We start from the raw sequence: 288,358 nt of genomic DNA, 5'->3' as shown, positions 1-288,358 counted from the left end.
TATGAATTCATCTGACCTGAAGCACATAGCATTATCCATAATCAACTTTACAGGCACACCAAACCTTGTCAATACATTATCCATTAAAAATTCAATAACAACTTTACTAGTTGCCTGTTTGGTAGGTATAACCTCAATCCAGTTTGTAAAATAATCGATGGCCACCAAGATCCACCTGTGACCTCGGCTTGATTTTTTTGTTATCTCTCCAATGAATTCCATGCCCCATTGAACAAAAGGGGCCTCAACTGTAACAGGGTTAAGTGGCAAGGCACCTGCATACTTCAATTTGGAAGCAAATTTCTGACAAGGGTCACATTTCTAGACATACTTGTGAGTATCTTTAAATAAGGTAGGCCAGTAATATCCTACCTTGATTATTTTGCCAACAATTGTCTTTGCTGAATAGTGACCTCCACATACTCCATTATGCATCTCTGTCAGCACGTTTTGAGCTTGGGAATAATCTAGACACATCAATAACACCCCATCTCTATTTCTCTAGTATAGGTCTCCCTGAACGAGAACATATTTCTGTGACTTTAGCTTTAGTGTTCTCTTTTGATTGTGGGTCATTCTCTCTGGGCATGCTGCATTTTTTAAGAAATGCACAATCTCTGAATACCATGGCTGCATTTCAATGCTAGTGACCATAACCTCTTCAGTTTCAACATTGTTGATGTAAATGTTAGCAATATTTGATTCAGTCATTAGTTTGGCAAGGCCCATTCCTCTTACCAATTTTGTGATCTTGATCTCAAGATCAAACTCCTGTATCCTATTTATCCACTTACACCTTTTACTAGTAACTTCAGACTGGGATAAAATGTCTTTGACATTTGCATGTGGGACATAAGCAACTACTCTTGCATTTACAAGGTAAGGCCTGAATGCTTTAACAACCTTGACCAAAGCATATGCCTATTTTTCCATAATTTCATATTTTAACTTAGTAGCCTACAAGGATCTACTATAAAAAGCAATTGGATGTTCATACCCTTCACCATCCTTCTAAAGCAAAACTGCTACTATTGTATGGTAAGAAGCAAAGGAAAACAATGAAAAAGGCTTACTGTAGTCAGGAGATTTTAGCATTGGGGCTTCCTGAATAACCTTTTTAATCTTGTCAAAGGCCTATGCTGCTTCCTCATCCCAAGAAAACATAGCATCCTTTTTCAGTAGCTTAACAATAGGCTTAACAATCTCTGCAAAATTGGCTATAAACCTTTTGTCAAAATTCACCTTACCCAAGAAGGACTGAATTCCTTTAACATTATTTGGTTGAGGCACATTGTTAATAGCCTCAATTCTCTCAGGGTCAATCCTGACTCCTTCCTTGGAAATAATATGTCCTAATAGCTTTCCTTTAGTTACAACAAAGTGACATTGTTTGGGATTTAGAGACACACCGAATTCCAAGGCCCTGCAAAATATTTTTTCCAAATGACCATAGTGATCATCTTCCTTCTTTGAAAAACATGTAAGATCATCCTGGTAAACAATCATCATGATGTTAATATATTCTTTGAAGGCCACATCCATAGGCCTCTTAAAAGTTGCCCCAACATTCTTTAAACCAAATGGCATCCTTACATAAACATAGGTTCCCTAAGGGGTAGTAAAAGCAATCTTGAACTGCTCAAACTCTTTTACTAATACCTAAGTATAACCAGAGAATCCATCCATCATTGATAGTAAGTCACAACCAGTTACCCTTTGTAGCATAACTTCCATGTTTGGCGATGAGTAGTTGTCCTTAAGAGAAGCAACATTCAGATTCCTGAAATCTACACAGAGCCTTATGTCCCCATTCTTCTTCCTGACAGGAACCAGATTGGATACCCATGATGAATGCCTTATAGGCTTTATAATTCCCCCTTCTCTCAGCTTGGTCAGTTCTTGCTGCATTTCGGGTTCCAGGACGGGGTTGATAGGTCTTTGCATTTGTTTGAAAGGCTTAGCATCAAGATGCAGAGGTACTTCATGCTGAAATAAATCTTGTCTATACGTCTTCAAGTCATCTAAGACCAAGCAAAACCATGTTTTTACTTTTTTAGCAGATTAATAAGGTTAGCCTTGATATGGGAAGGCAAAATTTTCCCAATATACACCAACTTAGGGGATGACTCTGTCCCTAGGTTTACCTCTTCCAGTTCTTCTAACTTAGTAGATGACTTCTGGTGTAAATGACTGTCACTATAGCTAAACATACCCTCTAGTTCCACTAGTCCTTTGGGTACCTCATTAGTTTCTAGTTGAACTATGTCATTTCCAAAAACTGTTTCTTTCTCATCTACTACTACCAATGCATTATAATCGATTTTCTGGCTTGATAGTCATCAATGCATTGTACAAACCTGAGTATATCATCATCATTTTCGAACACTTTCCAGTTATACACATTGTCTGGGATAGCAGGTCTGGCCTTGATCTCAACTATTGATACTCCAGTTAGTGTTACATCATTTTTTTTCAGTGCAACATTAGCTAAGAAGTCAGCCATAATGTTTTTCGACCTTTCAATCCAATCAATTGAAAATGCATCAAAATACTCAATCACATCCCAAAAAACATGCTTATACCTTTTTAACCTGTCATTCTTAGATGCATATTTTTATCTTATCTGAGAAACCACAAGTTCTGACTCTCCAAAAACTCTTAACAACCGAATCCCATGTTTCTTGGCAACTTCCAACCCCAACAATAAGGCCTCATACTCAGCTGTATTATTTGTGCACTGAAAAGCCAATAGAAAGGAGTATTTAAAAGTAATACTTGATGGGGAAACAAAAAGTATTGCTGCTCCAGATCCTTCTTTGGAACAAGCTGCATCAAAGTACATCTGCCATAGGCCTTCCTGTTGAGATTCCAATTCATTAACAATAGAGTCTGTATTTTTTAGCTGAGGCTAAATTGGTTCAATTCTAAAGTTGTCAAGGTCCACACCAATCATGCAATTAAGTATGTTAGGATCTACTTTCTCAATGACCCTTTGGGGACTTGGTTCTCCATATAATTTTACCTGATTTTGATTCACTGAGATGGTTGCATATGAGAGGTCTAGTTGGACATTTCCTCCAATTGCTGCAGCTCATTATCTAGATAAAAGCATTCCATAATGGGGCTTGGTGTGAGTTACTATGACATCCATCTTATAGGTGGCCTCAGGGAATGCTGCTATTTTCACCTCTAAATATTTCATTGTACCCACAATAGGTACTTCTCTGTTATCCATAGCACAACACTTCCCATTCAAGGTATTTACTGACAATCCCAGCTCCTTCATGACCCCATATGGCATCACATTTGCAGCAGACCCAAAATCTATCATACAATTTTTTATTAATCTATTATTGACTAATAATGTCACATAAAAAGGATCAACTTGGGAAGGTTTCTGAGTAATTGTGGTTCCCACATAAATTTCTAGGATTTTTTTTCTCTCGATCCCTTTTATCCTTTTCAGTACCTTTAGGTGAAGATGCTTCTGTATTTGATATACTAGAAAGTAGAGAAAACACAACTTCTTTGTGTTCTTTTATTTTTAACAGCTCTATTAGTGGTATTGTAACTTTCATCTGGGTTAAAGCCTGAGTCATATCAAATATAGAATTAATGTTTGAATCAGTATGGGATTTAACCTTATCTGCCTTTTGGTGACTTGTTTTCTTATCACCAACAGTCTCTAATAAATCACTAGTTGCATTAGAATACTCAGGTTTCCCTAAAGTTTTGGATTGATCCTTTTTAGCATGACCATCTTTGGCAAAAATATTACCATTAGCCACCTTTTTCTGAGGAACTTCTTTAATAAACATGGAACCAGGCTCACCCTGATTCTCATCTTTCTTGCTACTTCTCAGATTATAATTATGTTTGGCATTAGCTATTGTAGCTTTGGTGAGGTTCTTGACTTCTTCCTCACTAGACCTTCTAAGATGAACTTCTTCATCCTCAATTGTCACCACATTTAAGGTAGGATGCCAATCAATTGTTAATTGCCCATGGCAATTTGCATCGCTACTTAATGCATCATACTCACTTGCTTCATCCTGTGAAGACTCATAGTCACTTTCAACAATGGTTTCAAACATATTTACTGCAGGCTTATCCTCATTCTGATATCTCAATTCACCCTCACTCCTCATAGATTTATTTAAAGCCTGAGCCACAACACATTGGTAAGGGGAATGTGGTCCATCACATGTTGTACACCAAGGAGTATTCTCCACATTATGCACATTTCCACCTTTTAAAGGGTCAGGAGTATCACAATTTTGTGTACTTCTTGGCTTGTCTTGCACAGGTTTTCCATCTTTCCAGGTAGTATTATATGGCATATCATGTAATCTAGCAGGCCTATCTTGCCAATTATAATGAGGCTTATCATTCTTACTCACCTTTGTAGTAAGGTCTTTCACAAAAATCATCAATTTTTCAATCTTATCCTCTTCTCTAGAGGCTTTATTTGGTTGTAGCTTTTGCTCTTGCCACAGTCTACCATCAGTTCTTCTTCCCACTTTGCCTGATGCTTTCTTATTAATTTCCACATTTATTGCAATTCTAAAAGCATCCCTTAGACTGTGTGGGTTTTTTATCCCTGAGGATATAGGCCATCCTTGGGTCAAAGGCATTATAATAGGTGGTTAAACATACATTTTCATCTAACCTCATCACTTGAAATAATCTATGCATTGCCTTTTGGAACCTTGCATTAAAGTCCGTGATAGCCTCATTATCAGATTTTTTGCTATTATTAAACTCATTGAGCATAAAGCTCACATTTGTCTTGTCCCCATACTGCTCTTGAAAGCAATTCTTGAATTCTTCCCAAGAACTTATGCTATCTACAGGCAACCCTCTGTACCAATCCCTGGCATCTTCAACTAGAGATTGCACAAACAATTTCATGATCACATCCTTGCTTGCAATCTCATAATCATTAATCATATCACCGAAAGACTTCAGATACTCCTTTGCACTTATGGAATTGTTTCTAGTAAATTTTTGAAGTTTGTCCCTCATTTCAATAGGGACATGGTTTGGATAACCTGGGATCCCATCAAAGAAAATTTGTTTATACAATTCAACATTGAAGGGTCTTCTCTGGAATTGGTTACCAACACAAATATTCCCAGTATTCAATCTTGAACTTGGACCACCAACTCAAGAAACTTCATTATTTTGGTTGGGGGGTTGTCCAAGAGGTATTTTATTTACTGGAGCAGCATTAAAAGAAAAAGCAGGGTTATTTTGGTTAACGCGGGGAATAGTATTCACGGGCATAGTTGGTTGAGTTTTCATTACAGAATGTGAGGTATGTTGAGTTATAGGTTTACCCTGATCTGTTGAAGGGAAAGTTATAGGAGGGGATTTTAGGTAGTCATTTTTTCTTCTGACTTCAGTATTGGTTGCTTCTAATTCAACTTTCTCCAAATTTTTCTTCTCTTTTTTCATCCTCTCTATTTCAATGTCATGCAAGAACATTCCATGAGGTACCCTTCCACTTCCTGATATTACATTTGCAGTTTTGGAACCAGCTCCAGTCTCTATAACCTTCTATTTTCCCTTGTCAGTACAGATTTTGGTAGGTTGTGGATCACTGTGAACCTCCCTATTAGTTTGCACAACAACTTTGGGTGCAGGACTAATTTTAGCAACCAAATTTTCTCTAATAACAGGGCCCTCTTCCTTACTTTTAGGCTCTTCTTGAGTGAATAACTCAAGGTCTGCAATCTATCTCAACAACCTATCTCTCTCAATAAGTTTTGCCTTAGTTTCATTTTCCTTCTCCATCTCCTTTTGTTTTCTTAAGGAAATTAATTGATGGATTCTTTTATTGAGAGCCTCAATTTCCTGGGAAACCTCATCAGGGTCTGGAATGATTTCCTCTAATTTTGATATATTGACATGGTCAATATCAATCAAACTCACATTCCCATCTATAGTTTGGGGCAAAGAATCTACCCTAACATTGGAGCTATTCCTATCTCTCCCAAAAATGCCAGTATGAGACAATCTTTGATGAAAAGTTTGAATATCCTCATTATTACCAAACAAACCCGTATGAAAACCCATAATATCTTGTTCAGACTAATGAGATGATGTATTAGAATTTGCATACATTGGTCATCCAGAGGACTTACCCATATGGCTGCCTTTTTATCTCCATGAAGCATTAACTGGTTCATGTATAACTATTTCTCTCTGGCCTTTCCGAACTGGTTCAGGCAATCCTCCTTGCAACTTCTCTTGAGGATTCTTCTTCATGTATGACATGGTGTTCTTTCCTCTCTATATTATGTGAACTTCCTTGAAGTGATATGTGATTATACTAAAAGAGCACTGTTTTCTTTTTGCTTTCAGAGTCGCCACCCAAATTGGGAATTAAAAATATTTCAAACACAATAGTTCACTCACAGGAGACTGCGGAATGAGAACACTACTCTTAGAGAAAGATTTGAGCAATGCAATGATGAAAAAAACGTATTGCAGGAACACAAGTAAATGCAGGGTCGATAGCTTTTCATGGAGACCATGAGATACTTGATTTTTTAACCACTAACGCAATGTATACACTGATAAACATTATAAGACATATATTATGACTCTCCCCAATAGAGTCGCCGATTCTTGTTGGTCTCAATTTCTGATTACTTTGTTTTCTCTTTAAAAAATCTTTTGCCTCTGTTCACAAAAGAAGAGAACAACAAGAATAGGAAACAAGACAATGATTAACAAGGTTTACAAGGAAACCTCCTACACTTCAAGCTTGACAAAGCTTAGGCAGGTATACCTACTTGTGACTACTTTCTCACAATTTAGTAGATGATTTACAAAAACCAGTGTGAATTTCTGCAAACTTTTTCACTTTAGTACAACCAAACATAAATGAAAGATTTGTTTTCATTGTAAAGGATCACAAAGAATGTCATGAATAATTGCAATTTAAACTAGTGCCTTATTTGGGCCTCAGAGTCATCAAAATCAAGTTAAAAGCTGATTTTAGAATTCATATACATATCACCACTTTGATCTACTGAATCCGTATATGCCTGACATATACACACTTTTAACCTGTGCTAGACCTAGTCATGAAAATCATGTGAATGTACTGATTATCAATGAAAAAGAATTAAGTATATTTAATTCTCCTCCTTGAGAAAAAGACCTAAAACATTCCCATCATTTGCCTTGCAAATCATCTAATTAAACAATCCTTGATCATCTAATTAGAAATGAAAACCAGCATACAAACATAAAGACAACATAGATCTGGGCTCAAAAAATATTCTGATTGTATATTACTATTCTCTCATCAAAATTTTACATAGACACAAGAATGACTGCAAATGCCAAAACAAAGGCTACATATATTTCACAAGAGCTTCGATACAAAATTCTTGTGATCCCTCTCTAGGTAGTCCTGGTATCCATTTATTAAATTTTGGATGTAACAAGCTTTGGACTTCCCTAGGAGAATATTCCTATCCTAACCATCCAAAAGTTACACCGATTCCAAAACTATGACTGAGGTAGGAGCATAATTATTTTTGGAATGTACTCTTTCATGACTGATTAGTTGTCCAGTTGGAAAATGGCCAACTAATCTCTCTATAATTATAAATCAGGCGCCAAATGTTTTCAATCCTTCAAGGTTCCAGTTACCCAAAAATCTGTTGCAAAAAACCAACTGCTTCAAGATGCCTATGAACTGCCACATGCTGGAGCAACGGTGGGATCTTCCTGCTCTTTTGTCTCTTTCACAACATATTTGCTTTCCCATAACTTGAACACATCATCAATGGGCCAAGGGAAGCTAATAATTTTTATTTAAACCTTTCCATGTCACTCTTAGCTGTTTAATCTACTTCTCCAAAAAGCCAAAATGTGATTTTACCTTTTCAATTTCTTCAATGGTTTGAATAAATAAAGAAGTATCATCCATGTTTATAATATTATTTATTCTTTGAGACAACCTATGACCTAGCTCCTCAATCCATACTTCATTGTCTTTAACTTTATTTTAACTTAAGAAGCCTCTAGGATACAATTCAAACTTTTCATTTGCATATTCCTTCCGCTATAGATTTGCCCTTCTTTCAATATGTACACTTTCTACTACAAACCTGGACAAATATTTTACTAATTCATGAGTAGATTTGATTGCATCATCAACACCTACTTCTTCCCGGGATAATGAATATATGGACTCTAAGTTCACCTCTCTAGCAATCCTTTGTCCAAAACTGGCTCTAAAATAGCCTTATCCTCCTTCAAAGAAACCAAAAGAGTCATTATTCTTTTCATATTTATATAAACAATTGCTGCTCCAACAGTATCAACAAATTTCACAATGGTGCCTCTGACCTTTTCTTCATATTTATTTGCAAATATTGACTGAGCCTGCTTCAGTTTTTCAATCTCATCTTCAACACTTTCTGTTGACTAAAAGCCAAGAGTCATGGGGGAAGGAGGGAATTCAACAATAGGACTAGAAGGAGGGGGCCTAGTAGGAGAATAAGCAATCGTTAGTTGAGAAGACTCACCCTTTTGCTGTTGTCCCTCCAATTTACCTTTCAACTTTGCAATGGTGTTGTCTTTAGAAGCTATTTCAAGCTTTGCTTCATTATAGGCCTTGAGGACTACTTCTAGTTTTACTTGAAGATCAGCTTTCTCTTTTGCCTCCTTTTCGGCCATTGCCATTCCAAATTTAGCAGACTCTAAAGTTGTGCTAGCAGCTTCAACTACCCCTGTATCTCTAGCTCTCTTTACTATCATGCCCCCTGAGTAGTCAGATCTTGAGGATTGTCCCTTTCTTCTATTCTCTTCTCTTTTAAGAGACCACATTACCAGAGCTGCATGGTCATTACTAAATGTTATTCCCTCCAAAGGTTTTGGTTCTTTTCTCACTGCATCAAAAATTATAGCATTTGCTATATCCCATTCTGGAAGAATTAGCACTCTAGCATCTGCAATTAATTTCCTTCTCTCCTCTGGGGTAATCACCTAAAAGTCCTTTAGCATTTCTTGCTTTATTTTTGCCTTAATAGCCGATGGATCTTTATTTGATTGTTCATTTTTTCTTTTTTCACATCTTTCCTTGAACTGATCCATGTGCTTTCTCCAGACAAATTGCAAAAAGGCTCCTGACTTCACAAAATTGTCATTGACCAAAATTCATTACTGGCCTGTTTTATAACAAGATCCAATTCTCTTGTAGTAAAATCCTCAGTAGTCAGATCCATCTTGGCACCTACTGGCTCTTTTGGCATTCCTTCCTGCAACTCTCCATAAGTAAAAGAAATTTCCACCAGGCTTCCTAATTGCATCAGTTGCTCAGCAATGACCTGCTCATCACCTATATGTAATGGGGATTGAGAAGGTGAATAAAGAGATTCACTTGGCTGTGCCTCTTTTTCCAATCTCTTCCTCTTTGGGGAGGTTTGGGACTCTGGAGCATCCTCCATTGGCCTTTTGCCCTTTGATGTGGAAGGTTCATCCCTCCTAGGCATCAACACATTATAGCCCGATTTCTTGTACATTACATACTCTACAAGGGGGATGATCTTAGCAAAAATGGGTTTGGTCAAGATGAGCTTGGCCTTTTAAGGATATAGCTTTATCACTACATCTTTCTTCTCATTCAAAGGTTGTATAGCATCCTCAAAATAATCTATCAAAATTTTTATCTTTTCCCCAAATGGGTGGAAACTCTTCAATGGATCATAATTTTTATCAAAATGTTAGACAAAGTCAAGAGTTTTCTTAAATACTAACCATTTTTGCTTTCTCACATGTTACTCTGCCAGATTAAACTCATTTCTTATTAAGTCCTCAGGGAAGTGGAATTGATGAACTTTGGCCCCACACCTGACCTTCTTTCTAAACATACCATTCAAGAAATCTTCAGGATCAACAAACCTTGCAACTACCGTTGGTAATCTGTGTGGCTTGAAGAATTTCTCCAAATGTAGCCAACCCCCTTTGGTAATAACAAATTGATGTGCCATAGTAACGGTTGGAAAAATTATTCCTTTGCCCTTATTTGTCAATTCTGCTTCTTGCAGACCCCCAATCTGCCTTATGATCTCAACAATACCTATTTTCAAGGGGACCTGATAGGGGAGCAAATAAGGAGTTCCTCTCAAGCCATATACCCTAAAAATAGTAGAACCAAGATATAGAATTATATCACCCCAATTATGCACAATTTTAATGTCCTCTGCAAACTCCTTGGGTCTGATGAATTCAAGGAGAACTTTTGGGATCCTGATGTTCTCTTGACATAGAAGAATTCTTAGCTTAGACAGAAAACATTTATCAAATTTTAGATAACTAGCATCTTCTCTATCCCAAGACCTATTTGCACTCCATAATTGGACTGGCATGTCTTCACCATCTTTTTCCCTCAACAGGTCCATATCCTTTGCAAAATATTCAACACCCTTGAATAAAAACATGTGCATCAACATAGAATACCAGCCAAAAGATCTATCCACTTTAGCATTATTGATCCCAATCAAACCCTCATGAATGACATTTGCAAGATGGGGTGCAAATTCATAAGCTACTGCTATGGATGGATTAAGAATTTATGCCATCATGAGCATGTAGTGAGTTGGCATAGCATTCTCTGCATCTTCTCCAAAGATTTGACACAAAGACCAATATATCCTCTTAGCCCTCAAAGTGAAGAAATTCATAGGGAAAGGTTCAACTGTACTAGGCCCTACCAGTGTTAGTCCTCATATCTTTGCAAACAATTGCCTTATTGGTCCACTCCTAAGATGATACTTCTGAGCATCATAAACCTTCCTCAACATTTCAAAATCAATGGGCTCCAGATAAATTGAGGCTTCATTTAGCCAGAATACCCTTTTAACCTCATCAACTATAATTTCAATTAGAGGGCCTCCACTTATATTCCTTACAATCCTGGTAATGGGGCCATAGTTCTTCGCAATCTGAGTCAACAAATCAATATCCATGAAGACTCCAGGGACAACCAATTTCCTGACATCTAATTCCCATAGGTTATTTGTAGGAGCAGGTGCATTTCATTGACCAAATCCTACCCTTAACAGACCTAGACTAGACATTCCTATCTGGGGATCTCTTAGCCAACATCCTTTATCATACAAACCATCACCAACCTGGAGGCGAGAATATTTGGGCATAAGTTCCTTTATTTTGGTAGCACTATTTGTGGACTGAACCAACTGCTCTAGAAAATCATCGCAGATAGCCCTTTCCTGATAGTCTACTTTTCCTTTAAATTCCCTTCATGGTACCATTTTAACAATCTAAGATTTATCTTATTTCAATTTTACTCAAACAACCTTTCAGAGTTTCAGCACCAGACAATATCAACACAAGCAAAAATTGCAAATTATAGTCACAGAACAACTTACTTGTTGCCTGAGAACTCACAGAAGCTGGACATTTTGTCTCTGCTAACCTTCGTGAATGTCCTTTACAATTAAAATCTCAAAACAAGGTTTTATGAAGCAACCTCGAAGATAAATTAGCATTAATTCTCATCAATTAAGCCACATGCTCTTTAATTAATTCATTTGAATTTCAAAATTTCCGCTCCAACGAACCAAAAGGGTTTCTTCAGTATGCATTTCCTTTCAATCGCTGATCCATAGAGTAAAACTCTATCAACTTTCCATCACGGTCTAGTGACAACCGTTAGATCACACAGAGTTAGCACACTCATTAAGCACTTAAGCTTTCGAAAAGATCTTACCACTCAGTCATCCGCCTACCCTTTTGTCGCTGAGTCGCGATGGGTAAAAGGACCTGCATCTTCCCATCGTGGTCTCATGACCACCGTTGATTTTCCTTGGACCTGATCACTGTTTAAAACACCTTAGCCGCTCACACTGGTCGGGACCACCTGTTAGTTGCTGACCCATGAATAGTAAAGGACTCTCAACTCTCCATCGCGGTTTAGCAACAACTGTCGGATAAAATCCTTGCCGCTTGATCTTTAGGACCCTTCATCACTTAACCACCTCCGCTTAACTGCCAGTGCTTAACTGTCACCGCTAGATCTTTGACCGGCCCCGCCAGTACTGGCTTGTCGCTAAGTCGCGATGGACATTCAACATGCAACTTCCCATCATGGTATAGCGACAACCGTTAGATTTCTGTGATATGCTCGACTTTTAAGAACCCGATACATGTATTAAAAGTATTACTTAGGACTTTAGGGAAAAATTAAAGCACTCCAATTTTAGAAATGAAACCCGCCTAGGCCTAGGACTTAAATGGCCCCCTTTTAACGATATAATGATCCTTCTCGTATAAGAGACATAAAGGCTTTTTATTTAAATTAAAATTATTAAACCCAAAACCCTTAGAAGCCATTGATTTGCATACTTAGAACATTTGAAAGAATTATGGAAAAATTTAGGGATATCAAGAATATTTGAACACCTTCCAAAATACTAATAACACTTGCATAATCATGAAGGAGATAAAATTGTCTTCAATCCAAGTCTTCACAATTTACACATCTGCATTCCATATCTCACATCTTAATTTCATTGCATATCAAAATTGCAATATTACAGAAATCAATACTATTCCTTTTAGAGTAGACTTAACGATATGAAATGTTTAGAGAAAGGATTGTATTTATTAGATTTAAATTAACATATAAAGTGTATTGGTTTGTAGACATATCAAGTGTATGGAGACAAACATATAAAATTGTAAACATAATTGAGACAAACATATAAATCGTAAACATAATCGAGACAAATGACGCATGAAGATCGGTTAATGTAACCATAGAAATGAACTGTTTTATAAAAAGAGCATAGTCATACAGGAACAATTATACAATTTTAATGAGAGGACCTCCTCTGCGTTGGGAATCTACTTTGTATCCTGACAAACCTCGGTGCTGGCCGAGGACTATCATAACTAGTGAAAAAGGGGGTGTAGTCCAAAATAAGGAGGTTCCATGGAAAGAAGGTCATGACATCCCTGATATTGTCTTCAGGGCATGGCACCAGGGCCCGTCCACGTCTCTAATGGGGTCTCACAACACGCATGATGTGAAACCGAGGGAGAGTCAGTGGCCAGTACGTAAGGGCAACATATATTGGCCATAGTTGCCTATACAAACTGATCGTCCCTCGAATCGTCATTCGGGTGAACAAGTGCACCTCATCTATGTAAACAATGTACATATAATTGTCTGTTTATGGTAAAAATGGAAACAACAATATTGAAAGACTAAATAGATTCAACCACCAAACCCTTGATGAATCAATGATGAACAGTTAGTACCAAACCAGTACTGAGAGGGGGGGGGGTGAATCAGTACTGAGAAAAACACTTTTCCTTGAACCGGTTTGACTGAGAACACTGCACTTGACTGGCAAGCAATAACACTGGTCTAAACCAAATTACTATTGGCTAAACATAGTGAAAGACATAAACTAGTAACTCAAGTTTCCACACAATCTAACATCTTATTTCGACTTCACCCATATGCATACACTAGTAATACTTCAACAGAAATGTAAAGACTTACTGGTTCAACATTCTTTACCGCTTAATAGAGAATAACAAAGCATCACATGAAAAGCATCACACATAACACACATATTTTTCACGTGGAAACCCAACTAGGAAAAACCACGATAGGGATGAATACCCACAACCTCTTCTTTGAACCCTTTTGAAGTCCTCTCTATTAGGAGCCTAGTCCGGTTAGAGACTTTACAATAGGTTCTCTTAGGAACCGATCTTGCTAGGGATCACCTGGTTAAGGGATGGCTAAAATACCTGGTTAAGGGTTAAACCCTGTTAAAGGTTACCTTGTTAGAGGATTTTAAGAACTCAATGATTTTGAGTCACCCTAGTAAAGGATTTACAACAAGCCGGTTAAAGCTACCCTGTTAAGGGATTTTCCAACTGTTGGAGTAGTTAGAGGTCAACATGTATTACAATGATCTGGTAACAACACTCAATGCTAATGTAGATCCACTTTAGTTCCTTCCTTTTGCGATCACACTCTGCAGGTATCTATTCTCTTATCTGGTCTGGCAAGAAACACATTTCTCTGTACTTGGATACACACACAACATTTGCCAACAACCTCAACATGAAAAAAAACATCGACCTTATAGGAAACAGATAGGTTGGTAGCATAAACCCTAAGCCCTAAACATTTAGGTTAAGCCATTCAGTTGGTTGAATCCTAACCGTTGATCATATTGCATTGATTACAACAGTCTTGAACAGATCTCAAGACGTTCTCCAACATTCATTCTTCATCGCTTCTTGGAGGCTGATAACCCATCACGTGTTCTCCACCGATTAGAGAGACTTCACACATTCTCAAGGTAGATAGGATCAATCTCCTTCATGCAATATCCTTCACACGCACAAGGCTAACGTGGCAACACAATATGTTCTTCATTACAATGCTAACTCATCACACGATGTCATCAGTTGAATCACATAGGCATAACTCTTCAACCGAAAACCCTAAAGCTAAGACTACCAATTGGTAGTCATCCCATATGAAACCTTGATACAAAACATTCCATATACCGGTTCACATTCCAACATACCGGTTCACTTGGACAAACACACGACTTCACTTTTTCACATATACCAGTTCACAACATCATACCGGTTCTCTTACAAGTTCTTACTTCAATATACCGGTTCACTCTTCATCATATTGACATCAATGACAACATACAATATCATCATGTCAACATACTGTGCACATATGCCAACAATCTCCCCCTTTGGCATTGATGGCAATATACAAAGATATCTCTGAGCCTAACATCTTCTCCCCCAATACTGCATATATCTTCTTCACTTCACATCTTCTCCCCCTTTGACAACAATGCCAAAGTGAAGGCATAAAAATCTATGTTCTACTATGCTGCTCCCCCTAAGGAGTAGCATCCTTCAATACACCAATCCTAAGAAAAATATATCAATGTAAGCCTTGACTGATGTGGAGCACACACCTTTAGTTCACCTCTTGAAGGGGTAGCACCCCTAATTCACCTCTCAAATAGATAAAGGTAGCCTTCGATAGAGGCCTGGTGAATATGTCTGCTAACTGCTCCTTACTGGAAACATGTTCCAGTACAACTTCTTTGTTCTGAACCTTTTCCCTTAACAAATGATACTTAAGCTCAAAGTGCTTGGTTCTAGAATGTAAAACCGGATTCTTGGAGATGTTAATCGCACTTGTGTTGTCACAAAATATACTTACTAGTTCAGATACAGGAACTTTGAAGCTATTTAATACATGTTTCATCCAAATTGTCTTGGTGCAGTTCATAAATGCTGCAACATACTCCGCTTCTACTGTAGATTGAGAGATACAACTCTATTTCTTACTCATCCATGAGACTAGTCTTCTACCAAGAAAGAATGCACCACCGGTTGTGCTCTTCCGGTCGTCCACATTACCAGCCCAGTCAGCATCTGTAAACACTTTCAGGTTGAAATCATTACTGTATGGATACCATAATCCATAGTCAATAGTTCCCTTTAGATACCTCAAAATCTACTTGACTACTACCAAGTGGGATTCTCTTGGGCTTTTCTGAAACTATGCAACAATGCCCACTGCATGTGCAATGTCCGGTATGCTATGTACTACATAATGCAATTTACCAATCATTGATCAATATTCCTTCTCATTTACCAACCCTAAGTCATCCTCATTGGATAATTTACAACTGGTCACCATCGGTGTACCAACCGGTTTGCTGTCTTCCATGCCAAAGGTCTTCAACACCTCTTTGACATATTTGGACTGAGTGATAAAGATTCCATCTTTCACTTGTTGAATCTGTAGTCCAATGAAGAACTTAATCTCCCCTATAAGTGACATCTCAAACTCCTTTTTCATCTCATCTGCAAAATCATGACTCATCTTGTCATCTCCTCCAAAGATTATGTCATCAACAAATACCTCACAGATCAGAATATGATCTCCTTCTTACTTTAGGTAGATATTACTATCCTCACTTGTTCTCTCAAATCTAATCTTCACAAGATGGGAGTGCAAGCATTCATACAATGCTCTAGGTGCCTGCTTTAGTCCATACAAGGCCTTATGTAGCCTCTACACCATGTCACTGTCTTCTGATAGGGCAAACCCATCTAGTTGCTCTATATACACCTCCTCTTCTAGTATTCCATTCAAGAATGTAGACTTTACATCCATTTGATATACTTTGAATCCTTTGAATGCTGCATATGCAAGAAGCATATGAACTCCTTCCAATTTGGCTACTGGAGCAAAGGTTTCTCCATAGTCTTCTCCTTCTTCTTGGGCATATCCTTTACACACCAATCTGGCTTTGTTTCTAACCACTGAGCCATCTTCATTCAGCTTATTTCTGAAAACCCATTTGGTGCAAATGACATTTTTATGCTCCAGTTTGGGTACCAAAGACCATGTACCATTCTTTTCTATTTGGTCAAGTTCCTCTTCCATTGCCTTGATCTAGTCTTCATCTTTATGTGCCTCTCTGAATGTTTTAGGCTCAAATTCAGAGATCATGCAAGAGTTTTCTCTGATCTTTCTTCTTGTAAGAATTCCTGCATCCTTGTCTCCTATGATCTGCTTTGGATCATGATTCAGCTTTACATACCTAGGAATGATCTTAGTTGTTTCCTCTTGCTTTTCTTCTTCATCCTCATCTTCATCAGCATCAACATCTACCGGTGTAGGAGCACTATTACTGGTGCTTGGCTGTTTTGCAACCGGTTCTCAGAAGGTTACTACCGGTTCATCTCCTACTTGCTCACTGTCGGTTTCCTCAGATTTCTCAGAGGTTTCATCAACTCTAACATTAATGCTTTCAACAATTCTCTGAGTCCTATTGTTGAAACATTTGAGAGCTTTGCTCTTTGTGGAATACCCTAGGAATATTACCTCATCACATTTAGCATCAAACTTGCTCTGATGTTCACTCCTCTTGATATAAAATCTACTACCAAACACTCTGAAGTAGCTTACCACTGGTGTATTACCGATCCAATACTCATAAGGTGTTTTATCCTTGCCCTTTTTGATGAGTACCCGGTTCATTGTGTAGACTGCAGTGCTCACCACTTCTCTCCAAAAGGTGTGAGCAACCTTTCCTTGGATCAACATAGTTCTAGCTGCTTCAACCATAGTCCGGTTGTTTCTCTCAGCTAGGCCATTCTGCTGTGGAGTCTAGGGGGTAGACAGTTGCCTCTTGATGCCATTCTTTTCACAGTATTTGTTGAATTCACTGGAAGTGAATTCTCCTCCTTGATCAATTCTTAAGCACTTAATCCTCTCACTGCTTTCTTTTTCTATAAGTGCTCTGAAGGCTTTGAACTTTCCAAAAGCTTCAGATTTGTCCATCAAGAATGTGAACCACATCATTCTTGAGCAATCATCAGTAAGAATCATAAAATACCTATCTCCCTGCACACTCCTAGTTTTCATAGGACCACACAAATCAGTGTGCACAAGATCAAGTAAATTGTCTACAGTGAAAGGTTTACCTTAAAAGGTTGAGGGAGACATTTTCCCTAGTTGACACTCTCTGCACAAATGATTCTCTAGTTTGCTCAACATAGGCAATCCTCTAACTGCCTTGATCATACTGGCCTTCACAATTTTGTCAAAGTTTACATGGCAGAGTCTCCTATGCCATATCCAGCTATCCTCAAACTTATCCATTAGACATGTACTGACATTAGCATTTAGCTGAAATAGGTTACCTTTGGTTTGCATACTGGTAGCCATCAGTTCACCATTATTTCCTTTGATTTTGCATACTCCATTTCTGAATTCTAGAGTGAGTCCATTATCATTCAGTTGAGCAACACTCAAAAGGTTGTGTCTGAGACCTTCTACCCAATACACATTGTCAGCACTGCTTCTTCCATTCAGAGAGATGGACCCTCTGCCTTTTACCATACATGGTGCATCATTACCAAAATGAACCACACCACCATCATACTCTTCCAAAGATAGAAACTTACTCCGGTCACCAGTCATATGGTGAGAACAACCACTGTCAATAATCCACTCATTGGAATTATCAAAGTGGGAGACAAGAGCCTTCTTGTCTGACACATCTTCCTTGACTGCTACAAACACAATATCTTCATTTTCTTCATCTTCTGATTCCTCATCAGTGACACCTTCATCAACTACTACAAAATAGTTTCTCCGGTTTCCTCCTTTGAACTTCTTGAACCTCTTCGGTTTATCCTTGTTGTCACCATTAGGGAAGTTTACAACAATGTGTCCTATCCAGTTACAAGAAAAGCATTTCAAAGGAAGCTTACCTCTATATTTACCGATTCCCTTGGGAAGTCTCTTGGCAAGAAGAGCTTAAAATTCCATCAGGATCTCCTCATCATCCATTTCTCTACTTTGTCTTGGTTCACCACTGGTACTATTTTCTTTGCCTTTTCTAGATGGTGCAACAGATGCTCTGAAGGCTGATTTAGTCTTCTGAATACTGCCATCATAATTATTTAGCTCATAAGCTATTAAATTTTCAATGATGGAGTCCAAGAATACCTTTGTCTTGTCTACAGACCTCAACTCCTGAATAGCAGCAACCATTATTACATAGACCGGTAATAAAGATCTCGAAACTTTGCTAACAATAGTAGAATCTTCCATTTTACCACCTGCACTCTTGATATCTCCACCAACAGTTTTGATTCTTATTCCATATTGTTGAATGGTCTCTCCTTGAACCATCCACATGTCTTCAAACTTTCCCCTAAGGCTTTCTTCCTTAGCTTGTTTCACATGCTCATCACCGCCATAGATATTCTCAAGGGCATCCCATACTTCTTTGGGATTCTCTTTGTCCTAAACATCAATAAACTCAATGTTAGATAAACTGCTGATAAGGGCTTCCATGACTTGCCCAATCTCCTGAATCTCTCTCTTTTGATCATCGATGAGAGTACTGGTAGGGATAACATAAGCATTCTCAACATAGCTCCAATGTTGAGAACCCATGGTTCTGATGTATATCTTCATTCTATCCTTCTATATTTTAAAGTTGTCTTTGTTGAACTTTAGACCTTCCCTCTTCATCATTAGAGTAGGATCTTTACCTCAAGTGGTTAACCTTACAACATAGAGGACCCATAGGATGCTTTGATACCAATTGATGAATTAATGATGAATAGTTAGTACCAAACTGGTACTGAGAGGGGGGGGTGAATCAGTACTGAGAAAAACACTTTTCCTTGAATTGGTTTGACTGAGAACACTACACTTGACTTGAAAGCAATAACACCGGTCTAAACCAGATTACTACCGGTTAAACATAGTGAAAGACATAAACCGGTAACTCAGCTTTCCACACAATCTAACATCTTATTTCCACTTCACCCATATGCATACACTAGTAATACTTCAATAGAAATGTAAAGACTTACTGGTTCAACATGCTTTAACGCTTAACAGAGAATAACAAAGCATCACATGAAAAACATCACACATAACACACATATTTTTCACGTGGAAACCGAACTGGGAAAAACCATGGTGGGGATGAGTACCCACAAGATGTTCTTTGAATCCTTTTGAAGTCCTCTTCGTTAGGAGCCTAGTCTGGTTAGAGACTTTACAATAGGTTCTCTTAGGAACCGATCCTGCTAGGGATCACCCGGGTAAGGGATGGCTAAAATACCCGGTTAAGGGTTAAACCCTGTTAAAGGTCACCTTGTTAGAGTATTTTAAGAACTCAATGATTTTGAGTCACCTTGATAAAGGATTTATAGCAAGCCAGTTAAAGCTACCCTGTTAAGGGATTTTCCAAATGTTGGAGTGGTTATAGGTCAGCAGGTATTACAATGATTTGGTAAGAGCACTCAATGCCAATGCAGATCCGCTTTAGTTCCTTCCTTTTGCAATCACACTCTGCAGGTATCTATTCTCTTATCTGGTCTGGCAAGAATCATGTATCTCTGTACTTGGGTACACACACAACATTTGCCAACAACCTTAACATGAAAAATAACATCGACCTTATAGGAAACAGATAGGTTGGTAGCATAAACCCTAAACCCTAAATATTTAGGTTAAGCAATTCGGTTGGTTCAATCCTAACCGTTGATCATATTGCATTGATTACAACAGTCTTGAATAGATCTCAAGACATTCTCCAATGTTCATTCTTCACCACTTCTTGGAGGTTGATAACCCATCGCACGTTATCCACCAATTACAGAGACTTTGCACATTCCTGAGGCAGATAGGATCAATCTCCTTCATGCAAGATCCTTCACGTGCACAAGGCTAACGTGGCAACACAATCTGTTCTTCATTACAATGCTAACTCATCACACGATGTCATTGGTTGAATGACATAGGCATAGAACACTTCAATGGGAAACCCTGAAGCTAAGACTACCAACCGGTAGTCATCCCATATGAAACCTTGATACAAAACATTCCATAGACCGGTTCACATTCCAACATACCGGTTCACTTGGACAAACATACCGCTTCACTTTTTCACATTTACCGGTTCACAACATCATACCGGTTCTCTTGCAAGTGCTTACTTCAATATAATGGTTCACTCTTCATCATGTTGACATCAATTACAACATACAATATCATCATGTCAACATACTCTGCACATATACTAACAACCCTAGCCTAACAACAACAAAGATCCACCATAACATATGAAGATTACCTAAGACAATGCAAATCAAATGAAATCACAAAGATTATACCATCACATGTCCAATAGGGTTTGGATCTCCATTCTTCCTATCTCCATTGATCTTGCTTGATATATTTTCTCTCAGATTTTATGTGTGCACAAAAGCTCAACAAAGAACAGAAATGTGGTTCATAGCTAGATCACATATGAAAGTTCGAATGCTAGAAGGCTTCAAAGATTGATTAGGGTTGATAATGAAGGAAGCATCTCCTTATATAGAAGACACTATAAGAAATAGAGGGATAAGATTGAGAGGTGTAAAAGATAAATGGTCGGCTAGGATTAGAGGGTAGGTAGAGAAAATAAGAAAATAATGAGAGGGTAGGTAGTGTAGGAATCAAGAGATGAATGACATGTGTCATAGGTAGAAAAGGTTAATGAATTAATTAAATAAATAAAGATTTAATTAATTAATAGAAGAAGTGGGATCAATTAAATAAATAAGATATTTATTTAATTTAGGAAAAGGATAATTTATATAAATACAAGTATTTATTTAAATGAGAAATAAGGCTAGAAGAGGATAAATGAAATAATTAAATAAATAAAGATTTATTTAATTAATAGAAGAATTAGGCTAAAATAATTAAATAAATAAAAATATTTATTTAATTAGATGGGACAATTTTAGGTGTCTACATCGTCGGTATAATGTCTTCCCATGCGAATGTTCCACTCATCGGTTCATCTGGGAGTTATCCTTTCGATAATATCTGCAATAAGGATATCGGGGAGGTGCTGAAATAACACAGACTCTTCGTGGTTCTCTGCCAACGTCTGCAGCAATCTGTAGATACATACGATAAGAGTGTTAGTAATATAACTATAGCATTCAATAAATGTAAGACATAAGAGTGTTAAGCACTAAAAAAATGTAAGACATAATCATACCATAAGAGTATTAATTATTTAACTAGAGCATTCAATAAATTTAAGACATAAAAGCATAATACTGAAAATTAAGTTGCATAAAACCTACGCCTATCGCCTAATGTGTATGTAAATGCCATAGCCAGATGAACACGATGACAAAATGGGACCTACATACAAAGATACATTAGAAAAGATGGTTAGGGATAGTAATAGTAAACATTACAACACAATTACAATAAACAAAGTTGTTCCATATTACACAACATGTCGAATGAATAATGGCTAAACATGAAGCACATATAGGACATACTTACCAACAAAAAGCTTAATCTGAACAAATAATACCAAAATTTGTATCAGTGAGGATCATTCTGTGATCCTTGTCCATGTAAAAGACCATCAAAAGCCAATCGTCGATGAGGACTCCTATGGCTAGGTGTTGAAGGGGTGTCGAACACTGTCACACATATGTGTGGATCACTTTCACCGACTACAAGACATGATGACTAAATAAATGCGTGTAACATTCACATATTTAGAAACCACTTAAACGTGATACTAGAGTACGAACCTGTATTAGACACAACCGATGCAAAGGCAAGGACATATGATTTTGGTGCTTGGTCCAATTGCCTCTTTCCCTTTCTCCTCTTAGAAGTCTCAAAGGGGAACTCAAAGGTGACAGGCTGTTGAACATCATGAGAGATCTCAGTCGTAGTACTCTACCTATGTTGCCACTGATTGCGATGACATACCTGACTTGCACTGAACCAAGGCCGCATACGTTCAGTGGTTGTATTGGCTGGATCGCTAAAGGGACTAAAATCAAATGCCATGGCACTGACATTCTGAAGATTAGCCATGAACCTATCCAGACAGCCTATAAACACCATTAGTTTATCGCCTGAACCTGACATTGTTTGTGACAACATGTTTAACTTTTTGCTTGATTCGTTCTACATTACAGTGTCGACATCCTCTAAATTTGTATCTGCATTTGAAATGCTATCGATGACAGGTTGAGGTGTTGGATTTTCATTAGCATTAGTAGACGTTGGAGTCAACATAGGAATAGGATCTGTATGAAAAAAGATCTTAGAGTGAACTACATATCTTTTAAGTTAGCAAAGATCAACATTCACGAACATCCACTTACATTTAACATCCACTTACCCAGAACACGTGAATCGTTGAATGAATTGTTCATCATTACAACAACCTTCAACGCATGTTTGCACATGTTTCCTTGCAAACTCCACAGACATTCACAAATGTAGAAGTGGTCCCCAAATTTCCTAAGCACATGCTAGTTGCATGAGGACTAAATTTTTACCTAGTACCAACTAGGAGTACTGTCATCTGAAACACAATCGACATCACGAATTGCCTTTTCCCTCTCCATACTAGTTTGCAAATGTGCCGACCTGTAGTTTTTGATAAATCCAAAATGCTGCAATTCTTGCTTATGCTGGTAGAATGGTTCCACTTTATACACAAGTATAAAATACAGATCGTCTATCCTCCTCAAGCATGTCTTTTTATCATCTCTTAGGTGTAGCGACTTCAATTTTCCATGGTATGATTCAATGGCATTATTTGTGTCTTGTTTAGCATGAGCAAAATTCCTGAAGTTTTTCACCCACATAGCTAGCCAAAAAAAAAGAAAAAAAGAAATTAAAAATAGTAGTAGGATGTCAACTACCGAACGACAACCTAAATGGTTAATAAGTCATAAATCCAAATCCAAGATAATGTCTGACTCACCAATACGGCCTTCTGCTTGACACCATGTGCTATAGAAGTACTCTAGAAAATTTGGATGATCACTAAATTCAACAAAGAAAGTGTGAAGGTCCTGCATAGTTCTCTCTTCACTTTCATGCATTGCCATCATTATCGCCCCTAGACGGTGAAAAATGTCCATTTCTCTTTCCTTCGTTGCATACTTGTACACATTCTTCAACCATGCTCGACGCACGTGCCAAATACAAAGTATGGAACAACATTTAAAAACACTTTTGTTACGAACAAAACATTTAATTGAGCCTACTCATTTCAAATAAAATGTAGACCAACGTATCATAATCTTTGATTTCATGTAGACAAATATTTCGCTCTTGCACTTACTCTATCGCATGAATCTCTGCACTCGCATCATCCATGATAAATGCATTGATCCTCCAATCAGGCCTCTTTTCCTTTGCTAGTATCTGCAGCTCCATCAACCACACCTGGCTATCCTCGATCTTGTTCCTCGATGTCACAACCCATGCAACAAGCACCCCTGCTTTCTCCGCATCAAAAATGAGACACACATACAATTGATACTATTTTAAAAAACAAACATGAAGATCATGAGCATCCACAAATCAAAAGGGCTTCTTGAAAATAGGTTAAGTTTGAAGAGGATTACCCCGTATTTGTTTGTTGCAAATGTCAAATCCATTGAGATGATTGAGTCATGCGAGAATCAAACTATCATGTCAAGCTTCCAAGATGTTTGTATTCCCATAATGAAAGGTCTGTTGGCACCTTCTGGCTGCTAGAAAATAAATAAATTAGCCTCATCTTGATTTTTCCATTCTAAGATGCTAGTGGCATTGTGCACATGCTTTCGTGACCAAATAGAATGGACCCTCATTGCCGCGTTGGTAACATCCTTGCGTGTGACAAATGAATCTCTCTTCTTCAACATGTCATGAAAAATGGGATCATCAAGATGTCTGTCCATAATAGCATCAACACTAACATCCATCGGCAACAATCTCTCTATATATGCTTTGCATTAATCCGAAAGGTTTGATGCAAATTGAGAGTGCAACTCATTGCTAGTATCATCCATGCCATGACAAGATTCACCATCCTTGTCTACATGCAATGGTTGCTTGAATATCAAGATGGCCACATTTGGCCTACCATAAAACACCTTAACAATGAAGTGGCATGTACAACCTCTTTTTTTCTAATATGTCTGAGTGCGCTTCTTATTCGGTGACTTTTTCCTATTGTCTTCTGGTCCATATGAATACTGATACCTTCAAAAACAACTTTCCTATTATCAACAAGATTTGTAATGTCATTAAATGTAGACAAAGAATAGGAAAGAATATGTGTACTAACTGCCTGTATATCTTTGTTGTATGCATGTTGTGCACAACACTATTGTGCTCACTATGCCTTTTTCAAAGAAATTTTGTTTCAACACCTTCATGCAACAATTCCCCTATGATGAATGCATCCAATCTACCAAGTGGAATTGCTGCACAGAGGTCTGTCGTTGAATCATTTTCAACACAAATTGGTGTCCACTGAATATCTCTTGAAGAGAAATGACACAAACCTTCACCAACATCTTTAACTTCCAATACCATAATGTCCTGCCATTTTTGGTGTTTTCCCATCCTGGTCTTGTACATATCAAACAAAGATAGATACATTATCAATAGTAAACAGCCACAGTGATGATATCTTTAGTGTGATAGTGTTTTGAGACAATGGTTGATGTCAAATGTGTTTTCCATGATATTGGTCGCTTGACATAGTGGTTCAAGGACAATTTCTTGATTAGGAGATCTTTGTTCATTTCAATTCATCTATTCTCTATACTTGTTGAAAGAAGTGTTGGGATGTGAACCCCCAATGGTCATATGACCTTTTGAATCCCTCAACTCTTCGATTCATACTTGAATATGAATGCATAAATATGTGTGCAGTCTATGTACTGCATGTATTGGATATTTGTTTAATATATGATAGATCCCTTCTTTGAGAGTGGATGTAGGCAAATTTGTCAAGCCACTATAAATTTGTCTCGCGTTCTTGTTGTTTGATTTTATTTTCTGATATTTTGTGTTTATCTTTTGTTCTTCTCTGCTTGTTTTAAACTAATAATTGATATCAAAGCTTAGGTGAAGTGATTGAGCAGAGATGGAAAGGTAGATAGATAGAGGATTCAAAATTCTCAATAAGATGCAGAAGTTCAACGTTAGAGAAATTAGTTGTTGGTATCGTGGCAAGCGAGGCCACATCAAAAGAAATTATTAGTTTTTTGAGAAGGCTAAAAGGCAACCAAAAGATGAAGACACCAATTTAGTCATCAAATATTTTCTTGATTCGACTGAAGAAGAGGATGCTGAAGAGGAGGACGCTGAAGCGAGTGAGGATGAAGTTGAGGAAGTTGAGACCAAGACTCAGGAGGATTATGAAAAAGAAAAATTTATGAGGTTGAAGGAAGAGAATCTCCTACTCACAGACAAACTGATTTGTATGGATTAGAAGTTGATGGTTTTGTGTCGCATCATGAATATTGAAAAAGATAACTTTGAGAAAGAATGGGATTTTTCTAAAGATACCATATTTCAGCAAGAGGAAAGTGATGGGAAGCTCCTGACAAAGGATTCTTTCCTCACAAAAATGCATGCGTTGTTGATAGGAAATCCTTTCCTTGATGGAAAGAATCCACAAAAGGATTCGGGGTGCCTGGCGACTGACAATCCTAGGAGTGTAGCGATTATAGAGCTCAAGGAGGTAGGAGAGAGCCTCTGGCTCAAGGTTGCGCAAGATCTAGAAGACTTTAGAAAGGCTGAGAATATGGTCTTTGTGGAAATTGATTTTCAAAACATAAAGGAGAGCGATGATTTATTGCTCTAGAATACAGAAGTAGAGGCAAAGTGTAATGCTTTGATTGCAGGTAGTGCATAAGCTTCTGCAAGAAATACAAATAACTTTTGTGACATGGAACCTGTTGGTGCTATTTATGGTTATCGAAGCAGCTCCTCTCCCAAGCATTTCTCTGCTGCTCTTCATGATGATGTAAAAATACCAGTTATAGAATTGGAAATGAGTTCCACAGAGGATGTGGAAAAAGCATGCAGAGTGGAAATTTTTTTGGATTGGGGACAACGTGAGGCTAGTTTCACAGAGCAAACGATGGTTGTAAGAACATTTTTTATCAATAATATTTTGGACAAATCTATGGAGTCCTTGGAGAAAGACTCAAACCTTCCATGTCTAGTTGATATAGACTTTGTTATTCATGAATAACATGCACATGAATTAAGGGATTCCAACAGTTGCGTGAAGAATGAACAACTAGAAATGGAATAGGCCTTTGCCAATGAATGTGAAGCTATTATTGTCAAAGCCCACTAGGTTGCGAAATCACGTAATATTTATGATGATGTGAAAGAAGAGGAGGTTAAACTTCTAGAATGATCTGTTGAAGAAATAGAACCGACTGCAAATGCATTAGAGTGCCAGGTGGATATTGCGAAATGAGAGGCTGATAGACAACGACTGATGAGGGAGGATATTGAATTGGAGTTACAAGCATTAAGAATTCAGATGCTAACAATGCAAATTATACACATCTCTGGAAAACTCTGCATTCTCACTATTGATGACATGTGTGGTATTCTAGTGGTGAAAAATTTGGAGGAGGCATTACACAGGAAGAGAGAGAATCTAGACACTCTGTCAGTTTTTGTCTACAAGCTAGAAAATTTCCAAGATGTTTTATGCTATGCCATTTGCTTGTGTGAATTCGAGGAAAAGGAGACAAACAACGTTGAAAAGAAATGGGGTGATTTGTTTTTGGATGAAGATATATCAATAGTTGTAGAGAAGATGAGCATTGTAGACTTCTACTGTGTTATGCATGTGTTCAAGGGTTCTTCTCTAGATGAAGGAGTTTATTTTCAACCTACATAAAATATTGTTTCTGTTTGTGGTTTGGTGAGCAAAATTTATCTATAAGAAATTAGTAAAAGAAGGTGTCACTACCTCTGATTTGATTTGGAGAAGGCTTATCAAAAGTGTGTGTGAAAAAGAGTTTGTGAAATTAAAATCTTGTAGATTGGGTGCAATGTGAGTTTGGACATGGAAGCAGGGATTTTTTTGTGCATGGTTGTACCGGTTGGTCTTCATGGGGGAGATTGTTGGGATGTGAAGCCCAATGGTCATATGACCTTTGGATCCCTCAACTCTTCGATTCATACTTGAATATGAATGTATAAATATGTGTGCAGTCTATGTACTGTGTGTATTGGATATTTGTTTAATATATGAAAGATCCCTACTTTGAGAGTGGATGTAGGCAAATTTGCCGAACTACTATAAATTTGTCTCACGTTCTTGTTGTCTGATTACTCTGTCAGTTTTTGTCTACAAGCTAGAAAATTTCCAAGATGTTTTATGCTATGCCATTTGCTTGTGTGAATTCGAGGAAAAGGAGACAAACAACGTTGAAAAGAAATGGGGTGATTTGTTTTTGGATGAAGATATATCAATAGTTGTAGAGAAGATGAGCATTGTAGACTTCTACTGTGTTATGCATGTGTTCAAGGGTTCTTCTCTAGATGAAGGAGTTTATTTTCAACCTACATAAAATATTGTTTCTGTTTGTGGTTTGGTGAGCAAAATTTATCTATAAGAAATTAGTAAAAGAAGGTGTCACTACCTCTGATTTGATTTGGAGAAGGCTTATCAAAAGTGTGTGTGAAAAAGAGTTTGTGAAATTAAAATCTTGTAGATTGGGTGCAATGTGAGTTTGGACATGGAAGCAGGGATTTTTTTGTGCATGGTTGTACCGGTTGGTCTTCACGGGGGAGATTGTTGGGATGTGAAGCCCAATGGTCATATGACCTTTGGATCCCTCAACTCTTCGATTCATACTTGAATATGAATGTATAAATATGTGTGCAGTCTATGTACTGTGTGTATTGGATATTTGTTTAATATATGAAAGATCCCTACTTTGAGAGTGGATGTAGGCAAATTTGCCGAACTACTATAAATTTGTCTCACGTTCTTGTTGTCTAATTTTCTTTTCTAATATTTTGTGTTTATCTGTGGTTCTTCTCTACTTTTTTTAAACTAACAAGAAGATGTGTTCCTTTTGGTAGCTTGTATAGACCTTTGTATCTTGCCCTAAGGTTGTGCACCTTAGTCTTGCAAGTCCTCTAAGCTGCAATAAGCTCCTTGACCTTGAGCGTAAAATATTTTAATCAATTATTCGTATTATAAGTGTGATTCTCATTGTAGGTTTTCACGCAAATTTGGTGTTCATGTGCTTGTTGTACTTTGTGCTTTCATGTTTTATAATTGTTGTAATAAGGTAACTATAGTTTGAAGTTTAAAAATTCAAAAGTAAAGTATTGTAAGGTACATGGACTGATTCACCCCCCCTCTCAGTCTTGTGGTGTGTTCAACACATTTCAATTGATGTGAGAATCCACATCTTGTCTTAGTTATAGTCAAACCATGTTATATTGATTCAATGATGTTAGAACAACATTGAAGACGTTCCATAACCAAATTGCAATGTTGTTTGATGCTAAATGTAGTGTTAACTCATTGATAACTATTTTTTATCACCTTGCTCTTTGTTCTTGTTTACTTAGTGATTTTTCTCTTTCTTTCTTCACATTATTTAGAATTATGTAGGACTCTCCTTTATATACAAAACCATTTGACATGAATCTTGTCAAACTGTAATCACTATGATCCTACAAAATCAACTGTAAAGGTGGGTAAAAGATATAATTGTGGTCAAGGTCACTCTTATACTATTCAACTAGGTTTAGGACTACAATTATGGTTTTAACATGGGAATAGAAACATTATAGAAAATGATTGACTCAAATAACTACCTATAACCACTACAACCCTGACAAAATCTTTAGATCTCAAACCCCAAAACATACAAGATCAAAACTATTCTATTGACTCAAGAGATTACATAAACTGAATGAAAAAATATAAAATTGGAATACAAATAAACTATTATATTGATTCAAGAGATTACATGAGCTTCTTGATCAACTGATCAAGGATCAGACTAACAGATAGAGAATGAATTACAACTGCCTCATTATATAGAGGTTTTACATACATCTAGATTTTGGAAAACTTGTATTATTATAAATAAAGCAAAAAACTAAAACAAATTTTATGCATAATCATCCCAAATAAAGCTAAACAACTAAAAGCATAAAAATATGCAAGTGGGAGGAATTACTAAACAATATTCCAACACTGAGAACGTCATATATATATTTAAATGTTCAGATTTGTTATAGAACAATTTCATGCACATAGAATCAAAAAATGATTTTGTTTTTCACCATATATATTGAAATCCTCAAATTTCTTACCGAGCCAGAATAGAAGCTCAATTGTGCTGCAAGAATTTAATTTATTTGTAGTCATATATATTGAAATTCTTGAAATTGATGTTATAGAATAATTTCATGCACATACAATAAAAAAATATGTTTTTTCACCATATATAATAAAATGCTCAAATTTCTTATTGAACAATTTCAAAACAGGGAAGATAAGAGTATCAGTTGCTATCAACAATTTTTATTTTTGTTCGGTAAAACTCTATTTTATATTAATTGTGAAAATGTTTACATTCTAAAAGAAAAACCTCCACGACTAGCTGACTAGACTATCGGAGCTGATATGCATAACGGTCCATACATAACACATTGAAAAACATTTAAAAAAAAACACAGTCCTTGCTTCAAAAAAGGCTGTATGTTCAATCTCGCTACTCCACATGAACAATCACCGTGCCCTCTTCCACATCCATCACTTCCATGTTCGTCACTTGGTTCATTTCTGCCTTCACCAAAATGCATCACACAACCCTTCTTAGCTCTTCTTCTTCCACAAGGTCTACCCCGTGGTTTTGTGCATGTAGGAACTGTTCATTGCACAAGTGCTCTATATTCCGACCAAGGTTCCCATTTTTCCATCTTGATGGGAATGGGGATGGGATTGACTAGCCTAGTCTATGCTCCTTGATCCTCTCCTTGGATCACCAGGTGTTCCAACCAAACCCTAGGGTCTCTAGGACTTCCCTTTCTTGTGGAATCCCTTGACCTTGCCCAATCCACCCACCAACAACATGTGATTCTTCTCCTAAGGTCTCACCTACTCACAAGCTCCAAATACCCTCACATAGGCTAATAAGGGCTTAACTCTTCCTATACCTTCTCAGGTCCTAGCAAGGACAGGACAAGCCTTTGACATAGTTCTCCACCCATTCATGTTCCCCCAAGAGGTTTTGACCTTCCTATTTGTTACTGATCTCACTATTTTTCTCCTTTCCTACAAAATAAGGCTACAAGGAATGTGTCCAATTAGGCCTCCATTCCGGACTTTTAGGGCTCCCTCTTGCAAATGATGCCCAAACTTGTGAAACTTCCCAAAGGGGCTGCTATTCATTTGGCAAAGGCTCAAATATTTTCCTAGTTTTGGGCCTCCAAGTGTCCATACACTGCCCTAGGTGAATTTAGGGGTTTTTGAGGGTTTTAATGAGGGTATTTAGGCCTGCCAGGGTCACAGTGATGGTTTGCTATCTTCACCACCTTGTATGGATTGGTGGAAGCTCCTCCTTCTCACCAATGTTTCTCCACACACCCCTCTACAACTCCTCCAAAGGGTCCCTCTTTCCATGCCCTTCCTTGCTCTCACGGACCTCTGCAATCTTAACCCTTCCTAGCCGGGTACCGTCTAGTCTCGCCTAGGAGTGGGTCATTGAAAAGATTTCCTGCATCTTCAAGGGCCCTGCTTCCTCTGAGATACTATACAGAGTTTGCACTCCTATTCCCCATAGTTTCATGGTGTTTCCACAATGGGGATAGGAGTTGTCAACCCATTTACACAAAACAGTCCAAAACTAGACAGTAAAGAAGAAATTTGCAAAGTATTTACAAACACACCAAAAATTGGAAAAAAAACTTAATCTAAGTGCTCAAAATGAATGTGTCAACACTAAAAAAGACTACCAATACAATTTAAGTTCCAGAAAAATCCATTAAAATTCCTTCATTGCTCCATTTGTGCCGATTGGCAACCAAAACAAAGTCACAGTCAAGGTCTTTTTCCTTTGGTCGTACAATCTGACATCCCACCCCTCATTATAGGGTTTGCAACAATTTATAGTGTCTTTTCCTTGATTTGTGTGCCATGGTTAGGGTTCCCATCGCCAAGCTAAGGTTATGACCTATTTGGTGGAAAAGTTGCATGACAACTTTGAAAAGTTGTCATGCAACTTTTGCAACTTTTGAGCAACTTTTGCAATGTTGCTTTTCTTGAGTTTTAGGCCTACATTGGGCTATCCTATGGACACAACCATGCTAAAACGACCCCAAAATCATCAATGGGAACACATACCCTCTACTCCAAAAGAAAACTCAACCTAGACTTGTGAACCTAGGACCTAAACTAGGACCTAAACAAGATCAATGAGCTCTTGGCTCTTATTACATTTACATGGCTTCTTAAAGAAGCAAAATCCCAAAAAAATCCAAATGGAGGAAGACCTTAGAAGGGTGCTCCTGCACCACATCTCCACATGGACTTTCTAGACATCGACCATCTCAAGTTATTGCACAATAACATGCATTCGAACCCGTGCTACACTTCTTCTTGCCTCTTTATCGAATGTGGCGCTCCAGAGAAAGAACGATAGCAAGGGAGGAGTGAATTCACTCACGTGAATCCACACCCCATCCACACTATCAAAGCCATCCATGTCACATGCCAAACCTAATAAACCTTCCATTCCCCCAAGCCATTCCTTCTTGACATACTTGTTCACATTTCTCTGACTTTCACAACAGGTCAAAACTCTAGACACCATGCCATAAACAGAGACACTATGTCCGAATTTGTTCTGTACTTCCATCCACCATCTAGATACTCAGGTCCAAGGATTAACTTCATCATGAAAAGGAATGCGGTGTCTTGATAGATGAATAGGTTCATCGACCTATCATCGCTTATTCCTCCCCAAAATGTGACCTGTGTTTTGCTTGTCTCTAAAGAAAAGTTGGCCTCCATATTTCAATTCAAGATACCTGTAATTCCAAAAGAGACATGCAAATCTGTCAGACTAACATCGACGTCTATAAATTATTTTAATTTTTATCAACCTATGCATTAATTTTTTAGTTCTTTCTAATAAGTAAATTTATCTACGACAAGTTCCATGCTATTCTAGAATCTAAGTACTTGTATTCTGCACCATAGTTTGTGGACGTGTTTGTACACTTACACCTATCCATGCTATCCTACGAAGACCTTGGATTCATATGATGCACACATCTAATAGAAAATTTCATTCCGATATCAACTAACAAGGCGCATTATGTGCTTTCGCAATTTTTCTCATGACCCCTTTAATGTATTCTCTACTACCATGTGTATATGGTGAAAATGGATAACAATAATAACGATATTGAAAGGCTAAATGAATTCAACCACAAAAACCCTAGCCTAACAACAACAAAGATCCACCATAACATATGAAGATTACCTAAGACAATGCAAATGAAACAAAATCACAAAGATTATACCATCACATGTCCAATAGGGTTTGGATCTCCATTCTTCCTATCTCCATTGATCTTGCTTGATATATTTGCTCTCAGATTTTATGTACACAAGAGCTCAACAAAGAATGAAATGTGGTTGCAAGTAGGATCGTAGTGTAGTCAAGTCCTTAAGATGATTGATTAGAATGCATAGAACGATTAGGGTTTGATAATGAAGGAAGCATCTCCTTATATAGAAGACACTATATGAAATGGAGGGATAAGATTGAGAGGTGTAAAAGGAGGTCGACTATGATTAGAGGGTAGGTAAAAGAAATAATAAAATAATGAAAGGGGTAGGTAGTGTATGAATTAAGAGATGAATGACATGTGTCATGGGTACAAAAGACTAATGAATTAATTAAATAAATAAAGATTTATTTAATTAATAGAAGAAGTGGGATAATTAAATAAATAAAAATATTTATTTAATTTAGGAAAATGATAATTTAAATAAATAAATGTATTTATTTAAATGAGAAATAAGGCTAGAAGAGGATAAATGAATTAATTAGATAAATAAAGATTTATTTAATTAATAGAAGAATTAAGCTTAGATAATTAAATAAATAAAATATTTATTTAATTAGACATGACAATTTTGGGTGTCTACATTTTGCCCCTCTTTGAGACAATGCGGCTTGTCGCATTGTTTCAAAGAAGATAAGATGAACTGATACAAATTTGGCCCAAGATGGGAATGATATGCCCCCTCGAGAGATTGGATGAAAATGTTTGAAAAGATTGCAGACAATCTCTCGATAAGACAGACAAGATAGAATGGACTAACCGGATAAAGTGACAGAGTCACGGGATAATGAAGACTGACTCGGGAGGCGAGGGCTAGGGCTAGGGTAGTCTATAAGATAGACCACGGGGGAAAATACATCCTCATTGTCATCTACACATCCACGAGATTAGAGTGTAGAGAGAGAAAAGAGCAACAACAGTCAGCAGCGATGGCTTTTGTTCACAGATTCGACCGTGTTTGCCGATTCTAGAGGTGAGCAGAGGCAGGAGAGCCGGTGAGTACCACAAAATCTCCTCGTACTTTGTTGCATTTATTGTTGTCATTAATGCATACTAGGTAATGTAATAAATGCGCGTTTATGTCAGGAAAGCGTGTTTGTGTCCAAAATGTGAATTTTTGTCTTCTAGGTCAAATCGGCAGTTCTGTGATGAACATACGTTGTCGATTGGATAAGCTGCTGAGAGGATACACTCAAGAAGGTCCTCTAGGGAAGACTAGGATAACAAATAGGGCTAGGATTGACAATTCTATGATAGAACATACGTTGCCAATTAGGAAACTACTCAAGAGGATTCACTCAAGCATAAGCCCTAGGATAAGATAGATCAAGGCACTTTGTGATGAACAATGAGTACCAAGATATAGTACTTTGTGATGAACAAGGAGTACTAAAATATGAGCAGCACTTTGTGATGAACAGTGAGTGCAAATGTGAGGAGCACTTTGTGATGAATAGGGAGTGCCAAACACGTAATACTTTGTGATGAACAGGGAGTACCACTAGGATAGAAGCAACACTTTGTGATGAACAGTGAGTGTCACTAGGACGGAGATGATTGATTTGTGTGACTACAGTAGTATTTGCCTATGTTGGAGTCATGGGAGAGATTCCCATCAACTTAGAGATTGCGACCTGAGCTGACAGCCGAGGAGCGAGCTACAATTGAGGCTATGGGATTGAGACATGTGTTGTATGTGCCTGAGTTTCGGGCGAACATGGGACTGTTGACTACATTGGTGGAGAGATGGCACTCCGAGACATGTACATTTCATTTGCCGATGGGTGAGATGACAGTCACCCTGGAGGATGTATACAGGATTATGCGGATACCGATTGATGGGGAGCTGATTCCGTACGATTGAGACAGAGACATGGATGCCCTTAGACGAGTGTTCCAGGATCTGGCACTGGAGATGAGGGCTGGACACGTGGCATGGGACATGATGACATAGACAGGATTAGCACTACCAGTAGTATTGGCAGGAGTGATCAGTGGGTTCCTCTATCTGGATAGGGCGACACGAGGATTGGCTGTGGGATCGGGGAGGAGGAGGAGAGGAGGAGGATGAGACAACTAGGCTCAGGAGACAGAGGGGACAAGAGAGATGATCATGGGGCGGGTCCTTCCAGGGCTCAGACTTGGTCGAGGCCAGCTGGCTCTGAGGGAGGGAGTTCATCGTAGCTGTAGAGGGCTCCCTATGTATCAATTTTGTACCATTTTGTATGATGATGTAGACACCTTCGGGTGATTGTAGCCATATGATTTTGACATCATTGTATCATGACACTTATGATTATATATATGAGATGATTCATCTTTGCGGCAGCTATATGCATGCGTACCTATGTGATGCTTATGATATGGATGCAAATATGTATATGATGCAATGCAATATATTTTTTTGTTCTTTTATGTTTTATATGTGTATGCATGATGCAAATGTGAATGTATGTAATGCAGATGAATATGATAATGCAAATGTAAATTGTGCTAACAGGTGTTGTGTGCAGGATGTGATGCAGTTGTGATATCTATATGTATGTATGAAATGCTTATATGTGGTAATGCAGGTGAAACTACATGAAATGCAAATGTTTTTGGTGTGTCATTATACTCAGTCATGTGATAGCAGGCTACGCGGACTCAAGAAGGATGATGGAAGTCAATCAAGAAAGGGGGATGGAAGATAGAAGATATGAAAGTGAAAGAGCTTCTTGTGCGTTATCATCATTGAGCTTTATTATGGCAAGTAGGTTATGACAATCAAGGCATATGTTCGACCTAGAAAGTCATTGTACTTGTTTGCATGGAGAGAAGACAATCACAAACAAAGAATGCCCCAGTTCATACTAGACTCACAGTGTCCTCATAACCTTGGACAAGTCATAACATTACTAAGAGACAATCCACAGACAACAAATACAAATAGGTGACGATACCCCATCCTCGCCTTTCTAGTCAAAGACATTCTGGAGATAGAATCTCTAGTCAGAGACATCCCGAAAAAGCTAGAAGACATGTCACCAAAAAACATGAAATCAAAAGAAAACCAAGACTCGACACCAACATCCACTGTAGTCCTCAAGTTTAGTGTCTCTTGTCACTTGTATAAGTCTTATTTGATTGTGGTCACAATGTTTACTTTCACAGAAAGGATAGATAGCACTGAACCATAATGTTGTCTGAGTCTATTGAAAGATTTGATTTGTTGAAGCCCATTGTTGCTGCTATGTCTCATTTGAAACTGATTGAATCCATGAAACTGATACTTTATTATGGAGAAGATGAAACTTTATTGCGGATTTGTGAAGCAAATGTTGCTTTATTGCGGATTGTGCGTGGATAGATTGAAGGAAGCTGGAAGAAACTGTACTCCTTGAAACATTTGATGTTCTCAGTTCCACACCCATTACTAGACGTAGGATTTTGTCTTAGCCACAGATAGGAGTTGATTTATTATGGATGGAAAGGGAAGTAAAAAGGGAGGTTTATTATGAATGGCTAACCAATCTTGGGTAGATCAATAACAAGCCATGATGGGAATGGGTAAGTTTATTATGAACGAATAGGTTGTGAGTGTGTGCAAAGTGAAAGGATGAAAGTGAATCCTGAAGGAGGGAGGAGCAATGTCTCTACACATGGCGCTGGTGACCCAGTTTTCACCATGGTACTTGCCCAGGGCGCCACCGAAGTGGTTTTCACCATTGGATGAAATTATTTCTCTTTACTTTTTTTGATTTTTTCAATGTTTTTTGTGTCACAAGGCGCTTGTTTGCTAGGTTTTCACCAAGTAATGATTTTTTTTGTATTTTGAAATTTTTTTGATTTTTTTTTTTGTATTTTTGAAATTTTTGATTTTTTTTTTTTTGTATTTTTTGAATTAGGATACTCCAAAGAGCTATGTGTAGAACCCGCGAAGGTGCATGCTATTGATAGGATCCTCCAAAGGTTCACCTTTTGTAGTTGAGAGCTGATATGCCCCAGATCCATATGCTGCTGTAATGATGTAAGGACCAAGCCAATTTGGTTCGAACTTGCCCTTCTTCTCTCTGTCTTGCTGATTTTTAGGATTTTCTCTGAGAACTAAGTCACCCACCTCAAATGTATGAGGCTTAACCTTGTGATTTTAACTGCATTGTTCCTTGATTGAATGATGTGTAGCTTGAGTGATTGTCTTCCTTGATGAAGGAACTGAGATAGAATTACTAGTGTGTGGACTACGTAGGCCCATATGTGTGTCACCTAAAGAAGTTTGGGCATCATGGATAGCAAAGTCCTTCGAGGAAGCTCCATTAAAGGTCCATGATGTATCACTAGAAGGGAAAGGATGTGTGGAACAAGTGGATGAGTTATGAAGGCTTGTGATTGTGAAAAGAAGTGAAAGTATCATGATATGATGGAGACTTAGGATCAACAAGTATGCTTTTTGACTTGAAATTTTATAACTTTTGCCCCCAGTTATTTTGATATTAGGGGAGATCATCTCTTGTTCCTTTTCTTTCATAGGATTTTTATCCTTGACTTTGATTTTTGCAGAGTCCAATAGATTTTGATTTTGATTTGGACTAAAGCACTTTTCTTTATTTTTGACTTAAAATTTTTTCTTTTCAAAGCTTGATTCTTGATCCCGAATGACTAAGGGCTTTTGTGATTCTTGTTGATCCAAGTTCGGGAGAGGAATGGAAATGGAATGAGTTGATGATATGGTAAAGCTATGTGAGTTCTCAAGAGGGCTGGTGATACGCTCAATAGATTCTTTGCTGAAACCACTCTTAGGACTATTGATATCAAGAGTTGCTTGCACCACTAGAGGAGATTTGCATTCAGACTTAGTAGCCACAACACTAGGTGGTTCACACCCAATTCCTTGATATTACAAATTATTTGTAGGTTGTTCTTGTTGACTAGATACCTTGGGAGATAGTGGGAGTTGATCAACATGAAAGATATACTCACCACATCCCATGTCTTTAAACTTGAACTTTTCTTTGATCTCTGCTTGTTTTGATGTAAAAGCTTTGAAGGATTCTGGATCCACATATGCTAATGAAGGAATAGCTTCTCGATTGATTGGGATTGTTATTTCTGACCGATGTTGTAGATTGTTGCAATATATGAATGGATTTGGATCCGCTTTGATGGTCACTTCAACTCCATTGTGTGGAAACTTGATACATCGATGATATGTAGATGGTACTGCGCTCATCTCATGAATCCAAGGACGTCCTAGCAATATGTTGTATGTGAGATCCAGGTCTAGGACTTGACAAACCACATCCTTTGTAACTGGCCCAACTCTGAGAGGTAAGGTGACTATACCCTTGGATGAACGCTCTTCATCATCATATGCTTTGATGGTAATTTTGTTTGAAGAATTCATAGCTTTGTCGGAATATCCCAATTGTTTAATAGTGCTCAATGTACAAATGTTTAGACCTGCTCCTCCATCTATCAGGACTCGTTTTATTCGATGCTTGTGTAGGAAGGCTTCAATGTGTAATGGTGCATTATGTGGCTGACTTACGGAGGCGTCATCGGCTTCTGTGAATGTAAGGGAGTGTGGAATGGAAAGGTATCCCACCATGGCTTGAAACTGGTCCACGTTTAGATCAGTAGGAACAGGAATGTCTCTCAAAATTTTGTCAAGAATGGCTTTATGTGCGGGGGATATGTGTAAGAGCTCAAGTATGGAGATGAGCGCGGGTGTCTTCCCTAACTGTTCTACAAGATCATACTCAGGCTTGGTTGATGAGGATGCGGTGTTTTTGGCTGGAGCACCTTGCAAAGTGAATTTACCTCGACGAGTTGTAACATTACATTCAGAGGTTGGTTCGAAAGAAGATCCAACACCTTTTAGGACAATCTTGGGTCTCCGGGTAGAATTCTCAAGGTTTTTGTCCTTGATGATAATAGTAGAGACATAATTATCCATCGAGATGTGATTGATAGTTGAATCATAGTTATAAGATGCTCTTGTATAGTTGGTTTGGTCATCTGTGGCTTTAGCTTTTCCCTTGTCATGCTTTGGGAATGGTTCCTTAAACATCTCATGTTCTTGATTGGATGAGTGTCCCTCAATCTCAATGTCACCTCTATCAATGAGATCTTGTATGATGTTCTTCAGTCGATGACAATTTCCTACGTTATGACCTTTGCTCTTATGAAACTCACAATACTCGTCATCATTCCACCAATTTGGTTTAACCTTTGGTTCATATGGAGGAAAATCTGGAACTGTGATTACTTTGTTTGCCACTAGCTTTTTGAAAACTGACTCAAGTGGTTCTCCCAATGGAGTGTACTTCCTTTGTGATCTGGAAGTTGTTTGAGTATTCACTTGATTGTTTGTAGAACTTGATAAAAAAAAAATGAATTTGGGTCGCACTGTATTGGCATCAACAACACCATCATTGACTATGTTCTTGTTTTTATTCCAAAATCTTGGCTTGTCTTTTCCTTTAAAGTCATCTTTGTTTTCCTTGAATATCTTAATGACTTCTTGTTCAATTAGGACCTTCTCTGTTGCTAAGCCTTTTTCAATGACGTCCTTGAAGGTGGACAAACAAGCTTTCCTTAGATCATAGCCAATGTCTTTGTTAACATTCTGGGTGAACATTTCTACCATTTGTTTTTGTGGAATTTCACAAGAGCATCTGCTGGCTAGATTTCTCCATCTTTGTAAGAATGATGCAAAAGATTCTCCCTCTTTTTGCTTAGTGTTGCACAAAGTAGTGACTGATATGTCTGTCTCTATGTTGTAGGAGAAATGTTGGATAAATGCCTCTGCTAGATCACCCCATGACTTAATACCAATTAGGAGTTGGGAGAACCATTCCATAGCTTGATCACCTAAGCTTTGTGGGAATAATCTCATCAAATATGTCTCTTTTGCTGCTACCTCAATGCAAGCTATGAAAAATTGTCTTATGTGTGCCTTAGGATCCCCTTTTCCTCTATACTTATCAAATTTAGGCATCACAAAGTGTGTAGGAAAAGGAGGCATTGGAATGCTCTTGTCAAATGGATAAGGACATATGTCTCTCATTGTGTATGTTGGCTTCGGTGTATTTATGTCCTCCATTTTCTTTTGTAAGTCCCCGATTTGTTGCTCCAAATTGTTCTTAGGTGGAGATTGACTTCTTGGACCATACCCCATGCTTGAGGCACCAATTGGAGGAGGAGCATGTTGCATATATGGATGATATTGATCATACACATGTTCATATGGAGGAGGTCTATAGTGATGCTACATATATGGACCACTTGGTATAGATTCATGTTGAACGAAATATCTATTTTGTCCATGTATACCATACTCTACAGGCATTTCATGTTCTAATGTCATGTTTTGTTGTTTGGTCTTGAACGTTTGGAATGTTTAAAATAAGTCAAGCACAATTCTTATGGCTGGCCAAGACAATAGTTGTTGATCCCACATGGGGTTTTACCCCCGAGGCTACGCTATTCAGAGCGGATACTTAGATGCTTGACCTCACTGGCTCCACCCTCGACACTCACTTCTCAGGTCAGCCAAGCATCAGTCCCCATGAAAACTCCCCATGGTGAACTTTGTATCTCTACTAAGAACCGTATGTGTGTGGGCCGCTACCAGAGGTCCGACCTCCTGCCCCAACAACTAGAAGGATTTGGGCTTCTAAAACAAAGAGGTGCTAGTAAGGGCATCCGCTCGTGTGGCCATACATGTGGCACTTTCAGCTCTGTAAATACAGAAGGCTCCCAGCCGGTAGGGGTTACGCTCTACAAGTGATCAAATAAATTTGATCAAATGGGTTTATAGGGAGACATAGTGTCGGTATGAACTAATCGGCACACGTTATCCATAGTTTTCACCATGAATACAATTGTTTATAGTGGTTCGGAAGAGGTGGGTTTTCCTCGCTACCACTTGGGTCGTTCTCTTCTCACTAGTAGTCCTAATGACGACACGGGAAGACAGGCCCTCTAAAGATTAAACAAAAAGAGCCTATTGCTCAAGACACAAAAGACAATGATTCAATTTAAGTGCACCAATAGAAGTGTTTGCTAGTCTATGAAAACAAGGCACACAATAAAAATCCAAAAACCCTTGCCAAGGACCTACAACAAAGATTTATTAGTAGTTTAGATTGTTTCAAATGATCACCCCTTCCTGCAAGCACACAAGTTAGGTAAATTTTAGATCCAAAAAACTTTGTGAAATAGGGGCCTTCAATAATGTGTTTTGTTGACCAATTCAAAGATCTGATTCATCATAAAAAAAGACCACCTATAAAATTTCAAGAGATTTCCAGAAATGTAAGAAAATCCAAAAAATTTGCTAATTTGCTCCAAAAATTAATTTTTTATGAAAAATCATAAAAAATTCATATAAAATGCAAAATCGATCCAAAAAATCTGAAATTTTTATTGGAGAGTCTTGATGGTCTTCCAAATCTGCATAAAAAAATTTCTGCAACAAATCCAAGACGTTTGTGAGATATGAGTAAAATAATGTAAAACCTTAATTTTCAAAGATCTAATTTTTGAGGAATGAATTTAGCATCAAATTTAAAATCGCAAAAAATAGATTCTATGTATAATTATGATATATTTCCAAAAATGTAAGAAAATCCAAAAAATTCACTAATTTGCTCTCAAAATTATTTTTTTATGAAAAATCATAAAAAATTTATATAAAATACAAAATCGATCTAAAAAATCTGAAATTTTTACTGAATCTTTTTGATAATTTTCTTGACTTGCACAAAAAATTTTATGTCAAAAGTCGAAGCCGTTTGTGAGATCTAATCAAAATAAGGAAAAACCCTAATTTTTAAAGATAAGATTTTTAGGGAAATATTTTGCATCAAAATTAAAATCACAAAGAATAGATCCTATGTATAATTATGAGAGATTTCCAAAAATGTAAGAAAATCTGAAAAAGTCTCTCATTTGCTCTCAAAATTAATTTTTTATGAAAAATCATAAAAAATTCATAGAAAATGAAAATGTGCTCCAAAAATTCTGAATTTTGGATTGAGAGCTCCTGATACTTTTTTCAACCTACAAAAGAAATTTGGTGCAAAATTTCGTTGCCGTTTGTGAAATATGATCGAATCTCTCCAAGATCTTGATTTTGTGTCCAAAACCCTAGCTGCACAAGGTTATTCTCCAAATTGTTTTACAAAATAGCAATATAGGGTTAGAAAAATCTGCAAAAAACACAGATCTAAGAAAAATCCATGTCCCACGGGGCGTGCCAAAATGTTTATGGTGAAAATGGATAACGACAATGTTGAAAGACTAAATAGATTCACCCACAAAAACCCTAGCCTAACAACAACAAAGATCCACCATAACATATGAAGATTACCTAAGACAATGCAAATCAAACGAAATCACAAAGATTATACCATCACATGTCCAATAGGGTTTGGATCTCCATTCTTCCTATCTCCATTGATCTTGCTTGATATATTTGCTCTCAGATTTATGTACACAAGAGCTCAACAAAGAACGAAATGTGGTTGCAAGTAGGATCGTAGTGTAGTCAAGTCCTTAAGATGATTGATTAGAATGCATAGGATGATTAGGGTTTGATAATGAAGGAAGCATCTCCTTATATAGAAGACACTATGAAATGGAGGGATAAGATTGAGAGGTGTAAAAGGAGGTCGGCTATGATTAAAGGGTAGGTAAAAGAATAATAAAATAATGAAAGGGGTAGGTAGTGTATGAATTAAGAGATGAATGACATGTGTCATGGGTAGAAAAGACTAATGAATTAATTAAATAAATAAAGATTTATTTAATTAATAGAAGAAGTGGGATAATTAAATAAATAAAAATATTTATTTAATTTAGAAAAAGGATAATTTAAATAAATAAATGTATTTATTTAAATGAGAAATAAGGCTAGAAGAGGATAAATGAATTAATTAAATAAATAAAGATTTATTTAATTAATAGAAGAATTAAGCTTAGATAATTAAATAAATAAAATATTTATTTAATTAGACATGACAATTTTGGGTGTCTACACCATGAAGCAACGATAAAGACTAAAACCGCGTGTAATGCACTTGCATAATGTCACAACTTCACGGGTGAATGCCATCTATTAATCTACGAGACAACGATTGTGCCTAACACACCGTGTTAGGTGATTTCGCACATTCGCGCACGACTTGTTAAACACGATCCGTGCTCTAACATGACTTCTAACCTTAACACGGCTAACCCTAACCTGACTTCTAACCCTAATGCGGCTAACCCACACTCAACTAACTGTAATACCCTAAAAATGGTCATCTAAACCATGGGCCCCTAATCTCGACAACATCACCAAGATCCTAACCAAAGGCAATTAAATCAATCTTGAGCACATTATTAATTCTTCAATCATCAAATATCACATGGAAAATCAATTACTCAATATTAATTAAATATTTATTTAATTAATTGAATCATTTCCAAGAATATCATTTTGATCAATTATCCTATTTTAATTTATTAAATATCCTTGCATATTTAATTAATTAATAAATTTGCCATTTAATCATGCAAAATGAATTAATTTATTACAAAAGAGGAATTAATTACAAAGCAAGAGTTGAATTGAAAATAAACAAAAAGAAGTGAATTGAGAGAGAAATCAAACTTGAGATATTATTTCTTTTTCTAAATTTAGAACTTGAAATCAAAAAAGCAATTAATTGAATTATTGATTATTCTCTAAAATTGGAACTCAAAGCTTTTCAGAAAAAGAAGTTTAGTTGCATTGAAAAGACTCTTTTCTTGAATAAATCAAAGAATTATCTATTTTTATCACAAATGCATGGAATTAATTTAATATTATTTCTAATGCAACTTGAACTTCTTATCTAAATGCATTTCAATTAAACTATAATTGGAATCTATCTCAAGGTTAATTGAACCTGATTTCTCAATTATTTTCAATTAATCCTAAATTGAGCTTTTTCATCATCTCTCTTGTAATTCTCTATAAATTCAGCCTCCAACTCTCATTCCAATTCACCCCAGAGATTTTTTTGAGAACACGCTTGGAGATTATTATTACGCTGATTTTTGCTCTGGAGTCATTGAATACATTGTGCTTTTTTTTAGATTATTTGCATCCATTATTGCTTGCACTCATATTTGCTTGAGTTCATTATTGCTTGAATTATTCATCTACCTTACATCCATTTTTAGCTTAATATCATGCTCATATAGATTAAATCCTTCGTCTTGGTGTAGTCTAGTCATTGGTATTGCTTACAAAAATCTGAGAGCAATCTTATACTCGCATCTTTTAGAAGGCAATTAGTCGCTTTGTTATGATTTATTATCTATTGATTATTGATTTACTAACCATACATGTAATGACTTAATTGAAGTGTTGTGTCTTGCAGGTACAGATCCTTATTCCACTTTTCACACACACATCTCTGGTGCCCACCGTGGGACAGAAAACTACATTTCGGCCTCCAAAACTGACTTTTCATTTTTATTTTTTTTTCTTTAGATTTTTGACTTTTCGGATTTTCATCCCTACAGCCTCTGCGTCATCTCATACGACATTTTTCATAGGCTGAAATGACAAACTGCAGGTGTCGTACGAACAAGAATTCTGTATCGTACGATCTGGTAAACTCTGTCGTACGACTGTATTTTTTTGGTTAAAAAGACAAAAAACAAATTTCATGATTTTGGTTTTCTGCTCAAATTGATCATTCTGACGACTAACCTTGGTTGTTTATCTGTCTATCTTAGAATTTTTCACAGCCTAATCAGTTTTTGTAGAACGCTTGTCAAAGAATATGCTTGTCACACAAAGACAATATGACTACTGATTCGTTGTCTTTGCAGGTTAACTGAGGAGAATCGACTAAACATCATGTATTCTTTCAATTCATTTTTTTTAGGCACCTAAATTGCTATCTGGTTAAAGAACAAATCTGTATTTTGTGTTTTTAGAAGATTCTGAGAGTTAGGAGAGTATGCTTTTGTCTTTTTCTATACAATCAAAAATCCAAACCCTTGAGGCTTTCTTTGTTTGATATTTGTACATCTTTAGCAGGCCTACCCTCCTGAGGGGTTGAAAAACTCTTAAAGCCGTTACGGTCGGTATGAGGGGAATGACCTAAGTGGGAATGACTAAATGCCAAGTACTCCAACCAACTATAAAATAAACGTGATTTGATGAAAATCAAGTCAACGACAGTGCTCGGGAATAGCTCTCCTCAGTTACTTCGGGTATATTAAACCTTAGTTTTCAAGGCTCGGAGATCCCTTAATTGAGTTTATACCTCGATGCACCGACCGGATCCCTTACTAGTTTCAATTAAAATTAGAAGCTACCCGATTCACCTCCGAAAGGAGGGATAATCTTTGTGCAAGAGAGATAGTAACTCTCCCAAGATACTTGCCATTTCGTGCCCCCATTAGCATTTGGAGTCGGATAATACGGCGTTGAGAATCCATTGTGTGAGACTCAGTGGCCGTATTCTGATTAGCTATTGGGTGTGTACCTGAGTCTACAAGCAAAGGTTTTCTTCTCTCATCAATTTCCATAGGGTTTGCATGCTGTGATTGGAGTTACTATTCATACTACGTGTTTTCTATGTTTTCATCCCTGAAACTAAAAAAACTGAAATATCAAAATTGGAGAAGACAAGAAACAACTTAGTGATTAGAAACTCTGTTCATGTCAGAACTAGTCCATCCTAAGTCAAAACTCTGTCCGTGTTAGAACTAGTCCATCCTAAGTCAAAACTCTGTCTATGTCAGAACTAGTCCATCCTAAGTCAAAACTCTGTCCGTGTCAGAAGTAGTCCATCCTAAGTTGAAACTCTGTCCATGTCAGAACTAGTCCATCCTAAGTCAAAACTTTGTCCAAAACTAGTATATCCTGGTAAAAAACCAGTCCATCTCAGAATTGGTCATACTCAGCTATCGAAAAACTTAGAATTTTAGTCTCTGTCCTATGAACAGTCATATGAACTTGATCATTTATCATCCTGCACTGTATCTTGTGTTGTACGAGTGTAATAATCTATCGTTCGAGCTCAATCCTCTGTCATACGAAACCCAGAAGTCTGTCATTTGAACCTAAATCCTGTGTCATACGAAATAAAACTGTACTGAATCTTTTATCGTTCTGGACATACCCATTTGCCGTACGGTACTAGACAACAACTCATACAAAACATAATTGTTGTCATCTTGGAACTATTAAATTGTCATCCAGATCAATAAATCCTGTCGTACAAATCTCTGGTTTTGTCAGTACAGAGCAGTCAAAACTTGCCTAAAATAGCCTACATCGAACATAATACTGGTTATCATCATCCTAAGCATAAACATATCAAGATAGTGTACCTCTACCATTTGCATTGCACAATTTGGTCGATCATCTTTTAGCTAGTTCAATCAACTACTTATCAAACCTAAGTCACTTAGATAATGTCTTACACAGGATAGATCATTCCTGAAACCAGACTGAATCTTAGTCACTACTCTCGAATCAACTTAGATAAACATCTTATACAGGATAGATCTTTCCTGAAACCAGACTAAATCTCAGTTGCTTTCCTCAAATAATATGTTAACATAACAACTAGCTCTGAAATTGATCTTGACCTCTGCATCACAAAGAACTTTAGGTCACACTAATCCATAAAAATGTCTACTCAAACCAGAAGCTCTTCTAAAAATTCTAACAAAAGTAAGAAACCCATGACTACCTTGGCTCAACAAATTCAAGTTCTCAAGAGAGAAATATATGATATTCAAGATCAACGAAAAGATTTAATGACCCCTCTTGAGATAAAATTTCATGATATCAAGAACACTAGTCTTCAAGAAATGCTAAAACAATTATGTAAGATAGAACATACAGTAATTGAAAATCAAAAGCCAAATCTCATACAAAATCACAAGACACCTTCACCAAGACAAAAAGACATCTATTCCCAAGATAGATAGTTTACACCTTTGGGGAAATCTATTGAGTCAGCTTTGGAAGAGCTTCTTAAGAACAATCTTATTATATTGCCTAAAACGACCACACGAGGATGTGAAGTTTGGAGTAATTACTATGCATGCCATAGACATAACAAACATAAGACTTCACATTGCCTAGAATTAAAACATAAAATTCAAGACCTCATTGATGATGGTGTTATCAAAATTGAAGATCCTAATGCCTCACCTAAAGAGAAACCAGATGTCATTACCAAGCATGATCAAAATGATGAACCTGTGTCTAGCAAGGCTCCATATGTGGCCTCCATCTCTTCCATGATGCCTTCATGTCCTGAAGCTTCTCAACAACAATCCATACCATCTCCTTCAAACAATGAACCTAATGATGAAACTTTTCATGTTGACCTTCAGGGTTTATCTCCCATGGAAATCCAAGCCAATCTCAATCTTGATATAAGTTCCTCATATGATTTAAAAATCCCAGATCCTAGGCCATCATGCCAAAATATGGAGACCTTCAAGAATCCCCTATGCCTATGCAAAATCCTATTCCTTCCTTGGAAGTGGTTCTGTGCCAGGAGGATAATTTGAAGAATGAAGAAATAAGTCCTATCATAAATTAAGATCAAGACACCAAAGCTCCTCTATCCCATCCAATGGTTGAAAAGGATCTTACCCCACTAGAATCCCATGAGGATCCCATTATACCTTTCCATTTCTTCCAAGATGATCCCCTTCCATCTCAAGAGAAAAGCATCCTTCCTAAGAAAGATCATAATGCCTCTTCCACATTTTTAAATGATCCTATTCAAAATGGAGAGTCAAACACCCTTCCTATTCTATCCAACGGTTCTCTTCCATGTCAAGATCAAAGTATACCTTCATCTCCTTATCATTATCCTCCATGTTCACCTCAAGGATCCATCATGCCTACAAAGCCCTCTCATGATCCTACAAGTCAAAATATTTATAAACGTAAAGGGGTAGACCTTCATAGGCAAGAACCCCTCCATGTTAAAGAAAATATCAAGGGTCATGGGCTCAGTGGCATTCCTCAAGATGGTGGTATCCCTACTAAACCAAACTATAGGTACATGCCTTCCCCTTCATCTCTTCCATCTATTTTAGGACCCTATATTCCCCCATCCCTTGTGCAAGATCAACAAAGGAGTACATCTTCGCGTACCTTCCATCCATCTAAAAGGATACAAAGGCCCACTGAGCAAAAGAAAGCAAAATCAAAAGCTATATGGGTTCCTAAGGCACTGGTAGAAGCAATGCATTTTGAGAAACTACAAAAGAATGGAAAATAAAAAACTATGTGGATCCCTAAGCATCTCCTTGAAGCACAACTGTTTAAAGAAAAATCCAAATCCACAGCCAAGATTATTGTTCCTCCATTCAAACCTTCCAAATCTATTTCTCCATCACCTCTTTCATCTATTTTGGATCCTCATGTTCCAAAATCCCTGGTTGTTCCTCCATCCAAATCTCAAAATCCAAGATCTTCTTTTCCTCCATCAATCCACTATCCCTCCAAATGTGTGCCAATGGTGATACCGCAAATGTTTCCATTCATTCATGCACCAAACTTTCAACATCTGATCCATTATCCAATACCTCCTTTTCATCCTTCCATACCCCTTATCCAATCTTTTGCATAAGACTTTACCCTAGTTTCACCACAAAATCCAAAAAACAAAGGAAATCAACATTAGAGATGTTGGACATGTACACTTATCTAAGTCCTTCTTGGAGAGACCTCTTTATGCTGGACCAATGAAATACTTACACAAAACTCCCTGACACTATGAACAACATACACCTTTAACAATACTATATCTAAGGGTTGGGTTAGTTCAGGTTTTTCTTCTGCATTGCATATCATTCTATTCAAAGCACTGCATCACATATAGTTTTTAAATGCATCACATTCATAAAGTTTTTGCATATTCATAGAACAACACCAATAAAACAAGGCAACTATCCAAGTTTATCATTTGTTTGCATTCAAGATAAATAAGGGTTGTCTCCTTTCTTAGATATTCAGACATGAAGTCCTTGAGGTCATAAGGTCATTCATTTTCAACATTACCCTGTGACGATGCTTTACTCATGGTTGTGTAGTGATTTCACTATTTGAGACTTGTTAACCCAAAATCTATCAATTTTTATATCTCAAACACATTAACAAAATATCTAATTCATTCTAGACACCTAGTTGATCATATGACTAGTGAAAAATCTAAAATTCTACTTTAGCGCCGCTGTAATTGTCACACCCAAGTAGGTTTCATTACTTACACGTCAAGGCAAGAAAAAAAAAAGGAAAGAGAAAAAAGTGCTATGACAAATATTTATCTCAAGGCAAAAGAGCAATGATATATAACTGAAATATCATGCATACAAAGTGCAACAAAAATATTGACTATGTGAACATACGAGTAACTCCATCAGGACTATGGATGCCTACTGGCAATAGAGCAATATTCGATAAATTACAGTTTATAACCTCGTCGGAGCTCTCAAGGCATGCTGGCAATGAGGCTCTAGTCGGGATGCTTTTGAAGTTAGAATAACCCACGTAGCTAGTCATATAAGATGCTAAGGATCTTTAGTGAACACAAGAGTGAGACTTAACTCATTTGCACTCACATGGGCAAAAGAAGATCAAAGTTTCAAGAACCAATGGGGAAGTTTTCTACGTCTCCATTTGTAAATCCTAGTCACTAAGTGTGTTAATTTGGATGTTCCAAGGGACCTTAAGGATTGATTGACCACTTATCTATGAAATGTTTTGTACCTCCAATTCAATTGGTGTATTATGAAGTGCTAAACGAACACAACCATCCTTGTTCAAATAGGAAATGCATCTTCATCATGCATATTGCATTAACATAGGTCATATCGAAAATCGTTGTCTCCATATGCATTCTATAGATCATCATGTCATATAGGTCTGTATATTGGGGGCATAGCTGAGAAAATCCTAAAAAAAATCATAAAATGTTCTGAACAAACTTCTAAAAACCATAAAATGTCCTGAACAAAATCCTAAAAATAAAAAACTCACAAAAAAAAAAATAACTCAAAATCAAAGTGAGAAAGCATAGACTATCCTTCAAACCAAATCAACAATAGACAAACTCTCAAAGTCTATAATCAAACTTATCTCATGTATTGTTAATCTATCTATCAAACTCTATCAAACATCAACATGTCTTATACAAGAAAGGGTACACTCAAAATCGAACAAATCGGTCTTATACGGGGTACTTATTCTTTGAAACTAGACATTCCTATCAATGATCATCAAATCAAAATAATGACATCAATCAGTATGGCTACTGGATTTTATCTAGGTTTGTCTTATCTCCTGTACTGAAGTGTTGCATTTATGCTTTTTCTTGTACATATATTTCAGTCACTTTCGTGACATGCTGGTTCGTTGGAACCCTCATGACTTGAAACTGATCAATGTCCTAGTCTTAGGGTTACTCGACTGAGAAATTTACATGTCCTAAGTAGTATCAACCAAGTCATCTTTTCGTCAGTGAAACCTGGTCATCCACTCCAAGTTATTCACCTGTCTCCTGACTACTGAAGAGTTTTATCACTGAGTAAACAAGCAAAACAACATAATGGAAAACAATCACTAAATAGTTTGTGCATGAAAATTTTCTTTGTGTGCTATCTTTATATTGGTTTTTGATTATTATCCCTCTGAGTAACTCGAGGAAGTCTATTGTGACTAAGAGGAGCAAGGATTGGGGGCATAATATTTTCTTTGTTTTCTGCTTGTAGGAATGATCCCAATGATCTGGAAACATCTAAATTAGTTGGGTGTCTGTGATAAGCGCCTTCACATCAAGGTGAAATTGCCTCACATACCTCGACTTCGCTTATTTGAATGCTACAGGAAGGCCCACATCATTTCTTTTTTTGTTTTGAGGAAATTTCTTTATGATGCAATTCAGGTCCCTGCGAAATCTATCCAAAGATATGAACGGAAAAAGGGTCATTGCAGACAAGATAATAAATATTGCACATTGAAAAAGAAAGGAACTCTAATCTGCCTATTATGTTCATTATGCTTGGTGATGAATCTTAAGTATTTTAAATCCAGTGACTAGGTTTAGGTTGCATTTTACATATCATTTTGCATTTCATTTTGTATTTTGTGAATCTAGAGTAATTTCGGTGTGATAATAATGATCTCTCAATTTTATGAGAGCTGAAAGCATCATCATTTCTTATGTTAAGTGGTCTATTTTTCATCATTTCTTCGATTGAGTACTTGTGTTTTGAGATGTTAGCTGCATACATAGACATCTTACATAGATTCTTACATTTCATATTACTCATTTGCATTCATCTTATTGCATAGAAAAATGAAAACATTACATTTCATATTACTCATTACACATTCATCTATTTGCATATGAAAAGAAACAAAAATAGACATCCATAATCATTTGCATTACATACTGAAAAGAAATGCATACATATAGAATGCATCTCATAAGTGAATCAACATGAGTAGGATGAAGTCAAATTAGATCTCGTATATATATATTTATATATATCATATAAATTTAGAGTACAAAATGATGTCACATGACATGTACAAACTCCCATCGGAGCAAGAATCGTATAGGCTACAAAAAATGGGTGTGTCTACAAAAAATATCCGAGCTACAAAAAAGACTATCTAGCTGTTAGCCTCTCCCTCATCTCCTGGTGGAGGAGGTGGAGTCTGCTGACTGGGATCATGATGAGGTTCCCGAGCTCCCTCTGACTGTGCCATATACTGCGAGTAGGGGACAACCTACTGCACAACTGGAACTGCTACGCTGTACGCTGCAACATAGTATGCTGCCCTACTCATCTAGTGAAGGACCTCCTACCACAAATCCTCTGTCTTTCCTCTATCTCTGTGACTTGATGGTTGCGCTCAGCCGTAAGCTCTGCTAGCTGTCGGTCATGCTCTGCTAGCTGTGTCTGAGCTACTGTCAACTGTGACTACAGCTCTACAAGACGTGCTCTCATCAATCATCCCACATCAGTCCCCTGCTCTCTTGCAGACTCTCCACTCCCATCTCCACCTCTAACTCCACCCTACTCCTCCCTCCGCTGTCGGACCTATCTCAGAGCTACTCGCTCCTCCTCAGCTCCGCCCAACCTCATGCCTATACTCCCTAGGGATCCGCCCTCACCCCTTTGTTGTCCAACCCCAGCTGGAACCCTGCTGCTACTAGCACCAAGATCGCCACCTGCCTGCCTCTGAGCCTTGACTCTCTATCCTCATCCCTATCTCTGTCCCTGACCCTGTCCTGGTGCGGGGGCATCATCCTCAACCTCCTCTAATGAGGAGCCTGCTCAGCTGGATCTGTCAACCTAGGGAATGGATGCTGCTAGAACCAATCCCTATACCAGGGCAATACCCTGGCATCCGCAACATCATCCAGGTAGTCCCATCTCACTTGCTATAGACCAGTCAACTCCTGCATACTCAAGGCATAAGATAACCTCGGTGACCATCCCTGCCTCTCCTCATCAGCATATCGAGCATACGCTGGGAACTCCTGTGACACCCCCTAAGGCCTACCATACTGACTCATCACTCAAGAAACTACAAATCGCTCCACTATAGTCTTCGATCTGCCAATAAGTGGGTGCGTAACAAAAATATCCCTAAGTACCAGCCGCTAGTCATCTGATGGCTCTAGGCCCTTATAAGATCTCCATATCATGGCTATAAGGTCATCTAACTACCGCCGCAAAAAATTGGTCTTGCCCAGATGGGGCTGCGTAACATAACCTGCATACCTATATATAATCGGCTGCCCAGGCTCTCTACTATCATCTAAAATAGGCCAACAAATGGGAAGGTGCTCCCAAGCCCAAACCTGTAAGATCAACACAGCAGTGGCCATGCTCTTGCCCTCCCTATACACTATCTCATGCATCTCGCGATACATGTGGGCTAATATGCATGAACCCCAACCAAGCCTCTGAGGGGTCTCCATCAATCTCTCCACATCATGCCCCAACCACACTGGAATCCCTGCTGTTCCCTATCCGGCATCAGAAAGTAGCCGATAAACCCTGCTAGGACACAAGCCAGAGGAAAGTCCTCACTGTACCTTCTCATCATGGTGTCCCAACTGATGGAACATGTCAATATATTAGGATCCCTGAGACATGCCTATTTGCCTGTAATCCGGGAAGGTGTGCTAGATCATAATCCACCTTATCCCCAGCAAAAGGGATATAGAGGATCCTATATACATCCTTGGGAGTGATGGTCATCTCCCCAACTGGTAAATGAAATGTGTTATTCTCTAAATGGAATCTCTCTACCAATGCCATGAGCATACCGTGATTCACATGGATATCAGGTAATCTAAGAAGGTGCGTCAAACCACACAAGTCAATGTGAGGCTGCTCAACCTCTGAAAGTTGTTGAACTAATGTTTTGGTAGGTGGATAAATGCATTTGAAGAGAACATGAGGTAATCGAACCTACAAAACAAAATCACACAATGAAACATCAGAAAACATTCCAAATAAGCCTACAAGAGAAGCAAAACATCACGCAAATCCAACTATGCCAATTGCAAAATCAAAATTTCAAGTTTAGACATTAAAAAATGCTCACTGTTTTCCAAATGACAAAACACAGAAGGGCATCAACTCGTATGAGTTAGGATTAGGCCTAATACGACAAAAGACTCCTATACGACAAAAGATTAGACTTCAGACGACAAAATGGTCTTTTATGAAGGTTGTCATACGACATAAGGGTAGGGTCCGAACGACAAAACTAATGGTCTCAAACAACAAAGCAAAATTTAGCAGTTTGTCGTACGAGACATAATCTTGTCTCACATGAAAAAATGAGATTGGCCGACTTAAAACGTGCGAAAACTTGAAATTTGAACAAAAAAATTCAAAATTGAGAACACAAAAAGGCTTAAGATTGACCACTTACCGCTGGCTCATAGTGTCAAGGTCGATTATGTCATCTCTGGCGCTTGAATCGATGCTCATGAGTAGGGACCACCATTTTCTTCACAGAAGGCTTTTTGAATTTTCAAACTTGGGAGCTTAAAATGAATTGAAAATGACACTTTTACCCCTTATATAGCCAAAACCCCAATTTTTCAACTTGCTCCGATGGACATGAAAATTGTACCCTTACCTAATTTGCCCATTCTGATTCCATTTTTCGGGATCAAAATCAAAATCCGAGATTGTTTCGCTAGTCAATTTTCACAATTTGGACCACTTCGCACTTTTTCATCAAATGCTCATTTTTTCTTCAACTTGCGCTCAATTCCTCATGAATCAACGCTGAATCTCAATTCAATTTCATTCTACAAATCAACTTGTTTTCTTATCAATCAATGCCAAATTTTTAACAATTCCTCTGAATTATTCTTTCTGCTCATATAACTTATCATCGCCAACAATTGCCTATCATCATGTACCCTCGTTATCTTTCGATTTTGCTCTCGAGGGGGCATACTCACGACCTTATGACCTCACATCTTCAATGTCGAGAATTTTTTTTAAAATCTTTATCAAAAGTCGAGAAAAATCTTTTCAACTAAAGACAATCAACAAATCCTTATTGCTACTGGGCATCTCATCTTTATCGCTTCATATCAAGTTGAGATCTCTCGATCATCTAAATCGAATCAATTGCTAGGGGCATATCAGTTTCATCGCTTCAAATCAAGCTGATATTTGTCTTTTATCTGAATCAATCTCTTAACGTTAATCAGTTTCATCGCTTTTCATCAAGTTGATTATTTGTTTAAACTCAATCAAAATTTTAAAGAGTATCTTTGATCACACGCTAAATCTAAGCAGGTGTTCAGTTTCATTGCATCGAATCAAGCTGGACAATTTATTTTTCGCTCATCGCATCTTGATCAATCAAGTTCAAGATTGATTTTTATCTTCACTCGCTTTGTCTAGATCAATCAAGTTCCAGATCAGTAAGATCTGCTTCTTGATCAATCAAGTTCAAGTTCGGTATCTTTTGTTTTCTATCGTTCCTAAGTTCAATCAAGTTCGGGATCGGTATCACTTTAATCAGACTTCATTCAGCTTCATCGCTTCGAATCAAGCTAAACACCTTGCTCTTCATCTGGTTCATGATCAATCAAGTTCAGAACTGGCATCTCCTAGACATCACACATTCTTTGAACCAACGCGCTGCTTGCACATTAATTCAAAGAGGGGCAAATGTAATACCCTAAAAATGGTCATCTCGACAATATCACCAAGGTCCTAACCAAAGGCAACTAAATCAATCTTGAGCACATTATTAATTCTTCAATCATCAAATATCACATGGAAAATCAATTACTCAATATTAATTAAATATTTATTTAATTAATTGAATCATTTCCAAGAATATCATTTTGATCAATTATCCTATTTTAATTTATTAAATATCCTTGCATATTTAATTAATTAATAAATTTTCCATTTAATCATGCAAAAGGAATTAATTTATTACAAAAGAGGAATTAATTACAAAGCAAGAGTTGAATTGAAAATAAACAAAAAAAGTGAATTGAGAGAGAAATCATACTTGAGATATTATTTCTTTTTCTAAATTTAGAACTTGAAATCAAAAAAGCAATTAATTGAATTATTGATTATTCTCTAAAATTGGAACTCAAAGTTTTTCAGAAAAAGAAGTTCAGTTGCATTGAAAAGACACTTTTCTTGAATAAATCAAAGAATTATCTATTTTTATCACAAACGCATGAAATTAATTTAATATTATTTCTAATGCAACTTGAACTTCTTATCTAAATGCATTTCAATTAAACTATAATTGGAATCTATCTCAAGGTTAACTGAACCCGATTTCTCAATTATTTTCAATTAATCCTAAATTGAGCTTTTTCATCATCTCTCTTGTAATTCTCTATAAATTTAGCCTTCAGCTCTCATTCCAATTCACCCCAGAGATTTGTTTGAGAACACGCTTGGAGATTATTATTACGCTGAATTTTGCTCTGGAGTCATTGAATACATTGTTCTTTTTTTTAGATTATTTGCATGCATTATTGCTTGCACTCATATTTGCTTGAATTATTCATCTATCTTGCATCCATTTTTAGCTTAATATCATGCTCATATAGATTAAATCCTTCATCTTGGTGTAGTCTAGTCACTGGTATTGCTTATAAAAATCTGAGAGCAATCTTATACTTGCATCTTTTAGAAGGCAATTAGTCACTTTGTTTTGGTTTATTATTTATTGATTATTGATTTACTAACCATACATGTAATGACTTAATTGAAGTGTTGTGTCTTGCAGATACAGATCCTCATTCCACTTTTCACACACACACTAACCCTAATGTGACTTCTAACCGTAACGTGACTAACCCTAACGCGGCTTCTAACCCTAATGTGACTTCTAACCCTAACACGACCAATCGAAAACCTAGCATGACTTCTAACCCAATCCCAACCGTCCAATAAAAAATGTACGATTACAAAGATTGGACTAACATCATGTGTTAGTCCTAGCTGGCTCACTACTTCGTAGATTAGGCCCAACATGTTAACCCGCAAAATGACGATAACACAATCTCTTCTAAATCTAACCCTAAACCGACCAATCAACAACTGCGTCTATTATGGCTTCAAAATAGACCAGGACTGTCTATTATGGCACTTAATGTGCAAACCTACGGTTCAAAAGGATCGACTAACTACCATCGCTTGTTAGTCGAGAGTCATGACGTAAGGGTTTTTGGAGCCAACATACATGCGTCCCGTGTGGTCTCTAACCCTAACGCAATCGTACGCATCTATTCTGGCTCCAAAATAGGCAAATATTTGACATAGGCTAAATCTATTTTGGCTACATATAGAGGCAAACAAGAAATGCAAACAAACAATGCAAATCCTGATGATTTTAAACAAAATCCAAACCGAAATAGGAAAAATATGAGTTATAGAGGGATTTCAACATACCTCACGCCCAACACGACACAAAAAACTACAGTCCCAGAAATCTGCCCTCAACTATTGTGAAATCGGACGCCCTTCAACAATGAGCCTTCAACAATCAACTTGTTCTGTGCTTCAACCGTTGTGAAATCAGACGCCCTTCAACAATGATCAAGAATAGACGCAGCCTGCTTCAACAAGGAGCCCTTCAACAATAATGTTTTCGTTTGCACATTAGTCTTCTTTTTTCCACGTTAGGCAGATAAAAATCTGATAAAAAAGGCACTACATTTGCGGAGGTACATTTTTAGAAAGCCACACCCTCTATTTCCAGCCGGTATGCCTTCCGAACGCGGTTTTTTAATTTTCTGGCTTTTTTTTCAAGCCCGCGCCCTCTTTTTCTCGCCAGTATGCCGTCTGAACGCATTTTCTTCAGTCGCCGACGGTTTTTTTTTCTTTCTGGCTTTTAATGTGCGTGTTATGCACAAAACACCACCGCTAACCACTAACCGAGCCGCGACCGTCCTCCGACATGTCCACGTAATTTCGCGTGGGCCCCGACGATTAAAACTGGCGAGTCCATGACAACTCCACATCACATACTGTGGGTTCGGCCGCTGTAGAAAATTGGCATGGTATGCATGTCTTAGACATGTATATCGATGCATGTCGTTGGTACGACAAGTCCCTTTTGGAGCCAGAATAGACGCATCCCTGGTCTACAATTTTGTGGAAGGCAGAGGAGGTGTCGTTTGTACTTTATACAACCTCCAACATATTTTCCTGAGAGTTTTCTAACATTTCAATTAACAAATCCAGGGGGTGCATTTGTAGGCAGAGCATTCTGGACTTGCACTCACCAACTGTTTTCTTCTTCTTGAAAGTTTCTTAGACATCTTGATCAAATCCATTTTTGTGGTAAATTGAAAGCATTGCATTCCATAAGATGACATCTTGTTGAGGCATTTTATGAAAACATTTAAGCTTCCATTTTGATAGAGGCCATGACAAAATTGGGAAAGAATTTGGGCTTTACGCCTGCCATTTGGATTTGCTTGGAAGTTTAAAAAAAAAAAACTATTTTGTGTAAATCCTGCAACCATGATAGGTGGAGAAAGCACCTAGGTCTTTTGTATACTGCAATAATTGTATCCCTTGAAGACTATGCTTGAGGATCCTTCTCTGGCCTCATGCTTGCCCTTTAAGAGGAATTTCAGCAAATTCAACTGCTCATGTATGTAAAGTATAAAATTATATACAAGCCCACCTTAGGTAAGATTACTATCCAAATCCTCATTTCTAAAAAGGGGCTGGCGTTAAGCTAAAGCTGCAGTTACATTCTCTGCTATCAAATTATTGAATCCCATTCATAATATTCTTCCAAATTAGATAAAGGGGGAATCCATGGTTTTCATTTGTTTTCAATAATTTCCGTTACTATAGATTTCAATATGTATCCAGTGGCTCAATGAGATAACCATTAAAAAGAACTTGAGTAGCACACCCACTGAATATTGCAATTTTTCATCCTGTTAAGTTTGCAAAATTCGGCTATGACATTTCATAAAATCTTAGTTCTTAGACCAGTTATTTACGGTAAGATTAGACATGAGAAAATTTTGGGATTTCATCCAAGGTCTCTTCCCTGTGATTGCTGGTCTTAGTGATGAATTTCTACTCAGCAAAAATACTATCAGCTTGCGGGATTAAGAAATGGTGTCAAGGCAAGAAAAGAGCTTGCCCGATGTTGAAGAAATAGTATTGGCTATTAAAAAAAATAAAAAAACTTAAAGTCTATTTTCCAATCTATCAAATCTAAAACATAGGAGGATAATTACCAATTCTGTAGCACATATGACTGCTGCCTCCCTTCTTGTAGAAAATGATAGAACTATGACTCTTCCCTTGAGATTTGCATAACTAACAATTTGTTTGGATTTTTCCCTTTCTGCAAAGTTAAGCTAGAATTCTTTTCCATATGTTTTTCTAGCCAACTAAAATACCAGGAAAATAAAGTAAAAGAAGGCAATTAATAAAATATTGCAACTTGATTAACTCCTATGGGTTTCCAAATGGAGTAGCTCAATCTGATAAACTTATTGTTGAAACTATTTGACAACCAATTTCTATTGATCTATGTTTGGTAGTAAGAATTTATTATCAACTGTAAGAATTTAATTATTTACTTAAAAAAATGTTATTACTTTATTCATCATTATTATATTGCTAAAGTATTTGAAGAACCAAATTATACTAATCAATGTTTGGCTGTAAGAATTTGTTTTTGATTAAGAAAGCAACATTAACTAGGGCATTGAACCTTTACATAGCAAGAAATATAAGAAACACCATAACAACACTAGAACAAGACTTGAGCAACACTAAACCACAGTCATCCAAAGATAAAAACAAATGAAGAGTTTGAGACAAAAACAAGGGGGACCCCAACAAAACAAAGACCATAAAGAGAAGAACTAAGGGGCCAACTTGTGGACCCCTGTCATCTCAATGAACCTATTCCAGTCATTGTACAAAAATTTATAAAGCTCCCTGGCCTCCTTATCCGCATCATCAACAATAGTGCGCTCCCACAGGAGGGAGAGAGTCAATGCTAAGATATGCAATAGTTGCAGACAAAACTTGTTAATGTTAGAAATTTGATTATCATGAACATCCATCTTGTGTTTGATCTTCTTTATCTCTTCTATGATGTCCTTAGCATCTAGGAGCGGGCCCAGGTTATCAATACGCTTCAGAAGGACACTGACATCACTGCTAATGTTTTGGAGTTTCTCAATGGTAGGGATCCCCTTGGGAATCTCTTCGACCTCCCTATTGTCCTCCTTGTTCACCCCCTGATTGATCAAACTATCAAGACCCGAGTTCTCCTTGTTGTCCTTGGTAGTCACCGCTACCTTGGCCACATCATCCTGAGGGACAGTAACAATCTTGGATATAGTAGTGTAAGTGTCCGGGTACGCCACATTCATAACCTCATTAGGGTCCACGAGGTTAATTTGGCCACAGGTTCCTCAATAGACGTAACATTCCCAACACTAATAGGTGACCCAGAAATCCCTTCTCCCATCTCATGCATAGACACCTTAATATCCTCACCACCCACCGACCCAAACAAAACACCCCCATCCTTTCCATGTGCATCCTCCTCCTCAGAGTGAGAGAAACTTTTGGGTTTCATATTCTTTTCCGAGGAACCCTTGGAAGCAAGTCTATGGGACCTCCATCCTTCAGTTTCTGGGGTAGGGTTTTCATCCTCTAAATATTCAGAGGAATAATTGTCAATGATAAATCACTTGCATTTTGACGGGGATTTCCCTTTTCCCTTGGTAGGAGTGTGACTTAATTTTACCAGTAGAGGAAGAGGGCACAAAGTGTGGCGAAATCTCTATGATAGAAACAAAGGAGGGGAATTGAGGGGCAACAAAGGCTTCATTCACAAACTGAAAAATTATGGGGAGAGCAAGGCCACTAGAGAAGGCCGAAAGGGGATGCAAAGCAGCCATCGGGGGTTGGAAAATCATGAGATTCCTAGGAGGGCAGAGGGATAGGTTGAAGTTGTATAACCTATAAATGAGGCCTTGATGCTGAGGGAAAGACAGATTATCCCCATTTTTAGGGTCAAGGGATTCCTTAATAGAAACCTCCAAAGAATACATGAGAAAAAATGTTAAGCAAAGAAGATCATTATTGTGAAAATGGTTAAGCAGGGGCAAGTGATAGTAATAAAATAACTTGTAACGGCCTTCCAGTGTGAAATACTTCATATGCATCATACAAATCTGGTTCCAAGGGTGTTTTAACTCTTCTCTGGTGATTTTTTTTCCACTGGTTCCTCCTTGCCCTTGAAAAATATTTTCAGCCCCTCACTGTTGGTGACATGACTAGTTCTCTTCCATCTTCTCCCGTACAAGGAAAGGCTCATCGCCTAAGAAATAGTTTCCTCAGAGACATCAAAAGAAACCTCCCCTATAGTAACCCTCTTGCTAGACCAAGAGGCTGCAAATTGGGCCGAGAGTTGTTCATCATGGCCGGCAAGGCTTTCCATGAAATATGCCACCCCTCTTTCAACACAATAGTTCCACACAACAACGTCCTTCTTGAAAACCTCTAGGTTGTTAGGTTCATAATGCACTCTGTCTCCTCCCATAGTATTAGCAGAGAGTGTGTTTTCAGCAGTAGACATGAGCAACAACACACAAGAAGTTTCAAGAGTATAGCCCTTAGCAAAAATAGAAACAAGTTTTTCACAAGAGTCAGATATTTTAATAATGATTTTGTGATGTAGGCGCCTTGTAGAGAAATTATTACCATAATTGTCCTTGGGCATAGGAAGTTTGTGAGAGACATTAATCACCCCTTGTTATATGACATTGGGCATGTAGAAAACCATCATGAAATCGAAACAAAATCAACTATCATGAATGCAAGGAGCACGTGGCAAAAATTGCCCACAACAACCAATCAAATGAGTCTAGTGAGGCTAGTTGATATGCATGCAATCACCCTTTAGATCCATCATAAGGAAAAACCCAAGGAAAGTGTACCAAAAATTGATAATGGTGTACAACTCACTCTTAGTAGCCATGTTGGCAGTCCACCTCAGTTGACTATTGGTATTAGTCATCAAAGTGTTGCACTTATTCAAATTTGAAAAGCAATTCCTCCAGAGGCCCCAAAAAGGATAGAGGATAATACAGTAGGGACCAAAGGAGAGCTTAACCATGAGGAGTAATATTAGCGCACTCTCCCTTCAGGAGGGAGTTAACATTAGGAGTCAAAGAGTAGGGATTCCTTTAGCATTTTAGGCCCGAATCCATTAATTCGAGTGCTGCAAGAGTATCAACAACCCCATTTCCTTCTCTATAGATATGCATGATGCAGAAGGAGTCAAGCCCAAAAATAAGTCTAAGAATATCTTTGACGATTCCTTCAATCGACTAGTTGAGTATGTTCTGCCATGTGATAGAATTAATTATAAGCTTAGAGTCCCTCTCAATGTCCATAGCCATTATGCCCATGGAGAGGGCGAAACAGACCCCCCAAGCCAAGGCCATGGTTTCTACTTGATTTCTAGAGTGACCATTTAGGTTACCTGTATAGGCTACCACTAGGGCCCCGTTATGAGTTTTTATGACACCACCCCCTACAGCCAGGCTTTGTCTAGCAGCCCCATCAAAGTTGAGTTTGAAGAAACCCGAGATCAGGGGGCACCACTTGGTATTCTATTCGAGGAGATGCTTGGAGCTCTTAATGTGGGCAAAGGATCTAGAAAGGTTCCAACAACGAGGAAACTCCCAATCCCTATTGGAGGGGGGGGGGTTAGGAGGCTTCCTGACCTTAGTGATAGAGATATTTTCCAAGATGAGCTTAAGGGAACAAGAAAAGACACTTTTAGGTTGACCTCCTTATCTCTGAAGATCCTATTGTTCCTCTCCTTCCAAATGCTCCAACAGAGGTGAGGGAGGATTTGTCTCTAGAGCTGGTGGACTAGGCTCTTACAACAAATGTATCAAATTTTCATTCATAGTCCATCAAAGGTTGAGCTTACTACAGACCATCCCCCAAAGGGCTTTAGAAAAGGCACAGTGGAAGAAAAGATGGGTGGGGGATTTCCATATCCATTTTGCAAAGAAGACATCTATTAGGAAACTGAAATCCACGCTTAGCTAGGTTATCTTGAGTGAGGATTCCATTGTGCAGAGTAGTCCACTAGAAGAAATTTATCTTGGGGATAAGTTGAGGATTCCAAACTTCTTTCCACTTAACCATAGTGATAAATCCCGTAGCATTCTATGATAGGCAGTCTTAACAGAGAATTATCTGGTGGGGTTCCATTTCCAAATAAATGTATCCTCCCTAGGAAAGAGTGGGAGTCTTATCCTATCCAACAAATTCTACAATTCCATGGCAACAAGTAACAAGAGCGGTTGATCAAAACAAAAATCAAAAATAGCCTTCCAAGTGTTGTGAAGAAATAATTGTAGACCCTGACACCAACAAAACCCTTGGCAACATCTTTAATCCTTCTAAGGGAAGGGGAAGAAATTAAAGGCTTTTCCCCAAGCTAACAATCTTCCTGGAATAAAATATTTCTACCATTACCAATGAGCCACTTCATACCCTAGCATATGGGCTCTCTACAGTTGAGAATATCATTCCATATTTTGGACCCTCTAGGGAGTCCCTCTTCATTCAAAATAGAGAGAAAGTTGCCTTGGCCAAGGTATTTAGCCCTCATTATATGACCCCGGTCCAAGTCCTTGTGGATTATCTTCTAGACCATTTTAGTTATTAGAGCCTTGTTGAAGTGTGTTATTTTTTAGATTCCCAAGCCCCCCTTCAATTTTGGATAGCAGACTTTATCCCAGCTAAAAAGAGCAAGCCTTCTTTTTTCTTCCATTCTCGTCCAAAAGAAAGTTCTTTGGATATTTTCTAGCTTGTTAGCCATGGTGGCAGATATTTTAAAAAGGGAAAGGAAATACACTGGAATTCCCCATAGAGAAGAGGCTAGTAGTTGAAGCTTCCCTACACTACATAAGAACCTACCTTTCCATCTTGCCAGCTTTCTCTACATTCTCTCAATAATAGAAACCCAAAAGGAATTGGAGACATCCTCGACGGTAAGTGGAAGCCCAAGGTAGGTGCTAGGGAGTGAGGCAATTTGACAACTGAGGATCCCTTGAATTATATCTTGAAGTTTACTCTTTGTGTGAAAGAAATAGATGTTTCTTTTATCATAATTAATGTGCTGGCCCGAGGCATTCACATAAAGGTTGAGGAAGGATTTCCAACCCTTAGCCTCAACCACTAAAGAGATCCCAAAAATAATGGTGTCATCAACAAACTACTATAGAACAATAGGGGGAACAGTGGAAGGAGGTTTAATTCCCTTGAGGACTCCTCTATTAATGAGGGAATTGAAATTTTTTGCTCAAACCTTTGCCAGAATAATGAAAAGGTAGGGTGATAGAGGGTCACCCTGACGAAGATCCCTGGATGCCACAAAGGGCTCCTGAAGGTAATCTATTCATGAGGACAAAATAATTGATAATAGTTATACATTCCCTAATGAGGTTAAGCAACTTCCCCCCAACACCTAACTTTTGCAAGACTTTAAAAAGGAAGCTCTAGTTAACTCTATCATAAGCCTTAGAGATATCAAGCTTCAGAACCATACTAGGTTTACAGCTCTTGTCCATAGAGTGGATGAATTCATAAGTGGAGATGGTTGCATCCAAAATTTGTCTACCTAGGATGAATCCCTTTTGACATGGGCTAATCATAGAATCCAGGAAGGGTTTAAGCCTATTCACCAGGACTTTGGTGAAGATCTTGTAAAGAGTGTTGCAAGGTTGATAGGCCAAAAGTCCCTTAGGAGGGTCGACTCCTAGATTTTAGGAATTAAAGCAATGAAAGTGTTGTTTAACTTTTTAAATAGTTTTCTAGATCTAAAGAAGTCCTTAGTAGCAAGAACCACATCAGTACCAACCACATCCCAAAAGAAGAAAACCAGAGGGAAGCTATTCAGGCCCGAAGCTTTGAAAAATCCCATAGAAAAAACAACATTCCTCACCTCATCATTAGTAACCAAAGATATAATGAGATCATTGTCTCCCTTAGTGAGGGGAGAAGGAAGGCAATGAAGGAGGTTCTCATCCAAGTCTGGGTCCCTAGTCCTGCAATCCTCCCTGAACAAAGAAGAGAAGTAGTCGGTAGCCAGGTTTCCAAGACCAGATTTGTCCTTGACATCTTGATTTTGATCATTATTTATACAAAAGATGTGGTTTCTTCTTCTGTGGATGCTGGCTGACTTGTGGAAGAAAGCCATATTTTTATCTCCTTTTAACCATTGCACCTGTGATTTGTGTTTCCAAAAAAATTCCTCCCTAATTGAGTTCTCCTTCCATTTCCTTCTTAGATTCACCTCTTCATGATGGGAAGCTTCAAGGAGATCCCCTTTGTCAATTTTCTCCTGAATGGCTACAAGTTTGGTGTTGAGCTCCTTTTTCTGAACAAAAATATCACCAAAGGTATTTTTGTTCCATCCACAAACGTTTCTATTGATTAAGTCTAATTTCTAAGCAACTCGATACATAGGTGTGTTAGAGATATGAATGGTCCACCAACTTTTGATACAATTTTTAAACTCAAGGTGAGTATTCCACATGACTTCATATCTAAAGGGGTAACGTTTCCTAACACGTTGAGAGGAGCTCATAAGAAGAAGAGGATTATGGTCAGAAACCGTTCTCAGAAGGGTGAAGAGATTCACATTAAAACCAATATCCTAGTTGCCACAGATGAGGAATCAATCCAACCTGACCTGGATGAGGTCATTACCTTTTCTAAGATTGGACCAGGTGAATCTATGCCCGATCAAATCCACATCAAGTAAACCATTCTTATTTATGAAGTCTACCAAATCGGTTATCCTGTTAGAGTACTCCTGAAGTCCTCCCTATTTTTCAAAGGGGAAGAGAGGGGAATTAAAATCCTCCACAATCATCCAATGAGCATTGATATCATTTTGGAGAAGGCAAGAAATCTCTTTCCAAAGAGAGAGACGACCCAATCTAATTTTAGGGGCGTAAACATTGAATAGGAACCATGATCCCAGGGCAGAAGAGAATAAGGAAACAAGAAAGTTGGCCGAGGAAGAGATCAGGCTGCCAGAAAACCACAAGGGGTCCCACATAGTAACCAAACCACTAGAGGGCTCAGTGCCATCACTAATAAGAACCTGAGAACTTAGCCAAATTTTACCAACAATAATAGCAAATGAGGCTTCATTCATTTTGACCTCCTGAAGAGAGACCTCAATTTTGTTTTTAAAAATATAATTCTTCAAGGCATACTGCTTGTAAGGATTGTTTAGACCCATCATGTTCCATGATAGAGCCTTCATTTCTTACCTTTGATAGATGTTTCCAAGGTTCACTATTTGCCATTGGAAACTTGCCTTGGTGCTTCCTTTTTCTAAGAGAGTCTCTATGATAGTCGATCTGTCTCTGGGTCAGTCCCAACATCAGTCTTCCCATTTCTTTACACCTTTGTGTGATCCAACCCTCATCCTCAAGGCATTGACAACCACTGGAGGAAGCTCCAAGAGTACTGGGGGGGTCTAGATTACCTCTCAATCTTGCAAGATTATTTAGGAGCAAAGTCTTGGGGGGTGGGTCCCAATAGACCCAGGTGCAATTGGGGTAGAAGAACCATCCACTCCATCCTCTATAGGAGTCAGCCCCTTCGAGGGAGTGGAGGCCAAAATTTCTGAAAAATAGAGTCCATTAGTCACTACAACATCTTTCTGAGGGGCCAACCTGTCATTTGAATTTGGTAACCCATCAGCCACCTTGGGAGGTGAGCTTAGGAGTTTGTTGGTACTCTCTATAAAGGGGTAGTCCTCATAGTCAGTCCCAGGGCACACTGTGGAAGTACAAGCTTTGCAAGACTCCTCATCAACCATAGGACCTTTGATCTTGAGAGGCTTATGGTCATGAGATTTACACTCGGAGATGATATGACCTACCTTGTGACATTTCTGATAGAAGAGGGTAGAATTTTCATAGACCAACACCTGAGTCCAACTTCCCAACTTTTACAATGCGTAATGAAGTTAGTAAGGTTCTTGCTGACCATTGGCTGAACGCAAAAGCGTGCATAAAATAGTTTGTATTTGGTTCTAGTGATCTCATCTACACCGACAAAGTTCTCGAAGGTGTTACCAATCCATCTAAAGACATATTCATCCCAATATTCAAGTGGGAGTCTAGGAAGGCGAACCCAAACTGGAGCAAACTTATGAAGGTCAGCAGCCAGGTCAAAACAAACCTTCCACATAGGGTGCATTTACCATAGGTCCAACAGCTAGATAGTACCATGACAACATCCTCTTCAGAAGTAAATTTGAAAAGGAAGAGAGCCCCAAGCATAGCACTAACAAAGACACTCCCTTTTAGTTTCCATTTGTTCGAAACCCATTTCCTAACTATCTCGACAGAGGGACGGAGAGAAAATAATTTCCCCACTAGAGTGTTACTCATGTTGAGCAGAATGCGATCCATTACTTTGTCAGGGAGCTCAATAGCCGTGCATTCTTTTGTTTGTGTTTTTACAAACAAGGATCAAGTTGGTGTTGGCATTAATGTGAACCAGTATAAGGACATAATGATATTGTATGTTGTCATTGATGTCAATATGTGATATGTGAGAGGAGAGAACCAGCATATGTGTGAACCGGTATATATGCCAAAGTGAAGCGGTATATTTGTTCAAGATGAACTGGCATGTCAAGATGAACCGACATGCAGTTATGGGAACCGACACATGTAAGCACTGTATGACTACCGGTTGGTAGGTAGTTTCCACTTCAGGATTTTCGGTTGGAGTACCTCAAGCCTGTGTGACTCAATCGGTGATCTTTGTGTGATGAGTTAGTAGTATAATGGAGAACAGATCATGTTGCCACATAAGCCCTATGTGCGTGAAGGATCCTGCATGAAGAAGACTATTCCTATCTACCTCGGGAATGTGCGAAGTTTTTCAAATGGTGATAATGTGTGATGGGTTATCAACTGCCATGAAATCAGTGGATAATGGATGATGGAGAATGTCTTGAGATCGATTCAAGATTGTTGCATTTAATGCAGTATGATTCAATGGTCAGGATTGAACCGCTTGAATTGCTTAACCTAATAGGTTTAGGGTTTAGGGTTTTTGCTACTGACCTATCTATTTCTTATAAGGTAGATGTTGTGTTTCTTTCTAAGGTTGTTGGCAAAAGTTGTGTGTGTGTATCCAAGGGAAGTGATACATGATTCTTGCCAGACCAAAGGAGAGAAGAGATACCTGCAAAGTGAATGTGCAGAAGGTGAAGAGGAGCCAAAATGGATCTGCATTAGCATTGAGTGCTATTACTAGATCATTGTAATTCCTATTGATCTTTAACCACTTCAACAGTTGTGAAATCCCTTAACAGGGTAGCCTTAACCGGCTTGATACAAATCCCTTAACAGGGTAGCTTTAACCGGCTTGGTTCAAATCCCTTAACAGGGTAACTCGAAGTTATTGAGTTCTGGGAAGCTATAGAGCTCTGGAGATCCTTTAGCTATTGAGTTCTTGAAATCCTCTAACAAGGTAACCCTAACCAGGTTTAACGCTTAACCAGGTATTGTAGCCATCCCTTAACCGGGTGATCCCTAACAGGATCGATTCCTAGCATAACCTATTGTAATGTCTTTAACCAGACAAGGCTCCTAACAGAGCGGACTTCTAAAGAGTTCAAAAGCAGCTTGTGGGTATTCATCCCCACCGTGGTTTTTCCCAGTTGGGTTTCCACGTGAAAAATATGTGTGTCATGTGTGATGCTTTTATCTTGTGATGCTTTGTTATTACCTGTTGAGCATATGATGGTTCTATGTTTTATGTCTGTCTATAAAACATATTGAACTAACTGTTATGAAGATCTAATGATAGTTTACCTATTCATGCATGAGGGTGTAATGGTACTATAGTATTGAGCTAAAAGGAAAGCTTAGTGATTGACCGGTTTATGATTGTTTTAGTTGTTCTAGGTCTTACTGGTTGCACTCTGTTTCAACCAGTATCCCTGTTTGCCAATCATTTGGAGTATTTGCTGTCAAACCAGTTTTGGACTGTATTTGTGTTTGTACTGATTCACGCCCCCCCCTCTCAGTACTGGTTTGGTACTATTCGTTCATCATTGAGTTATCAATTGGTATCAGAGCACTCTAGGTCCTCTATGTTGTAAGCTTAACCACTTGAGGTAAAGATCCCAGTCAAATGATGAAGAGGGAAGGTCCAAAGTTTAACAGGGAAAATTTCAGTATATGGAAAGATAGGATGAAGATATTCATCAGAAGTATGGGTGTTCAACACTAGAGTTATGTTGAGAATGTATATGTTGTCCCTACCAGTACTCTCACCGATGACCAAAAGAGAGAGATACAAGAAAATGGGCAAGTCATGGAAGCCCTCATTAGTAGTCTATCTGACATTGAGTTTATTGATGTTCAGGACAAGGTAAATCCCAAAGAGGTATGGGATGCTCTTGAAAATATCTATGGTGGTGATGAACATGTAAAATAGGCTAAGGAAGAAAGCCTGAGAGGGAAGTTTGAAGATATGCGGATGGTTGAAGGTGAGACCATTCAGTAGTATGGAATAAGAATCAAAACTGTTGTTGGAGAAATCAAGAGTGCAGGTGGTAAAATAGAAGATTCCACTGTGGTAAGCAAAGTCCTGAGATCCCTGTTGCCGGTCTATGCAATAAGGGTTGCTGCTATTCAGGAGCTGAGATCAATAGACAAGACTAAGGTATCCTTGGACTCCATCATAGGCAAGCTGACAGCCTATGAGCTAAATAGTTTTGATGGCAGTGTTCAAAAGACTGAATCAACATTTAAAGCCTCTGCTATACCATCCAGAAAAGGAAAAGAAGCTAGCACTAGTGGTGAACCTAGTCAGAGCAGAGAAATGAATGATGAAGAGATTTTGATGGCATTTGAAGCTCTCCTTGCTAGGAAGCTTCCTAAAGGAACCAGTAAATAAAAAGGTAAGCTACCTTTGAAATGCTTTTCTTGTAACCGGATAGGACATATTTCTATAAACTGTCCTAATGGCAATAAGAAGGACAAACTAGAAAGGTTTAGGAAATTCAAAGGAGGAAACCGGAGAAACTGTTTTGTGGCAGTTGATGAAGGTGTCACAGATGAGGAATCAAAAGATGAAGGGAATGAAGACATTGTGTTTGTTGCTATAAAAGAAGATGTGGCAGACAAGAAGGCTCTTGTCTCCCGGTTTGATAATTCCAATGAGTGGATCATTGACAGTGGTTGTTCTCACCATATGACAGGTGACCAGAGCAATTTTCTATCCTTGGAGGAGTATGATGGTGGTGTGGTTCACTTTGGGAATGATGCACCATGCATTGTCAAAGGTAGAGGGTCCATCTGTTTGAATGGAAAGAGCAGTGCTGACAATGTGTATGGGGTTGATGGTCTCAGACACAACCTTCTGAGTGTTGCCCAGCTAAATGATAGTGGCCTCACTCTGGAATTCAAGAATGGAGTTTGCAGAATCAAAGGAAAAGATGGTGAATTGGTGGCCACTGGCATGCAGACCAGAGGTAACCTATTTCATCTGAATGCAAATATAAGTACATGTCTTATGGCTAAGCTTGATGATAGCTAGATATGGCATAAGAGACTCTGCCATGTAAACTTTGATAACATTGTGAAGGCTAGTAAGATAAAGGTAGTTAGAGGGTTGCCGGTGCTAAGCAAACCGGATAATACCTTGTGCAGAGAGTGTCAATTGGGAAAAATGTCTTCCTCAACCTTTAAAGGTAAATCTTTCACTGCTGACAACTTGCTTGATCTTATGCATACTGATTTGTGTGGTCCTATGAAAACTAGAAGTGTGCAGGGTGATAGGTACTTCATGATTCTCACTGATGACTGCTCAAGAATGATGTGGGTCACATTCTTGAAAGACAAGTATGAAGCTTTTGTGAAATTCAAATCTTTCAGAGCATTAGTGGAGAAGGAAAGCGGTAAAAGGATCAAGTGTCTCAAAACTGATCAAGGAGGGGAATTCACTTCCGGTGAATTCAACAAGTATTGTGAAGAATTTGGCATCAAGAGGCAATTGTCTGCCCCCCAGACTCCATAGTAGAATGGCCTAGCAGAGAGGAATAACCGGACTTTGGTTGAAGTAGCTAGAACCATGTTGATTCAAGGAAAGGTAGCTCACACCTTTTGGAGAGAAGCGGTGAGCAGTACAGTCTACACTATGAACCGGGTACTCATCAAGAAAGGTAAGGACAAAACTCCTTATGAGTATTGGACCAGTAAGACACCCGTGGTTAGCTACTTTAGGGTATTTGGCAGCAAATGTTACATCAAGAGGAGTGAACATTAGGGCAAATTTGAAGCTAAATGCAATGAAGGAATATTCCTAGGATATTCCACCAAGAGTAAATCTCTCAAGTGTTACAACAATAAGACTCAGAGAATTATGGAAAGTGTCAATGTAAGAGTTGAAGGATCCTCTAAGAAAACTGAGGAAACTGACAGTGAGCAAGCTGTAAACGAACTGGTTGCAACCTTCTAGGAACTGGTTGTCAGTCAACCAATTACCAGTAACAGTGTTCCTGAACCGGTGAATGTTGATACCGATGAAGATAAGGATGAAGAGGAAAAGCAAGAAGAACCTGTCAAGACCATTCCTCGGTATGTCAAGCTGAATCATGATCCTAAGCAGATCATAGGAGATAAAGATGCAGGAATCCTTACAAGAAGAAAGATCAGAGAAAACTCATGTATGATCTCTGAACTTGAGCCTAAATCATTCAAAGAGGCTCATAAAGATGAAGACTGGATCAAGGCAATGGAAGAGGAACTTGACCAGATAGAGAAAAATGGTACATGGTCCTTGGTACCAGACCAGAGCATAAAAATGTCATTGACACCAAATGGGTGTTCAAAAACAAGTTGAATGAGGATGGCACAGTGATTAGGAATAAATCCAGTTAGTGTGCAAATGATATGCTCAAGAAGAAGGAGAAGATTATGGAGAAACCTTTGCTCCTATAGCCAGATTGGAAGGAGTTCGTATGCTTCTTGCATATGCAGCTTTTAAAGGATTCAAGGTATATATAATGGATGTAAAATTTGCATTCCTAAATGGTATACTTGAAGAGGAGGTGTATATTGAGCAACCAGATGGGTTTGCCCTATCTGAAGACAGTGACATGGTATGTAGGCTACATAAAGCCTTATATGGTCTAAAGAAAGCACCCAGGGCATGGTATGAGAGCCTACATTCCCATCTTGTGAGGATTGGATTTGAAAGAACAAGTGAAGATAGCAATATCTACTTGAAGTCTAAAGGAGATTAGACCCTGATCTGTGAGGTTTTGTTGATGACATTATCTTTGGTGGAGATGACAAGATGAGTCATGAGTTTGCTGATGAGATGAAGAAAGAGTTTGAGATGTCACTCATAGGGGAGATTAAGTTCTTCATTGGACTACAGATCCAACAGATGAAAGATGGAATCTTTATCACTCAGTCCAGATATGTCAAAGAGGTGTTGAAGACCTTTGGCATGGAAGATAGAAAACCGGTTGGTACACCGATAGTGACCGGTTGCAAATTGACAAAAGAGGATGATTCCGCACTAGTTGATGAGAAGGAATATCGATCAATGATTGGTAAGTTGCATTATGTAGTGCATAGTAGACTGGATATTGCACATGCAGTTGGCATTACTGCAAGGTTCCAGAAAAGTCCAAGAGAATCCCACTTGGTTGCAGTCAAGCGGATTCTTAGGTATCTGAAGGGAACAATTGACTATGGATTGTGGTACCCATACAACAATGATTTCAATCTGAAAGTGTTCACATATGTCGATTGGGCAGGTAATGTGGATGACCGGAAAAGCACAACCAGTGGTGCATTCTTTCTCAGTGGTAGACTAGTCTCATGGATGAGTAAAAAGCAGAGTTGTATCTCTCAGTCTACAGCGGAAGCAAAGTATGTTGCAGCTTTCATGAACTACACTCAGACAATTTGGATGAAGCATGTACTGGCACGCTTCAAAATCCCCATATCTGAACTGGTAAGTATATTCTGTGATAACACAAGTGCTATCAATATCTCCAAGCATCCAGTTTTACATTCTAGAGCCAAGCATTTTGAGCTTAAGTATCATTTCTTGAGGGAAAAGGTTCAGAATAAAGAGATTGCACTGGAACATGTTTCTAGTAAGAAGCAGTTAGCAAACATATTCACCAAGCCTCTCCCAAAGACTACATTTGTGCATTTAAGAGGTGAATTGGGGGTACTGCCCCTTCAAGATGTGAACTAAAGGTATATTCTCCACATTAGTCATGTATTGCATAGTCAAATATTTCTTTAGGATCGATGTGTTGAAGGATGCTACTCCTCAGGGGGAGCAACATAATGGAACAGGGATGCTTGTGCCTCCACTTTGGCATTGTTGTCAAAGGGGAAGAAGGAGTGAAGTGGAAAAGATATATGCAGAAAATGGGGGAGAAGCTATGAAGTGGAGAGATATCTTTGTATATTGCCATCAATGCCAAAGGGGGAGATTGTTGGCATTTATGTGAACCGGTATAAGGACATAATTATATTGTATGTTGTCATTGATGTCAATATGTGATATGTGAGAAGAGAGAATTGACATATGTGTGAACTAGTATATATGCCAAAGTGAAGCGATATATTTGTTCAAGATGAACCGACATGTCAAGATGAACTAGCATGTAGTTATGGGAACTAACACATGGAAGCACTGTATGACTACCAGTTGGTAGGTAGTTTCCACTTCAGGATTTCCAGTTGGAGTACCTCAAGCCTGTGTGACTCAATTGATGATCTTTGTGTGATGAGTTAGCAGTATAACAGAGAACAGATCATGTTGCCATGAAAACCCTATGTGCGTGAAGGATCTTGCATGAAGAAGACTATTCTTATCTACCTCGGGAATGTACAAAGTTCAAACGATGATAACGCGTGATGGGTTATCAACCACCATGAAATTGGTGGATAATGGACGATGGAGAATGTCTTGAGATTGATTCAAGATTGTTGCATTTAATGCAGTATGATTCAACGGTCAGGATTGAACCGCTTGAATTGCTTAACCTAACAGGTTTAGGGTTTAGGGTTTTTGCTATCGACCTGTCTATTTCCTATAAGGTTGATGTTGTGTTTCTTTCTAAGGTTGCTGGCAAAAGTTGTGTGTGTGTATCTAAGGGAAGTGATACATGATTCTTGCCAAACCAAAGGAGAGAAGAGATACCTACAAAGTGAATGTGCAGAAGGTGAAGAGGAGCCAAAATGGATCTGCATTAGCATTGAGTGTTGTTACTAGATCATTGTAATTCCTATTGATCTTTAACCACTTCAATAGTCGTGAAATCCCTTAACAGGGTAGCCTTAACCGACTTGACACAAATCCCTTAACAGGGTAGCTTTAACCGGCTTGGTTCAAATCCCTTAATAGGGTAACTCAAAGTTATTGAGTTCTGGGAAGCTATAGAGCTTTGGAGATCCTTTAGCTATTGATTTCTTGAAATCCTCTAACAAGGTAACCCTAATTGGGTTTAACCCTTAACCGGGTATTGTAGCCATCTGTTAACCGGGTGATCCCTAACAAGATCAGTTCCTAGCAGAACCTATTGTAATGTCTTTAACCGGACAAGGCTCCTAATAGAGCGGACTTCTAAAGAGTTCAAAAGCAGCCTGTGGGTATTCATCCCCACCGTGGTTTTTCCCAGTTGGGTTTCCACGTGAAAAATATGTGTGTCATGTGTGATGCTTTTATCTTGTGATGCTTTGTTATTACCTGTTGAGCATATGATGGTTCTGTGTTTTATGCCTATCTATAAAACATATTGAACTAACTGTTATGAAGATCTGATGATAGTTTACCTATTCATGCATGAGGGTGTAATGGTACTATAGTATTGAGCTAAGAGGAAATCTTAGTGAGTGACCGGTTTATGATTGTTTAAGTTGTTCTGGGTCTTACCGATTGCACTCTATTTCAACCAGTATCCCTATTTGCCAGTCATTTGGAGTATTTGCTGTCAAACCGGTTTTGGACTGTATTTGTGTTTGTATTGATTCACCCCCCCTCTCAGTACCAGTTTGGTACTATTCGTTCATCATTGAGTTATCAGTTGGGGTCCACCTCCCCTGGAGAATTTCCAACCAACGCATTTTTCCAGCCTTTGATAGTCGTGCTATCAACAGGGGTCTCTTTGTCCTTGCCCTCATCTTGAGTGACAAATTCCTTGGAGTTAGGGATGGAGTCCATAGTCTTGTCCAGACACACCACGGGTTCAAAATTATCAGTAATCGCTTCCTTCAATTTAACTAGACCGGTGAGGGCACCTTCAGGAGAGACATCCTTCGGAAGGGTAGGAGGCGCAGTGACGTAAATTGTTAGCACCGTAGAGTCTGGAGGGGGTTCAGTTGGCAGGGGGAGATGGTCCCCACCCAATGAAGCTGCCATGAATAGAAGGAGTTCAAAATTCAAATTCTTGCAGAGCGAGAAAGTTGCAGAGATCTGTTTGAAAAATTCTTTGAATCAAAGTGTTAAAATGTAAGAATTTGTTATTTGTTATAAGAATTTATTATTTACTTAAATTTTATTACTTGTTCATCAACATAATGTAGTGCTAGTATAATATTGGAGGAATGGGGAATGATGTTTGAAGAGAGGAATCATGTAATAATTGATTTTTATTTTTGTTCTTCATAGGTGATTGCAATATTTAGGAAATCATAAACATATTAAAGAACAATATTTATAAATATTATTTTTATATTTAACATTGAAACTCTAATCACATCCAACATTTATATATCATGGCATCATACTATGTTTTATTAAATATTGTTATAGAAATCAAACTTCTTATATCTTCACCCATAAATGAAAGCATTTAAATGTTCTAGATTCTAATTTTAACATTCAACAGGAAAGTCATGTGAACTTAGCTTAATAATATTTTGTCAAAATAATAGCCTTACTTAATCATTATTTTGTTTACTCATTTGCACCACTTATTACATTGATATATAGTAGGAATAACTATAGGATAATTTTAATATTGTTATTCTTAGTTGTATACTTCATTACTACTAGCATATAATGATGTTTCATAGCCATTAAAGATTATTGAAAAATAATATTGCAAAAGCATGGGATTAGTATTGATATGGTAATTGTTTACAAACACCTATATACTCCAGGGCAAAGATGCCATTGAAAATAAGTGAATTTAACAACCATGTATCATTATTTAATCATTATTAAAATAATATTAATGTATATTGGTATGTATTACTAAATATAATCTATGACAACTTAGATTTGCCATAGTAGTTTCTTATAACTATGAGTAACATTGTTGCAAGGATACGTACGTAGTTTGTGTGTGAAATTTAATATTAAGTTTCTTGAGTATTCTTGAAATGTGAGTAGGCAAAATTTTTATATTCTACTAAATTGTTAAGTTATGTTTATTATATATATTATATAATATACTTAAGATTAATTATAGAGGTATTCATATATCTTAAGTATCTTTAGATATACTGGTTATCAATTAGTTTACATAGATACTTTATATGAACTATTATAAATGTTGTAGTAAATATTTGGTGTATGAACAGTAAACAAATATGATTTTTTTAAAAAAAAAGAGGTTGTACACTTATTGCATTCTTTAGTAGAGCTAGGTCAGTACCCATGTGCCCATGTACAACTTGGATGAGACAAGGTTGTTGATGACCCTGTACCTAATGGTAGCATAAGATTAAGATAATATGATGTAAGTTGTAAATTATGTATGTGTATTGGCCATAGAGGCTCTACTTGCTCTAGATATACATGTTAAAGTTATGTTGAGCTTGAAACAACATTCTTTAAGACTATTATTACCTTATATAATAGATGGATATAAGAATTATTAAGTAGAGCTAGATAAATCTCTCATTGCATTGGGTATGATTTAGTATAGGATTGGTACTTCACATAAATGTTCGAGAGAACATTTTTGTTTTATATTAGCATTGTGATTCAATTTCATTGGGCACCCATATGTAGGACTTCTGAGTAACTTGGTGGAGATACCTATGTATGATTGACCTTTATATCCAAGCTAGTTAGGATTTCGTCTCTGTTTCACCTAGGTGGGTGGCAACCAATGAGGAAACTGTCTGGGGAATTGGACCCTAGAAAGGGTTGCATACCCACTCTTATACTTTCATAATAGATGAGTATTTAATTATTTTTATGAACTACGAAGTCTCTGTGCTTTCACGTAGGCAAGGCCATTTGTGATGAGCCCCCGAGACATTAGGTCTGGCCCTTAGGTCTTTCCTTCTGAGTTGACTGATCTTGCCACTCCTTCCCAATATTTATGCATTCCCTTGTTTGTTTGTGTACACTCAGTAGTTAAATATATTGTCTGAATGATGCAGTTAAAGAATGATGCGATTTATCATGATGATCATGTATCTAACCATCCTCTGACCTTGTGTTGAACATATATACATTAAGATATCTTATAGGTGCAAGCATGAGAGGATAGGAAAATTCAATGTGATGATATGCGAGTGTGACTTGGGTAAGAAGGAGGTATTTAGTGTCATAAATTGAAAGGAAAATTTTGTTATTGTTTTAAAATTTAATCTTGGTTGAAATGGTTACATGTAATTGATACTATTAGTGTTAGTTATACAAATGCATTATGTAGTGATAAATTTTTTTTATTACAAAATACATAAGTTTGGAGTGGGATAAATAGGTTGTGTAATGTCCATTAAGCATGTAAATTTTGGGCATTAGAATATACATGTATATATATGTACATATAAGTATGTATATGTACATGTATATATGTACATATAAGTATGTATATGTACATGTATATATGTACATATAAGTATGTATATGTACATGTATATATGTACATATACATATATGCATGTATATATACATATATACATGTACATATATATGTACATGTATATATACATATATACGTGTACATATATATGTACATGTATATATATATGTGCATGTATATGTACATGTATATATACATTTATATATGTATATATACATGTATATATGTATATATATACTTAGTTGAATGGCAGTGTAAAATAAATTTCCATCTATCATAACTGAAATACCCATTTGTTAAAATGTAGACCGTAGTTCAATTAGAAGATAATTATATTCACCTTTCTTGAGAAAGAAGTATATAATTGAGACTTCTAAAATAACAAATATAGACCATATAAATTTAAATGCTATATATTTTATTTTTCTTAACAGTACGAAAAACAAGAGAGTTACACATACAATGAGGATGATGCAAGCCAATAATTAGTTCACTCATGAATAGGGAAAACCTAATACTATCCTATTTTCAAGTCCTATTTACAACTAGACTTCATAATTTACATCTCACACATAAACAACAGAGAATTCATATGCCATAAAATAAGATTATGAAAATATTTGTTTTTAAACAACCAAAACAAATTTGGAACATTTATCACAACCTTTCTTTACAATAGTTATCTATATTTATAGTAAATGGATTTACCCTACAAATTTAAAGTTGTCCATTTGTTTCAACAAAAGATAAAAGTTCTTTTACACAATGAAAATCTTCATTTCAACAAACAATAATTTACCTGTACTTTGATATGTCATGAGTATTCTTTTTTCAACCATCAAACATTTAGGAATATTTTACAGTTGCAATCTTCCAATGCAAAGACAACCACAATTATAGATCATAAAAAAAAAATTGTTATTACAAGAATGATACTTCTTCATAAGACTTTATTCAAATTTGAAACATATTACAACATGATAGAAAGCTCCGTAAAACCAACATAGTTGTCACTCTTTCAACTCCTTCCTAGAAAATTAAAATAAAGTTTAAGGAAGCTAATGGTGATGCAGGAGCTTCACAGTGTCATAAGTTTTAACCCGTTTACCTGATGAAGATAAAATTTGATAGGGAGATGAATCGTGAGGAGTTGTTTAGATTGCTGACAAAACATAGTTCGGTTAGACCCCACTTCAATCAATTTTTCAGGGATGGATTCCTTCATCTTGGGCTTCAAAAATGGGATTTACTATTTTTTTTTCTTCAGATTTTAGAAAGTTTTTTAGATATCTTCGATTATGTAATTGATTTTAGTTTAGAAAGATGGCAATTTGTGACATAGTTGAGTTTTTTAGAAATTTGAAAGTTTCTATGTTTTTTTGGATAAGTTTGAAAATAACCAAAAATGGCAAATTCTAAAAATTGTTAAAAACTACCAAAAAGGGTAATTTTGGATTAGCTACATATTGTAAGTTTTTTAGTTGCAGAAACAGATTGGAATAAGGAGATAAAGAATAAAGTTTATCCACTCTCTTGTTTTGATTTTGTTTTCATCGATGGTTATTGTTATTCTTTAAACTGGCTACAAATGCATAGAGAAATGCAAAACCTCCAGAGGCAAGTAGAAGATCTTACAAAAATGCTGGGAAATCGAAGAATAAGACAAAGAGGAGATGATTTTGATGATGAACTAAACCATAGAGGAGGTGTTGAACAACATGAAAAAGGTGAATAAGAGGATGAACAATTAAATGAACTGCCATTTGAGGAAAGGATAATCATGGCATTGGAAGGAAGGAATGATGACATCAAGATTGAAGTATTGGACTATGTAGATAGTCTTAAACCAGAGGAGCTGATAGATTGGTTGAATAGTATGGGAAATTCTTTGAATGAAAGCATATGACAAAAGAAAAGAAATTAAAATTTGAATGCACAAAGTTAAAGGGGCATGCAATGATCTAGTGGGATTACTTGCAAAAAAAAGAACTTAGAAAGGAAAGGAAAAGATAAGCACTTGGGACAAGATGGAGAAGAAACTAAAAGAGAAGTTTCTACCTATAGACTATACACATACCCTTTTTCAGAGATTTCAAAAACCTGAATCAAAATTTGTCCACTACAAAAGATTATACAAGTGAGTTCTACAAATTATCCACTCGTGTGGAGCACCAAGAAACTGATGAGCAAATGGAAGAAAGGTATGTTAATGGCCTAAATTTTTCTATCCAAGATGAGTTGAGCATGCATAGGGTTATTAGTATGGAAGGGGCATATCAAATTGCATTAAAGGTAGAAGAAAAACAAAGCCGACAATATTTTCAAAGGAATAGAGGAGCAAGAAGGGGTGAACCCTCTCCATCAGGTGGTGGCTCTAATTACAATCAAGGAGGATCATCATAAGGAACATAGAAACAAGTAGATACCCATCAAAATCAGTCAAATGAACAAAGAGGAAGAGGATTCCAGAGGGGTAGAGGATACAATGGTGGTAGAGGATGGGAGACACAACAAAGGCCTCTTATCTATTTTAGATGTAGAGAAGAGGGCCATAGAGCATTTGAATGCTCAAACTATAACATGCAAGGGCAGAGACAAGGAGAGAAACCCAGATTGAACCTAGCCCAAGTTGAGGAAGAAGATAGAGATAAATCTAAAGTTCCACCAGATGTTGGAGAAAATCTTATGATGAGAAGAGCAACGGTGATTTCCGAAAGTCCTAAAAGGGATCAAATTCAGACAAATGATCATGAAGGTTCATGGCTTCAAACAAATATATTTTGAAATAGATGCACCTCAGGAGGAAAGGTATGTCAAGTCATTGTGGATAGTGATAGTAGTGAAAATATGGTTTCTAAGGAAATGGTAGAAAAGTTGAGCTTACACTGTGAGAAACATCCCTATCCTTACCATATTGCATGGTTTAAAAAGGGAAATGAAGTTACTATTGATAAGAAGTGTCTAGTTAAGTTTTGAAATAGGGAAGACTTAAAAAGATGTAATATGGTGTGATGTCATTCCAATGGATGCATGCCACATGTTATTGGGAAGACCATGGTAGTATGATAGGAAAGTTATGCATGATGGACATAAAAATACATATACTTTCTAGAAGGATGACTCTAAATTAATATTACTACCACTCAAGGATGAAGGGAAGACCGAGACTATGTTCGTTGCTAAAGAGCTTATCAAAGAATTCAAGGTAACAGGATTATATTATGCATTGATGGCCCAAATAATAGAAGATGAAGGAGGTATCAATACCTACAGAGGAAACATAACTATTGGAAGAGTTTGCTGATGTTATACCAGATGAGTTACCTGATGGTCTACCACCCAAAAGGGATATTCAACATCATATTGATCTAGTTCCAGGAGCATCTCTACCTAATTCGACAACCAACAAGATGAGTCCTACACAACATGCAAAGCTCAATAAGCAAGTGACAAAAATTATAAAGAAAGGTGTTGTGAGGGAAAGTATGAGTCCATGTGATGTACCAACATTGTTAACTCCTAAAAAGGATGGAACATGGAGAATGTGCATCGATAGCAGAGCCATCAATAAAATCACCATCAAGTACCGCTTCCCTATACCACGCTTGGATGACATGATGGATGTGCTTTCAGGAGCTAAATACTTTAGCAAAATTGATCTTCGAAGTGGCTACCACCAAATTCAAATTTTGAGAAGGAGATGAATGGAAAACAATTTTCAAGACTAGAGATGGATTATATGAGTGGATGGTGATGTCATTTGGATTATCAAATGCCCCTAGTACCTTCATGAGACTGATGAACACAATACTACAACCTTACATTGGTAAGTTTGTTGTAGTTTACTTTGATGAAATTTTAGTTTTTAGTAAAAGAAAGGATGAGAACCTGCAACACTTAAGGGTCATATTAAGAGTGTTAAGAGAAGAGAAACTTTATGCAAAGTTGGAGAAATGCGGGTTTATGCAAGAAAGTCTAGTTTTTGTGGGTTTTCTTATCTCTGCAGAGGGTATCAGATGGACATAGATAAAGTCAAGGCAACATAAGAATGGCCAAGTCCAAGGAGCATGACAAAGGTAAGAAGTTTTCATGGGTTGTCTACCTTTTATAGAAAGTTTATTCATAATTTCAGTAGCATTGTAGCCCCCATAACATATTGCACCAAGGTAAAAGAATTTCTATGGACCAATGAAACTGAAGAGAGTTTTAAATTTTTGAAGAAGAAGGTAACTAAAGCTCCCATACTATCATTGCCAGACTTTGATAAAGTGTTTGAAGTGGATTGTGATGCCTCACATGTAGGCATTGGTGCCGTACTTAGTTAAGCTGGTAAGCCCATTGCTTTTTTTAGTGAAAAGTTGAATGATGTAAGAAATAATTATTCTACCTATGATTTAAAATTTTATGCAATAGTGCAAGCATTGAGGCATTGGAGGCACTATCTTGTGCCCAAGGAGTTTGTGTTATTTACAGTTCATATTTCACTAAAACATCTAAATACTCTGAAGAAATTGAATAGTAGACATGAAAAGTGGGTCTCTTTTTTGCAAGGTTACAATTTCGTTCTAAAAAATAAATCATATAGGCAAAACTAGGTTGCAAATGCATTAAGCTGACGTGTTGTCCTTTTGTCAACTATGGAAAATGAGGTAATTGGGTTTGATGGTATAAAAGAACAATATGAGTCTGATGATGATTTTTGGGAGATTGTGGAATAGTTGAAGGATCTAGCAGTTGGTTCTCTACCACACAATAGGGGTGAATATTTTATGCAGGATGACTACCTCTTCAAAGGAAACCAATTGTGTAGTCTAGTTGGATCTATGAGAGAAAATCTTATTCAAGAACTTCATTGTAGTGGGTTAGCTAGACATTTTGGCAGGGACAAGACAATGACTCTAGTTGGAATACTATTGGCCAAAGATGAAGAGACATGTCACCAGGTATGTGATGTGGTGCAACTTTTGTCAAAGGGTTAAGGGACAATCACATAACATAGGATTATATATGCCACTACCAGTACCTACAGAGCCATGGATTGATTTGAGCATGGATTTTGTGTTGGGATTGACACATACACAATGGGGTAATGATTCTATCTTTATTGTTGTTGATAGATTCTCTAAAATATCTCATTTTATTGCTTGCAAGAAAACTAGTGATACAACTAGAGTGACAAACTTATTTTTTAGAGAAGTTGTTAGATTCCATGGTGTTCCTAGGACTATTATCTTTGATAAGGATACAAAGTTTTTAAGTCACTTTTGGAGGACCTTGTGTAAAAAATGGGAACTAAATTACAATTCAGTAGTGCTTACCACCCACAAATAGATGGGTAGATTGAGGTTGTAAATCATAGTTTGGGAAACCTGTTAAGGTGCAAAGCTGGTGAAAATCCCAAATAATGGGACCTGGCATTTCCTCAAGCTGAAATTGCCTACAATAGTTTAGTAAATCGATCTATAGGAAAAACCCCTTTTCAAGTTGTCTATGGTAGGAATCCCCAAGGTGTGTTGGATTTGGTGTAGTTGCCTATTCATAAAAGAATTAGTGATGATGGAGAAGCCTATGTTGAGCATCTTCAACAATTGCAGAGTGATGTGTGACATAAGCTACAAGAGAGAAATGGCGGATACAAAGTTGCAATTTATGCTGGTAGAAGACACAAGGTTTTTGATGAAGGAGATTTAGTCATGATTTATCTCAAAAGAGAAAGTTTTCCTACAGGAACTTACAAAAAATTGAAGTACAAAAAACTTGGTCCTTGCAAAATTACTAAGAAAATCAATGATAATGCCTATGAGGTAGAGCTTCTAGAGAATTTGGATATTTCTCCTATATTCAATGTTTCAGAATTATATGCCTTTCATGGTGAGACTCTTGATGAGGATAATGATAGTGAAGTTGTTTGGCAACAACAAATTCTAAAGACGCACATAGAACAAATTTCCCAAATGCTTGATAAGAGGGTTATTAATACTAGGCATGGGCACTACAGTAGGTATTTGATTCAATGGGAAGGATTATCACCAATTGAAAGCACTTGGATTAAAGAGTGGGAGTTGAAGAAATTGGACCGAGGCAAGTCGTAGCAGTTTGAGGATAACAACTCGTAGGAGCTTCATTCTTTTCAACCAAAGGAGAATGATATAGGAGCTTCACAAGGTCATAACTTTTGACCCGTTTACCTGATGAAGATGAAATTCGATAAGGAGATTCATCATGAACCCTCCATTATGGCCGAAATTGAACAATTGAATTGAAAAAGATACTCTCTGGAATCAGGCACTTACTTGTAATTGAATCACCAACTCTAAATTTATTGCTTGCTTCTTGATCTTAATCGCTCTGGCCTCCATTATCTAAATATCCCACAGTGACTGAATGGATAAGAAACCTACCCTTTTAAAATTTTATGAATCTTCACTTTGAGGGATAGTTGTAGAGCGGTCATTAAATGCTTGAATTCAAAATTCGTGTGGCATAACGTCAAGTTGGCACATATTAATGTCAAAGAATAGTAAGCCTTGTTTCACCACCACTTGGGATTTTCGATGTAGGTAGAAGTTTCGATGAGATCATTTTAACTTCCATCACCGTTCACAAGTATAATAAAAACTAGCTTTTTCAGTGTAACTCTTACCAACTCCTTTGACATCGCTCACTTTGGTGTAAGTCTAGCTTTCAATTTAGTTATTTCACTCTTTATAGATCTTTATAGTTATACCGAAACAAGTGTTTCAACAAGATTAATGATAGGCTTTGTCGATAAACTATTGTTTCTTCCTTTTGTTATTGTAGGACCCACTAACTTTTTGGCATAACACCTCATTTTGGTAAGATATTTTTTAGCTTAACCGACCTTTCTATACCGAAAATTAATGATTTTCGTACAATGAATAATGAGTATTTCCAATATATTTTCTTTCATGTGGGACCCCCACAGTCATATCATAATCACCTTCACTATAGCCTAGACTCCTTACTCTGACATTTTTCTTTTCGGTTTAGTATGTGCTTTCAGTAAGACATTCTTGCACTTTGCAGAATGACTATGTTACACTGACGCCCATGTTTTCAGTGAGACATGAAGGAGATTATACTGAAAAAGAAACCTTTCTGGTGTAAGTGTTCTTTTCAGAGGAAGTTATATTCATTTTGCCAATGTTTCTTGCTACCCCAAAATGGTGTCTTTATCGCCAAGATGCACACTATGTTTTGCCAAAAAATGGCTTTCCTAAAAAGAGTATCTTAATGTTTTCCCTTGGAAACTATATGCTGATCTCTACCCTTATGGGAGCCCATTTACCCCACATATAGAAATTTTTGTAGTATCATCTTTTCTATTCATGTCTTTCATTAATGAAATTGTAACAACAACAACCTCATCTGATAGATGAATAAACCATTCTTCTCAAACTAGTATCATAGATTCACAGAGTTGAGTATTAGTAATGTAAAGAGTTTTCTCCTAGGTTGATGGAATATAAGAATCTTGATGATGGCAAGGTTCAACAAAATGGCTACTTGAGAATCTTAAGGAAGATTGAATTTTGCAAAAATTAGGGTTCCAACAACTACACCAAAAGTTTGAACTATTAATGAGAGCACCATTGTAGAGGTTAGGGTGTCAAGGAAGGTTGAGGGTCCCACATGACAATAGTTGCTAATTATAGGTTCAAATGTTGATGCTATGTCTGATGGTTTCGGTGTTGTTTATGTGTGTGACATTCCTAACATCTGAAATTGTGGATGTTTTTGTATGAAGAAGAGAAATAATGTGCTATTTGATAGTAATGATGAGTAAGATTTAATATGCATGTAAGAGTATTTATTGGTACCTTTTATGGCTTGTCATAATTAGTTTGTGTGGAATATGCAGTAGACATACAATTATGATAGGGATGTATGGAAACTTGGATATAATGGTTGTTGATGCATTATATTAGTCTTATATAGTTGTAGTTTGTTTTTTATTGCAAGTGTTTAGTAAAGATCCAAGATTAGATGTTTATATATTGTCATGTTGCCTAGTACTAATATTTTGCATACTTGAGTTGGTTCTGGAAGGTTATAGTACAAGAAGTCTCAATATGCAAGACAAAGTATTTAATGTTCCAGTGGAATTTTTATTTGAATTCTTTTGGATTATGAAGATCATGATGTCCAGAGATGGATATATTGTTTACGTTCTATGAATGATGTAATACTAGGTGTGAAGGTCCTCTAATTGCTTAGATGACGAGGTTAGTTGTTGCTATTTTTTGATTGTAAGGTTGTTTATTAGATTGGTTTCAAAATTACCTTGTGGATTCCAAATATGTGGATTCAAGGGTTGCAGTTTGGAAGACATGTTAATTTGGTTTGTGAAATATTCCATTTCAACTTTCGAGTGTTGGTTTTGTTTTACAAGTCAGTTATGTCAGTATGTGATTGGCATTCTCTATTGTGTTGAGTCTTATTTGTTTCAGTTGATCTATCTTGTTTGGATTAATCTCTTTTGTCCAGATATTATTTGGGGGATGAGTTAGATTGTTGATATGGATCTCACCATGATGTGTGGTGATGCAGACTTAATAATTTATATTGAAAGATGTTTTTGGGCCAACCAGTTGATGTGTTTCATTATCTTTCTACACGTTTCATTTGGTGCTGATCTTGGAGACGTGGTAGTGTGCATGGTTCACTGAAATCTACTTGAGTGATTGTATTATGATATGTTTGGGTCCCCTTTATCTCTTGGAGAGGAGTGTTGTGATTGTTTTAGGTTCGAATGATCTAATTTTTGTCATATTGCTTATTTTATTGTGGCAAACCTAATTGAGGGCTTTGATGAAGAATTTTGTATATAAGAATGTATGGTTGTATATGTTGATGTATGGAATGAGCGTGAATAATTGAAAAGTGGATGAGAATAATATTCAAGCATATTTTGTGTTGGTGATGTGTGAAAGTCAATTGAGAAATGCCTTGATATTAATATCTTTAGAGCGACAGAGATTAAAGATAGTATTGACACGATTAGATATACTTTTCCTGATATTGTTCACTTGACACAAAGGTTCAAGGTCAATTTCATGATCAAGAGATCTTATTTATTTCAATTTCAACTATTTCTCTTGCTTGCCAGTGGACAATGAGTCTACTGGTAGACCTTTGTATCTTGCCCTAGGATAGTGCATCTTAGTTCTACAAGTGTCTTTGTGTCTTCCTCTAAGGTTGTGCGTTTTAGCATTGCAAGTCTACCAGGTGCATATTTCTCCTTGGTAGTGAGCCTAAAACCTTGTAATTAGCTTTATTATATTGTGAGTGTGACTCTCATAGTAGTTTTTCCCTTATAGGTTTTTCCACTTAAATTTGGTGTTCATGTGTTGAATGTGATTTGTGCTTTCATGCTTTGCAATTACAGTAGAAGATTAATAGTTATATAGATCTAAAAAGAATTGATCCAAACCAATTCAACCCCCTCTCAGTCCAGCTGTGTGTTCAACAAAATTATCCTATCCCAATTAAATAAATATTTATTAATTATTTAATTATTCTCTTTTCTTCTATTAATTAAATGAATATTTATTTATTTAATTGATTCACTAATATTTTTCTAAGCCCATTTCTATCCTAATTTAAATAAATATTTTATTTATTTGAATTTCTCTTTCCCAAATCTAATAAATATTTTAAATTTATGTGGTCCTTTCCTCTATTAATTAAATAAATTATTTAATTTATTTAATTACTTCATCTAGCCTTTTCCTCTTTCCATTATTTAAATGACAAGTGGCCCCTTTCCATAATCCACCTTAACCATCTCATTTATTTTATTATTTCCTTTACCTACCCTTCAATCTTAGTCAACCACCTTTATCTCACCTTTTAATCCTATCCCACTATTTTTAGGATATTCTCTATAAAAGGGGTTTCATCATCTTATCTTCCATATCAATTCTGGGAGCATACTTACACTCCATTGAAATGATAGATTATATCAAATCTACATCCTCATAACCACACTTGTTCTTCATTGAGCTCTTGTGCAAGCATGAAAAATTGAGAGCAACCATATCAAAACAAGATCAATGGAGATAAGAGAACAATGAAGGTTAAACCCATTTGAATGTGTGAAGTTATCATTTTGTTTATTTCATGATTTTGCATGTTTGATGGTTTTTCATTGATGTTTTGTTAAATTTTATTACAGATCTAGTATTTTGTGGTTGGAACTATAAGGTTTGCAATAAGGTTCAAATTCAACATAAACATTTTGGCAGACCAAGTGGGACACTTGTCCCTTCTTTTCTAACATTTTCACTTGAGTTTTAGGTGTGCAGATTTGCAGGTTATAGTTATGACATTTTTGGTCATATTCAGGTCCCTAATAGTTTTTGTTGTATTTATGTATCTTCTGCTAGAATTTTTGTTGCATATTTGATTCCTTTTGTCATGTATATGACACCTATTGACACGTTTGTGGCAATTTTGGGTGCATTTGTTTAATTGTTTTCTACAATTTTTATTTTTTATCTTGTCCCATATGCAGCTTATAGTGTCACATTTATGGTTTCTTCCGATGCATCTATGTTTGTTATTACCACATATATGGCTAGGGTTTTTATGTTTTTTGCATATTATTCTATCATATGTTTGACAACTTTATGTCATTTTTGTGGCACTTATTGATGCACATATGGTTAATTTTAACACAGATATAACTAATATTAATGCGTTTGTGGTCTATATTTTTTTTTGATCGGTAATATTTTTTGTATTATATTGATGCAGAATTTAAAGCATATATAAATGCAGTCTCCCATAGTCCATTTACATGTTGTAGACAAGCAAACCCCCATACTACCCACAACCATACAATGTGTTCTAAAAAACCATACATCCTATGCAAGTCCAAAAAAACTAGTTCAAAGCTGCTCCTGCCAAACTCAAAAATTACAAACATAGTTAAGTTTTAGTAGTAACTTTTAACAATTTTTTTTAAAGCATATATAAACAATGGCCAAATGGCCACTCACTCACTATCGCTCTGGCTCTCCTTCTCCCCTCCCTCCTTGGTGGCCAGAGCTTTTCCTCTTGCCGCTCCATGTTTCATCTTTGGGATGCAATCCAAACATCCAAAGTCGGGGTCACCTTCCAAGCTCGCCAGTAATTGAACATCCCGTCCTTCCTCAAACCTATCTCTTAGATCTCTACTGACTTCCATCCGTGCTACCACATGTAATGCCTTCAAGACTTCATCTGCCCTAATTAGTTTCACACATAGATTCATAGCTTCCCATCCAACACGAGCTCGTTGACAACATTGTTCTTTTGCTTCATCCTCTGGCCAATGGACAAAAGGTAGCAGCTCCTCCTGGAAATCTCCCTCCTTGATACAAATGCCTACTCAAGGCACAAACCACTCCAAAAGTGAGTCTAGATTGATCAAGTACTCCCCATCAATCATTTTGGTCAATGCGAGTCTAATCTTCTCCACCTCCGGCTCAAACTCGTATGCCCATGCCAAAATAAAAGAGTACACGTCCATATTCATCCGGTATCGATGATGGACATACACCACCTCTTCTACAAGCATGAGGTGAGCCACACTCCACAACTTCTCCACCTTGTAATGGAAAAGTCCCTGCATCCTCTTCTCCGTCACTTTGCCTAGGAATGGCACCAACTTCTTATCTATGCGCAGGGTGAAATTTGCTTCCATAGTCTCCTGCAAATTGAAATTGCACCAACTTCTGCAAAGACAATGTCATAAAAGCCACAAAGTAGTGAAATAAATTAAAAAACACACAACCCTAGCTCACAAACCAAAAGGAGTTAATTTCCTCCACCATCGTTTGGGATGAGTAATGAATGCAAAAGTGATGGCATAAATGCCATGAGATTGCATGAAAGATTTGCTGCCATCTTCCACCCTCTCTGAAATGTGCGACCTACCAAGAATAACTACCACATTCAAAGAGCATGCGCAAACTTGCGTGATGTACTTGCCAAAAAACTTTGCTTACATATTGTGGGCTACAAATTCCTAAAAGACTGCATTTAAGACCACCTCCACAGTCTTCCATCTCCTTTCCACCACTTGGTCGTATAATTGTCCATATCACACCCAATATTAGATAGAAAATCTGCCATTGCATTTGCTCCTCGCCTAACATGGGAGACAAAAAATTCCACAAATGATTTGAGCTTTTCTCGGATCGTAGACACCCAGCGGTTTATTTTCCAGCATGGGGTGTTGCCTTTAGAAATTGCGTTGACAACTACCCAAGAATCTCCTTCCAAATACAGTTGTTGGATTTTTATATTTGAAGCCAACTTAGTTACTAGGAGTGCCACCTGGGCCTCCGCTTCATTATTCATACCATCCTGCAAATGTTGTGCTCCTTTGAAGAGGATAGATCCATTATAATCCCTCGCCACCACCCCAACACCTAAGATTCTTGGATTTCCTCTTGAAGCACCATCGAAATTGACCTTTATCCACTCTTTACTAGGCAATTCCCATATAACATCCCCAATATCAAACGAAGGATCAACCCTCGAGGACCCATTAACGGGTTGATAGTACACAAGAGACCAGTTCAATTGAATATCTCTGTCTTCATTTGTGAAGGGGTGTTTTGCCAAATTATGATTCCTAGCCGCCACAGAGACATCTTCAGCTATTGCTCTTTCTACCCTTGCACACAAGCTCTCTATTGATTCCTCTTTTTCTTGAAAAATTATCCTATTTCTCTCCTTCCAAATCTCTCATACAACAAGGGAGGGGGCTACTAGCAAGAGGCTAGAGAAAACTGACTTGGGACAAGGTAGTCTCTAGCTTAAAAAAAGGTCAAAAATTGAGTTAGGTAGCGAGGTAGCCCAACCCAGCTTACCCAGAAGGAAGCTCCATACCTTATGTGCCTCCTCGCATTGGAGTGGCAAATGATCCAAAGTTTCTTCTACCTTCTTGCACATTATGCATCTAAAGGGACCCAGGAAGCCCAATCTACACAATCTTCCCCCTGTTAGGATTCATTTTTTCAAAACCAACCAAGAGAAGGCTCCTGCTTTTGGGAGGATAGGGGAGCTCCATAGAAATTTAGTTGGCTAGTCCGCCCTTCCTCCCAGATTTTCTAAAATACCATAACCAATCTTGACCGAGTATTGCCCTGATTTTGAACCACACCATCTAAGAGTATCTTCCTTGTTAGATAAGGTTGGCGTGTACTCCTGCAGGATCGTCTTTAACATATCTTTGTGGTTTGATGTCAGAGGAAGGTTACCCACCTTCTTCCACTCCCAGCGGTCTACCCCATTTGTCCTGCATTTCATAAGGAACTCCCCTACCTTCAAACCCCACTGTGCTTCCATGACCTGTTTGATTTCCGTAAAGCCTTGCCTCTCATAGAGGGCTGGTCTCCCCTCCCATGAATCCATCATGAAATTAGTCATTGTCCCTTTACCTAGTTCCCAGGTGATATGCTCAGTAATAACATGTCTACAGAAGCAAAGGAAATTTCAGATAGCAGAGCCTTTGGGTAGTACACTGATGGTAAAAATTCATTCCCTGGTCATCTGATCTAGGTACTTATGGTTTAAAATTTGTACCCACTTCTGATTTGGATGAGAGTAGATTTTTCATAACAATTTTGCCCCCATTGCCTCATTAAGAAAAGTCTAATTCCGCAAACCTACACCCCCTGCCTGTTTGGACTGGCAAACTTTATCCCATGCAACCAAGGGGATTTTGTCATGCGTCTCTTCGCCATTCCATAGAAATTTTTTCACCTTTGTTAGTGCAGCTAATCACTTTCTCCGGTATCTTTAAAGCCATCATGGAGTATATAGGAAGAACAGAGAGAACTGATTTAAGGAGCATAATACGTCTAGCCAAAGTGAGCCATTTACTTTTCAAACCTTCAAGATGGTTGACACAACTGTCAATAAGACTATGCCATAAATCCGTGCAGTTTGGCCTACCAAATAAGGGAGTACCCAAGAATTTCCTTGGTAGTGTGCCCATTTTGACTCCTAGGATGTTGTTAATTTCTTGTTGTCTACTACCCCCAGTGTTGAAAAATAGAACTTCTAATTTTGCCCAATTAACCTGTTGACCAGATGCCTTGCAAAAGGTATCTATTGTTCTTCTAATTACTCTGGCCTCTTGAAGTGAAGACTGTCCACATAAAAGGGTGTCATCCGTAAATTGCTGATGGGTTACCAGATCTATTCCTTTCGTAATTTTAATTCCTTTCCAAGATCCTCAATTCTTTTGAGAGAGAATTAATCTACCCAAAACTTCAGTCAAAATAATGAATAGAAAGGGTGAAAGCGGATCACCTTGCCTGATCCCACAAGAGGTCTAAAAGAAACCTTGTGGATTGCGATTAACCTGAACATAGGTCCACACTCCCCCTATACATGCTCGAAACCAATTAATCCATTCTTCTAAGAAACCAAACCTGTTAAGAACCTGAAGCAAAAATTCTTGGTCCACCATGTCATATGCTTTCCTGATATCCAAATTGATCAACATACGTTCCACCTCTGCTTGTCGTATAGTATGAACAACTTCGTGTGCAATTATTATTCCTTCAACAATTGATCTACTTGGGACAAAACCACTCTGTTCTTTTGAAATAATGTGATTCAAAATTGGCTTCAAATGATTTGAAATCACTTTCGGTACCACTTTGTAAATGGTATTACACAATGAAATCGGTCTGAATTCATTAAAAGAAGTAGGATGCTGCACCTTAGGGATAAGGGCTAGAAGTGTGCAGTTCAGTTCCTTTGCTACATGCGCCTTTCTCTGTGACTCCTCCACCATAGCCCAAACATCTTTCCCTACTATATCCCAAAAGGTTTGAAAGAAAAAAGCTGGGAAGCTATTCGGCTCCAGGGCTTTGTCACCCACAATGCTAAAAACCGCCTTCTGAACCTCCTCAGACTGGATAGGTTTCATGAGTTCCTGATTTTGTGCTTCTGTTATTAGCTCCAAAATAATATTGAGACCATTTTGTTGATGCTCTAGACTAGTATTACCCTCCTTAGACAATAATGCCGAAAAAAATTCAACTGCCTCTCTATTAATATCCTCCAACTTGTCCAGCAAGACATTTTCACTATTATAAATGGAAGTGATTTTGTTCCAGGACCTTCTTGCCTTGACCGAATTATGGAAGAATTTTGTATTTTTGTCCCCATCCTTAAGCCAACACTCCCTCGATTTTTTTTGCCAATAGATTTCTTCCCGTGCCAGGATTTTAGTGTACTATTTTTTGACGTCTCGTTATTGCAAAAAGGTCTCTGAGGTCATTCCATTTTGAATTATTGCCTCTTGTAATGTGGCTAGCCTCTCCTCCAGTTCTTGCTTATTAGAAAAGATGTCAAATTTAGTGCAATTCCACTCTTTGATTTTAGTCTTAAGAAATTGCAACTTCTTGACAAAACCAAAATCCATAGTACCTAAGACCTCATGAGCCCCAAACCACCATTCTGCAATTAGGTCTCACAGAATCCCTTCCCTCAGCCACATCTTTTCAAACTTAAAGGGACACCTTATGGGGGGGGCATCAAATGCTATGATGAGTTCCACCGGTAAATGATTTGAAGTAATTGTCGGTTGGACATTTGAGACAAAAAGTAAAGGGGATTCCACCCAGGAAGAAATGGTCAAGTTTTTCTACTACATGATTTCCCAGAATCCTACAATTCGACCATGTGAAATGTCCTTCCTCAGATTTGACTTCTCTAAGACCATTACTCATCACAAAATTTTAAAAATTTACTTAGGATGGAGTAGGTCCTCTCCTGCCCCCCACTTTATCTTTTAATTCCAATATGGCATTAAAATCGCCACCAATAATGATAACTCCTTCTTCCAGTTCTTGAATGAGGGAAGAGAGGGGTTGCCAAAAGTTTCCTTATTGGTTTGGTTTAGTCGGCCCATAAACATTAATTAGAAAGAAATCAACATTCAAGGGGAAGGAATGAATCTTACACACCTGCCACATGTGGGAACCAACAATTACCTCTACCTTATGGTTGATTGAGTTCCAAAGTATAACCAAACCTCCCGAGGCTCCCTCTTATTCTATAAAAACCCCCACCCACTGCTTCCAAGATATCATGAGAAAACTGGCTTCCTCTTTATCAAGCTTAGTTTGTGCATTCCAACCTCTAACATTCCAAGTTATGATTTTCATTGTCCTTCAGGAAGGGTAAATCCCTTCCCTACTGTGAGTTTTCTTTGTCCCTTAGCACTCCCAACCATTGCAATTCTAACTTGATTTGACTTTCTACCTTTGGATTTCTTTTCCCCCAGACGAACCTTGTTCCACATAGGCTCAATTTGCTCTACTATCCTTATCTCCAGGATATCTTCCTCATCCATCCATCCCCATTCATCATCCTCTTCATCACCCTCAATATCTCTACTTTCATTAGATCCATCCTTTTTAGGGTCATTATCCTAAAATTCCTTAGCCTTCTTGGCAAGCTCCGAATTTTGTCCCATTCCCACAAGAGGTGAGGCTTTGGATTTTTCTTCATCCAGGACCTCTATTGCTTTCTCCACTCTAACTATAGCTTCTTTTACCCAACCTCCAGCCTCCAAATGTTTATTTACGAGGGAAACGTCCATTGCTATCTCATCATCCACTGAGGTCCTATTGTTAGTGGCCGTCGAAACCTCTCCTTGAAGGAAAGGCTGTTGTGGAGGTTGTGGTGTGCCATTTTCTGTTCCCTTCCCACCTATTTCATTTGCTTTTCTCACAAAAAGATTTACCTCTTCTTCAATAGTTGTCTCCACATTTTTCCCTTTTGGGCCAATCAGACATGTATCCTCTGTATGTCCATCTTTTTTGCAGTATTTGCATCTTTCATTTGTTTCCTCAACCTCAATATTTTGTAGCCACTGCCCTGCATTGGTAATGATCTCAATGTGTGCTGGAAGAGGACAATGGGTTTTCCAACTGATGCAGATTCGTACATACATACGAAAGTATTTTGAATCTATAGCCTTATCAACTTTGATATAGAAACCTAGTTTATTACCTATTGCTTGGAAGGACTCCTCGTTCCAATACTCTCTGGGGAGATTATATAATCGTAACCAGATGGGCACCTCTTCAATTGGCGCTAGCAAGGGGTTGAAGTTAGGTTCCCAATCCCTAATATATAGTCCCCTACCACCCATAAAAAAGGGCCCATTATTCAAAATCCACTGCTTATCCTCACCGTCATCGGTGATCACCAAGAAAAAACCATTTGGCATGGTTTTTAGATCGACTTTGCAGTTCCAATTTTCAGCACACCAACCTTTCAATTTTCCCATGGTCGGCCAATCTCCAAAAAATTTCATGAAAATTCCCCGCTCATGGAAGAAATCCACTGAGCTTGTCCATCTTTGATTATCCAGCATCAACGAGACTTTCTCCGGCCTCTCACCTTCTCTATTCTCAGGATCATTAGTCGCCTTCAACATTTTTTTTAGGTCGCCACTCTTTATCTTGAAAATGTTGTCAGATGGTTTTTGGTCCATATTCTATATTATGATGCCCAAAGTTGCTAAAGTTTTCACTTCTAAAAAGGTTGGGCTCCCTAGCTCTGGCCTCCTCCCCCCATTGCTTTTGGGGGTAAAAAAACTTGTTCTAATCCTCCTAAACCTTGCTCGGTTTTTGCCATGGTCGTTTACCAGTTCGCATCTGCTTGAAACCTTGTCGTGTACCCTGACCTTCATATCTTCACTCCTGGAAATGCCCCCCCTTTGGTCGGAAACCTTGTAATTCTCCGGGATGAAGCCCTAGCCTCCTATGCCGCTCCATAGATGCAACAAAGACTTGATGTATATTCTTAATTTGTTAGAAACGCATTTGTGGTCTATATTATCGTGTATGTGGTTTTGTAGTTTTTTTGGAATTTTGTAGATTTTTGATTAGTTTTCCTACATTTTGGGAAGGTATTCTTTCGCTTGTAGAAGTCCCCCTTTCCTTCTATTACATTTATGTTAATACTTGTGTTGCAAGTTGAGGGTTATTTTTGAAACTATTAATCTGTTTGTGTGTAAGGGTAGCTAGGTGTGTGTGATTTTATAGATTAGATCAAATTTCAATTTGGTGCATTAAAAATAACCCTTGTTTGAAGTGCGTTGTGCACTTGCACATTTTATATTGTAGAACCCTAAGTTGTTAGTGAAAGTATCCTCTTTCATCTCCTTCATGGATCTTGGGTGTAAGAGGGATCACTAGACATATTTTTTTTGTAGAGGGCCTACCTTTGGAGAAATGATCACTCCAAGGGGGATGACCCAAAGTGGTTTTTCCTTCGGTCTGCTATATAAAAGATTAAAGCGAAAGCCAATATTTAACTGGAGAGTACCTTGTCAATAGTGCCAATCTAAAAGGAGAGGTATCCACATTTGAGGTATATAACACTCCAATTAGGGTTGGTTAGAACCTTGAATGGCTTGTTGGGTATTAGCAAGGCATCAAGTCCCTGAACAACAACTAGAAGCCTTATTTTAGAGGCCCACCCTATTGATTTAGTTTTGTTGGTGTCTTTATTAGTGCAAAAGTGTAACATCACACTTTAAAGTTACTCACCATTTGGCTCCCTTGAGATGAGACATAAATCCTTAGCTTTGCATAAGCTATAAATAGCTTTCCGAGAAGAGGGTGATTCGGTCATCCTTCCAGTCTTGGAGGCCCCTACCTAATCTCTCTTGAAAAGTTAAGATTGCAAATCACTCCTTAAGGTATTATACATTTGAGGCTAAGGAGATTCCAAGTGTGAGACTAAGTTTATTGCCATTGGACATTGACCTTAGGCATAGGAAGTGATTGGTGTGTCTTCTTTTGTGATAAGACCACTGAAATTTTGGGATTTGAGGACCCTAGGCCATACCCTTGTTATTATTAATCACACAACAACCATTGTGTCTTCTTGTTTGCAATTTTTTCTTGTCACAATAATTATCAAACAATTAGATTTGGTCACACTTGATACCCAAAAACAAATTTAGATTTGGATAAACATTGGACAAAGGTTTTTTCACTATAAATGCGCCACTAAGACATCATGTTGCATCTATGGTACTTTTTGTTGTGTCTCTGAGACATCCTACCATGTTTGTTGCTCATCTTTTCTGCATTTTTATCACATACTATTGCATCTATGTTTCTATGAAAATGTATATGTGGAAATTATTGATCTGTATTTGGACATTATTATCACATATTTGGATTTTAAATTTGCGTCTATGACATATATCATTGTTTCCTTCATATCTTTCAGTATATCTGATTAAAGAGATTGAAAGAGCTTCCTAGTTGATTCTATAGGATTCCAAGTCAATCAACCATCAAATCACCATTGCTGCCTTTCCATTTTTAGCCCTTTAGACTATTCATCTAAAACATCAACCTTGCCAAATTAAAAATGTTGTCTTGTTGTCCTTACTATCTTGCATAAAACTATGATATTACTAGGTGGTCTCTTGCTTAGATCTATCATTTACAAGTAGGACACCATTATAGTCTCTTGAGTTAGAATAACCTACCTTGGAATTTGTCATCTCCTAGGAATTCATATCTTGTTGGAGTATCGATTGATGGCTATTTGTCGTAGTCCTAATCCTATCATCATTTGGAATCTCATTTCAAGCCCTTTGCAAGGAAAACTCATCACTTTTGGTCATTGGCATATCTTTGATCCATCATTACCCTTTGTCATCTTTTCATTCACCCAAGTCAAACCTTTTTACCTTGTATGGTTGAAACTAGAGCTCAAATACTTAGAAGAGAAGCCCAGGAAGTCCTTTGCAAGGAAAACTCATGAATTTTGGTCATTGGAATATCTTTGATCCATCATTACCCTTTGTCATCTTTTAATTCACCCAAGTCAAACATTTTTGCCTTGTATGGTTGAAACTAGAGCTCAAATATTTAGAAGAGAAGCCCAAGAAGCCAAAGATATCAAGACATGGATACTTATGCTTATGATGAAGAAAAGTTTAAAAATACCAGGACTTTCAAAATTGTAGTAGTGTGCAAGATTTAGATGATGAGTCCTTAACCTCAGTAGAACTTCAAGATTATTTGTCCAATTAAAAATTCAACAAGTTTGTTGAATTTTTTTAATGCAAGGATCCCCAACTTTATTTCTTAATGCTCAGTCAAGATGGTGTCAAGTTAACTCCAAATTTTGATGTATCTCAACTTGTGGAGGATAACCAATATGGTGTTGGTCCTAGTAGCAATATTTATGGAGATATCCCAGTGTCTGAGTCACCATTGTCCCTTTTGAAAAAGCTAGGTATTCATGTCCAAATGTGTACCCGATAAACTCAAACTGGACAAGCCCATTAGCAATCTCATACCAATGATATTCATGGCCAAAGAATTACCAATACACATACAAATGACCAACGCCTAGATCAATATCAAGATACCAACCAAGGTCATACTTGTGGTCATGGCTCCACTAGACACCCTCGTGTTACATTTGATAAGCACAACCAAGGTGACACCCAAGGTCAACGTCAAGATTCCAATTGAGGCCATAATTGTGGTCACAGTTCCACTGGATAACCTCATGTTACATTTGAAGACCAAAACCATGGTCATGCTTTCAATATTGATCATGTTCATGGTCATGATGCTCAAACTTATTCAATGCCTTATAGTCAATATTAAGGTCATATTATAAGTGGTCTATATGATAATTACAATCCTCCTACACCACCACTAGAAGACCCACATAGTTACATTCCTCCACCTGATACCCAATATCTTGGTTATGTTCCTCCTCCTAGTGGTCATTATAAAACCTTCATTCCCCCTACTTCTCCACTCAATGGCTCAGGCATATGGATAATTTGAAGAAATACAACACCTCCTAATGATGATTTGCAACAATGAGTGAAGGAATTACAACAACAAATGACTAGTAGGCATACTCCTATCAAGAATTACATGCTTTAGTACATTATTTCTTACTCTTTTGATAGAACTATACCCATGCCACCCTTTCTCCCTAATTTTGAGAATAAATTTGACAAGCACAAGGGAAAGGGTGATCCTGAGGGACATATTAGAGAATTATTCAATGCTTATATAAGGTTTGATCATGATGATTCTTACCTAATGTGCCTCTTCCCTTGTAGTCTAGGGAGGAAAGCTATGGAGTGGTTTTCATGATTACCTCCTAAGATTAGTTCTTGGGGAGACTTTCCTGAGAAATACAACATTGAGTATGAATTCTCAATGACAAGTTTATGCACCACCAAAAAATGTAATCAAGATTATTTTTTCATCATTTCTATAAAGATGGAGAAGTTTGGCTAGTAGATGCCCATGCCATGATGCACAAAATAAATTGGTTGAGATGTCCACACAAAACCTAAATCAGGAAATTGGATATGAGCTTCACAAATTATGTTTGACCATATTTCAAGAAGGTGTTGAGAAAGGTTTGTCCATTGAGAAGGTCCTTCTTGAACAAGGTATTATCAATATTTTTAAAAGAGAACAAAGACAATTCTAACTTCAAAGAAAAACCTTTCTTTTTGAACAAGATTAAGAATACCGTTACTGATGGGGTTGTGGACATAAACATGGAAAAACCTTTAGTAAACTTTCTTGAAACTATTTAATTAAGAAATCAAATAAATACCCAAAGGGTAACAAGGCTTATGACACAAAGGAAATACACACCTTTGGGAGAGCCAATTGAATTAAAATTATGTAGTGTTCCTCCTTGATTAATATTTTGACTTATGCATTGTTAGACTTGCTTATACTCTATGATGATGTTTTTATTGATGCTTATGACTCTATCTATTTCTCAGATGCTATTTTCATGATTCTAGACATTTATATGGACATATGTTACATGATGACTTATATGGATGATTGACATATTTGTAATTATCATGATGGGTAGAATTATATTTGATGATCTATATGCACTTATCATTCTTGGATGGACTATATTTCTTGTGAAGTAATTATGGCATTTTGAATATGCTAACCCCACTTCATGATTACATTGGTTGAGATGATGCCTGGTTGTTTATGACTATCTTCCTACTGTATTTGTGATAGAGAGGATTTCATATCACTCATTGTGAGAATGATATGATGTTACGATTCTCTTCACTTGTCTGATTATTTATGATATATGTTATTGTATATGTTGTCTCCAGGGTATTGGTGGTTGTGGTGCAGGAGCACCTAGTGACTCAAAAGGATTTGATCTTTTGTTTTTTTGTGTTGTTTAATGTTATTATTATGTAATAAGGTCCCTTCTACCAATTCATGATGTTTTTTCTACCATGTAAGGCATTCACACCATTTTGGGCTTTGTAACCTATCAAGACCTATTTGGTCAACTAGTGGTCAATGGTCACCCAAATGTGTCAAAATGGGTGAGATAAATTTATTTAGAATATTTGAGCCACATTTGGCCTATTTGTAATTATTTTAATGACTCTAGGTGAGTATGATAGGCTAGAGTGAAACGTTGTCAACATTGCAAAAGTTGCATGACAATTTTTGCATTCTTGATGACAATTTTTTTGGAAAAAGGTGGTTGCCAATGGTCACAAGGTTCAAATGGTGGTTATGATAAGTTAGAAGGATGTATTGGTATATATAAACCTCTCCCAAACCAAAAGGAAGGTTTTTTATTTAATTTTTGGTGATTGGAATACAAAACTTAATTGTCTCCCTACAGATTTATTGTAAAAACACATGTTACAGACCTTATATATTTATTGTATGAATTGATTGATCAAAGGAAGGTGTATGGGTTGCTATAATAGATATATATATTTAATTTCCCATTATTTTCAAGCCTTTTGGTGCATATTTGAGTGAGATCCATCCATTTTTCTAAAATCGGGTCTGAAAACCCTCATTTCCCTAAGGTTTTGTACAAAAATGTCAATAACTTAACATTCCCCATTCCAAATTTAATGAAAATTGGGGAAATTTTAGTTAAATGTATTTATTTTTAGATTAAAAAATTCTCGGGGGTAGACATGGAGGTAGGAGTGAGTTTCATGAAATTTTAACCTGACATCTATGTGACAGGTTATGAATTTGTTGTTATTTTGAGTGTTGGGCAGAATTGGAGATTTTTGGACCCCGAATGATCATGGATTTGGTAGATTGAGAGATGTTAGGATGTGTTACAAGTGGTGGCATATTGATTTGAATAATTTTGAGGGTACTTGCTTTGTAAAAGTGACCTGATTGGGTCTTTAGCCGGGTAGGTCAAATTTACACTTTGGGGGTTTGCATAAAGAGTCAAAGTTTGGGTTTGTAATATGTCTTATGTATTGTTGAGACATTAATTTTAATCCATATAATTTGGGTTTAAGAACCTTATGGTTATGTATTTTTGTGTTGTCCTACATTGAGGGCTACTAGGCCTAGGGGTTGATCTACACAGTGAATAGTCCTAGTTTGAAGTTGGGATCAAAACAAACTTGTTTGGGGTCTAAAATTGTATTCATAAACATGTTACAAGGTGTTATTATGTCTTCCCTAAGAGTTCCACATCAATTTCATGGTTGTCTCATGCTTGAGAATTGAAGCCTAGTAGTTTAGGCTTGATTTTGCATGATGTGTGGCCTATCATGCTTGGTATGTTTTGCTGATATCTAGAGCCTTGTGAAGAGTCTAAGATTGGTTGTGAGTCTGATCTAAGTGGTCCCAAATAGATTTGGTAAGTGGAGACCAAAATTGGTCTAAGTTACTCAATCCTCTCAGGGCTCTGCATCATATTGGTATCAGAGCAAGTCTGATCATTGGGAGGACAGATTTTGGTGTATGTCAGCAAAAGAGAGCCAAGAAGAGGATATAATAATTCATCCAAAGGGGATGTCTACATAAGTGGCCAAGAAGTTCCAAGAGATGGAAGATATGACCATGACCTGTGTCAAGGAGACACTTGAGGCTGAACTAAAGGCAATGAAGAAAGGAAAAGGATGAAGAAGAAGGTGAGAAAGAGGATAAAGAAGAAGAACCCCAAACACAGGAGCCAAAGATACCTGCTGATCAAAGACCATTCATTGAAGCAATAAAGACAATTGGAAAAGACTCTTTTAATCCAAGATGGAGATTCCTACCTATAGTGGGAAGATGAATGCTGAAGAACTTGTAGATTGGATAGATGCCCTAAATAATTATTTTGAATACAAGGAAGTGGCTGAGGAGAAGAAAGTAAAGTTTTCTAAGACCAAACTAAAGGGTGTTGCTTTAACCTGGTGGAACTATACTCAAGGTGAAAGGGTGAAGATGGGCAAGAGTATGATTCATTCTTGGGACCGAATGGTGTCCAAACTCAATGCCCAATTCATGCCTATTGATTATGAAGTGCAGCTGTATAGGAGAATGAAAAACTTGAAGCAAAAGGACTTGGATGTCGCTTCCTACATAGAGGAATTCCACAAATTGAGTTTGAGACTAGGGCACTGTGAAGATGAAAATGAGAAGGTTGCTAGGTATCTGAATGGGCTCAAATTCAATATTCAAGATGAGATGAGTCTGATGACTCCTATAATAGTAGATGAATGCTTTCAAATGGCTTTGAGGGTAGAGGACAGATTAGGAAGAAAATGTGAACAGTACAGTAGGGGAAAAGGAGGCAAGAAATTTAGAGGAAAAGGAAATTTTGGGGGAAGAGAACAATCTCAAAAACCCCAAGGTGAGTCTAGCCAACAAGAAAAGAGTGGAGACTGAGGTTCAAGAGGAGTCTTTAGAGGAAGCAGACCCAATGGAAGGGGTAGGTCTGGAGGACCAGGAAGGGGTCCTAGTGTCTTCATAGGGAGATGCTTCAATTGAAACTAAGTAGGGAACACTGCAAACAAGTGTCTTGAGAAGGCCTCAAACTCTCATGGAGGAGAGAGAAGGAACCAATTGATACAAGAAGAAGATTGCCAAAGTGTCAATTCCCCAATTGGAAGTACAACCCCAACTCATGATGGAGAAATCTTGATGATGAGGAGAACCATGTTGAAGGTGCCTCAAGTGAAAGAACCCCCTCAAAGGAAGACATTGTTTAGAACCACATGGAAGGCCTATGGTAAGATATGCAAGGTAATAGTTAATTCGGGTTCTACTGAAAATTTGGCTTCCATAGAGATGGTAGACAAATTAAAATTGAAAATATTACCTCATGCTAACCCTTATAAAGTGTCATGGTTAAATAAGGGGCAGCAGGTCTTAGTGGATGAGCAATCTTGGGTAGATTTTGAGATAGGGGAGTATAAGGATAAAATATTGTATGATGTAATCCCCATGGATGCTTGCCATCTATTGTTAGGACGTCCATGGCAATATGATGTACAATCCCAACATGACGAGAAAACAAAATCCTTTCTCATAACCAAAAATGGAAGGAAATACAAGATGGTTCCTTTACCGGATGAGAGTGTAGATTGATGGTATGATGAAAGAACAAGGATCTGGTCAACTACTGAGAGGGGGCAGGTGAATCGATAGATAGAAAAATAGATAAACTTTACCAATCTCAAAATCAATCTCTCAAAGTAAACTTAGAACTATCAATGCAATATCATTGTCAAGATAAAACTGTCAAGTTTAAACTGGTTGACTGTTACAACAAATTAACAGTAAACAACTTGAAACTCACAAACATCAAAATACTTTTACTGACATAAGTAAAACTTCATTTCATATTGTTGTTGGTTATCATGACTTATCAAAGTGAAATAAGTAGTTAAGCAAATCAACCATAGAAAACATAACCACAAAAACATTCACCACTTGACACAATATTTTTGATGTGGAAATCCAAATGGGAAAAACTATGGTGAGATGAGACTCACAAGATAACTATCTGAAGTCTTCTGAAGTTCGCCCTGTTAGGAGCCAAGCTTGTTAAAGCTTTTACAAAAAGTCCTGTTAAGAACAGATCCTGTTAGGGACCACCCGGTTAAGGGATTTACTATAATGCCTTGTTAGAAGCAATACCCAATGAGGAGTAACCTTTGAAAAGGATTTAGAAATCCAAGCTAATGGACCACCTTGTTAGAGGATTTGAATAGCACCAAGATTGTTAGTGCTTACCCAGTTAGGGGATTTTAACTGCTGTAATTGTTAGAAAACAAAAAGAGTTTGATAATATGTTTGAATAGAACTACACTTGCTTGTTCAGATCCTTTTCATGCTCCTATCTTCCTTTACTCAAACTGCAGATACATCATCTAGTTCGACAACCACACACTCAACTAAAACTTTGCCAAATTTGAATCTAAACAACTCATCGACTTTATAAACAAATCAACTACATCGGTAACACAACAAAAAACTAATTCACATAGAGATTAAAAACAAGTCAGTTCAAGTATGACCATTGGATTACATAATAATCTCTACACATCATTCAAGAAAGCCTCGACCACTCCTTGATTGCCGCTTCATCGAGCTTAGTAACTCATCACGTGCTTTGCATTACATGCAATATACTTGCTCATTCCCAAGACAAAAACCGTTACCTCAACGCGCCAAAACCACTTTGAAACTCTCTTCATACAATATGCATACATGTCATAAGCATTACCGCTTACCATCAGATCATAAACCAATATAACCAATTCACCAGACTTAATTAGTTAGGGTTTATCAAAATAATAGGTAGGGTTTACCGGTTCAACTCTCCAATACTTAGCAATATCGGTTCACTTCACAAACTTACCTATCGGTTACAGTTTCCTTTCGCTAGCTCTTCCTAGTGTAATACCCTAAAATTGGTCACCTAAACCATGGGCCCCTAATCTCGACAACATCACCAAGGTCCTAACCAAAGGCAATTAAATCAACTTTGAGCACACAATCAATCAATTCTTCAATCATTAAATGTCACATGGCAAGTGAGTTATTCTATATTAATTAAATCATTCCAAGAAAATCATTTTGATCAATTATCCTATTTAATTTATTAAATATCCTAGCATATTTAATTAATTAATAAATTCGCCAATTAATCATAAAAAAAGGAATTAATTTATCTCAAAAGAGGAATCAATATGCAAAGCAAGAGTTAAATTGAAAATAAAATAAAAGAATTGAATTTAAAGAGAAATTAAACTTGAGATATTATTTCTTTCTTCTAAATTGAGAACTTGAAATCAGAATAATAATTAAATTGAATTATTTATCATTCTCTAAAATTGGAACTCAAAGCTTTTGAGAAAAGAAGTTCAGTTGCATTGAAAAGACTCTTTTCTTGAATAAATCAAAGAATTACCTATTTTCATCTCAAGTGCATGGAATTATTTGAATTATATCTCTAATGCAAACTCAAACTTCTTTTCTAAATGGATTTCAATTAAACTATAATTGGAATCTATCTCAAGGTTAACTGGATCCGATTTCTCAATTATTTCATTTATCCTAAATTATGCTTTTTCTTGATCTCTCTTGTGATTCTCTATAAATTCAACTTTCATATCTCATTCAAAACACCCTAGAGATTTATTGTTTTTATACAGTTTTTGCTCTGGAGTCATTGAAGATATTGTTCTTGCTTTTTGAGATTATTGCATCTTAGTTTAATTTCTTTTTGCATATTTCATGATTGCTTGAATTCATATAGCTTACTATTCATCCATCTATCATAATCTTGCATCCATTTAGCTTAATATCATGCTCATATAGATTAAATACTTCATCTTGGTGTAGTCTAGTCACTTGTATTGCTTATACAAATCTGGGAGCAATCTTATACTCGCATCTTTTAGAAGGCAATTAGTCGATTTGTTATGGTTTTCATATTCATGCTTATATCTGTCTTACCATACATGTAATGACTTAATTGAAGTGTTGTGTCTTACAACTTATAGACTTATTCCACTTTTTCACACACACATTTCTGGCGCCCATCGTGGGGCAGAAGACTACATCTTTCGGCCTCGGAGACTAACTTTTTTTTTTAATTTATTTTTTAGATTTTTATTTTTTCGGATTTTCGTCCGTACAATTTTTGTGAATTATCGTATGAGTTTTCCCATGGTGACAACGACAAACTGCAATTATCGTGCGATATCATTTAAATTATCATACGACCTGGTGAGAATTATCGTACGGTACTCTGTGTTTCTGGGTTAAAAAGCAGATTTCTTTCTTCGGGTTTTCTCATTCAATTTTCATCATACTAACGCTGACCCTAGCTTGTTGTTTGTCTATCTAAGAAATTTTCATAGCCTAATCAGTTTTTGCAGAATGCTTGTCGAAGAATATGCTTGTCAAACAAGGACAATATGACTACTGATTCGTTGTCTTTGCAGGTTGCCTGAGGAGATTCGAGCAAACATTGTGTATTCATTGAATTGATTTTTTTAGGCACCTAACTTTCTATCTAGTTAATGAACAAATCTGTCTTTCATGTTTTAAGAAAATTATGAGAGGTAGGAGAGTATGCTCTTATCTGCATAGACAATCAGAAATCTAGACCCTTGAGGCATTTTTTTAAAGTTTGAGATTTGTATATCTTTAGCGGGCCTGCCCTCCCGAGTTGCTAATAACTTGAAGCCATTACGGCTGGTGAGAGGGGAACGAACCAGTGGGAATGGCTAAATGCCAAGTACTCCAACCCACTATAAAATAAACGTGATTTGATGAAAATCAGGTCAACGACAGTGCTTGGGAATAGATCTCCTCTGTACCTTCAGGTATATTATGATGAATACTAAGAGGGGGGGTGAATTAGTATACCAATAAATACTGTACTTAAATACTTTAATAGTCTACCAGTAAACCAGTAAAATAGTTTAGCAAACAAACTGGTTAACACACATGCAAACCAAATAGCAAATAATGCATTCACCCACAGAAGAACAAACACCATAACACAAGAGATTTTGACGTGGAAACCCAAATGGGAAAAACCATAGTGAGATGAAACTCACAAGTAACTATCTGTAGAATAGTAACCAGACTGGTTAAGGTCAGACCGGTTAAGGTCATACAATGTTCTTTACCAGAACAGATCCTGTTAGGAATCTCAATCTCTGTTAGGAGATAAGTCTGATTAAAGACTACCTTGTGAGAGGATTTTAGATCCACAGATGTGAACCACCTTGTTAGAGGATTTACAAAGGCTTTTCTGGGCCTACCTGGTTAAGGGTTTCTAACTTGTCAAAGATGTGAGTAATCAACAAGTGAATGATCTAGCAAATGGCACAGTCTACTTGATTAGATCCATTGTAGCTCATAGCTAATGCATTTCAGCATTACTTCAGTCTTCAGTAACTCCTTACTCTGTTACAACTCACAGACTTGATCTTCTTAGTTAAGATCGCACATTCATGAGCTCATCAACCACCACAAACCCTATCATCTACACACATATATTCTCTCTATATCAAAACCCTAGACATGATGTCCTTAAAAGGAATCTGATTTCATGTCGGTCCAATAGGATTACATTGCAAGTTCCTAGGTTCATTGAATCTAGACACATTTGGTAACATGACACAAAATCACCGTCAAAGTGTTGGTGGATGGTAACTCATCACACAAATATATTGGTTGGTAACTCATCACATAGTATTACCGGTTTGTCCAACTTTTCGGTTACCGGTTGGTGACTCAAAGTAATACCAGTTCAAACAGATTACCGGTTTACAAAAATTGAAGACTGGGAAAAAGATAACTGGCACTTCTGGTCCTTTGTTCTGCTCCGCTTGATCTCTCTATGCCGCTTGGGTCTTTATACCGCTTGAGATCGGTAAACACTTTTTGCATAACAACAGTAGTCTAAAGACTATAACATGATACTGGTTTGGAACAATTATCGGTTGAGTATAATTCATACATTCTCAAAATGATCTCATAGCAAGTGTGTGTCCATCAATGACAATCACAAGATAATCATAAAAAATGCCAACAATCTCCCCCTTTGGCATTGATGGTAACACTTAGGAAAATTTTTGACATCTAAGTGTTTTACAATAAAATTATGCCATAAGAAAAATTACTCCCCCTAAGAATATACTGTTAGGGTTCCCACAGATACTGAGAGGGGGGGGTGAATCAGTATCTGATGGGTTATGAGATTTTCTTGAAACTGAATATGCAGAATATAAAGTAACAGTATACCGGTATGCAAGAATTAATGCAAATAACAAAATCAAAAGCATCCACATGAAAAGAACACCATAACACAAGATGTTTAACATGGAAACCTGGTGTGGGAAAAACCTTGGTGGGATTTGTGACCCACAATATTCACTTACTGGCCAATAAGAGAATATTACTTACAATAGGGGCCTGCACATGCAGGAAGGCCAACTGCCTAGAGCTCACTGCTCAACAAGAAGTCACACTGACTTACAAAGAGGGTTTACACAAATCCAATATTCCGTACTGCTTTACAATAGCATCTTCAATGCCAGATTCAGTACCGGTTCCTGCTCTATTCTTTACATATACCCTTGACCTACAATTCGCACATTAGGTCTGCCTTATAATTTATTTATTACATTCTCTCCATATCCTACAAATGCCTACAATGATCTCTTTTATATACAAGAGTCATTTTACAATTTGCCAAGTCGGCTTACAATGATAAACAAAATATTACATATCAAAAATCCTATCGGCCTCTGTGCCGGTATACATGTTTCCTTCTGTGCCGGTGTACATCTTCTGTGCTGATGTCGATGTACATTGATTTTGTTGATGCCGGTGCACTGTTCTGTTTGAGTAATGCTTTGCTGGTATAATGTCTTTGCCGGTGCCATAGGATTGGAAGGTTGCCTGTGTAATTCTTTGTCAGTATAATGTCTTTGCCGGTGCCATAGGATTGCAAGGTTGCCTGTGTAATGTTTTGCCGACATAATGTCTTTGCCGATGCTATAGGATTGCAAGGTTGCCTATGTAATGTTTTGCCAGTATAATGTCTTTGCCAGTGCCATAGGATTGCAAGGTTGCCATCAATGACAAAACCTTCAATCACACACAATGTCTCATTGGAGTGTCCATATGCCAACATATACACTATCCCTTTTGTAGAAAATACAATGTATACTACTTCCTTACTAAGGTAAACATGAAAGTATGCAAAGCATGCATCAAAATTTTAAATACATAATACTACTCCCCCTTTGCCAACAATGACAAAGTATAGTTGAAAAACCCCTATTCCATTTAGCATTAACAAAATAAGAGTTTATGACAATAGAGAGTGAAACTTGTCAAAAACTGATTTAAAATCTTGCATAAATGTCTTCATGGATAAAGACCACGATTCAAGCAATGAGGTAGCAACCTCATTCTCCGTTTGCATCTGATAAACCTGCTCCTCCATGGCATCCATGGTACTCATCTCTTGAGTAACCGTTAGGGCATCTATATTGAGGTAGCATTTCTGGAGAATTTGTAGTCTTGGCAGTAGGACTAGTTGAAGTTCCTGCAAATTACGTGTCCGGTTGCTTATCTCTGCCTCTAGTCTTGCAGACTGAAGTTGAAACCGGTGAGAAGTTTGTCCATATGTGGAGAAGGAATCATATGGCATCTTGAAGGTGCTAATAAATGACTGCATATCAGATTGCAGTTTGTCCTTCTGAGTGAGCACATCATCACAGAATAAATGAGGTTGACAAATCTTGCTAAGTAGTAGATTGCCCTCATCCATTGCATCTTTGATGTCCTTTTGTGCCTTCTAAAGTTTTGACCAAAGCTCATTCAACTTCTTCACTAAGACAATGTTCAGAGCCTTTTCATGCTCCTTTTTGGCATTTGTTTCTGCAACTTCTTCAAGGCTTTGGACCTGGTCTTCCACAACTATACATAGAAGCTTTAATTGGGCAAGTGAGGAATAAGTACTAGGGAGGTTTGTACCAGGTATCAAATTGGTGAGTGTTTCCACCACAGTTTGGATAACATCTTCCTCCTTTTTCCTCCTTAGAGCATCCAATCGCTCTTGAGCAAGCTTAATGCTCAATAGTAGCTCCAATTCATTTGCAGACTGGAGGTCAATAGGACTGGTAATGTCAGCCAGTTTGGCTTAACTACCAGTTTCCTTTGGAGTCTCCATCTGAGTGCTCTATGTCACTTCTTCTTTCTCTTTGGCTTTCTTCTTGTCTTCTTCTGCCTTCTTTTTCTCCTCTTCTTTCCGCTTCTCTTCATCCTATTTCTTCTCCTCTTCCTTTCTCTTCTCCTCTTCCTTTTTCTTCTCCTCTTCCTTTCTCTTCTCCTCTTCCTTTTCCGCTTCCTTCTTCTTCTCCTCTTTCTTTTGTTTCTTATTCTCCTCTTCTTTTCTCTTTTCTTCCTCTTTCTTTTTCTTCTCATCCTCTTTCTTCTTTTCCTATTCTGCCTATTTTGTCTTTTCTTTCTCCTATTTCTTCTTTTCTTCCTCTGCCTATTTTCTCTTGTCTTCTTCCTATTTCTCCTAACCTTCTATTTCTACAGGTGCATCCAGAGTAACATTGTCACCGTTTAAGGCATCAACATCAATCGGTTCCATTTGAGTGGTGACCGATTCTCCTTCACTGCTGTATGCTTCATCCAGTTGAGTGATTTCTAGTTCTTGCTCTGCTTTCCTGTTGGCTTCAGCCACTTCATGCAGTTTTAAAGAAGATTGAGCAAGGGAGTGGGTATCTTTGACCACTTCTAGAACTTTTCCTTCCAATAATAGGAGTCTTCTTCTTCTCATGAAGAAGAGGCCCTTATATTTCTCCACCACTTCATACAGTTTTGTTTTAGGTACATCAGGAAAGAATTGTGCAAATACTTCCTCTCTTATTTCTTGTTGCTTTTCAATGGCAATGCGCCACTTGTTGTCTAAAGAATTATACAAAGAATCAGGTGTCTCAGATTTAATTTTTGATGGCCACCAATCATTAATACATAAATAATTGATAGCTTCTTGTTCAACTTCTTTCTTTTCATCATCATTAAAATCATCAAAGCACTCTTTTAAATCACCAAGTACTTTTCTTCTAATGTTCTTAATTGTTCTTTGACAATGTGTCAAAGGTTTTGTAAGAAGAAATATCAATATTTACCGGTGCAGATGATGCCGATTCACTCTTTGTCTTTTTCCTCGCTTGCCTAGTGTTCTTAGGTTGTTCTTCAAAGATAGTGTCCTCTGAGTCTAGTGTATTTCTTTTTATCTTCCACTTCCTCTCAAAGACTTTGGTGGGTGTCGCTTCCAGTTTCCTCTTTGCTGGTGACCGCTTGGTCACTTTGGGACTTGCTATAGTAACTGGTGTCGATGCTGAAGGCACTGCCTTTCCCTTTTTTACTGGGGGTTCTTGAACTGGTGTAACCCTTTCCAAATAGGTGCCGGTTCTCTTTTCCTTTGGATCAAGGGGTGAGGTGATTAGGGTAGAGGCATTCCCATCTAACATGTCATTCATTACCTCATATCCCATTGGTTCCACTTCTTCCTATCTAGGCTCAACTGCCTCCATTATGCACTCATCAACTTTGATGGTGAAGCAGATGTCTTCCTCATAATTTTTGACTATATCACTGGATATTCTTACCCTTTGATTCATTTTGCATCTAAACTCATCAAAGTATTTGTTTAGCACTTCCAGATAGCTGGTTCCAACCGCTTGTAGGCTTTCCTTGATTTGCTTTGTCATCGGTTGGTCAGCAGACCACTGAATATCACCTACTCTTGGAAATTAGCCTTGGAAGTAGAAGAACAACCCAACCAATAGCTGTCCAAACTTAAATTTTAGGGCATTGTCCTATTTGATCGACTTGAGGTTCAACAGGAGTTGTCTTTGCATACCGGTGCACAGATCAAATGATGCATCTTCCTTGATCATCTTGTAGGCGACATTTACCACTGCAACAAAGACAGAGTTGATTCTGCTGGCATGGAACATCTGGTATCCTATCACCATACATGCATATTTGACAAGATCATCCTTGATTGAATTGACAGTCATTCCTCATGAATCGCTCATAGAACCGGTGAGCTTAGTCATTTCTGTCTTGCTAATCTTTCTTAGAGCTGGCACTTCACCGACATTGCACAAACCGGTGACAGCATGAATCGCTTTTGGTGTGATATCATGTGTCTGATCCAAGTACATCTTATCATCATGCACTCTACTCAGAATAATTCGAATGTGATCATCCAAAAATTCTTTAAGAAAATAGGCTACGTTGTGAAGTTTCTTCTATTCCAGAATGCTGAATTCTAGTTTAATCTTCTTATCCTTTCCATATAATAGACTCAACTGGGAATGGATCATCAGAGATCCTAGGTCTTCAATCTTGTAGTCAATGAAATCTGAAATGCCTTCTTCCACTATGACACCAGCGGGTATTTGAGATAAGGCATTGTATTTTGCCTTCCGTTGAATGAAGTCTACAGAATCAACGGGTGCACTAGAGCTAGCATGTGATGCTGAAGCCATGATAAATAGGGAATTTTGAAAAATACCTTCGTAGATCAAAATTTAGGGCTTCACAATTTGAACTTCACTCCACACTCTTTCGGTTACTAAAATACCACTTTACATTCTACACTTCTCCAACAGATGTTTGCTTCAAATTCTTCTTCAGGATTCTGATAAATTCCTTGGATCGCAATGTAAATCGCTTTTCTTCGCTCTGCACTTGAAAACTTCTTTGCTCAAAAAAATGATAGTGAGAAATGATTTGAAAATTCCTTTTAAACAGATTCTCCACCTACCATAATAAATTTTGCCTTATACCGTTTTCGGTCTTCTGTCAATCTAACAGGTATCTCATACCGGTTAAGGTCTTTTACCAGTGTCAATTGGGGGTTCGAGATATTTCACCGTTTGCTCCCCCTAAGCTTTTCTGATGCTTAGTTTGTCGATTCAGTGACTTCCACACTAGGTGTAGAAACCAGTTCTTCTTGAATCACTTCTTCTGGCTTCTTCTTCTAGGTTTTCTTCATATCTGCTTGAACAATTTCAACATCAATTTTTCCTTTCGGAGTGACTAGTATGTCATCCGATATACTCTTTCTTGCTTTGCAGAATCTTGCTGCATGACCGGTTTGTTGCAGTGATAGCAAACCATTCTAGGTGCTCTCCAAGGTCCATTATTCATGTTTTCATTCTTCCTTCTGCATGTTGCAGCAGTGTGACCATGACCATGACAAATCATACAGATTTCTCTCCATTCGGTTGCCGCTTGATAGCCACCGCTCCCTGACTGATGACTATTTGTAATAAACCAGTTTGGGTTCTGGTTCTCAGAGGGTTCAGGAAAAACTCCTTGATTCCTTTGAGGATACCTTCTGGTATTGTGCATGACAGACCTGCATTCAAATGCTCTATGCCCAAACTTGTTGCATGCATAACAATTACCATTGAATCTATTGGATCTAGGCTTATCGTTTAGAAAATAAGGAAAAATATTGTAAGCCTTACTTCTACATACATTAGCAGTGTGTCCTTCCTTGAGACAGTTAAAGCAAACAGGTTTGAACTTTTGCTTACCTTTATCCTTTGATGCTGGTTGTTTCTTTGATGCTCCACTTTTTGTTCTAGAGGTCTCACCTTCCTCATATTCAGAGAAACCAAGTCCATTGGTATTCTTTACCGATTTAGCTGATTCAAGCTTCTGCTCTAGCTTGATAGAGCTCTTATTGAATTTGGCAAGTATTTCCTTTGACTAAGTGAGTTCTTTGAAAATGGCAGCATTGGATTCCTTCAAGGTTGCATTCTCAGAGATAGCCATGTTTAGTTCACCTTGCACTTCTTCTTTTTCCATTTTGCTTCCATGAAGACAAGCGATAAGTGCACCGATCTCTTGCTTCAGCTTGGAGATCTCATGATCTTTGTCTTTTACCAGATCTTCAGCTTTCCTCCGGTTCTCAAGCTCTTGACACATTCTAATAGTTAGGAATTCAAGTTCCCTTCTTAGGTTGGCATTGGATTCATTCAGTTTTTCAACTTCTTGAATTAGGGCTTCCATATCTGCTTCATCAGAAGAATTGTTTTCAGTTAGCTCCATCTGTTTTTCAGCATTCTCTCTTCTTTTTGCCTGAGAGGCCTTATATTTGACCATAAGCTCATCATAGGCTTGCTTAGACTGAGTGAGTTGATGAGTAAGTTTCCTCACAATATATTCCCCCATATCTCTTTCCAAGTGGTTAGACTTATAAAAAGGTTGGCTCTAATACCAATTGATGAATACTAAGAGGGGGGGTGAATTAGTATACCAATAAACACTGTACTTAAACACTTTAATAGTCCAGCAGTAAACTGGTAAAATAGTTTAGCAAACAAACCAGTTAACACACATGCAAACCAAATAGAAAATAATGCATTCACCCACAGAAGCACAAACACCATAACACAAGAGATTTTGACGTGGAAACCCAAATGGGAAAAACCACGGTGAGATGAAACTCACAAGTAACTATCTGCAGAATAATAACCAGACCGGTTAAGGTCATACAATGTTCTTTACTAGAACAGATCCTGTTAGGAATCTCAATCTCTGTTAGGAGATAAGTCCGATTAAAGACTACCTTGTGAGAGGATTTCAGATCCATAGATGTGAACCACCTTGTTAGAGGATTTACAAAGGCTTTTCTGGGCCTACCCGATTAAGGGTTTCTAACTTGTCAAAGATGTGAGTAATCAACAAGTGAATGATCTAGCAAATGGCATAGTCTGTTTGATTAGATCCATTGTAGCTCATAGCTAATGCATTTCAACACTACTTCAGTCTTCAGTAACTCCTTACTCTATTACAACTCACAGACTTGATCTTCTTAGTTAAGATCACACATTCAGGAGCTCATCAACCACCACAAACCCTATCAGCTACACACATATATTCTCTCTATATCAAAACCCTAGACATGATGTCCTTAAAAGGAATCTGATTTCATGTCGGTCCAATAGGATTACATTGCAAGTTCCTAGGTTCATTGAATCTAGACACATTTGGTAACATGACACAAAATCACCGTCAAAGTGTTGGTGGATGGTAACTCATCACACAAATATACCGGTTGGTAACTCATCAGAGAGTATTACCAGTTTGTCCAACTTTTTGGTTACCGGTTGGTGACTCAGAGTAATACCAGTTCAAACAGATTACCGGTTTACAAAAATTGAAGACTAGGAAAAAGATAACTTTTGCTTCTGGCTCCTTTGTTCTACTCCACTTGAGATCCTTAAACCTCTTGATCTCTCTATGCCACTTGGGTCTTTATACCGCTTGAGATTGGTAAACACTTTCTGCATAACAATAGTAGTCTAAAGACTATAACATGATACTGGTTTGGAACAATTATCGGTTGAGCATAATTCATGCATTCTCAAAGTGATCTCATAGCAAGTGTGTGTCCATCAATGACAATCACAACATAATCATCAAAAAAGCCAACATATTAAACCTTGGTTTTCAAGCCTGGGAGACCTCTTATTTGAGTTTATATCCCGACGTGCCGAATGGATCCCTTACTAGTTCCAATTAAGATTAGAAGCTACTCGATTCACCTCCAAAAGGGGGGATAATGTTTGTGCAAGAGAGATGGTAACTCTCCCACTATACTTGCCATTTCGTTCCCCCATTAGCATTTGGAGCTAGCTAATACGGTGTTGAGAATCCATTGTACGAGACTCAACGATCGTATTTTGATTAGCTATTGGGTGTGTACCTAAGTCTACAAGCAAAGGTTTTCTTCTCTCACCAATTTCCATAGGGTTGGCATGCTGTGATTGGAGTCATTATACATATTGTGTGTTTACTATGTTTTCATCCCTGAAATTGAAATGCCAAAATTGGAGAAAACAATAAACAACTCAGTAGTCAAAACTCTGTCTGTATCAAAACTAGTCTATGTTAGTCAAAAATATGTCTGTGTCAAAACTAGTCTATCCTAGTCAAAACTTTGTCAGTATCAAAACTAGTCTATCCTAGTCAAAACTCTGTCCATGTTAAAACCAGTCTATCTCAGCTGTCCAAAAAAAAATCAGTCCATCTCAAAACTGGTCATCGTCAGTCATTAAAAACTCAGTCTATCAAAATTTTTGTCTCTGTCCAGTAAACTGTTGTACGAGTCTTCTGATTTATCGTCCTGCTACATATCTTCTATCATACAAAATTTCATCAGGTCTAACAGTTTGTCATCTGAGCCTTAGTTTTGTGTCGTACGAAACCTGATAAACTATCATCCTACTTAGAGAATTATCATCTGGTCTTTGATTTTGTGTCATACGAAAAAACCATCATATTCATCAGTTTATCGTCTAAGGTATACCCATTTGTTGTACGAACCTAGGCAACAACTCGTACAAAATTTTGTTTCTGTGGTCCTAAAGCTATTAAATTGTCATCTGGTCCTGTAAAACCTATCGTACGAAGCTCTGATTTTGTCATTCCAGAACAATCAAACTTGCCTAAAACAATCCACAACGAGCATAAAACTAGTTATCATCATTTTGAGCATAAACAAATTCGAATAATGCACTTCTGCTGTAGTGTTGAACGATTTTGTCGATTATCTTACAGCTAGTTCAATCAACCATTTATCAAACTTAAGTTACTTAGATCATGTCTTACATAGGATAGATATTTCCTGAAACCAGACTGATTCTTAGTCACTTCTCTTAAATCAAACAAGGTAACCTAGATAAACGTCTTACACATGATAGATCTTTCCTGAAACCAGACTGAGTCTTAGTGACTTCTCTTAAATCAAACTAGGTAACTTAGATAAACGTCTTACATAGGATAGATCTTTTCTAAAACCAGACTAAATCTTAGTTGCTTCTCTTAATCGATACGTTAAACAAACAACTAGCTCCAAATTTGATCTTGACTTCTGCATCACAAACAACTTTAGCTCACATCAATCAATAAAAATGCCTATTCAAACCAGAAGTTCTCATAAGAAAGTTGTCAAGGACAATCCTTTTCATAATAAGATAATTCATTTTACGTAAAGGATCCTCTCACTGATAAACCTTCATCATCAGATATGCCATTTTATGATCAGTTCTTATCTCCCACCATATCCGGAACAAAACAAGAAAGACAAGCTGCTAAACACAAAACTCATGATGATATCAGTATCCATGATACTGACAGTGATTCCTCATTAAGTGAATCTGAAGCCTCTGAACCTCCAGAAACTGATATTCATAAATGTCAAAAGGATAAAGATTTCCGAAAAAATGATGAAGGTTATCATGACTAGAGAAAAAGAAGACTATTTTCTAGAACTAGCAAAACAAGGCGCTAAACTTCCTACTGGTTATAACGTTGATACCGTCATCACTAAAGAGGAAGAGACACCCTTAGCAATGGTAAACAAACAATTACAAGCGTTACAAAGTGAGATAACATAACTTAAAAACAAGGATAAATCACCAAATCAATATTCTCTAGACACAATATGCCCATTTCCATATGACAAAAACATTTACATGCCTCCATTTCCTTCATGAGTGGAGATCCCAAAATTTGACAAATATGATGGTAACTCGGATCCCCAAGACCATATCAGAGAATTTTGTGCTTTATGTATGGAGTTCATGCACGACCAAACATATCTCATGCGCCTTTTCCTGAGAAGTTTAGGAGGGCAAGCTATGGAATGGCTCTCAAGCTTACCTATGAGGATAAAAACTTTTGAAGAATTAATCCAACTATTTCTACAATAATACTCCTATAGAATTTGACACCCAGTCACTATGATAGAGCTTTGCAATACCAAACAAAAAATAGGAGAGCCCTTTCTCAGTTTTCTCCAATGATGGAGAAAGATGTTCTCTAGATATTCATGGCCTATTCCAGATTCTGAGAAGATGGATATCTTCGTCAACAACCTAATCCCTGAATTGAAATACAATATCTAAATTCAAGTGCATCCTTCATTCAACAAAATGGTAGATAATGCCCTCAGGATGGAAGATGTGCTTATAAAGAAGGGAGATATCTCACTTTGGAAAGAAACACAACCGGGATCTAGTTCCAAAGAAAAGAACAAATATTGGAAATATGGAAAAGACAACAAAAAAAATGTTGTTAATGATGGAGTGGTAGACACTGTTAAAGAAAATCAAAATCCATGATATTTAACTTGGCTAGTGGCACACAAGCACTCAAACCAGCTGAAACTGCAGCAAAAAATCCTCTGAAGAAAGTAAGAGAATGGTTTAAAGAGAAACCTTTGCTTTCAAAACCTAAACGCGAATTCACTCCTCTGGAAGAATCATACAAATCCGCTTTCAAAACTTTATTGGCAAATGATCTGATAACCTTACCAGATAATTCTAGGCCATATGATCCGAAATTTAAATGAAAATGGTGGAGAGAGAATGAATACTGCGAATACCATTGAAACAAAGGTCATAATACAAACAATTGCATGAAGCTTAAGCATGAGATATAAGATCTCATTGACGGTGGCAAAATTGTTGTTGGAAATCACACAACTAATGTTGATCACAAAGCTTTTAAAGATCCCTTACCTGTTTATGAACAAGGTGATTACTCAAAGACAAAAGGAGGTGCCAAAGTTAATTACACCTATACTAGCAATGACAGTGTGATCAACATGATTGAGTCTTCCCAACCTAAATATTGCAATGTGATTATAATCAAAGATAAAAAAAAATGAATCACAAAAGGCAAATGTTGTGACCCACGCTCAAAAGAAAGTCACTCTCCAAGGAGCTAGTTCTTCAACTCCTGCCCAAACAACGTTAAACCTACCAACCTCGTCAAACAAAAAAAAATATACAACATTTGATAAATTTAAACATCTAACTTCATCATCATCCTCTGAATATAGCATTGTCGAACAATTGAAAAGAACGAATGCTCAAATCTCCATCTTTGAATTGCTCAAAATCTCTCCTGCTCATAAACAGATCCTAGACAAAGCGTTGCTCACAATTAATGTCCCAAAAGATTTAGATATCAATCGGTTTCAATCTATGGTGGGTCACCTGACTTCGCCTCATTATCTTACTTTCTCTGAAGAAGATGACAACTCACTAAATCACCCACATAACCAGCCATTGCACATTCAATCTATGATCCATAAACACCAAGTTAAACGTGTTTTGATAGATGGAGGCACTGGGTTGAATATTTGTACCTATAATCTACTTACACAACTAGGCTTTTCTGAAAATGTCATTGATTCGACCAAAAAAATAATAATCAAAGCTTATGATAAAGAAGAAAGAACCTCTAAAGGTCTGGTACTATTACCAATTAGGGTAGGACCTGTAGAAAGGGATGTTATTTTCCAAGTGCTTGATCTTCCTTTGTCATACAACATCTTACTGGGCAGGCCATGGATTCATGAAATGAAGGCAGTTCCTTCTACATATCATCAGTGCCTAAAATTTCCTTATAACGGGGTTGAAGTCAATATTCCTTCTGATACAAACTTCCTCTATAATGCATTGACAAAGAGTGCTGATACCTTTGTGCCTCATAATAGAGCAGCCTCTATGGCTGAAAGTTCAAAAACCTTAATGAAGGACTTAGAAAAGAAATTAAAAATCACAGATACTGGCATGGATGGATACAAGATAGAACTAGTACTTTCACTCATTTCTCTTCCTCTATCACCCTGACAGTCAGGAAAACCATCAGAGGTTATGAAGCCATAGACTTCCGCTCCAAATGTCATATATGACGGTCTCTTTGTACAATCCTCTACTTCCCTTGTAGATGAAATAGAAGAGGATGCTACTTTCAAATGGCTTTTCAAAGAAGATAGTGAAAACAAAGAAGTAAGACATTGTGAGATTTCTCCAACATAGTATGGTCCAGGATATAAAATGATTCAACGTATGGGATATTTAGGTACTGGTCCTCTGGGCAAAAATCAAGAAGGTATTATTGAACCCATTCATCTACAAACAAAGTCTGCAAATGACAAAGCTGAACTGGGATATAATCCAAGAAAGACATCAGACCAAAAACATGCTTCTAAGTCCAAGTGGAAGAAAAAGACACTGCCTTCACTATCACAAGAAGTAAACACTCAACAGACTCAAGAAGAGTATGAAAAAGAACAAAAATAATTATCAATCAAGAGAGAGGAAATAGTTAGTACTCAAGTTCCAATGGTATCAGCTACAACATTACAAGGAGTAGAAATTCCAGAGGATATGAGAGAAGAGGTAGAAAGAATCAGGGAATTGTTTGCACCACTAAAAAATCTAGTCACATACACTGGTAGACAACAAGGAGATGATTCAAAAATTGACTCAAACGAGTATGAATGGGGTCCGGATCATCTCTCAGATACATCTAGTATAAAAAATCTAGAAGAGTCCAATCGTATCACAGATGAAACACAAGAGTTGATACGCTTAAAACTACAAACGGAAATAGAAGAAATCAGATTAAAAAGACAGGAAGACTATGAACAAAAGCTGAAAGAAGGAAGGACACAAGAAAATTATTTACCTACTATGTCTCTCTCTAATAGGACAAAAAAAATCAGGTATGGCACTACACAAGAAGAATTGGAAGCTACATAGACAAAACCAGTCATTAGTCCAGAAGAAGCTGAATGGAGTAGAAGACAAAAGTTCATAGAGTCATCAAGGTTATGTCAACAGGTATGTCAGATACAAATGATAAATGAACTAAATCATGAAGGAACTTGCATCATCAAAGATGTAGGTATTGACACTATACATACATTCACTCAATCACTTGAAGAAGAGTCAGAAACTTCCTCTTATGACTCTAACAACAGTCCTATTGATGACAATACCTATTCAACATCAAACTCTGACTCCTCTATCATGAATGTCAGGAATCTGTCTACTGATCTTGTTACTGTCAAACCATGATATGTAGTCCAGTCTAGCATAGAAAATGGTGCTACGAGTAGGTCTATTGGATTGGGTAAACTAAATATTAACATTCACTTCAATGATCATGTTGTAACTATTCCTGGTCTCGAGACATTTACGCAAGGTAGTTTTCTAGAACTCGACTTTTTGATCCGAAGCTATGATGATAATACCGTGAACTCTCTTGAACCTATCCAAACTTTATCTTTGGTACATCCTGAACTAATTGATTGTACTCTCCAAAACCAACCTATGAATGTACCTATCTTTGCCAATGACTATACGTTATCCTACTACCTCAATGCAATTGAACTAATGGACTCTTCCACCAGCAAACATAGTGAGAACATGAGTGAAATAGATATCAAGTATCTTAGTCGCAAAAATCAAAAGAAGAAAAATAAAAGATCTGATGGTGAAAACCACATTGTGGTGGTGTCAGAATCAAAAATAGAAAAAATAAAGGACGTACCTAAGGGTGAAAACCTCTCTGAGGCACCTGAAGGTGAGATACTTGATATACTGCCAAGTCATTTTCAGGAAAGGTCTTCTATATTGATTGAACCAACTTAGCCAGTAAATATTGGGAGTCAAGAGACACCACATATCATCCACTTAGCTCAATCATTATCAGCAGAAGAGTTAAAATATTTCAGCAATCTCTTCCTATAAAAGAAGATCAACTTTGCATGGACATACTCTGATATGTCAGGTCTAGATCCTGATGTCATCATGCACCATCTTTCTATTACACTAGGAGTTAAACCAGTCAAGCAAAAACTCCGCAAGATGTACCCTCACGTGGCACTGTTAGTCAAAGCTAAGCTAGAAAAAGTGTTAAAAGCTAGATTTATCAAAGCAATAGACTATGCATAATGGATTTCAAACATAGTACCCGTATCAAAGGCAGACAAATCTATTAGGGTTTGCATAGACTTTAGGGATCTCAATAAAAATGTCCAAAAGATGATTTTCCATTGCCTAGCATTGATATGATAGTGGATATGACTGCTAGATATGAGATGTACTCACTAATGGATGGATTCTCCGGTTATAACTAGATCAAAATAGCTCCCAGAGATCAAGAAAAGACAACTTTCACCTATGCATGGGGAACCTTCTGTTGGAATGTCATGTCATTTGGGATAAAGAATGCAGGAGCAACTTACCAAAGAGCTGTAACTACTATCTTTCATGATATGATGCATAAGAATTTGGAAGATTATGTTGGTGACACTTTAGTGAAGACTATGAAGATATCCAAACATATTCAAGAGATAGGCCTTATATTAGATAGAATGGAAAAATTTAAGCTCCGGCTGAATCCTAAAAAGTGTGCATTCAAAGTGACATCTGGTAAATTACTTGGTTATATCATTTCAAAGAAAGGAATTGAGGTTGATCCTGAGAAGGTCCAAGCTATAATGGAAATTCCACCTCCAAAGAATATCAGTCAAATGAGAAGTCTACTAGGACGTCTCCAGTCAATCAGATGCTTTATTTCTCAGCTAGCAGATAAGGCTCAACCTTTCACAAAAGTATTAAGGAAAGGAGTAACATACAACTGGGAACAAGAATGTGAACAACACCTTCAAAAAATCAAAGAATACCTATCCAATCCACCAATACTGATGCCACCAATTCAGGGTAAATCATTGATCTTATACATATCAGCCACTGATTCACAATTGGGGGCACTTCTGGCGCAATAGGATGAAAACAAAAAAGAGAGAGCTATATATTACATCAGCAGAATATTGGTGTCTTATGAAATGAACTATACTATAATAGAAAAAGCATGCTTGGCATTAGTCTTTGCATCACAAAAATTGAGACACTATATGTTAGCACATTCCATCAAGCTAGTAGCTAAGATTGATCCACTCAAATATCTTCTCAACAAAGAAACACTTACATGAAGATTGGCTAAATGGGTCATGGTTCTTATAGAGTTTGATATTGAATATGTAGACCGCAAAGCCATCAAAGGAAAGGTGATTGCAGATACACTTTCTGATGCTCCACTTGAAGACACTCAACCTCTGCATATAGAATTTCCAGATGAATCAATAATGCATCTTACACAACAATCATGGAAGATGTTCTTTGATGGGTCTTTCACTCAAAATGGTTCTGGTGCTGGAATAATTTTTCTTACTCCTCAAAATTATTTAATCCCGAAGGCTTATAAAATTATTTTCCCTTGCACAAACAACATTTCAGAGTATGAAGCTTTGGTAAACGAGATCAAGCTAGCTGTCGAATGGAAGGTTGTGGAATTACCCATCTATGGAGATTCTCAGCTAATAATCAATCAAATCAATGATACATATCAGACTCAAGATGAGAAATTGATGCCTTATAAGAGAATGGTGGATGATCTCAAGAAATATTTTATTTTTGTGTCATTTCAATAGATTCCTAGATCCATAAACAGAGCAACAAATGCTATGGCCACCTTGGCATCCATACCAGAGTTACAAGAATCTAATTTTTGCTTTGAATTCCTAGTGGAAGAGTTACATTACCCTACCTAAGATCTTGAGTCATGTTGGAAATGTGCCTCTAATTCACTTGACATGTTTGGGTTGATTGGACTAGCCTACACCGATGGAACAACAGAGTGAAAGACTGCATCAGAATTGTGTCAATGACCTGATGGAGCTATCCTAGGCGGTTCAGGTTGTCATCAGCTATCGGGTGTTTCTATCAGACGCTATTCTGATACCTGATGGAGCTGTCTTAGGCGGTCTGGGTCAATATCGGCTATCGGGTTAATGTACTGAAGGCTATGCCGAAGTCCTCATAAGTGCATCTTGTTCTGTCTCGAAGTACTTCGCTCATCAGGATAGCAATTTTGGGCTTGATCCGATGAGCCGATGAGACCGTTCTCTGTTATCGAAGATCAGAGTAACCTCACAGTGCTTGATTTGATGAGCCGATGAGACCGCTCTCAGTTATCAGAGATCAGGGTAATAGTTCATCTATCTGGCTGATGACCTGATGGAGTCGCCTTAGGTGACTGGTTTTCATCAGGCGATCGACTCTACTGTTTGTAGGCTATACCGATGGCCAATGGAGCAAAGACTGACGTCGGTGTGAGAATGAACCGAGATCCAAAAAAGGTGACCACTTAGACACTAAGGATGAGACTGTCGGTGTATGTGAATATGAACCGACCTGAATTCCTGCTGTATGTGGGATAATTGGTTTTCTTTGAATGCAGATCGATGCAGGCAGATGGTTAGACTTCAAGCCGTTGCTGCAGTTGCTTAGATGAACGGTCAACTGGTTTGGTATTAGAAGAAAAATGTGAACCGAATGTAGAGGGAGTTATGATAGCCATTGAGTGTGCTGTAATTGTTATCAGAGCATTGTATGTTACGCCTAGAACGATTGTATGATAGAGTGAAGGAAGTCTACAGACTAGACTTTATTGTATTGTTTTTGACATACTGTTAATAAAGTCGATTATCTGTTGGTGGTGGGTTTTTCTCTTGAAAGGGTTTTCCCACGTTAACTATGTGTGTTCTCTCTGTGTGTTTAATTATGTTTTCTCATGCTTGTGCCATATTTTGTAAATGTTGAAATTTTGTATGCACTAGTCTACTCTCCCCTGCAAACTTACATTAGGAAAGTGAATTTCGGCACTTTCTTTCCTTACAGGTGGTATCAGAGCTTGGCCCATTTTTTTATCCTTGTTGGATTGGGTGGGTTTTTAATGTCATTTCTATTTCAGTGGGAGTCTTGCAGAGTGTCTACTTGTGTTATAGTTTGGAATGGCGAGCACCTCAAGGCACATAGAAATGGAGAAGTTTAATGGTTCCAGTTTTGAACTATGGAAACTCAAGATGGAAGACTTGCTGGTTGATAGAGATCTCTAGGGTGTTGTGACTGCAAATTCTAAGCCTTCAGGCATGAAGCAAGAATATTGGGATCTAGATGACCGGAAGGCAAGGAGTCTAATCAGGCTATGTCTTGCTGATTCTGTTATGTTAAATGTCCATGAGGAGAAGACTACACACCTTCTTTGGAATAAGTTTGGAGATATTTATCAAGGCAAATCCTTGGTGATTAAACTTTTCTTGAGGACAAAGTTGTACTCTCTGAAGATGGATGTAGGAACACCATTGGCAGACCACTTAAATGCATTCAACATGGTTCTTGCACAGTTAACTTCTATTGGTGTGTCCATCTAGGAAGAAGAACGCTGCATGCTATTGTTGTGTTCATTGCCTGACTCTTGGGAACATTTAGTGATGGCTATCGATAGTACTATGACCTAGTTCAAGATGGATACTGTGGTAAATACTCTTTTGTCAGGAGAAATGAGAAAGAAGTCTTCTGAGATGACAATAGATGCACTCTCAATTCAAGGTAGATCGAAGGACAAATACAAGAAGAAAGGCAAGAAGTCCAAATCTCAAGAGAGATTTAAATCTCCAGGCAAGAAGTCAAAGATGAAGTGCTGGAACTGTGGGCAGAAAGGGCATATCTGAAAGGATTGCAAGGAGGAGGAGAAGAAGAGATATTCTGACACTAAATCTTCTCAAATTGATGCAGATGCATTTGTAGTAGCCCTGGCAGTACCTACCTCAGATGACACCTGGTTAATAGATTCTAGCGCATCTTTCCATATGACCTCCCACAAGGAGTGGTTCCCAAAATATGAACCGTATGCTGGTGGAAAGGTATATTTGGCCAATGATTCTACATTGGAGATTGTAGGGAGATGCAGAATTAAAATTCAATTCCCAAATGATAGAGTGAAGGAGATCAATGGAGTTCTTCATATACCAGGTCTGGCAAGAAATATTCTCTTTGTAAGTAAACTTAATGATGCTAGAGTACAAGTTACATTTGAATCTAGTGGTTGCAAGATGACTAGGGGTTCCATTGTATTGGCAAAGGGTGATCATTTTGGTACTTTATATAAGTTAAATGCTGAACCTTTATGTTGTAATATGGCCTTTGAAAAGTCAGTTAAGACAACTCTAATGATGCATAATGCTAATTCATTGGAAGCTAAACTTCCTGCTGAGAAAAAAATGCTCTGGCATAATAGGTTAGGCCACATAGGTGAAAAAGGATTAAAAGCCTTGAAGAATTAGAATCTGGTTGAAGGTCTGGATGATTGTAGTTTTGAGTTTGATTTCTGTGAACACTGGATATATGGAAAACATAACCATGTTCAGTTTTATTCCAGTTCTCATAAGTCTTCTGATATTCTGGATTATATTCACTCTGATGTGTTTGGTCCAGTGGATGTACCTTCTTTGTCTAAGTCTAAATACTATGTATCCTTTGTAGATAATTATTCAAGAAGGGCATTTGTGTACTTTCTTAAAAGTAAATCAGAAGTGTTTAGTCGGTTTAAGGAGTTTAAGAACCTTGTTGAGAATTAGACTGGGAGAAAGATTAAATGTTTAAGAATAGACAACGATGGTGAATTTTATAGTGCAGATTTTGACAAGTATTGTGTTGATCATGGAATTAAGAGACATAAGACCGTACCTTATGTGTGTGTGAAAAAGTGGTCTGTAAGCTGCAAGCACAACACTTCAATTAAGTCATTATATGCATGGTTAGTAATCAATAGTCAATAAGTAATAAACCATAACAAAGCGACTAATTGCCTTCTAAAAGATGCGAGTATAAGATTGCTCTCAGATTTTTATAAGCAATATCAGTGACTAGACTACACCAAGATGAAGAATTTAATCTATATGATATTAACTATATGGATGCAAGATGGATGAATAATTCAAGCAAATAATCAATTCAAGCAATAATGGATGTAAGCAATAATGAGTGAGTAAAATAGATGCAAATAATCTAAAAAAGCATAATAATATTCAATGACTCCATAGCAAAATTAGCTTGATAATAATCTCCAAGTGTGTTCTCAAAAATCTCTAGGGTAAATTGGAATGAGAGATGAAGACTGAATTTATAGAGAATCACAAAAGAGAAACGCTCAATTTAGGATTAATTGAAAACAATTGAGAAATCAGGTTAAGTTAACCTTGAGATAGATTCCAATTATAGTTTAATTGAAATGCATTCAAATTAGAAGTCCAAGTCGCATTGGAAATAATAATAAATTAATTCCATGCATTTGTGATAAAAATAGATATTTCTTTTATTTATTCAAGAAAAGAGTCTTTTTAATGCAATTGAACTTCTTTTTCTGAAAAGCTTTGAGTTCCAATTTTAGAGAATAATTTAATAATTCAATTTAATTGCTTTTCTGATTTCAAGTTCTAAATTTAGAAAAAGAAATAATATCTCAAGTTTGATTCTCTCTCAATTCAATTCTTTTTGTTTAATTTCAATTCAACTCTTGTTTTGTAATTAATTCCTCTTTTGCAATAAATTAATTCCTTTTGCATGATTAAATGACAATTTTATTAATTAATTAAATATGCAAGGATATTTAATAAATTAAAATGGGATAGTTGATCAAAATGATATTCTTGGAAATGATTCAATTAATTAAATGAATATTTAATTAATATTGAGAATTGATTTGCCATGTGATATTTGATGATTAAAGAATTAATAGTGTGCTCAAGATTGATTTAATTGCCTTTGGTTAGGACCTTGGTGATGTTGTCGAGATTAGGGGCCCATGGTTTAGATGACCATTTTTAGGGTATTATATTTTCCCCTCTTTGAATTAATGTGTGAGAAGCACGTTGGTTCAAAGAATGTGTGATGTTTGGGAGATACCAGTTCTGAACTTGAATGATCACGAACTAGATGAAGAGCAAGGTGTTTAGCTTGATTCGAAGCAACAAAGTTGAATGAAGTCTGATTAAAGTGATACTGTTCCCGAACTTGATTGAACTGAGGAATGATAGAAACAAAAGATACCAAACTTGAACTTGATTGATCAAGAAGCGGATCTTACTGATCTAGAACTTGATTGAATTTAGATGCAGTGAGTGATGATAAAAATCAATCTTGAACTTGATTGATCAAGATACGATGAAGATAAATTGTTCAGTTTGATCAAGAAACGAATACTGAACACCTGCTTAGATTGAGTGTGATCAAAGATACTCTTTAAACTTTTGATTAAGTCTAAACGAATAATCAACTTGATTTGAAGTGATGAAACTGATTAACGTTAAGAGATTGATTCAGATGAACGACAAACATTGGCTTGATTTGAAGCAATGAAACTGATATGCCCCTAGCGATTGATTCGATTCAAATAATTGAGAGATCTCAACTTGATGTGAAGTGATGAAACTGAGATGCCCCTTAGCAATAAGAATTGATTTTCTTTAGTTAAAAAAAAGATTTTGCTCAACTTGAAATTGATATTCAGCGTTGAAATTGAGCGCAATTGGAAGAAAAATGAACATTTGATGAAAAGAGTGCTAAGTGGTCGAAATTATGAAATTGACTAGCAAAATGATCTCGAATTTCAATTTTGATCCTAAAAATGGAATCAGAATGGGAAAATTAGCTAAGGATACAATTTTCATGTCCATCGGAGCAAGTTGAAAAATTAGGTTTTTAGCTATATATGGGACGAAAGTGTCATTTTCAAATCATTTTAACCCTCCAAGTTTGAAAATTCAAAAAGCTTTCTGCGAAGAAAATGGTGGTCCCTACTCGTCAGCATTGATTCAAGTGCCAGAGACGTCATAATCGACCCCAAAACTATGAGCCAGTGGTAAGTGATTGATCTTAAGCCTCTTCATGTTTTCAATTTTGAATTTTTTTTGCTCATTTTTCAAGTTTTTTGCATGTTTGGGGTCGGGTTTCACGTTTTATCGTGCAAGACAGGATTCTGTCTCATACAAGTAACTTGTAAAATTTCTTTTGTCATTTAGGGTTATTAGAATTGTCATTCGGGACACACCCTTGTATCGTACGACATGTCTGTAAAAATACCATTTTGTCGTGTGAAACTCAATAGTTGATGTTTGGGGTTATTTTATCATGCTACACCTAATCTTGTCTCATACGAGATGCTGAATCTCTATTTTTTATCGTTTGAGAGACAGTAAGCATTTTTGAAGGTCTAAATGTGAAATTTTGATTTTGCATTTGACTTAGTTGGATTTGCGTGATGTTTTACTTCTCTTATAGGCTCATTTGGAATGTTTTATGATGCTTCGTTGTTGGGTTTTTGCAGGTTCGATTACCTCCTGTGCTCTTTAGATGCGTTTATCCTCCTACTATGGCATTAGTTTGACATTTATCTAAGGTTGAGCAGGATCATGTTGATGTATGTGGTTTGACCCATCTATTGAGATTACCTAATATCCGTGTGAATCACGAAATGCTATGACATTGGTAGAGAGATTCCATTCAGAGCATAACACATTTCATCTGCCGGTGGGGGAGTTGACTATCACTCTTGAGGATGTATATAGGATCCTCTATATCCCTTTTGTTGGGGATAAGGTGGATAATGATTCAAGGCACCTTCTAGGATTACAGGCAGTGAGGCATGTCTTCCGTGATCATGACATTTTGACTCATTCCATTAGTTAAGACATATTGATGAGCAGGTACAATGAGGAGTTTCCTCTGGCATGTGTTCTAGCAGGGTTCATAGGCTATTTTCCGATGCCAGATAGAGGGCAGTAGGGTTTCCAGTGCGGATGGGGTCGGATGCTAGAGAGATTGATAGAGACCCCTCAGAGACTTGGCTGGGGTTCGTGTTTATTGGCCCACATGTATCAAGAGATGCATGAGATCGTGTATAGAGATGGGTGGAGCATGGCCACTGGTGTATATATTTTGCAGGTGTGGGCTTGGGAGCACCTTCCCATTTGTCAGCCCATAGTAGATGATAGTAGAGAGCTCGGGCAACTGATTATATATAGGTATGCCGGATACATTACGCAGCCCCATCTGGGCAAGACATATTTTTGGAGACGATAGCTAGATGACCTGATAGCCATTGTATGGAGACCGTATAGAGGTTTGGGGCCTTGGGATGACTGGCGGATGGTTTGTAGGGACCTTTTTATTATGCGCCCTCTCATCGGGAGATCACAGACTATTGTGGAGCGATTTGTCATTTCTTGAGTGATGAGGCAGTATGGTCGGCCTCAAGGGATCTTACAGGAGTTTACAACATATGCACGTTACGCAGATGATGAGAGACAGGGATGGTCTCCATGGTTGTCCTATGCTTTGGCGATGCAAGAGATGACTGGTTTACATCGCTTGAGGTGGGATTATATGGATGATGTGGCGGATGCGGTTGTATTGCCCCAGTATAAAGATTGGTTTTAGCAGCATCCGTTCCCTTGATTCATAGATCCAGCAGAGCAGGCTCCTCATATTGAGTATGTTGCCCCCGCACTGACACAGGGATAGGGATAGGGCCACAGACAGGGACATACATAGAAAGCTAAGGCTCCACGACAGAGTGGTGGTAATCCTGGTGCTAGTAGCAGCAGGGTGCCAGTTGATGTTGGACAACAGAGGGGTGAGGGCGGATCCCTAGGGCATGTAGGAGTGAGATTGGGTGGGACTGAGGAGGAGCGAATAGCTCTGTGATAGGTCTGGCAATGGCAGGATGAGCAGGGTGAAGCTACAGGTGGAGATGGGGGTGGGGAGCCTATGAGAGAGTAGGGGACTGATGCAGGGTGGTCAATGAGAGCACATCTTGCAGAGCTGCAGTCACAGTTAATAGTGGCTTAGACTCAGTTGGTGGAGTGAGACCAGCAGATTGCCAAGGTGAGGGATGAGCGTGATCACCAAATCACATCATTGAGGGCAGAGTCTAGAACAGAGATAGAGGATTTACGATAGGAGGTCCTTCTCCAGAGTAGTAGGGAAGCCTACTATGTGGCAACATATAGTGTCGCAGTTCCTATTGTGCAGCAGGTGATACCCTACTCGCAATATATGGCACAATCAGAGGGAGCTTAGGCACCTCATCAGGATCCCAAGCATCAGGCTCCTCCTTCTCCACCAGGAAATGAGGGAGAGGGTGCTAGATAGATTATTTCTTTTTTGTAGCTCAGATATTTTTTGTAGACACACCCATTTTTTTGTAGCCTATACAAATCTTGCTCCGATGGAAGTTTGTATATGTCATTCGACATCATTTTGTACCTTTAGACTTGACATGATATATATATATATATATATATACGAGATCCGATTTGACTTCATCGTACTTGTGTTGATTCATTTATGAGATGTCTTTTATATGCTTTATTCTATATGTATGCATTTCTTTTCAATATGAATGTATGTAATGCAAATGATTATGGATGTCTATTTTTGTGTCTTTTCATATGCAGATAAATGAATGAGTATGAGTAATGAGTAATGTAATGTTTTCATTTTTTTATGCAATAAGATGAATGCAAATGAGTAATAATGAAATGTATGAAGCTATATTAAATGTTATGTATACAGCTAAACATCTCAAAACACAAGTACTCAATCGAAGAAATGATGATAAATAGACCACTTAGTGTAAGAAATGATGATGCTTTTAGCTCTCATTCAGAAGATAAAGAGATTATTATCATACTGAAATCACTCTAAATTCACAAAAATGCAGAATGATATGCAAAATGATATGCGAAATGATATGCAAAATGATATGCAAAATGCATCCTAAACCCAGTCATTGGATTTAAAATACTTAAGATTCATCACTGAGCATAACGAACACAACAGGCAGGTTAGAGTTCCTTTCTTTTTCAATGTGCAATATTAATTATCTTGTCCGCAATGACCCTTTTTTTGTTCATATCCTTGGACAAATTTCACAAGGACCCAAATTGCATCATTAAGAAATTCCCTCAAAATAGACAAAGAAATGATATGGACCTCCCTGTAGCATACAAATAAGCGGATTCGAGGTATGTGAGGCAATTTCACCTTGATGTGAAGGCTCTTATCACAGACACCCAGCCAATTTATATGTTTCCAGATCATTGGGATCATTCCTACAAGCAGAAAACAAAGAAAATATTATGCCCCCAATCCTTGCTCCTCTTAGTCACAGTAGACTTCCTCGAGTTAATCAGAGGGATAATAATCAAAAACCAATATAAAAGACAACACACAAAGACAATTTTCATTCATAGCTCAAACTGTTTAGTGATTGTTTTCCATTATGTTGTTTTGCTTGTTTACTTAGTGATAAAAACTCTTTGGTAGTTAGGAGATAGGTGACTGACTCAGAGTGGACGACCAGGTTTCACTGACAGAAAGATGACTTGTTTAACACTGCTTATGATATGTAAATTGCTCTATCGAGTAACCTAAGACTAGGATGTTGATCAGTTTCAAGTCATGAGGGTTCCAGCGAACCAGGATGTCATGAAAGTGACTAAAAAATATGTACAAGCGAAAGCAAAAGATGCATGAAAGCGGGAAATGCCAACGTTGCGTTGATAGATGGAGCGCTTGAGTACAAGAGGCACCTATTTGCCAGGTTTTCACCTGCTTGGCAGAGATTCATTTTTTTTTTACCAAGGTGTCTGTTTACGAGGTTTTCACCAGGGCATTTTCTTTCTTTTTATTTATTTTTTTTCTTTTGATGATTTTTCTTTTTTTTTTTTTGTATTTTTTGTATTTTTCTGATTTTTTTCAGGACTGTTTCCAGCTGTATAAGTTGGTGGCACAGAGAATGCTAAGTGAAGGATTTATTCAAGTGGATGGTGTTAATTGGTTCACAGAGCTATTCTCCTTCTGAGTTTGAGAGTTGATAGGCACTAGAGCCGAATACTACAGTAACAATGTAGGGACCCAGCCAGTTGGGTTCAAACTTCCCTTTATTGTCGCGAAATTGTTGATTTTTTGGATTTTCTCTTAGAACTAGGTCACCAACCTAAAATTCTCTTTGTCAAACTTTCTTGTTATATCCTCTGGACATTTTCTTCTGATACACTCTAAGATGATCAAACGCCACTTGCCGACGCTTATCCATCAATTCAAGTTCTTGCAATCTAGATATTCTATGATCTTCATCAGTAATAAGACCTTGCAAAGAAACTCTTAGAGATGGTATTTCTACTTCAATAGGTAATACTGATTTGGACCCATACACCAAAGAGAAAGGTGTAGCCCCAATAGGTGTTCTGATACTTGTTCTGTAAGCCCATAATGCAGGATTGAGCTGCAGATGCCAATCCTTCCCAGATTTGTTCATTGTTCCGTGCAAGATAGTCAATAGGTTTTTGTTAGATGCCTCAGCTTGCCCATTACCTTGAGGGTAATATACCGATGACCAGTGTTGCTTTATTTTGAATTTCTCACAAAGCTCATCCAGATCTTTATTCTTAAACTATCCTCCATTATCAGTCATGATGGACAAAGGTATCCCATACCTGCAGATGATATAGTTTAGGATGAACAAGGCGACCTGTTTACTGGTTGCTTTAATGAGCGGAACTGCTTCTACCCACTTGGTGAAATACTCAGTGGTAGTTATGATGAATTTATGTTCATTGGATGAAATAGGATATATCTGACCAATGAGATCAAAGGCCCATTGCTGAAAAGGCCAGTGTGTAATAAATGGTATGAGGTCCCTTGCCGGGGCATGTATGAGATTTCCATGAAGCTGACATTTCTCACAAGTCTTAGAAAATTGGATGGCATCTTTTTCCATGTTTGGCCAGTAGTAGCCAGCCCATAGTAGTTTTCAAGCTAAAGTAAGGCCATTCGAATGAGATCCACAAATATCTTCATGAACTTTTGATAATGCACATTTAGATTATTCAGTTTCTAGACATCTAAGCAATGTACCATCCAAACCTCATCTAAATAAATCGTTATCTATGATAACATATCATGAAGTGTTTCGAGTTAGGTTTCTTTTCTCATTTCGAGTAAGATTTCCAGGGATAATTTGGTCACGTAGGTAGGAATAGATGTGGCTGTATCGGGATGAGTCATGTCCAATAATAGAATAGACTATTTGGGTCTCAGGAGAATCATAAGCGGGGTAATATAACTCTTCCACCAAGAAATCAAAGTGAAAATTGGACTCCTGTAACTCAAGTATAGATGCCAAGGTAGCCATAGCATCTGCTGCTCTGTTTGCTAATCTAGGAATCTGTTGGAATGATACAAATGCAAAATAATTCTTAAGATCATCAACCATTCTCTTGTAAGGCATCAATTTCTCATCTCGAGTCTGATATGTATCATTGATTTGATTAACCACCAGCTAAGAATCTCCATAGATATACAATTCTACAACCTTCCATTCAATAGCTAGTTTTATCCTATTCACCAAAGCTTCATATTCTGCAATGTTGTTTGTGCAAGGGAATAGAATCTTATAAGACTTTGGGATTGAATACTTTTGAGGAGTAATGAATATTATGCCATCACCTCAACCATTTTGAGTAAAGGACCCATCAAAGAACATTTTCCAAGGCTATTGAGTAAGGTGCATTATAGATTCATTTGGAAACTCTATGTGTAGTGGTTGAGTGTCCTCAAGCAGAGCTTCAGTAATTACCTATCCTTTTATGGCTTTGCATTCCATATATTCAATGTCAAACTCTGTAAGGATCATGACCCATTTCGCCAATCTTCCTGTAAGTGTTGCCTTATTGAGAAGATACTTGAGTGGATCAATTTTGGCCACTAGCTTGACTGAATATGCTAGCATGTAGTGCCTCAGTTTTTGTGATGCAAAGACTAATGCCAAGCATGGTTTTTCTATTATAGTGTAGTTCATTTCATAAGACACCAATGTCCTGTTGATGTAATAAATAGCTCATTCCTTTTTGTTGTCATCCTGTTGCGCCAGAAGTTCCCCTAGTGATGAATCAATTGCTAATATATATAAGATTAGTGGTTTACCCTGAATCGGTGGCATCAATATCGGTGGATTTGACAGGTACTCTTTTATCTATTGAAGATGTTGTTCACACTGCTGATCCCAATTGTATATTATTCCTTTTCTCAATACCTTTGTGAAAGGTTGATCTTTGTCTGCTAGCTGAGAAATGAATCACCTGATGGATTGGAGACGTCCTTGTAGACTTATCATTCGACTGATGTTCTTTGGAGGCGGCATTTCCATTATAGCTTGAACCTTCTCAGGATCGACCTCAATTCCCTTCTTTGAAATGATATAGCCAAGTGGTTTACCAGATGTCACTCTGAATGCACACTTCTTTGGATTTAACTGGAGTTTGAACTTTTCCATTCTGTCGAGTATAGGACCTAACTCTTGAATATGCATTGATCTTTTCATAGTCTTCACTAAGGTGTCATCAACATAATCTTCCATGTTCTTATGCATCATGTCATGAAAAATGGTTGTAACTACTCTTTGATAGGTTGCTCCTGCGTTCTTTAGCCCAAATGGCATGACGTTCCAGCAAAAGGTTCCCCATGCATAGGTGAAAGCTGTCTTTTCTTGATCTCCAGAAGCTATTTTGATTTGGTTGTATCCGGAGAATCCATCCATTAGTGAGTGCATCTCATATCCGACAGTCATGTTGACTATCATATCAATATTTGGTAATGGAAAGTCGTCCTTCGGACAAGCTTTGTTAAGATCTCTGAAGTCAATGCAAACTCTAATAGACTTATCTGCCTTTGACACATGTACTTTGTTTGAAATCCATTCGGCATAATCTATAGCTCTAATTAATCCAGCTTTGAGCAATTTTTCTAGTTTAGCCTTGACTAATACTGCTACATGTAGGTGCATCTTATGAAGTTTTTGCTTAACTGGTTTTACTTCTGGTGTAATTTAAAGATGGTGCATAATGATATTAGGATCCAAGCCCGACATATCAGAGTACATCCATGCAAAGTTTATTTTCTTTTCTAAGAATAGCTAAGTGAACTCCCTCAATTCTTCTGCTGATAGTGATTGAGCTACATGAATGATGTGTGGTGTCTCTTGACTCCCAATGTTCACTGGCTGAGTTGGCTCGATCAATATGGAGGACCTTTCCTAGAAATAACTTGGCAGTATATCAAGTATCTCACCTTCAGGCACCTCAGAAAGGTTTTCACCTTTAGGTACGTCCTTTATTTTCTCTTTTTTAGATTCTGACACCACCACAATGTGGTTTTTGCCATCAGATCTTTTATTTTATTTTTTCTTGTTTTTGCGACTAAGATACTTGATATCCACTTCAGTCATGTTTTCACTTTGTTCACTGGTGGAAGAGTCTATAGGTTTGACTGCATTGAGATAATAGGCTAATGTATAGTCATTGGCAAAAGTAGGTATATTCATGGGCTGGTTTTGTAAAGTACAGTTAATCAATTTGGGATGTACTAAGGATAAATCTTGGATAGGTTCAAGAGAGTTCACAGTATTGTTATCACAGTCATGGATCGAAAAGTCAAGTTCCAAAATGATACCTTGCGTAAGTGTCTTGAGACCAGGAAGAGTCAGATCATGATTATTAAAGTTCACGTTAATATTTAATCGATCTAATCTGATAGACATACTTGTAATGTCATTCACTACGCCAGACTGGACTTCATATTGTGGTTTAACAATGATAAGATCAGTATACAGATTTTCATTGTTTGTATCAGCTGATTCAGAATTTGAGGCCGAGTAGATATTGTCCTAAATAGGACTATCATCAGAGTCATTAGGTGAAGTTTCCAAGTCTTCTTCAAGTGATTTAATAAGTGTATGTATGGTATCAACACCAACATCTTTAATACTGCAAGTTCCTTCATGTTGTGGTTCATTTGTCATTTGTATCTAACACACCTGTTGACATGATCTTGATGTTTCTGTGATTTGTTGTTGTCTACTCCATTCAGCTTCTTGTAGACTGATAAATGGTTCTTGTTCTGTAGCTTCCAACTCTTCTTGTTTAGTGCTATACCTGATTTGTTCTATTTTAGGATAGGGGTACATAGATGAGAAGCTTTCTGGTATTCTTCCTTCTTTCAGTCCTTGTTCATAATTTGCTTCTCTTTTGTCTAATTCCCTATATTTCTTTCTCTAGTTTTATGTGCATCAGCTCTTGAGTATCATCTATGACATCACTAGACTCTTCTAGAGTTTCTATAGTGGATGTGTCTGAGAGGTGGTTAGGACCCCATTCATACTCGTTTGAATCAGTCTCCGAATCATCTACTTGTTGCCTGCCAGTATATGTGACTGGAACTTTTAGTGGTGCAAACAATTCTCTCATTCTTACCACTTCATCTCTTATATCTTCTGGGACCTCAACTTCTTGTATTATTGTAGTTGATACCATTGAAGCTTGAGCACTAACTATTTCTTCTTTCTTAACTGTTGATTCCTCTTTCTCTTTTCTACACTCTGCTTTTGTTTGTTGAGTGTCTACTTCCTGTAATGTTAAAGGCAATATTATTTTCTGCCACTTAGACTTAGAAACATGTTTATGGTCTGATGTCTTTTTCGGATCGTAACCCAGTCCAGCCTTATCATTTGTGGATTTGGTTTGTAACTGAATTGGTTCAGTAATACCTTCCTTTTGTTTTCCCAAAGGACCAGTACCTAAGTACCCCATGCATTGAATAATTTTGTATCCAGGACCATATTGGTTTGAGGAAATCTCACAATGTCGTACCTCCTCATTTTGACTATCCTCCTTAAAGAGCCAGTTAAGAACAACATCTTCTTCTATTTCATCTACCAAGGAGGTAGAAGACTGTACAAAGAGACCATCATATATGGTATTTGGAGCTAAAGTTTGTTTTCTCATAGCCTCTGATGGCTTGCCCAACTGTTTTGGTGATGGAGGGAGAGAAACTAATGAAAGTACCAGTTTTGTCTTGTAGCCATCCATGCCAATATTTGTAATCTTCAATCTCTTTTCTAAGTCTTTCATTAGTGCTTCTGGATCTGCATTTGGAGAGGCTGCCCTATTATGAGGCATAAAAGTATCTGCACCTTTTGTCAATGCATTACAGACAATATTTGTATCAACAGGAATATTGACTTTAGCTCCGTTATAAGGAAAATTTAAGCATTGATGGTATGTTGATGGTATTGCCTTCATTTCATGAATCCACGGGCTGCCCAGTAATATATTATATGACAATGGAATATCAAGAACCTAGAAAATGACATCTCTCTCTATCGGTCCCACTCTGATTGGTAATGACACCAGACCTTTAGAAGTCCTTTCTTCTTCATCATAGGCTTTTATTGTTATTTTCTTGCCAAGATCAATGACATTTTCAGAGAATCCTAGTTGTGTAAGTAGACTATAAGTACAAATATTCAACCCCGTGCCTCCATCTATCAAAACACATTTGACTCTATGTTTGTGGATCATGGCTTCAATATGCAATGTCTAGTTATGTGGATGATTTAGTGAGTTGCCATCTTCTTCTGAGAAGGTCAGATAGTGAGGTGAAGTTAGATGACCCACCATAGGCTGAAACCAATCAATGTCTAAATCTTTTGGAACGTTGGTGGTGATCAATGCTTTGTCTAGGATCTCTTTGTGAGCATATGAGAGTTTTAGCAATTCAAAAATTAAGATTTGAGCATTTGTTCTTTTCAACTGTTCAACGACACTATATCCAGAAGATGATGATGAAGTTAACCTTTTAAATTTGTCCAAGGTTGATTCTTTTTGTTTGTTTGGCAAGGCTAATGGGTTTGATGTTACTTGAGTTGGGTTGGAAGAACTAGCTCCTTGGAGGGTGACTTTCTTTTGAGAATGGGTGAGAGCTCTTGGATATCGTGATTCATTTGGTTTATCTTGGACTATAATCACATTGCAATATTCTGAGTGGGAAGGCTCAATCATGTTAATAATGTTGTCGTGACTGGCATAAGTATAATTTACCTTGGCATCTCCTTTGGTCTTTAAAGAATCACCTTGTTCGTAAATATGCAAAGGGTATTTAAATGCTTTATGATTGGTATTGGTCGGGTGATTCCCAACAAAAACTTTACCAGCATCTATGAGATCTTGAATCTCATGTTTTAACTTCATGCAATTGTTTATGTTATGACCTTTATTCCGATGGAAGTCACAGTATTCATTTTCTCTCCACCATCTTGGTTTAACTTCTGGATCATATGGTCTGGAGTTATCTAGTAGTGTTATCAAGTTGTTTGCCAACAGAGTTTTGAAAGCGGATTCATATGATTCTTCGAGAGGAGTAAAGTCATGCTTAGGTTTGGAAAGCCAAGACTTTTCTTTGAACCATTCCTTTGTTTTCTTTGGTGGATTTTCTGGTGCAGCCTCAGCGGCTTTAAGTTCTTGTGTACCACTAGCCAAGTTGAATATTGTAGATTTTGAGTTGGCTTTGACAGTGTCTACTACTCCATCATTAACAACATTCTTGTTATTGTCTTTGCCAAACTTCCAATACTTGTTCTTCTCTTTAGAGCTAGATCTTGGTTGGGTTTCTTTCCAAGGTGTGATATCCCCCTTGTTTATGAGCACACCTTCCATTCAAATGGCATTATCTACCATTTTGTTAAATGATGGGTGTACTTGCATTTGTATACTATATTTCAGTTTGGGGACCAAGTTATTGACAAATATATCCATTTTCTCAGAGTCTGGGATAGGTCAAGAATACCTAGAAAACATGTTTCTCCAGTGTTAAAGAAAAGTAAGAAGAGGTTCCCCTATTTTCTCTTGAGTATTACAAAGATCGATCATAGTCATAGGATGTCGAATGTTGTATAAATATTGTTGTAAGAATAGTTGGATTAGCTCTTCAAATGTTTTTATTCCTTTGGGTAGACTTGAGAACCATTCCATTGCTTGACCCCCTAAACTCCTTGGGAAGAGGCACATGAGGTAAGTTTGATCATGCATGAACTCCATATAGGCGATACAAAACTCTTTGACATGATCTTGAGGATCTGAGGTACCATCATACTTATCAAATTTTGGGATCTCCACTCGTGAAGGAAATGGAGGCATGTATAGATTCTTGTCAAATGGAAAGGGATATATTGTTTCCAGAGATATTGTTTTGGGGACTTGTCCTTATTCTTTAGTTTTGTGACCTGCATCCGTAAGGCTAGTAATTGTTTGTGCACCATGAGTATAGGTGATTCTTTCTTTTTAGTAACAAGTGTCTAAACATCATATCCAGTAGGAAGTTTAGCACCTTGTTTTGCTAGTTCTAAGAAATAGTCTTCCTTTTCTCGGGTCATGATAGCTTTCATCATTTTTCTAAAGTATTTGTCCTTTTGACAGTCAAGGATTTCTTTTTCTGGAGGTTCAGTGTCTTCGTTAACCTCACTTGATGATGAGGAATCATTATCATTTTCAGGAATGTTATTATTGTCCTTGTTTTTGTCATTGTGTTTTGTCTCACCTATAGTGGGAGATTTAGGCTCATCAAAAATTGGTTCTCTTGATGATGACGGTATGTCAGTGAATGGATCCTTTTCGTAAAATGGATTATCGGTGTAGAAAAGGGTATTCCTTTTCCTTTTGCTTCTTTCTTACGAGAATGCCTAGTTTGTGTAGGCATTTTTATGGATTAGTGTGACCTAAAGTTGTTTGTGATGCAGAGGTCAAGATCAATTTCAGAGCTAGTTGTTCAGTTGTTGTATTGTTTGGGAGAAACAATAGAGATTTAGTCTGGTTTCAAGAAAGATCTATCCTGTATAAGACGTATATCTCAATTGATTCTAAGTGTAGTGTAAGATTCAGTCTGGTTTCAGGAATGATCTATCCTGTATAAGACATTATCTAAGTGACTAAAATTTGATAGGTAGTTGATTGAACTAGTTGAAAGATGATCGACCAAATCATGCAACGCAAATGGCAGAGGTACACTATCTTGATCTGTTTATGCTTAGGAAAATTGATAACCAGTATTATGTTCACTGTAAGCTATTTTTAGGCAAGTTTGACTGTTCTGTTCTGACAAAACCAAAGACTCGTATGACAGGATTTTCTAAACTAGATGACAATTTGGCAGTTATAGGACGACAAAAGTTCTTTTTTGTATGAGTTGTTGTCTCTTACCGTACGACAAATGGGTATGTGTAGGACGACAAAAGACTCAGAGCAGTTCTATTTCATACGACACAAGATATAGAACCAGACGACAGATTAAAATGACTCGTACAACATAGGATCAGATCTAGGATGACAAATCAGAAGACTCGTATGACACAAGATCAGATGTAGCATGATAAATTATCAGACTCGTATGACTATTCATAGGATAGAGCCTAGAAATTTTGAGTTTTTTCGATTGCTGAGTATGATAACTAAGTATAACCAATTCTGAGATGGACTAATTTTGGACCAGGATACAGAATTTTGACTTAAGGTGGACAAGTTTTTGACACAGACAGAGTTTCAATTTAATATGGACAAGTTTCTGACATGGACAGAGTTTCAACTTAGGATGGACTAGTTTCTGACACAGACAGAGTTTTGACTTAAGATGGACAAGTTTCTGACACATACAGAGTTTCAACTTAAGATGGACTAGTTTCTAACACGGACAGAGTTTTGACTTAAGATGGACTAGTTTTTGACACTGACAGAGTTTCGACTTAAGATGGACAAGTTTCTGACACGGACAGAGTTTCAACTTAAGATGGACTAGTTTCTAACACGGACATAGTTTCAAATCACTGAGTTGTTTCTTGTCTTCTCCAATTTTGGTATTTCAATTTTTGTTTTAGGGATGAAAACATAGAAAACAAGTAGTATGTATAGTGACTCCAATCACAACATGCAAACCTTAAGGAATTTGGTGAGGAAAGAAAACCTTTGCTTGTAGACTCAGGCACACACCCAATAGCTAATCAGAATATGGCCGTTGAGTCTCACGCAATGGATTCTCAACACCATATTATCCGACTCCAAACGCTAATGGGGGCATGAAATGACAAGTATCTTGGGAGAGTTACTATCTTTCTTGCACAAAGATTATCTCCCTTTCGGAGGTGAACCGGGTAGCTTCTAATTTTGAATTGGATTTAGTCAGGGATCCGTTTGGCGCGTTGAGGTATAAACTCAATTAAGAGGTCTCCCAGCCTTGAAAACCAAGGTTTAATATACCCGAAGGTATGAAGGAGAGATATTCCCGAGCATTGTCGTTGACTTGATTTTCATCAAATCACATTTATTTTATAGTGGGTTGGAGTACTTGGTGTTTAGCCATTCCAACTTAGGTTGTTCCCCTCACATCGACCGTAACGGCTTTAAGAGCTTTTCAACCCCTCGGGAAGGCAGGCCTGCTAAAGATGTACAAATATCAAACAAAGAAAAAGCCTCAAGGGTCTGGATTTCTGATTGTCTAGAAAAAGACAAGAGCATACTCTCCTACCTCTCAGAATCTTCTAAAAACACAAAATACAGATTTGTTCTTTAACTAGATAGCAAGTTAGCTTCCTAAAAATGAATTTAAAGAATACACGATGTTTAATCGATTCTCCTTAGGCAACCTACAAAGACAATGAGTCAGTAGTCATATTGTCTTTATGTGACAAGCATATTCTTTGGCAAGCGTTCTGCAAAAAATTGATTAGGTTGTGAAAAATTCTGAGATAGACAGATAAACAGTCAGGGTCAGTTGTCAGAAAAAAAAAAAAAATCATGAAAATTTGCCTCTCTTTTTTTAAAATTTTTTTTACCAGAAAATACAGAGTCGTATGACAGTATAAAAACTCGTACGATACAGGATCCCAACTCATACGAGATAGGATTCCAATTTGTACAACACCTACAGTTTGTCATTTCAGCCTGTGGGAATTGTCGTACGAGATGTATAGACGAAAAATCAAAAAAATGTGAAATCTGGAAAATAACAAAAAACAAAGCAGTCAGTCTTGGTCAAAAAATGTAGTCTTCTGCCCTACGGTGGGCTCCAGAGATGTGTGTGTGAAAAAGTGGTCTTTAAGCTACAAGTACAACACTTCAATTAAGTCATTATATGCATGGTTAGTAATCAATAATCAATAAGTAATAAACCATAACAAAGCAACTAATTGCCTTCTAAAAGATGCGAGTATAATAATCTATATGATATTAACTATATGGATGCAAGATGGATGAATAATTCAAGCAAATAATCAATTCAAGCAATAATGGATGTAAGCAATAATAAGTGAGTATAATAGATGCAAATAATTTTAAAAAGCACAATAATCTTCAATGACTCTAGAGCGAAATTAGCATGATAATAATCTCCAAGCGTGTTCTCAAAAATATCTAGGGTAAATTGGAATGAGAGCTGAAGGCTGAATTTATAGAGAATCACAAAAGAGAAAAGCTCAATTTAGGATTAATTGAAAATAATTGAGAAATCAGGTTAAGTTAACCTTGAGATAGATTCCAATTATAGTTTAATTGAAATGCATTCAAATTAGAAGTCCAAGTCGCATTGGAAATAATAATAAATTAATTCCATGCATTTGTGATAAAAATAGATAATTCTTTTATTTATTCAAGAAAAGAGTCTTTTTAATGCAACTGAACTTCTTTTTCTGAAAAGCTTTGAGTTCCAATTTTAGAGAATAATTCAATAATTCAATTTAATTGCTTTTCTGATTTCAAGTTCTAAATTTAGAAAAAGAAATAATATCTCAAGTTTGATTTCTCTCTCAATTCAATTCTTTTTGTTTAATTTCAATTCAACTCTTGTTTTGTAATTAATTCCTCTTTTGTAATAAATTAATTCCTTTTGCATGATTAAATGGCAATTTAATTAATTAATTAAATATGCAAGGATATTTAATAAATTAAAATGAGATAATTGATCAAAATGATATTCTTGGAAATGATTCAATTAATTAAATGAATATTTAATTAATATTGAGAATTGATTTTCCATGTGATATTTGATGATTAAAGAATTAATAATGTGCTCAAGATTGATTTAATTGCCTTTGGTTAGGACCTTGGTGATGTTGTCGAGATTAGAGGCCCATGGTTTAGATGACCATTTTTAGGGTATTACACCTTACACTCCACAACAAAATGGAGTTGCAGAAAGGTTGAATTAGTCTCTGATGGAGAAAGCAAGAAGCATGTTGAGCAGAGCTGGGCTGGAACAAAAATTCTGGGCTGAAGCAGTTGCTACAACATGTACCTATTGAATCATTCTCCTACTTCAACATTGGTTGACAAAACACCTATGGAAGCATGGTCTGGTAAGAAACCTTCTTTAAGGCACCTTCGTATTTTTGGTGTTGAGGCATATGCTCATGTGCCTGATGTTAATAGATCTAAATTGGATAACAAAGTGGTGAAATGTATCTTCATTGGCTATGGAGTTGGTGTGAAAGGATACAAACTTTGGAATCCAGTGACTGGTAAGGTTGTATACAACAAAAGTGTGATTTTTCATGAGTTGAAGCCTATGTCACTAGATCATAATATAGAAAAGAAAGGAGAAGTTGAGGTTAAAACTCCTCCAGCCAAAGAAAAGTCTCTAGACATACCTGAAGATGAGGAGAGTTCAATTAGTTCAAGTAGTTTTGAAGAAGAACATGATGATGAGCCTCCTGTGGAACCTCAAGAAGCCTCCACACCAAAGTTGAGAATATCTACTCGAGAGAGGCGACAACCTAATAGGTATACATCAAATAAGTACAGTCATTCTATGTTGAATGTTAATTGTGCTTATGCTTTACTTGCAGATACTGATGAGCCTAGGATAGTCAAAGAAGTAATTGAAATGCTTGATTCAGATTCCTGGTTGGAAGCCATGAGTGATGAAATGTCATCATTGGATAAAAATGGAACTTGGGATTTGGTGCCACTGCCTAAAGGCAGAAAGCCTGTAGGCTACAAATGGGTGTTTAAAAAGAAGTATGGTCTAGATGGCAGTATTGGCAAATACAAAGGAAGACTGGTTGCAAGGGGGTATTCGCAAAAAGAAGGTATTGACTATGGGGAAATCTTCTCTCCTATAGCCAAGCTGACATCTATTAGATTTCTCTTGTCACTTGTAGCCGCATATGATTGGGAGATTGAACAGATGGATGTGAAGACAACGTTTCTTCATGGTGACCTTGAAGAATAAATTTATATGTCCCAGCTTGAGCATTTTGTGGGAAAAGGTAAAGAACATCTAGTATGGAAACTCAAGAAGTCTCTGTATGGTTTAAAACAGTCTCCCAAAATGTGGTATCAAAAGTATGATACATTTGTTTTGTCTTTGGGTTTTGTGAGATCAAAGGTTGATCATTGTGTTTACTACAAAATTGATGGTGATAGGATTCTTATCATAGGTTTGTATGTAGATGATATGTTGTTCATAGGAAATACAAAAGGTATGATCTCAAATTTTAAATCTCAGCTTTCTATGAAATTTGAAATGAAGGACTTAGGACCAACAAATTATATTCTTGGAATGGAGATAAAAAGAGATAGATCAAAGAGGAAACTTTGGCTCAGCCAGAGGAAGTATATAGCCAATGTTCTTGACAGGTATCTTATGTCTGATTGTAAACCATAGGTTGTTCCCATCTTGCAGGGAACTAAGTTGTCTGTGCTTGACAGTGCGAAATCTCCAAAAGAGATTGAAGACATGAAAATTGTACCTTATGCAAGTGCTATAGGTAGTCTAATGTATGCTATGGTCTGTATAAGACCAGATATTGCCCAACCAGTGGGAGTACTTAGCAGGTTTATGTTGAATCTAGGGAAACCACATTGGGATGTTGTAAAGAGAGTGTTCAGATGCCTGAAGGGTACTTCAGACTTTGCATTGTTTTATCATGGTAATGTGAAGGATTCAAAGAGAACTCTCAACATTTATGGTTATACGAATTCTGATTGGGTAGGGGATATTGACAGCAGGAGATCCACTAGTGGATATGTTTTTGTCCTAAATGGTGGAGCAATTAGTTGGATGAGCAAGTGGCAAGTTGTAGTCGCTTTGTCCACTACAGAGGCAGAATACATGGTGGCCACACATGGTTGTAAAGAAGTAGTCTGGCTTAGGCGTTTGAGTTCAGATATTGGTTTTGATGTAGGGCAGGTTGAAATCTGGAGTGATAGTCAGAGTGCCATATGTTTAGCAAAGAATCCTACTTTCCATGCCAGGTCAAAGTATGTTGATGTTCAGTATCACTTTGTTTGTGACATGGTGGAAGATGGAAAAGTTTATCTTAACAAGGTAGATACTCTGGAAAATGTTGTAGATACCTTGACAAAACTAGTGAGCACGCACAAGTTTGGGTGGTGTTCAAATTCTATGGGTCTTCATACCCATGTTTCTTAGTAATGTCTGAAATGGTATTCGGTCCAGTGAATTCCTCGTCAAGTGGGAGTTTGTTGGAAATGTGCCTCTAATTCACTTGACATGTTTGGGTTGATCGGGCTAGCCTACACCGATGGAACAACATAGTGGAAGACTGCATCAGAATTGTGCCGATGACTCAATGGAGCTATCCTAGGTGGTCCGAGTTGTCATCGACTATCAGGTGTTTCTATCAGAAGCTATTCTGATACCCGATGGAGCTATGTTAGATGGTCCAGGTTGATATCAGCCACCAAGTTAATATATTGAAGGCTACGCTGAAGTCCTGATAAGTTTGTCTTGTTCTGTCTTGAAGTGCTTCGCTCATTGGGATAGCAGTTTTGGGCTTGATCTGATAAGCTGATGAGACCGTTCTCTATTATCAGAGATCAGAGTAACCTCACAGTGCTTGATCTGATGAGCCAATGAGACCACTCTTAGTTATCGGAGATCGGGGTAACAGTTCATTTGTCTGGCCAATGACCCGATGGAGTCACCTTAGGCAATCGATTTTCATCGGGAGATCGGCTCTACCGTTTGTAGGCTATACCGATGGCCGATGGAGCGAAGATCAACATTGGTGTGAGAATGAACCGAGATCCAAAAAAGGTGACCACTCAGACACTAAGAATGAGACTATCGGTGTATGTGAATACGAACTGACCCGACTTCCTATTGCTTATGGGATAATTGGTTTTGTTTGAATGCAGACCAACACAAGCAGATGGTTAGAATTCAAGCCGTTGCTGCAGTTGCTTAGATGAACGGTCAACTGGTTTGGTATTAGAAGAAAAATGTGAACCAAATGTAGAGGGAGTTACGATAGCCATTGAGTGTGCTGTAATTGTTATCCAAGTGTTGTATGTTACGTCTGTAATGATTGTATGATAGAGTGAAGGAAGTCTGCAGACTAGACTTTATTGTATTATTTTTCACATATTGTTAATAAAGTCGATTATCTGTTGGTGGTGGGTTTTTCTCTTGAAAGGGTTTTCCCATGTTAACTATGTGTGTTCTCTCTCTGTGTTGTTTAATTAATTATGTTTGCTCATGCTTGTGCCATATTCTGTAAATGTTGAAATTTTGTATGCACTAGTCTATTCTCCCCTATAAACTAACATTAGGAAAGCGAATTTCCACACTTTCTTTCCTTACAAGTCCCAGATGGTGTGTTCTATTATTGGACATGACTCATCTCGCTACAACCATATTTACTCTTATCTACGAGACCAAATTGTCCCAGAAAAACTTACCCACAATGAGAAAAGGAACCTAATCTGAAATGCTTCACGGTACGTCATCATCACTAATGACCTATTTGGGCAAGGTTTGGATAGTACTTTGCTTAGGTGTCTAGAAACTGAAGAATCCCAATGTACATTATCGGAAGTCCATGAAGGTATTTGTGGATCTCATTTGAATGGTCTTACTTTAGCTCGGAAACTACTAAGGGTTGGCTACTACTGGCCAAGCATGGAGAAAGATGCTATAAAGTTTTCTAGAACTTGTGAGATGTGTCAACTACATGGGAATCTTATACATGCTCCAATAAGGGATCTCATACCCTTCATTACACATTGGCCTTTTCAGCAATGGGCCTTTGATTTCATTGGTCAAATATATCCTACATCATCTAACGAAAACATGTTTATCATAACTACCACTGAGTACTTCACTAAGTGGGTAGATGCAGTTCCGCTTATCAAAGCAACTGGTAAACAAGTAGCTCTGTTCATCCTTAACTATATCCTTAACTATATCGAGTACTTGTGTAGTGAGATGCTAGCTGCATACATATGCATCTTATATAGATTCATACATTCATTACTTTCATATTATTGCAAAAAAGAAAAAATAAACAATTTGCATTACTCATTACTCATTTTCATCATTTATTTGCATATGAAAAGAAACAAAAACAAACATTCATATTTATTTGCATTACATACATCCATACTGAACATATATGCATACATATAGAACAAAGCATATAGAAGAAAGCATCTCATAAATAAATCAACACAAGTACAATGAAATCAAATCGAGATCTCGTATATATAATCATCAATATCTCAGAGTACAAGTGATATAACTGTCATATACAATCTCTCATCAAAGAAAGAATCATATGGGCTACAAAAAAATGGGGTATCTAACAAAATCTAGCTCTCTACCTCTCCCTCATCTCCAGGTGGTGGAGGAGGTGGATCTTGCTGACCAGCATCTTGTCTCGGTGCCTGAGGTCCCTCACATCGTGCCATGTACTAAGAGTAGGGGACAACCTACTGCGCTATAGGAACAACTATGCTATAAGTCACAACATAATAAGCCGCCTGACTAGTCTAGTGCAAGACCTCTTGCTGAAGAGCGTCTCGCTCTGCCCTAATCTCAGTGACCTGATGATCGTACTCTACCCTAAGCTCCACCAACTGACGATCACGCTCAGCTCTGACCTCACCTAACTAACGATCTCTTTGCTCTAAGGTCTGCCAACTATTGATCTCACTCTGCAAGCTATGTTTGAGCCATTGTCAATTGTGACTGTAGACCTAATAATCGTGCTCTCATCGACCATGCCAGATCAGTTGCCCCCTGCTCCCTCACAAGCTCTCCACCTCCATCTCCACCATGCTCATCCCTCCTCTACCATACCTTTCTAGGAGTTGCTCGCTCCTCCTTTCCTACACCCTCTGCCATCCTAACACCACTCCTCCTCACACAAATAACTCCTAGAGATCCACCCTCTCCTCTCTGCTATTGTCTACCCTCAGTTGGTACCCTATTGCTGCTCGTAGTAGGATCACCACTTGCCCACCTCAGAACCTATTCTCTTTGTCCTTGTCCCTATCTCTCTCCCTATGCCTATGCAGAGGCATTATCCTCCATCTCCTCTACGAGAGGCTCCAGCTCAGCTAGATCTATAAATCTAGGGAACGAATGCTGCTGGAACCAATCCTTGTACTAGGGCAATACCCCCACATCTGCAATATCCTCCACATAATCCCACCAAAGTCAATGTAACCCTATTAGTGCCTGCATGCTCAAAGTGTAGGACAACCTAGGGGCCCATCCTTGTCTTTGCTCGTCTGCATAATGAGCATAGGTGATAAAATCCTATGAAATCCCTTAAGGCCTACCATACTGCCTCATAACCCCAGTAACAATAAAATGCTCGATGACTATCATGGATCTGCTAATGAGAGGACAAGTCATGAACATAGCTCTCCACATAGCTCTCCAGTCATCCCAAAGCTCAAGACCCCTATATGGTCTCCATACAACAACAATCAGGTCATCTAGCTTCCGTCTCCAGTACTCTATCTTGCCTAGATGGGGCTGAGTAATATATCCATAATATCTATAAACAATCGATGACTATGGATATCTATCATCATCCACTATAGGTCTGAAAACTGTGATATGCTCCCAGGCCCATATCTATAAAATCAATACCCCTGCAGCCATGCTCTTCCCCTCTTTGTATATACAATCTCATGCATCTCACAATAAATGTGGGCTAAAAAACACAAACCCCATCCTAATCTCTTAGGGTGATCCACAAGCCTCTGCAACATCCTAGCCCAGCTGCATAAGAAACCATGCTGTCCCTTGTCTGACATAATGAAGCAACCAATAAATCTTGCCAAGACACAAGCCAGTGGAAACTGCTCACTGTACCTGGTCATCATCTCATCCCAGCTGATAGCCCATGTAAGGATGTCCTCATCGTGAAATACCTGTCTTAAAGCTAGTAAGCCAGGACGCTGTGCAAAATTGTAATCAACCTTATCCCCAACGATTGGAATCCTCAATATCCTGTAAACATCCTCAGGAGTGATGGTCATCTCCCCAACTGGTAAATGAAATGTGTTATGCTCAGAGTGAAATCTCTCCACAAGTGCTGTGAGCATCCCATGATTCACACAAATATCTAGCATCTATAGAAGGTGGGTAAACCCGCACAAATCAATATGTGCCAAATCTATATCGGATAACTCACGAACTAGCCTCATAGTAGGAGGATAGACGCATTGGAAAAGAACATGTGGTAATCAAACCTGCAAGAATCAAACAACAAAGCATCAGAAACTCATCCAAATTATGCTATAAGACAACTTAAACATCACACAAATCCAAATACATTAATTGCCAAATCAAATTTTCATGTTTGCACCTTTAAAAATGCTCATTGTTTTTCATACATTTCACAGTGTGGGCAAAAACTCGTACGAGTCAGGAATAGGTATAGGATGACAAAAGACTCTGATATGATACAAAACAATCATTCACACGAAAAAATGGTCTCTTAATCAAACACTCATACGATACAAGGGGAGGTATAAAATGACAAATCTAATGGACTTAAATGACAAAACAATACAAAGTAGTTTGTCGTATGACACAAGATTTCATATCGCACAACAAAATGACAACAATCAAGTTGAACAAGACTAAAAATTCAAAAAATCAACAAAAAAAATTCAAAATTGATGAAATGAAAGGGCTAAAAATTAGACTGTTACCGCTGGCTTGTAGTTCCGAGGTTGATTATGACGTCTCTAGTGCTCAAATCGGTGCTCCTGGATCAGAATGACCATTTTTCTTCGCAGAAGGCTTTTTGAATTTTCAAACTTGAAGAGGTTAAAATGAATTGAAAATGACACTTTGACCTCTTATATAGCCAAAACCCTAATTTTTCAACTTGCTCCGATGGACATGAAAATTGTACCCTTAGCTAATTTTCCCATTCTGATTCCATTTTCGGGATTGAAATAAAAATCCGAGATCATTTTGCTAGTAAATTTCAATACAATTTGGACCACTTAGCACTTTTCATCAAATGCTCATTATTTCTCCAATTTGCACTCATTTTCTAATGAATCAATGTTGAATCTCAATTTATTCTACAAATAAACTTCGTGCTCAATTTCTCATTAATCAACGCTAAATCTTCACATATTCTTCTGAATCATTTTTCACGCTCAAATCATTATCATTGCCAACAATTGCCTAAAATCATATACCCTCGCTATCTTTCGATTTCGCTCCCGAGGGGGCATACTTGTGACCTTATGACCTCACATCTTCAAAGTCAATAAATTTTTCAAATATTCATCAAAAGTCAAGCAAAAATATTTTCAACTAAAGAAAATCAAACAAATTCTTATCGCAGGGGGAATCTCAGCTTCATCGCTTCAAATCAAGGTGATATTTTCCTTCATTTGAATTAGTCTCTTAACATTAATCAGTTTCATCGCTTTTCATCAAGCTGATTATTTGTTTAAACTCAATCAAAAGTTTAAAGAGTATCTTTGATCACACGCTCAATCTAAGCAGGTGTTCAGTTTCATCACATAAAATCAAGTTGGATAGTTCATCTTTGTTCATCGTGTCTTGATCCATCCAGTTCAAGATCGATTTTATCTTCGCTCACTATGTCTAGTTCAATCAAGTTCTAGATTAGTAGGATCCGCTCCTTGATCAATCAAGTTCAAGTTCGATATCTTTTCTCTTCATCGGTCCTAGTTCAATCAAGTTCGGGATCGGTTTTGCTTTAATCAACTCTATTCAGCTTCATCGCTTCAAATCAAGCTAAACACCTTGCTCTTCATCTGGTTCATGATCAATCAAGTTTAGAACTAGTATCTCCTAGACATCAACTATTCTTTGAACCAACGCACTGCTCGCACATTAATTCAAAGAGGGACAAATGTAATACCCTAAAATTGGTCACCTAAAACATGGGCCCCTAATCTCGACAACATCACCAAGGTCCTAACTAGAGGCAATTAAATCAACTTTGAGCACACAATCAATTAATTCTTCAATCATTAAATGTCACATGGCAAGTGAGTTATTCTATATTAATTAAATATTTATTTAATTAATTAAATCATTCCAAGAAAATCATTCTGATCAATTATCCTATTTAATTTATTAATTATCCTAGCATATTTAATTTATTAATAAATTTGCCAATTAATCATAAAAAAGGAATTAATTTATCACAAAAGAGGAATCAATATGCAAAGCAAGAGTTAAATTGAAAATAAAATAAAAGAATTGAATTGAAAGAGAAATCAAACTTGAGATATTATTTCTTTCTTCTAAATTGATAACTTGAAATCAGAAAAGCAATAAATTGAATTATTTATCATTCTCTAAAATTGGAACTCAAAGCTTTTGAGAAAAGAAGTTCAGTTGCATTGAAAAGACTCTTTTCTTGATTAAATCAAAGAATTACCTATTTTCATCTCAAGTGCATGGAATTAATTGAATTATATTTCGAATGCAAACTCAAACTTCTTTGCTAAATGCATTTCAATTAAACTATAATTGGAATCTATCTCAAGGTTAACTAGATCTTATTTCTCAATTATTTCATTTATCCTAAATTGTGATTTTTCTTGATCTCTCTTGTGATTCTCTATAAATTCAACCTTCATCTCTCATTCAAAACACCCTGGAGATTTATTGTTTTTAAACATTTTTTTCTCTGGAGTCATTGAAGATATTTTGCTTTCTTTTTGAGATTATTGCATCTTAGTTTCATTTCTTTTTGCATACTTCATGATTGCTTGAATTCATATAGCTTACTATTCATCCATCTAGCATAATCTTGCATCCATTTAGCATAATATCATGCTCATATAGATTAAATTCTTCGTCTTGGTGTAGTCTAGTCACTGGTATTGCTTATATAAATCTGAGAGCAATCTTATACTCGCATCTTCTAGAAGGCAATTAGTCGATTTGTTATGGTTTTCATATTCATGCTTATATTTGTCTAACCATACATGTAATGTCTTAATTGAAGTGTTGCGTCTTGCAACTTACAGACTTATTCCACTTTTTCACACACACACCTACCGGTCACAAAACACCATTACAACAATATCATTACCAATTAATTGACATCAATGACAACATAACATTTCATTAATGCAATCTATGCAAATGCCAACAATCTCCCCCTTTGGCATTGATGGCAATACAAATATCAATACCATTGATTGTTGTGATTGTGAATAGGAATCCTGGTTTACATTTTACCATGTACTCTCCTTGTCTTCAGCTTGTCACTGGTTCTTCTCCCATAATCACATAGTTCTTCTCCCCCTTTGACAACAATGCCAAATTGAAAGTAAAACATGCAATGTAAAACTTCACTGTTCAACATCAACAACCTGCAACTTGATGCTCCCCCTGTGGAATAATTCCACTTCTACATCAATCTTGTTGTAAAATTTTGCAAGTAGCTTCGAGACTGATGTAATCTACATCATGCTCAATTTACCTCATGAAGGGGTACAACCCCTAGCTGACTTCTAAGATACTCAAAAGTAGTCTTAGGTAGAGGTTTAGTAAAGATATCTCCAAGCTGCTCCATGGTAGAAACATGCTCCAAGATCACATCTTTACTCTTCACTTTTTCCCTCAAGAAATGATACTTCAATTCAATATGCTTAGTTCATGCATGCAAGATAGTGTTATTTGAAATATTTATGGCACTGGTATTGTCACATAAGATCTTTACAGGTTCTGTAAACTTCATCTTGAAACCTTCTAAAATGTGCCTCATCTAGATAGCCTGGGTACAATTCATATAAGCTGCAACATACACAGGTTCAGCAGTAGACTGTGAAATACAACTCTGCTTCTTGCTACTCCATGAAAGAGTCTTCCTCCCAAAAAGAATGCTCCACCAGTTGTGCTTTTCCTATCATCAACATTACCTACCCAATCTGCATCTGTGTACACCTTCAAGTCAAAGTTTCCTTCATATGGATACCACAATCCATAGTCAACAGTACCTTTCAAATATCTAAATATCCTCTTGGTTGCTATCAAATGTGTTTCCTTTGGATTCTTCTGAAATCTAGCAACTAGACCAACTGCATGAGCTATATCCAATCTGCTGTGAAGAACATAGTGCAATTTTCCAATCATTGACCTGTACTCCTCATCAACAGATGTGGCCTCATCTTCCTTAGACAACTTACAACCTTTAACCATTGGTGTCCCAATTGGTTTATAGTCACTCATACCAAATGCCTTTAATACCTCCTTCACATACTTAGACTGTGTAATGAAAATACCCCTCTTCATTTGTTGTATTTGCAAACCTATGAAATTTTTTATCTCTCCAACTAGATACATTTCAAAATTACTTTTCATTTCATTTGCAAATTCATTTCTCATGTCATCATTCCCTCCAAATATGATATCATCTACAAACACTTCACTAACCAGTATCTTATCTCCTTCAAATTTGAGATATATGTTTCTATCTTCACTGGTTCTCTGAAAACCTATCTTCATCAGGTGTGAATGAAGCCTTTAATACCATGCTCTCAGTGCTTTCTTTAATCCATATAATGCTTTATACAACTAACATACCATGTCTTTCTCATCAGTTAGAGCATAATCATCTAGTTGCTCAATGTATACTTCTTCTTCCAGTATTCCATTAAAAAATGATGACTTTGCATCCATGTGGTATACTTTGAATCCCTTGTGTGCTGCAAATGCAAGTAAAGTTCTGAAACCTTCCAGTCTAGCCACTGGTGCAAAATTCTCACCATAATATTCTCCTTCTTCTTGTGCATAACCTTTGCAAACCAATATATCTTTGTTGCGAACTACAACACCATCTTCATTCAGCTTGTTCCTAAAAACCCACTTAGTACCTATCACATTTTTATTTACTGGTCAAGGTACTAGGGTCCAAGTGTTATTCTTCTCAATTTTTTTCAAGCTCCTCCTCTATAGATTTAACCCAATGATCATCTCCAAATGCTTTCTTAACAGTTCTAGGCTCAATAGTGGAGATCATGCAAGGATTCTCTCTGATTCTTCTTCTGGTTAATAATCCAACATCCTTATCTCCAATAATCTGTTTCAGAATTGTGATTAAGTCTCACACATCTTAGAATAACATGATCATTATCTTAAGGTTTTTCTTTATTATTATCATCATTTCTGAATCTACCTGTTCCGGTTGAACTGGTACAACAACATTCTCTTTACCAATTTCAGGTTCCACAGGTTTTGGTTCCAAAAATAAAATGCAAGGATCTTCATCCTTTTTCTGCACACCAGTTTCCCCTAAGACTTCAGGATACTTATCCACTTGAACATCAACACTCTCAATGATTCTCTTTGTCTAGTTGTTATAACTAATGTAAGCCATACTCTTGGTGGAATAACCAAGAAATATACCTTCATCACTTTTATCCTATAACTTGCTAACATAGTCACCTCTCTTAATAAAACATTTGCTACCAAATATCTTGAAGTAACTAACATTAGGTGATCTACCACACCAGTATTCATAAGGAGTCTTGTCCTTACCTCTTTTTATCAAAATCTTGTTCATAGTGTAGACAGTTGTACTGACAGCTTCTCTCCAGAGAGTTTTTGCTACACCTCCTTGTATCAACATCGTCCTAGTAGCTTGAACAACTGACCAGTTGTTTCTCTCTGCAATACCATTCTGTTGTGGTTTCCTCGGTGCTGAAAGATTCTGTTTGATACCATTCTCTTCACAATATCTAGTGAATTCTTCAAAATTGAATTCTTTGCCTTGATCATTCCTCAGACATTTTATCTTCTTTCCACTCTCCTTTTCAGCTAAGGCCCTAAATGCCTCTGTTTTATCTTTCAAGAATGTGACCCACATCATTCTTGAGCAATCATCAGTGAAGATCATGAAATATTTGTCACCTTGAATACTTTAAGTCCTTATTGGTCCGCAGAGGTCTGTATGAACCAAATCTAACAGATGTTCCGCTGAAAAAGATTTGCTCTTGAAAGTTGAGGTTTTCATCTTTCCCAACTGACATTTCTTACATAGAGCATTAACCGGTTTGTCCAACTGAGGCAAACCTCTCATTGTCTTTGACTTACTCACTTTAACAATGTTATCAAAATTTATATGATAAAATCTCCTATGCCAAAGCCAACTATCATCTAATTTAGCAATTAAATAGTTGTTGACTTTAGGATTTAGGTGAAACAAGTTACCTTTAGTCAGCTTTCCAGTTGCAATCAGTTCACCTTTGCTCCCATAGATTTTGCACATACCATTTTAAAACTCCAATGGATATCCTTTGTCATTGAGTTGAGTAACACTCAAAAGATTGTGCTTTAGACCTTCAACCCAGTAGACATCATCTGCACTTCTCTTTCCATTAAGAGAAATAGTTCCCTTACCTTTAACCATGCAGAGTGAGTCATTACCAAATCCTACAACTCCGCCATCAAATTCCTTCAAAGAAATAAATTTGCTCCGATCACTGATCATGTGATGTGAACAACCACTATCAATGATCCAATCATCAAAATTATCCATTCGTGAAACTAAAGACTTCTGATAAGATGTTTCCTCTTTAATGGCTACAAACACAATGTCTTCATTAGCATCACCATCAGATTCCTCATCAGTGATACCACCATCAACTACAATAAGACAATCTCTTTTGACCTTTCCCTTGTACTTCTTGAATATCTCTTGCTTGTGCTCATTATCGCCAATTAGGACAGTTAGCAGCTATGTGTCCTATCTTGTTGCATGCAAAACATTTCAAAGGTAATTTACCTCTATATTTACTGCTACCTCTAGGTAACCCCTTGGCCAACAATGATTCAAGCTCAACCAAACTGTCTTCATCATCAACTTCTCTACTGGATCTAGATTCATAACTGTGACTGACATCTCTACTTTTCCTCATTGATGGGTTAGAAACAAAAGCTCTAAATGTTGATTCAGATTTCTGAATACTACCATCATAACCATTTAATTCAAAAGCAATAAGCTTACCAATGATGGATTCAAGGGTTACCTTGGTTTTGTCAATATATTTCAACTCTTGAATGGCTGCAAGTCGGATAGCATAGACCAGTAGCAGAGTTCTTAATACCTTACTAACCACTATGGCATATTCCACTTTACCACCAACACTCTTGATCTCACCAACTATCTCTTTTATCCTCTGACCATACTATTGGATATTCTCACCTTCAACCATTTGCATGTCATCAAATTTTCCTCTTAGACTCTCTTCCTTGGCAATCTTCACATGTTCATCACCGCTATAAATCTCATCAAGTTTCTTCCATACCTCATATACAGTCTCCAGACCATGGACATCTACATACTCTGCATCAAACAAAGAACTGATAATAGCCTCCAGTGCTTGATTGTTTTCTTGTTTCTCTTTCTTCTGATCATCAGTCATAATCCCACTAGGTGCAACATATTGATTATTAACATGTTCCTAGTATTGATTTCCAAGACTCTTGATATAAATTTTCATTCTATCACTCCATATCCTATAGTTCTCTCTATTAAACTTTGGACCTTCTACATCATGATCTACAAGATCTTTACCTCAAGTTGTTAGGCTTATACCTTAGAGGACCTGAGACACTTTGATACCAATTGATGGTATGATGAAAGAACAACGATCTGGCCAACTACTGAGAGGGGGGGGGGGGGTGAATCAGTAGATAGAAAAATTGATAAACTTCACCAATCTCAAAATCAATCTCTCAAAGTAAACTTATAACTATCAATGCAATATCACTGTCAAGATAAAACTGTCAAGTTTAAACCGGTTGACTGTTACAACAGATTAACTGTAAACAGCTTGAAACTCACAAACATCCAAATAATTTTACTGACATAAGCAAAACTTCATTTCATATTGCTGCCAGTTATCATGACTTATCAAAGTGAATTAAGTAGTTAAGAAAATCAACCATAGAAAACATAACCACAAAAGCATTCACCACTTGACGCAATATTTTTGATGTGGAAACCCAAATGGGAAAAACCACCGTGAGATGAGACTCACAAGATAACTATTTGAACTCTACTAAAGTTTGCCCTGTTAGGAGCCAAGCCTATTAAAGCTTTTACAAAAAGTCTTGTTAAGAACAAATCCTGTTAGGGACCACTCAGTTAAGGGATTGACTATGATGCCTTGTTAGAAGCAATACCTTGTGAGGAGTAACCTTTGTAAAGGATTTAGAAATCCAAGCTAATGGACCACCTTGTTAGGGATTTGAATAGCACCAACATTGTTCGAGCTTACCCGGTTAGGAGATTTTAACTGCTATAATTATTAGAAAACAAGATGAGTTTGTTGATCTGTTTGAATAGCACTACACTTGCTTGTTCAGATCCTTTTCATGCTCCTATCTACCTTTACTCAAATTGCAGATACATTATCTGGTTCGGCAACCACACACTCAACTAAAAATTTGCCAACTTTGAAACTAAACAACTCATCACCCTTATAAACAAATCAATTAGGTTGGTAACACAACAAAAACCTAATTCACATAGAGATTACAAACAAGTCAGTTCAAGTATGACCATTGGATTACATAAAAATCTCTACACATCATTCAAGAAAGCCTCGACCGCTCCTTGATCACCAATTCATCAAACTTAGTAACTCATCATGCACTTTGCATTACATACAATATACTTTCTCATTCCAAAGACAAAAACTATTACCTCAATGCACCAAAAACACTTTGAAACTCTCTTCATACAATATGCATACGTGTTATAAGCATTACCGCTCACCATAAGATCATAAACCAAAATAACCAATTCACCAGACTTAATCGGTTAGGGTTTATCAAAACAACAGATAAGGTTTACCGGTTCAACTCTCCAATACTTAGCAATACTGGTTCACTCCACAAACTTACCTACCAGTTACAATTTCCTTTCACTAGCTCTTCCTACCGATTGCAAAACAACATTACAACAATATCATTATCGGTTAATTGACATCAATGATAACATAACATTTCATTAATACAATCTTTATACAAATGCCACCATAGATAAGAATATTGGGTCAAGTGTCATGATAGTAAGTGGAACAGAGTTTTTAGACATCCTAAAAGAAGAAGGAACCTCTGGGTATGCTATAATTTTGAAGCCTAAAAATAGTCCTAATGAGCCTAGTCATGGTAAGGAAAAAGTTCCCATAGAGGTGCATCAATTGTTGGATAAGTATATGGGTATAATGGTGGAGGAAATTCCTAACTTTCCACCTATTAGAGACATAAGCCATTAGATTGACTTCATACCAGGGTCTACATTGCCAAATAAACCAGCCTATAAGATGACTCCATCTCAGAATGAGGAGATTGTCAAACACGTGCAAGAATTGTTGGATAAGGGGTTGGTGAGAAAGAGTCTTAGTCCATGTGCTATCCCAACAGTCCTAGCACCTAAAAAGGATGGTAAATGGAGACTTTGTACTAATTCTAGGGCCATCAATTGGATTACCATAAGATATAGGTTTCCTATGCCTAGAAATGAAGACTTAATGGACTGTTCGGGAGGGGCTTGTTACTATTCCAAAATTGATCTCAAGAGTGGGTATCATCAAATCAGAATAACACAAGGGGATGAATGGAAAACTACCTTCAAAACAAATGAAATTCTTTATGAGTGGATGGTGATGCCTTTTGGGCTATCTAATGCCCCAAGCACCTTTATGCGCCTCATGAATGAGATATTGAAAGACTTAATTGGTAAATTTATTGTGGTTTATCTTGATGATATTGATTTGTTTAGTAGGATAAAGGATAAGCATTTGGAGCATTTGAACCTGGTTTTGAAGAGGTTGCATGATCAAAAGTTGATGATCAACATGGAGAAGAGTGTCTTCATGAAGGAGGAACTTGTCTACCTTGGCTTTTGGATTTAAAAAGGTGATTTGAAGATGGATCCAACAAAGGTGGATTCTATCTTGTCATGGCCAAAACCCAATTCAGTAGGTGATGTAAGGAGCTTTCATGGTTTGGCAACATTCTATAGGAAATTCATAAAAAAATTTAGTCACATATGTGCACCTATCCTAGACACCATTAAGGAATGACAAAAGTGTAAGTTTTCTTAGTCAAATGAAGCAGATAAATCTTTTGAATATTTGAAAAGGAGAGTAGCACAACAACCCATCCTTCTCCTACCTGATTTCAATAAGTTGTTTACAGTAGAGTGTGATGCTAGCAATTTAGCCATAGAGGTTGTCTTAAGTCAAGAAGGCAGACCGATGGATTTCTTTAGTGAGAAACTCAATGATGCTAAAAGGAAGTATTCTACATATGTTTTGGAGTTTTATGCAATGGTACAAGCCTTGAAGAAATTGAGGCATTACCTTTTACCTAAAGAATTCATTGTTTATATTAACAATCATGCTCTCAATTTTTTGAATGGACAGGAGAAGCTTAGTCAGAAGCATATGAAGTGGGTTGAATATCTTCAAGCCTACACATTAAAAATTAAATACAAGAAGGGGCAAGCCAATAAGGTGGCAGATGCATTAAGTAGGAGGGTGTGCATGGTGCATGAGATTCAGTTACAGAGTGTGGGGATTGATTCCCTCAAACAAATGTATAAAGATGATGAAGATTTTAGTGAGACATATGAGGTTTGCACTCAATTTTTAGATTCCTATCATTCTGATTTTTATGAGTTTTTGTTGCAGCAGGGGTTTTTGTTCAAAGGAAGTCAGTTGTGTATCCCTAAATGCTGCATGAGGGAGAATATTATCAAGGAAAAGCATTGTGGTAGTTTGGGGGGTCACTTTGGACTTGATAAAACATTGGAACAGGTGAAGAGGTTCTATTTTTGGCCCAAGTTGTAATCAAATGTCAAGAAGTTTGTTGAAAGTTGCAACATATGCTAGAGGGCTAAGGGAACATCATCAAATGCAAGCTTATATGAACCACTCCCTATTCCTAGTAGGCCATGGGAGAGTATCATCATGGATTTTGTTTTGGGTATTCCTAGGACTCAAAGAGGTTCTTGATAGGATTTTTGTTGTGGTAGATTGGTTTAGTAAGATGGATCACTTTTTGCCATGTCAATGTACTAATGATGCTTCCCATATTGTTGGCTTGTTTTTCAAAGAAATTGTTAGAATCCATGGTTTGCCTCTCAACATTGTGACTGATAGGGACTCTAATTTTGTGGGCCACTTTTGGCATACATTATGGAAGAAGTTGGGGACTCAATTGTCCTTTACATCAGCATATCACCCTCAGACTGATGGCTAAACTGAGGTAGTGAATAGATCCTTGGGAAATCTTCTTAGATGTCTTACAAAGCGGCATGGAGAACCTTGGGATATGATCATACCTCTAGATGAATTTTCTTATAATGATTCTATCAATAGAACCACAAGAAGAACCCCTTTTGAGGTAGTATATGGGATTCATCCAAGGGGTATTCTTGAATTAAGGGTCCTATAAGGATTGGAAATAAGGAGTGCTCAAGAAGAGGATTTTGCATTGGCTATAAAAGACATCCATGATAGGGTGAGAGAAACCCTTCACAAGAACATTGTAAAGTACAAAGAGAAGGCTAATGAGAAGAAGAGAGATGTGCAGTATAAGGTAGGGGACTTGGTGATGACACACCAGAAAAAAGAGAGACTCCCTAAGGGGCAACCAACTAATTTTCTCATGAAGAAGATTGGACCTTGCCAGATTGTGCATAAATTTGGTCCTAATGCCTATGAGATTGAACTTCCTCAAGGCTTGGGAATATATCCTATTCTTAATGTTTCAGATTTGTTTCCTTACAAAGGTGATGTTGTAGGTTTAGATGTAGGTGTGCAATCAGATGGAGATGGAGGTTGGGTGAAGGATCTTCCACTAGCCAACCCTTGAAGTTGGAGTGCATCTTGGACACCAAGGTGGTCAAGAGGACTAGGAAGAAGACCTATGGTGCCGTCATCGGTTAGGAGGGACCTCAAAGAGATCAATCTGGACCTGGAAGCAAGAGTAAACACAACGGAAACAAGAGGATATGATGGAGACAATGCAGAACTAAATGTATTAGTTCATGAAAACTGATTACAAGCAACCAGTAACATCCGAGTTACAAGGCTCATTGGCTTACCACATGCATGTTCACTTACAAAATAGGTCAACTTTGAACCTCTTAATCTCAGATCAATCCTCTATGTTCTATCTGAATTCCTTTCTCCTAAATTATAATTCTCAATTACAATGATTTATACGATCTAAGGGGATCCGGCTTGCCCAAAAGGGAACAAATGTCGAAGAACAAGATCAAACGTGTAAAACCAACAGGTTGGCCTCCGCCAAAGAGATTCCTCTAGAAAATCCAAAGGATGATGTGTGGATAAAAGGGGAGGTTGGCCACATGCCAAGGAACATTGGAATCAATGAATTGGGCTCTGCAATCTATTGAAAGGATCTGATAGATTCACCAATGCAAATAGGTCCAAGCGGTTCCGGTGCTAGAAAACTGTCTCGATATCCAAATTTGATAACTTGCTAGAAAATTATTTAAATGCTCTATGGTTTAGAAAAAAAAAGGAAGATGATCATGTCCTCAAGAAAAATCCAACTCCACAAGATTCGGTGAGCCAATGCAAGAAAATGCAGAAAGGAATGTTGAAACTGCAAAATAGAAAACAAACTAAAAGGAAATGTTTTTGGTTGATACAATATTGCCAAGAACCGGGGATGCTCCTGCATCAGACATCCGTGGTTATTGAAAAAGTGAGTTCCTCACTTTGTTGGGGTTAGTGGAAAACCAAGGCGGTCCATCTCTTCTTGAGAAATCCAAGATGAATCTTCAACTGGTCTGTCTTTCCGTTTCACAAGATACTCCTTGTACTGACTGCTCCAAGTATTATGCCCAATCCTTCTGTCCAAAATGTCTTCAATCTACTCTGGTTCCTTCCGGGGAAACTATTTCTCTAGTTCCGCAATACTGTCTTCACTGAGTTCTGACACATGGAACTGATGTAGATCTGCAATGTTGAATATAGCTGAAATACTCAAACTATCGGGTAGCTCAACTTCATATGCATTTCCAGAACTAAATTTCCTCAAGATATTGCAAGGTCCAAACTTCTTCATTTTCAATTTGTTGTAGGTTCCAACTGGAAATTTTCCTTTTCTCAGATACACCATCACTTCATCGCCAACTTCAAATTCCTTATGTCTCCTCTTCTTATCTACTTTCTCCTTATACTCGTTGTTCATGTCTTCCAAATTTTGCTTAACCTAAATATGCAAGGCCTTCATGTGATCTGTAAATTCTTCTTCCTCTGCACTCTACTTGTCGTCATTATTGATATCTCTCAATTCTGATATACCTCTAGGGTGTGCTCTAGTAACAATCTCAAAAGGTGTTATTCCAGTACTCATGTTTATTGTATTATTGTAGGCAAACTCTGCTTGTGCAAGAATCAAATCCCAACTTCCCATTTTCTCTCCAACCAAGCCTCTTAACAAATTTCACAAACTTTGGTTTACTACCTTTGTTTGATCATCAGTCTCTGGGTGAAAAGTAGAACCGAACTTTAAATTTGGTCTTCATCTTCTTCTAAAGTGTTTTCCAAAAATAACCAACAAACTTAGTATCTCTGTCTGAAACTATGCTCTTAGGTAATCCATGCAATCTCACCACTTCCTTGAAATATAGGCCAGCTATATGCACTGCATCTGATGTCTTCTTACAAGGTATGAAATGAGCCATCTTTGAGAATCTATCCACCACCAAAAATATAGAATCATTTCCTCTCTATGTCTTTGTAAATCCAAGTATGAAATCCATGCTTATGTCTTCCCAAGGTCTCTCCGATAATGTCAAAGGTTTATACAATCCCACATTCTGACTACTAAATTTTGCAACTTGACAAATTCTACAACTCTGCACAAATTTCCTAACATCCTTATTAATCTATGGCCAAAAGTAATGTTCACTCACCAATGCTACTGTTTTATCAACACCAAAGTGTCCAGCTAATCCTCCACTATGTTTTTCCTTTATCAGATTCTCCCTCATAGAACTCTTAGGTATGCACAACTGAACTCCTCTGAATAACATCCCATACTTAATGAAATAATCTAACCACTTGCTTCTATCTACCATAATTGGTTCTTTACATGCTTTCCAAGGTTTTACAAAATCTGGGTCATCCTCATACAAGGTCTTCAACTCCTCAAATCCTAGCATTGTTTCTCTCATTTTTGTTCGCAAATTCCTCCTTCTACTTAATGCATCAACAACATTGTTAGATTTCCTACTTCTATGCTTCAACACAAAGGTGTAACTCTACAAAAACTCTACCCATCTCATATGTCTCTGATTCAACTTACTTTGACTATTCAAATACTGCAAGGCTTGATGATCAATATACAACACAAACTCCTTAGGCAACAGGTAATGTCTCCACTTATTTAAGGCTTGATATATGCAATAAAATTCTTGATCATACACTGAATATCTCCTCTTGGCATCATTCAACTTCTCACTGAAATAAGCTATTGCTCTCCCTTCCTCACTCAATACGACTCCAATTGCAGGTCCAGTTGCATCACAATCTACTTGAAACACTTTGTTGAAATTCGGTAAAGCTAACCCAGGCTGCTCAGTCACTTTCTGCTTCAACAGTTCATAACTTTTGTTTGCTCTGGTTGTCCACTTGAATTCTTTCCTGTCCCCTCTCATTGTCTCAGTCATAGGGTTACAAACAGAATTGAAATTTTTGATAAACTTCTGATAGAAACTGGCTAATATATGATATGATCTTACCTCTCCAATGCTTTCCAATGTAGGCCATTCAACAATTGCTTTTACCTTTTCAGGGCCCATCTTCAATCCACCCACAGATATTACAAATCCCAAATAGACAAATTCTTCCTTCATGAAAGTACACTTCAGTAGGTTTATCAACAACTTTTCTTCCCTCAACCTTTGTAAAACTTGTCTCAAATGCAACAAATGCTCCTCTTGTGTCTGACTGAAAATCAGAATGTCATCCAAATATACAATAAAAAACTTACCCAAGAATTTCTTCAATACCTCATTCATCAACCTCATGAAAGTACTTGGTGCATTAGTCAACCCAAAAGGCATCACCAACTATTCATACAATCCTTCATTTGTCTTGAATGTTGTCTTCCATTCATCTCCTTCTTTGATTTTGATACGATGATATCCACTCTTCAAGTCTATCTTTGTGTAGTATTTGGCTCCACTCAAACAGTTCATTATGTCATCTATCCTAAGTAAAGGAGACTGATACTTCACTATGATCTTGTTTATTTCTCCGGAATCGATACACATCCCCCATTCTCCATTCTTCTTAGGTTCTAATATTGTTGGCACTGCACAAGGACTTAGACTTTCTCATATCAAACCTTTCTTAAACAATTCTTGCACTTGTCTATTCTACTCTTCATTCTCTGTCAATGTCACCCAATGTGTAGCTTTGTTAGGAAAACTAGCTCCAGGAATCAGGTCCATGCAATGATTGATACTCCTCACAGGTTGTAATCCATCAGACACATTATCTGAAATGATGTCTTCATTCTCTGTCAGCAACTCTTTTATCTCTTCCGGTTGTTCTTCATGCTCCAGGTTCCTAGTCTTCTTAGGAACTAAGGCAACACATGCATTCTCATGTTTCATTCCATCCAAGAATTTCCTTGCATCCACCAAATAGATTCTAGCATTCGTACAGACTTCACGCCTCCACCAAAGAAATTCCTTTGAAAAATCCAAAGGATGAAGTGTAGATAATGGGTAAAGGTCGGTCACATGCAAAGGAACATTGAAATAAATGCTCAGGGCTCTGCAAGCTATGGAAAGGATCTAGTAGATCACCAATACAAATAGGTAAAGGCAACCGGTAACAAAAAAAATATCTATGAAACTGGTAGCGATAACTTATCAGAAAATGATCCAAATGCTCCACAGTTTAGGAATAAGGAAGATGTGTTGTTCTTGATTTCTGATTTCCTTATCTTCTCTATAAGAATTTTAGGCCTCTGTTGCATATGGAGAGAACAATAAGAAAATAGAATTCTAAGACAACATTTAAACAAGGTTTATACAAAAGCCTTCTATACTTCAAACTTATAATAAGCTTAGGCGGGTGCACCTTTTGTGAATGCTTTTCACAACTATGATAGTAGATTCACAGAAAACCAGTGTCAACATTCTGCAAACCTTATCACTTTAACATTACTGAACGTAAAATAAAAAATCATGTTCATTTTTAGTTTTGATCTCCAAGAAGGATATAAAACTTAACAAATTATATCAGTGCCTTATCTGGGCTTCAGAGTCATCTAGAATTAGGTAAGAATTTTCAACAGGAAACTCACATACACATTATTATATCAATTTTCACTAAATCTATATATGCCTGACATATATAAACTTTTACCTTATACTAGACCCATCCATCAAATTCAAGCAGAGTTACTGATTACCAACGAGAAGATTTTAAGTGTATCTAATTTCTCCATTTTAGAGAAAAACCTAAAACATTCTCGTAAATTTCCTTGCAACTCATTCGATTAAACAATCCTAGATTATCTAATCAAACTAGTACATCAATCACACATGTACGACGACAGCACAAGTCAGGGCTCAACATTTTCTGATCTGTATATTGATATCCTTCATCAAATTTTACATAACTCAGAGTGCTTTTCCAAAAATACCAGAAAACCTCAATATATTTTTTGCTAGAGTTTCTTTTCAAATTCTTGTGATCCCCTTCTAAGTAGTCCTGGTATCCATTTATAAAGATCTGGATGCAACAAGCTTCAGACTTCCCTAAAAAATAATATCTTTATCCTAACCACCATTTCCCTCCAAAATTTTACATTGCTCAAAGATTTGAGAAAGAGAAATCTAACAACCAAAGTAGCCAGTTGGAAACAAGCCAATTGAATTTGTCAATACATTACATAATTGATGCTCGTGTCTTTGATTTTTTTAAAACCAATAATCCCCGAATAAACTTGTTGCAACAACGAACTACTTTCAATTGTTTTGGGATCACCAACTATCTGAGTATCAATTGATTCCTTTTGTGCTTCTGCTCCTTTCATCACATATTTGGTTTCCCATTCTTTAAAAGTGTCATCATTAGGCCAGGAAAAGTTAACAATTTTCTTTTTCAACTTATTTACTCTTTTCCATGTATTCCTTAACTGCTTAACTTCAGTTTCCAAAAAACCATAATGTGACTTTATCTTTTCAATTTCCTCAATTGTTTGAATGAATAAAGATGTATCATCTGAATTGATGACATCATTTATCCATTGAGATAATTTGTGGCCTAACTCGCCAAGCCACACTTCTTCATCTTTTAACTTGCTGGTGCTAACAAAACCTCCCAGGAAAGTTCAAACTTTTGGTTAGCATATTCTTTTCTATACAGGTTTTCTCTCCGTTCTAGGCTAGCTCTTTCTTCTGCCAATCTGGACATACCTTTTACTAATTTGCAGGTGGATTTAACAGTAGCATCAACATCTTCTTGGGATAAGAACATGAGTTCTAAATCAACCTCCCTAGCCATCCATTTATTCAAAATTGGCTCCAGAATAGCCTTGACCTCCTTCAAAGATGTCAGCATGCTCAAAACTCTTTTCATATATATACACACAATAGAAGCCCCAACAAACTTCAAAATTGTGCCCCTGATCTTCTCCTCATATTTACTTGCAAACATGGTCTGAGCTTGCTTCAATTTTTCCATTTCATCCTGGATAGTCTTAGTAGATTGGAAACCGGGAGTCATAGGGGAAGGGGGAAACTCAATGATTGGAATAGTAGATGGAGGTTTAACTAAAGAGGAGGCAATCATCAAGGTAGAAGATTCACCTTTCTGATGTTGCCCTGCTATTTGATTCTTCAATTTTGCAATTGTACTATCCTTTTGAGCTATTTCAATTTTAGCTTCATTATAGGCTTTTAGGATTAACTCCAACTTTACCTGGAGATCAGCCTTTTCATTGGCCTCTTTCTCAGCTACAGCCATATTGAATTTTGTGGATTCCAAAATTGTACTAGCAGCCTCCACCACCCTTTTGTCCTTCACTCTCTTCACGATCATGCCTCCAGAATAGCTGGACTCTGAGGAGTCTTTCCTCTTTTTTCTCTCCTCCCTTCTTAATGACCACATGACTAAAGCAGCATGATCATTACTATAGGTCACTCCCTCCAGGGGCTTTGTTTCCTTCCTGACTGCTTCAAGAATTAGTGCATCTGCTATGTCCCATTCAGGGAGAATCAAAACTCCAGCTTCTACAATCATCTTCCTTCCTTGCTCTGGGGTAATGATCTCAAATTCTGTCAACATTCCTTGCTTTACATCTACCTCAACCGCAGATGTATCTTTGTGAGGACATTCATTTTTCCTCTTCTCACATCTTGCCTTGAATTGTTCTATATTTTTTCTCCAAACAAACTGCAAAAAGGATCCTATTTTGACAAAACTATCAGCTGCCAGAAACTCCTCACTGGCCTACTTAATGACAGGGTCCAGTTCTTTACCTATAAATTCCTCTACAGTCAAGTCCATTTGGGCACTTTCTGGTTCCTCTAACATTCCTTCTTGCAACTCTTCATATGTGTAAACAATTTCCCCAAGACTTCCTAATTTCAATAGTTTCTCTACTACTGCTTGCTCATCTCCTACATGTATTGGGGATAGGGAAGGAGAATACAAAATCTCACTTGTCTACACTTCCTTCCCTACCCTCTGCCTTTTAGGGGAATCTTGGATCTCAACTACATCTTCTAGTGCCCTTTTTCCTTTTGAAGTAGAAGGCTCATCTCTTATCGACATTATTACACTATATTTTGACCTTTTATGCATTACATATTCACCTGGGGGAATCACCTTGGCATAGGCAGGCTTGGCTAAAACCAGTTTAGCCTTTTCAGGATTAGCTTAAATCACAACCTCCTTCTTCTCCTTCAAGGTTTGCATTAAATCCTCAAAATAAACTACCAAAAACTTGATCTTTTTTCAAAAGGATGAAAGCTAACCAAGGGATCATAACTATTGTCAAAGTGGTGAATGAAATCCAAGGTTTTATTGAAGGCTATCCATTTTTCCTTCTTGACTTCTTGCTCATCTAAATTGAACTCATTCCTAATTAACTCCCTTGAGAAGTGAAACTGGTGGGTCTTACCTACACATCTGGCCCTCTTCTTAAACATACCATTTATGAAATCCTCTGGATCAGAAAACCTCACCATTGTAGTAGATAACCTATATGGCTGAAAGAAATCATCAAAATGTGTCCAACCACCCTTGGTGATTACAAACTAATGTGCTAGGGTAATAGTTGGGAAAATTGTTCTCTTCCCCTTATTTGTCAGTTCTGCTTCTTGTAAGCCTCCAATTTGTCTCAGGACCTCAGCAATTCCTATCTTCAAAGGGACTTGATAGGGGAGCAGATATGGAGTTCCTCTAAAACCATAAACTCTAAACACAGTGGAGACTGGGTAGAAATTCATCCCAGTTGTGTATAATTTTTATGTCTTCAGCAAATTCTTTAGGCCTAAAGAATTCAAGGAGAGCTTTAGAAATCTTAGGGTTTTGTGGGGACAAAAGGATTCTAAGCCTAGATACAAAAGTCTATCAAACTTTAAGTAACTTGCATCCTCTCTATCCCAAGACAAACTTGTGCTCCATAACTGAACAGGCATCTCCTCTCCATCCTTTTCCTTGAGCAAGTCCATTTCATTAGCAAAATATTCAACACCTTTGAATAAAAACATGTGTGTGAGGAGAGAATACCACCTAAAAGGTCTATCCACCTTAGCATTCTTTATCCCTATCAATCCCTCATCAATGGCATTAGTGAGATAAGGTGCATAATCAAAAGTCACTGCCAGAGATGGGTTCAAAATCTGTGCTATCATGAGCATATAGTGGTTTGGCATGGTAATCTCCACATCTTCCTCAAGAATCTGACATAAGGACCAATACATTCCCTTAGAATTCAAAATAAAGAAGTTTAATGAGAAAGGTTCCATGGTGCTCAGGCCTACTACTGTTAGTCCTATTTTGGCAAAGAATTCTTTCAAGGGGCCATTTCTGAGGTGATCTCTCTGTGCCTCATAGACCTTTGCCAACATTTCAAAATTGATAGGCTCGAGATAATTTGACACCTCACTGAGTCTAAAAACTCTCCTGAACTCATCATCATTTATTTCAATTAAAGACCCACCATTTACATTCCTCACAGTCCTGGTATTGGGATCATAATTGTTTGCAATTTGGGTTAATAGGTCCATGTCTATGAAAATCCCAGGGACTTTAAGCTTCCCAACATCTAGCTCCCATATGATATTAATTGGAGTAGGGGAATTTTTCTGGCTAAACCCCACTTTGAAGAGTCCCAAGCCTGCCATTCCTATTTGGGCATCTCTCAACTAGTTCCCTTTATCATATAGACCATCGCCAATTCTCAGGCGGGGAGATTTAGGCACCAATTCCTTTATTTTAGCTACACTATTAGTGGACTGAGTTAATTGCTCTAGAAAATTGTCACAAATGGCTCTCTCCTGATAATCAACCTTCCCTCTGAATTCTTTTTGCGGTGCCATCTCATAATTATATTTGTTTCAATGGAATTTCAAACAAATTATTTGGAAATTCAAACACCCAATAACACCAAGCAAACTGTAATTGTTAAACAATTGCAAGAAACTTACTTGTTGCTTGAGAAATTTTGCCTTGTGCACTGGTTCCTCTACAAGATTCCTTGAACGCATGCAGAAAAGCTTCAACTCATGTAAGGATTATTATGGAAACTAAGCATTGATTAGAGTCAATTAAGCCACATGCTTCGGCAATTAATTCATAAATCAAATTTGATTTTTTGGCTCCAATAGACAACAAAATTTCTCTAAGTGTTTTGCCTTTTGTCACTGGTTTGTGATGCTTAACAGTCGAGCTTCTCCTAATAGTGGTTCAATGACAGCTGTGAGATCATGTAAAACTTGCATGTCCTTTACCTTACCTGAGTCATCCTCTTTAGAATGGGTCCCACCACTTTGTCTCTATATCGCAAAGGGTAACCTTCGTGCTACTTCCCTTTGCAACACAACGACATCCATTAGATCAACAACTAACTGCTCAATCTTTATTCTCCATCGTAACCGTTTTCCTTTAGAATTGACTTTAACTGCCACCACTAGTGGTTTGTCGCTATTTCACGAAGGGTAACCTTCGTGCACCTTCACATTACGAATCAACAACAACCACCGATCATCTTCGAACGTGCCCAGTCATTAACTATGTTAGCCTTCAAAGTGGACCCCTTATGTAAATTCACTTGCCTGCAAACTTCCGCTAGGTGTCTCCATGTGTCTGTCACTTATTCGCTCAAGAAATTTGTCCGGCTCAACATTCTAACCGCCACGTGTCTCACCGAACCAAGAATTCCATCAACACTGCTACTTTATTGAACGGACCAATTGAAAATCCATTTTGAGCCACTCGTCCTGTTGACAGATCACCCTTCTTCTTCATCCACACATCCAGCTGTCTTGCCACCTAATCTGCCACGTAACAGCCTCTTCATCTGCCACTGGACAACCAGCTCATTGGTCGTTGTTTCATGAAGGGTAACCTTCACGCACCTTTGAATAGCAAACCAACGATAGTCATCTGATCATTTTTAAGATGGTTGATCTTTATTTTGCTTTTTCCACATGTGCTTCATCGCTGTTTCACAAAGGGTAACCTTCATGCACCTTTGAATAGCGAATCAACGATAACCATCAGATCAACAGGAACTTGCACAAGCATTACTTCATCTCCAACTTTAAATTCCTTATGTCTCCTCTTTTCGTTTTCTTTCTCCTCATACTTGTTGTTCATTTCCTCCAAATGTTGCTTAACTTGAATATGTAAGTCCTTCACGTGATCTGATAATTCTTCTTCTTTTGAACTTCTTCGGTCTTCACTGCTAATATCTCTTAATTATGATATACCTATAGGGTGTGCTCTAGAAATAATCTCAAAAGGTGTCCTTCCAGTACTCCTATTTACTAAATTATTGTAGGCAAACTCTGGTTGTGCAAGAATCAAATCCCAACTTCCGGTTTTGTCTCCAACTAAACATCTTAACAGATTTCCCAAGCTATAGTTAACTACTTATGTCTATCCATCAGTCTGTGGGTGAAAAGTAGAACTGAACTTCAAATATATCTTCATCTTCTACCAAAGTGCTCTCCAAAAATAGTGAGCAAACTTAGTGTCTCTGTCCAAAAATATGCTCTTAGGTAATCCATGCAATCTCACTACTTCCTTGAAAAATAGGTCTGCTATATGTAATGCATTTGATGTCTTCTTACAAGGTATGAAATGAGCCATCTTTGAGAATCTATCCACCACCACAAATATAGAATCATTTCCTCTATGTTTTAGGCAATCCAAGTATGAAATCCATACTTATATCCTCCCAAGGTCTTACTGATACTGTCAAAGGTTTATACAACCCACATTCTGACTACTACCCCTTGCAACTTGACAAAATCTACAACTTTGCACATATTTCCTAACATCCTTATGAATCTGGGGCCAAAAGTAATGCTCACTCACCAATGCTACTATTTTGTCAGCACCAAAGTGTCCGGCTAATCCTCCACTATGTTTCTCCTTTATCATATTTTCTCTCATAGAACTCTTAGGTATGTATAATTGAACTCCTTTGAATAACATCCCATCCTGAATGAAGTAATCCAACCACTTGCTTCTGTCTATCGTAACCGGTTCTCTACATTCTATCCAAGGTTCTGCAAAATCTGGGTCATCATCATCCAAGGTCTTCAATTCCTCAAATCCTAATACTGTTACTCTCATCTTTGTCAGCAAATTCCTTCTCCTACTCAATGCATCAATAACTTTTTTAGATTTCCCACTTCTATACTTCAACACAAAGGTGTAACTCTGCAAAAATTCTACCCATCTCATATGTCTCTGATTCAACTTACTCTGACTATTCAAATATTGCAAATCTTGATGATCCGTATACAACACAAACTCCTTAGGCAAAAGGTAATGTCTGCACTTCTTCAAGGCTTGAACTATGGTATAAAATTCTTGATCATACAATGAATATCTCCTTCGTGCATCATTCAATTTCTCACTGAAATAAGCTACTACTTTCCCTTCCTGACTCAAGAGTGCTCTTATTGATGTTCCACTTGCATCACAATCCACTTGAAATACTTTATTGAAATTTGGTAAAGCAAACATAGGCTGCTCAGTTACTTTCCGCTTCAACAATTCAAAACTTTTGTTGGTTCTAGTGGTCCACTTGAATTTCTTCCTATCTCCCCTCATTGTCTCAATCATAGGGTTACAAACTGAACTAAAATTATTGATGAACTTCTGGTAGAAACTAGCCGGTCCATGAAATGATCTTACCTTTGCAATGCTTTCTGATGTAGGCCACTTAACAATTGCTTTTACTTTCTCAGGGTCCATCTTCAAACCATCCTCGGATATCACAAATCCCAAATAAACTAATTCTTCCTTCATGAAAGTACACTTCTTGAGATTTATGAGCAACTTTTCTTCCCTCAACCTCTGCAAACCTAGTCTCAAATGCAACAAATTCTCCTCTTTTGTCTTACTGAAAATCAAAATGTCATCCAAATATACAATAACAAAGTTACCCAAGAATTTTTTCAATACCTCATTCATTAGCCTCATGAAAGTACTTGGTGTATTAGTTAACCCAAAAGGCATCACCAACCTTTCATACAGTCCTTCATTTGTCTTGAATGCTCTCTTCCACTCATCTCCTTCTCTGATCCTGATCTGATGATATCCACTCTTCAAGTCTATCTTTGCAAAGTATTTGGCTCCACTCAAACAGTCCATTATATCATCCATCCTAGGCAAAGGAAATCGGTATTTCACCGTGATCTTGTTTATTGCTCTGGAATTGGTACACATTCTCCATTGTCCATTCTCCATTCTTCTTAGGTGGTAATACTGCTAGTACTGCACAAGGGCTCAGACTTTTTCTGATCAAAAAATTATTCAAAAACTCATGTACTTATTCATTCAACTCTTCATTCTTTGTTGGTGTCATCTGATGTGTAGCTTTGATAGGTAAACTAGCTTTGGGAACCAGGTCCATGCAATGACTGATACTTCTCATAGGTGGTAATGCATCAGGCACATTATCTGAAATGATTTCTTAATATTCTATCAGCAAATATTTTATCTCTCCTGGTTGTTCTTCTTCATAATTTGGATTCTCAGTCTTCTTAGGAACTAAGGTAAAACACACATTCGCATGTCTCAATCCATCCAGGAATTTCCTTCCATCCACAAAACAGATTCTAGCATTTGCACAAACTTCACTCTTGAAAGGTTCCTCCAAGGGAAACAAGGTTTCCTCCATCCCATTGGCCACAATAGTGTATGTATTCTTCCTCCCATCATCTATTGTCTATCTATCAAAATACCAAGGTCTACCCAACAAAAGGTGAAAAATATCCATAGGCATAATATCACACAAGAATTCATCATGATAATTCCCAATTTTCAATTTCACCAAACATTGCTCACTTACTAACAACTTATGTTCATCCTGAATCCATGCTATCTGATAGGGCTTAGGGTGTTTCAATCTTTCCAAATTCAACTTATTCACCATCTCTTCTTAAACAAGATTATCTGAACTACCACTATCAATGAAAACTTTATAGCACTTACCAGATACCTTACATCTGGTCTTGAATAAATTATTCCTCTCTAAGGGCTCTTCATCTCTCCTGATATGACACAAAGCTCTCCTCATCATCAATAGTTCTCCATCTGTCAGTTTATTAGCTGATCCGGTGGGGTTTTCTTCCACCAATGTTGTTCTTCCGATATTATTTGTCTTTTTACATTCGAAAGTACAATGTCCTTCTTCTCCACACTTACAAAAAGTTCCTCTAAACACTCTCTTGTCTTGTCTTCTGTCATCTCTTCCAAAATTCATTCCGGTAGCAATCTGGTTCTCTCCTCTGGTAGAAATTTCTATCATTTTTTTAGTATGAATTACCTTCTTTGCTCACTTCTTTATCCTTGTTTTGATCCATGCAAGTTCCTCTACCTCAGGTATATCCTCTTCCTCCTTGAAATATTCCTCTGGAAAACCTTCCACCTCTGCCTCTTCTCATGTCTTTTGTTTAGCTTCTCTTCTATTTTCAGGGCATACTAGTAAGCTTCTTCAAGACTTTGCAATTTGATCAAACTGAGTTCATCTTGTATAGACACCTGCAATCCATTAAAATATATTGCAACTTGTTCAACTTCATCATAAACATGTTTGGATCTGATATTCAACTTGTAAAATGCTTCGGTGTACTCCTTCACACTAGATTCCTTCTGTCTCAATTCTGCAACTTTCAGAATAGATTCACTTGATAATCAGCTGGCATAAATTTTGATTTTAACTTAACAACCATCTAATCCTATGTCTTGATCTTCTCTTTACCTCTTCTCTATCTATCAACCTGCAAATGCTCCCACCAAAGAGATGCATGACCTTTCAACCAGGTAGAGGCATATTTCACCTTCCTTTCTTCTGCAGTGTTTTAAAAATCAAAATATTTCTCTATCTCTAAGATCCAATCCATCAATTAATTTGAATCCAACTTTCCATCATATTTCAGTGGGGTAAAATGAGGTTTGGTATTTGCCCTACTCAAAACCCTCAAAAACCTTTCCTCATCCGGATCAATTGTCAGTGGGTTTACTTGTTCTGCTGGGGCTTCTTCTCCTTCATCTTCACTTACATCTTCAATGTGTCGGCCTCTTCTCTAGGCTATCTCCATGATTTCCATTCGGGTTGCAATTCATCTCAACATTTCCATCACAACAGGGTCTACATTCCAACGCACTCACCATTCCTATTTCCTCTTCACGCCATCTTTATGCCAGTCCTCTATAGCTACAGGTCGGATCCACAGTCTGCCACCCTACAAGAAAAATTTCTCAAGACAATGCAATCTCCAAAATGAAATCTCTCTTTGATACCACTTGGTGCAGTCACCGGCTAGGAAGGACCTCAAAGAGATCAGTCCAAACTAGTCAGCAAGAGTAAACACAATGGAAACACAAGGACATGATGGAGGAAATGCAAAATGGATTGAATTATATCATGAAAACTAATTACAACCAACCGGTAACAATCGAGTTACAGTAACCGGCTCATAGGTCTGCTAAAACATGCTCAAAATATAGAACAGGTCACAACCGGGACCTCAAATCTTAAGATCTATCTTCTATGTTATGTCTAACTTCTTCAATTACATTCTAATACTCTGCTACAATGATTTATACTATCCAAGGGGATCCAGTCAACCCAAAAATGGATCAAAACCTGAAGAACAAGACCTAACATGTAAAACCAACAAGGTCAACTTCCGCCAAAGAAATTCCTCCAAAAAATCCAAAGGATGAAGTGTAGATCACAAGGAAAGGTCGGCCACATTCCAAGGAACATCGAAATCAATGCTCAAGGCTCCGCAAGCTATGTAAAGCATCTGGTAGATCACGAATGCAAATAGGTCTAGGCAACTGGTAAGATAAAAATTGTCTTAGAAACTGGTAGCGATAACTTGCCAGAAAATGATTCAAATGCTCCACGGTTTGGGAATAAGGATGATGATCAAGTCTTCAAGAAAAATCCAACTCCACAGGTTCTAGTGAGCCAAATCCAGAAACACGGAAGGAAATGCTGAAACTACAAATAGAAAGAAAAACATAAAGGAAATATTTTTGGTTGATGCAAGATTGCTATGAACCGAGAATTCTCCTGCATCAACGTGAATGGTCCACTTAACTAATATACTTAGCTGATAATTACTCTCTTGTTAATTGATAATGAATGGTCCACTTAACTGATCTAATGAGTCCATATGTTGTATGAGAACCATACATATTACATAGACACACACACATACATACATACATACATACACACATATACGCATATACACATGTACACAGACAAACATAGACACATAAACACATACACACATAGCCATGTATACACACATATACACACACACATATGTATCATACATACATACATACATACATGTACATACACACATGCAAACACACATATGTACACATATACATATATGCATACACATACATATAGACACACATACACACAAACACACACACACACACACACACATACACACATACATACACACATACAAGCACACACATAGATACACACACATAGACACACACATACACACATACACACATACATACACAGATACACACACACATACACAGATACACACATACACATACATATATACATTGCATAGACACAAATGCATACATGACATACATATATACATACACAATACACACACACACATACATATATGTATACATACACATACACACACATTTAGACAAGCATATATGATACATACATACATACATACATACATACATACACACTCATACACGTACACACATACACACACATGTAGACAGACATACATGATACACACATACACATACACATACACATACACATACACATACACATACACATACACATACACATACACATACACATACCCATACACATACACATACACATACACATACACATACACATACACATACACATACACATACACATACACATACACATACACACAGAGACAAACATACATATATACATAGAAACACATACATAATTTTTTGTAGCCAATTAGATAAAACATCACAAACAAGAAGACACAATGGTTGTTACAACTAATGATAGTCCAAAAATTAATGTCGATGTGTATGTTCATAGGCCAAATTCAACACAATTTCCATGAGTCTAAACACAATCAAAAACACATCAAACACTTTCTTATCCTAAGGTCAATGTGTTGGATACGGTTGGTCATTGTTGCTGCTAGGATATGTTGTTGTCATTGATGTCAACATATTTTTGTGTATTGCTCTAGTCATTGCAAATTGGGAAGATCTTATGATCTGGTTTGTAGTGTTGTTTTGTTGATCACCATTTTGTAGAGTTTAGTATTTCCTCCAGTATATTCCGATGTGATCAGATCTTGTGCTAATTTTTTGGGATATTACTTGGGATGGTCTTATGTATCTTCATTTCAGATGCATCATGATTTTTAGCTCTGCAAGTTATCTTTCTTCATGACAGTTGTTGATTGGTTGTGTTCTTGAGCTTTCAGTCATTGACAGATCAAGAATTGATAAGTGGTGTTGGCGCAATTGTTTCTGATGATTCTAACATTCTTGCTAGTGTTTCCTAGTTGTGTCCTATTTGTTTTGATGATCCACATTGATCGTTATGCAAGTTTTTGGTAGTTTCTATGAACCAGTGATGATTTTTGTGTTATGTGGTTTTCTTGGTGGTGTAGCGTGTTGCAGTTGATCTTGGAATGATTTCCGGTGGAGTTGAGCATTTGAGAATTTTATTTAGGTCCATGCTATGCAATGTAAACCATTATATTAGTTCGGTGGTCAATCTTTGTATCATGTGATATAATTTTGTAATTGAGGGTTGAGGGTTTAGTCGACTTTGTTATCAAGGTTGATGATTTGTATATATAGGTGACATGTTCATGTAATTTAGGTGTCAATGTTATGTTTGCATTATCAGAGAGAAGTTTATGTCTGAACAAGAGATTGGTGTTGCAGGGTAGACATCTATGCTGAACCAAAATTGTAATCAGGCATTTGGAGATGCTATTCTTTCAGTTCATTTCTTTTGGATTGTAGTCTGAATCTTGTTGTGAGTCAATGAGACTTCCCTGAGGGTTGTAGCCTTCTAGGCCATTATCTTTTGAGTAGTGACCTCTAGAAAGTGTGTCTGATTGCATCTGCACTCCCCATTGTAATATTTTCACATACTACTACATAGTATCATCTTATTGTGGGTAGGTTCCCACCGTGGTTTCTCCCTTAACCGGGTTTTTCATGTCAAAATCTTGGTGTTGTGTGTTGTGCTTTCAATTTTCTTATCTTTGTTATTGTTGTAGTTGATCAGATTTGAGTTTTGTCATTAAGTTTGATATTCCGATGAAGACTGATTCACCCCCCCTCTCAATCTTCCCTCTTGGCTACTGCTAACAATTAGTATTAGAGATAGATCCTCTCATAGAAGCTTAATCACTTGAAGAGATCCAGGATGGCATCTCAAGGTGTTATCTTTAGGAAGGATAGTCGGAGATTTGATGGGAGTAACTATGCTATATAGAAGACCCGAATGGAAGTGCACTTGAAATGTCTTGGTGAAGATTATTGGAAGATTACAAAGAATACCTATACTATTTCTCCAAATGGACCATCTACTCCTTATGAGATTAAGGAAGCTGAACATAATATTAGAGTGAAGGAAGCATTTCTCATTGCCTTGATTGATTCTGAGATGACAAATGTAATGGGACTTTAGATCGCACATGAGTGTGTAGGGGAAAAAGTGAGACTAAGCAAACAAGCCCTAATCCCACTCTCATGTACACACTGTGGAATACGAAAGAGCCTAGGGAGGTAATGCACTTTGGCTACTTCTTGTGAGGAAGAGAAAGCCAAGGATTACCTCTTAGGGTTTCTATTCCTTTGCTGCAAATGAGAGGAAGAAGTGATGCAAAGTGCAGATTTGAATGATTTAACCTAGAATACAAGTATGCATAAACAACCCTAATCTGTAAATGCAGAACTGAGAATAACTGATATACTACTAAAAAGTATGTAAATTAAGAGACAAATTAAGAGGTGCACCTATGTCAGAAATTTGAGCCAAAATGTTTAGGATCGGAGTGCTACGCCCCTATCCTGATTCTGTAGACTGGAAGTTATACTTGACAGATAGAAATTTGAGGGTTCTGAACTACTGTCTTGTGAATTTTTTTCTGAAGATAGGGAGGACCAAGGCACCATGCTCCTGTCCTAAAAAGGACTAGGATACCGCACCCCTTTCCCAAGGGTTTTTGTTAAGATCTTAGCCCTGGAACTATCTTTGTGTGCTCTGTTGGTCCTAAAACTTGAAGCGAAGCTCGGATCCCAAATCTGCACTTGTAGCTGAAAATAGGGTTTTGGGTGGCTATATGGGATTTTTCCTTAGTACAACCCCTATTTTGGTGATTTCCACCTCAACAAATAGCCAATTTATATAGTAAAATAGTGTGTGCAAGAACCTTGTCTGTGTGCAAGATCCTAGGATAAGAGTAAACAATCTAGAGCAACCCTAAAGAGTAAACCCTAATTGCATGTAATTGATAAAGTAAATGCCCTAAATCAATGATGCAAAGTGATCTAAAGCATGAATGCAAATAAAATTGATGTAATGAATCTCATGCAAACACATATAAACAACATGAAACCATACCCAACTCCGAGGGAGAGGTACAAGCCAATCTTCGGTCGGTGATCTCCTATTGCTTTCCTATATCTTCAAAAGCCCCCAATTGATGAAAGAATACTTCATGAATGATTGATAGGTGTTGTTTAATGTTGTTAAAGAATCCAAAGATCTTCTCTTTCACTACATAGAAGGATCCTTGTAATTGATCCAAAAACTTTTTCCTAGATTCGATTCCTTAGCCAGAAACTTCCAAGTCTTCAAATGAAGAAAGAGAGCTCTTATGTATGAAACCCTAAATCTTAATTTGATCTTTAGGCCAACCTAGGATTTGAATTTCCTGCCAATATTTTGGGGTTAAGAATTATCATATCATAGAATTGTGCTCCCAAAATTTTTAGAAAAATGTCGGGGACCGTGTTGCACTTGTACACGGTTCGACCAACTTTTCACCAAATTTTCAGGGTCGTTAGATATGATGATATTAGAGTGAATCCCAAAGTTACAACTGATTCCAAGATGTTTTGATATGTGAAATAAGGCCTTAGAGATTAAAATAGGATATAATTAGGGTTTATTATTTAATGATTAATTGAAGAAATAAGATGAAAAAGGGGCACGCTTAGGGCAAAGGGCCCAACTTTATAATGTGTGAAGTGATGAAATATGGATTTTGATTTAATTAAATTAATTAATTAAATACTTAAAAGAGATTAGAAATGCAAAATGCAAAACACACAGAGGTAGGTGCTAAACCAAGAGTGGAATTGTACCACCCTGGAAAAGGTGTAAAATTTACGACGCTATATTTAGCCCCCACTTTAGCGGTCATATGACACTTTGCGCATATGCAAGACAAAGTACATAAAAGTAAACATCGTTTTGAAAAAGGATATATACATAAGTTGTCAAATGAAGCCCCCATCGGTATTTACAGTACACAATTAGGAACCACACCATACAAAACCACATGTTAGATCACAAAATTACCTAATGCTTACTAAGGAAAGTGATGAAATTCATAGTTAGCTATATGCCCCCTGTTTCGGCTTGCCTATTAGTAAGGTGAAATAGGGTATCAATGTTTACCACAATGAATTGTAATGAAGACATTAATGAAAATATGTTCTCAACAAGGCTCCATTATACTTCTAAGAACTTTATGGAATGAATGTGGAGCAAGAGAGAGAATTCATGATTTTGACACCACCGACGACGTGAAAATCGGAGCTCCCTAGCTCAAGTTATGATAGATTAAGTGAAAAGGGTGATGGAATTAGGGTTTTTAACTTAAAATCATAAAACGAAAAAAGTGCATACCTCGTAAATATGAAAGTGACACTGTCATTTGTTACCTTTTGACTTTTGACACTATTCACTGCAGAGGAGCCCACACATCAGTCATCATGCCTTTACGTCGACCCGAGCAACCCACATGGATGGAGATCCTGCATCAGGTCATGTTGACTAGGAGACCGCTAGACAAGGTGAGTTGACTGACCATTGACTTGTCATTGAATTTTCCTATTTGCATTGTTTTTTGTGTTGATGATGTCAGCATTTAATCATGTACATGCCCCCTGTCTGGGCACCATGGTCCCCTAGGGTGCCCTAGTCCTCCCTGGGTGCCCTGGTCCCACAGGGGTGCCCTGGTTCTCCCAGGGCACTCTAGTCCCAATTGGGTGCCCTGGTCACACAGGGTTGCCCTAGTCCTCCCAGGGTGCTCTAGTCCCACTTGGGTGCCCTGGTCCTCCCAAGATGCTCTGGTCCTAGAGGGGCACCCTGGTCCCTGCTCAGAGTGACTGAGGGTTGCACAAGATTAGGCATCGGATGCGTAGAATAGATGCAATGATGTTTTTGATTAGATGATAATGATTGATGAGTGACTACTGATGATTTGATTATTTCCCTTTGCAAATTCTTCCCTATATCTATGAGCACACTGTTGGCCACACCTTCTGGAGCCTCCGGAGTCAGATTTTGAGGCTTTTACTAGAGGATAGGGAGTTTCTATATTCACTTGGTTTATGTTACATGATGACCATGCCCACCATCAAGTTCCATCTTGCGATGTTGATGGCACTGATGGAGAGATGGGACATGGATACCTCCACCTTTCTTCTCCTATGGGGGAGATGAAAGTCACACTCAAGGATGTATACTACATACTTTGTCTTCTCATTAGAGGAGAGATAGTGAGATACCTAGCAGACTACACTACTACCGATTATAGGAGGGAGCAGGTCTACTGCATTGGGAGAGAGATACCTGGTGAGATGAGGGGTCGCATCATGATCAGTTGGCTCTTGCATCCCACCAATGACATTCCGCTAGTGACACGGTTGATGATTGCTACCATTTCATTAGCCATGTGCCCTAATGAGCGTGACACTCACATGAATGGAGGTCTCATTTATGTAGTTAAAGCTATGGAGAGACATTAGAGGGTATTCTCTTGGGGGCAGAGCATGCTAGCCCACCTCTTTCAAGACCTAGGAGAGTAAGTATTTGGATAGGGATGCAACCTGATGACTTGCACACTACTAAAAATCTAGATATTCGAGCATATTATGTGTACTAGACCCACTGGAGTACCCATTGATTTGGTTCTAGAGCAGCCTAGGGTGTTTGCATATCCTCTCACCTGTGAGTGGCGGTTTGGAGATTTTCTACATTGGAGAGTGACATTTGATAGATTGACATCACAGGTTATCAAATAGAGACCCTACCTCAGGATGTACATGTGGGTGGGTATACATAGGTAGTTGTTTTCCATGCAGAGAAACCATCTACTAGAGGGAAGGTACAACCATATTGTAGTCCCATTCTACTTCGACCAAGTTTGGTGGAAGTTTGGGTTTAAGTAGTGTGTCCCTATAGATGTGCCTATCTATATTCGGCACTCACGTGTGACTCCTAGGTCGGGAGCCATTTCGAGGCCTACTAGAGACAAGATTGATATCGTAGATTCAGATGGGTCAGATTGGGATATCATGATCAACTATAGAGATGATGTGGGTGCACACTGATGGTACATCACATGGTGGGGTAGGACATACTCTAGAGACATCTTTGCAACAGGCTTACCTAGAGGGAACCTCAGACCATGGAGACATGTGGGTGATGAAGAGGATCCTGATACATCCAAGGACCTTGGTGAGGAGGACACTGATGATGCAGGAGAGAAGGAGCTTAGTGGTGATGGAGATGATCCTGATGCAGGAGAGGGATATCAGAATGGTGGTGATGAGGAGGATGGAGAGGAGAATGAGGACGAGGATGAGGATGAGGAGGATGAGGAGGGTGAGGAGGACAAGGAGGATGAGTCAAATGCAATTCCTCATCACTCTAAGGATGACACTGTAGCCCTAGATCCATTGAGCATTCCATTGCGAGAGGAGAAGGACCCTATAAGGGGTCCTGATCCTAATCCCCCTGTCTCGTTCCCACTATGTAGAGACATTATGAGTGCAAAGAGCCTAGCGGGTCCCAGTCACAGGAGGTCCCTTTCCACGACCCTTACTGGCAAGAGGGAGATCCAGGTAAAGTGTTTTTATGATTGTTTAATTTATGCATCTTAGATTTGATGTTATAGAATGTTACTGATGACAAAACTCTTTCTATCTCTACAGTTGGCATCCAGGAGTAGTGCTCCCTTATCTAGAACACAGTGATAGGTCTCATCACAACTACAGTTATTCCTAGCTCCTTGTAGATAGTGCATAGACCACAGGAGAGTTTCGGGTGGCATGAGGACCTATTCACCCCCATTTGGGTCAAGATGGAGGTCTGGAGAGAGAAGGAGAGTACTTTGTTAGAGAGGCTACAATAGATAGAGCGAGATCTAGAAGCGGCTCAGGTAGAGGCAGCCACATATCATGTGATCATGATGGAGAGGGATCGTAGGAGCTCCTCATAGAGTCACTCACGCTCCACATCATGATACACACCCATTGATCTACCCCCATGACCAGATCAGAAGGGGACATCTAGTCACCATCATCTAGCTACTATTCCTAGGGATAGGAGAGGATTGTATTGTGATACTTTTTTGATGTACAGGGATATACATGTTATGACATTTATCCTTATGTTTTATCTCAAACATGTTATTTTAATTATTAAAATAAAGTATGCATTGCCTTGATTAGAAGTAACATATTTGGTAATGAACATGTTTTTCTAATTTAATTTCCATGTAATTGATTTCTCAATGCTTCATGATTAAATTCATACATGTGTGATTTAATTAAATAGCTAAGTATTTAATTAAATGCTACCTTGATGATGTAGAAGAAAAATGTGTTAATCTTAAGAATTATATGGCTAATGTAATTTAATTAAACCCCAATTAAACACAACATGTTATAATCCTACTCAACACATATGAAATCATATAACATGCTAGCACATATAAAAAAAATGTAAATCTATTACAATTTACATAAATGGATCCAAGACAAACTATCTATCAAGTGAAGAAACATGCTTGTCAAGAATGAAGTAATGTAGACTAAACAATACAATATCATTTAATACCACATACTTTAATGAAGATATGCTAACATATTATCAAATTTGAAGAAATAAAAGGTGCAAGGAGCGAGAGAATAAACTATAAAGTGAGAGAGAAAAAGACAGAGAGAAGAAGACTAGGCATAGTATCTACAAAGATGCATAGCATTTATGTTTTTCTTGAGAGGCATACCTTCGATATCTGCTATCTTTTAAGCACCTAATCCATAGACTTCGATAACAATGTATAGTCCAAGCCAATTAGGACTGAATTTTCCCTTTTCCTCAAGTAAGGCATTCACATTGCGCTGATTTTTATAGTGTACTAAATCACCTACTGAGAAGGAATGTTGAACGAATTTATCATTGTAGCTTCATTGTAAAGTTTTATGATACGCTTGAATATGCTCAAGAGAATTTATACATCATGCATCAAGAATCTCAAGTTGTTGGAGCCTTTGTTCTCTATAAGAATTATCATCCACTATACCTTTAAGAGAAACCCTTAAAGATGGAATTTCTAACTCCAAAGGCATAATAGCATCAGCACCATAAACAAGATTATAAGGAGTACAACCCGTAGCAATATGCATGCTCATCTGGTAAGCCCAAAGAGCGTAGATCAATTGAAAATTCCAATCCTTACCATTTTTGTTCACGGTCTTACGAAGGATTTGTTTGATTATTCTATTTGAAGATTCGCCTTGACCATTTGACTGAGGATAGTAAGGTGTAGAAAATTTATGTTGAATATGATATTTCTCAAAAAAATTCTTCACATCTTTGTTTTAAAATGATGTTCCATTATCTGAAACCAAAGCCGAAGTATTCCAAATCAGGAAATAATGTTATCTAAAATGAATTGACATATTACTTCAGTGGTAGTGGACCGAAGAGGAACTTCTTCTACCCACTTCGTAAAGTAATTAGTGGCAGTTATGATGAAAGTATGTCCTTGAGATGAGGGAGGAGATATTTTACCAATGAGATCCAAACCCTATGTAGAAAAGGGCCAAGATGCTACCTGAGATCAAAGTTCTTGGGTAGGAGCATGGATCAGATTGCTATGTTGTTGACATTGATGACATTTCTTAACAAACACAAAGGAATCTTTTTCCATGGTTTTCCAATAATATCCCATTTGGAGAAATCTCTGAACTAAAGATCTACCCCCAAAATGCCCCCCACAAGCGCATGAATGTGCTTCCTCAAGAGAAATAGGGATTTCAACTTTGTTAAGACATCAAAGGAGAAGACCATTATAACCCCTCCTATAAAGAGCATTAGAAAGGATAATGTATATAGCAGCCAACTTGCGAATCCTAGCCCTAGTATTCTTATTCAGAGTTAGGAAAGGTACCATCACCTAAATATCTCATGATATGCAAGTACCACTCATCAGAATCTATAATGCAACAATATGCCACATCACTAGGATTATCAACAATAGTTGGGGTAGTAAGGTTGTGAATAGTTAATTTGAGATATACCAAGGGGTCCTGTAAAGACACAAGAGAGGCCAAACATGCCATTGCATTAGCATATCGATTATCTTTTTGAGGAACAGGCTCCATGGTATAAGAATCAAACTTTTGCAACAAGGATATAGCTAAATATCTATATTAGAATAGTTTATCTTGCTTGGCTTGATAAATTCATGTTACTTGCCTTATGATTAGTTGATAATCTTCATAGATATGTAGGTGTTTCACATTTAATGCCAAGGCTGTTTTAATTCTAGCTATAAGAGCCTCATATTCAACAAAGTTATTGGTACACAAGAAATAGAGACGATATGATAAAGGGATAGGTTTCTTTTTAGGAGAAATTAAGACAATCCTGTTGGCAAGTGACACTCATCAAATTCATTTTGTTGTCATTGATGGAAACATGATTAGATGGAATTCATATACCAACATTAGGAGGTATATACCGACAAACACTGGCATTGGAGTATCTAGGATTACACCGGCATCAATACTTGAAGGAAGCTGACATCAAGGAAGATTTATTTAGTAAATCATCTTGTAATTATTGTCGAGGCCGACATTGAATAAATTTTGTAATACATTGTAAGCCAACATAAGGCATATTATTTGGAATGGGTATATAGGTCAGTATGCTAGGTCATTTTGGATATGACACCACATATGACATAAGATGCGACATAGGAGGATATAGAAGAACTATATAATGCAAAGTATATGTATGTAGATCATTTGTATGCAAATTTTATATCATGCAATGATCTGTAGATAGCTTGGAAATCATTCTTAGAGGAGAAGAGATACCGGTAGTAGGGATCAGGGCTTATGAACTGGTACAGAGCAGAGCTAGAACCGAAACTCTATTTGGCATAGCAGATACATTTTTGAGTTTAATTTTATTGTTTTACTTTAGCAGAAACTTATAGTTAGTGAGACTCTTTAGTGATGAGCAGTATGCTCTAGGCAGTGTGCCTTCTTGCATGTGCAAGCCCCCATTATATGTAATATCCTTTCATATGGCCAGTGAACTAATATTGTGGGTCGCAAATTCCACTGTGGTTTTTCCTCTTTGAGGTTTTCCATGTATAAATTATATGTGTTATGGTGTTCATTTATATGGATGATTTATTTGCTTCATGTTATATGTTTATTTGTTTTCCGGTTTATATGTGTATGGTATAAAAGGATAAAATCTTGTGTTACCGGCAGAACACTGATTCACCCCCCCCCCCTCTCAGTGTTCTTGGATCCCAACAATTGGTATCAAAGCCTAGTACCTCGCAAGACATTTAAAAACTTGAGGAAGATCATGAAACCAAAATCTTTGAACATGGGTATGGAGAAGAAACTTGAGATGGCTCTTGAGGATTATGATGTTGAAAGGATGAAGAACTTGAAATTGCAAGAAGAATTGAATTCTGCAAATGAGTTCATTCTTATCTTGCAAGAAAGGTTATCATCGTCTCAAACCAAGAGAAAAGAACTTTTGCAAAACCCGGATGATGAGGAGAAGAATACACTTAAGGAACAATGTCAAAAACTAAGTCAAGCAAATATGCTCATGAAGAATGAAATGCAAGATCTAACTATGAGGTTGTCAAAAGATATTGAGAAAAGAAAGAAGAAGGAAGATAATCTTGTTATATCTCTAAAGAACAAATTTGATGAATGTGGCAGATTGACTTATGAGAATAATCTATTGAGAATTGATTTGGCACACTCCTGGAACAATAAACAAGAACTTGAACGACAAATTACTACTCTGAGAGATGATCTAACCACTGCAAGTGATTATAAAGAAAAATTTAGGATTAGTGTTGCATAGTTGGATGATTTATTGAAAAGACAAAGGCAGATTGATGATTCTAGAGGACTTGGATTTGTACAAGGTGAAAGCTCTGATATTGTAAATGAAGACCAGACAACCAGTATACAGAACTCATCAAAACATAGGAAACTGGTAAGGCAATCTAAGGCTTATAAATTCAATGGTAGATGTTTTGTTTGCACTAAATTTGGGCATATGGCTAAACAATGTAGAAATAAAGCAAATCAAAAATAAATTATGTTCCCGGTCAATGCAAAAACTACAAGAAATATGGTCATAGATCAGAAGATTGTAGAGTGAATGTTAAATTCATGCATGTGGAAAGTTTGGACATTTTGCTAATCACTGCAAGTCAAGGAATGGCACCAGATTTGTCAAAGCAATTCAGAAGAACAATGTTACATGTTATGCATGCAACAAAATAGGACATATTGCTAAATACTGCAGAAAAAAGACTCAATCGATTAGCAATGATAAAGATAATGAGAAAGGAAAAAAGAAGGTATATGAAATACAAAAATATCACACTAAGAGATGGGTTAGAAAATATGAAGAACCAAGTGGAGATGGATCTACATCGGTAACTCCACCGGTAGAACAGGGTATTCCTCCACTGACAGGAAACTCCACCGGTACAATAGGGTATTCCTCCACTGGCAGGAAATTCCACCAGTAACTAAGGCATAAGCCTTAGGGGTTGGCAAAGTCATTGCAAAATCCTGCATATTACCCCAGAGGAGATCTAAAGAGATCTGGAAGAGATCTAGAGAGTTGTGTTCATCATTGATGAAGGTTCACCCAACACAAGAGTGTGAAAGCAACATCTGTAGGGTTGTTCATGAAGCATTGATTACAGAGAAAGATTAGGGTTTTATTCATTGATAAAAAAGGGTAATTGAATTCATTTTCACTCATTGAGCATTCAAGAATTTAGAGTGAAGAAAAAGGCAAATTAAGAGCAAGCAAAGGCATTCTGAAAGGATTTCGAGCAGAAACACTCAATCTTCCATCGGCATTCACTTTCAGGTATTCTTCGAAATGGCATCTGGATCTTCAGCTCCTACTTTCATTGCAAATCCCACCATTGTCAAAGTCAAGGATAGGTTAAGGTCCGTATTCAAGGAGGTTCTCAAAATTGCTAAGAAAGAAGACTTCGCAGGAGCCTTTTTTAGGGTTCCTGATGACGTGATGTATGTTGAAGACGTAAGGGGATACATTGACTGCACCCTAGAGGATCTAGGCACATAGGACATCAAAAGCATGTATCAATCCATGATACTAGGAGACTCCAGAACCATCAAACCGGAATACAAAGCAATCGAGGATTTAGGGTTAACCGATATTCTGTACATACCGGAATTCAAGGATGTAGTCATCACATACGTTCTGAGTAGGGTTCACAATGAGTTTATCTGGCTGGACAGGCCTTACATGATCATGAAGGAGGCTATTCAAGTAGTCACCAGCTTACCCAAAGTTGGACAAGAACCTGGCAAGAAAAATTTTAACACTGAGGTCGAGAAACTCAACGATGCAACTCCTGATAGCAGATCAATGAGGATCAGCACAATCATCGACACTGATGTGAAATTTGCAAGCATGGTAATAGGATATTAGGTAACTCAATCCAACCAATTGAATTTTGTTTCTAGTTCATGCATTCATGCTGCATATCAGATGCTAAGAAATAATGCAAAATATGATTTATGTGAATGGATGATGAGTGAATTGATGTTGAACCTTGGGAAGATAAAGGGAGTTAAGAAAGGAACTTTCAGATATGAAAATTTGATTGTTTGTTTAATTCTTTACTTCCTGAATGAGCTACCTAGTCTTGGCAAGAAGCGTTGGGCTCATGACACACCAGTAGGTATGCAAATAAAGGAAGCAATCACCGGTCTTGGTACCAATATAGATGAGAAACTTTGGGGGTATTTCAAAACATTCCAAGAAAACATGAGGCAGAGGGAGAGAATATCGAAGAAAATTGTGGAGAAGTACTCCACTGATATCTGTTTTATGGTGAAAACCAATGAAACCCTAATGGAGGCAGTTGAACCTAGGACAATATGGATTACTGAGCTTGGATATGAGGTTGATGATAGCATTTTTGAACTCTATGCAAAAATGTTGCTAGATGCCCCATTGGATGACAAAACAAAGCATTTTGGTACAACAAAAGAAAAGGCCCTTGAAATCAAAACTAGTTTTAATAGGAAGAGAAGAGAGAAGAAAATAGAAAAGATGTCTACATATGTACAGGATGTGATTCATAAGATAGACACTCAACTGGGTTCTGGATCCAAACCGGCAGTAGAACCGACAGTGGCTAGTACTGCATAGTTGAAGAAGCTTGAAACTTACATTTCTACCATCACTTCTGATTCTGACCCTGAGGACAATGAACCTCTAGCATTTAGAAGGGTACAAAGGAAGGAAGTGGATCAACCACCGGTAGAGAAAAAGAAGGCAAAGCCTAGGAGGAGACTTGTTAGAAAGGCAACTAAACCTACTGCACCACCACCTCTGGCAAGGAAGCCTATACATAAGAGGAAACTAGTCATATCTACACCGACAACCACAAGCAAAAAGAAGAAGAGTGATGACACTGAGTTTGGTAAGACTGAAATGACTTGTGCTGAGCTAATTCATGAAATTACAAAAGATTGAATTTTGAAAAAATGTATCTATGTATTATGAATATTTAGAGGATGATGAGCAAAATGAAATAGAAGAGGCCATTTTTTTACATATAGACATTTATAAGAAATCCTTAATAGAAATTTTGAAGGAGATACCTCTATCTTTGTATAATAAACTTGATGCTAGAAGACTTGACATTTTCAAGAGGGATAGGGAGATTAAGGAAGTAGCACTTTTGGAAATGTGTGGTTCTATAAACAATGAGGAAATGAAAAGATGCATAAATGTTGCAAATAGGACAGTTTTCAGTAGTAAACCCCGACATATAAGTCTTATGATGGGCAGAGTAAATGAGGTGATAAATGAGACTAGTAAGGGTTGGACCAAATTCTTCTAGAAGAATCCAAATTTTCTTACATCTCAAGAAGAATTTGCAAGAGCTACATCTTCCACCATTCCTAACAAATCAAAAGGGAAAGGTATTTTGGGTAGTTCAACTCCAATTTTGATCACACCGGTAGTAACTATAGACATACAGACACAACCGGTAGTAAAGGAGAGTGTACAGCCCATACCGACTGAAATTATTTTTGAGCAAGGAAATATACAGGATACTATAAATATTATGGATAATACTCCACCGATAGTAATTGACACTACACCAAGTGGCAAAGCCACCAGTGCAAAAGAGGTTGTAGAGGATAAGGTAAAGGAAACTGAATCTATACCGGCAGTTAAAACTGATTCCCTGACAAAGGTTTTGGCAATTGACACTTCTCAGGTTGAGAAGAAATTCATCACTGAGATGAGTCCCACCGAGTTGATGATTATGATAATTCAAAAACTATTAAAGGAGGGTACTGTAGACAAAGGAATAATTGATCAATTAGTTACTGTATTGCACAAATTGACACCTGATTGTAAGATTGAAGATGGAGCAAGCCCTTCTGACAAGCTCAAGACTCTAATAGAACATATTTCTAACAATTTTCAATCTCTGAGGCAGATTGCAGACCGACGGGCTTTAGAAAGATTCACTACAGCTAAAAGAGCAGCCTTTGACTAGATCATTGAAACAAAGAAAAAGGAAATTGAGGCCAAACTCATTCTTATTGAGAATTGTCTGAAACAAGGTACAAATATCTATAGGGTTTGTTGTAACATAGGAATTCTTATAGCTAATGTAGATAGCAGATTAAAGGAGTTACATGATAAGGTAGCTAGCATTACAAACTCTTTTGATGGATTAACCGCACTGACCACATCTGTTATGGACAAATTTTGTCCTTGGAGAACCAAGTTTTTGCTTTTGAGAAGGAGAGAGATAAAGTCATTAGGAGAGCTAGAAGTCTTAGAGGATTGGTGAGTCCAAGATTGGATTCATTGGGTGTTCATAAAAGAGAGTGCATGGACATGATTGCTAAACCCACACTGAAAGATGTCAAAGAGAAGGAAACACTTTCCCACTTACTAAGTGGACTAGAATCTATATCTAACACCTTCAAAACCAGCTGGGATACATATCTTAAGTTGTTGAATAAGGCTTACCCCAAAATTTTGAAGTTGGTCAAGCTCCAGTGACATTAATAGTATTCATTTATTCTTTTGTTCTGAATTCTTTCAATTTTTTTCACCGGTCTTTGGCATTGATGCCAAAGGGGGAGTATGTATATATGTGAAAAATATCAGAAAAATCAGAAAATATCACATGGGAAGGATATCAGGATATCAAAAGGAGTGTATTTCTCAAGGGAGCATAATTCAGTTGAACTGATAGGGAATTCATTTTTCACATTAGTGTTGCCATCAATGACAAAGGGGGAGATTGTTGGCAATTGACACTCATCGGATTCATTTTGTTGTCAATGATGGCAATAAGATTAGATGGAAGTCATATACTAGCATTAGGAGGCATATACTGACAAACACCGACATTGGAGTATCCAGGATTAAATTGGCACCGACACCAGCACCGACATCAATACTTGAAGGAAGCCAACATCAAGGAAGATTTATTTAGTAAATCATTTTGTAATTATTGTCGAGGCCGACATTGAATAACTTTTGTAATACATTGTAAGCAGACATAAGGCATATTGTTTGTAATGGTTATATAGGTCAGACTGCTAGGTCATTTTGGATATGACATAGGATGTGACATAGGAGAATATAGAAGAACTATATAATATGAAGTATATGTATGTAGATCATTTGTATTTGAATATTATATCATGAAATGACCTGTAGATAGCTTGGAAAACATTCTTGGAGGAGAAGAGATACCAGTAGTAGGGTTCAGGGTTTATGAACCGATACAGAGTAGAGCTAGAATCAAAACTCTATTTGGCATAGCAGATGCATTTTTGAGTTCAATTTTATTGTTTTACTTCAGCAGAAACTTATAGTTAGTGAGACTCTTTAGTGATGAGTAGTATGCTCTAGGTAGTGTGTCTTCCTACATGTGCAGACCCCCATTATATGAAATATCCTTTCATATGGCCAGTGAACTAATATTGTGGGCCACAAATCCCACCGTGTTTTTTCCTCTTTGAGGTTTTCCATGTATAAATTATGTGTGTTATGGTGTTCATTTATGTGGATGATTTATTTGCTTCATGTTATATGTTTATTTGTTTACCGGTTTATATGTGTATGATATAAAAGGATAAAATCTTGTGTTACCGGTAGAACATTGATTCACCCCCCCCCCCCCCCCCCCCCTCTCAGTGTTCTTGGATCCCAACAAACCCCTACCCTCGATTATGTACGACACTTAGAGCCATCAAAATATAATTCCCAAATCTCATCAACCTCAGTAGAGAGAATGCATTCATCAGAAAAAGACTCTAGGTTAGGTAGGGAGAAGGGTGAAGGAGCCTCAACCAAGTGGTCAGTCAATGCTTGACCTTTTATTTCCTTATGTGAGACAAACTTAAGGTCAAACTCGGTCAATATCATAACCCACTTGGCTAAGTGTCTAGAAAGATTAATTTTGGAGAAAAGATGCTTTAAAGGATCAAATTTAATGATAACATGGACTTCAACATTCAAAAGATAATGCCATAATTTCTAGGTTGCAAAAACCAAAGCTAGGCATTGTCTTTCTATCCCAGAATATTGGACTTCATAATCAAGAAGAGTACGACTTATATAATAAACCATATATTCTCTACCATCCTTATCACATTGTGCCAATAAGGCCACAAGAGCATGAAGGGAAGCAACCGTGTATAAAATAAAGGGTTTAAAAGGGTCAGCAGGTTGGAGAATAGGAGGATTGGCCAAATATGTTTTTAAATCTTCAAATGCTTGATGAAGATCCTCATTCCATTAAAAGGTGATATTCTTTTTAAGAAATTGAGTAAAAGGAAAGGTATGATCCGCAAGTTGAGAAACAAACCTACGAATAGCTTGAATTTTTGCTTGTAAACTTTTTAGTTGGGAAATATTTTTAGGAGGCAACATGTTGACAATGGCATCTATTTTCTTCGTATCCACCTCAATTCCACAATGTGAAACTATGAATCCTAATAGTTTTTCATTATCCACACTGAAAACACACTTTCGAGGATTCAAGTACATTTTGTACTTGCCAATTCTTTCAAAGACTTGACGAAGGATCTTAATATGATATATTTGAAGGATGGATTTAGCTAAGATATCATCAACATAATCTTCTAAGATTTTATGCATGTAATCATTGAAGATAAGGGTCATAGCACGTTGATAGGTAGTGCCTTCATTTTTCAATCCAAAAGACATAACCCAACAAAACATGCCCCAAGGGGAGGTGAAAGCAGTTTTGAATTGATCTTGAGGATTAATGAAGATTTGATTATATCCCAAGAAACCAACCATGAAGGATAAAAAAGCATGGTCTTCTAGGGAATCCACTATCATATCAATATTTGGAAGAGGGAAATCATCCTTCAAAGAAGCTTTATTAAGATCTTGAAAATCCATAAACATCCTAATCTTGTTATCAGATTTAGCCACGACCACAATGTTTGAAATCCATGGGGAATAATCGATAAGATAGATGAATCTAGCATCTAATAACTTTTCAATCCCAGCCTTAACAAGCAATTCTACTTTAGGGTTTATTTTTTGAATCTTTTGTTTCATAGGTTTAGCATCAGGAACTAAGACAATGTTATGAGTGACAATCTTAGGATCAAAACCAAGCATATCAGAATATATCCAAGCAAAGATTTCAAGGAATTCACGTAACAATACAGATTATTGTTTTTGTTCTTCTTCATCCAAGCATTTACCTATCTTAATAACTTTATCTTCAATAAAAGAATCCATCCAGATATCAATAGTGTCACTTATGAGGAGATTACTTTGTTGAGGAGCGTCTTTCAATTAAGGAATTTTTTTTAAATATCTCATCATTATTTCTTTCTTTCCCAAAGTAAGATTTTGTATTCAAACAATAGGGAAGACAGTGATTATGATGATAATGAAGAAGGTTGTCATAGACTCTTGGTAATTTAGCTAAGGAATCATCAGTGGGAAAAACATCCAAAGCAAAGACACTAGAAAGGTCACAGTCAATATACTTTGGATATTTTAGTGAAAGAGAAGTAGTAATGATATTAAAAACTAATAGATGGTCTCTTATAAGATTTAGTATGCTCAAGAGGATCATAGCCAAGTCCAAATGTTGTGTCACATGAGTTATTTTCCAAGGGAACCTTTATCCCTTGTTCTTGGGAACCGCAAGCATTACCATTATATGCACACCTAGCTAGAATGTGAAAACCAAGACCATAAAGGTTGGCCATTTCTGAAAGAGAAGGAGGATTCTCATAAAGTGAAGGATCAAAATCCTCTAGATCAAAAACCAAAGGAGACGAAGTCTGAGAAGCTGCCACAAAGTTATTACTCAATGGCCCAGATAAAGTAGATTTCTTTTTGGGTTCCTCTTCTTCTTTCTTCTTTCCAACCTTGGGTTCTCTAGGGGGGATTTTATATTCTCCTATGAAAGTAGGATTAAAGTCAAGGGATCCCCAATCAACTTCTGCAAGAATCTCTTCAGGAGAAAAGACATCTTTAGTGGTAGAACCAAGTTGAGAAGGCTTTTCTTTAGGAACCTTAGGTTCATTTGAGGAATCACTGGGAGATGAACCAGAGGTAGGAGATAGACTAGAGGAAATAGACAAACTAGTAGGAGTAGAAGTTTTGGAATAATTATCTAAAATAGTTGGGGAAGAACCAGTTCAAGAGGATTTGGATGTTGATGTTTGGAGACAAGCTTGGAGATTGGTATCACATAGAAAGGTATATGTCTTATTGTTGTAAATGAATTTAACTTGCCTATGCAATGTAGAGGGGAAAACTTGAATGCTATGAATCCAAGGTCTCCCTAATAACAAATTATATGTTAGATTTCCAAGCATGACATGAATAGGTGTGGGCAAAGTAATAGGACCTACCTTAACAGGTAAGGTGATGATACCTAATGAAGATTTAGAAACATTATCAAAGCCTCGAATAGTGAGAGAATCACACTTAATGAGAGATGTATCGGAATTAATTTTATGCAACAAGTTAATGCTACAAACATTAAGGCCAAAACCATTGTCCACTAGTGTTTGTCTTATAGCACTATCATTTATGATAACCAAAATCATTAAAGGGTCATATTGATGTTGGATCTCACTAGTGGGTAATTCATATTGGGTAAAGAAAATTTGAGCCTTAGGAGATGTGATAGAATCAATCAAGGAAGCCATATTATTGAATATCGCTGCGGGTGGAACATTCAAAGTTTTCAAGGCATCTCATAACATTCCATGATGGGTTGAAGAAGTTTGAATCAAGTCCCAAAGGGATATCTTTGCAGGGGTAGCTTTGAGTTGTTCAATAAGATCATATTCCTTACAATGCATTTTTAAAATGTGAGGTGCTTGAGGAAGAATAGGTTGAGGATCAGGAAGAGAAGTGGGAATAACTAGAGGAGGATTATGTTGCCTATTGTTTCCTGTGTTATAAGTGTGGGCAACTGCATGATGACTCTCCTTTGTTAGTTTTTTAGCATAACTATAAGGACTCTTAGTGGGATTTCCTCCTTGCACAGTAATGACAAGTTTGTTACGAGTACTAAAGGAATCATGACTGTATCCACCTTGAACATTGAAAAGGGGTTGATTGGGAAGTTGTGAGGTTGAGGAAGGATAAGAACCTTGGACTATAAAAAGAGGCTTTCTATGTTCATTCACATTTATCATGTTGATTAACCTTTTAGATGTACTATTCTTGTTTGAAGATTTAGGCAAATATATAAAGTCAACAAGGGCATCATCCAACAAAGCATGGTCATATCGATTGAAAGGTTTATCTTTTGATTAAAAGGGAGACATATCCTCATAAAGGGAATTGTTGTAGGCAACCATGTTGATATGTCCAGTGGAGGAGTTCATAGGAATGTACCCATGAGAGGAATCATTCAACTTATCTTTCTCATCACCACGAAATGGCATAGTAACAAGGTTGATTAGTTTTTGGCAAAATGAGGGTTTAGAAGGCTTAGGGTTCAAAAACTCATCTAGAGATTCATCTAATTCATCCTTACAAAACTCACAATCAACATAATTGTATACATCATTAAAAGTATGAACAACTTAAAAATAAAAATCTAACATTTCGAAATGGAAATTGAATGAGATTTAAACACATAATGCAAGCAAATAAAGGGAAATCTTTTTTTTTTCTTTTTGAATTTTTCACTTTTTTTGGAATTTTATGTTTATAAAGAAAAATGAAAAGATACTAAATCTAGATCTAACAATGCAATGTAATGAAAATGAGATTGGATTCATGTCGGGTTCACTAAAATGTGTATGGGAAAAAGTGAGACTAAGCAAACAAGCCCTAATCCCACTCTCATGTACACACTGTGGAATAGGAAAGAGCCTAGGGAGGTAATGCACTTTGACTACTTCTTGTGAGGAAGAGAGAGCCAATTATCACCTCTTAAGGTTTCTATTCCTTTGTTTTAAATGAGAGGAAGAAGTGATGAAAAGTGCAGATTTGAATGATTTAACCTAGAATACAAGTATGCATAAACAACCCTAATCTAGAAATGTAGAACTGAGAATAACTGATGTATTGTTGAAAAGTATAGATTAAGAGATAAATTTAGAGGTGCACTTGTGCCAGAAATCTGATCCAAAATGTCTGGGGCTGGAGTCTATGCCCTTGTACTAATTTTGTAGACTAGAAGTTGTACCTAGCATACTAGAATCTGAGGGTTTTGAACTGTTGTCTTATGAAATTTTGCTAAAAATAGGGAGGATAAGGGTGCCACACCCCTGTCCCAGGGGTTTTTGTTGAGATTCGAGCCCTAGAACTATCTTTGTGTTCTATGTTGGTCCTGAAACTTGCAGTGACACTCGGATCTTGAATCGACACTTGTAGTTGAAAATAGGGATTTGGGTGGCTATATAGGGTTTTTCCTTAGTCAAACCCCTTTTTTGGTGATTTCCACCTCAACAAATAGCCGATTTGTATAGTAAAATAGTATGTGTGCAAGATCCTAGGATGAGAGTAAACAATTTAGAGCAACCCTAAAGAGTAAACCCTAATTTCTTGTAATTGAAAAAGTAAATGCCCTAAATCAATGATGCAAAGTGATCTAAAGCATGAATGCAAATCAAATTGATGTAATGAAGCTCATACAAAGACATAGAAACAACATGAAACCATACCCAACCCCAAGGGAGAGGTACAAGCCAATCTTCAATTAGTGATCTCCTATTGCTTTCCTATATCTTCAAAATCCCCCAATTGATGAAAGAATGCTTGATGAATACTTGATAGGTGTTGTTGAATGTTTTTAAATACTCCAAAGATCTGCTCTTTCGCTACATAGAAGGCTCCTTGTAATTGCTCCAAAAGTTTTTTCCTAGATTCAATTCCTTAACCAAAAACTTCCAGGCCTTCAAATGAAGAAAGAGAGCTCTTATGTATGAAACCATAGATCTTAATTTCATCTTTAGGCTGAACTAGGATTTGAATTTCCTACCAATATTTTGGGATTAAGCATTATTATATCGTAGAATTTTGCTCCCGAAATTTTGGAAAAAATTTCGATGACCGTGTTGCACTTGCACACGATCTGACCAACTTTTCACCAAATTTTCAGGTCGTTAGATATGATGATATTAGAGAGAATCCCAAAGTTACAATTGATTCCAAGATGTTGTGATATGTGAAATCGGGCCTTAAAGATCAAAATAGGACATAATTAGGGTTTATGATTTAATGATTAATTGAAGAAATAAGATGAAAAGGGGCACACTTAGGGTAAAGGGCCCAACTTTATAACGTGTGAAGTGATGAAATATAAATTTAGATTTAATTAAATTGATTAATTAAATACTTAAAAGAGATTAGAAATGCAAAATACAAAACACACTAAGGTAGGTGCTAAACCAAGCGTGGAATTATACCACCCTAGAAAGGTTGTACAATTTATGATGCTGCAATGAGATCTCAGTAAAGCTTGAGATTCTGTATGAAGGTGATAAACAAGTGAAGGCTAATAAGTTATAGAGTTTTAAAGGACAATATGAGATGTTGAAGGTGAGAGATGATGAGAATATACACTCTTTCATGGCTAAGGTGAATGATCTTGTCCTAGGTATCAGATGTGCTAGTGGAACCATTGAGGAAGATAAAATTGTTGCTAAGGTGTATAGATATTTACCTCCTTCTTATAAACATAAGGTTGTTTCTATTGATGAGATCCAAAGTGTGACTACAGTGACAAGAGATATGCTAATTGGAAAAATTGTTGCATTTGAGCTAAGCGAGTTTGGAGAATCACATGAAAAGTCTAAGACTGCATTCAAAGCATCTACATCTATATCCGGTAAGAAAAAATATGATCTTGATGAGTGTAGAGTATCTAGATATGAAAGAGAGAGAAGAGAGATGGAAGAGAAAGAAATAAAGTTGGATGAACTTGAAGCATGGATTGCCGAGAGATTGCTTAAAGGAGTCGGTAAGTATGATGGCAAGTTTCCTTTGAAATGTTTCTCTTGTAATAAGATAGGACATTTTTCTTCTAGTTTCCCAGAGAGAATGGCTAAGTATGACAAGCATGATAAGTTTGATAAGCATGATAGGAATGATAGATATGAAAAGCATGAGAAGTATGATAAGCCTTGCAAGCCTAATCAGAAGTATAGAAATAAGAAGAACTGTTACTATGCTACTACTGATCAAGGTATTACAGATGAAGAATCAAAAGGAGATGAAGTTGTATTCCTTGCCATTAAAGAATATGGACTTGTACATGTTGACTCCACTAGATGTACTATTGAGGAGAAAGCCTTAATTGCTAAGTTTGAAGAGAAATATGAATGGGTAATTGACAATGGTTGTTCACATCATATGACCGGTGATAAAAGCAAATTTGTGAGTATCAAAAGATATGATTGTGGAATAGGTAGATTTCGAGATGACAAAGCCTGTGTGATCCGTAGGGGAGGTTATATTTATTTTGATGGTAAGCATAAAACTAATAATGTCTTGTATGTTGAAGGTTTAAAGCATAATCTTTTGAGTGTTGGATAGATGGTTGATAAAGGTTATGATCTACAATTCAAGGATGGAAAATGCAAGATCTTAAATGCCTCTGGTATAGAAATTGCATCTGGAACTAAGAATGAAGGTAACATTTTTCATTTGAATGCGGGTGAGAAAAGTTGTTTGATTGCTCAGATTCATGAGAGTTGGTTGTGGCATAGGAGAATGTGTCATGTAAATTTTGATTCAATGATTAAGATCAGTTCTACACAAATTGTTAGAGATCTGCCTAAGATTGTTAAGCCTGCTAATCCGGTATGTAAGGAATGTCAGTTGGTTAAGCAAAGAAGGATTTATTTCAAGAGAAAATAGTATACATCAGATAGATTGCTAGATCTTGTGCATACTGACCTATGTGCACATACAAATGTTAGAAGTGTGCAGGGTGATAGATATTTTATGTTGCTAATTGATGATTATTCTAGGATGATATGGGTTATCTATTTGAAGGAGAAATCATAAGCATTGGACAAATTCAAGATATTCAAAGCAAAGGTTGAGACCGAGTCTAGATTGAAGGTGAAGTGTCTGAGATCTGATAGAGGTGGAGAATTATGTTTCAGTGAGTTCAATTCATTCTGTGAGAAGAATGGGATTAGAAGACATTATCTGCTCCTAGAACCCCTCAGTAGAATGGAGTTGTTGAAAGGAAGAACAAAATTGTCTTGGATGCTGCAAGGATTATGTTGATTGAAGGGAATGTTCCAAAGATCTACTAGAGAGAAGCCATTAGCATTGTTGTTTACACATTCAATAGAGTTCACATCAAAAGTGATACCAGTAAGACCCTTTATGAGCTATGGTTTGGTCATGTTCCAACCTTGAGATATTTTAGAGTATTTGATAGTAATTGTTATATCAAGAGAGATGACGATATAGGAAAGTTTGATACTAGAAGTGATGAAGGAATTTTCTAGGGATATTATATAAAGAGAAAAGCCTATTGGTGCTACAACAAGAGACTGAGAAAGATAGTGGAGAGTGAATATGAAGGTGGAAGAGAACCTTGGGAAAGAGATCAAAGCATGTGGTTATGATAATGGACAACATATTATTTTAACTCCTATTCAGATTGAAGAGCCTAAGCAGAATGATCTAGTAAGACAAATAATCTAGATGTTGTTATTGCCAATGAAGAAGTGTAGGAACCTGATAATCTGAATAATCAGAAGACTCCAAGGTATGTAAGACTCAATCATTCTGAAAATAAGATTATTGTTGATAAGAATAAAGGTGTAATAACTATAAGAAGGTTAGTTGTTGAAGAAGTATGCTTGATTTCTAAAGTTGAACCTAAAGATGTTGTTGAAGCTTGCAAAGATGAAAATTGGATAAGAGCTATGGAAGAAGAACTAGATCAGATTGAAAAAAATAATACTTGGGAACTTGTGCCTAGAACTAAGGATAAGAATGTTATTGGTACTAAATGGGTATTCAGGAATAAATTGAATTAATCCAATGAAGTTGTTAGAAATAAAGCTATACTCGTTTGCAAAGGATATTCTCAAAAAGAAGGAATTGATTATGACAAGATTTTTGCTCCGATGGTCAGACTTGGAGTTGTTAGACTGTTGCTTGCTAATGCTTCTTATAAAGATTTCAAGGTATATCAGATGGATGTCAAATATGCCTTTTTGAATGGTGATCTTGAGGAAAAAGTCTACATTGAGCAACCTGATGGATTTTCATTGTCAGATGATGGAGACATGGTATGTAGACTGAAGAAAGCTCTTTATGGACTAAAGGAAGCCCTTAGAGCTTGGCATGCTAGACTAGATAAATATTTGTTGAAGTTGGAATTTAGTAAAGGTGTTGCTGATAGTAATCTATACTTTAAGATAGAAAATGATTAGATCATGATTGTTGAAGTCTTTGTTGATGACATTATCTTTGAAGGTGATGATGACTTAAGTATGAAGTTTGTTGGTGATATGCAAAATGAATTTGAGATGTCTATGATAGGTGAGATGAAATTCTTCTTAGGATTGCAGATTTCACAGACTGGAAAAGGTATATTCATATCTCAAACTAAGTATGTGAAGGAATTGCTGAAATTTTTTGGGTTAGATGACTCCAAACATGTTGGAACTCCTATGGTGATTGGTTGTAAATTGTATAAGAATGATGAATCTCCAAAAGCTACTCACAACTTGTACAAATCTATGGTTGGTGGACTGCTATATCTTACTTAGACTAGGTCGGACATTATGCATGTTGTGTGCATGGCTACTAGATATCAAGTTGATCCAAAAGAGAGTCACATCACTATTGTGAAGAGGATATTCAGATACTTGAAAGGAACTGTGAATTATGGTTTATGTTGTTCGAGGAATGATGATTTTATGCTATGTGCCTACACTGATGCAGATTGGGCTGGTGATGTTGATGACCAGAAGAGCACTACCGGTGGAGCATTCTTTTTAGGTAATAAGTTGGTTTCATGGGCTAGTAAGAAACAAGATTCAATGTCCTTATGTACTGCTAAAGCTGAGTACATTGTTGCTGCTAGTTATTATACTCAGGTAGTTTGGATGAGGCAAATGCTGAAAGATATCAAAGTTATTTATGATGAGCATATTGTTATATATTGTGATAATTCCAGTGCTATTAACATGTCAAAGAATCTGGTGCAACATTCAAAAACTAAGTATGTGTCAATCAAATATCACTACTTGAGAGAGAAAGTCGGTGAAGAGAAGGTGAAGCTGGAGTATGTATCTACAAAGGAACAAATAGTTGAGATTTTCACTAAGCCTTTGCCTACATATAGATTTGTCTATTTGAGAGACAAGTTAGGGGTATCCACCCCTCCTGATGAGAACTAGATGCATTGAATTGCATCAATTCAGTGGAGTTCACAATCTTATCCTTTTATCTAGATTGGTGAGTTAGTACTGCTCCTCTACTGGAGTAGTCTATGTTTTGGATAGAGAGATTCGTGTTTCATACTCTTAGGGGGAGAGTAAGTTTTTTTTTTTTTTTTGAGATCTTTGGCATTGTTTTCAAAGGGGGAGAGAGATCATGTGAAAAACTGCTTTATATGTCCTGATCTTAGGGGGAGTTTGTTGGATACATCTTCTTTCTTTACATTGATTATTTTTTGCATTCATATGTTGCCATCAATGCCAAAGGGGGAGATTGTTGTATATGGTTGGTCATTGTTGCTGATAGGATATGTTTTTGTCATTGATGTTAACATATTCCCATGTATTGCTTCGGTGATTGCAGATTGGGAAGATCTTATGATCCGGTTTGTAGTGTTGTTTTGTTGATCACTATTTTACAGAGTTCAGTATTTCCTTTGGTATATTTTGATGTGATAAAATATTGTGCTGATTTTTTAGGATATTGCTTGGGATGGTCTTGTGTATCTTCATTTCAGATGGATCATGATTTGGTGCTCCGCAAGTCATCTTTCTTCATGATAGTTGTTGATTGGTTGTGTTCTTGAGCTTTTAGTTGTTGATAGATGAAGATTTGATAAGTGGTGTTGCCACAATTATTTCTGATGATTCTAACATGCTTGTTGGTGTTTCCTAGTTGTGTAAAAGAAAATCTGGGTAAAAACTCAATGTTGTGTCACTTTTATCCATTTTAATATTTTTACATCCAATTACACACAACATAAATATTAAAACATTATTTCTATTAATAAATTATAATTTAACATAAAAAATATTAAATTGAATAAAAAATACCTTCAAGTTAACCTTGTTAACCTAGTCGATTGAATTTGTGAAAAAGACAAAAAAAAAATAAAAAAAATAACACTTTGCCCCCTGGTCGGCTGGGGGACCCAAACTGGCGCGAAGTAGTTCGGTCGGACTAGCCTAGGTGTCATGTGACGTGGCACCAAAAAGCTTAAAAACTTTGCATTTCAAAAAAAAAAAACTTCTGCCCTATTTTTTTTTAGGTAGTTTTTATTTTACAAAAATAAAAAAATACCCTTTTGCAGAGCATGAAGTCACAAATCTAGTCATATAATATTTTTAGTATTTTGATTATTTTTAATATTTTTTATTAATTAAACATTGTGAGTAGGTTTTTAAAGTTCAAAAAGAAGATGATTAGAAATTTAAAAAAATATCAAATGATATTAAAAAAAATTAAAATTTTTTTTCACTAGATAAGAGAATCTTCTCCAAAAGGTTTTGTTTTTTAATAATGATAAATTTAGTAGTCAAAAGGTGACGCTGAATGAAAACTACCAAATTTAGCTATGTTGGACTTCAAAATATTATTACAAGAAAAATATGCATCAAAATTTAAAATTTTTTTAAACACTGCATATATATGTCCTCTATTTGGAAAATAAAAAATCAGAAAAAAATAAGATCGTTTTCATTTTTTTGGTGACGCTGACTAGAACCGTTGATTTTTTAGCATTTTTTAGCAATAAAAAATTTGTCTTTGAATTTATTAAAAAAATGTCAAATTTTTTTAAAATTTTTTTTTAAAATATCAGACATAAATTTCATTAATATTTCTACATTTGATCAATTTACATCATTTTAAAATTCAATTTATAAATGTCACTTTTATGTGGTCGAAGTTAAATAGTTTTAGTTGTGTTTGCCACTTCCTTTATAAAAGTGTGACACGACATTGTGCTTTTACCCTAGAGCTAAATTGCCTAATGGTTGCTTGAGGTAGTCAGTCAAAAGCACCTACATTTCAAGGAGATTGTTGGATGTTGTGATGTTGAAGGTATATTCATTATAACTCAAAAATTCATGTATCTTTCTCAGAGATAGTGAGTCTCCTCAACAAGTCCTTTATATCTTTCCCTGAGGAAGTGATACTTAGTCTGTAAGTCCTTTTGGGAGTAGTGAGCTTCCTTGGGCAGTGAGCCCTAATAAATTGTAATTCCATTATATAGTGTGAGTTAGCTCTCACTGTGTTTTTTCCCTCCTTGGATTTCCCATGTAAATATGGTATTCTCTTATTCATGTGTTTATTGCTTATCTTTATATTTTGTTGATCAAATTAAGATTTAATGTTGAATTGAATTGTGGTATAAATTATTAAGATTTGTTCAAGACTGATTCACCCCCCCCCCCCCCCTCTAAGTCTTATGGTGTATTTAACAGTTGGTATCAAATCCAATTTCCTTTGAGGAAGCTTAACCTCTTGAGGAAAGTTATGAGATGGCACAAGATGGTTCTCATAAGCCACCTAAGTTTGATGGAACAAACTTCACCTTTTGAAAATGCAAAATGGAAGGCTACTTGACTTATTTAGGATTTGGAGTATGGATATCAATCAAAGATGGCTATACATTTTCTCATACCCATCCAGCTGATGTAGTCGATATTAGGTTAGATGAGAACAATTAAAAAGAGAAGAATTCAATTATGAGTGGATTAGTAAATTTAGACCCTGTGAAGGTGATGCAATGTGGCATTGCCAAAGAAATTTGGGAGAAACTTATCACCATTTTTGAAGGAGATGACAAGGTAAGGAAAATCAAGTTGTATAATTTCAAGTGTAAGTTTGAGAATTTGAATATGTTTGAGGATGAATATATTTCTAGCTTTATGCTCCAGATAGATGATGTAGTGACCAACATTAGAGGTCTCGATACTAAGTTGAAAGAAGATGAAGTAGTGAAAAAGGTACTCAAAACTCTTTCTAAATCTTATAGTCTTAAGGTAGCTGCTATTGAGTAATGTAAAGACTTTTGGATAAATATACAATGGATCAACTATATAGTGCTTTGACCTACCTTTGAGATGAGAAAGTTTGGTGAAGTTTCTCTTAAAAGAGAAGTTGCATTCAAAGTTAGTAAGAAGATTGAAGATTGTATACACCTAAAAATGGTCTGAAGATAGTTAATTAACTACGCAGTTATTTGATTAATTTGTCATGCCCAAACTTTTGGGCACAAACAGAATAAATTTTTAAAAAAAAACTTAACCTAATAAAACTAAATTTGCTAAATAACGCATTAACAAGTCTTGTCTTAACTAAGTTTGGTTTTCTTTTCAACTAATAGTAATCTATACATTAGATCAAGTAAGCGAGATGATCTAAGTTAAATGTGGAATATTAATTCTCCAAAGAATTATTATTATCTCATCAAATAATTAGTAATAATAATTTCGTTTAAACAAAAGTCTCTAAATAAAATTGCAAGAGATTTTATTAATCGCAAATAACCTATTAATTGCCTAGGGACTAAATAAATTAGCCCTAGCTCTTAGTTTTATAAAACCTATTATCTATTTTAACAATAATTATAATTTGCCTAAAATTTGACTCTAGGGTCGATTAATCCCATAGTGTAATTGTGCTATAAAATTTTATTAAAGTTGGCCAATAAAATTTATCTTCTAAGGCTAACTATTTCCAAAGTATTTATTTTTATTCCCCCATAAAAATTCAAACCCAAGAAGGGTTCTAAAACTAGCTTTTAAATAAAGCCTTTAGTAAATACTCTACTCAATAACAAAAGAAATTTCACTGTTTGATTAAATAATCCAATTAAAATCTTAATTTATGAGTCATATATATATCTCTGTGTGTGTGTGTGTGTGTGTGTGACTACATATATAACTATGTGCTATTACTTCAAGAAGATATAACAATATATATATATATATATATATATAACCACATAAAAGATTATAAAGAGTTGATAAATAAAATAATAATCTTGTTCAAAGTCTATGGGGATACCCTATTCAAAATTCGAATAGGGTTTCCCCCTCTTTTTTTTTTTATATTAATAAAAAATGAAACCCTAACTTCTCTTTTACTTTTTTTTACACATCCCACACATATTTTTTTTTTATGTTATTTATGTGTGTTTTGCCCTAACCTGAAAGTTGGGTTAGGGCAAGTGAGTGTGTGATCTTTATTTTTTATTTTTTTTGGTGTGTGCAGGATTGAGAAGGGGGCCGAAGCCATGGTGGATTTACCAAGGGGAGCGACATTTTTTGTTTAAGGCACAGGGGGCGGCGAAGGGTTTGACCACGGACCACGCAGTGGCACCTAGGTGCCACTGCGGGTCGCGGTCCGTAGCGACGCCGTGGCATCTCTGCGGGATGTGGCCCGCAGTGGCGGCCAAGGCCGCCCCTGCGGGTCATGGCCCGCAGTGGCGTCGCGGGCACCTCTGTGTGTCGCGGCCCACAGAGGCGCACTGCGGGCAAGGCCGCCCCTGCGGGTCACGGCCCGCAGCGGCTCCGCGGGCGCCTCTGTGTGCCTCGGCACCTCTATGGGTCATGGCCCACAGGGGTCCCAAGCCGCCCAGGCCTCCTGTCGGGGTTTCAACACAGATTCTTTTATATATATATATATATTTTAATTTAATTTAAAAAAAAAACAAAAAAACAATACAACACTTATATGTGTGTGTGTGTGTGTGTGTGTGTGTGTATCTATTTTTCTGGGGTTATAATGATAAAAAAAAATAAGTTTCCCAGGCAGAGACACATTTTTTTTTAATAAAATGATTAGTTTCTCATAGATTATATATATATATATATATATATGTATATATAAATATAAACATACTTTAGCATGCTATAATTTTTTTTTTATTACATCTTTTTAACTCATGCAACAAACTGATAAAACAATGACATCATGCAATAGATGAGATTTTATTTCTTTTAATAAGTCAATATGTATGCTTTAAATTCTGTTATTATTTTCTTTTTATGCAAATCAAAACTAATAATCTCCCTAGCACATTACAGTGGAAAATACAATTTATTTATTTTATTGATTAAAGCATTCTGTATATTTCTTTCCTATTTAAAAAGAACATTAACAGCAAGCTCTAATATATATATATATATATATATATATATATACCAATGGGAGAGATGTCAACTCTAATCATTCTAAAAATAATAGGACCCCACTAAGGTCAACTCCAAAGATAACTAGATCCTGGTTTATACCTAGAGAAGGGCCAACTAGAGAAGGAATTATTTAACTGAATCATAACTTAGATGAGCTTGTCAAATCATATTCGAGACTCGAGCCTGAAACTAGGAGAAACATCACGTTATATATATATATATAAAGTCTAGATGCTAACTTTAGAAGTAGACTATTACTTTCAAAATTATTTTCTGCAATAAATAAAAAACAGAATGAAATAAATTTTAACAGCAACTAGATTAACCTAGAAAACATTTAAAAACCAATTTAGAGATAGACATAATAGACCTATTTAACCTTAATTTGTATTTGTTTTTTAACTAAATAGAACTAGATGCAGCTTTTACAAATCCCAAATTTTCATTTTGCATGATGGTATAAAATGAACTTTTATTTTCCAATAATAAGAAAGCAACAAATATATTAACTCAACAACTATAGGAACTTAATGCATAAATAACATATTTCTTTTTTTGCAAAAATAACTTAATGGGGAAAATACATATTTTTTTCAAGAGCATCTAGAATACAAAGTAGTCAATATTACAAAGGGTATAATCCCCAAACTAGTCTCTCATTCCATTAAATGAGGACTTGAAATAAAAATGAATACATATCTTTTAAAAATAAATACAATATATAACTTTTCTTTTTACATTGCTGCCATTTAAAATACAATATTCCCTTTCCCAACTTTTCTGCAAGTCAAATAAAAACCAGCAACTCCTAGCTTCTTTTTTTTTTCTTCCTCCCAAGTAACCTGTAAATAAAACATAAGGCTTGACCATGGAGTGCTCACCTCCCAGCCTAGGCTTACTAGAAGCCACCCCCGAGCTTGGAGAACCAAACACTAGATGGGTTACACACATACAACCACAACAAGCAAGGGGTAACACACAACAAACAAATTTTCCCAACCAAGGCTACACTTCACCACAACTTGTGATGATTTTCCAAGGGTGGAAGTGGACCAAATACCATTGGGGAGACTGCAAGCATGGAACATCTCAAGCCACCTCATGGCAACCAAATACAACACAAATCCATCCCCACATCCTTATGCCCCCCAAAGGCATATAAGCCATATCATCTCTCCTTATGACCCCCAAATGCATAAACAAGGCTATGCAGCAAGGGTCACAAAAGAACACCCTTGAGATCACTCTCCTTAAAGGAGAGCCTCTCACCCAAGGCTATCAAACTTCTTCCACCCCAAGACCATCCTACTCTCCCAAGAGTAGAAGGCCTTGGATACTCCCAATACAAGAAAATGCATAAAAGAAATGAAGGGGAAAATCACATATTCTTTCACAAGGTAAAATACAAATAAACCATTCTTTCATACAAGCATTTTTTTCAAACATACATTTGCAACATAACAAAAAGAGAGTAAGAACCAACCTTAATCTGCCCAAAGGTTTTGCTAGATTTAGTTGGGGATGAGCAGCCCAAATCCACACAATCTTTTCACCAACACTTAGCCAAAATTCTATCCTATAACTATTCTTCTCAAAATTGCATAATCTCCAACAATGGAGAGTGGGTGATTAACTCACTAAGTCCCTAATCCTTGCCTAAGAAGGCCTCTCTCACTCTTCCCAACCCCTTGGATAGAGTGAGAGTTCCCATTGGTTGGTCTTCCCAACCTCTTACATGTTGCTAAAACTGGAAACAGAAAAGGTAAGAGAGGATGGGGAAGATAGTCTGACATCAAAAGGGAAGGTTGTCCATCCTAGGAGGAACCTTCTAAGTTGAATTTTCGCTCACCTTGGAAAAACCATTTTTTGAGGTGACTAAACAGTCACCTGGGAGTAGTCACATGCTTAAAAATACCCCTAACCCATATGTATACCTTTTGGACCTCTGGAAAAGCCCTAAAACTAACCCTAGGAGTCCATTTGACCCCTTAGAAACCCAACTGAAGTTAACCTACGGGTCAAACCTAAGTTGACCACTCCCAAGACTCCCTACCCAAGGCAAATTTGGGACCACACTCAAATGTTTGAAATGGGCTTTGGTAGAAACAAACTCCCTCCAAGAGACAAGTCAAAATCAATGACACTAATCAACACATGTGTCAAGTGACACAAGAAAATACATTACAAAATTACACATGGAATTTGTCTCTTGTTGGATTACACAAATTAATAAAATCAGTTTAACACACATGCATCATTTACTTTCACAAATAAAATACGATACAAACGGGGTGTTGTCTCTCCAAATAGACAACCCCTAGCTTTACAAACGTACATAGGTCTAGGTTTGGTTCTCCATAATATTTCCATGGTCACATGGATAATTTTCCTGCGCATCTCAATTTTACACATTAGTAATTCCAAATAACCACATATATTATTAAACACATGAATTTGAATACACATCAAACACTCTGCATACAATTGACATTAATAAACCAATATCTCATATATCCCAATTAATCCACATAAGCAATTATCATGATCCTCATAATTTTGATCCACTCATAATACACGCATCCTATTTCTATCATCATAATAAAGTCCTGCAAATCCAATCATGACATGCATCATCTCAAAGTAATTCTATTCTAGCATCATATAAAGTTTCATATCCATAATGCATAAAAATGAAGCATCAATATACATCAATGTTATCCAAATCATGGAATCATATAAGTTCTAAATCCATAATGAATAAAAAATAAAGCATCCATAATAGGCTCAACATGAAAATAACAGAAATACTAGGATGAGTCGAGGTAGGGCCTCACATAATTCCTCTTCCCAATTAATTGAACTCACAAGCAATTTAATTAATTTGTCTATTCATCTACTAGTAAATAAATCTAAATGATTTATTTATATAGTTCATCTCATATCCCCCTTTGATTAATTAATTCTAAATTAATTAATGTCTCCCCATATTAATCAATTCCTCTAATCCCTAATTAAGATTAACAAACTCAAGTTTGTTGAGATTAATTACCATTTTCCAATTATTTGAATTTCTAAATTCAAATGAGCACATGGCTCCTAACTTTAACCACCCAACCTAACCATCCCCTAACTTAACCCATTCAATCTAATCTTGGGTCTAACTAACCCTATCCTATCTTGCACATCCTAACCTCCTTATCCTAACCTCCCATGGTGTGGATATTCTCTCCTTGAGACACATGACACTTTTGCCACATGTCTCCTCCCTTGGACACTTGCCCTCTCATGAGCAAGGCTCCTTGACACTTGTCACCACAGAGATGACAAGTGTCCCTTCCTCCAACCTCTTCTCCAACTTCCTCAATCTTGGCCCTTGATATCTTCAGATCAAATCTGGATCATTGATTCTTGCCACCTTAGCTTTGGCCTTGGAATTCCTATAAACATCAATTTTTTAATTCTACACATTAACTCTTGGGGTCAAAATAATCATTGTATAAGTTCTAACATCACTAGTTTAAGCTTCAGAGTTCTTGGTCTAAACGTCGGCACTCTTGGTCTAAATGTCAGCTCTCTTGGTCTAAACCTCAGCTCTTACGGTCTTAATGCCAACTTTCTTGGTCTAAACATCAGCTCTTTTGGGTTGAATGTCAAATTACTCATGTTTCAACACTAAATCTCCTAGTATGCACTTGCTAGGCCTAAATTTCAGTTATCTGAGTCTGAAAATAAAAAAGATACGTCAAAACAATAATCTCCTAAGTTCAAACACCTAATTTGTTGAGTCTAAACATCACTGTTTTGAACTTTAGAGTCATTGCACTACATAATAGTGTTTTTGGTATGTTCCTCAACATTCTTGGTCGGTTTGTCAGCATTTTTGGTCAGTTTAACAGAGTTTTTGGTCAGCATAGCAGCGTTTTTGGTCAATTTGTCAGCTCTTCTGGTCCATATAGTAGCGTTTCTAGTCAGTTTAGTAGCATTTCTGGTCTGTATAGCAGCGTTTCTGGTTATTTTGTTAGCATTTCTGGTAAACTGCATCAAAATCAGAAAACAAAAATAACCCATTTCTCAGACAGTCAAACATAGAGACTAGATCATCTTGTTGGGTCATCCAATCAGGTTATCTTCTATCAAAACAGATTCAAGAGCTAGACACGCTAAAGGTCTCAAGTATTCATTTCCAACAAGTTTAAAGATCTAACACCTTAAAGTGCAACATCACATTTTCTTAGATAAACTGATCACTCAAACATAGTTTCTCATCAGGATCTATCATCCTTTAATCATGAAACTACAATGATTGATCAAAATAACCTCATTCTCTATCATAGGATATATCATTCCTATTGGACTTGGTTCTTATCAAATCATCACCATTGCACTCAAAAACTAAAGATCGAAAAACTTGCAAACTTTTAAAACACTTAAACCATCTTGTTGTGTCATATCGCACTATCACATTTACATTGACAGTTGATCCCTTATCAAAAACAACTTTTAGACAATCAAACCTTTGAAACAGAAACAAAAACATTTGCAATAGCTGAAAATCATATCAACATGACATTCCAAAGCAAAACACAAGAAAAAAACATAACAAACCAACATTTCAGAACAATCAAACAAGTCCAAAATCAAAATCCAACCATGTTAAAACCTCACAAGGATTCAAATACATCTCAAAATAAAGGTGGTTCTTTTATGCAACTCTTAAAGATATCCCTAAAGGATTTGGCTGAGAAAGATCAAAATCGTGCACCTATGTCTAGCAATGGCTCATCCCTCCATAAGCAAATTAACTCTCCAAAGGCATTTATTCCTACACCTCCTGAAAGCTTGCAAGAACCTTCCATAGCATCCTTACCAAACAATATACCCATCAAGCCTATTTCAAAGGATCCTATTCAAATCTCATCTCCTTCACATCCAAGCATTGATTCCTTGCAAATTGAAGTCCTCATTCATAGAATGCTTGTTAAACATGTCTAGATAGATGGAGGAGTTGGCTTAAACATTTGCTCTTTGAGTCTTGTTCGTGCTTTGTGTTATTCAGAAGATGCAGTTGATCCCATGAAAAATATCAAAATTAAAGCATATGGTGAAGAAGAACATTACTCTAAAGGAATTTTGATGTTACCCATCAGTGTGGGACCTTTGCAAAAAGAGAAAACATGCCAAGTTCTAGACTTGGACCTGCCATACAACATACTCTTGGGGAGACCATGGATACAAAATATGCAAGCTATTCCATCAACATGCCATCAGTGCTTAAAATTTCCCTACAATGGGCAGGAAATCACAATATCAACAGACTCAAATCCATTGCAGTGTTGTAATAATCTGAAATCAGCTCAAGAGGTCATGGTTTCACATAACAAAGAGGCAACATATTCCAGCACACAATCCAAAGAACAATCATTTGCATCAATTTTGTCAAACATGGAAAAACAAATACAGCTAAGAGATCGAGGAATTAGAGAATATTCATTATCATGGAACAACAAACAAGAGCAACTTGAAGTTGAAAGGGAAGAAGAAGATGTAGAAGTCGATATAGTTCACACGTATGCAGGACAAATGTTAGGAAATAGCCTATTTGAATCAGAATCACATGCGGTTGACATGGACTTAACCAAGGACAATCAGGAGCTACTTGCGTGAGGTCATTCTGACGAGAGTATTGTTCTAAACATGGAAATACATACTAAAATCCTTGACATCTCTATCATGACCCCTAATATTTTTGACATAATCCAACATGAGGATATTTTATCCTTAATTCATCCTGAACCTATGGACTGGGAAAATGAAGGACATACCACCATGGATACCTTTCCTAATGACCATGCCATATCTTTATATCTTAATGAAATCAAACCTACAACAACTCTCACCAAAAATTTTAGAAACGTATCTTTAAGTCAAATGGGTGTCAAATCTCTTAGTCGCAAAAGTGAAAATAAAGAAAACAATATCAAGTCTAATGCTGAAAACCATTTCTTGGCAACATTAGACCAAAAAAGAGTAAAAATAAAGGATGCATCTAACGATGAAAACATCCTCGAGGCATCGGAAGATGGGAGATTTGACACCTTATCTAAATTTTATCAAGAGAAGTCATATATCTTGATGGAACCAGTAAAGGCAGTTATCATTGGCACAACTGATCTACATCTAGCAACTTCTCTATTGGAACTAGAAAGGCAAAAACACTTGGAACTCTTCAAAAGGAGGCAAATTAAAAGATGGTCATATGCAGACATTCCAAGGTTGGATCCAGATCTTATAATACATCACCCGAATATCAGTCTAGGAGCAAGCATCAATAATGAAACACATCATGGATCAAGAGCAAGCATACTATTCATCACACCACAAGGTCATACAATTCTAAAAGCATACAAATTAAGCTTCCCATGCACCAACAACAGTGCAGAGTATGAAGCTTTAGTTACAGGTATCAAAATGGTTGTAGAATGGAACAGTACACAACTTCGGGTCTTTGGAGACTCTCAGCTCGTCATCAATCAAATCAATGATGACTATCAAACAGAAGATGACAAACTCATGCCTTACAAAAAGATGGTGGATGACTTCAAGAAATATTTTGTTGAAATCACTTTTGAACAAATTCCAAGAAATGATAACAAAGTAGCAGATTCCATGGCAACACTTGCTTCTTTATTACAAACACAGGAAAATCAAGAGCGTTATGAATTCTTGGTTGAAGAGTTGTTTCATCCCGCCTTTAATTGTCCTGATTCCTAAACCATCTGTCAAATTATTAGACATGATTCCTCTCGCTATGGCCAAACTTACACATACCTAAAAGATAACATCTTACCTCCTGACTTATTGAAAAATCAAAAGAGAAACTTTATTCGCCAATCCTCCCATTATACTCTTGTCGCAGATACCCTATTTAAACGAGGTTTAGACGATACTCTCTTAAGATGTCTCGAACAAGAAGAATCTAAGAAGGCCTTAAAGGAAGTCCATAATGGCATTTGTGACACTCATTCAAGTGGTCTTACCCTTTCAAAAAAACTCATACCCTTGGGCTATTATTGGCCGACTATGGAACGAGATTCTTTTCAGATAGCTAGAACGTGCAAACAATGTTAGATCCATGGGAACTTGATTCATGCACCAGCACAAGAACTTCATGCTTTGGCAACATCTTGGCCTTTCTACCAATGGGGTCTTGGTCTAGTAGGAAAATTAAATCCTTCTTCATCTAATGGTCACAAATTCATCCTTATAGCTACAGAATATTTTACAAAATGGATCAAGGCAGTACCTCTCACAAATATCACAGGAAAAAAATTTGTTGCATTTATCTTGAACTACATCATCTGTCGTTATGGAATACCAATGACCATTATCACTGATAATGGGCAACCATTCAAGAATCAGGATGTACAAGAGCTATGTGAGAAGTTTACGATCCAGGATAGATTCTCCACACCCTATTATCTACAGGGGAATGGGCAAGCAAAAGCATCTAACAAAACTATTTTGAAAATCCTTAAAAAGACAGTGAATGATGCTGGGAAAGATTGGCATATTCAATTAAACCCTGCTCTCTGGGCCTACTGCAGCAGTATCCACACACCAACAGGTGCCACACCTTTCTCCCTTGTATATGGATCAAAAGCCATATTGCTAATCAAAGTAGAGATACCCTCTCTACGTGTATCACTAAAAGACTTATCCTAGATGAAGAACAACGAGTATCTAGACTGCAAGAGTTAGAACCGATCCATGAAAGAAGACAAAATGTCTTTGATCATCTAAAGGTATATCAGCAAAGAATGTGTTGAAGTTATAATCACAAGGTCAAACCACAAATCTTTCAAGTGGGAGAACTAGTACTAAAGGAAAATCCATGAAATCAGTCAGATCGAGAAAAGAAGGGAAAATTTAAACCAAACTGGTTAGATCCATTTGTGGTCACAACAGTATTTGGGTCAGGGGCATATCAGCTATCAATACAAGACAAAGATCAGCTCAAGGAACCCATCAATAGCATGCATCTAAAGAAGTTTTATGTTTGAAAAATCCAAAAACAGTGAAAAAGCAAAAAATCCAAAAACAGTGAAAAAATAGAAAATCCAAAAACAGTGAAAAAGCAAGAAATCCAAAAATAGTGAAAAAGCAGAAAATCCAAAAACAGTGAAAAAGCAAAAACACAAAAAAAATCAAATATGAGAAAAAGTGCAATAAAAGCAAATGGTGAAAACCTAGCAAATAGGCACTATCTGTCGGCTAGCTCTGCCATCTATTGGTTCATGCTTTCTTCCACTTGCATTCTTTTTCGTCAGCGCTGTTCATATTCATCATAAAGCCTTTATACATACGCATGCATCCCAGGTGATTTCTCGTCATGGTTTTGATCATTGACTATATCATAATAAAGGTTTGTTTCTAGGTTGGGGGCAAAATCCTGAACCTGGCTGGGGGCAAATTTTTTTGATCATTTTAAGCTTAATCAAGAAGGGAGAACAACGGTCAGACAACGCTTGTCAAGTGAAAAACTAAGACACATCCAACGTTGAACAAAGATCACATTGTCAACCATTAACTATCATATATCAATCTAAACATGACAAAACACCTATCAATGGATGATATATCTTGACTCATGATTTTAACACTTTGGCAATAATGGTTCAACTATTTTATTTTGATTTTCGCTATCATGATTTCTGAGTAACTCCAGGATGTCTTTGACTAGAAGAACGAGGAAGGAACATGATTTTTTTCTTGTCTACTGTCTGTAAATTAATCATTAATATGTGCAAAGTTGTCTAAGGAAATGATCATCAGAGTATCATCGAAGACATTTCAGACTTGCATATAGAAATGGTTAATACTACCTGTTTTACACAAGCAACACTCTGGTCATCTTGGTTCAATTATACCTCGCTGCTTGTGCTAACTTGCAATATCAAAACCCAGGAAAGTAGTGCTCAGGTCATCATGGTTCAATTATACCATTGATGTTTGCACTCACTTCCCACATTTTAAAGGCTCAATGATGAAACATAGCAATGACTCCATGACCGTCCGATCACTGCATTTCATTCGCATCTGCATTTGCATTTTAAAGTAGATTTGCATTTCATTTTGCATGGGATCATAATTCTCATCTTTTCCAAGTCCAAATCGAATCAATTCCTCACAATTTGAAAAATCATCAAAATCGAAAAAAAAAAATCAAAAATCATCAAAATCGAAAAAATCAAAAAAATAAAATAAAATAAAAAATCATTGAAATTGAAAAAAAAAAATAAAATGAAAAATCATCAAAATCGAAAAAATTGAAAAAAAAAATATAAAATAAAAAATCATCAAAATCGAAAAAATCGAAAAAAAATAAAAAAAAATCATCAAAATCGAAAAACCCAAAAAAAAAATCAAAAACTCAAAAATCGAAAAAAAATAAATAAATAAATTTGGGAGGCGAATGAATTTTTTATTTTAAAAAAAAAAAAAAATCTGGAAAAACCCGACGCGAATCTTATGCTACTCCCCCAAATATGGCAACATTAGCTCATTTGAACCTTCCTGCAACATGATATCAACAAACTGTCAGTTCTTTATCCAATCAATCTTATCAATTCTATCAATCCATCTCATCTGATCCTTTCTATCATGTCTTATACAGGATGAATCCTTCCTAGAACCAGACGTTTTGATCAAGTCTTATACAGGATATATCGTTCCTAAAACCAGACACTTTGATCATCTTTGTCTTATATAGGAGGTGTCATTCTTGAAACCAGACTTGATCTCGATCTCATCAATCCTATCAATTCAATCAAACTCTATCAATCATCACATCAAGAACCACATCAAAGTGATTGAAGAACTTGCACTTTCATCAACCACAATTACAGGAATCATCCAATAGTCTATCGGGAAATCAATTTTGCAAAGATCCAAAAAACTCCAAAGGTCAATTATCTCAATTGATCTCCCGAGGGGGCATCCTCGCATCAATATCTATCAATCAGTGTCTGGGGCATCATATCAAGGTTTATCATCTCAAACATCAAATCCACATCATAGCGGCATCATATCATCTCAAACATTGAATCCGCATCATATTGAGATTTATCATCTCCAACATCGAATCCGCATCATATCGAGATTTATCATCTCCAAATCAAATCAGTATCATATCGAAACCAAATCCGCATCAAATCAAGATCGAATATGCATCCTATCGAAATAAATATCAACAACATCATCAATCAAGTTTTCTTTGAACCAACGCGTCGTCACACATCGCTTCAAACAGGGGCAAAATGTATACACCTAAAAATGGTTTGAAGATAGTTAATTAAATACGCAGTTATTTGATTAATTCCTCTTCCCAATTAATTGAATTCACAAACAATTTAATTAATTTGTCTATTCATCTACTAGTAAATAAATCTAAATGATTTATTTATATAGTTCATCTCATATCCCCCTTTGATTAATTAATTCTAAATTAATTAATGTCTCCCCATATTAATCAATTCCTCTAATCCCTAATTAAGATTAACAAACTCAAGTTTGTTGAGATTAATTACCATTTTCCAATTATTTGAATTTCTAAATTCAAATGAGCACATGGCTCCTAACTTTAACCACCCAACCTAACCATCCCCTAACTTAACCCATTCAATGTAATCTTGGGTATAACTAACCCTATCCTATCTTGCACATCCTAACCTCTTTATCCTAACCTCCCATGGTGTGGATATTCTCTCCTTGAGACACATGGCACTTTTGCCACATGTCTCCTCCCTTGGACACTTGCCATCTCATGAGCAAGGCTCCTTGACACTTGTCACCACAGAGATGACAAGTGTCCCTTCCTCCAACCTCTTCTCCAACTTCCTCAATCTTGGCCCTTGATATCTTCAGATCAAATCTGGACGGTCGATTCATGCCACCTCAACTTTGGCCTTGGAATTCCTATAAATACCCCTCATTTTGGAGCAATATGGATCCCATCTCATATCAATTTAGGCATCATTACTATAGGCAATTTGCATTTCAATTATCTAGTAATTAGCTTTTGAATTAATCACAGCATGTTAGTCTAGTTTCTTAAATCATGCATTGCATATCATCTCCATAGTCAATCATGATCAAATAGCTACTCAACGCTTGAGTTGTCACTTTGGAGGTCATTGCTCCGCTGAGAGCCCATCAATCCAACACCTTCAAGGTCCTCAAGAATAGAGGAAAATGGGACATTTCAAGAAAGGCTTATGGTTTGCATCTTTGATTTAGTTTTGAAATTAAGCTTTTCAATTATACTTTATTGTCTCATTATATGTGTATGCCTATTATACTAACAACATTTTTAGCATCACAAAGATGATGGTGGTCAGTGTGAGGGTTTTAATGAGGTTGAAGAAAACTATGTAAGGAGACTAAAGAAAGGCATAGATAAATACAAAGGTAAGTTACCTTTCAAATTTTTTAATTGTGGAAGAATTGGTCTTTTTTCATCTAGATGCACTTTTAAAGAAGATAGTAATAGAAGAGGGAAAGATAGAGAGAAACCCAAAAGAAGTTTTTATTCTAAAGAGGATAGTTCTTCATCAAAATATGAGGATTGTGAAGATTCAAATGATTAAATACTATTTATGGCTATGAAAGTGGATGACAAAAGAAATGATATTAAAAGGGGAAAGGAGTCTAGTACCTTGTAGACTATTAAAAACAATGAAAACTCAATGAATGTATGGACTACCTTCTAGGAAAAAGAAAACCAAATGGTTGGGTATTTACAGTGGTTGTTATAATCACATGACTAATGATAGAATATAGTTCATTAGTCTTAACAAGTGGAATGGAGGATCTGTCAAGTTTGGAGATGAAGGATCAAAATAAATTTGTGGAATAGGTTTAGAAACTATTTATGGAAAACATAGGATATGAGATGCTCCCTATGTTAAGGGACTAAAACATAACCTTCTTAGTGTTAGTTAGATGTGTAGCAAAGATAGAAACTTACATTTCATGAAAAGGGTTGTAAAATCAGAAAAGTTGGCTCTGGTATAATAGTAATAGAAGGATCTAGGACTAGAAACAATGTTTATCACTTAAAGGAGGCTAGTCCCTTTGTTGCTAAGAATGTAATAGTTGAGGAAAATCCTACACTAGGACATAGGGGAACTTGAATAATAGTTAAGGACATAATTTGTCCTAAATCAAATTTAGAGGCAATGGAACCAAAGGTTGGGTTATTGATCTGGATGATTGTGTAGTAGATCTTCAAGGAGATCCCAGGTTAGCTCTTGATGACCTATTTGTTGCAAGGAAATAATGCAAAGAATACAAGATTAAACTCAATAAGGCAGAGAAGACAATTGTCAAGATAAAAGCTTAAGTTTAAGGAAGCAAATAATGTGAAATTGAACTTAAAAATCTAGAAGATCTAATTGCCATGCTAAAAGAAAACAGAGTGTTAAGTTTAACTCAAAATAGATGAAATTGTCAACCTAAAGATTATAATTGGGAAAGGTAAGATGATTGTTGATTGTTTGGATTTTAGGCTTCATAATTAAATTATTGAATGCTCTAATATTGAGGAAGAGATTGTGACTAAGAAAATAATTGAAAAATGTAAAAGAGAAGACAAACATTTAGGATGACTCTAATGTTGAAAAGAGAAAAATCTAAATCAAGTGTGTATAAATACAAGAGTGAGAAAGAAGATGATGCATCTAAGAAGACAAATGAAGAGAAGAATAAATTTAGATAAATCTAGAATCAAAAGAACTTCAGAAGATCTACTCCTAAACAAATTGTTCCAACAATGTATTCTCTATCTTTCAATGGTAATTCTTATTCCTACAACAAGTTTGGGCATATAACTATTGCATGTAGAAGCAAGATTTAATGGTATGTGTTATGCTTACAATAAATTTGGTTTCAAGGCTAATGAAAGAAAATGTAGAGTAGTGTGGAATAATCTCATTAAAAATTCCATAACTGCTTGATCCTTGTATGGTAACGGTTACACATGCAATAAATTTGGTCATAATGGTTTTGACTGTAGATCTAATATGAGAAGTGGCGGAAATGGTTTGTAGCATGGTACTACATGCTATAACTACAACAAATTAGGACATATTTATAAAAAAAATTTTAAGGGAAAGATTGTGAGGCCTTCTACTCTATGAAAGAAGATTGATTTGGATCAATAAAAGAAGAAGATGGAGATGTGGGAAAAGGAAGATGAGGTAGTAAAATGATCTAAGCTTCAGCCTAGTGTAGAAGAAACCTCCAGAAATTAAAACAAAAGCATATGTTTAGGTAGAGTCATTCAATGCATTTATTTCACCCCCCTTAAATTTTTGTGAATTCCTCTCGGGAAGTTTATTGGTCTGGCTATGTTTACATACATGTTGCTGATAGGGGAAGCATGTATAAGGGAAATAAAGTGGAATGTAGATGATCAGGAAAAAGATGAATTCTAAGAAAAGAAGAGTGTAATGAATGCAAAATAAAGTGAAGAACCTTTCCTTTTATGCCAAAAGGGAGATAATATATAGTTGTTTGTTTTGTCAAAGTGGAAGAGATTGTAATAAAAAAAAGGAGAGAAACGCACAAGGGGAGAGAAAAAGTGAAGAAAGAATAGAATACATGTGACTATTTGGAAAGAGAAGTTAAGACCTTTGACTTCTATTCTTGATGTCAAAGGGGGAGAGATATTGTGATGCATGAGTACTACCTCAATGAAAAAGGAGGATATAGTTGGTAGCTGTTGTCGGTGATGTCAACCCTCAACTTGTGTATTGATGAACTTGTTGTCATTGGTGTCCTGATATACTATGTGTAGCTAGGAAATCGGAAATCATCAAAGCAAGTCAATATTAGTCATAGCTCAATCATGAAAACTAAAATGCAATGATCTATCCTAAACACACTCAATAAAGACATGAAAATGAAACATTCAAAACCAAAGACTATGCAAACCAAATGTAGATCTAAATGCTTCCTTCATGCGGCTCCATTTTCCTTCTTTCTTCTCCAAATAGCTTTGTTGTGGATCTCACCTACTATTACATGATCATGATATGAAAGCAAGTAGATAAGATGATTGCTCAAGAGTACTTGAAGCGTTATTGATTCGACAAAGCAATTCAAAACAAGCGATTATTAGATTGGGATTGAAGAAAATCATCCAATTTATAGATAAATTGGAGAAAAGACAAGATTAGCATGAAATTGATATTAGAGGCAATTGATTTCAAAATGGGAAAATTGAGTGGAAAGAAGAAGGTTATGACACCTTCTATGTCATGAATTACGACATATTGCCAATGCAAAGGTTAGAGAACTAAAGGCTATGACATCTTGCTATGCCAAAAGTATGACGCATGAGAAATTCATGCTTCCACCGAAGCACAAAAATAGGGAGAACTAGAGAAAAATTAATTAGGTGGAAATTGAATTTGACAAATTAGAAAATAGGAAATTAGAAAATTAGAAATGATGAAAAATTAGGAATGAGGAAATTAGAAAATTAGAAAATTAGGAATTGATGAAATTAGAAAATTAGGTGAATTAATTAACAATTTTTCATTCATTAATTAATTCACAAAAAGAGGGGGAATTAATTAGCCAATTAAATAAATATTTAATTGTGACAAGAAGACCTAGGATAAATAAATAAATTATTGAACCTAGAGGGAAAATGACAAACAAGATTAAATGAATAAATCATAAAACCTTAGAAGATGAATTAGAAATGCAAGAACGACAATTAGGTCTTGACAAAAGATAATTGATGTAGATTCGATTTGATCATGATTCTGAATGATTTGATTGATAAACAATTGAGATTGATTGACAAATTGACCAATATTGACAAAGAGACCAAATTGATATGCGCCAATTGACATGATTGAAGAGGACAAGGATCAATGACGAATCGATCGTAAAACGATGAGATTGACAAGTTGATAAGAGATTGACAAGATTGACCAAAATCATGATTAAAGATTGCTATCGACAAGACCTAATTTGAAAGCGAGAAAAATGAAGAATGCAGAAGAAAGACTCGATGCTCGCAAATGATAAAGACCAAGTGCATAACATAGGAGAAATGTTAATGCGACGCAAAAACTCTAAAATGAGGCAATGCGCCAATGTTAAAATATGACTCCGCAAGCATTGACCATTTTTAGGTGTCTACACTATGTATTGTGATTACCAAATTGTGGAGAGATTGTTGACTTAGTGTTCTAGAGGATATTGGAGATTGTTGTTAGTATAGTTTTAGTGTTTACCATTGGTGTCAACCCTCTTTTAATTAATGGAAGCATATCTTGTTGATGTATTGTGTTGTTTCTATTAGAGAATGTTGGTAGTTGGTCATTGTTGGTAGATGATGTCATTATTATCACATAGTGTGGTTGTGTGAAAAGCTATGATGGGGAAGACTAAGTGTTGTTATCAAATATATGTCAATGATGAGATTTGTGGTATATGTTATTGATTATGGAGGTATATCGATGCCTCAAACACATGATGTTGATTATTGATAATGTAAATATTAGGTGGTGTTTCAAATATATGTATAGATGGTTGATGGATGAAGGCACTCTCTGTCATGGATGTCCACCTTTTTGGTGTTGATATCAACATTAATTATATTGCACTAATATGGTATATAAATGAATATTAAGGAGATGGTTGGATGTGTGATGTAATTTATGATGACTGCAGATGTGTATTTTGTAGATGGTTTATGGTTGATATCCAACTTCTTTGTGTTGATATCCATACTCACAGTGTTGGATGATGTGATTAGTAGTAGTGTTGTGATGATAATGATACTCATGATTAATTGTAAATTTGTTAACATGATGATATTAAGATGAGGACCAGAAGCATTAAGGGTGAGGATTAAAGTTATTAAGATGAACATGAGAAGCATGATGTTGAAGTGATGTTCTTAGATCATTATTTACTATAGGCTATTGTAGTATGTCCTATGTTGCTCCTAAGTGAGGAAGAGGTGTTTTGGTATTCAAATGTTGATTAAGAATGAGATTTGCAAGAAGGTGTGCTGAGTGTAGTTTGGAAGAATTGTATGCATTCATCATTTATAAATATGATCTTGTAGTTTTGGATATGATGTCTATGCTTTATGAATGTTGCACTCCTATATTTTTAGGTCCCCAATGTTGCAATGGTGTCTCTAGTGATGACACTATATTGACATTGTATCTGTTAATTCTATGAGGATCTGGTTAAAACTGGGAGGGGGGTGAATCGATATTAATACCAACTTTAAACTTTAAACCCAAATAAAACTTACAACAAATCCAACTTCTTTTACCACATATGCCAATTCATTAAACAGTACCAGTAATCACTGATAAATCTCTGATAAATTGCTATAACTGGTATATTCATAAATAATAAATAAACTAAAGATAGTTAGTAACATCACATGAAAATAATACCACACATGAACACCATATTTTTGATGTGGAAACCCAAATAGGGAAAAACCCCACTGGGAGTTAGTACCCACAAAGATTTATACTCTTTTTAAGTATGCCATGTTAGGAGAAGACCCTATTAGGAGTCACCCGGTTAAGGGATTTGGATGTGCAGCCTGATTAGGAGCTTAATGACCTATTAGGATCAACCTCGTGAGAATATTTACCACTCTTTTTGAGAGATACCCTGTTAGGGGATTTACAAGATTAAGGCATGTCAGGACCTACCCGGTTAAGGGATTTAATCTATTGCAACTGTTAGGAAATAACATTGAAAAAGTGATATGTTACTTGCATTTCTCAACTTGCTAAATCAGATCTAGTTATGCTCCACTATCTGCAACTCTTAGGTAGATCTCACTCTTCTCTGGTACAGCTTCACACTCTTCTCTAAGACCACCGACACAATGAACATCAACTAAGCCAACATAAATAATGCTTTCCACTACGTCAGACACTAAACCCTAAATTACATCATAGATCATCATAGATCTTTACAACTAATTACAGATCATCATATGGATTATCACAATCAATTATAAATCAATATTAGTTGTTGAATGATCATAAGTCATCATAGCAAGTCGATTTGGTACAAATTCAAACCCTTAGTTCATTCCACTAAGAACTTTGCACATTCCCAAGAAATTCGCTCTCCAAACATGCCAAAACATATTTTAAACATTTCATGTGGTTTTTGTTGCGTTATCATCAAAATCTAGACTTGATGTCGATCACTACCATACCAAAAATCATTACCGGTTTTATGATTTATTCACTGGTTCTAAAACCCTACTAAAACCCTGGCAAACACTAGTACATTTGGTCTAGAATTTTGATAGAGGTTTCCGATGGAGAAGGTATATTGTGACCAAATTTGATTTGTTTTTTTAAATGCCCAAATTCATTGGAATTCTGACAATAATTTCACATTTTGTTTCGACAGAGAGGGCCTCAGTAATGAATTTTTTTATTTATTTTTAAGTGTCTGCGTTCGTCGAAATTCTGACAACCGTGGGCATTACTTAAAAAAAAAAAGAGCACAAGTCATTTGCTCAATCACTCCCGCGCAAGCTTCGTCAAACTCTAGCAATTCCCTGCATGCAAGCTTCATCGACCTCGGCAACCTTGCATCTCCTAAAAGGTTAGGGTATTTTGCATATGAATTTTTATTTTAGATTTAATCTTCTTAAGTCTTAAGGTTTCTATCTTGAATATACCCCGGTGCCCAATTTCTCCTCAATCTAGCTACATCCACATGTCTGATACACCCACCTTAATAGATGCATCCACCAATATAGTGGATTGAAATCAATGAAAGAGGGGAAGAGTGGATAGAGATATCATTGGAGGAGATTGGGTTGTGCGTGATCATTTAATGAAAGAGGGAAGAGGAGAAGAGGGCACAGTTGATGGAGGAGGTCAGCAAGTGTCCCAACTAAGTTTTGACCTAATAAACTAACAAGTACTTACTGCCATTGTCACCTAAGACTTCACCCTGCACATTGATCTATACTAACCAACATTTTCCCAAGGCTAAATTTTCTTGGCTTTTTGGAGACAATAGATTTTAGTAGCCAGGTTTGTAGAATTTGATAAGATTACATGTACAATCAATGTAAATGAGATTGATAAATATTAAGAGATACAACAACTGGAAAATTGTTTCCACATTTCCACAAGAATTGCTTGGATATATGGTTTGATAATGATTATAAAACATGTGCTCTTTGCAGAACCTGCCTAATTCTAGAAAGATCTGAGAATGATTACACAAACAAATTGTAGGAGGTAAACCAATTGTTACAATTATTTGACAAAGGCATGGTATTCCAATCATACAATACAACCCAAATAGAGGATTGTATACTAGTATAAAGGGAAGGATACATTTGTTTTACACATATTTTGCACTTAGCATCTCTAATACTAATATTATATTGGTGGGAAAATTACAACACCTGTAAATAAAATAACTGATGAGGATATTAAATAAATATAATTGCCATGTGTTTGATCAAATCAATAACTATCTAAAAAAATGAAATGCTAGGGAGAGACATTACATGTGAAGACAAAAAGCAACTAAAAAGGCATCGAAGGTGAAATGAACCACTAGAGGAATTATTGTAATTCAAAACATGAAAGGGTATCAAATTGGAGAAGATACAATATAAGAAGTATCGACCAAGGATGTGGAGGTGTGTGGGCATCGGCCAAGATTGGCCAAGAGAGATAGAGTTATTGTGTTGAGAGGATTGATTGGAGATTGTTAATTGCATATTTGAATAAATATTTTGTTGTAATCTTTATGTCAATTCAATTTGTGTGCTAAGAATCTATACATTTGTGCTAACTATTATTTAGTTTCTAAGTTAGGTAGAGGAATATTTATATGCTTGCATCAAATGGTATAAGAGATTAGAAAGTACTATCTATAATTCAAATGCAAATGTATACTATCTATAATTCATAAGATGGCATACTTTTATACTTATAAAATAGTCTTATCGGTTAGAAAGTATCATGGTTTTCGAGTGTAACATGTCTACCCAATTTAGACTGAGGAGAGATCGATCTGCAATAGCAAGAGATCGATCTATAGCAGCAAGAGATCGATCTGTAGCAGCAAGAGATCGATCTACATAACTTTTGTGCTTTGGATTGATCTGTAGCAGAATGTCAGAGTTCGATATGCAGATTTTTTGTGCTTCAGATCGATCTCTACCTTTTGCAGCTAGTTCTCGATGAACAGTAGGGTGGGGACTTAGGAGCAATATAACCCCCCAATGACTATCTCCTATGTAATGCCCCACAAGAAACCCAAAAGAAAAACAACACAACTAGGCAACTAAAGGGTGAATTTTTTAATTTTTTTTAAAGATAAGTGCATTAATTATAACAATTGCACATTTAATAACATAGCGGAAGTCTAACACATGATTTCCTAAGGTTTACTAATGAAGATTAATTCACAGATTATATGAACACCATGGTTAATCCAATTGTTCATCTAATTAGGAAAATTAAATGCTTAAATTAAGAACATACTCATATATCTAATTTCCATAATGAAAGAATCAAAGTATTCCAATGCATTTATTTTTCCATAGATCATTTATACAAAAGATTAAAGCAACTGAATTAACATACATTCCATTGATATAATATTATAATATCCATAAATACATGGCTTCCAAAAATACCACAAAATACAAATGTTACAATGACCACAAGGTCTCAACTGAACAATGATCATGAACATGAGTTGGTACAAGAGTCACAATCCAAGGAACACCAGCGAAGTCGATCCTCACATGAAGGTATGAACACAGATATCCGATGGGAAGTGGCACTACCACTCGACCATGTGATCCCAAAGTGGAACCACCCCACCATGCTGGGAGATAGTAGAAGACCCTCAAGCAAGCAAAACAAGACTGTACAACAGTATAACATGACTCCACAAATCCCATGTGACTCAACTCATAAACACTAGTGACTCTAAGGAGAGAGTGTCATCACATGGCTTAAGGTGGTTACCCTAGGTAGGCCTCCATAGGTCCCGACCCCCATCCTGGGTTATCTTGGTAACCTCTCCCGAACCCCCAACTCCATCTAAGTATCATGCGGACCCTACCAATACTTTTGTGAAGACAAGGTGGTAGGTTTGCCATTCCAGGCCTTCTCACCACATCCTGAGCCTATACAAGCACTCAACCATGTGTGAGGCACATTATCTTAGTTTAATATTTTAGCTACCCACCCCCTAATCAATTATTAGGTTATCACTTGTTAACTGACTTTCGAGGGGTTATCCTGCCATCCTCTTTGGGCGCGGCCCTCGCTCAAAAGCCACTCTCTCACATAGGACACTAATAGGAAAGGTTTCTCTCTATGAGAACACTATGGCGAAACTGACAGCCATAACTAATCCTGACCAAAAGCAAGCGAAAGGTACACTATCAGTAAACTGGGATTGACCATATGGAATAAAATACACAATGCCTCACATCGACAGGTTTACTCAACAACCTCTAACCAAGGGGTATATCCATTTACGACAAGAAGACAACACAACTAAAATCGCAACGAAATAAAGCTTGACTACAACTAACATTTACACTGAGATTCTAAAACAAACAATCTTTTCTTAAAACAACCAAGGCATAAATAACTTGCAATTAAAGTTACTTCAAATAATATGAAAATACAACTATATGATAAAGAAAATTCCATATTGTCATTTGTCCAAAAAGCTAAATTTTACCATATTAAAATAATTTTCTAGTCATATGTTTAAGAATAATTCCCAAATACCGCAATTAAATGATTTCCATAACATAGATTAAATTCCAAATTAAAAATATATATAATAATATAATGTAATTACATGAGTATATATTCTTTGAATATAAACCATATAATTATATCATAATTAAAATATACATGCTAAAATGAAGATTTAATTTTCTAAATAAAAATCTACATACCAACATGAAGATTTACTTTCCAATAATTAAAAATCTACATGCTAAATGGAGATTTAATTTTCTAAATAAAAAATCTACATACCAACATGAAGATTTACTTTCCAATAAATAAAAATCTACATGCTAAATGGAGATTTAATTTTCAATATCTAACATTTAAAAAATTTCACAATATCATATTCTAAACAAGCATAACAATGCTTTATATATAAAGAAGGGAGGATTGGACCTCATCAAGTCCTTTATGTGACCCAAGGAAGCTAGGTCTCAGTCATCTAGGATCTCCCTCCTCCTAGGTGATCTCTCTCTCTCTCTCTCTCTCTCTCTCTCTCTCTCTCTCTCTCTCTCTCTCTCTCTCTCTCTCTCTCTCTCTCTCTCTCTCTCTCTCTCTCTCTCTCTCTCTCTCCTCTGGAACCTGCTGATGCAACTCCTCAACCTGAGCATGAATAGGCTGATCAACCTCAGGCCTGGGGCCAAACCTGGCCAGAACCTCCTGAAACATCTATCTCAGCTCTTCCCTTTTGAGAACCTACTCTCCTGCATGTTGTGAATCCTAATGAACAGACTGTTCTGACTCGCCACTCACATGAGTGGGTGGTGGTGAAGGACTGTGATGGTTAGAACCATGGCCCCGTCCTCCACCTTTGCCTCTATTGCGACCACCCATATGGCCACCTCCCCTAGCTTTCCTAGCCATTACCTAGCACTACAAAAGGAAAATGGTTCAGATCTATGCCAGGATAAAACAAGGGAAACACAAACATTAAGACCTAAGCAAAAAGGTCAAGCTGAATGGGCTCACTACAAACCCAGAGTACCTAATGTTGAAACTTGGGATCTGATACCAAATGTAATGCCCCACCAAAAACCCTAAAGGAAAACAACACAACTAGGCAACTAAAGGGTGAATTTTTTTATTTTTTTTTAGATAAGTGCATTAATTATAACAATTGCACGTTTAATAACACAGCGGAAGTCTAACACATGATTTCCTAAGGTTTACCAATGAAGATTAATTCGCAGATTATATTAACACCATGGTTAATCCAATTGTTCATCTAATTTGGAGAATTTAATGCTTAAATTAAGAACATACTCATATATCTAATTTCCATAATGAAAGAATCAAAGTATTCCAATGCATTTATTTTTCCATAGATCATTTATACAAAAGATTAAAGCAACTGAATTAACATACATTCCATTGATATAATATTACAATATCCATAAATACATGGCTTCCAAAAATACCACAAAATACAAAAGTTACAATGCCAAGGTTACATAAATGTTTGATACAATGACCACAAGGTCTCAACTGCACAATGATCACTAATATGAGCTGGTACAAGAGTCACAATCCAAGGAACACCAGCGAAGCCGATCATCGCATGAAGGTATGAACACAGACATTCGATGGGAAGTGGAAATACCACCTGACCATATGATCCCAAAGTGGAACCACCCCACCATGCTGGGAGATAGCAGAAGACCCTCAAGCAAGCAAAACAAGATCGTACAATAGTATAACATGACTCCACAAATCCCATGTGACTCAACTCATAAACACTAGTGACTCTAAGGAGAGAGTGTCATCACATGGCTTAAGGTGGTTACCCTAGGTAGGCCTCCATAGGTTCTGGCCCCCATCCTGGGTTATCTTGGTAACCTCTCTAGAACCCCCGGCTCCATCTAAGAGTCATGCGGACCCTACCAATCCTTTCGTGAAGACAAGGTGGTAGGTTTTCCATTCCAAACCTTCTCACCACATCCTGAGCCTATACAAGCACTCAACCATGTGCAAGGCACATTATCTTAGTTTAATATTTTAGCTACCCGCCCCCTAATCAATTATTAGGTTATCAATTCTTAACTGACTTTCGAGGGGTTAGCCTTCCATCCTCTTTGGGCACGAGCCCCGCTCAAAATCCACTCTCTCACATAGGACACTAACAGGCAAGGTTTCTCTCTATGAGAACACTATGGCGAAACTGACAACCATAACTAATCCTGACCAAAAGCAAGAGAAAGGTACACTATCAATAAACCAGGATTGACCATATGGAATAAAATACACAATGGCTCACATCGACAGGTTTACTCAACAACCTCTGACCAAGGGGTATATCCATTTACGACAAGACGACAACACAAATAAAATTGCATCAAAATAAAGCTTGACTACAACTAACATTTACACTGAGATTCTAAAATAGGCAATCTTTTCTTAAAACAACCAAGGCATAAATAACTTGCAATTAAAGTTACTTCAAAGAATATGAAAATACAACTATATGATAAAGAAAATTCCATATTGTCATTTGTCCAAAAAGCTAAATTTTACCATTTTAAAATAATTTTCCCCTAGTCATATGTTTAAGAATAATTCCCAAATACCCCAACTAAATGACTTCCATAACATAGATTGAATTCCAAATTAGAAATATATATAATAATATAATGTAATTACATGAGTATATATTCTTCGAATATAAACCATATAATTATATCATAATTAAAATATACATGCTAAAATGAAGATTTAATTTTCTAAATAAAAATCTACATACCAACATGAAGATTTACTTTCCAATAATTAAAAATCTACATGCTAAATGGAGATTTAATTTTCTAAATAAAAAATCTACATACCAACATGAAGATTTACTTTCCAATAAATAAAAATCTACATGCTAAATGGAGATTTAATTTTCAATATCTAACATTTAAAAAATTTCACAATATCATATTCTAAACAAGCATAACAATGCTTTATATATAAATATATTTATTTTATTTTATTTTTTAAAAACTAAAAAAAAATTAAAAGGCTAACCAAAAGTAGCCTGCTACCATATGGTAGCGAGTGCTACCCTGTGGTAGCACTGCTACCATATGGCAGAAGTCGCTACCTCACGGTAGCACTGCTATACGGTAGCAGTGGCTACCTTACGGTAGCATTGTTATCGTAGGTAGCAGTCGCTACCTTGGGGTAGTGCTGCTACCGTGGGTAGCATCTATTGATGTGGGGTAGCAGGCTCCACCTCCCCCAATTAAAATTAACAATTTTGATTTTTAAACAAAACCATTTCAATTTCATAAACAAATTTAATTTAATTTACAATTAAATTTAGCACCAAGGGTAAATTAAATTTAATTTAGAACTAGATAAAACAAAGATAAATAAAACTTAATTTACAACTACATTTAAAATAACAGAGATAATTAAAATCTTTGGCTCAATCTCTGAGATAAAACAGAGAAGGAGAAAACACCATAACCAGACAATTTCATTCGAAAAACCAAAATAACTGGAAACTAATTTTCTGGTAAACCCCAATTTCATCCAAAATTTGAAACTTTTATGAACAAAATTTAATCGAATGGAAGCACAAGGAAAACTTTGGCAAAATTTTGCGAGCATAACTTCCCCAAATTTCACAAATTTAAAACTACAATAACCAGGAAATCAAATTCTTTTCATAAACAAAAATGAAAGAATAGATTTCAACCAAGAAACATGAAATAAAACAGGAAGGGTTTGGAGTTGCATTTTTATTTAAAATCAAAATGGACTGCAACTTCAATAAACCTCATAACAAATACTCCAACAACACTACACGCATTTAATCATCTATTTTTTTTTTTAAACAAACAACATTCAGAAGAAGGGAAGAAATAAATGGATTTTCTTCAAAACAACAAGAAGAGGTTGTCCAACCTATAGAGCTTTCCAGGAAGAAATTTGTTGAAGAGCTTCTATCCTGCAACAATCTTCCAACTTGAAATCAGAACCTCCTTCCCAAGCAATCTCCAAAATCTTGGCCTTCTTCAAGAACATGCATTCCAGAAATCTCAAAACATTTCCTTTCACGCACAGTGGCCTTCTTCCCGTGAACTCTTCGAATGAAAAAAAAAAAAAAAGATTTTATTTTACCTAAACTTTTAGGTTTTCCCCAAAAAATATTTTCCTCTCCCTAAAATAATAATAATCCTTTTTCAAACTAAAAATCATTTCAATTTATTTTCTAATTTTCTAAAAAGGCAAGTAAAATGCATTATTCTAAAAAAAAAATACACTTTCCCTTTTCTTTTATTCTTTTCTCATGCCCAATTAAATAACTTTCTAAAAACAATATTTAGGAAAGTAATTTAACTTATTTTATTTATTTCCAATTTATTTTAAAAAAATTTAGAGTACAATAAATACATTTAATTGTATTTATTTACCCCTAATGTTTAAATAAAATTATATTTCTAAAATCATGAAATTTGCAAACTAATAAAGGAAGCAAATTTTATTTTTAAAATCTAGAGAATAATAAATGCAACTAATTTATTTTCTACTAAATTTAAATGAAATTATATTTCTAATCTAATGCAATTTGCAACTAAATTTAATCACTTCCCTTAATTAATTAAATTCATAATCACTAAAGCATTATAATTCATAATTTAAATATGCTAACTATAAAGTGATGCCATAACTCAATTAATTAATTCAATCTACTAGGGCACACAAACTGAGAAGACCCAAACAAAGATTCTGAAAAAGTCAAACAAACTGACTCGACGGCCAAACAAAAGCAAAAGGGATGACTGACTGACGACACTCACAAGAGTGTAACTGAGGTACAATTAGGGTCAACCACTATCTCCTCCACTCCCAGCGGACAAGTAAGGCACGCTCAGATCTATGGAGCCAGGTGGAGATGATACCCCGTACCTACCTGGTACTTGTACCTGCAATGACATGCATCATTGAACCACATATGCATATATACAAATATAGAATACACGGCACGCACACTAATGAAGGAGAATCGTGACATTCCCTGTCTCACCAGAGTGAGTGAAGGAAAATCATCCCCTTGCATCCAATACACTTGCAGACATGCAACATATAATTACACATTGCATAGATAAAGTAAAGTGTCAGTACATAGCAATAATCCATAGAATACCACAAATCAGGTGATACTAAAATACTGTAAATAAATCATGCATCTCATATCCAGATAAAACATGAAATAATGTCATATGAGTCTGAATAACACATAATGGTAATGTATGCACTGAAAGTAAACAATAGTAAAATATGAGTCTAATAAGTTCAACCAAGGAGGGGTATTACATCCTAACTATAGTCCCTAGAACAATTCAATATAGTAACTAGAGTATAAAATTATATCAAGCCAAATAAAAGAGTCATTAAAATAGGCTCATAAAATTGATCATGTGTTTCTCTATATGATTGTCATTGAAATGTGGTGTTGTATTGCAGAGTCAATATGTCAAACAATGGTATGCTTGGGATGGACACACTAACTAAATTTGTTTGGCTAGATGTACTAAAATATATGAGATCTTGTTCCTTCTGGATAGGGAGAGTAAAAATAGAGGTAACTTGTCACCCTTGGTAAGTAGAGACTGAAGATAATAATTAGGATTTGAATCAAGGACCATTTTAATTACTTGCATCCCTTTAGTATATTGTAAAAATTCATATATGTCTTCCAATATAGCAACTTGATGAAGATCTTTTATCAACACCTTTGAAGATGAAAACAAAATATTTTGAGATTCCTTTAGAGATAGTAAATGTGAAGGCATTCCACACTTAAATTCCTCTTGACTTACCTCCAAGTTTTTCTTATGTTTTAATTATGTGGTTGTCAAGTATAAATTTCAAGTTTGCAAGTTTGAAGTTTGTTTCCAAGTGTCGTTTCAAGTCTAGCTTGTCCAAAAGTTTCCTATTTTATAGGTGTGAAGTCATGATTGTGTGCCTGATTTGAAAATTTTCTAAAAAAGAATGATATTAAACAAAAGCACAACTAGATTGTACAAAAGTGTAGAAAAATAGTGCAAAATCATCATTCAAGGTTACAAATGCGTAAGAGAATTGGACAAAGGAGCAATTCTAGGTTACATATGTGCTCCTTCCCTTGAGACATTGATCTTAAAATGCAAATAATGGCCCTCTTAGATGTGCCATCAAATATTAAAATTAAATTATCAATTGGAGAAGGAATTCACTTGACCCTATTCTTGATTTTGGACCACTAGTGTCTTAGTCACCAAGCTCAAGTGATCCAATCAATTGTTGAGAATATCATCTTAATGGCAGTTATAGACAAGAGTTATGGCAATGACAAATGGGGGTGCCAAATAAGTAATTTTCCAACAAACATTTTCAGTTTTCCATTAGGTTTGTCCTTATTTGAATGCTCATTTCAACTTCCAAGGAGACTAGTTAGTACTAGGTGTGATGATTCTTTGGTTCCACCAAGATCCCTATTATACTACTTTTAGTAAGTTTTCCTTTTTTTGAAAGCTATATACTGGCTAAATTTGAATCATGCAACAATAATAGAAGGCATTCATCTCTACTACAAAGTTTACCCATTTTGTAAACACACTCGATTAAAATAAAGATCATTTTGTTCAGCTATATTGTAATTATCAATTTTGTGTTTTATTTTGTTCAGCTATATTGATATTGAAGAACTAGCTACTAATTCCTTGAATTCCTTCAAGTTGTTGATCTAGGTGGCTTGAGGAAAACAAAGATCAAGGATGATGAACTGATTTATGTTGATGCTCTGAAGTAACCAAAATAAGCAGTGAGCCCTATTGGAAAGGTCATTTGGAAATTGGACTCCCTTTAGAGCCTAGGCAACTTGTGACATCCCTAAGTTTAACGGGAAAATTGATGTAGATGTTGTTGATGATTATATTTCTAATTTGGAGATGTATACCTTTGTAATTTCTTAGATTAGAGAAAATTAGTAGAGCCCTACTTAAATTATAATTCCAGTTCAACAATGTTGGATTTCTATCTTGCTAGCCAAGGAGGAGTTGAAGGAACTCCACTTGATTTAGTGGTGGAGGTGAATTTCAGTTTGGGTGGTTTTATGGAGGTGAATTTTAGTTTGGGTGAATTATTAGACTTGAAGAAGAATGGAAAGTTTCAATAGATAGATGTGCTCAAACACCAACAATAACTACACAATAGAAGCAGATGGAGCATATTCTCTCAAGGTATAAAGGCGTGTTGATTTTGTTGATGGGTGCACATTTGCATTGTTAGGTAAAGCTTTCAATTGATAATGTCCTTGACACACCACTACTAAATTGGCCACCATATAAATGAACATTTTTGGACAATGATGATTTATAACATAGTGTATAGGCACCTAAAATATGACAGAGATTTATGCTATGTTTAGGTCTACATACAATGAAAGGTCTACATATTGGAAGGAGACAATCATCCATACTTATCACAATCTTCTGTAGCTCATGTAGACTCAAGTTGAGTTGCAAAATGACCATCAAAGGTACTCCATGTACCTACAATGGTGAGCCATTTCTAACATAGTGTCATCTGAGACTTTTTTTATTTACCATAACAAGATATTTTATAACATAGTGGGTATGTACCTAAAATATAACAAAGAGATATATGCTATCATTTAGGTTTGCATGCAATGAAAGGATTATATTTTGGGTAAGAAGATAGTCATGCATACTTATTACAAGCCTTTGCAGTTTGTGTAGACATCAAAGGTGCTCCATGTACCTACAATATGTTTTTTCAATTGAACATTTGACACAAGAACAGGAATATCGATAAGGTTGTTGGCTACTTGACTTATCTTTCATCTGCAACTTTGATAACAACACTTGGTTCTTGCAAGCACGAAACATTAGAATGACCTTTACTTAACATTAGAGATCTTGAATTCTTTGACATATACCAAAAATTCACAGTTAGGTGTTAGGTTCTTGATTTTCACATAGAAAATGAGTTCCTATGCTACATGAGACACATTTGTATTCCCACTAAGGAACCACCAAAGATGATTTGGGACTTTCACTATAGTTGGGTGAAAAGATAGTGCTACTGCTAATTTTACAAAATTATTCCTATTGTCTACAATAGGGTCATAGAAGTGTAGTTTCAAGTGACATATGCAAAACAAGCAATTGTAGATAAAGAGCAAAATAAATGACTAGAGCTGAGCTCCTCCTCTTATTTGTCTTGTTATAATTGTTTTTTGTTTTGAGCTATTGTCTTGTTTGGACTTTGGGATGTGACTCTTTCCACTTACCTTTCTTTTTGTGAATATGCATAACACTATTTTGGAAATGATAATAAAGATCCTCATCCATTAAAAAATAATTATAATGGTAAAATTAATAGACCTTGTGTAGGGTCCTCCAAGCCTAGAGTAAGGAGTTTGAAGCATAGATACATTGATTTGGTCTTGTGGCCATCAATGAGTGTTGACCCTAGAGGAGATTTCTTAAGACTGACAATTTTGGAAGTGTGGAATTGTTGAGAGCCAACACTTAAGTGTGAACCCTGTCTTCACAAATTATGATCAGTTGCCATGATACTTGACCATATCCTCATGGTGTTAGCTCAATTCATATTAGTTTTCCCAAGCCTAGAAGCCAAGTAATGTATCCAAGGGTGTCTAGAAGAATGGAGTGTATGATCATTAACTTTGTATGCTAAAACCATTATACATGCCCCTCCATTGAGGGTATTGAGGAAGATTGGGAATAGTGTGTTTTGGTGAAGAAACATGATGTGAGAAGTTTGATGTAGAGGCAAGGGTATAACTTGGTATTTCATATTAGGACAGCAACCAAATTGATTAGGCAAGTCAAATAAGGTCTCTCCAATGTTTAGGATACACAAGGGTAGCATTAGTCATGTAAGTATGCATGAGCATGGGAATGGATAGTTACTTTCATTTTAGACTAACTTGGGTCTATGACTCTCAATGGTGCTCATCCCAAAAGTATATGCAATACCATTCACTTGCACCCAAGGTGTGACTGGGAATTTTGTCTTACTTGTCACTGATTTGGACAGTATTGAGAGGATCCTATAAGGATGACTATAACCATACTCTCGATGACTTCACAACATTGATAATGAATTCACATTAGACACTCATGGATTACCCCAATTAGACATTACTCAACTTAAGATATGATACAAGGAATCCATACCACAAAGCCATTAGCATATCACCTACTCTAAATCACCACAAAGCCATTAGATATGTTTTGAGATGAAAAAGAAGAGTTAATTGGTTTTGGTTCAATTTGCATTGTTTCTATGTTCAAGTAATTTAATTTGGTATATTATATTGAAATATGATTTCATTATTAACATTTCAACTTCTATATAACTAGTTATATAGCCCGATTTTTTTGAAGAAAGATCATGTCAGACAATATCAGCGAACAACATAATAAGGAGACAATTGCTAGATTGTGGTCTAACTTGAAAAGAAAAGGTGATGGAAAATGTTATTGTCCCTACAAAATTTGTAAGGGGTTAAAGACTAGAAGACTTCTAATCAAAACAACTAAGAAACATTGTAGGTTGCATGGTCACATTGAAGGGGGACATGATTATCATCCATTGGTAAGTTTATCATTATATCGTTTTAACAATTTATATACATAAGAAATCACTTGATGATGAGATCATGATCATGGTTTATTTATGTTTATCAATTTTATATAGGTTGAGCACCCCGAAGCACATGATATGGATCAACACAACCCGGAGAATATGGTTTTCGAAGTGGAGGAACATGGATGTGTGAGTATCAAAGCTGAAGATAATGATCCCATGGAAGATGATGATCATGAGCCACAAAACACAATTTAAGATGATGGTACAAATACATTGATCCATGACACATTTAGTACTGGCACAGTTGATCATGATGATGAAGATGACCTTGATGTTGTTCATGATGTCCCTCTACTTGAGAAGGCATCTGAGGCCCTTTACAAAGGCTCCGAGACAACTCTTCTCTCCACTGTATTGTTGTTGGTGAACTTGAAGGTTATGAATGGTTTATCCAACAAAACAATCTCATGTATGTTAAGGTATGTCATATATGTCATTATAGTTAATAAATGGTGAATCATGTATCATTAATATTCTTTATAGTAAAAATTTATATTTTTTTGTTGTAGATTGATAGGTGAGTTTTTGTTACCACCATAAAATATTCTACCTCGCTCATACTGAGAATTATCTACCATTATGAAAGATATTGGAATGGAGTATCAAGCAATAGATGCTTGTCCCAATGATCATATTATATATCACAAACAACATGAATTTTGAACCGAATGTCCTAAATGTCATATCAGTAGATATCGAACAGATTGAATAACAAAAAGGGTGCCTCGCAAGGTTCTTCATTATATTCCCATTATTCCACGTATGCAATGATTATTCAAGTGCACTAGCTTGGCACAATTTATGGATTACCATGCACGCAATAGAAGTCAAGATGACATTATTCGAATGCCTGTGGATGGTTCAACATGTATGGACATAGAGGAAAAGTGGCCACAATTTAAAGAACAACCTCATAATCTTAGGCTTTCATTGGTAGCGAACGGTGTTAATCCATTTGGAGAGTTGAGATCTGTTTACTTAGTGTGGCCTATTTTTGTTATCAACAATAAGATTCCTCCATGGATGTCAATAAAGAGGGAGTACATAATGTTGGCAATGATTGTTTCAGGTATTTTATCATTTAATAGTCATCTACATTTAATTATAAATATTGTAGTAAAATGGTCATAATAATTATGTAATGTTTTTTTTCATTTGATTAGGTAAGTACCAAGTTAAAGATATGAATGTATATATTGAGCCTCTTATCGACAAGTTGTTGGAGTTATGGAATGGTGTCACTATGTATGACGTCTCTAGACCAATAGGACAAAGACAATTTCAATTCCATGTGATGCTTGTATGGACAATACACGATGCCCCAGGGCTAACACATTTTTGTGGTATGTTATAGTGTTCAAGTTGCGCATGATAATTATAATTAAAAAAATTAACATATTTAATCCAATTATACATTATCTTGTAGGTCTTCAAACAAAGGGAAAATTTGCATGTCCAGTTTGTGGTCCAAAGATGAAATCTCGTCATTCAAAAAGTTTAAGAAAGCAGGTGTTTAATGAGTATAGGCACTTTCTCCACAAAAATCATAAGTATCAAAATACTAAAAAACATCTTTTCAATGGGAAAGAAGAGAATACATCAAAGCCACGAAGAATGACACCTCACATGTGGAAGTTGGAATATAATAGAATTAATCGTCAAGATAATGTCATTCCATCTAATAGTTTATGTCATAAAACATCTTTTCTATTGTGTTTTGTTTACTGATGATGTGATTGATGATCATGAAGGTCGTCAAGGAATTAATGACCACCTTCCTAAGGGACTAAAAAGTTATCCTTGACAATTTAGTAGGTTTTCCTACTACGAGAAGTTACAAATTGTTCATTTGTTTGATATTATGCATATTGGAAAGAATATAACATAGACATTATGGAAAATATTGGATGGGAAGCGTGACAAAGAAAAAATTGTCAAAATTTGTAGTGACATTTAGTAATCCAATCATGCAATGAAAAATTTCATTCAATCAAATAGCCATGGAGTTCAGATTAATATAAGTGACCTTCCTTTGTTATTAACGGACCAACAAAGCAATGCTATAAAAGAAGTCATACGAAAAAATTGATTTCCCAAAGGATTCGTTGCGAACATAAACAATCTTATATCAAAGAAAAGTGAATCTGGGCCAGGGATGAAAACGCATGATTGGCATACCTTCATTAAGGCAATTCATGTTCTTTTGTTTTTACTATATATTTGTATACTACACATGTAATTTTCATTGTATTATGTTAGAAAAAAATAAAAAGATAATTTTATAATTGTTGCAGTTCTACCTCTATCTCTCCCAGATGACTTCGACAATAATGTCAAGCAAGTCATATATAATCTTAGAAAATACATGAGGTAAGTAGTGATATTTGTTCAGTTTGTTGTATAGATATTATATTTGTGATTTGTTTTACTTGTTATGTAATATTTTTTTTTGCGACTTGAATATCTTGTAGGTGGTTATCATGTAAAGAAATCCATAAAGAAGATATAAAATATTGGAAGAGAAAAATTCCTCATCTAATGTGTGAAATGCAAAAGTGTCTACCTTCAGCTTTTTTCAATGCACAAGAACACTACCTCATACACCAAGTTGAGGAGATTGAATTGTGTGGACCTATACACACTAGGTCAATGTGGATGGTTGAGAGGCACTTGAAATTTTTGAAGGCTTTGGTTCGACAAAGAGCACATCCTGGGGGTTCTATGGTATACTAGACTATGGTGTACATTTATGAATATCTTCCTAAGTTTGCAACAAAGATCCACGTGGATTTCATTTGGGATCCCAACCCCATTAACAAATTTGAAGGGGAGTACTTGACGGGGAAAGGTAGATTGAGAAAAGTGAGAGGTAATTATAAGATGTTATTGTAGTTAATTAATTCTTAATCTTCAAAATAAATTAGTTGTAAGACGTCTATTTATTTTTTGTACAGTTGGTCGATAGTGGGATGCACTACATTTGTATATTGCAAACAATCTTGATTGGATGATGGTATGGATTGAACATTGTCAACATTCTAGTCGCACATTAACATGGGAAGGTGTGGCTTCATTGGTTAAAGAATCTCATCGCAATGGAGATTCCAATGTTACACAAAGGGAAATTGATTTAGCATATGGTTTAAGAGATAAATAGGTACGTATAAATTTATTAATCACCCATATGTTTATCAACTCACGATGCAATAATTTTTGCATGTTTGACATATCGCAGGTCAAACACCACAACGCTATGTGCTGCAATGGTTATAAATTTTGCATCAAAAGTTGGATGACACAAAGAAAACTTGTGATTCTGGGATAACTGCAGTCTTTGAGGTGACAAATATTTCATCGAGAAATAACATACAACCTCAAGAGTCTCAAAATCGATACTATAACATTTTGGATGATATACTTGAGTGTGACTTTAATTCCTTCAAATTAGTTTTCTTCATCGTCAAATGGTATAGGCTACGATTGAATAAAAATGATCCTGATAGAACTATTATTGAACATGATAATGGTTTTACAATGGTTAATACAAGGTCGTTTGAACCAATTGGGGATGAGCCTTATGTTCTTCCAAGTCAATGTGAGCAGGTATTTTATTCAGAGGTTCCACATAAACTGGGTTCGTCATTTGTTGTTAGACATGATCCAAGAGGAAGACCGATAAATTATAATGTGATGGAAGAAGAAGATACCAAAGAAGTAGAAGATGATGTAGATGATGATCATGATTGACAGTTACTTGATGATGATGAAGAAGAAGATACCAAAGGAGTAGAAGATGATGTAGATGATGATGTAGATTGACAGTTACTCGATGATGATGAAGAAGAAGAAGTTGATGATGATGATGATGATGATGATGATGATGATGATGATGATGATGATGATGATGATGATGATGGTGATGGTGATGGTGATGGTGATGGTGATGGTGATGGTGATGGTGGTGATGACAATGACGAAGATGATGGTGGTGGTGGTGGTGGTGGTGGTGGTGGTGGTGGTGATGATGATGATGATGATGATGATGATGATGATGATGATGATGATGATGATGATGATGATGAATGAAATGTATGAGGTAGGTGATTAGTATATTATCTATTTAATATTGATTTCTTGATAGAAATTTATTTGACTTATATGGTTACATAATTAATTCATTATGTTTTGAATTCTAATGCCATTACATGATTAATTCATGTTCCACCTCTAGCAGGTCCTAATAGTAGAACTATGCCACCCCGACGAGATGGAGATGGGGAGAGTGACTATTTATGTGACATTTTTTTAACTTTGTATTTATTTATGGAATTTGGATTGTTTATTAGCTATGTGATGGATGTTGATTTAAAATACATATGTGATGGATTACATGTTTATGATGATACATGTGACATTTTTTGAACTTTGTGTTTATTTATAGAATGTGGATTGTTTATTACCTATGTGATGGATGGTGATTTATGATACATATGTGATGGATTACATGTTTATGATGACACATATGTGATGCTTATGATGCTCAATTACATATGTGATTCTTATGATACATATGTATTTATTGTTTATCAACTTACAAACATAATGCTTATGATGCTCAATTGATGGCGTTAATTTCATGTATATATTTTGTGTGATGCTGTCAACCTTGGTGGGAACAGGTCATTGACTACAGACATCATCAACCCTTTAGTTGAGGATCCTACATAGTCTACATAAAGTCAAGGTAAGGAATTAAAAAATTTACAAAGATTATGATGACAACATTTTTTTTATTTAATACTCTTTTTGTCTACAAAGTTCATGTTGTTCATGTTGTGTACTATGTAATTTTTAGCTAACATAAGATAATTGAATTAAATGTGCAGGAACCTGAACCCCTTTGATGAGGTTCTTGCACAGTCTCATGGATCAATAGGTATAAGTCAATACACCCTATAGAAATAGTTTATTTTTTAAAAATTACTTGGAAAACAAACTTTCTCAGTTTTTCAAACCTCGACATTAGCAGCAAATCTAATACAGTTATCAACACTTGAGGCCCCAGTTGGACTTATTCAAATTTTAATCTCAACATCAACTTTAGGGTCGACTTCTTCATCAACATTACCCTCATTTGCAAAATATATCTCTCATTACCAACTAACTATCTCATTTGATGGAGTGCAGGTACCACCAAATAGGTATTTGTCAGATGTGTCTTCCTCGAGTGAGGGAAATGTAGGAATAGAAAATGAAAGTGAGACATGTAGTAGGTCTACAATAGGGAGATCAACTAGAGGTCAAAAGATTAGAAGAAAATTCAATAAATGCATGGAATTTTTCCTTGCTCAAGGGGGGTCATGTTCTTATGATGATGAGACCAAAGGCGACATTGAGGTGCCCTTGAGGTACAAACATCTATAGAAACAATGGGTACCCAAGGAACTTCCTCCAATAAACACCAATTTTTTGTGTTAATGATAGGATATATCGCATAGCACCTTCGTTGTTACATGGTTTCAACCTATTTTCCATGGACGGCATAAAGGTCTGTTACAACAAAATTGTTGAATTGATGGAGTTTTTTAGACCTTGTTACAATTACAATAATTGGATGTAAATTGTTCGATATAAAAAAAGTATGCGTAGGTATGCATTGTCAGCAAATTATATACAACAGAAAGATAATGATCAAATTAAATGAGTGGTTGTATACATTGATGGTAGGCCAAAAGAAACAGGGAATATTGCAAGTTTTATAAATAGTACGCGACCTGGGTCAACTAATAAACAACCCAATTGCATATTTGAGGCACGTAAGGGAAATCATGTATTCATATGTGTGATAAAATCAATAAGTGTAGGGGAAGAGCTACTAATCGATTACAATTTGAATCGTATAGATACAAACAAAGTTACTATCATGGGGGTGATACGTACTATATACCATTTAAATTAACCAACCTCCAATTAGTGACTCCAATATACCATTTTATTATGATTTTTTTTGCTAAGTCTATTGGTTTCATTTTGCTAACGTTTTTATATTTTTTCTTTGTCACAAGGAGACATGGATCCATCACTTCTACCGAGCAGGTAAACCTCATTGTAATTGTACAAATTAGATAGAAGCAAGCTGTTACATTATTATGTTCTTTTATTTGAGTGTTTTAGAGTAATTTTGTAATTTTTAATGATATTCTTGTCACAGACGGATGTTTGGAGAAAGGGAAAGGGAGCTACAGTACCTGAGCACCTCTCTAGGGATGTGGACTCTACAAGATTAAGCGATGATGACCCTGCAAATTTCACAAACCCTATGAAATTGATAAAAAAAGTCTATTAGAAAAATTAGTAGAGAGATTGTTGCTTTGGCATCCGTGGAGCCTCAGACTGATGAGATACAAGAGAGGGTGCAAAAATTGATTCAGACAACAGAAAACTTGCAAGTAAGTAGTAATGAAAGCTTTAATTATAACAAAAGTTCAATAATGGTTTATATTTTATACTCTTTTATGTAAATAACTAAAATGTGTACGTGTTGTTTTTACAACAATTTATGAGTCCTCATCAACCTGGTGGCCATGATCGGGGTATTGTAGGTAGTTCAAGTGATGACAATTTTCTTGGCTTATCACTTGCTTGGCTTATCACTTTGAGTACCCAAAATACATCATACTTGATACTGTCAATGTTCATAATAAAGGTTCATCCTTGTTTACAATTCTTGCAATTTTCATATATTTAATGTATTATTCTTCAGGTGTTGTCAATGTTCCTATGCAAATATCGTCAGCGCCTCATCAGAAGTTAGCCCCACCTGTATTATCGAATGCAATGTCGGCAACATGTAGCATGCAGACATCCTCTACTGCATGTCATATTGGCCTGCCCACTGTTGGTAGATCCCTCTTTTCTCTATCTTTTGTTATGTGTTTATTTCCCTTCAAGCATTCTTTCTTGGGGCATTTCATAGTGGATTCATTTTTTGCAGCAGGAGATGCACATGAGGATGCGCTAGAGGCGACTACTGCTGATAACATACCATCATTTCCTGGATCTTCTCGTATTGCTAGTACGGGAACGTTGCAGGCCACATTAGTGGTGAGTGAAAAAGAAATGATTCCCTTAAAGATACAGAAGGTTTCAGGTACTTTTAAATTATTATTATATATAGTCTAATTGTAATTTACTTTTTGATCACTCGTTTTGGACTAATGATCCCATGAATTTTTTTGCAGGAAATGATATTTTTTATAAAAATCTTAATGGCATTGCATTGCCGATATTTGGGCCCACCATATGTAAAAGGTGGAACATCATATGTGAACTAACCCTAATCCACTATTTTGATTTCATATCATTGCTAGAATAGTTTTCCTTTGATCCATTTCTTGAACTATAATAAATGTAGCTTCAGTTAATTTTTGAATTTAACAGGTTTGTTTTTGCTTTAAAGGTGGAATGACCAAGAAAAAAGGTTAAAAGATGAATTGATAAACCATATGGTTGAGTGGTTTGGAAATGACACATTCGACAAAACCAAGCTCCTTGAAAAAGTTGGCACATATCTAAAGTATGTGAGGGACCAATACAAGACCCATTTAGAGAAGAACATAAAGTACGAGCCTCCCCCCATGATTCCAGAGAGGGAGTGGAAGGACCTAATTTTGGATGCCAAGGAGAGAATTGAAAGGAAAAAATGAAATACACCACCAGACGCCAAAAGAAGGTATGGGATACTATTAAGAATGTAATTATTTACTAATTAATTACTCTTTATATTTATATAATCTATATCATATTTCAAACTTTTCATAGACTGAGTGACACGTCAAAGGCAACCAAGGCAAGACAAGAAAAGCACGGGCAACACAAACTCAGCTCTGGTGGTTATATGAAACTTGCCGCATGAATTGTAAGTATCTGTAAATGAAATATCGCATCAAAATATTTATAAATTGTAAACGATTTTTATTTTATCAAACAATGTAAGCAAAATTCACCATACCAAGCAAAAATGCAAGGCTCTGAATTCAATAGAGTGCCCATAGAAGATGACAAGAGAATTGCCTACCAGCAAAGCTATACAGTCATGGCTGATCGGCTACGAGAATTGAGTGGGCAAACATAAGATTCTGGTGAATCTGTCACACAGGTAAATAAGCTAAATGAAAATTGTTTCAAACTCAATACTTTACCTGCAATAATCTAATTGATGTTGAGTTCCAACATAAAGTGACTATATTTGTTTTAAATAAGAAAGTAGTGATAACAATGTGCATGACATTGGAATGCAGCCTGCTAATCGTGAAACACCACCTGCACATGAAGGTCCAGATGTGCATCCCATTAGTGGAGGTATTCATTTGCTATTAAAATTTATTTATGTGATTATTAATACAATTGAACATTTTAATTTGTAAATAGAGTAGTAATTAATGTAACCTTTTTTGTTAATATTTTAGAGCATGTAGTCGGTGGTGACCAAGTGGAGCATGATCTAGGTACACAACATCAAGAATGTGATATTCCCCAATCAGGTAAAGAGGATCACTGTTATTCCTTTAAACAAATTTAATTGCAATTGGTGTTCAACATTAATGTAACCTTTAGTATTTCAACTCCAAAGGATCTAGAGGGTGTTCAACATGTTGAGGTTGAGGCTAGACAAAATGATGTGGCCCCATCAGGTAAAGAGCACAATAGTTATGTTCTCTAAATTAATGAAATACTTGTAACAATAATAAATGTTTTGAATTTATCCCATTTCTTTGTTATTGCAGAGGACCCCCCTTCGCTTCAGTGTCCTCGTCCTCAGTATAGGACTAGGCATACATAGAGATCATGAGCAGAGGGTAGAACAACTGAAGAGGGGGGAAATGATGAAGAAAATGATGCTCCACTTAGTCTTTTCATAGCTTCAAAGAAAAAACAAAAAAAAAATGATTGTAATCTTTCTTATTTGATAATGATTGATTTTTATGTGTTAATGAATGTAATTATGTGCTAATGAATGGTTATTGTTAGGCCCAATATGGAAAGCTAATGTACTAAGAGGGGAGGGGTTAATCAGTACTTCAAAATATTTCTTCAACAATATCTTTACTATTATGCATAAACCGAATAGTGCAATAACACAATATAAAGCTAAAACTAATAGATAACAATCATACATGATTCACTCCATAACACATATATTTTGGTTACGCAGAAACTCTTGGTTAGAGAGAAAAACTGTGGTGGGGATGGCACCCACAACTTCACTACTGCAATAATAAAGAGTGCTCGGTTAGAGCTACATGTTTAGCTATTTTTGATAGCTTACCCTGTTAGGAGTAACAAGATCTGTTAGATCTACCTTGCTAAAGGATTTTACAACACTTCATCTAAATGCTGCACCTGGTTAGAGGCTTTACAATTTATAGACTTGATTAGAGTCTTTTACACTGTTAAAGGTTTCTCTTTCAACTTCACTTTATTACAATAAAATCATTACAAATATCTGCAACTTTACATCTGAAATGTTATAGCAAATTCTATGTGCTCAGAATAGATTACCTTGCTTATAGCATACCTCAGTAACCCATATAGTAACTCGGTAAACCCTTCTGTTTACTCTATTCTTTGACTGTTCTCTGAAAACCTTCTCAGTGACCTCTATGTCTCTGTAATAATCTTCTTACATTCATGCACACACCTTTTTAACTCTTAACTCATGTTGTATAAATAGATCTCTTAAGACGATGATCAATTCATTGCTTCGATCTTACAAACACAATTTATTGAATGAATAATTATGCAAAATATTTCATTGGTTAGATGACCTCGAAATCATACACAATCTTCTAGTGCAATTTCCAATGTGATAACAGTTAGATGTGCCTCGATCTTGTAACACATTTTCATATGCATGTCCAGGTTCAATGAATCTAGTAACACGTTTCACTCGGTGTATATCAACTCGGTGTGCCATCTTTGCTGCTCGGTAGACATGAAAAGATACTCGATAGACAGCTCGGTGTATACTGCGTTCTGTGACTGTTTTCTTCTGTAACCGACTAGACATACCGACTGAATATTTTGGTAATAGATAACCGAATAGAGTATATAGTATAACTTTGACATAAAACTAATGGCAATATGATAAGTAGTAACAATCTCCCCTTTTGACATTAGTTGAGATGTTTGACAAAAACTACTTTCAAAGTTATAACTCAAAAATCTATATACTTTGCAAAATGACTATACTGACAGTATATACAATAGTCAATGAAATAGTATATTCAGATATACTCCCCTTATCATTATACTATACAAAACTCTGAAAACTCTGATTTTGAATGTGCTTTGCTTATTGTTCTGTATACTGCTCGGTTCATTGCTCTTGGATACTCTGCTTACTCTGCTCGGTATACTCCCCCTGTATACTATACTCCGAATACTATATCAAAACTATATCACTCCCCAAATATATTGTACTGCTCCCCCAAGACTATATCATATTACTCTCCAAATATATTGTATCACACTCCCCCTTTTTGACAAACATCAAAAAAACTTAATTTCCATCCGAGAGCAGTAACTAGTCAAAAATGGATTTGTACTTGTTTCGGGCATCGGTGAGAGCGACAGAGAGTGCATCCTTGACACTGTCCATTAAAGAATTTTGCACTTGAATATCAACCAATAGTGATATTAAGCCATCAAGAGTTCTTCCCTCTTGTGTAGTAGACAAGTATGTGGCTCGGTTGATCTGTTCTTGGACGGATGAAAGATGAGGAAGGAATAATGTCTGAAGTGTCATTATGTCCATCCGGATCTTGTGTTCTTCATTTCTTAAGTCTAATTGTTGAGCCATGAGTTGTTGTAACCTTGTATAAAAATTCTGAATTGAATTTGGCTCTGTGGTCAACTTGCTTGAGAGATTAGTGAACTCTTTCTCAATTGTCTCTATTTTATTCTTAATGTCTTTAATGAATAAAGAAAATGTGCAGAGTTTCTGAAATAAATAATGAATGTGCTTGAGTTGAGGAGTCAACTCAGCAATAAATTTGACAATTTTGACTTTGCCAATGGCTAGAGCTTGATGTACCTCTTCTATCATTTTTGCAGTGAGCTCCTTGTCTTTTAGCTTGCTCAAATACTCAGATGCATCAACTCTGGATGTTTCTATTTGATTAAGGAGTTCATCTAGTTGAATATGGATTGCTGCATCGGTTGATACTGTAGCTTCAGGTAGCATATCTATTAGGAGTGTCTTCACCTTTTGAAGTACTTTATTCTTCTTTTGTATGGCCATCTATTTTTCTTGTTTGGCCTTTTCTTTGCACAGTTCACCAAAATCAATGAGTGCTTGCCCCTTTAATTTTGATATATCCACATTGGGCAACACTATTGGTTTAGACAAATCAACTTTGAAACTATGCTTTTTTACTTTCTTTTCTTTACCTTTCACCGATGGAACTAAGACAATTGCTTGTGAGGCTTGATGACCCTCGGTAGGTTGCTCGGTAGAGGCAACACTTTGATCAGTTCCTTTAGCTCCTGTGGTGTCTTTTGGTGTCTCGGTACTGGGTGTCTCAGTTGCAACATTTTCAGTGTTAGAAGGTGCTTGAGATGCCTATTCTTGAGTTGTACCTTCTCCTGTTGCAGACTTGTGACCTTCAGTGCCTTGATCTGTATCCTGAGGAGTTTCAGTTGAGACAGGTTGCTTGACCGGTGGATAAGGCTGACCTTGTTCTAAAATGGATTCACTAGATACAAGTTTTGCATATGTTGTGCCTTCTATAATTTCCTTCTCCGGTGCTTCTATATCCATGACATCTTCATCTATTTGAATGGTGTCAGCAGGGTCTTGTTCGGTAGCATCAGGACCTTGCTCAGTGACATTAGGATCATGCTCGGTGACATCAATGATTTCAACTGTAGTTTGTTCATCGACATCTTTGATTTTGAATATTTCCTACCACTTTGCTTTTGTCTCATTTTCTACATCAATATATAGCCCATTCATCAGTTTTAAGGCTCTTTGTTTGACAAGAAACTTTGAATTGTAGGTTGTCAGATGTTCCTTTATTTCAGCTACTGACATATCAGGAAAGAGATGGACTAGACTTCTTTCTCTGATTTGTTTCTCTGAGTCCATTGCATACTTCCACCTATTATCAAAATGCAAGTAAAGTTCATTTGGAAGTGACTTTGCTAGTTCCAATGGAGCTAATCAGAACTTTAGAAGTGTGCAGATGACAGCTTCTTCAATTTGTCTCTTCTCATCATTATTTCTAGTTTCATACTTGACATATCTAAATGAACCAAATCATCCATATTCTTTCAGATTAGCATAGAAGTTTTCAACACTATGTATATTTACCTTCTTGCTCTTGACAATCTGGAATTTGTTTGCATCCTCTGATTCTGTATCACTAGACTCTTTTGCCAAAATGAGTCTCCGAGTAGATTTCTTGTATGTCTTTGTTACCTTGGGAGTAGTAACACTCTTTTGTTTCTTACTTGGTGATGCTCCAGATGCTCTTGTGTTAGTGGTGCAAGAGAACCCTTCAAAGGGCTCCCACCATTTGATTTTGTTGTGTTCTTTCTTCTTGAAGAAGCCATTGTAAATGCAATAAGAGCCATGAGCTCATTGGTCATATTTAGGTCCTAGTTTAGGCGCTAGGTTCTTAAGTCTAGGTTGAGTTTTCTTGTGAAGTAGAGGGTATGTGTGCCTTTGATGTGTTTGGGGTCCTCCTAAGAATGGTGGTGTCCATAGGATATCCCAATGTAGGTCTAGGAGTAAAGGAAAGCAACATTGAGAAAGTTGCTCAAAAGTTGCATGACAACTTTTCAAAGTTGTCAAGCAACTTTTCCACCTAGTAGGTCAAAACCCTTAGTTTAGCATGGAGAACCCTAACTTTGGCATGTAGACCAAGGGAAGGATACTATATATTGTTTCAAACCCTAAAATGGGGGGTTGGATGTTAGTTTTGTACGGCCTAAGAAGAGTGACTTGACTGTGACTGTAATTGTGTTGCCAGTCGGCACAAATGGAGCAATGAAGGATTGTTAATGGATTGATATTCATACAAAACTATGTTGAGAGTCTTATATGGTGTATATACTTTCATTTTGAGCAATTAGATTAGGTTTTGTTTTGCAGGTGTAGTGCATTTGTAAATACTTTGTAAATTTTCTTCTCACTATCCAGTTTTGGACTGTCTTGAGAAAATGGGTTGACAGCTTCTTTCCCCATTATGGAATCACCATGAAACCATGGGGAATGGGAGTGCAGACCCTATACATTATCTTAGAGAAAGTAGAGCCCTTGAAGATGCAGGGAAGCCAACCAAAGACCCACTCCTAGGCAATACTGGATAGTGCCCGGCTAGGAAGGGTTAAAGTTGCAGAGGTCCGTGAGAGCAAGGAAGGTCAGAGGAGGATGCACCCTTTTGAGGAGTTATAGAGGGGTGTGTGGAGAACCATTGGTGAGAATGAGGAGCTTCCACCAATCCAGACAAGGTGGTAAAAACATCAAGCCAACACTGTGACTCTGGCAGGCCTAAAAACCCTCTTAAAAACCCTTAAAAACCCCAAAATTCCCCTAGGGCAACGTACAGCCACTTGGAGGCCCAAAACTAGAAAAATGTTTGAGCCCTTGCCAAATGATTAGCATCTCTTTTGGGAAGCTTCACAAGAATGTGCATCATTTGCAAGAGGGAGCCCTAAAAGTCCAGATTGGAGGCCTAATTGGGCACATTCCTTGTAGCCCTATTTTGTAGGAAAAGGGCAAAATAGTGAAATCGCTAAGGAGTTGGAAGTTGAAAACCTCTTGGGGACACATGAATGGATGGAAAACCATGTCTAAGACCTGTCCTATCCTTTCTAGGACCTAAGAAGGTGAAGAAGGAGCTAAACCCTTATTAGCCTAAGGGTTCTTTGAATCTCATGAGTAGTGGAGACCTTAGGAGAAGTAATTCAAGTTGTTGGTGGGTGGATTGGGCAAGGTCAGGGGATTCCACAAGTAAGGGAAGTCCTAGAGGCCCTGGGGTGTGGTTAGAACACCTGGTAATCCAAGGAAAGGATCTAAGAGCATAGACTAGGCTAGTCTATCCCATTTCCATTCCCATTAGATTGGTATCAGAGCAGGTTAAAGATTTGGTGGACCATGCATGTCTCTATATTCTGGTGAATCAGTAGGGGAGAACATAATGGTCACTAATTTAGAGCTAGCTAGGGAGGTAGAGGAGCAGAAGGAGAAGAATAGACTCCTTGAAGAAGCTATGAGTGAGGTAAGGGACAAGCTGCAAGAAGTGGTGGATCAGAGGACACATGGACCTTGGGGTGAGGACACCAAAGATAAAGGCAAGAAAACCATTGACATAGATGACATTATACCTGAACCAGATCCCTTGTTCAATGAAGAACCTTTTGTAAAGGCCATTAAGGCTTTGAATACTAAAGCTTTTGAAGGGTTGCCACATTTCAGTGGAAGGATGGACATTGACACTATCATGGAATGGATTGAGGGCATGGAGAACCACTTTGAGTGTGAAGGAGTGACAGAAGCTCAAAAGGTTAAAGTTACCAAATCAAGACTAAGGGGAGAAACCTTGACATGGTGGAAGTACCTGCAAGAAGAGAGAGTTAGCATGGGGAAGCTACCTATTGCAAATTGGAAGGCCATGGTGAGTAAGATTAAGGAGAACTACTTACCAGAGGATTATGAAGTCCAACTTCATAAGAAGAGATAGGGATTGAAGCAAAAAGACCTTGATGTGACCTCCTACACTAAGGAGTTTCAAAAGCTTTGTCTTAGATCCAAAGTCCAAGAAGAGGAATCTATCAAGGTGGCTAGGTATTTGAGTGGTCTAAAGTGGAACATTCAAGAGGAAATAAGCCTATGGACTCCTACCACTATCCAAAAATGTCATCAGCTTGCTGCCAAGGTGGAAGAGAGGAGAAAAAGGAAAGGAGACTCCAATAATAGGGGTAGAGGTAGAGGTAGAGATCAAATGAATCACCGCGGTGGTTACCAAAGCAAGGCAAATGAGCAAAGGAACCAAAGAGAATCCAAGTTGACTAAACATAGTAGTGAAACCAATATCAGAGGAGGCCATTCTAGAGGAAGAGGTGCACAAGGGGGTCCAAGTAGGGGTAGAGGTACTGGTAGGGGTGACTCCTACTTTGCAACCATGAAATGTTACAATTGTGGTCAATTGGGACACCCGGCCTATAGATGTCCTAACAAGCCTACCTCATGAAATTGTGGAAAGAGGGTTGCTTATGCTCATGAAGACACATCAAGCAGCAAGACACCTGAGGTGGACCAAATTGAATTAGAGATTGGTGAAAATCTGATGTTCAATAGGGTCTTGATAAGACAGCTGGTTAAGAATGAACCTAAGCATAGGAGAGCATTGTTCAGCGTGAGGTGCAAGATCCTTGGTAAATTTTTCAAGGTGATAGTTGATTCAGGATCAACTAATAACATAATATCAGATGAGGTAGCCAAGAAGTTGAAACTCACAAGGATACCCCACACTAACCCTTACAAGGTGACATGGTTGAATCAAGAGCAGAGTGTGCTTGTCAATGAATAGACTTGGGTAGAATTCTCCATTGGAGGATACAAGGATAAGGTCCTTTGTGATGTGTTACCCATGGATGCCTGTCACCTACTGCTAGGTAGACCCTGGCAATTTGATAGGAAGGTGATATATGATGGAGAGGAGAACTCTATTTCCTTCAAGAAGGATAGCAAAACCTTTAAGATTCAGTCTTTGACAGAGAATGATGAGGGAACCTCAAGAACACCTAGTGTCTTATTGACTACTGGTAAAGAGTTCTTACACTTTCTACATGAGGAGGAGATAGTGGGGTGTGCTATCTTTGTGAAGCCAAAGAAGGAGGAAGACAAGTTGCAAATAGAGGTACCCAAGGAGGTGAAGCAAATGTTGCAAGAGTATAAGGACATAGTGAGTGATGGAGCACCTGCAACACTTCCACCAAGGAGGTCTATAAGCCATCAAATAGACTTTGTTCCTGGTGCATCCCTACCTAATAAAGCTACATATAAGCTCACACTTGACCAAAACAAGGAGGTGGCAAGGCAAGTGCAGGAGTTGTTGGAACAAGGACTGATCAAGAAGAGCATCAACCCATGTGCAGTCCCGGTAGTGCTAGCATCAAAGAAGGGAGGTAAGTGGAGACTTTGGACTGATTCAAGGGAAATCAATAGGATCACCATAAGGTATAAGTTTCCTATTCCTAGAATAGAGGATTTGATGGACTGTTTAGGAGGTGCTATGGAATTCACTAAATTGGACCTTAAAAGTGGCTATCATCAATATAGAATTAAGGAGGGTGATGAGTGGAAGACCGCTTTCAAGACCACAAAAGGGTTGTATGAATGGCTTGTGATTCCATTTGGACTCACCAATGCCCCAAGCACCTTCATGAGGTTGATGAATGAGGTGTTATAGGACTTCACGAGCAGGTTTGTGGTGGTGTACCTAGATGACATTCTCATCTATAGCAGAACCAAAGAGGAGCACCTTGAGCATTTGAGGTTAGCCCTGGAGAGGTTGCATGAAGAGAAGTTATCAATCAACCTAGAGAAGTGTGACTTCTTGAAGCATGAGCTGGTCTATTTAGGATTTGTGGTGTCTAAGGGAACCTTGAAGATGGATCTAAGCAAAGTGGAGGCAATCTTGAATTGGCCTGCCCCTAGAACAGGGACTGAAGTCAGGAGTTTCCATGGTTTAGCTCAATTCTATAGGAAGTTTGTGGGGAACTTCAGTGGAATATGTGCACCAGTCCTTGACACCATAAAAGGAGGCCTTAAAACTAAGTTCAAATGGACTAAACAGGCTGACAAAGCATTCCAATCATTGAAGCAAGAAGTAGCCACGAAACCCATCCTACTCTTACCTACTTTTGACAAGCTTTTCACATTGGAGTGTGATGTAAGTGGAATTGCAGTAGGGGGTGTATTGAGTCAAGAGGGAAGGCCTGTGGCATTTTTCAGTGAGAAACTTAATGAGGCCAAGAAGAAGTACTTAGCCTATGACCTAGAGTTATCTGCACTAGTTCAGTCCTTAAAAAAATGGAGGCATTACCTACTCCCAAAGGAATTTGTGGTGTTCACAGATAACTACGCTTTGAGTTACATTAACACTGAAGAGAAGCTTAGAAATAGACATTTGAAATGGATGGAATACCTCAAATCTTTTACTTTTACCATCAAACATAAAAAAGGACAACTCAACAAGGTGGCAGATGCTTTAAGCAGGAAGTTGCTAACAGTTCAAGAGTTACAGTTGCAGAGCATAGGAATAGAAGGTTTCAAGGACCTCTATGAAGTAGATGAAGACTTCTCATCAGCCTACAAGGTTTGCAAGGAGTTTGAAAATCATTTTCATGGTGAGTATGCAGATTATACTCTCCAAAATGATATTTTGTTCAAAGGTAATCAGTTATGTGTGCCTAGAGGATCCATGAGAGAAAACCTCATCCAAGAAAAACACAATGGTAGTCTAAGTGGACACTTTGGAATCAATAAAACTTTAGATCTAGTACAAAGGTACTACTATTGGCCCAAGTTGCCAAGAGATGTGAGGAAGTATGTGGAGCAATGTGGTGTGTGTCAAAGGGAAAAAGGAGGATCAAGTAATGCAGGCCTCTATCAACCATTACCGGTCCCTAATAGGCCTTGGGAATGTGTAAGCATGGACTTTGTAGTAGGACTCCCCAAGACAAAAAAAAGGTATGGATAGCATCTATGTGGTAATGGATAAATTTTCCAAGATGAGCCATTTCATTCCATGTAGAACTACATATGATGCTAGCTATGTTGCACATCTCTTCTTTAAGGAGATTGTAAGGATTCATGGACTTCCACTAAGTATTGTTTTAGATAGGGATAGCAAGTTCATGGGCCATTTTTGGCAAACCTTATGGAGGAGACTAGGAACTAACTTATCATTTAGCTCAGCTTACCATCCACAAACTGATGGTCAAACTGAAGTCATCAATAGGGTGTTAAGCAACTTGTTGAGGTGTCTAACCAAGGAGTATGGGCAAACATGGGATCTAGTCATTCCACAAGTAGAGTATGCCTATAATGACAGTGTAAATAGGACCACTGGAAGGAGTCCTTTTGAGGTTGTCTATGGTAGACATCCAAGGGGATTGTGTGAACTCAGGGAACTTGGTTCCATGGAGATGAAGAGTGGCCAAGCAGAGGACTTCACTCAAACCATCAAGAAAGCCATCCTAGAGTCTACTCAAAAGCTGAAAGAAAAAGTGGATGAAAGAAGGAGAGAGGTTTAGTTCAAAGTGGGTGATTATGTGATGATCCATCTGAGCAAAGCTAGAATGCAAAGTGGCAAGCCTACTAAACTACAAATGAAGAGGGTAGGACCTTGTATAATTTTATCCAAATATGGTGAGAACACCTACAAGGTTGATCTTCCTTCAGATTTGGCTACCTCACCAGTCTTCAATGTTGCTGATCTAACAATGTACAAGGGTGAAATAGCAGGGGAGACTGAGAATCAAACCAAGGTACTGCAGGACTTGGATGTGAATGCCTTACCTCAAGTGAAGCAGCCCATATCAAAGGAGATCTTGGAGTCAAGGATGAAGAATTCTACTAGACACTAGGTCTACATGGAGCACTTGGTGAAGTGGGCAGGTCAACCTGTGTCTGAAGCTACTTGGGTTGAAGAGAGTAGGTTCAAGAAGCTTGGCATTGATCTGGCTCTTCTCACTCCCCTAGTTCTTTAGTTTCTTGCAAAGGGGGAGTATGGTGCAAGAGCACCCTTCAAAGGGCTCGCACCATTTGATTTTGTTGTGTTCTTGCTTCTTGAAGAAGCCATTGTAAATGCAATAAGAGCCATGAGCTCATTGGTCTTATTTAGGTCCTAGTTTAGGCCCTAGGTTCTTAAATCTAGGTTGAGTTTTCTTGTGGAGTAGAGGGTATGTGTGCCCTTTATGTGTTTGGGGTCCTTCTTATCATGGTGGTGTCCATATGATATCCCAATGTAGGTCTAGGAGTCAAGGAAAGCAACATTGAGAAAGTTGCAAAAGTTGCATGACAACTTTTCAAAGTTGTCAAGCAACTTTTCCACCTAGTAGGTTAAAACCCTTAGTTTAGCATAGAGAACCCTAAATTTGGCACACAAATTGAGGGAAGGATACTATATATTGTTTCAAACCCTAAAATGGGGGGTTGGATGTTAGTTTTGTATGGCCCAAGAAGAGTGACTTGACTGTGACTGTAATTGTGTTGCCAGTCGGCACAAATGGAGCAATGAAGGATTGTTAATGGATTGATCTTCATAAAAAACTATGTTGAGAGTCTTATATGGTGTATATACTTTTATTTTGAGCAATTATATTAGGTTTTGTTTTGCAGGTGTAGTGTGTTTGTAAATACTTTGTAAATTTTCTTCTCACTATCCAATTTTGGACTGTCTTGAGAAAATGGGTTGACAACTCCTTTCCACATTATGGAATCACCATGAAACCATGGGGAATGGGAGTGAAAACCCTATACACTACCTCAAAGCAAGAAAGGCCCTTGAAGATGCAGGGAATCCAACCAAAGACCCACTCCTAGGCGAGACTGGACAGTGCCTGGCTAGGAAGGGTTAAAGTTGCAGAGGTCCGTGAGAGCAAGGAAGGTCAGAGGAGGATGCACCCTTTGGAGGAGTTGTAGAGGGGTGTGTGGAGCACCATTGGTGAGAAGGAGGAGCTTCCACCAATCCATACAAGGTGGTAAAAACATCAAGCCAACACTGTGACCCTGGCAGGCCTAAAAACCCTCTTAAAAACCCTTAAAAACCCCAAAATTCCCCTAGGGCAACGTACGGCCACTTGGAGGCCCAAAACTAGAAAAATCTTTGAGCCCTTGCCAAATTATTAGCAACTCTTTTGGGAAGTTTCACAAGCATGTGCATCATTTTCAAGAGGGAGCCCTAAAAGTTCGGATTGGAGGCCTAATTGGGCACATTCCTTGTAGCCCTATTTTGTAGGAAAAGGGCAAAATAGTGAAATCGGTAAGGAGTTGGAAATTGAAAATCTCTTGGGGGCACATGAATGGATGGAAAACCATGTCTAAGACCTATCCTATCCTTGCTAGGACCTAAGAAGGTGAAGAAGGAGCTAAACCCTTATTAGCCTAAGTAAGGGTTCTTTGAATCTCATGAGTAGGTGAGACCTTAGGAGAAGTAATTCAAGTTGTTGGTGGGTGGATTGGGAAAGGTCAGGGGATTCCACAAGTAAGGGAAGTCCTAGAGACCCTTGGGTGTGGTTAGAACACCTAGTGATCCAAGGAAAGGATCTAAGAGCATAGACTAGGCTAGTCTATCCCATTTCCATTCCCATCAGTTAGGTCGCTTTACTGGAGGTGGAGTCAGTGAGACCTTTGATGTGTCCTGTTTCTTTCTCTTCAACACTTTTCCCTTAGGTAATTCAGTGCTTAGTGTTATAGCTACCTCTTGGGCTTTAGATTCCTCTTCGGTAATGGCAATGGTGCCTTTGACAGGTGTAGAGGAAGAGTCTTCTCCGAATTTCTCTGACAATGCCTTAATCATTTTTGTTACCTTTCTTGTAGCTTTGGGTACTACAATGCTCATTTTTACCTTTTCCTTTACTTCTTCATAGGTTCCATATCTTAGCTCGGTAGCATGTCTGGGCAATGTAAGAAATGCATCAATTTGTTGTTTTGTGATGTCAAAATCCATCTCGTAGCCCATTGGTGACAAAGATTGAGTCCTCGGTTCCATAGCATTCACATAACAGTAATCGGTGTCAACTTCAAAACATATATCATTTTTGTATTTCTCTACTAGTTGGGGTGGTATCCTATATCTGTTATGCATTTTCTCTTGAAATTTACTAAAGTAATCATCCATGATATCATTGAAATTATCTCCTAACTTCTTAATGAAGTCATTAATCTGATGGGTGATTGGTTGGTGTAGCTCCCAAACAACTTTACCGACTGATGGAAAGAATTTTTCAAAGTAGAAAAACATGCATACCAATAGTGATCCAAACTTTAGAGTGTTAGCTGAGTTTTTCTTCTTCGGCTTCCTGATTGTGTTCAGATTCTCAAACAAGTTCTTCAATAATACCTCACATAAGTCAATTTTCATTCCCTTTTTCACAATTTTATAAGCTAAGTCAACTGCTGCATAGGGTACACTATTTTCCCTTGCCGATTGGAAGAAACAGTAGCCCATTACTCTAATAGCAAACTTAAGTTCTGCATCAGTGACATTGTTCAGTTTCAGTCCTCTGTAGTCAGATTCTACTCCAGTTAAACTGATCAATTCCTTTTGTGATATCATCTTCTAGGCTCGGGCATGATCATAGATAGGGTAACCAGTAATCAGATGAATGATTTCCTTGTTTATCTTGAATGGTTGCTCTTCTAGCCACATGAAATCATCGTGAACTCTGCTCAGAACAAACTTGACCCACTAAGGTTTGAACATACGAGGATAGGTTAGGGGTTCAGTTAATCCTTTGACTTTGATGTGTTCATACTTGTTGTTCAGTTTACCATCGATACATAGCTCATCATAGGTGTCTTTGATTTCAACATGACCAAGTTCTTCAACATGACATTTGGTGAAGAATCTCACATCTTCGACTAACAACACTTTGTCCAGGATGAGTGAAAAGGTGGTTTTGTCATCTGGTTCAGAAGCGAATTTGGGGGTCAAAGAGTATTTCAGTGAGGGTTTCTCTACATTCTTGACAACTATGGGATCTTGGATCTTGGGCGCCATTTAAGATTTCAGGTAAAAACTAGTAAAGAGTCCTTAGGGTTTCAGGATTTCAAATGACAGACACTTTATACTTAGCAGATAATGGCAACTAGATAAGATCGGTAAACCAGCTTAACAATATGTTGAGATTTGATGTAAATACCCTGGATTTTCTTTGAATGAGGTTTTGATCGCCTTGGAATCACTTTGCTCTTCTCTCTCAAAAACTTGGTAAGTGCAAATGACTGTGAAAATGCTTTTAAGTACACAAAATACCTTATCGAGCTCCGTGCGAGTTAGGTCAAAACATTAAATGCACTCGGTTCCTCTTTAACTGATTTACTCTCTTTTTGTCATTTTAACTGAGTAACCAAGCTTCCTTCATTTACCAACTTGACAGGCTTCCTGTATACACCGACTTGACAGGTTTCCTATTAAGTGCTTCAAAAGACTTTGATATAATTTCAAACTTAATAGTACATCTTAACTATGCAGATTTTGAATTTAGTACATAATAGAATAGGAACTGTTATGATTTTATCCTTCAGAGAATGCATTCCCTTCATACCTTTACTGATTAATTTGGAATAGGTGCACCTAACTTGGTAGGTAAGGTGCTTTCTTTATTTGACACAATTTCCTTCTTTTTCCAAATCATCTATATTTTTTCTTTTATTTCTTCAATGTCTTTTCTAGGTTGATCTCTACAATCTCCAGCCAAGTGTCCAACTTTGTGACAATGAAAACATGCCATACCAGGATTTCTCCATGATCTTTGGTTGTACATCCCAAACCTTATAAAATAGTTGCACTTATATGTCCATATCTCCCACAACATTCACACCATATCCTTGTATTGTAATCCCATGGTACTGTAGAATACTGTCGGTAAGGATCTGTGTGAGTTCGGTACCCTCTAGCATTTGCTCGGTATGCATACCACATATAGTTATTTTGCTTAAACCAACATTTCTTGGTACTATGTCCATATCTATTGTAGTTTCTACAAAACCCTTTGAATTTTTCCTTCTGATAATTATTAACAGACTTTGTCCTACATTGATTAGATGTGTGACCATATTTATTGCAATTGTAACAATAACCATTGGACTTAGTAACATTCAGTTGCTTACCTTTTCTGATTTGACATATGTTGGTAGTGTGACCTTGATTTCCACAGTAGTTGCAAATAGGCTTCTTTCTTTTGATGTTATTCCTATTTCCAGCTTGCTTTGATGATTCTCCTCTCTTGGTAGTATGAATTCCTTTCTCGGTAGAGTCTTTTCCTTTGTAACCAAGTCCTGCATCTCTACTGGGTCTTCTTGTATTTAGTTGCTCATCCAACATCTTTGATGCTTCATAACTCTTCTTTAGTGTTTCTTTGGATTTCTTCTCTGTTTCAAGTTCATCGGTCAACCTTGATACTTCAAGTCTCAATGCTTGGTTCTCATCATTCCAAAATTGCTTCATGATGTGCATAACCTAGTTGATCTGATAGGTTTTGTTGAATTCCAGTCAACCTTACGATTTCATCATTTTTATCAAATACTAATACTACAAGTTGTTGTTTCTCTCTTTGTAGATCTCTTACTTTATCCTCAGTTGTTCTCAATGCATCTAGATTTTCAGTCATCTGTGTGCTGAAATGTTCATGTTCTCTTTTCATTGCTTTTAGTTGATCAGCCAGTGCTTTGTTCTTTTCTTTCAATACTCCAATCATTTCTTCAGTTTCTTCAGATATACTGTTCTCAGATGATGTCTCAATTTGTTCCACTAACTCTTGAGAGTCATGCAAATCATCAGATAATCTTCTTCTCACTTTCAGAGATTTTTGCATTGCCTCTGCATGTCTGCAATCACTTGATTAACATGATCCAGCTCTTCTTGCAGATACACAATCCTCCGAGATTGTTTATAGCCTTCCATTGATAAGATCTTTCTCTTTAGGCAGTTAAATCTTTTTCCAAGATATGAGCTCTGATACCAATTGTTAGGCCCAATATGGAAAGCTAATGTACTGAGAGGGGAGGGGTGAATCAGTACTTCAAAACATTTCTTCAACAATATCTTTACTGTTATGCATAAACTGAATAGTGCAATAACATAATATAAAGCTAAAACTAATAGATAACAATCATACATGATTCACTCCATAGCACATATATTTTGGTTATGCAAAAACTCTTGGTTAGAGAGAAAAACTGCAGTGGGGATGGCACCCACAACTTCACTAATGCAATAATAAAGAGTGCTCAGTTAGAGCTACATGTTTAGCTATTTCTAATAGCTTACCCTGTTAGGAGTAACAAGATCTGTTAGATCTATCTTGCTAAAGGATTTTACAAAACTTCATCTAAATGTTGCACCTGGTTAGAGGCTTTACAATTTATAGACTTGATTAGAGTCTTTTACCTTGTTAAAGGTTTCTCTTTCAACTTCACAATATTACAATAAAATCATTACATATATCTGCAACTTTACATCTGAAATGTTATAGCAGATTCTATGTGCTCAGAATAGATTACCTTGCTTATAGCATACCTCGGTAACCCATATAATAACTCAGTAAACCCTTCTATTTACTCTGTTCTTCGACTGTTCTCTGAAAACCTTCTCGGTGACCTCTATGTCTCTACAACAGTCTTCTTACATTCATGCACACACCTTTTTAACTCTTAACTCATGCTGTATAAATAGATCTCTTAAGACGGTGATCAATTCATTGCTTCGATCTTACAAACATGATTTATTGAATGAATAATCATGCAAAATATTTCATTGGTTAGATGACCTCAAAATCATACACAATATTATAGTGCAATTTCCAATGTGATAATGGTTAGATGTGCCTCGATCTTGTAACACATTTTCATATGCATGTCTAGGTTCAATGAATCTGGTAACACGTTTCACTCAGTGTATATCAACTCAATGTGTCATCTTTGCTGCTTGGTAGACATGAAAAGATACTCGGTAGATAGATCGGTGTATATTGCGTTCTGTGATTGTTTTCTTCTGTAACCGACTAGACTGTGCATACCGACTGAATATTTTGGTAATAGATAACCGACTAGAGTATATAGTATAACTTTGACATAAAACTAATGGCAATCTGATAAGTAGTAACAGTTATGAATGATATGTGTTAATTAATATTGATGAACGTTGCATGTTAAATAATGTTAATCAATGTTATGTGTTAATGAAGGTTATGTGGTATTAATGAATGAATGTTATATTTTATTAATGGTAGAAAGAATGAATGAATGTTAGATGTTAACAGGGAATTTAGAGTGATGTTAGGGGGGGAGGGGCCAAATGAGCTTCCACCTTCACGTGGTTGGACCTGTTAAGTAGAGAATATTAAACTATTCTCGAAACCAAGCAAAGCTCAATAAGATAACACACTTTTCAATATTTCATTATGTTGCACAGTTAATCTTATTGAATATTGTATATTGAATCTTACTTGCAAGGTCTAATAGAGCCAACACAAACAACAACACCACGAGTTGTTGGGTATAATGAACTCCCATATTGTCTTGTATGTACACTAATAGTATGAGTTGCTTCTAGTGTTGATACCCATGGCAGGACTGCAAAAGTTATGAATATGCCTCATCCTTGTAAGTTTTTTTATTACTTGACATTTTCTTTAGCATTTTAAAATTTTCCTTATCATTTTAAGTCCAACCACTTTTATATGGAATTTATTGTTCTAGTTTTTATTACTTGACTCCATGGTTGCTCTGTGTGAGGATTATTATGACTATATGCTGCTATTACTTGGTGATTCATATGGACTATTATTTAGGCATTCTCCTTATCACTATTGTATTATCTACATGGTTGCTATCTTATATTTGTCAACCCATCTTATATTTTCCCTCGATGATCATGTATTTTCTTTCTATTTGTATTCCCCATAATTTGAGTCTTTCTCATACTATTTTTTATACACTTTCTCATCATCTAGACTAATGCATAAAGTTCTATCATAAGCTAGATATTCCCTCATTGTTGAAAAGAAAACCTTTGAATAGTAGCATACTATTTTACCATCTTATAACAAGATGGATCCCATGACATCCTCAGTAGCATTTGTGTAAGCTTCAATGAGCAACAAAGAATTAAGTAAGGTCAATATTGGAGCATTGTGATGCGGAGCATGAAAATTATATTGTCAAATGTAATTGACAATATTCAGAGCATGATTCTGCTAGCCTATTGGATGAACCTACTTTAACAACTACTCAGTTAGAACTAATGATTCAGTGCTCTTCTTAAATAAATCAAAAATTGAATTGATCTGGCCAGCATTGCATTCTTATGAGTATGCCTTTAACTGCTAAGTGTCTAATATGTTTTGATCATGCCTACTCCATGGGTGTTTTATATGTACACTGCCCTCATGTATACCTTGCTTGCACCATGCCTATCATGTGTCTAGCATATGTGTTTTATATCGTATGTGTATTTGTGTTACTTCATGAATGAGATATTTTCAGATGTCTATTCCATGAATACCTCTCTCTTGTATGCTTCATGATTGATGTGTCTTCAGCATGTCCACTCCATGAGAACCTTTCTCATATATGCATGTACCTTATGTGTATTTATGTATTACTTCATGGTTTACATGTATGATTCATGCCTTGCATGTATTCATATGTATGGTTTGTTCTTTACATATCTCCTTCATGCCTTATGTGCATTACTTCATGCCTTGCATATATTCATGTATGTTGATTCTTTGCTTACATGTATCCATTATCTTATGCCTTATGTGTACACTTCACATCTTATGGTATTTATGTATACTTTATGCTACATGTATGCACATCTTATGGTATTTATGTATACTTTATGCTACGTGTATGTTGCATGCCTTAAGTGAATTCATGTGTACACTTCATGCTTTTCATGTATTTGTGCCTTAGGTGTATACCCTATGTTTTGCATGAATCCTTCTTGCCCCAAGTATATTCATGTGTATGCTCTATATGTATTCTTTATGTTTTATATGCATACTTCATGCTTTAAGTGCATCCATGTGCCTCATGTATATTTCTCTTAAATGCATGTTTTATGTATATATACCTAATAAATTATGGATATTAATGTGTCTGTTGTGTCTTCAACATGATTTCCTCATTGTATGATTTATACGTGTACTTTTTCATATATGCATTGTACCTTAGGGGGTATTTGTGTGTATTACTTCATGTCTTGTGTGGATGCTTCATGGTCTTGCCTTGCGTGTAACAATATGTATGTTTCATGACTTAAGAGAATTCATGCTCTACATATATTCAAGTGTATGATTTATGACTTCAATGGATTCATCTGGATGCCTCATGCTTTATGTATGCTTCCTTCTTTATGCATTAAGTATATTCATGAGTATGCTTCATGATTTAAGTATTCATTGTATGCTTTATAATTCAAGTGTATTCGTTTGTATGCTTCATGCTTTAAGTGATCATTGTATGCTTCATGCTTCAAGGTATTCATTTGTATGCCTTATAACTCATGTGTATTCATTTGTATTCCTCATGTTTCAACTGTATTCTTCATGCTCCATGCACAACATGTGTGCTTAAGTGAATTCATGGACACTCTATGTGTTACAATGAACATCCCATGCTTTATAAGATACATATATTCACATGTATGATCCTTATTCAAATCATGCCTTAAATATATTCATGTATTTATATGTACTTCTTTATTGGTATGATCCAAGATTTACGTTTGATTGATATCTTATGTGTATTCATGTTGTTGTGCAATTATTTGAGATTGCATGGGTATGCTAGGTATCATGTCACCTTGATTTTTTCAAGATCAACTTGAATAGGAGAGTGGTTGATAATGTAACTAAATTTGCATGGTGCCAAAATTTCATTTTTTGAGGTTGGTTTGCAACTTGTGTTAGCATAGCTCCCCAACTCACTTAAAATAATGAATCGTTTAATTGGACAACAGCATGTATAGTTGAATGTCTGCACTTTTGGAAGCTGGAGGGTCTTATTCAACTTTGTAATGCAATAAATTCTAATATTGGAGCTTGTGTAAAGTAATGCCTTATTCAAATGGAAGGTCTTATTCAATTCTATAATCCAATCAACTTTGATGTTGAAATTTTAGAGTAACATCCCATATAGCTGCAACACTTCAGCATTAGATGAGCTGTTAATTACAATACTACTGGCTGGAGTACTGGAATGGCTTGCAGTGAAATTATATTTTTTGAGTTTGTTTTTCGTTGTATTTCATTCTTAATTGGTTTGATTACTTTTTTATATGTTTGCAGAATGTTGTGCTAACAAATTTGATTGATAAAGAGGGAGAAGTCATCCCAGTGGAAAGTTAAAGAAATGAGTTTGAAATTGCTGGACTTGAGCAGCTCTTGAAAAATAAAATACTCTCGAGGTGGGCAATTATTTTTAATACAATGTTTACGGTTTTAAGTTTTTTTTATTCTAGTAGATCTTCATACGGTTCATTATTTTCTATCTTCCATTATCATGCTTATTTGTCATATTGTTTCTTTTCACTCATTGTTTTTTCTTCTTGCAACTTTTGTCAATGTAGTTATAATGGAAAGGACGCGAATCACTTTAATACAATCTCAATGTCAATTGTATGTCTAAATAAGTTTAAATCTAAAATGAAAAATAAACATTCTATCTATGATACACTTCTCTTGTCTATGTTAACTTCATAGTGATTCACAGTGTTGCGTTTCCATGGAAAGTAACATTACACTATAGGATGGATTTCTGGATCCAACTGCATAATAACTTTTTCTCAATGTTTTGAGATTCACTAATACACTCATCATTAGGTAAGAAATAAGAAGTTATTGTCATTCATGTTACATGGGACTAGTTCTAAATTTCCAATCATTCTGTATTTTTTGCAAGTCTTACGAATGGTGTCTGAATGACTAGATATCAACCTTTTTGTTTGTTGCTAATACCTTTACGATTCTCATGTGAGACTAAAACTAATTAAAATTTGGATGAAATCAACTTAGTCTCTTCAACATCCACCTTCACCTTCTTCCAAGCTTTAATTCAACCTTCTTTCATGGTATTGGTAATGGTTTGGGAGACACTTTCTCAAGCAATGTTTTCCCAATCCTCAATCACAATTTGGAGAACTTTGATCAAAACTAGCAGTCAATTAGATTATTGGTTAAGTTTCTAGGTCTGCAGAGATTTAAGATTGTCTGCCCATTTGAGTCCTGAAACTCCTCTCCTCTTCCAGCAAGCCAAGGATTAGTCTTAGCTAATTTATCAACAACAACAAAAATTAATGCCTCAGGAGGGAGGTTGTTGAACTACTTTAGGCTTATTGAGCGTAACAAATGTTGGCTCGTCATTGGAGGAGGCATACTGCATATATTAACAACTAGGATTTTTGTTATGTTACATGGATGTTTTTTAAAATGTTATTAACAAGGACTTGATTTTTTAATATTCAGGGAGAAGTTCAATCACTTGATAGGTTTATTACAGTCATGAGTTATAGATAATTCTCTCGGCATGGAAAACTACGATGTAAAAATGAGAGAAGACCTTAATGGTAGAAATGAACCAAATAGAGTACAAGTTGTAGAGACTCGGAGATGGCAAGATGAGAGGAAGAAGGCAAGGGAAGAGAAAGATAACCTTTCTTGTGGCAATGGTTTGTTTTCTGATGCATTGTCTCCCTTTGTTACCAGAAATGCAAGTCGACACATTTTGCTTGTGTTATCTATTATATAGTTTAATGTGTATTTCATTTTCTTCCAACCCCCATTCAAGAATGATAAATCATCCTATTGACAGTACTTATTTATTTTATTTTTGGTATATTGGATATAATGACACATGTTGTAGGTTTGTGATGATGTTCATTCGACTCCAGCAGATATAGCAAAATCTTTTATGGGTATGCGGTGTCACAGGGCACCAACATCCACTTCATATTTGTAGCATAGACCTTTTGGAGATGAGAGTACACCATGTTGGTTATTTAGAGATGCATACATGCCAGATAGACCCAATGCTTATCAACTTGTACCAAGAACAACAGAAGGTGAGTTGTTTGGGAATGGGCAAGTTGAAGACAGGTTGAAGACCCCATCCAATAGGCTTAATAGCCTCCAATACCCGAGGTCTCAAAATTGAGGTCAAGGCTTGAATCATACCCCACATGCTAAAAGGGAACCAAAAAGCACCATTGTAATTGGCATGCGTATTCTTTTTAAAACAAATAATAATTCACCATCAAAATTCTAACTTCAACCCAACTTTGCACCGACGGCCAAACTGTCTGACCAATAACATCCTCGTCGATGCATAGTTTCTGGCAGGTGTCAGAATTTCAACGCCAATTGAAGAAACATCCAATGAGAATGTTGTATGTCTGACAACACTTTATTGTCGGATGCTCGTTGTAGTCATCATCACTACAAATTCCTGGTAAGCGTCAGAATTCTGACGTCCATTCGATGATATTCTTTGGTCAGATGAGCGATCATGGCCGTCGTCGGAAGAGTTCAAGATGTCATCGGAATTCCGATGCTTACCCAAATGCCCAACAATGAGTTTTCTACGGGTTTATTTGTCGGCAGTCTGACAAAAAGTAGTCAAAATTCTGATGATAGGCCATTAGAAATCAGCCCCAAATGTACTAGTGAAAACTTCATCAGAAATTAGAAACATGCCTTCTGATAGTCATCACAAGATGTAGTTCTGATCAGATACTCATTACCATGATAAAATCTTACATTCCAAACTACAAATCACAAATCATCACCAATCATTCACTTCAAGTAAAACATCTCTGCATATACCTGTTAAAGTCCCATTTCACAGTATTTTGTATATTGTCAGTAAACCCTGTCTCCGTAGACTAAATAACTTATATGACAAACCAAACATCAGGAAACATCAGTTAACATCTGATGAATACTAAGAGGGGGGGATAAATTAGTATGCCAAAAATCTTTGCACTTAAACACTTTGCAAGACTAACAGTAAACCGGTAAAATAGTTTAGCAAACAAACCGGTTAAGAAACATGCAAACCAAATAGCTAATAATGCATTCACTCACAGAAGCACAAACACCATAGCACAAGATATTTTGACGTGGAAACCCAAATGGGAAAAACCACGGTGAGATGGAACTCACAAGTAACTATTTGCAGAATAGGAACCAAACTGGTTAAGGTCTTACAATGTTTTTTACCAGAACAGATCCTATTAGGAATCTCAATCTCTATTAGGAGATAAGTTCAATTAAAGACTACCTTGCTAGAGGATTTTAGATCCACAGATGTGAACCACCTTGTTAGAGGATTTACAAAAGGCTTTTGGGCCTACCCAGTTAAGGGCTACGGACTTGTCAAAGATGTGAGTAATCAACAAGTGTTTGATCTAGCTAGTAGCACAGACTACTCGGTTAGATCCTTGATAGCTCATTCTTAATGCACTCCAGCATTACTGTAGTCTTCTACACATTCATATTCTCTCCAACTCCTTAACCACCTTAAACCCTAGCAACAACATAAACTTTTGCTACAACCACATCAACAACCTAAAACCCTAGACATGATGTCCTTATAAAGGAATTTGATTTCATGTCGGTCCAATAGGATTACATTACAATTTCCTAGGTTCAATGAACCTAGACATACTTGGTACCATGACACAAAAAGCATCGTTAATGTGTCGGCACCTTCAAACAATCGGTGGATGGTAACTCATCACAAAATGCCGATTGGTAACTCATCACAGAGTATTACCGGTTCATACAAAATGCCAGTTGCCGGTTTGACAAAAATGAAGACTGGTAAAAATGTGTTATGCTACTTTAATCCCTTGTACCGCTTGGGATCCATGAACCGCTTGGGGTCAACATGCCGCTTCAGACTAGGAAACACATTCTGCAAAACATCAATAGTCTAAAGACTACAATACAACATACTAGTTGGAACAAATACTGATTGTGCTCTAACTCATACATACAAAGAGGATCTCAATGCAAGTGTGTGTTTATCAATGACAATCACAACATAAACATCAAAAAAATTCCAACAATCTCCCCCTTTAGCATTGATGGCAACACTTAGGAAAATAAAATTTTGACATCTAAGTGTTTTACAACAAAATCATGCCATTTGCAAAATTGCTCCCCCTAAGCATATACACTATCCCTTTGATAATACAATCTATAACAATTTTGGATATAGAGCATAAACATTGAGATATTCAAAGCATATAATCAAAATTTTGATTACCAGATACTTCTCCCAAATAGAATTCTTCTCCCCCTTTGCCAACAATGACAAAGTACAGTTGAACAACCCTATTTTTATTTGATATTAAAATAATAAATGTTTATGACAATAAGGAATGATACTTGTCAAAAGTAGATTTAAAGTCATGCAAGAATTATTTCATTGACAAAGACCAGGACTCAAGTAGGGAGGTGGCTACTTCTTGCTCTATCTGCATCTGGGAGACCTGTTCTTCCATGGCATCAATTGTGCTCATCTCCTGTGTAACTGTTAAGGCATCCAAATTCAGATAGCACTTTTGAAGAATTTGCAATCATGGGAGTAGAACTAGTTGTAGCTCCTACAAATCTCTAGACCGGGTGTTGATCTCTTGCTCCATTTTTGTTGACTAGATGTGAAACTGGTGAATGGTTTGCCCATAAGTTGTAAAGGAATCATAAGGTGGCTTGAATGTGCTCATGTAGGACTACAAGTCCATTTGAAGCTTTTGCTTCTAAGCTAGCACATTATCATAGAATAGATGGGGTTGGCAGATCTTGTTGAGTAGCAGATTCCCCTCATCCAAAGCATCCCTTATATCCTTTTGTTCTTTCTTTAGTTCAAACCGGAGCTCATTCAACTTCTTCACCAAAGCTATATTAAGAGCTTTTTGATGCTCCTTCTTGATATTTGCCTCTACTGCCTCTTCTAGGCTCTGCACCTGATCATCCACTACTGTGCATAGGAGCTTAAGTTTAGCTAGTGATGAATCGGTGTTGGGAAGATTTGTACCGGGTATCAAACCGGTAAGAGTTTCCATAGCAGCTTTAATTACATCTTGCTCCTTCTTCCTTTGAATGATTTCAAGGCACTCTTGAGAAACCTTGATACTCTGCATTAGCTCCGTTTCACTTGCAGATTGGAGATCGATAGGACTGGTGAGATCAGCTGGTTTGGCTTAACTCTTGGTTGCCTTCGGAGTCTCCATCTGAGTGCTCTACTCCACTTCTCTTGCCTTGTCCTCTTTCTCTTTCTTCTTCTCTGCTTCTCTCCTCTTCTCTGCTTCCTTATCCTCCTTTGCTTTTTTCTTCTTTGCTTCTTTCCTTTTCTCCTCTTCCTTGTCTTCCTCAACCTTTTTCTTTTCTGCTTCCTTCCGCTTCTCCTCTTCTTTCTCTTCCTCTTCCTTCTTCTTTTTCTCTGCTTCTCTCCTCTTTTCCTCTACTTTGTCTTCCTCTGCCTTCTTCCTCTCTGCTTCCTTCTTTTTCTCCTGTTCCTTATCTTCCTCTTCCTTCTTATTCCTTTCTACTTCCTTTTTCTTCTCTTGTTCCTTATCTTCCTCTTCTTTCTTTTTCTTTTCATCTTCTTGCTTCTTTTTCTCTTCTACATCCTTCTTCTTCTTCTCCTCTTCATCTTTCTTCTTCTTCTCTTCTTCATCCTTTTTCTTCTTCTCTTCCTCTTCCTTTTTTTTCTTCTCTTCTTCATCCTTTTTCCTCTGCTTGGCCTCTTCCTTTGCCACTTCATGTCTATCCTCAGTTTGCTTATCAACCTATTTAGCCTGTTGCTCCTGTCTTGTTGCCTCAGATGGTGTTTCCTGACTAACATCCTCTACATCTAGAGCATCGACATCAATGGTGTTGATCGGTTCAACAACCAGATTTCCTTCATCATCAAATACTTCATCCGGTTTGGATATAACCGGTTCTTTTTCAACTTATTGCTTGGCTAGATGCGCTTTGTGAGATTGGACATCAGTTCTCATATACAGATGAGTGTCTTTTTTGACATCATCAACTCTACCTTCTAACAGCCAGAGTCTTCTTCTTCTAGTGAAGAAGAGTCCTTTATTTTGGTCAATAACATCAAATAATTCAGAATTTGACAAGTTGGGAAAGTACTGAGCAAAAACTTTCTCCCTAATTTCCTGTTCCTTTTCTATGGCAATGCACCATCTATTATCTAATGACATATATAAAGAATCTGGTGTCTGAGGTTTAATCTCTGAGGGTGACCAGTCATTAACACATAAATACTGAATTATTTCCTTTTCAACCACTTCCTTTTCATCATCATTGAAGTCATCAAAACACTCAATTAAGTCATGTAGCACTTTTCTCCTAATATTCTTTATTGTTCTTTGACAATGTGTCAAAGGTTTATAGGAAGAGATATCTATATTTACCGATGCAGATGATGCCGGTTCATTCTTTGTCTTCCTCTTTGCTTGACATGTTTTCTTTGGTTTTTCCTCAGACATAGTTTCTTCTAAGTTTGGAGAGGTATTCCTTGTCTTCCTCTTTCTCTCGAACACTTTAGCCGATGCTGCTTCTGATTTCTTCTTGGTTGGTGACCGCTTGGTCACTTTTGGAGTTGCAGTAGTAACCGGTGCTGATGTTGCAGGCACTGCCTTTGCCTTCTTTACTGCCGGTTCTTTTCCTTTCTTTGCAGAGGGTTCCTCGACCGGTGTAACCCTTTCCAAATAGGTTCCGGTCCTCTTTGCCTTAGGATCAAGAGGTGAGGCAATAGGGGTAGAGGCATACCCTTCCAGCATATCATACATCACCTCATAGCCCATTGGCTCCACTTCTTCCTGTCTGGGCTCAACAGCCTCCATTAGGCATTTATCCACTTGGATGGTGAAACAGATATCATCTTCATTTTTTTTATGATGTCACCTGATATCCTCATTCTTTGGCTCATTTTCCTTTTGAACTCATCAAAATACTTGTTCAGAATATCAGGGTAACCGGTTCCAATTGCTTCAATGCTTTCCTTGATTTTCTTGGTCACCGGTTGGTCAGTAGACCACTAGACATCTCCTACTCCTGGAAAGTAGCCTTGGAAATAGAAGAACCCAACCAGCAGTTGTCCAGACTTGAACCTTAGTGCATTATCCTGTTTGATTGACTTCAGATTCAACATGAGTTGTCTCTGCATACTGATGCACAGATCAAATGATGCATCCTCCTTTATCATCCAATAAGCGGCATTTACCACTGCAGCAGATACAGAGTTAATTCTGTTGGTTGAGAATGTCTGGTATCCAATCACCATACATGCATACTTCACCAGATCATCCTTGATAGAATTGACTGTCATGCCTCATGAGTCGCTCACTGAACCGGTGAGCTTGGACATTTCAGTTTTGCTTACTGTCCTTAGGGCTAGCACTTCCCCTGTGTTGTAGAATCCGGTGACTGCATGAATTGCCTGCAGCATGATATCATGTGTTCTCTCTAGGTACATCTTATCACCATGGACTCTGCTCCGAATGATCCTTATATGATCCTCTGTGAAATCCTCCAGGAAGTAGACAACATTGTGGATCTTCTTCTTCTCCAAAATATTAAACTCCGGTTTGATCTTCTTATCCTTGCCACAAAATAAACCTAACTGGGAGTGGATATCTAGAGACCCTAGGTCTTCAATCTTGCAATCTATGTAGTCAGAAATTCCCTCTTCTACTATCACACCAGCCAGAACTTGTGATAGGGCATTATACTTGGACTTTCGTTGAATAAAACTTGTAGACTCGACAGATGCACTAGAATTGGTATGAGATGCAAAAGCCATGATAGAAATTTTAAGAACTTGAGAAATACCTTTTGAAACACATGAAATTAGGGCTTGCCGATTCTCCTTCACCTCACACTCCATCGGTTGCTGAATCACCGCTTTGTGTTCTCCACTTGATCATCTATAGTTTGAATTTGAATCTCCTTCACGGTTTCTCAATTTCTCAAAATCTCAGCTCAAATCGCCTTTTCGTCGCTCTGCTCTTGAAAAAAATTTCTTCGCTCGAAAACTGATAGTGAGAAATGATTTGTAAAATGCTTTTAAGCATATTCCTCACCTATCGTCATTAATGCTCCTCCATTAGGGCGTAAACCCTAATTTGCCTTTTTACCATTTCCGGTCTTTTGCCAAATGATAGGTATCACATACCGGTTAAGGTCTCTTACCGGTGTAAACCGAGGGTTCGAAACTTTTTGCCATTTGCTCCCCCTAAGCTTTTTGAAGCTTAGTTTGTTGGTTCCATGATTTCCACACTAGGTGCAGAAATCGGTTCCTCTTGTAACACCACTCGTTTCTCCTTCCAGATTTTGTTCATGTTCGCTTGAACAGTGTCAACATCAATGTTTCCTTCCGAAGTAACCGGTATATCATCAGATATGTTCTTTCTTGATCTATAGAATCTGGCAATGTGACCCGGTTTGTTGCAATGATAGTAGACCAATCCAGGTGCTCTCCAAGGTCCATTGTTCATGTTTCCATTCTTCCTTCTTCATGTTGCAGCAATTTGACCATGACCATGATAGATCATACAATTTTCTCTCCATCTGGTTGCCGCTTGATAATCATGCTTCTTGGCTAATGATTGAAGGCATTAAACCGGTTGTGATTTCGGTTCACAAAAGGTTCAGGACCAACTCCTTGGGTCCTCTGAGGATATCTTCCAGTGTTATTCATAACATATCTGCATTCAGATGCTCTATGCCCATACTTTTTGCATGCATAATAGTTACCATTGAATCTATAGGATCTAAGCTTATCATTTAGGAAATAAGGAAAATCGTTGTAAGCCTTACAACTACACACATTTGCAGTATGTCCTTCTTTAAGACAGTTAAAACAAACAGGTTTAAACTTTTGCTTACCTTTATCCTTTGATGTTCTAGCATTTGTACCAGAGGTCTCACCTTCCTCATGACCAGAATAACCAAGTCCATTGGTATTCTTGACCGGTTTGGCAGATTCAAGCTTTTGCTCTAGCTTGATAGTACTCTTGTTGAACTTAGCAAGTATTTCCTTTCACTCAGAGAGTTCTTTGGAAATAGCAGCATTTGTTTCCAATAGGTTTTCATTCTCAGAGATGGTAATGTTCAGTTCTCCTTGCATGTCTTCCTTTTCCACTTTGCTTGCATGGAGTTGAGCAATTAGGGCACTGATCTCATGTTTCATCTTGGAGATCTCATGATCTCTTTCTTTCATTAGATCTTCAGCTTTCCTCCGGTTCTCAAGCTCTTAACACATCCGAATAGTTAGTCCTTCCAACTCCTTTCTCAGGCTGGAGTTTGATTCATTCAACTTATTTACTTCTACAATTAGGGCTTCCATGTCTGCTTCATCTAAAGAACTATTTTCAGATAGCTCCATCATCTTTTCTGCATGTTCTCTCCTTTTTGCTTGAGATGCCTTGTATTTGACTATAAGATCATCATAGGCTTGCTCAGACTGAGTGAGTCGGTGGGTAAGTTCCCTCAAAATGTATTCCCCCATATCTCTTTCCAAGTGGTTAAACTTATAGAAAGGTTGGCTCTAATACCAATTGATGAATACTAAGAGGGGGGGGTGAATTAGTATGCCAAAAATCTTTGCACTTAAACACTTTCCAAGACTAACAGTAAACCGGTAAAACAGTTTAGTAGACAAACCGGTTAACAAACATGCAAACCAAATAGCTAATAATGCATTCACCCACAGAAGCACAAACACCATAACACAAGATATTTTGACGTGGAAACCCAAATGGGAAAAACCACAGTGAGATGGAACTCACAATTAACTATCTGTAGAATAGGAACCAAACCGGTTAAGGTCTTACAATGTTCTTTACCAGAACAGATCCTGTTAGGAATCTCAATCTTTGTTAGGAGATAAGTTTGATTAAAGACTACCTTGCTAGAGGATTTTAGATCCACAGATGTGAACCACCTTGTTAGAGGATTTACAAAAGGCTTTTGGGCCTACCCGATTAAGGGCTATAGACTTGTCAAAGATGTGAGTAATCAACAAGTGTTTGATCTAGCTAGTAGCACAGACTGCTCGGTTAGATCCTTGATAGCTCGTTCTTAATGCACTCTAGCATTACTTCAGTCTTCTACACATTCATATTCTCTCCAACTCCTTAACCACCTTAAACCCTAGCAACAACATAAACTTTTTCTACAACCACATCAACAACCTAAAACCCTAGACATGATGTCCTTATAAAGGAATCTGATTTCATGTTGGTCCAATAGGATTACATTACAATTTCCTAGGTTCAATGAACCTAGACATACTTGGTACCACAACACAAAAAGAACCATTAATGTGTCGGCATTGTCAAACAATCGGTGGATGGTAACTCATCACAAAATGTCGGTTGGTAACTCATCACACAGTATTACCGGTTCATACAAAATGTCGGTTGTCGGTTTGACAAAAATAAAGACCGGTAAAAATGTGTTATGCTGCTTTAATCCCTCGTACTACTTGGGATCCATGAACCGCTTGGGGTCAACATGCCGCTTCAGATCGGGAAACACATTCTGCAAAACATTAATAGTCTAAAGACTATAATACAACATACCGGTTGGAACAAATACCGGTTGTGATCTAACTCATACATACAAAGAGGATCTCAATGCAAGTGTGTGTCCATCAATGACAATCACAACATAAATGTCAAAAACTACCAACAACATCAATTGCCATCAATGACAACACAAATAACTGATCAAGTCATCTAATCACAAAATCTCAATCTCTTCATCACAAATAGTCTTCTATCCTCTACCAGTTTAGTCATCAGTCTTTAACTGCGTCACCTCATCTACATCAGTTATGCCAATCATGCCAATAATCTCCCCCTTTGGTGTTGATGGCAACACCAATCAAATTGCAACACCATCACTATTACACCATCACTGCTACTTGTTGCCAGTATCATATCATTTGTCGGTCTCCTCCTTTTGTCTTCTCCCAAATCTAATCTTGTTTTTCTCCCCCTTTGACAGCAATACCAAAGGTGTATGTGCATCGCCAATCTTCTTTACTAATGCTTCTATCATCATCATCTCTAGTAACCAAATCAGAATATTATATCCAATCATTATATCAGATCATTAAATCATAACTTTATATCTGAGCTTCTCCCCCTATGAAGTAGCTTGCACCTCATCAATCCTTAATGAAGAATAAACATTAGATCCATAGGATTGATGCATCTCCATCATTATAGTTCTTCCAGTGTAGGGGCCTAACCCCTAGTTTACCTCTAAGAAACTCAAAGGTAGTCTTCGGTAAGGGCTTAGTAAAGATCTCAACAATTTGATCTTTACTCTTCACATATTCCATCTTGATCTATTTTTCTTGAACTCTTTCCCTAAGAAAATAATACTTCAATTCAATGTGCTTGGTTCTAGCATGAAGTACAAGATTCTTAGAAATATTTATTGCACTTGTACTATCACAATAGATAGTCACCATTTTAGACATATCTATTTTCAATCTTTCAAGCACATGTCTCATCCATATTGTCTGTATGCAATTCATGGATGCAACAACATACTCTTCTTCAACTGTAGATTGAGAAACACATGGTTTTTTCTTGCTCGTCCATGCCATTAATCTTCCACCAAGAAGAAAGGCTCCTTCAGTTGTGCTTTTCCGGTCATCCACTTTACTTGCCCATTCTGCATCAGTAAAGACATCCAAATTAAAATCTCCTTTATAGGGATACCATAAACCATAGTCTAATGTGCCTTTGAGATACCATAAAATTCTCTTCACTTCCACCAAATGTGTCTCCTTAGGCTCTTTCTAAAATCTAGCAACTAATCCAACAACATGAGCAATGTTCGGCCTACTATGTACAACATAGTGCAACTTACCAATCATAGACCTATACTCTTTTTCACAAATAGCAGGTTAATCATCTTGTTTAGACAACTTGTAGCCTATCACCATTGGTGTTCCTACCGATTTACAGTCTTCCATGTCGAATGTCTTCAACACCTCTTTGACATACTTGCTCTGACAAATAAAGATACCACCATCTAGTTGTTGGACCTGTAACCCAATAAAAAACTTTATTTCACCGATTAGAGACATTTCAAATTCCTTTTTCATTACATTAGAAAAATCCATAAACATATCATTATTTCCACCAAAAATTATGTCATCTACAAATACTTCTGCTATCAACATCTTGTCTCCATCAGTCTTCAAATAAATGTTGTTGTCGTCACTAGTACGTTGGAATCCAATTTTGATTAGATGCACATGTAATCTCTCATACCATGCTCTTGGTGCCTTCTTTAGACCATATAGAGATTTATGAAATTTACATACCATGTCTTTATCACCGGATAGAGAAAATCCATCCGTTTGTTCAATGTAGACTTCTTCTTCTAGAATCTCATTCAGAAAGGTTGATTTGACATCCATTTGATAAACTGTGAATCCCTTATAAGCAGCAAATGCTAGCAACGTTCTCACTCCTTCTAATATAGCAACTAGTGTAAAGGTCTCTCCATAGTCCTCACCTTCTTCCCGTGCATACCCTTTGCAGACTAACCTCGCCTTGTTTCTTATAATTTTTCCTTCTTCATCCAACTTATTCCTAAAGACCCATTTTGTTCCAATTACATTCTTATCCTCCGGTCTAGGAACAAGTGACCATGTCTGATTCTTCTCAATTTGATCTAATTCTTCATTCATTTCATTAACCCAATCATCATCTTTTAGTGCTTCCTTTACTATTTTGGGTTCTATTGTAGATATCAAATAGGAGTTTTCTCTTATTTTGCTCCTTGTTTGCACACCAGCATTCTTATCACCAATTATTTTCTCTTGTGAATGGTTTAATCTGACATACCTGGGCAATACTGGTACTGGTTCTGTATCTTTTTCTTCTTGTTCTTCATTTTCTTCATCACTGTCATCACTTACCGGTTGAGCACCTAATTCTCCATTTGTCGGTTCTTCATTGTTCTGTGCTTCCGGTTTAATAATCACAAGTTTCTCATCATCCTTTTTAGGCTTAGATCTATTGGTACCTTCTGACTTTCCAGAGAGATCATCTACCTTCACATTAGCACTTTCAATAATCTTCTTAGTTATCTTATTGTAACATTTATATTCGTTACTTATAGTAGAGCAACCAAGAAAGATTCCCTCATCAAATTTTGCATCAAATTTCTCAATGTGATTATCTTTCTTAATAAAACATTGACTCCCAAAAATTTTCAAATAACTTACACAAGGATTTTTTCCATACCATATCTCATAGGGTGTTTTGTTGTTACCTCATTTTACTAGTACCCAGTTTAAAGTGTATATAGCAGTGCTGACTGCTTCCCTCCAAAATATTTTAGGTATATTACCATGTAATAGCATGGTTCTAGCAGCTTCAACTATTGTTATGTTCATCCTTTTTGTTATGTCATTCTATTGTGGTGTCTTCGGAGCTTACATTTGTCTCTTGATACCCTATTCATCACAATACTTAACAAATTCATCAGATGTGAATTCTCCTCCCCAGTATGATCTTAAACACTTCAAGTTCTTACCAATTTCATTCTCATCCAGAGCTTTAAATGATTTAAATTTACTAAATGCTTCTAGTTTCTCCTTCAAAAATATCACCCACATCATTTTAGAATAGTCATCGATGAAAATCATGAAATACCTATCACTGTAATAACTCGTTGTTCTGATAGGGCCACAAAGATCAGTATGTACTAAATCTAAAATATTCTCAGAAGTGCAATTCTTTCTCTTGAAAGAAATAGAGTTCATCTTACCAATTTGACAATTGTTGCATATCACATTATCCAGTTTAACAAGTTGGGGAAATCCTCTTACAACACTTGACTTGCTTATCTTAAATAAATTATCAAAATTAACATGACAACATCTTTTATGCCACAACCAACTATCTTCCATTCTTGCAACCAGACAATTATTAACATTACTATTCAAATGGAACAAGTTACCACTAGTTTGCTTCCCGGTAGCAATTAGCTCACCATTACGTCCAAGAGTTTTGTAGACTCCACTTTTAAACTCAAGAAAATAACCTTTATCATTGAGCTTACCAACACTTAAAAGATTATACTTTAGACCATCAACCCAAAACACATTATTAGCATTACTCTTCCCATTTAGAGAAATTGAACCTTTACTTTTCATCATGCAGGGAGAGTTATTTCCAAATCTAACAACACCACCATCAAATTCATCAAGGGTTATGAACTTACTTTTATCTCCGGTCATGTGGTGTGAGCAGCCACTATCTATAATCCATTCATCACTATTCTCCATATGAGATACCAATGCCATTTCCTCCTTTACGACTACAAACACAATTTCCTTATTGTCATCTTCATCTTCAGACTCCTCATCGGTCACACCTTCATCTACTGCAACATAACATTGCTTTTTGCCCTTTCCTTTATATTTTCTAAATTTCTCTTTCTTGTCAGCATTGGGACAGTTAGCAACAATATGACCAATTTTACTTCAAGAGAAACACTTCAAAGGTAGCTTTCCTTTATACCTACTGGTTCCTCTTGGAAATATTTTTGCTAATAGTGCCTCAAGTTCCATCACCTGATCTTCATTGTCTTCATTTCCTCAGTTACTTCCATGATGTGACCTGCACTCATCATTTTGACATATATATTTTCCTTTTCTAGCAAATGAATTGGTAACAGAAGCTTTAAAGACAGATTCAGTAGATTTTGTCACACTATTGTCCAAACTATTTAACTCAAAAGTTGTAAGCTTACCAATAAATGAATAAAAAATTACCTTATCCTTTGAAATAGATCTAAGTTCTTGGATTGCAGATACTCTTATAGCATACTAAGGTTGAAGAGTTCTAAGCATTTTACTTACTATTGTGTCATCATCTATTTTACCTCCAACACTCTTTATGCCACCAACAACTTATTTGATTCTCTAACCATACCTTGCAATATTTTCTCCTTCAAGCATTCTCATGTCATCAAACTTTCCTCTCAAGCTTTCCTCTTTGGCTCTTTGTACATGCTCATCTCTTCCATAGATTATATCTAACTTTTCCCAAACCTCACCTATAGTTTCCAATCCTTGAACATCAATATATTCTAAATCAGATAAAGTACTAACAATAGCTTCTAAGGATTGCATGTTCTCTTGCTGCTCTTTGTGTTGTGTTATTATCAACATGTAGACTTGATGTCGATCACCGCCATACCAAAAATCATTACCAGTTTTATGATTTCTTCACCAGTTCTAAAACCCTACTAAAACCTTGGCAAAACCTCATTAGAAATTAGAAACATGCCTTCCGATAGTCATCAGAAGATGTGGTTCTGGTCAGATACTCATTACCATGATAAAAGCTTACATTCTAAACTACAAATCACCAATCATCACCAATCATTTGCTTCAAGTAAAACATCTCTGCATATACCGGTTAAAGTCCTATTTCACAGTCTTCTATATATTGTTGATAAACCCTGTCTCCGGTAGACTATATCACTTAGATGACAAACCAAACATAGGAAATATTAGTTAACATCAGTTGCCATCAATGACAACAAAAATAACTGATCAAGTCTTCTAATCATAAAATCTCAATCTCTTCATCACTAATAGTCTTATATCCTCTATCGGTTCAGCCATCAGTCTTTAACTACATCAGTTATTGCAATCATGCCAATAGTATCAACTAGTTAAGACTGCTTCAGAGAATGCTCTACATTTCTGCACATTGAGATTTATGTTTCTGCAACTTGGAGGGTATGCTTATATTTTTTGTGCAATGTCTCAGTTCAAGATTTAGGTGATGTAATTTCTAGAAGTGTATATATTGATGTCGTATCTCATGATTGTGTTTCTTGGCATTTTGATAATGATGGATCACGTGTCAGTTTGGTCTTTCCAGTATATTTTGGCATGACAAAGTGGAATAAGTATATAATTATGTTGTTGAGGGTTCATGGAATGCCTCTATGTGATCCATGTGATGCTAGATGATTTATTTTGTGTTGTGTTTGGTCTAATGTCAATTTCCAAGGTAATTCGTCATTATCTGGCTAGCATGGCTTGTTCTCTTGCTTGTGATACATCTTTGGGGGTCTTCATCTAAAGGATTTTTGAGTTGTATTTAAGTCCTAGTATGTTTTATGAGGATCTGCTTTGTGAGAATTCATTTGGAGGAAGTGTTTTTGGGGTGACTGGTTATGTGTTACATGTTACTCTATGACTAATCTTGGAGGGTGTGCACCAACATTTGAATTTATTGGGACTGCATTGGATGATATGTTAAGATATTTTAGGTCCTCTCTATCTCCTTGATAGGACCTCTTTTACCATTATTGTGTTTTATGGTTGAATTTGTGGGATCAGCTCCTATTCCTTGTTTTTGACTAGCCTAATTTGATGTTTTAAGATGAGGTGGATGATACCTAAAGAAGACACATTCAATAGAAAGTGTGTAGATTATAATATAATGTGTAAAATGTGAAGATGAAGCAGTAAGTGTGTGTGGTGAAAGAATTGGATTTAAATGGCCTAATGGTTGCTTGAGGTAGTGAGTCAAGAGCACGTACATTTTAGGGAGATTGTTGGATGTTGTGATGTTGAAGGCATATTCATTGTAACTCAAAAATGCATGTACCTTTCTTGGAGATAGTGAATCTCCTAAAAAATTCCTTTGTATCTTTCCTTGAGGAAATGATCCTTGGTCTGCAAGTCGTTCTAGAAGTAGTGAGCTTCCTTGGGCAATGAGTCCTAACAAATATCAATTTTGTTATATATTGTGAGTTAACTCTCACTATGGTTTTATTTATCCTTGGGTTATCCATATAAATTTGGTTTTCTCTTGTGCATGTGTGGTCATTGCTTATCTTGGTTTGCTACTAATCAGATTAATATTTAATGTTGAATTGAATTATGGTATACATTGTTCATATTTTTTCAATATTGATTCACCCCCCTCTAAATCTTGAGGTGTGTTGAAAAAAATCCTCAATAGGAAAAATCTAAGCCTCCAAAAGCATCCACACTCAATGTATTATTCAATGATGAAAATATTACAATACACTTATAAAGTCTCCATGAATAGTTTTGAAACATCAAAATCCTCCAATGGATCCTCCATATTTACATGCATGTAATCACACATCTCATGACATGCTTCACATATGTATTGAACAAGATACCTTAATGTAAATGGCATACTATTGAAATTAGCCAACCTCAACCCTTAGCATGTGCTTGTTTTTATAATATCAAGCTCATGCAAAACAATCAAGTAGTAAGGTAAAACCATATGCCTAAAAAACATGAGTACACAAAACCATTGACCCTAACATTCTTTTTTATACTAAGTTTTCCAAATTTTACATATTTTTGTCATGTGGAATTCACACAAAGTATCTAACTAATGTCACATACAACTTTATATTGTACACAAAAAATAGAATAAAGAAAGTTTCACATTGTAAACAAAATTAAAATAGAAATTTTTTTATATTCATTATGCTTATTATATGCAATAGATTAGCTTTATAAATCCATTATTTACCCATTACGAGAATAACTTCCTACCCAACAAAAATGCAACTCACTAGATCATTAAATCTAAACCTTAAGGTTTACATTATGAAGAAAGAAAAATAGGAAAAATAATATATTGGTATTGTTGTTCTCCATTTTGAAAACTTTTGTTCCCTATCTTTTAAAAATGAAAGTTACTGCCTTTGTGGTGAAATGGAAGAGAGCAACAAAAGTTTGAAATAAAGACAACAAGATGAGGTTCCAATTGAGGAAACCTCCTACACTTTAAACCTTTTAAAAATTCATGGGTGGGTGGACTCTTTTATGACCATTTTCTTACAAAAATAGCAAAAGGTTTACAGAAAACCAGTGTAAATTCCTGTAAACTTTCCTTAGGACTGGTACAACTAAACATAAAATGGAAATTTGATTTGACTTTTGAATAGGACCACAAAATGCAACAAAAACCAACAGGTAAACCAATGCCTTATTCGGGCAATAGAGTCATCTACAACAGACTACAACCTGACAAAAGAAACTCGTACACAAGTCACAAGTTCGTGATCTGTCAACTCTGTATATGCCTGACATATACAGAGTCCTAATATGCACCAGACTTCATTATCAGATCCACACCAAAATACTGATATCAATGACTTTGTTCAAAGTACGTTTATATTTCCTCCTTGAGAAAAAGACTTAAAACAACTTCATTAAATTCTTAACAAATCATTCAGATAAACAATCCTTGATTACTTAAATGAAATGAACACCAGTACAATGACATAGAGACAATACAAGTCTGAGTTCAAATCCTCTGGACTATATATTATTTCTCCATCAAAAGATTAAAAGTCTGACATATCAGAATCAAAATTGCTTAAGAAAATGGTCTGTATTAATTTTGCCAGAGTTTAGCTACAAAGTTGTTGTGATCCCTTTCTAAATAGTCCTGGTATCCATTTATAGAGATATGGATGCGACAAGCTTCGGACTTCCCTAGAAAACAAATATTCTAATCCTAACCGCAATTCCCCCCAAAACTTACATTGCTCACAAATGAGGAAAGAGCCTAACAGACAAGGTAGCCATCTAGAAACAAGCCAACTGACTTTCTCATTGCGTTGTAGATTGGATGCCTTGTCTCTTTAATTCCTCAAAACTAATAATCCTTGAAAATGCCTATTAGAACAACTAACCGCTTCTAGTTGCCTCGGGATCACCAACTACTGGAATGTCAGTTGATTTTGTTTGTGCCTATGTTCCTTTCATCATGTACTTATCTTCCCATTCTTTAAAAGTGTCATCACTAGGCCAAGAAAAGCTAACAATTTTCTTTTTCAACTTGTCTAAATCTTTCAACATCTTCTTTAGTTGTTTAACTTCCTTTTCCAAAAAACCATAATGTGACTTTATTTTTTCAATCTCCTCAATAGTTTGAATAAACAAGGAAGTATCATCTGCATTTATGATGTTTTTTATCCACTATGACAATTTATGGCCTAAATCACCAGGTCGTTCCTCTTTATCTTTCAATTTATCATTATTAACAAAACCTCTAGGGAAAAGTTCAAGCTTTTGGTCTGCATATTCTTTTCTATATAAGTTTGTCTTTCTTTATATATGGACCCTGCCCTTTACTAGCCTGGACATATCTTTTACCAGCTCATAAGTGGCCTTAATAGTGGCATCATTATTTGCCTCCTCTTGGGATAAGTATAGAAGTTCTAAATCAACCTCCTTAGCCATCCATTTATCCAAAATAGCCTTATCCTCTTTCAAAGAATTCAAAAGGTTCACAATTCTGTTCATATAGATATACACAATTGAAGCCCCAACTGTATCAGCAAATTTCAAAATTGTGCCCCTGATCTTCTCTTCATATTTACTTGCAAAAATCGCCTGAACTTGCTTCAATATTTCCATCTCATCTTGGATACTTTCAGCAGATTGAAAACCAGGAGTCTCAGGAGAAGGAGGGAATTCAATAATTGGGCTAGTAGGAGGAGGTCTAGCTGGAGAAGAGGCAATCATCAAACTGGAAGATTCACCTTTTTGTTGTTGTCCTACCATCTGGCTCTTCAGCTTGGCAATCATGTTGTCCTTACGAGCTATCTCAAGTTTATCTTCATTGTAGGCTTTCAAGACTACTTCTAACTTCACTTGAAGATTAACTTTCTCCTTGGCTTCTTTCTTAGCCACAACCATACTGAACTTTGCAGATTCTAAAGTTGTACTGGTAGCCTCTACCACCCCTATGTCCTTCACTCTCTTAACAATAATGCCTCCTCAATAATTGGAATCTGAGGAGTCTTTCCTCTTTTTGCTTTCTTCTCTTCTTAATGACCACATAACTAAGGTTGCATGGTCATTGTTGTAAGTTACCCTTGCTAGAGGCCTAGTCTCTTTTCTAACTGCATCAAGAATCAATGCATCAGCTATATCCCACTCAAGGAGAACCAAAACTCTAGCTTCTGCATCCATTTTCCTCCCCTGCTCAAGGCTAATTGCCTCAAATTTTGCTAACATCTCCCGCTTTACTTCTGCCTCACTAACAGATGCATCTTTGTGGGGATGTTCAATCTTCCCTTTCTCGCACCTCTCCTTGAATTTCCCTATATGTTTCCTCCAAACAAATTGTAAAAATGCTCCTATTTTCACAAAATTGTTGTCTGCCAAAAATTCCTCACTGGCCTGCTTAATGACAGGGTCCAATTCTTTCCCTACAAACTCTTCAACAGTCAAATCCATATTGGCACTTGCTGGCTCTTCTGGCATTCCCTCTTGCAACTCTACATAGGTGCATGCAATTTATCCAATACTCCCTAATTACAACAATTGGTCAGCTACTGCATGCTCATCTCTTATGTGTATTGAGGATTGGGAAGGAGAATACGAGGGCTCATTTGACTACACTTCTTTCCCTAACCTTTGCCTCTTTGGGGAAGCTTGCAATTCAGTGACATCTTTTATTAGCCTTTTTCTATTTGAAGTGGAGGGCTCATCCCTTTTGGGCATTACTATGTTATACCCTAATCTTTTGTACATCACATACTCATCCAGGGGAACCACCTTGGCATAAGTAGGCTTAGCTAAAACAAGTTTAGCTTTCTCAGGATCAGCTTCTATTACAACCTCCTTTTTCTCTTTTAAATTCTGCATTAGATCCTCAAAGTAGACCACCAAAAACTTAATCTTTTCTTCAAAAGGATTAAAACTAGCCAAGGGATCATAATTTCTATCAAATTGCTGAATAAAATCTAGAGTTTTCTTGAACGCAATCCATTTCTCCTTCCTTACTTCTTGTTCATCCAGATTAAATTCATTCCTTATTAGGTCTTCAGGAAAATTAAACTGATGAGCTCTACCCCCACACCTGACTTTCTTCTTAAACATACCATTAAAGAAGTCCTCTGGATCAGCAAACCTAGCAACTATAGTGGGTAACCTGTATGGCTGAAGAAAATTCTCAAAATGTACCTAGCCACCCTTGGTAATCACAAACTGATGTGCCATAGTGATTGTTGGGAAAATGGTCCCCCTTCCTTTTTTTGTTATCTCTAATTCTTGTAGGGCCCCAATTTGCTTCAATATTTCAGCAATGACTAACTTCAAAGGGACTTGGTAGGGGAGCAAATTTGAAGTTCCTCTAAAACCATATTCTCTAAAAATAGTAGAGACTGGGTACAATATTATGTCACCTTAGTTGTGCACAGTTTTAATACTTTTAGCAAACTCTTTGGGTCTAATGAATTCTAAGAGCGCCTTAGGAATCCTAGGGCTTTCTTGGCATAAAAGGATTCTGAGACTGGATGCAAAGTATCTATCAAATTTCAGATAACTTGCATCATCCCTATCCCAAGACAAAACTGTACTCCATAACTGAATAGACATTTCTTCTCCATCTTTTTCCCTTAACAAATCCATCTCACTTGCAAAGTATTCATCACCTTTAAATAAGAACATGTTCATAAGCAGGGAATACCATCCAAAAGGTCTATCTACTTTAGAATTTTTTATTCCAATTAGGCCTTCATGAATGGCATCAGTAAGGTAGGGTGCAAAATCATAAGTCACCGCCAGATATGGATTCAGAATCTGTGCCATCATAAGCATGTAGTGGGTTGGCATGGTGCTTTCTGTATCTTCCCCAAGAATCTGACATAAATACTAGTATATTCCCTTAGCCCTCAAAGTAAATAAATTCAAAGGGAAATGCTCCATTGTACTTGGGCCTACTAATGTCAATCCTCCTATTTTTGCAAAAAATTATTTCAATGGCCCACTCCTAAGGTGATCCTTCTGTGCATCATAGACCTCCTTAAGCATGTCAAAATAAATAGGCTCTAAATAGTTTGAGACCTCACTAAGCTAGAAAGCTCTTTTGAATTCATCATCCTTGATTTCAATTAAGACTCCTCCATTTATATTTCTCACAGTCTTAGTAATGGGGTCATAATTTTCTGCAATTTGGGTTAACAAATCGACATCCATGAATACTCCAAGCACTACAAGCTTTCCAACATCTAATTCCCATATACTGTTAATTGGAGCAGGTGAGTTTCACTGACCAAAACCTACTCTGAATAATCCTAAACCTGCCATGCCTATCTAAGCATCCCTCAACCAACAGCCTTTATCATATAGCCCGTCACCAATTTTTTAGATGGGGAGCTTAAGGCACAAGTTCTTTCATTTTGTCTACACTATTGGTGGATTGAGCCAATTGCTCCAAGAAATCATCATGTATAGCTTGTTCTTGGTAATCCACCTTTCCTCTGGGTTCCTTTCATGGTGCCATCTTAAAAACTATCACTACCTCAATCACTATTTCTGATAATTCCTTATGAATTTTGAGCACCACAAGAGAAAGAGATACTTACTTGTAGCTTGAGAGAATTCAGAGAGTGCACCTATTCTCTGCAAAA

The sequence above is a fragment of the Cryptomeria japonica genome, chromosome 3 (genome assembly GCF_030272615.1).
Source record: "Cryptomeria japonica chromosome 3, Sugi_1.0, whole genome shotgun sequence".
Classification (NCBI taxonomy): Eukaryota; Viridiplantae; Streptophyta; class Pinopsida; order Cupressales; family Cupressaceae; genus Cryptomeria; species Cryptomeria japonica.
The sequence above is the reverse complement of the archived record's forward strand: the minus strand, read 5'-3'. Positions refer to the sequence as shown.